This window comes from Lytechinus variegatus, chromosome 5 (genome assembly GCF_018143015.1).
Source record: "Lytechinus variegatus isolate NC3 chromosome 5, Lvar_3.0, whole genome shotgun sequence".
NCBI classification, from domain to species: domain Eukaryota; kingdom Metazoa; phylum Echinodermata; class Echinoidea; order Temnopleuroida; family Toxopneustidae; genus Lytechinus; species Lytechinus variegatus.
This window is the reverse complement of record NC_054744.1, coordinates 34,066,157-34,352,788: the sequence shown is the minus strand read 5'-3', so window position 1 is coordinate 34,352,788 and position 286,632 is coordinate 34,066,157. Positions and strand designations below refer to the sequence as shown.

General features: G+C 35.8%; 9 protein-coding genes and 2 long non-coding RNA genes across 18 annotated transcripts in view; 6 read left to right on the top strand and 5 right to left on the bottom strand.

Moving 5' to 3' along the window:
* Nucleotides 1-2,466, bottom strand: part of LOC121415416 (protein starmaker-like) — a 17,341-nt gene extending 14,875 nt beyond the window's left edge. Inside the window, exon 1 of the mRNA XM_041608615.1 lies at nucleotides 2,283-2,466. Coding sequence (XP_041464549.1) covers nucleotides 2,283-2,466 — 184 coding nt within the window. The remainder of the gene's footprint in view (nucleotides 1-2,282) is intronic.
* LOC121415990 (heterogeneous nuclear ribonucleoprotein K-like) overlaps nucleotides 1-19,410 on the bottom strand; it is an 80,063-nt gene extending 60,653 nt beyond the window's left edge. Inside the window, exons 1-2 of the mRNA XM_041609409.1 lie at nucleotides 19,338-19,410; nucleotides 6,980-7,047 (exon numbers count right to left, since the gene is read on the bottom strand). The gene's annotated coding sequence lies outside the window, so the exon portion shown is untranslated. The remainder of the gene's footprint in view (nucleotides 1-6,979; nucleotides 7,048-19,337) is intronic.
* A 67,920-nt stretch (nucleotides 19,411-87,330) lies between these two features.
* LOC121415988 (dehydrogenase/reductase SDR family member 11-like) lies at nucleotides 87,331-98,394 on the top strand. 2 transcript variants are annotated; one of them, XM_041609407.1, is made up of 8 exons: nucleotides 87,331-87,401; nucleotides 90,664-90,799; nucleotides 91,953-92,162; nucleotides 93,595-93,689; nucleotides 94,368-94,488; nucleotides 96,441-96,530; nucleotides 97,454-97,519; nucleotides 97,933-98,394. In XM_041609407.1, the coding sequence occupies exons 1-8, from the start codon at nucleotides 87,358-87,360 to the stop codon at nucleotides 97,972-97,974; spliced, it is 804 nt and encodes a 267-aa protein (XP_041465341.1). In that variant the 5' UTR covers nucleotides 87,331-87,357; the 3' UTR covers nucleotides 97,975-98,394. The 2 variants fall into 2 exon arrangements, with proteins under 2 accessions (XP_041465341.1, XP_041465342.1); XM_041609408.1 differs by lacking the exon at nucleotides 87,331-87,401 and adding an exon at nucleotides 88,836-88,963 and having other exon boundaries at nucleotides 97,933-98,391.
* An 11,222-nt stretch (nucleotides 98,395-109,616) lies between these two features.
* LOC121415985 (histamine N-methyltransferase A-like) lies at nucleotides 109,617-124,068 on the bottom strand. Of its 3 annotated transcripts, XM_041609404.1 has the most exons (4): nucleotides 123,186-124,068; nucleotides 117,951-118,004; nucleotides 112,163-112,501; nucleotides 109,617-110,492 (listed from the first exon to the last, which is right to left on the bottom strand). In XM_041609404.1, the coding sequence occupies exons 1-4, from the start codon at nucleotides 123,382-123,384 to the stop codon at nucleotides 110,077-110,079; spliced, it is 1,008 nt and encodes a 335-aa protein (XP_041465338.1). In that variant the 5' UTR covers nucleotides 123,385-124,068; the 3' UTR covers nucleotides 109,617-110,076. The 3 variants fall into 3 exon arrangements, with proteins under 3 accessions (XP_041465338.1, XP_041465339.1, XP_041465340.1); XM_041609405.1 differs by lacking the exon at nucleotides 117,951-118,004; XM_041609406.1 differs by lacking the exon at nucleotides 117,951-118,004 and having other exon boundaries at nucleotides 112,163-112,498.
* Nucleotides 119,318-120,488, bottom strand: LOC121415986. The gene is made up of 2 exons (XR_005970081.1): nucleotides 120,120-120,488; nucleotides 119,318-119,692 (listed from the first exon to the last, which is right to left on the bottom strand). It is a non-coding gene; the product is annotated as an uncharacterized LOC121415986 (long non-coding RNA).
* Nucleotides 124,069-126,959: 2,891 nt separating the features above from the next.
* On the top strand, nucleotides 126,960-129,493 carry LOC121415987. The gene is made up of 2 exons (XR_005970082.1): nucleotides 126,960-127,442; nucleotides 127,615-129,493. It is a non-coding gene; the product is annotated as an uncharacterized LOC121415987 (long non-coding RNA).
* A 1,531-nt stretch (nucleotides 129,494-131,024) lies between these two features.
* LOC121415984 (dehydrogenase/reductase SDR family member 11-like) lies at nucleotides 131,025-142,659 on the bottom strand. 2 transcript variants are annotated; one of them, XM_041609403.1, is made up of 8 exons: nucleotides 142,227-142,659; nucleotides 140,018-140,153; nucleotides 139,081-139,290; nucleotides 137,338-137,432; nucleotides 136,240-136,360; nucleotides 134,496-134,589; nucleotides 133,794-133,859; nucleotides 131,025-131,641 (listed from the first exon to the last, which is right to left on the bottom strand). In XM_041609403.1, exons 2-8 carry the CDS (start codon nucleotides 140,147-140,149, stop codon nucleotides 131,634-131,636), a joined length of 726 nt encoding a protein of 241 aa, XP_041465337.1. In that variant the 5' UTR covers nucleotides 140,150-140,153; nucleotides 142,227-142,659; the 3' UTR covers nucleotides 131,025-131,633. The 2 variants fall into 2 exon arrangements, with proteins under 2 accessions (XP_041465337.1, XP_041465336.1); XM_041609402.1 differs by having other exon boundaries at nucleotides 134,500-134,589; nucleotides 142,227-142,652.
* Nucleotides 142,660-144,760: 2,101 nt separating this feature from the next.
* On the top strand, nucleotides 144,761-153,556 carry LOC121415982 (dehydrogenase/reductase SDR family member 11-like). Of its 2 annotated transcripts, none has more exons than XM_041609398.1 (8): nucleotides 144,761-144,911; nucleotides 145,812-145,947; nucleotides 146,467-146,676; nucleotides 147,075-147,169; nucleotides 150,493-150,613; nucleotides 150,948-151,037; nucleotides 151,873-151,938; nucleotides 153,185-153,556. In XM_041609398.1, the coding sequence occupies exons 2-8, from the start codon at nucleotides 145,816-145,818 to the stop codon at nucleotides 153,224-153,226; spliced, it is 756 nt and encodes a 251-aa protein (XP_041465332.1). In that variant the 5' UTR covers nucleotides 144,761-144,911; nucleotides 145,812-145,815; the 3' UTR covers nucleotides 153,227-153,556. The 2 variants fall into 2 exon arrangements, with proteins under 2 accessions (XP_041465332.1, XP_041465333.1); XM_041609399.1 differs by having other exon boundaries at nucleotides 145,788-145,947.
* Nucleotides 153,557-157,373: 3,817 nt separating this feature from the next.
* LOC121415983 (dehydrogenase/reductase SDR family member 11-like) lies at nucleotides 157,374-166,780 on the top strand. The gene is made up of 8 exons (XM_041609400.1): nucleotides 157,374-157,619; nucleotides 159,738-159,873; nucleotides 160,436-160,645; nucleotides 161,259-161,353; nucleotides 163,182-163,302; nucleotides 163,802-163,891; nucleotides 164,635-164,700; nucleotides 165,635-166,780. Exons 2-8 carry the CDS (start codon nucleotides 159,742-159,744, stop codon nucleotides 165,674-165,676), a joined length of 756 nt encoding a protein of 251 aa, XP_041465334.1. The 5' UTR covers nucleotides 157,374-157,619; nucleotides 159,738-159,741; the 3' UTR covers nucleotides 165,677-166,780.
* Nucleotides 166,781-169,260: 2,480 nt separating this feature from the next.
* On the top strand, nucleotides 169,261-186,394 carry LOC121415981. The gene is made up of 5 exons (XM_041609397.1): nucleotides 169,261-169,623; nucleotides 171,796-172,083; nucleotides 174,735-174,780; nucleotides 183,652-183,853; nucleotides 185,075-186,394. Exons 1-4 carry the CDS (start codon nucleotides 169,512-169,514, stop codon nucleotides 183,848-183,850), a joined length of 645 nt encoding a protein of 214 aa, XP_041465331.1. The 5' UTR covers nucleotides 169,261-169,511; the 3' UTR covers nucleotides 183,851-183,853; nucleotides 185,075-186,394.
* A 7,666-nt stretch (nucleotides 186,395-194,060) lies between these two features.
* Nucleotides 194,061-277,203, top strand: LOC121415980 (ras-specific guanine nucleotide-releasing factor 2-like). 3 transcript variants are annotated; one of them, XM_041609396.1, is made up of 28 exons: nucleotides 194,061-194,638; nucleotides 197,214-197,507; nucleotides 219,496-219,605; nucleotides 222,790-222,937; nucleotides 223,581-223,676; nucleotides 224,332-224,585; nucleotides 228,293-228,372; nucleotides 233,806-233,999; nucleotides 248,504-248,614; nucleotides 250,333-250,450; nucleotides 251,638-251,807; nucleotides 252,378-252,444; nucleotides 253,568-253,716; nucleotides 255,703-255,788; nucleotides 256,475-256,528; nucleotides 259,736-259,987; nucleotides 260,469-260,773; nucleotides 262,318-262,533; nucleotides 263,963-264,220; nucleotides 265,752-265,852; nucleotides 266,260-266,372; nucleotides 268,209-268,379; nucleotides 269,797-269,881; nucleotides 270,624-270,821; nucleotides 271,518-271,597; nucleotides 272,264-272,381; nucleotides 272,870-272,938; nucleotides 274,248-277,203. In XM_041609396.1, exons 2-28 carry the CDS (start codon nucleotides 197,244-197,246, stop codon nucleotides 274,356-274,358), a joined length of 3,978 nt encoding a protein of 1,325 aa, XP_041465330.1. In that variant the 5' UTR covers nucleotides 194,061-194,638; nucleotides 197,214-197,243; the 3' UTR covers nucleotides 274,359-277,203. The 3 variants fall into 3 exon arrangements, with proteins under 3 accessions (XP_041465330.1, XP_041465328.1, XP_041465329.1); XM_041609394.1 differs by having other exon boundaries at nucleotides 263,963-264,280; XM_041609395.1 differs by lacking the exon at nucleotides 256,475-256,528 and having other exon boundaries at nucleotides 263,963-264,280.
* Nucleotides 277,204-286,632: the final 9,429 nt, after the last annotated feature.

Sequence of the window (286,632 nt, the reverse complement as noted above, 5' to 3'; positions counted from 1 at the left end):
CACACAGTGTCCATGTAGCATCAGGATATTTACATTTGGTCAGGTAGCTTAATACCTCAGATTTCCTTTGCATAGTTCTATTTTCATAGAAAAAAAATAATTATGCTATGTCCACCAAATATGACATTTCCCAATGCTACATAGAAAGTGTGACAATTTTTTTTAAACTATGCATACATTATGAGGTATTTAGTTACCTGACATAACAATATACATATTGTTTCAAGTTTTGGTCAGTCTAATTGCAACTATTTGACTTTTAGGAACAATTGTAAATATGCCGATGCTACACGGACATAAAGTCTGGCGTTATACACTGTTTTGCTAAATAACTGAATGAAAAATTAATCTCAAAGACCCTAAATTGCCCAAAAGTTGCAGTAAAATGTATGGTGTTAATACAAATGTAAAGCCTACAAACAATGAAATTTATAGCAGGCCTATAATCAGTACTGAATTATGCTGAAATGTCACAATTTGTGCCCCAACTTCATGGAAAACCCATTTCCATAATAATATTACTTTGCTTCATGATGACTAATTCTTATTAACCTTTACAAAAAAATATGAACAGATCCATATCCGTGTAGAGAACGATGGTATCAATACTGTTGCTTAGCAACTGATGTGTATCGAAAAAGAAGGATAGCAGATTCACCCTGCCAGGGACGGCGTTGTATAAATGCCAAATAAATGGCATGAACATGATCAGGAACAAATACTGAAACTTCATGAACAGAGTAATATATCACCCATAAATTGTCGTCATTATCTCACGATATTGAAGAATAATTGACCTAAGATTCTTCTTCGAAACAAGGGCATGAATTCATACTGGAATGCAAAATGATAGTTCACATATCAAATAAAAGTGAAAACATCACTGAAAGAAAACCTGGTCTTGATTGAAAATAGGGTTAGGGTTTATATTCTCTTTTTTTTTCTTTAATCAAATTTTCCAGATATTGGATATGGGTAGACTGTTTTATACGGCTGGCAAAAGTGTGTACATTGCACCCTGATGCTTAGAGTAAGATACGATGGCAAATTGATGTGCACGCCCCGTTTGTTTGCACTGTTCGACCCATTGATTGAGCACGCAAGATTTACACGACTGAGCTTGTCATATCATTTTTCGTTATTTTCTTCGTATTCAGGATTTTCAAAGTGGCATTGCTATCAAAGTGAAAATAACTGAGCTCTGTGCTGGCTAAAAAATAATGTCTTGAACAGTCGTTCGGTGCAATGGTATAACATCATGGTTGACACATGAGGAGAATGAAGAAAGTGATAAGTTGAATGAAGTTCAAACCAATTGGTCTTTTCAATAAAACACAAGGATATGAATTATTACTTTACTAATCATAAAGTCAAAATTTGACAAGAATTTGTAATCTTTCAGATTAATAAATGCTAGTTTGTTGGGAATACATCATGAAGAGATTTGTTGGTGTTTTCATTAATTAGTTTGCTCTTAGACAATCGGCTACAAGGATTTCAGCAGATTAATCTTTCCCCTGCAAAAAAAAATCTATTTCCATGAATTCATGATTGTAAAATAAGCACAAAATACATTCTAAAGATAGTAAAAGATTCCAAAGCATTGCTCAGATTAGAAACATGTGCATTAATCCGTTATTCTACACATTCTTCTGAACTACGCTTGAATAGAATATTATGGTTTAAAAATAGCTGTAGTGTGTGATATCAAGCATTCCCTCTTCAAAATGTCATGGAATATGAGCTATTGTAGAAAATATAGGATGTTGATAGTGCTTAAGCCTGGTTCAGTAAATGAAATTTAAATAAAAACCTAATTAAAAGGGAGATCCTGATGAGGAGAAGAACAAACCAATTTACTCTGTTCCTTTGGTTGGCAAAATCCCACACCCTACTGAACCCCTTTACAATGTCCCCACCATGTCACGCGAACCTATGAATTATTAAAACTTAATCTACTAATGGTTCCCCATTACACACTTACAACAGAGTTGTATGCTGCGTTTTATACCCCTCTCATATATTTCGGACTACTAGTCCTTTTCCATTGTACTACAACCATCAATAAGTGTTAGTTCTTGTTACAACTGGATGATAACAAAGCTTGGCAATGCTTACCTCAAACTTCCTCATTTGCCTTGTCTCCCATTTTTTTCTACAACCAGTTTTCTCTTTCAATTCTTTACCCGTCTTCTCTTTCACTCCTTTACCTGTCTTCTCTTTCACTCCTTTACTCATCTTCTCTTTCATTCCTTAACCCGTCTTTTCTTTCAATCCTTTACCTGTCTTCTCTTTCACTCCTTTACCTGTCTTCTCTTTCACTCCTTTACTCGTCTTCTCTTTCAATCCTTTACCCGTCTTCTCTTTCACTCCTTTATCTGTCTTCTCTTTCAATCCTTTACTCGTCTTCTCTTTCAATCCTTTACCTATCTTCTCTTTCAATCCTTTACCTGTCTTCTCTTTCATTCCTTTACTTGTCTTCTCACACTCATTTAATACCTATCTTCTCTTTCAATCCTTTACCTGTCTTCTCTTTCAATCCTTTACCTGTCTTCTCTTTCAATCCTTTACCCGTCTTCTCTTTCAATCCTTTACCTATCTTCTCTTCCACTCTTTTACCTGTCTTCTCTTCCACTCTTCTACCTGTCTTCTCTTTTGCTCTTTTACCTGTCTTCTCTTTCAATCCTTTACCTGTCTCCTCCTTCACTCCTTTACTCATCTTCTCTTTCACTCCTTTACCTGTCTTCTCTCTCACTCCATTACCTGTCTTCTCACACTCATTTACCTGTCTTCTCTTCCACTCTTTTACCTGTCTTCTCTTTTGCTCTTTTACCTGTCTTCTCTTTCAATCCTTTACCTGTCTCCTCCTTCACTCCTTTACTCATCTTCTCTTTCACTCCTTTACCTGTCTTCTCTCTCACTCCATTACCTGTCTTCTCTTTCAATCCTTTACCTGTCTTCTCTCTCACTCCATTACCTGTCTTCTCACACTCATTTACCTGACTTCTCTGTCATTTATTTACCTACTTGTATATTCTGTTTCACTCTTTTACTTGTCTTCTCTCTCACTCCTTTACCCGTCTTCTTTCTCACATTTCTTAACCTTCCCGCAAAATGTATTTGCTCTCTTTAATAAGAAGTAGCCCCCCCAAAAAAACAACAACAACAACAACAAAACTTCCCCTCAATCTGCCTGTCCATAATTATGTGGGGCTTTTTCTTAACCTTAATCTGATATCTCTCAATTTTTTTTCATTTTCCTTTCAAAATATATATTCCATTTGACCATTAAATTGTTTCTTTTGAGAATTAACCCACTCCCCTTGGCTAGACTGAAACCAGCTGCTAAAGCCTACCACAGCTCTTGTTGGATTTAATATCCAGGGACTTGCAAAAGAACTTTACATGTAAGGGCGGAAAATATAAATACTGTTTTTCATTTTTCCATCTAAAAAAAATCATATATTTCCCCCCCCCCCCTCAAATGTAAAAAATAAAATATTGAACTGAGATTGTCTTCAGAATATGACTATTTCTTTAAATATTGCGTACCTCTCCCAATATAAAAAAAAAATGCATCCCACATATTTCTTCGAAAGAGTTTTAGAAGTAATGCCAATATTTCTTACACAATGAGAAAATTATCTATATAAATCCCTACTCAGTAATCCATTAATTGTATGCTTCTGTATGTAAGAGGTACATTTTTCAAAATAAGATTGGATTAGATTACACTTCATTCAGGTAAAATGTGTCTATTAGTTTATCTTGTACAGGGCCCCATCATCGCAAGCTTTACTTTTCTTGGGGTCCTTCCAAGTTTTATTTGTAAAGTTTGTATGTATTTGGTTTACTTGATTTTTATATGGAAAATAAAAAATTGAAATTGAATCAAATCAGAAAATGTTCCCCACCTACTATTCCCAATTAGTTGCAACATTCAAAATTTGAAAAAAAATGAAATTAATGATAGAATGCACGTATGAAGAGATGCTCAAAATGCTGACTTTATGTTATTAGCACTAGTCTTTTTTTTCATATCAGGTGGGTGTTTCATAAAGCTGTTTGTAAGTTAAGAGCAACTTAAAGAACGGCTGTTGATCCTTTCTTGTGGCAAATGGTATACACCAAAATGTTCATAAGGTGATGATTTACATGTAGTGCGTAAGGAAGTTTCACCAGTTGTTTTTAAAGTTGCTCTCAACTTACGAACAGCTGCAGTGTAAAAATGAAGTGCTAATTTAGCACTTACAGTGCTTGTATAGTGACTGCACTACGAGTGCCGATTTTCTAGTTCGAATTTAAACTGGAAAATCAGCACTCGAGTGCTGATTTTCCAGTTTAAATTCGAACTAGAAAATCGGCACTCGTAGTGCAGTCACTATAAAAGCACTGTAAGTGCTAAATTAGCACTTCATTTTTTACAGTGTATATGAAACGGCCCCCAGGTAGAAAAATTTAGAGAAGGCCATGTAAATCAAACACATAATTCACAAAATACTAAAACAGTATGTTTTAAAGAGCAAAGAAAAATGACACTTTGATTATCTATTGAGATTATTTCTTTCATTTTACTTCACATCAATTTTAATAAGTTCTTGATCGTGAAAGGACACCTGAAAGTGACATGATTATGACAATTTATCCTGCAAACATAATGTGGTTTTGTTATTAAATTATAATATTCAAGTATTACTGTCATAAATGAGAAAATGAATTATAAACATTGAATTACCCCCTCTTTCACTTCTCTTGCAAAAATCAAGTGAACTGATGAGTTTTAAAAATTCATTATTATGAAGGGTCTATTCATCTATATGAAGAAATCCATAGTGGTATTATTAATAGAAGAATACATTCAAGAATATGGTCTATATATAAGTTTTAATATAGGGAGGATAAAACCTATCTAGAATAATTAGAAAGGAAAGAATAGAGGAGAGGGGAAAAAAGGTAGGTAGGCAGGTAAACCGCAGATAATTGTACTCCTCACATTCACTGGTGAAATGAAACCATAATACTATAACCCAGCAGTGACATGTACCAGGCTCTGCCTTGCACGCAATGCAATCACTATTCATCTCAGCCTCACATTGCCCCCCCCCCTGCACCATCCTCCTTGGACTTCATCTATGCTAATGAGCAATGCCTAAGAGCAGCCCCACAGATGGCAGGCTTTCATTGGCTGCTTGTGCTACCAATGGCTGGGGGCCATGTCACAGCCGTTCTTATTGGCTGACTTCTGACACACACACAAAAATTAGGTGGTAAGGCAACTAAGAGATGGAGGAAAAGTGAGAGAGAGGGAGAGAGAACGGCGGAGAGAGAGATTGGGAATTGTATACTGATGAAGCAAGCGTGTGAGACATTAGCGATCGGCTCTCTCGCTTCTAATCATACCCGTGTGATACCCACCCCCTCTTTTTATTTGATAATAAAAATGCAACAGTTAAGTAATATCTTGTTTAACGTTGGGGAAAGACACGAAGCAAAAAAAAGAGCAACAATGCCTATTGATTGGGATATGGCCTTGGTCTTTCATACACCCATTTGTGCATCTAAACCTACAGTTGCACAATACATGTCTGCGGCGGCATAAATATCTTGCTCAAAGAAAATAAAAATTAAAAAATGCAATAGTCTATTCAAATAGCTAAGAAGTCAGAAAGTGGGAGTACCTTCGATTCAATTTGATTTCTACCATAGATACATTTAGAAATAAAAATATAACTTCTCTTCTCTCGCGTTCAAGGAGTCTTTTTTTTCCCCTGCAGGAGAAAAATTGCACCAATTGCATTACAATAGATCAAAAAACATGCTCTTCAGAAATTAAGAAGGATCTATTACAAAGATGGTTAAAGAGAGAAAAAGGGAAAATGATCGAAGAGAGAGGAAAGGGTAAGTAGAAGAGAAAGAAAAGGGTAAATACGAAGGTCAAAGGAAAATCATGCTCACAAATAGAAAGAATAGAAATAGAAAATATGGAATACACACATATTGAGGGGAAATGGCAGAGAGGGGGAAAGAAAAAATATGAATACACCCCCCTCTCTCTTTATTTCCCAAGATATGTGTTTTTCTTCGGTTTCTTTATTTTTATGCCAGTCTCCTCATCTCACGATCATATATTATTCATTTCACTCCACTATGGCAGAAAGACTGCTCATGGGTATGTATACCAATATGGATATGATAACAATAACCCTCCTCAATATTATTATCATCATCATATATATTATCAGTACCATCATACTAATATTAGCATTATCATGATTATTATTGTTATTATCATTAATAAGTTTATTATGTTTATTAATCTTATTATTAGCATTATTACTTTCATTAGCATTATCATTATAAGCATTATGAATATCATGATTATTATAATTTTTATCATCATGAATATTATTATAAGCATCATCAAAACTATCAACCGGATCATTGTGGCACAGTAAATTCGTCTCTGGACTTTCAAACAGAGGGTGGTGGGTTCGAATCCCAGCCATGGCGTAATTTTCTTCGGCAAGAAATTTATCCACATTGTGCTGCACTCGACCCAGGTGAGGTGAATAGGTACCCAGTAGGAAGAAATTCCTTGAATGCTCGTGCGCCCGATCAAGGTAGCCGTGCTAAAGCTGGGGTAATAATAATAGCAGGGTCCGCTGGTAGAACAGTTTTTAGAACTGAAGTGGCTACCCTGGGTAAAATATGCCATTATTATTATTATCATTACCATCAGGAGTAAAATATATTATCATTTTCACCATCATCGTGTTTAATAATGGAGGATTTGAAAACTAACGTTTGAGAATAAAATCTTAAAATTAGAGAGAGAAGATTAAAAATTGTTATATTTTTGACAAAGCACATGCATCGGTGCAGGAAAGATGAAAGTAAATATCAATTATGATTTTAATTAATAATTACATCACCAGCGTGGCACCTCAATCAAAAGTAAATAAAAGAAAGAAGTGAATACCTCTCCTGTGTCAAGGTGGCTTCTCTTCCTCTTGTTTTCACTCTCAAGATCAAATCAAGTCAATGGTCCTGAAATAAAAGAGAACATAAGAAACAGAAATCGAAATTGGTGTCTGAAATAATTTCTAAATCAAATTAGAGTTTCCGACTGACTTGACAAGAATTTTTTTCCACCACATCTTGTCAGGAATGCACTTGGAAGGTGATATTCGGTGCTCTTACATGGTTTTTCAAGGGCTGTAAACAGTACAATGAAAATATATTTCATAATATCTCCAACATAAAACATGTTCTGTAATAGAACAGGTATACCATCAACTAAAGGAAATACAACCCCCCCCCCCCAATGGTAAACATCAACAAAACATATTTGAAAGGTTATTCTTAAATATTTATGGTCAAAAATTGAATACAATGTGTCCTCTAAATCTGATTTTGACATGTCGCAGATATAGTTGTTTCCTTTACATAATTTTGCAATTTGAATCTACTTCCTACCAATTAATCAACTTTCAATATGACATAAAAAAGGAATACACTCTCAATTGGTCATCAGTCACTACCATTTTTTTATTGAATCATTGTAAGTAAGGATACTAATATATATATATACATACATTTTGATTCCCGACAGAGACATTTTGTCGGCATCACCACTTTTTCCAAAGGGCAGATAGCTCTGGGGAACCTTGATTTAAGCTACGCCTACCATTGTTCTCTTCATCCATTTCTTTCACAGAATATTTGAATAAAAGAGTTGCCAAAGCTGTTGTATATGTATGTATAATTTCTAACATTTGTATACTTTCTCCCATACATGTACTGTATCTAAGCGAGAGCTTTAGTCCAGCTGAGGCATGGCGGCTTGCCATTGTTCAAAACCCATCTACACCCAACAAAGAAAATTATAATTGGTATGGTGTCAAAAATCTGTTTATCTGATGGTCAATCGGATTGGGGTTGCCCTTGCCGCAAACCTGTCTCTGTGGTCTAGTGGTAAAGGCACCAGCGTTCAAAGCTGGGGACCCAGGTTCGATTCCAGGCAGAGACTTTTTTTGGCATCACCAATTTTTCCAAAGGGCAGATAGCTCTGGGGAACCTTGATTTAAGCTACGCCTACCATTGTTCTCTTCATCCATTTCTTTTACAAAATATTTAAATAAAGAGTTTCTAAAGCTGTTGTACATGTACAATTTCTCTTATATATATATATATATATATATATAAACTTCTGCCTTCCTACTACATGTACATGCATTTGTATGATAAAAAAGAAGATGGGATTTATCACAGATGTTACATACTTGAATTTCTGAACAAGAAAATTATCCCTTGCTAGTAAATACATTTTCATATTAATATCAATCTGGAATCCTATTTCATTGAAAATAAACCTTATAAACTTATCACTATATTAATGTGACAAATATTGAAATGTGTACTTCATAATTATGCATCAACCCTGTTTTATGAAGATCATTCAGTTTATAGATACCCGGTAAGCATGAATTTACAATTTCTCATGATTGACCTACGTTCACATCTAACCCTGAAGTGAACTTACAATGTACACATGTTTAATAACTATAAAGAAGTTAAACTGTCTATATTAAATTGTACGTGTATGATTTACATTATCTTGTATATTTCCATGATTTTCACTTTTGATCAATATTTATTGCAAATTCTGGTATATGTTCATATCTAACCCTGATGAGAACTTACAATACACATGTGTTAACTGTAAAAGAGAGAGCTCTGCTTCTGTATGAATTATCGTATTTACATGTAATATTGAATATGTAATGAAAATACTGTTACAATATATGTAAAAGCCAAGAGTTCAGTCTCTAGTATTCATGAATAGTTTCAAAAGATTTACATCTTTCTGATCAATTATTCTATTCAAATATTAGTGTATATTCACATCTCGCCCTGAAGTGAGCTCAGATAGAATATACAAGTGTTAAACATAAAGAAGACATTTCAGCCTCTGTCATATGTTAATATGCATGATTTCCAGGTTTTTATATTTTCATACACAATCTCGCTTCGGATCAATTGTTTTATTCAAATACTAGTATGTTCACATCTAACCCTGAAGTAAACCAATACAATATGTATGCATGTATTAACTACATGTATAAGAAGCGAGTTTAGTCACTATTAAATAATGCTGTATATTTCTGTATTTATTATGTTTCTATATAATTCTACACAATCTCATTTCTGATAAAATATGCAGATAACAGGTGTACATTCACAACTAAGGCTGAAGTAAAGAAATACAATATACAAGTGTTGACTATATAAGAAGAGAGTTCAGTCTCCATTAAATATGAATGTATTCATTCTTTCAGATATTTCTACACAATCATATTTCTGGGCCCATCTTACAAAGAGTTATGATTAATTCAATCAATCGTAACTCTATGGAAATCCATAAGTGTCATAATTTTTTCTCAGGGAATTTGCAAAATGTGATTTGTAAACATACGAGAACACACAAGAAATCAATGAATTTATGGATATACATTCATATCTAGAAAAAAATTGAGCAAACATGCATTTTATATGTTGACTTAGCTGGATTTCCATAGTTGCGATTGATTGGATCAATAACTCTTCATAAGACAGGGCCCAGATCAATGATTTAAATGCAAACACTGGTGCATATTTTCATATCTAACCCTGAAGTAAACAAATAAAACACACATGTGTTAACCATGAGAGAAGAGAGTTCAGTCTCTATTGAGTATGAATGTATTCATTCTTTCAGATATTTTTTATATAGTACAGCACAATCTCACTTATCAATTATTACTACATGTAGATAATGGGGTATATTCACCCTGAAGTAAACAAATTATACAACAAACATGTGCAAACTATAAGAAGAGGGTTCAGTCTCTATCAAATATGAATGTATTTATTCTTTCAGATATTTTTCATATAGTACAAAACAATCTCACTTCTTATCAATTATTAGATACTGGGGTATATTCACATCTAACCATGAAGTAAACAAATCATACAACATACATGTGTTAACTACATGAGAAGAGAGTTCAGTCTCTAGTAAATATTAATGTATTTATTCTTTCATATATTTTCCAACATAATCTCACTTCTTATCAATTATTAGATACTCATACTGGGGTATATTCACATCTAACCCTGAAGTAACAAATTATACAACATACATCTGTTAACTATAAGAAGAGAGTTAAGTCTCTATTAAATACAAATGTATTATTCTTTCAGATATTTTTACACCTGTATATACTTCTACAGTCTCACTTCAGATCATTTATTTTATGCAGATACTGAAGTATCCATTCACACCTATAACCCTGAAGTAAACATAACCACTATACATCTGTTAACTATAAGAAGATACTTTACTCGCTATAAAAATATTAATCTATTCATTAATCTATTCATTTTTCAGATATTTTTATATATTTCTACACAAGATCCCTTCTGATCAATTATTTTACACAGAAAATGATGTATGTTCACATCTAACCCTGAAGTGAACTTAGAATATACAAGAGTTGATTTTAAAGAAGGGAGTTCAGTCTCTATCAAATAAATGTTTATGTATCATTTTAGGTATGTCAAGCATTTCCACATTACACGTACTTCAGTTCCGATCAATATTCTATTTCTGTAAATAATATGTTTACATCTCACACTGAAGTGAGCATAAAATATATGTCAGTTATACATACCACTAGCACATTCTTTGTAAACTTTCTATTTCATTTCATCTCAGACTTCCCATGAATTTTCATATATTGTGTTATGTAATAATATTTTGTGTAATATGGATATATGTTTACATTTCTACCCCAGAGGTTTCCCCTTCCTAACAAACAAGTGCAAATTGCACATTTTGCTAATATCCATAATTTCATTTATTATCATTGTATTATATACTTATCATATACCAGTATCCCATTCATGTACATGTATTGGTATATTCACATCTAACCCAGATGTGTCAATACAATGCACTTGTGTTTGTTATTACGAAGGGATTCCATGCTTTATCAAATGCAAATATACATATATCAGGTACATGTACTACATTTCCCTCCATGTTATCAATATTTTACACATTTACATGTAAGAGTATGTTCACATCTAACACTGATGTAGGTATGTATGTTTGCATGTATGTTGGTGTGTGTGTGTGTGTGTGAGTGCATATATACATAAATATATATATATGAAAAAAGGCAAAACATAGAATAAGCATAATACTGAGAATTTCAAAGAGAAGAAAGTACATGTAACAGCAATTTTCTTCATCACACAAAACAGTGACAGACACAATGGTGGTATGTATTAAATGAGACACTTCGTTTGAATTTATATGAAATATCCCAAATACATGTAGTCTACATGTACATGCACTATTTTAACGTAAGAACATGGTGTAACTCTTTCTTCAGCATGTGGAATTGCCATAAAGATTCTCTACTTTCAAATCTATACACATTGAAATATACACATCAAATTTAAATTTTGAAAAAAACAGACATATTGCATAAAATATGTTATATTTTTTCTCCCATATAGGAGAGAGGATATGTAAGTCAAGGGAGGGGTATATCTCTGCCTCCATATTCGTTTCATTCTCTCATAAAAGTATATAATATCCATTTAACGCTGCAAAATGACAGGTACTACCTATATCCGCTCCTTATGTCTTCCCCTACTTGACAGAAAAACAAACAAATGAAAGTCTCTCTCAAGTGGGCTAGAAGCAAGGCTCACCTCCACACACTTTCTAGGTAAGGGGACATTTCCACTGCCTCTTCTTCTGCAGACTACAGGATAATTGAGCCAATCGGGTCTTCACACAGAAGTTCATTCCTTCCAAGTTGCTCTCGGATCAGAGAAAGTAGAGAAATCTAAAGAGGAATCTACTTCAAAGCTATTCCACTGTGGGTAGCATGACATTTGTTTTAAAAAGAATTAAAGGGAATTTACTTTGCACTTCTCTAATATCCTACCTGAGAATCTAAGCTGTCTGTTCCTATTAAATCGTGACTGTGTCATGGACCAGTTATGGCCTGGTGGTCGGGTCACTGCCCAGCAAGCAGCAGATGGAAGGTTCAAATCTGGTTGTTCCAAGAATTTTTTTTCTTTCATGGAATGTTATACATAGGTATCAAATTAACATTTCATGAATGGCAGTTCTTATAAGGTAGATATCTTAATTATAATATCAACTTTATTCTAAAACCTTTTTGGTTAAACATCTATTCACCTAAACAGAGAATATTCATTTAATTTTTCATAAATTTACTAAACCCTTTATGTGTATATATGTTGCCACAGATTGAGTTCACAATCTGTGGCACTGCTGGAGTGTAAACTGTGGTGTGTGTTGGCACAGTGATGCCACAGTTAGAGTAGTAATGCAGTTTATGCTGCCACAGGTACATGTAGAATAACATAACTTTCACAATGGGTGATTTCAAGTTCAGTGTAAACCTTTTGGTGTTGGCGTTAGTTTTTACATGATTATAACACCAAACATAAAATGAAGATTGTCTCAAAAAGTAACTCACTAGTTGTTCAGAGCTGGATAAGTTTTGGAGCTAGGGGACGCAATCCTAATTTTAACACCAACACCAAGGCCAACACCGTACTTGAAATCACCAATGTGCTGCCACAACACAGCTCTGACATCACACACCTAATGGCTTGAAATCATGCATCAAACTGCTTGAAAAGTATCATATTTGATTGTAAAATCAACATTCACAATCATCAATCACAACTTTCTTAACTTAACCCTCTTGCAGTTATTTGTCCAATTTAGTTGATGGAGCATCTCAATAACTCCACAGGAATTCCATGGCCACAAATTTCATGGGGGTATTGAGCGCTGGTGCCCACAATAAAATTGCCAATGCACCGTTTTCCTCAGTAATTCTCACCACAGATGAGCTGATGGTCAACTTAAATTATTCTACACTGGTAACCTCTGTGCACTAATGAATGATATTTGACCAGTGAATGCAGGATACTACATTGTGCGAGAGGACGCCGGCTCGTTTCTTATTTATTTCCTCCTTGCTCCTGTGGAATGATCAGTAATGCCAATCCCAAGGCGACTATCATCTTTGCTCCGCAAAACAATACACTACAGCCCATGCCAACTCTCATCCCGAGGAGTGTTTCAACAAGCACTTTGTCAATGATTTCATTGACATTTCTGTTATCAGCCAATCAGAAGCAAGGATTTCAGTAGTTTGAAAGGGTTGTCAGTGCAAACCACTGACTATTTATTTCGTGAAACGCTCCCTTGAATCGAAATGATTTTTTTACTCTTTCAGGCCATAGTGTTTCACAGTTCCGACATATCCCTCTAATAAGGATTTTCAAACATTGCAACTCTTTAACAGTCAAATATAATTGAAAAAAATTCACCCTTGTTACAATAATAATGAATTTTAATAAGATTTCATTCATGTGAGTCATTTTGGAATATGACCATGCTTTCATTTATGGCACTCATGCTTCCATTCTCTTTGTACTAAGCTAATAGGCAAAAAATAGTGTATCTAGAGATCATTTTACAAAATCTGCAGTATATTTAAGAAGAAAAAACATGACAGTGGCTTTTAAAGACTTCATAGAATATATTTTGGTGGTTTTCAACTAGAAGAGTATTTTTTTCTCCATATACAATTATAACTAGTTTATTATTATCAGCTGAAATATCCACTCTCAACAGAATTTCCGTCTTTAGATGATTATTGGCTTTAAGATCTAGTTATTGTCTGAACCCTGACAATCATTTCTTCTGAACCTATTATTTTTTCAACAAGACAAGCAATCCTCTTTTTATGTTAAAATAAATATTCTGTCCATCTGGATGATTAAAGACTTTGAAAAAAACATAGAATATCTACAATGCCCAACAATACCTAGCTACACAATTGGTAATGAAACTGATTTGAATAATACACTGTATAATAGTGATCAATGCAATCGCTCATGACAAAACATTCCTATAATAAGTCACTGATTTTGTGTTACAGACCCCAAGGGTTAGATTACAAGAAAATGTAAAAGTAATCCTCGAGTGAAATCAGCAGAACAGTAAATTTAATAATAAATCAAAAGAAGAAATCACTCGTGCAAAAGCATAATCATTTTTCAAATAACTCTAGAATCACTTCTCTAAATCTATTTCAGAAGAACACATGGGAAGAAAAATAATCATGGAACATTTTCTGCCTCATTTAGAGACTAATCATGCATGGGCTGTTGAGAGTACACATAAACCTCAATTTTTTTCTTTTTTGAAGATTGAATGAAATTGTGGTAATTCACAAAGAATGTCCCTCTCATATAATACCCAAATGACTAGAAAATAGAAATTCAAGCTGCTTTTTTTTCTTCCTCTTCCATCAAACTCTTTCTCCTCCTCTATTTCATCTCCTCTGTCCCTCTATGTAACTTCCAACATACTCATTCCCACATCTTGAAACCCCCAAACATTCCTGCTACTATACCTACAGACAGCCCTATAACTTTTTTTTATAATACTACACTAGTCTACATGTACCTAAATGTGTGCTGACTGTTGTCATTCAGTCGTGCTAAATAGATGATCAAATCTAAAAAGTATATCAAAAGGTACCTGAAAGTTCAGATATAGTACAATTTATTAAGACGGGGGGGGGGGGGGTTGCAAGAAAATACTTGCTATCAAATGCAAATTTCAGATAAAAATTTACATGTAATAGATCAATTTCAACTAAAGAAAACCAAATTACACTTCTTGATGAAAAAGCTGACAATTAATCAGTAGCGAATTTGCAATGAAATACATGACTTTCAATCGGTTTTAGGACTTAAACTTGAACTTAAACTTCTTACACTCCTCTCCCCCCCCCCCCCATCAGATTCAGATTTAAAAGACTTTGAAGACTCAACCACAGGAAATATCAGTTACATGTATAGAATTCCCAGATCATGAATACAAGACACATATTCTAGTGTGAGAGCAAATTACTTGTAATATCCCTGAAAGGAAATACTTCCAAATTTACGGACAGTGATTCTTTACAGTGATTTTTTTTTTTTGGTATAAACACAAAATCTGTTTTGGTTCATTATTTTTCATGTGAAAATTAATTAACTTATCTTCGCATTTTTTATGAAAAAAATGGAATTTTCATTTTAGATCAAGTTAGAAAAAAATATGTTTCCAGAAACAGAAAGATGTGTATACATGTGTATGATTCACAATCCAAAATCATGAGTACTTTTGCAATATGTTAAATATAAAAATAAAGTAGGCCTATATTTTGACATTGGTAAGTATTGGTTGGTTGGAATACTTTCAAAACATATCAAGTATATAAACATGATCTGTTATTTGATTGGCATTCTGGACAAAGATATCTCAAAAAATGTGAAAAATATAGAAGTAACATATCAGGTGTGCACACAGTCTCTCATGTTACACACGACACTATCTACACCATGCAAAATGCAATGCCACAAAAGCTAATATGTTGATCATTCTTAGCCGTGTACTGCATATAAATTGGAAGGATGCAATCTTGTGGATATAAGAATTGGGCAACCTCCCAAGCAATTGTGACGTCGACGGTATAGTTATAATAATGGGCCGAGTTATTAGCATAGCCATGATAATTAAACAAGCCACTCAGAAACCCATATAATAATCATCAGACTGAGAAGGATAAAAAGGAAAACGACAGGAAATAAAGGTCTATTAGGGCAGCCGAGAAGCAGGCGTGTTGACCAAAGACTTCATCTAACCTGACAAGGGCAAGGCATGGCAGGCTTAAAGTTGACAACGTAAATGTGTATGCTCTATTGATCGCGATTAAAACTTCACATTTACGATTTCTCACTCACTCCCAAACGCGAGAGCTAACTTACAGTGCTTTGTCAATCATTTTATAATGATGGGTGATGGATAATCACGTATCGATGCCACGCGTAACTTCTTTGAATGGAATTGTTATTTTCCCATGTTGACGAATTAATTCTTCAGAGGAAAAGAACAAGTAATCAGTTTCTGAAGGCAACAGATTAAAAGGGATGTTCACCTGACAAAGTCAGTTCAAACTTAATATAATTGTAAAAAATAAAACATGAATTTTATTACTTTTTTTCTTTCATTATAGTATGAAACAAGGTCTGATTCCTCCTTTCTTAAAGGACAAGTCCACCCCAACAACAAATTAATTTATTAAGTAAAGGGCAGGTCCAGCTACATGTATTTGACTTGTGACATACAGGACATTTAGAGACTTTAAAGTTGAATAACATGAAAAAATAAATGCACAACAGAGAATCTTTTACGGATTTGGAAGACCAGTTGTGCCCTCTTTATTCAGTAAAAAAATCATTGATCTCCAATTCCATTAACGATGTAATATTTTGATTTTTATGCACTGTGACGTACAGGAACAGAAAAAATCTGATTTTTTTTTAAAAAGTTTGTCATTAAAACTATGTGAATTGGAATAAGCTGGAAATCTCTCATTATCATGTTTTCATCTTGTATCTTATCAAGTTTCATTAGCCATGAAATGAAATGATAGAACTCATTGTTGTTATTATGTAATAGCTCAAAATATAAACATCTGCGCTGTGACGTACCGGACATTTGTCCATGTGTAAAATGAATGGGAAAAGTAAAATTTCATCAAAATTTATAATTAACTTGATGTAAACCAGGGTAAGTTAAGTTTTACATGGATTATCAAGATTGATATATATTTCTTTAATAGTATACAATGAAACAGAACATAGCAAACACTTTACGACCTTATGGATATTATGAAAAATGTCTTGCAAATAATTGCCTGTGTTAAACGAATGGGGAAAGTGAAATTTCATAAAAATTTATAATTAACTGGATGCAAACCAAAGTAAGTTTTTCATGGATTATTATGATTGATATATATTTCTATCATAATATATGTTGAAACAAAACATAACAAACTTTTTATGACCTTATAATTATGAAAGATTAATTAATAACATAAGAATTATGTTAACAAGTATATATGCACCTTTGTTATTTATTACAAATCATAACTTTATGACCAGCCTTTTACCAATATTCAACCCCTGATATAGTATCATTTATCTCAATTCACTTCATCTCTGCTTCTTATTGAAAAATAACCCTAATTAGAATTACATAGAAATCCTATGTATAAAGTATGGTGTGTCCCGTACGTCACACATTTTAATTCAGTAAATTCACTTCAATTTTTGGATGTATAGTAATATAAATTAGAGCTCTCCAAAGTGTGAAGAAAACTGTTCAACTTTTCCTTGATTAGAATCTAAAAAAACATATGCTTAATTGTGACGTACAGGACACTGCCTATTGGACACCAGACAATTAACCTAATTAATAAATTTTCAAAATCACTTTTTTTTTCAAATGTTTGCATTAACTTAGTCTTAGCACTACAAGTCCCCACATAAATATTTGCAAATGACTTGCATTATCTGCAGATTAAAAAATGTGATGTCCCATACGTCACGCTAATTAATGATTTCTTGGAATTGTGACCTTGGCATTCATTAACTTTACGTTTACAGAAGAAAAAGAATATAGGGCATAAAAATTCAGAGTATAAGCTTTAAAATGACATACAATATATTAGATTTAGGCAAAGATTTAATTTTGGCTTCAGAAGGGACAATAGCTTGGACCTGCTCTAAAAAGAGAATAATCATAAAAAAATAAAAAACAAGCATAACACTGAAAATGACATCAAAATTGGATGTAAAATAAGAAAGTTGTACCATTTTGAAAATTCGCTTAATTTAAAAAAGCAGTTATATGCACATCCTGGTCGGTATGTAAATGAGGGAACTGATTACATCATCCACTCACTATTTCTTTTGTAGTTTAAATATGAAATATTCTAAACACAGTTTTTTCCCCCTGAACATGTGGTATTACCATTGTTATTAAATTTCATGATTCAGTCCAGTTGGTCCTTATTGTCAAATCTGTAAAAATAGAAAAAAATGTATTTACATATATTCCTCCTGTGTTGTGAAAAATAAGCGAACCTTAAAAATGTCATAACTTTCTTATTTTACATCAAATTTTTGATGAAAATTTCAGCATTATCCTTGCTTGATTTTTTTCTCTATTGATTGAAATCAACATTTTTCTGGGGTGAACTTGACCTTCAAGAGTGTTATATAAACCCTATCGTAAATCACGTGGATATTTCCTTATTGTCAGAGCTGAAAAAATTTGAATATTCTACATTTCATATAATAAAATACAAAAGAAACAGTGACATGCTCAATCTCTCATTTGCATATCACTATATTTTGCAATTATAACTGTTTTGTTAACATACATGAAACTTAAAGGCCCGAATTCACAAAGGTGATTTAAAAAAAAACTGGTTGAATCCATGGTTTATGCAGGTTTCCTGTATAAATTACGCTTAATTGAGCGTGTATCGGGCACGTGTATAAACAATGTCCAATGCTGATGCGCGCTTTTGTCACAGTGCGCCAAATTGACGCCTTTTTTCATGTTTATCCACGCTATTTTATTCATGAGTCCACTGTTTTTAATAATGAGTCCACTCTTCAAACAGTGGACTCATGAATAAAATAGCGTGGATAACCATAAATAGCAAGGATAACCATGGTAACAGGCGTCAATTTGGCGCACTGTACCAAAAGCGCGCATCAGCATTGGACAATGTTTACACATGCACCCACTACGCGCAAAATTAAGCGTAATTTATACAGGAAATCTGCATAAATCATGGATTCAACAGTGGGTTTTTAAAACCACCTTTGTGAATTCGGGCCAAAATGGCACAACATTCTTTCCTTGCAGCCACATTTTTCAATGAAATTTTTCAGCATAATGATGTTTTTCTATCTCTCTGTTAAATTTACATTTCTTGGGGGTCGACTTGCCCTTTAAACTGTATAATGTATAAAAAGGCATGTCTACAGCATCTGAACGTTATGAAAAATGTTGTTTTTCTTGCTGTATCATAAATATGGTTAGCATCAATGGAATGATAGCAAGGTGGGGGTAATATTCATTGAATGGGTGTCATATCGGGGGTGGGGGGAAGCTTAAGAAAATACCCTTCCTGATATAGAGACAATAATTCATAAAATTACCTTGAGACTTCTTTTATTACGCAAAAGCGCCCTCATGCACCTGTACATGACAGGGACCCATGGCCTTACAACCCATGTTGGGATTGCAGTCAACGATCATAAAAACGTAAAGATATAGCTCAATTAGGATATAGCGGATACAATTGAGGACTCGTTCCACTTACCTCTGAAGTCTCATCGGTGAGCAGCTTTCACATCAGCAAAAACTTCCTGAGAGGTTTTATGCAATGGTTTCTACCGAAATAGAAAGATAAAAAATAATAAAGAATTAATGAAACCGATAATATTTCTACATATCTACAAACACATCACTCAGGGAACAATATTTCATAATAATTATGTAATATTGACTGGCCTTCAGGGGCACATCAAGTATACTGCCCGCAATAGAATCATACTGGCCCGAGTCTTTAGATGAGGGCAATACGATTCTTTTAAGGGCACTATATTATGTTTCCCAAAAGAGGAGCCAGTCAATCTTTATTATTATCCAAATTATACATCTCGGGGCAGAATCGTGAAAATTTTATAGACATTTTACCGTTAAGAATGTGATTTTATTTTTTCATGTTGAGAAGGCTGTGCCTCCAAGCTTTACCTTTGTTATGTACATCATGTACTTGAAATGTTGGTGTATCCAGCATTTGTTTAATATCTTGATTGACATTATGACATATATTGTGCTGCGCAGATCAATATGATGCATATCTTTCTATACATCCTCAGATGCCCGGATGTGAGACCAGGGAAAGTACAAAGGTATATTTTGTGTCTTCTCTGCATGGAAAGTCAAAACCCACACAGAGACTGAGCAAAATTCAAATAATATACATGTACATACCTATCCCTTCCTTATATTCAGAAAATATGGGCAATACGGTTTTGTAAAGGACAAGCTCAAATGTCTGGTGCGGGTAACAATATTCCAGCTTCTTTACAGATATTGCAAACTATAATAAACTCTGGAAGAGCTTTAGAGATGCATTGACACTCCAGTCATCAGATTCTGGCTTGCCCGCACACAACGTATGCACTTTCTCCACTCCCAAGAGTTTTCAAATTCGATTTCATGACGGAAGGCCTTATAAAGTAAAAAGACAGTAAATTTTTAGTAAGGTGATTTTTATTAACCTTTTAATAAGTATAGCTTATGAGATTTGACAGTGTGTTATTTTCCTATAGGAAAATGAATTCAATTAAGGCTTTATAGTTTGCAGAATCTGTAGCTGTTAATTTTGACAATTTCACTAATAAAAAAGGAAAAATAGGGTCGTGTGTTGTAGTAACCCTTTTATTCTTCTTGCGCTAATAAGAATATTTTCACTATCAAATACATGTAGTGTCAATTTGATTAATACGTTGTTAATTTTTTGTTATTGCAGTGAGCTGTGCAAAGTAGTGAAGTTGATTTCAAACCGAAAAAGGGGTTGCTGAAAATCACAATGAATGCTGGGTAAGTTAACTTGCCAATTCGTCTACTCCCAACTCGTCCAATCATCTCATGGTCTACCTTCATAAAGGGTGTGGTTATGCTTCCATTGCGAGGGCAGAATCAGCGTTTTCAAATGTCGTTTCAAAACGCCAATCATAAACATGGTTCTACGGGAGTTGTTAAAGCTTAATTTTTCAGAGGCGAAATCACAAACTCCAGCTGGCTTCACATCTTAATTTTCATTGAGCAAGAAAGCGAGGTCAAATTGGGCACGCCCTTTTTCGAAAGTTTTTTTTCTGAGTGTTGTTATGGGGAAGGTACGTTGACTGTTATATAAACATCAAACAATTTCCGATATTTTAGTCATTGCATGGAGCTACTTGGCATAGCCATATCCACCATGGTGAGGATAATAGTGAAAAAAATAAAGATTAAAGTATAAATAATTAAATAATAAGACTTGTTTATGCTACTGGTGAATCTGGTGATGTCTCCTTATTATAACTCATGTTCCAGGGTTTTTTGTATATTCCTCAACATTCATCGTGATAACAAATTGGAAAATACTAGCATGACTAGTGATAGTACTTCAATCAATTATCACATATGCAAATGTAACACGAAAGATGAGAGGTAAATCCGTGCAGGTAACATGCGACCATGGAGCAATGCGACTGTATTTGCCCACTGATTTTCATCTCACCGGAAGTATGTACCAAATGACGTCATTCAAACACGTTTATGATCGTGGGTCAGTTTATACTTTCCAAGAAAACCTGATTCTGGTCAAACAATGTTTACAAACGGACTTTTTTATGAGTTTACAATTGGTTTTGAAACGTCGTTTAAATGAATGTAAGCATAGACGCAACCGTGTTTTGGAATAATCATGTATGGTATGGAAAGCATAAACCCTTATCTTAAAAAAACTTAAGTCTAATGCCATTCCTTCTATCAACATTTCGTCTGACATCCATTATGTCCAATCATTATTTCATTTAATCAGTTCGTCTGTGACCATTTGGTCCCATAACAAGTTGGTCTAATATCCAATTTACTTTCATTCATTCCGCCGAATTAACACTTAATTAACACCAAATGGTACATGGACTAAATGGCAAAAGGACCAACTGGTTATTGGATGAAAGAGTGAGTGGACGAAATGACAATTAGACCCTGTGGATAGTGAACAAACTGATGGTAGACCAATGATAGTAGACGAGTGGGTAATTGGACGAATTGGCATTACACCAATAGAATATAAACTGTCTGCCCAGGGTATCTCTGCAAAGGATAACACCATGAACAGCAAAACACCAAGCAAAAAGCTGTGGTGTTAATTAGTTTAGAAAGAGGACCACACCCATCATTTCAATCTGGTGTTAAATATTTTCAACACCTATGGATGCTATTACACCACCTTAATTGTTACTTACACTCTTTGGTTTTATATCGCTACGGTAGGGTGTAATTTTAACACCTCAGGTGGGTGTTTCATATCAAGCTGCTCGCAAGTTAAGAGCGACTTGACGAAGGACTGGTGAACCTTTCTTCTGCACTAAATAATCAACACTGAACAATTAATGGTGAATATCATTTACCACAAGAAAGGATCACCAGTCATATTCTTAATTCTTAAAGTCACTCTTAACTTCCAAACAGCTTTATGAAACACCCACCAAGGTGTGGTCCTGTATGGGTTACCAACTGGTATCAGTTTTACATGTAAGATCCCAGTTTTTAAAGTGTACAAGTTTTGTCCTAATGCATCTCTAATATTTGTAGCTTTCTACTTCATTGCCTTGCTGCTGCACTTCTTCAAGCTGGTGATGCAGAATCAAAAACCTATCCATTAAACACGTTTTTATTCCATAAGTTATTCATTTACATTTTCCATGCACCCTTGCCTAGACTACCATGGGCATAAAGAAACTTTCACTTGTATTGCTATTACACAACCCAAATCTACATGGAAAATCTTAAACATATTGGTAACCATTTTATTCCATCATAGTTTCCCCCACCTCTCCCAGCAAAATACTGTTTGGTTAAAAATGGAAATACATGTAGGAGATTTCATTATTCCATGTATGTCATTTTAAATAATCCGCTATAATGCTCTTATAGGCAAATTTAGGCATGCAAGTCTGCGCCCCCTGCCTCCCTGCCTAAACCTCCATTAGAGTTGTGGCTCTATTCAAATCAAACAATGGCCTGGAGTGGTCTATAGAGGGCTGCCTATTGTAGTGACGGCAATGAGTCAGCACTTAGGGAGCTATACAAGGTTCTCTGGAGAAATAAGAGCCGGCTTTGCTATCGCAAGCCATCGTCTGGGTGAAGCACTAAGAACTCACAATAATTCTTTGACACGCAAGCAAAACCATAGAATATACAATTCTACCTTGGAAAAGCAAATGCTTCCTCACCGAACATTATACCAAACACTAACCTGTGCTCTCATACAGTGGACAGGTTCAAATATCATAAATCTTGCCTGGGAAAAAAAAGAAATTTGTTCTTCCTCCATGCTTGCACTTAAGGAGTAAATATGGTTATCATAAAACTTGACGTTGCCATAGCAACATCATGCTTTCCGCTTTCAATGGAGTCATATACATGCTCGGTAGCTTTTTACTATTTCTCACTTTGATTACTTCATCAAAACCTTGGCTCCATTTTTTTTCTTAATTCATTTCTCCCTACTCCTCCCCCTCGCACCATCACCTTTTCTCCAAGCAATCATTCCTTTCTCTCTATTCCTCCCTTCCCCTCATCCCTCTCCCTCCCTCTTTCTCTGTCTCTCTCCTGCTCTCCCTCTCTTTCTCTACATCTCTCTCCGGCTATCTTTATCCCTTTCTCAGTTCTCTCTCAACATAATAATTAAACATGTGGCACTCATGTTGAGACTAAGTCGTTTCTATGTGCAAGCTCCAATTTCAATGTTTGAACACAAAAAGTAAATGATATATAAACGCCTATATATTTCTGCTGGAACCATTAAATCTTAAATGACCTCACATTGGATGTACAGTATACTACAGGATTGCTAAATGATATCCATAATCGATGATGCAAATTACTGACTGGAATAGGAGAAACAAATGTCCATACAATGTGGAAAACCTATACATCATGATTCAATATCACTTACAAAATATGTTAATGGTAATCTTCAATGTGTGTTTTGATCAGTACAGAAAAAAACAAGATGGCTGCTTATAACAGAATTGAACAACATGTCACCCACAATTGACAATAGATGAATAGCATCAATTTATCATACTCTATGTTCGTATCAATGTTACTCCCAACAGACAACATTTACGGTGGAATGAAATAGAATAAATCTAAAGCAGGGATCATCTATCACTTAAAGAAACAAAATCCTGGAAATGTTTCATGTACACCCACATTTGGAGTGTCGGGTTTCCGGTCTATACACCATGTACAATTACACACTCGGCACACAGGCATGCATACGCATAACAAAAGGCGTTAATGATACCCAATATTTATAGATACACCACCTGAATCAAGGCAGGGCATGAATATTGCATGGGCTAGCTTGTATCCAGCAAGCCCTGGAGAGGAGGAGGGGGGGGGGAGTCCAACTTGGATTCTATTAATCTGGGGACCTCAAGTGATGGATGAGCTTGTCTAACCTTATGCAGATTTTGTCCCCACAATGCAGAATCTGGGACCCGTAACACAAAGCTAAGCAATGATGGTAGAACATATATTTTTTCAATGATTAAATGCATGACCACAATGTACGATTAATCAGGAAAATCCAGCATACGATTAATCGCTATTCTTCATGTTACGGCACCCTGTTTGTGGGAATTTGGGATTTTATGGAGGGGTAAAGATGTTCATTTAAAGCCAAAACTCTACCTAAAAATGAGAGCAATGAGGGGAAATGGGGTTTTACAAACGAGTAGGGTTGACATTTGTGGGGTAATACAGAATATGAAGGGATAATTATATACATTGTAATTAACAAAACAAAATAAATACAGTAATGTGAGGAAAAGGACCAAAATTATTTGAAAGAATCTATGTATAAAGTTTGAGCCACCTCAGAATCCCTCAGACACGAGTTTCCCTCACAGATTAATAAATACCGGTAGATGTTAAAGCCAAGAAAAACGATTTGCTTGGTATGTTCCATATCAAAATTAAAACAAACCATTTGTCTATGTCTCAAAATACTGATTTGAATTTTGAAGAAAACTGTTCAGATATATATACATTAAGCTAGATTCATAGTAATTACATAGATTCCTACTTCTTTTCATGCAAACCCACATTACTCCATCAAAAATGCATGCACATACTTGGGAAGGTTTTTGCTGGTTTCATGGGGGTTATATTCATTGGTGGGAATGGTTTGTTTTCTTCAATTTGTACATCAGTAATAGTAACATGTAGCATTCACGAGGTGATAAATATCTATTTGCCTATCGGATAAAAATTTTGATTAAAATGATGTGGCATTATTAAAAGTGAGAAAATTGTTCTTATTATGAGATAACATATCAAAACTACTAAATGGTCTACCAATAATGGTTGCCATAAAGTTAAAATTGGATAATTGCTGTTCAAAAATTTGAAATATGTTTCCACAAGAAAGGAAATTGCCTGGATTCCAGGTATTCTCTAGGAAATTCTAGGAGTTAGAAATATGACATGGAAAGTATTATAAATGTAACAATTTTAATATTCATCATTTGCTTCATTTTTTTTAGCTAAAAAAATCATGCTTGTGCTGATTCCACCCTATTTTAGAAAAGGTGTGGGCAATAAAGGTTCTTCAAGTAAATTCCTTGATTAATACATGTAGTCCCTATGCTGACTTCTTACTTTCTTTTATCACTGTCCAAAATTCCATTTCCAGGAAATGAATAGATTTCAGAAAATTTGAGATGTGCACAGTAAATTACAAAAATTGCTTCTTAACCTGTGTGTTACGTTGCCCAAGAAAATCTGCAAGAAACTATAGATATTAATTTGTTATGTTAAAAATAAAATTTGAAAAGAGAAATATGATACCATTTAAGATATGACATGCTTGAAAAATATTCTTGCAGTGCATGATCCCTCTAAATTATCTTAATGACATAAGAAATTATGAAATGCATTTTAAGCCTTCTACTGCCAGGATTTGTTTTTTTAAAAAGGCAAATCGGAGAAAGACCTACATAACAAAAATGTGATGCTGATTAGTGTAGAATGCCAGTTATATTGCACTGGTGTTTGTTTAACACCCATGAGTGTCATCACAACACCCTTGGTTGTGAGTTTTACACTCTTTGAAGTCGTGTTAAATCTCTAGGGTGTGATTTCAACACCTCAGGATGTTGCCAGTTTGAATAGGGACTCCAACCGGTGTCCGTTTTAGACCCCCAATTTTTAGGGTGAATATTTCTCCTGTACACAATTATTTCTGAGAAGGGTGCAAATTCAATTCCAAAGAGGGATATTACGATGCTTTGACTTTCAGCTTGTTAAACACCACTCCTACAAAGTGACAGCTTGTAGGCTCCTATCGAGGGTATACCAGTCAATTTCCGGTCAACTCCTACATGTAATTCACATGATTGCTTACAACACATCTAACGTCCAGCCAAGTCATTATAAATAGACAATTCAATAATGCATGATGGCATTTTACTCTTTAGCTGTATTTTGATCGTTGTGTCACAATTTATGATTATGAGCTGAAACTTTGTATTAAAAGGCTAATGATGTTGAGGGAATAATGTCCACAAATGAAAAAAAGGAGAAATTTATTCTTTCCTCAGTAACATCACTTTGTGAAATGAGGAATAAATGCTTTTAAAATGTTAATGACTTCCATTTTTTTTATCTACAAATTTCAGGTCCATTAAGAAGAGATATGTTATACATGTACCTATCATTTTTTTTAGAAGCACATTTCAACAAATTTAATCCATCTCTTTTAGATACATACCAGTTCTGGTAATGATCTCAAAATGAGTTCGAACAGAATCCAAGAAAATGACCACCAAAAGTGTTTGTATGTAAATAAAAAATATGTGCCAAATGGCTCTGGAAAAAAAATCTGTAACTGCTGAGAAATGAGCAAAATAAGGGCGAGATTCCATAAAATGTCTGATATTTTTCCAAAGAATATCAATCAATACACTGTCCCACATATGCCTTTTGTGAATAGTGATCATCGTAGTTATCAATTTTCAGTTAAGATTTCATGATTTCACATATAAATTTAGTTCAATGTACCTGACCTAGATCTATCATATGGCGGCAAAAAACCTTGATTTCATAGAATTTCTAAAGAAATAATTGTTTGCTGTACTGACCAGTAAGGTTACAAAAGTACACTTCATTACAAGTCAACAGTCAGCATGAAATGCACAATGCTTGAAATAATTCCAATCTGGTAGCTATCAACAAATTGCTAAATACATAAGAACACCAAATTGTTTCATGCTGGCCTCTTCATGATGTTGAGCAAAGCACTGGCTATCAAGTCAGAATAAACCAAGCATAAAAATTACCTGTCAATGCAGAATAAACGATTGAGATGTTTTCTTTTCGGATTACAAAAAGTGCATAAAACTCCATCACAGTCACATAATGTTTAGCTGAAATGGTGTATTATTTGATATTAGCGATGAGAATAGGTAAAAGACCTTCTTCGTTATTAAACATCTCAACTGCAGGATTGTAATGTACTTGAAATAAAATGTTGTGATTGCATGAGTTCAAATGTCTTTGTTTCTGTTAATTGTGAAGAATTGAGGGAATTTCAGCAGCCTTTAAAGATCTTTTGGTGCTTACGATTTAGAGAATGCCATGAACGTATTTCACTTGGGGAATTTTTTTTTATTTCTGTATGCATGAATGAGCATGTCACTATACACCAACTTGGCGAGCTGGGCAATACATTATATCAATGTACCGAACCTTGATAGCATTATAAACTTCTGAAGGTTTCCATTGGGAAAAAAGAATAGTGTAGTAGGTTTCACGGTACACCGTGTATCTTTCTTGGGCAAATGTTGGTCCTTAAAATGACCACCCAAAACTGGGCAAGTATTGGTCCCGAAAAGGACCACCCAAACTCAATCCGGAGTTACTCCAGAGTAACTCCACTTCGCTTACAGTATGAAAACAGCCTTGCAATCGTCTTTTTTTGGCACAAAAATATTGAATGAATTACCAAGAAGAAGTACATGTATGTGTAATGCTCCCACCCATAAAATTCCTAATAGAAATTAGTTCATAAATTGACAATTGTCAAAACAAAGGTTGAATCCATTAACCAGAAGTTTCGATATCGCTCATTATTAATAATTTCTCACAGTATCAGTTCAACAATACCCATTTTCCTCTCATGCCCCTGCTTCACATTTGAAAGGCATTTGAAATATTTAATTTGTATCACTTAAAGGGGAATAAAACCTTTGGAACAAATAGGCTTGTGTAGAAACAGAAAAATCAAAGAATAAGAATAAAGAAAGTTTGAGAAAAATCGGACAAATAATGAGAAAGTTATGAGCATTTGAATATTGCAATCACTAATGCTATGGAGATCCTCACATTGGCAATGCGACAAGGATGTGTGATGTCACTGATGAACAACTTTCCCTTTGGTGGACTATAAAATACCCTCAAAATGTCTCTTTTTGCTTTTTCTTATGATAATACAAACTCTTTATCCATGATGTATTCTTAAAAAATATGCATTACATGCCCTCATGTAGACAGAACACATGATTTATGGATAGATGTGATAAAAGAGGCAATTCTAGTGAAATATATACTAAAGTAATGGGGAGAGTTGTTCACAAGTGACATCACACATCTTTGTCGCATTGCCAATTTGCTACCTCCATAGCATTAGTGATTGCAATATTCAAATGCTCATAACTTTCTCGTTATTTGTCCGATTTTTCTCTAACTTTCGTTGATCTGTTTCTTTGATTTTTCTGTTTTCACACAAGCTATCTTGTTCCAATGGTTTCATTCTCCTTTAATTTAAATATTTATCAATTATCAGATGACCTATAAAATAAAACATTTACTGTACATTTATATACATGTAACAGAGGAAGTTAAAGTAGTCCAGGGCCCTATTGTACAAAGAGTTATGATTGATCCGATCAATCGCAACTATGGACAGCCAGCAACGTCAACATCTGTTATGCATGTTTGTTCAAAATATTTTCTAGCTGTGATATATATTCATGCATTCATTGTTTTCTTGAAAATTCACTGCGCTTCTCTTTGCTTAAAAAGGACATTGTGCAAATTTTTCGTAGAAAAAATTATGACACTAATGGATTTCCATAGAGTTACGATTGATCGTAACTCTTTGTACAACAGGGCCCAGGTCTTCACACTTGGCACATTACTGCAGAGGCAAGGCATACAGTTATGATACAAGGTAGAATACAGAACCGAATATAATATCACAGTTTTAAAGTTTTTGATTGCAATTAATGATATTAATCTCATAAAAATTTCTTATATTTCATAGTCAAAATTAATAAATCATGTTTACAAACAAGTAAAAATATAAAGAAGCAAATTGCTGGTTTTGATACACAATAGTAATTACTTATATTAGTATTAGGCATGGTCTTTTTTTATTGTTGTCAATAATACTGTTTATTTGCACTGTTTACTTTATTATCATTGTCATTACTATTATTATCAGTATTATTACAAATATCATTTTCATCATCTTGTCACGAGCATTATTACAATACACATTCAACGTGATACTTATTATTTATTTCTTAATGTTATCAATATTATTACCACTATTGTTGTAGAGAAGTTGCCAATATTTCATTCATAATCTTATTTCTATCAACTTCATTGCTGTTAATACATGAAAGCAAATTATATCAATTCAATTTACAGAGAACCCACACCCAAGCACAAACCATAATACTATCATTTATACATGTAAGCCAAGTTAATCCTAGGGATACATTTCTCATCTTATCATCCATTAAAAAAATTACTGCCGACATCATTTTTTATTTTATGATTCGTTAAGTGCTGAGAGATGTTTTATGTCTTGTACAATGTATTTCTTCTAAGTAATTCTTTGTGATAAACTTGGATGAGACAAACCATAATGTCCATTAACATAGATGGCATGAATGGATATTAAAAATATGCACTTGAAGTCTACGATTGTATATTTTCAATTTTCTTGCTCATTTTTTTTTTTATTATATCAAACCTTTACCTTTTCCTGACAGTCTACGAAATACGCTGCTATAGAATATTTCTAGAAATAAGGATATGTCTTGACATCAGAAAAAAAAATTAAAGCACTACTAAAAAGGTATGAATAAAAGAGAAAATGAGATAATTCTATATGATGTGTACAAAGTCTTGACAATTAAAGTGAAAGGATGTAAAGAGAAAAAAATATCATCAGTTCTCTGAAATAAAGGGTGATCAAGCAAGAAAGTACACGCATGTAGGCCTATACATTTGTACAAAGACACTCAGAGGGATGAAATATAACACTGCCAGTATCATCCTACATGATTACATGACTTAGACATCCCCAAGAGAAATGAAGGTTGTTATTTTTGTCTTAAGAGTATGAATCAGGAGTGAAAAAAAATAAGTAAAAACCCTTTTCCCTCATCCAAAGAAATAGAAAAGCGTTTAACCTCTTATATGTCGCTATGAATAAAACAGATACAGGTATATTATGTACATAGAAAATAAAGAGAACCCACACACAAAGCACAAACCACACACAAAATACACAGGAATATATCACTGCTCAACAGGGCAAAGGTGCACAATTGCCACAAGGGTTGCTGTCACCATGGAGACCAAAGTTGTCATGGAAACACCGCTATGCCATTCTACAGGAAAGCAGTCTCCGGCATGTGAGAACAGGGAATGCTGGGAGCAAGGGAAGAGGAAATAGAAGGCGATACAGCAGCTGCTATTATGATGGTATACAATTATGTATGACTGAGTTCTGTTTCCATGCAATTTTGGCATGTCTTCACGACGTGCACGATACAATAGGAAGGTCCTATAAAAAAAACACTACAACAATCACCAATAATTAACCAGGTTTTACACTTGAAATGACATGAAATGAAATGAAATGCAGCCAATTACAATGGCAAACCCAGACTTAATGAAACAAAGAAGGTCTATTCTTATTCTAATATACAACCATGGCAGCGCATCAGTCTTCGTTAGTACTTTCAAAGTGAGAAATATCTTCACTCCTCATTTGGACATTTACTATTACATGTACAATCACAAATTATCAACTGGATTATACATGTACTCTCACTTGAAAATGGGAGACAACCATTAGCAATGCAAAAGGTCAAGAAATTCACACTTTAATAGTTTGTAGTTATAATTTATGCTGTGCCTACATGTATATTCAATAATATTTTCAAATTGAGCAATATTGCCGCTCCAAACTTGAGATCAAACATTTTAGTCCAAATAAACAAAACTTTTGAGCCTGGATGCATAAAATCTTATGCATAAACTTTGATAAACATATGTGATGCATAAACTTGGCTATATTGATCAAGCAAGAGTTAATGAAACACAAGGACCTGAGTAAAACAGGCTTGCAGAATACACATTTTAAAAGTCATGTTGGGTTACATTCATGTTGTGTTTATGTAAAATTCAAATGTCTCTGCAAGGAATACCGATTATAAAACAAAAATAGATAATAAAGAAAACAAAGAGAAGGTTCTATAGCAAGATTGGCTAACGTATCTAGATTTAAAGGTCAAGTCCTCCCAGTATGATGTTGATTTGAATGAATAAAGAAAAAAACAAACTAGCATAATGCTGAAAATTTCATCAAAATTGGATGTAAAATAAGAAAGATAACAATATTTTAAAGTTCCACTTATTTTTCACAAAACAGCCAATATTAAGCACAGTTCTTTGACATGCAGTTGAGAGTTGAGACATTCGCTGATGCCTTCACCCACTTTTTCTTTTGGTTTTTAATTGTTTGAATTATACTTTTTTTTTACATATTTGACAATGAGGACCAACTTGACTGAATCATTCAGTATCAAACAATGCTTATTCCACATTTTCACTTGAAAATGAGGTGAAAATTAAAATATATCACATTTTGTATCATAAAATACAAAATAAATAGTGAGTGGATGACAGCATCAGTCTCCTAATTTACATACCGCCCAGGATTGCACTTAACTGTTTTGTGAAATTAAGCGAAACTTCAAAATGTCATAAATTTCTTATTTTACATCAAATTTTGATGAAATTTTCAGCATTGTGCTTGTTAGATTTTTCTCTTTTTATTCAATCAACTTTTTGTTGGGGTGGACTTGTCCTTTAAGAAAAGATTCATTCCCATACCTGTATTAAACACACAATCTGAAAGTTTATCATACGTATTGTACTTGAAAATAAATGAATAATCTGGGCAAATATTCATGAACAATATATTATCATGAACAATATATTATCATGAAGTCCAATTCCTTGTTTCTCATTTAGATTTCCTTGTTAGATTTAAATTTCAATTAAAATATCATTAAAATGAAGTTAAACTTTAAAAAGGCTAATCTAAAGACTAATATCCATAGGAATTTTTTTCAAATAGTAAAAATCTGAGCCAAAATTTAAAAACAATAGATACTACATCTGACAATCAGCCTTTCCATTACATGCAGTTGTATTGGATTTTCTTTCTAAAAAAAAGGTGAGAATCCATATAAAGTTACATCTATTTTTATCCTGGCTTGGATTTTTTTTTCTTTCAATCTTACAAATATTCACAATGTTATTCCTTAATGATTCTAAGCAAAGTCAAATACATGGAAAGTGAGCAAGTGAGAAAACTTTGTATGGTGGAGCACAGGGGTTCAGTCCTTGGAGAGCTGACCATTTTCTTCACTCAAAAGACACCTGCTGGTGGGATGGGTAATCCCCGGGGGGGCCACTTCCATTCACGAGTGGATACCATGCGCGACCATGGGGTCTCGAAAAGGACCCTAAACACGTAATTTCCATATTCTGAAAATGCACCCCTTAACAAGTATGGGCGTGTGAAACCCTATACCCTTAATAAGTATTGGAAACAAAACGATACTCTTGGCAAATATTCCCTGAAATGAACCCCTAAACAAGTACAGGAATGTTTTATTGTTACGGGTCCTTCGCCGGTCGTCGGCTTTGCCTTATTTGGTTTAGTACGACCCCACCGTCTACCCCTCGTGCAAATAGGACTCTAAACACGTAGTGTTGGGGCAAAAAGGACATCCTTTACAAAACATTTTAATTTCGTTTTATCATCCCCACAAATTCGACCCTAAACACGTAATTTTCCTAGCGAAATAGATACCCTTTTTTCATTATTTTTGTGTTTTTGACACCCTTATCACGTTACGTACGTAACGTGCCCTATCGTGAAAAGGACATCCTTTTTACGTGTTTTTTTGGTCGCGCATGGTATCCACTCGTCAATGTAAGTGGCCCCCCCGGGGGGTAATCATGGGGTCTATATGTTTTGATCTGAGGTTTCGTTCATACACTTGCACTTGCCTGCTTGCCTGGGGCTGCAGTGAAATGTCGCATTGGGCAAGTAAAAATCAAATTGTTAGGATTTATTCACCTTTAATACCGTGCAAGTAAATTTTGATCATCAAAAATTTTGACAACAGAAATGAACAAAATATGTGTAATCTTCATATCGTCAAAAAAAAACTTTAACCAGAACTAAAAAAATAAAATATTTTTTTCATGGGTTTTTTTCCAGAATTTTTTTCTTTTGGGCAAGTAAAAATCTGAAATTGAATAAAAATATTAGTGTGGAGCCTTGCCTTATGAATCACAAACATGAATCATGATTCAAAACACAAACCTAAATCACAGTAACTGCAGACTCAGGGTTTAATCGACCCTCTCTCCAACGCCGTTTCTTCCTCACTTCAAGCCTAGCCAGTGCGCACTGTAGTGCGCAGTTTGACCCAAGAAGTATACGTCAACTTCTCTGCAGAATCACAAAAGATACACAACATTGATTTTCAATACAATTGTATGGCTACTGTGTGAAGAAAAAGCGGAGAATACCACTGGCAGTGCATACTACGGCATAAACACTGCCGTATAAAGCCAACACAATAATAAAATCACGATTCAAATCACCATTAATTGACCTTTTTTAAATGTGTTCTGCAGAAACATCTTTTAAAATGCCACCTTTCCCATGTTCGATGTTTGTGATTCAAAACATATTTAATTTTAAATTGACTTTTTGATATCGCAAACTTGATTCTGCATAAACTTCTTTTCATAGCATGCTTTGGATGATTCGAGGTATAAAAAGAGTGGCACATTATAAACACACCCTATTAAGTAAAACACAATATAGAAAACCGACTACTTGTATGTAGGCCAAATAACCCCCGTAAAAACACTAAATCATCTGTCAATACGAAGGCTTGTCAGTGTACTTGTGTTATGGTCTAGATTTTATCATTTCATAACTTTTTGTTTTATAATCTGTATCACTATCAGTTATGATATAATTTTGCTTGATTCAAGATCTTTCTCTTGCAATTATTGCCTAGCTCAACTATTCAACTTTTTGAGGCATCAAAAGCTTGGCATGATATATAAATGACATAACTTATCTATTCAAGTATAAAAAAGATAGAAGACAGTTTAAACTGGACTGAAAAGGACTTTGCATGTACCTGCCAACCTTTTGAGAAATACTAAAATGCTGTTTTCCAACCAATTCAACTCAACTGAGTAACAAAGATTGCGTACATATGTTTGGCTGGTTGGCAACTTCCAGGTAAAAGACTTGGCTCTACTCAAGCCAAGGCTTCATGCTGATAAATCTACAGATTATCGTGCTAGCGTTATCCCCATGGCAACTTCCAAATTTCATTTCCATATTCATGTGTCTAAGAGGTGGATTCAAGGTTTAATGCATTATTCAACCATATAGACATATTCATCAAGAGAATACAAACTAGTGATGAAGAAATACTGCTTGGACTGAATACAAACTAGCGATGGAGAAATATCGCTTGGACCTAGATCATAATTGCCTGTCCCTTGATTGAGTTACATAATAAAATAATGGACACACATGAATAATAAAAAAATATGTAATTATAAACTAAGAAAGTACCACTCAAAACCAGAATGCATGCATGTGCACTCACACAAACTACAAACAAGAACAGTGACATATCAAAAATCAAAGTATTTGAACAAAAGAGTCTTGCCTGATAATTTTTCTCTAAAGTGCAGTTTATCTTCAACTATAGTATTTTTAAATAGAGTGGGGGCATTTTTAATTAATAGAATAGAAAAATATGCATTCTGAATAAAAACAAACATATCAAATTTGATACAAGCACAATAGGAACCAAAAAGCAATACAAAGTATCAATTTGCTTTTAATTGGATTTCTTTTACAATGTGTTCGGTCAGGAACGATCAAATACTCTTTGTATGTGCAGTAAAATGTACCAATAAATATTTTAGGTATTACAATGTCAGCAGCAGCGTACCTAGGATTTTCCACAAGGGCGGCAAAATCGTCTGCCAAAAAATAAAAAACAAAGGTCTTCAACCACAAAGAAAGGATTTCTTACCACAAAATAAATTGACAAGCAAAAAAAACAAAGGCCCTCAACAGGATATAAAAGATATTTCGCACCAGAAAAATAATTGACAAGCAAAAAAAAAGGAGGGGACCACTGGTGGCTCGTCAGGGATCAGTTTGTGACTCGTCAGGGGGGGCAGGGATAGGTTACTTGCATGGGTTGTGACTCATCGGGGGGGGGGGGCAGTCTGCCCCCCTGCCAACCTCCCCCCCAGGTACGCTAGTGCATGTCGGTACAAAGTAATAATTTTTTCTATCAGAAGACCCAAATGAATTCTCTCCTACTGTATGTCAGAGTTAAGACTCTCATTAAAAAACAGCATCTGCCCTAAAACGCTACTCTTCCTATTTTCATCTCAACTTATGCCAAACAAATTTAAGGAGTAGAGTCATCAAAACCTATGCCCTACACAGTGAACACTCTAAGTCCAATACCTAAACCAATCCTGGCAGTGTGAAAGCAAATTATGTGTTAAATATCCCCAAAAGAAAATACCCACTAGAAAGTAGGTACTTGTTTAAATTACAAGAACTTTCGCAGGGATTTTTCCAAGCGGGTCACAGGTATTTTGGCAGAATGAAAGCAAGTTACTGGAACTTCCTTTAATAGCACAGCATGTAGTTGGGGGCACAGACACAGTGGTTGGCTGCTGAGCTAGCTAGATTTTGAATCTCGCTCCTTGCCTACTTATCAGACCATACTGTGCATGCTCGTATCTTTGGGAACTTACCCCAAAAGGGTCTTCTTTGGGTCAGTATGGATGCGAAAAATGATTATCAGGTATTTTAAGGCCTGAACAAATTCTCGTAATTAAACTGGTACTCTGGTGAGGCCTGCCAGCGATTGGCCTAGACAATTATTCTTAAAACCTCAAGCCACTATAAATCCCCTCAATAGGGGATTTCTTTGGTTACAACACCTTAAAGAAAATCTGGTTACTTCCATGTTTCATTTCTGTCGGCTTACTTTTAAATCGAGGAGCAAACCATGGTTTCTCCAACTTCATAAACAAGTCAGTTAAAAAAAAAAGGAAAACTTCTCTTCTTGACAAAACTCATTCCTATGAAAATATAAAAAGCACCTATAGATATTATAATTACCAATCCCTCAAAAGCCCCAACTTTTCATCAGAAATCAAACATCCTACTCTTCAATTTCGACCAATGCATAACAATGGACGCTTTTACCCCTTTCATTTGAACTTCCCAAAGTAAAGGCTCCTACACCTTTATGTAATTAACACTATATACCTCTATAACACCTGTCAGAATGGGAAAGTAGAATCTCCACCCTCAAACCCCACCCACCCAAAAGATAAATAGTACACCTCCAAAATGAAGTGGTGCAGCGTACTTCTCATTTGCTTATGACCTTGAACAGAGAATGGTGTTCAGCATATATAAATTCAATTACACCATATATACGATACAGTGATGGAATGATGCCTGGCAAAATGAATTAGCTCCTCAAAATATTGAATTAGAGTTGATTATCCTTTTAGCTTGGATGACTGGTAACATGGGAGCATTAGCAACCATGCATCCATGCAATGGGGTATCACTTGTAGCAACTTCTGTTAAAGCCCAACGACAGTTCTGCTATTAAAGGGGCTTTCACACATGGGCGCCGATGTTCATGTACCAGTGGTGAGCCATTTTCTCCTTTAAATTTCTAATTTTCTTGTGTTCTGGGGGGGGGGGTGGTCAGTACCATTGAATAATGGACATTATCTGTGATATAAAAAAACACAGTAATTTGAAATAATCTGAAATGGAATCCTCAAGCCCGCATTCCAAACACGAACCCAAATCTATTAACAGCGCATAGTGCTAGTAGGAAAATGGGAATATCCTGGTTTAGGGCAAGTCTCAATAAAAATTTCAATGATATAGCTGTGTGCAGATCAAAGGCATCTACACAAAATCCATGTTTTGGATGTCCTTGCAGCCTCCCATGAATCCTGTCAATAATTTAAGTTGTGGGCAAGTCCAAGCTAATTGTCCCCCAATTAGGTGATTTTCAACTTCGTTCAAATGACTTGATAATGATATGTACCAAATTAAAGTTAAACATTAAAATGTTGTAATCTGAAGAAAAAAAATAGAACGAAAACTATGTAGACAGTGATTAACAACTAAATTTGCATAAATTATCATTTCTGGTAACACATGGGATGTAAAAAAAATACTACAAATTTTGATATTTTATATGTTTCCAGTGTATAAAAAAGGAGTGCAGAGACATGTCTGTTAACTGATTTTCAGTTTGGTGGCTAATTGAATATGCAAATATGAGATGTTCCAAAATTTGCATGTCCCATTTGTTATTTTTTACAACAATTTTTCTTTATCACTTGGAAACTTTGCTAAATTAAATTTCGCTGAAAATTTCCAAAGTTCTAATTCATATTGGGGCATATCTAAAACATCACATTCACATAATTAATGTGATTGGCTAATTATATTTGGTAACACACAGGATATTGCGGTATAACACATGGGACAACACATACACTTTTGTACCTGTGAGGTATTTGGCATATCTCAAGATGAGATGCTTCATGTTGAATGCTACATGACTCCTGTATATCATACATGGATCCAACTGCTTTATGGATTTTTTTTCTCTCTCTATATAGTCTCATGTAACCTTTGGAACTTAAAGGTCAAGTCCACCCCAGAAAAATGTTGATATGAATTAATAGAGAAAAATCAAACTAGCATAACGCTGAAAAGTTCATAAAAATCGGATGTAAAATAAGACAAGTGGAATGCCTCTGGCCGTCTCACCTGCATCACGCGGTTCAATATAGCAGCAGTGCTGACTTTGAATACTACTCTAACTCGCACAAGATGTTCAGTGATACATGGTTACTCTTATGTCCACTTTTTATGAACTAGACCAATAAACTTACAGAGATATGATGGTTATTCAACAAAAAACCCCAACATGGCCAAAGTTCATTGACCTTACATGACCTTTGACCTTGATCATGTGACCTGAAACTCGAACAGGATATTCAGTGATACTTGATTACTCTTATGTACAAGTTTCATGAATCAGATCCATAAAATTTCAAAGTTATGATGGTAATTCAACAGATACACCCAATTCGGCCAAAGTTCATTGACCTTTGACCTTGGTCATGTGACCTGAAACGCGCACAGGATGTTCAGTGATACTTGATCACTCTAATGTCCAAGTTTAATGAACTAGACCAATAAACTTTCAAAGTTATGATGGTAATTCAACAGATACCCCCGATTCGGCCAAAGTTCATTGACCCTAAATGACCTTTGACCTTAATCATGAGACCTGAAACTTGCACAAAATTTTCAGTGATGCTTGATTACTATTATGTCCAAGTTTCATGAATCAGATCCATAAACTTTCAAAGTTATGATGGGAATTCAACAGATATCCCCAATTCGGCCAAAGTTCATTGACCCTAAATGACCTTTGACCTTGGTCATGTGACGTGAAACTCACGCAGGATGTTCAGTGATACTTGATTAATCTTATGTCCAAGTTTCATGAACTAGGTCCATATATTTTCTAAGTTATGATGACATTTCAAAAACTTAACCTCAGGTTAAGATTTTGATGTTGACTCCTCCAACATGGTCTAAGTTCATTGACCCTAAATGACCTTTGACCTTGGTCATGTGACATGAAACTCTAATAGGATGTTCAGTAATACTTGATTAACCTTATGGCCAAGTTTTATTAACTAGGTCCATATACTTTCTAAGTTATGACGTCATTTCAAAAACTTAACCTCAGGTTAAGATTTGATGTTGACGCCGCCGCCGCCGTCGGAAAAGCGGCGCCTATAGTCTCACTTTGCTTCGCAGGTGAGACAAAAATTATGGCATATTAAACTTTCGCTTGTTTTTCACAAAACAGTGATATGCACAACTCAGTGACATGCAAATTAGTCAGTTGATGATGTCCATCACTCACAATTTCTTTTGTTTTTTATTGTTTGAATTATAAAAATATTTCATATTTTACAGATTTGACAATGAGGACCAACTTTACTGAACCACACAGTATTAACAAGTGGAATGCCTCTGGCCGTCTCACCTGCATCACGCGGTTCAATATAGCAGCAGTGCTGACTTTGAATACTACTCTAACTCGCACAAGATGTTCAGTGATACATGGTTACTCTTATGTCCACTTTTTATGAACTAGACCAATAAACTTACAGAGAGATGATGGTTATTCAACAAAAAACCCCAACATGGCCAAAGTTCATTGACCTTACATGACCTTGATCATGTGACCTGAAACTCGAACAGGATGTTCAGTGATACTTGATTACTCTTATGTACAAGTTTCATGAATCAGATCCATAAACTTTCAAAGTTTTGATGGTAATTCAACTGATACACCCACTTCGGCCAAAGTTCATTGACCTTTGACCTTGGTCATGTGACCTGAAATGCGCACAGGATGTTCAGTGATATTTGATTACTCATATGTCCAAGTTTAATGAACTAGACTAATAAACTTTCAAAGTTATGATGGTAATTCAACAGATACCCCCGATTTGGCCAAAGTTCATTGACCCTAAATGACCTTTGACCTTAATCATGAGACCTGAAACTTGCACAAAATATTCAGTGATGCTTGATTACTATTATGTCCAAGTTTCATGAATCAGATCCATAAACTTTCAAAGTTATGATGGGAATTCAACAGATATCCCCAATTCGGCCAAAGTTCATTGACCCTAAATGACCTTTGACCTTGGTCATGTGACGTGAAACTCATGCAGGATATTCAGTGATACTTGATTAACCTTATGTCCAAGTTTCATGAACTAGGTCCATATATTTTCTAAGTTATGATGACATTTCAAAAACTTAACCTCAGGTTAAGATTTCAATGTTGATTCCTCCAACATGGTCTAAGTTCATTGACCCTAAATGACCTTTGACCTTGGTCATGTGACATGAAACTTTAATAGGATGTTCAGTAATACTTGATTAACCTTATGGCCAAGTTTCATGAACTAGGTCCATATACTTTCTAAGTTATGATGTCATTTCAAAAACTTAACCTCAGGTTAAGATTTGATGTTGACGCCGCCGCCGTCGGAAAAGCGGCGCCTATAGTCTCACTCTGCTTCGCAGGTGAGACAAACTCCATATGTTCAGGGAGGAATTAATCTTTGTTTAAATTGTCAATGAGGAGAAAAATTAGAATATTTCATGTAATACAATACAAAAGAAATAGGGATTGGATGACATCATCAGTCTCCTCATTTGCATAGCAACCAGGATGTGCATCTGTTTTGTGAAATTAAGCAAAATTTTAAAATGTCATAACATTCTTATTTCACATCAGATTTTGATGAAATTTTCAGTGTTATGCTTGTTATATTTTCCTCTTTTTATTCAAATCAACTTTTTGTTGGGGTGGACTTGTCCTTTCATTTGCCACATCAGTGCATGCATTTCCAAGTTGCAGGCATGCAACGTTCAAAATCAGACCCAGAATTGCTATAAAACAAACGTGATTCCATACACAAATCCAATAAACATGGTTCTAGCTAAAATTGATGAATGTTTCATTTATTTTCATCTTAATGACTTAAAATAAGTTATTTCATGTTGTCTATGATTGTAGCAGTGTTACAGGCGATTTCTAATGACAAAACACACACAGAAAAAATTACATAAGATAATTTTGAAAAATATAAGAAAACAAATTTGATACCAATTTTTAAAGTAAACTTGATCAGAATGTCACAAAGAGATTCTCAATAGAAATTCATCAGCTTTGGAGCTTTATTATCTAGAGCAAATCATAGATCATTCAAGAAAATATATCAATATTTAATTACAGTTTTAAGTGTTTTATTACCTTTATTTTTTAACATTGCTTCAAATGATAGGCTGAATCTTTCATTCTTAATATCAGAGTGATTTATCAAAGCAAAATTGTAAAAAAAAACATACTTGCACGATCTTTTAAAATGAAAATGCATAAGAAAATAATTGTCCTGTGTATTACTGTCCCATATGTTATTGCATATGTCTTCATTCAACTTGACCTTGTCAGAAAACTGAAAGTTGTATAAACATGAAACTTTAAACTTACAATTTAAATGCTTTATAAGGAGATGTCACTATGTGAGTCTTAATTTGCTTTATACATTCAGAGCGTTTGGCAAATAAAGTCTAGGTTTAAAAAAAATTGTTCATGTTTTAGATGGAGGTCTTTGGCACCTACTGGATTATACCCAAGAACTACATATGGATGGTTTAATCATGGGATTCATAAAAAAGGTCTGTTTTGGGTTCTGATGTCCCATTTTTACTATCACAAAATAGTTTGGACTTGCCCTTGTTGGAATTAAATGAAATTTTCAACATTAATATATGAGTAGTTATGTAAACATCTTCTTTTTTGTATTCAAAACTTTTGTAAGTTCTTTATGTGTTTGAATATTATCTTACATATGTCTACAAAAAAAAATTTTTATCAATCCAAAATGCTCATACTTATGAGCTTATGACCTATGAAATGGCAAAGAAACAAATATATTTATTATGGGAAAATGAGAATGAAAATGAGACTTTCATAGCATTGAACATTTTTAAATTTGTTCAGATCGCAATCACATGTATGCATTGTGTAGTAGGCCTTTTGTTTGGGAACCCTAAAAAAATTTATTGTTGTGTAAAAGTACATGGTTGCATGTATGTATGAACAACAAAAGCTGTATGGTTGAACTAATGAATGAAGTACCTTCAACATGAGACCTTGATTCAAATCAAGCATAAGTATTAATAAACAAAAAAATAGAGTGCAAGTCCAATGATAAAACACAAATTCATAATCATTTTGATATCAACTTTCTTACGACGCGGTATTGCGATTGCGCTTGTTTTTCAGACTTACACTTGATTTGCAAGTGAATGTAAGTTTCATGCAGTGCCCCATGTACAATACATTGTCTTGCATGAGTTGACGACATTTTGATACCATGACACAACTGATAATTATTGCTTCTCTATCTATGGAAGAATTTAGAAGTAACAAAATATGCTCTTTGCCTTTACAATACATCATTTCTCTCTTTATTCTATCAAACTTGCTTGAAGTATAAAATTGTCATAAAAATGGAGTAGAATAAGTGGAAATTTTAATCCTCTGTAGCATTTATTGGACATACTCCTTTAAAGCATTAATGAAATATTGTATTACTGTAGTTTCTTTGTTAGTTCTCGTGTCATACTCAAATGTTATTTTTTTTAAGTAAGATAAAAAAATACTGGTTTTATATTTATATATCATTCTGCATTGGAGCAAGAAAATCAGAATAAAAGAATCAAAATGGGAATCAAACTACCAGATAAGAGAACATCAAAGACAATTTTAAAGTACATTACCCAAAAGCAAGGAGGGTGGAGCAAAGAGAAAAAAGAGCAATGATGCATGCGTGATATAAAAATTAAATATTCACATCAATAAAACCCAAAGAAATGGAGAGAATGAAGTAGCGTGGGAGCGAGTTAATAGTAGCTCTTTGTCTGGTATTGCCTTGCACCCGAATTTGAAATATTAAAGTGACCCACAAAATCATGTTCAATTATAAAGGCTGGCTGAATTAGGAAATTGAGTGCTGGAGACGTCTAATGCAACTAGTCGTGGTAGAGAAGGTTCACAATTTAAAGTGAGCTCTTTTGAACACAGGATTACTTTGCATGCTTTTTCTAAATGTCAAATGCCTTCTTCGTTCCATCATCTGGCATAATCTGAGTTTGAGGCAAATATACGTACAAAGAGTTTTAAACATACCATAGCGTAGGGTGAGAAAAAATGAAAATATTTCTTGTATGGTGATACAACAGTTTGTTCCTGCGGCAATTGCTCTGAGCTTAAATTTGTCTAAGATGTAGAGTAAGGGTGGCAATAGGGTTTTATGCTGTATAGTGCTAAACCAAGGGTTGAAGTTAGTCATTTGATTGTTGCTGGATGAAATGCCACCTTCTTTTACATCCTAATAAAAAAATTACTAATTTTTTCTTTTCATTTTTATTGACTTTTTATAGTCATTTTGTAGCCTAGAAAGTGGAAAATTTGGTCCATTTATCCATAGAAACTGGTACATGAAGTGGCTATAAGAGGGCTATAAAACAGCAAAATTTTGTCCATTCTGCACAACTTTTGTCAATGTGAGTGTGGTCCAAAATGAGTGTCATGCTGTACCCTGAAAGATTTTCTAAATACAACACTGAACTCCAAAAATCTATTAAAGCAGAATGTGTAGGAGGGTTGGATCAATTTGGTTGGGGGCTTTCTGGATTATTTCTTTGTTAGAAATCGTAATAATTGGCTAAAAGCACCATCCATTCCAATCATTTGAGAGGGTCCATTAGCTACAAACGCACTTTATAATTAATCATACTTGGTAGCATCAGTTGCACCTCAGAGTGAGAAATTAGCTGGAAAGTGAAATAGTTCACACATAATTAACAAGATGGCATGACACTTGTTCTTTATTCCTCATGTGAAAAGAGCAACTCACTAGATCATAAACCGAGTATAAGATTACTTCAAATATACTGCCCAACTTTGACAAAAGAAAGCAAGTGACACATCAGTCAAATTTGAGTTGTTTCTGAAACACCCTACATGTATGTAGGTTGCAGGTTCAGGCAAATTCAAATTTGGGGAAGAAATGATCGTTCTATGGAAAGATATTGAAGAAAACATGCTGTTAAATTGCATTGACGCCTATGTAAATGACGAACACACATTCAGGTAAATTCAAATTTTGGGAAGAACTGATCGTTCTATGGAAAGATATTGAAGAAAACATGCTGTTAAATTGCATTGACGCCTACATGTATGTAAATGACGAACACACATTGCTCATTTACAACAATGATACTTTAACGTGCTTCCTTTTGCCAAAGTATGGCAGTATAGATTTTTCAGAACTTTGCTTTGCTCCGATTGCCCAAGATTAAACTGGTACCTCAAACTGAAAATAATCATAGCTATAATATACATGTAATAGAGTGGAATTCACTATAAAGCAAAACGCTTAAAATTTCATCAATATCTGTAACAAATAACAAAGTTATTGATGCTGTCATGAATATTCATTAGGTGGGTGGATGATATCATGTCCCCATTTTCCTTTTTCTAATGTTATTACATGAAATCACAATTATTCCATTTTTCATACATGTGAGTTAGTATGGTATGTCTCGACTGTAACAAAACAAGTTGCGGCAATGAACATCATATCCATTCAATCAGTTGCTAATCCATGTTTCCATTCTTGGGGGAAATAATTTGAACAAATCCATATTTTATTACAAACTACAAAGTGGGGATATGACATGATCAGATTTCTCATTGAATATTTATAGTGAAGGCAAGCTTAGACCTGTTTCACTGACGTATCGCATATATTTGAAATGTCATAACTTTGTTATTCCCTGTCCAATTTTGAAAACATTTTCAAGCATTTTATTTGTCTGAATATACTTTATCTGTTGAAATCAGAATATTTTTAGTCTAGAGTACCTCTTTAAGAAAATAGTAAATCTTGAAAAGTCATAACTTTCTTATTTGTTGCCCAGTTTTGATGAAATTTTCAGTTCAATGTTATAATATCTGATTTTCTTTATCAGTTCATAAATTATTTTTGACCTCGAGTGCCCCTTTGATTCTGAATGAAACAGGATGATCAAGAAATCTGACCAAAACATAACACATGAAAAATCATCTTTTTCTCCCTCCCACCTATTCTTGCTTTATTTTCCTCGACCCCCACCTCTCTCCCTCTCTATCTCTGTCTCTCTTTCCCTCCCTCTCATTCTTCAGTTTAACCCTCACACTACTCCACAATATCCCCATATTCAATTTCTTTGGAAAAAAGGAGGGGTTTTTCCCTAGCTATCATTTAGACCGGAAGGTTTCTCTCATCTTACTCCATCACTTGAAACATCAAGTATCCAAAACAATCGGCCCAATATATCTAAAGGAGACTACTCTTCAACATGCTATGCTATTCTCTTCACATGTACATGCACATCTCTACATGATATGTACAAAAACAAATGAATGCAGGTCAGAGAGAGAGAGATAGAGGAAAAAAGAAATCTCTGAATAATTAAGGCTGCCTAATCTCTTTCTCTTGAGGGGGAAAAGCTCGTTTTCGGAGTCGTCCATCGCAGGTATCAAAGAGAAACCGCCCAAGACGAAGAAGAGCAGATAAACAGGTCATACAAACCAAGTATCTCCTGAATAATTCATGCCTGATATCGTCAGACATCTCTGGGTCCTACTCCGCAACTGAAACACGGGGGAAATTGATCACGCAAACAGGGAGGAGGAGGAGAGTCATGTTGGTTACAAAATACAGAGATGAAACACCACTATACAATTTGGTTTTCCTTGTCTTAAAGACCATAATGGAAACTGAAAAAACACCAATGAAATCATTTTTTTTTCATCTTATTAAAAGCAGAAACGTAAATCCCACCAGTTTTATGCATCATCACTGCTTACCGATACCTGCTGATTATGTTGATGTTGATGAAATTAGAAACATTTATATTGATGAAAGGTATTATCTTGTAACTCTTGTAATTTATGCATAACACATTAAGCGTAGCGATGAGATTCAAAGCATTCCACTCTGCTTTGAAGTCTCATGCGGCATCCAGTTTTTTTCCTAGTATCAGTTTCTAATTCACACAACTGTTGGTTGAATTGCAGTACTTATTTATAAAGGTTATGAATGGTTTTGCTAGATATAAGAAATCAAATAAGTTTCTCAAATTTTTCACTATGCTCATCTCATAATAATAACAATTGTCGGTTCTTGTATAGCGCATAACACATTATGAATAACGTCTCTATGCGCTTGGATATTATTACCCTGGCTGTAGCTCAAGCAGCTTTTATGCGCTCAGCATTTCAAGGAATGAAATTCCTGCCAGGTACCCATTCACCTCACCTGGGTTGAGTGTAGCACAATGTGGATTAATTTCTTGCAGAAGGAAACTACGCCATGGCTGGGATTTGAACCCACTACCCTCTGTTTCAAAGTCCGGAGACTAATCCACTGGGTCACAATGCTCCACAATCTGTATACCAGAGTCAATCAAAGGAAAATTATATTCTTACAAAAAATTCATTACTTGTTTATATATTCCAATCATTTATTCATAGTTAAATGACCAGTTATTTAATCCATGATTTACAATATTCAGTGTAAAATACTTTGCATGTGTTTATGTGTTTTTTTTGTGTGTGTGTGTTTTTTTTGCAGTTGACAATTGTTAGAAACTTTATCAATTGTAATAAAAAAAAGTGTGGTTTACATGTACTTCTTTGTTCGTTTGTATGGATTTAATTTCTCTATTTTCAAAGAGGCAGTGGTTGGAGTTCTATTCCTTCCTTTAATGTTATGTATGTACATAAGATTTTGAACAAAAGATAATTGACAATATTTATTAAAATCAACTTTAATGTTTATTAACATCAATTAACACTAACTGTAAAATTTAAGGTAGTACAGAGTTCCCTTTCAAGTGAGTGTGACTACATTTTCAAGTTTCAGAAAAAAAGGAGTTTGAAAAAAAATCAATATCACTGTAAAAATAGAAGAATAAAACTTGGTAGTTTTAGAGGTAATGAAAAATAAAAAGACATAGTTAAGACATGGTCGTGATAAAAGACAGTACTATCACATGACATTTGGTGGATTCTTCACTTTTAGATTGCTCCACACTACCAAAACCAGCAATATGCAATAAAATGCGGGAAAAGGGTTGTTGGTAACCAGCATTGAAAGATATCGCTTTCCATCGGAATCGTTTCCACCTAGAGCGTTTCCTCTCCTCAGCTGCCATTTTGAAATTTAATTCCCTGGAAATTAGCTGCACAAATCCATGAATAATAAATCCACTTATGAATGGATAGATGGTGCTACACCAACCACTTTGCTTTCAGGGAAATCTACAATTGCCACAGATGTGATATTCACTGACGGGCATTCAAAAAACAACCCCCCCAAAAAAGGCAAAAGCCACTTCAAGAATATACTCAAATTTCAGGTACAAGAGCAGCTCTTAAACATGTTCTTCAAACATGAATATCTTGTTTTTCAGGTATTTATTTTCAGATTTGGTATAATATGGAAAGCTAAATTAATTACAGAATAATAACATTCTTTTCTAAAGCATTTAAAGTCCAGCTAAGGCATTGGAAAAGGGTCAGTCATGTTAAATTACTCATATATTTTTTCATCTGACTAGACAATCTTACAGAAATGTAGTAGCTGTTATTTTTATTTTTATTCAACTGCCAATTCTCTGTGAAATATGAAACTCAGGCATTTTATTTGCATTGTTTTTTTTTTTGAAAATCGGCTCTGAGCACTTATATTACAAATTTAATGATTGGATATTAGAAAGCTACAGAAAGAAAGATTATACCCTGATATTATCAGCCCATTCTCTGCTTTGGAAAAGAGAGATCTATTTATAATTATATAACGATATTACATTCTGCGTGTTGGACATAGATGATATTAATGAGGCAAAGTGGTAATGCATTGTACTTAGTTCCAACTGAGTTTATTTTGAAGTCCAAATTTTCGACGTTAAACATACTTCTTCTCCAGGGATCCATACAAGAAAGCTCACAACATTGACATTGTGAGCTTTCTTGTATGGATCCCTGAAAAAGACGTATGTTTAATGTCAAAAATTTGGACTTCAAAATAAACTCAGTTGGAACTAAGTACAATGCATTACCACTTTGCCTCATATATATATATATATATATATATATATATATATATTATTTTTATCAGATACCTGATCGAAATAAATTGTCAGGAATTAAAATTGTGGAATTTGTCTTGTAATTTTTTTTTTTCACATCCTCCACATCATAATTGTTTTTTAGGCACACACATACTATAATCTAGTAGGAGAAGGTGGGGTAAGTTGTGACACTTTTTGCATTTTGCATGTTAGAATTGATATGACTATAATATTGTAGTATTAAGTACCTTGCCTTTAAATTTGATTCTTGGGAAATATTTTTCACCGATATATAAATTTCTACCCCACACTGAAAGGTAAGTTGTGCCACCTTCTGGAGTAAGTTGAGCCACAAAAACTATGTACAAAATGTATGCGGGAAGAACCGGCATGTCAATTTTTTATTTGAAGTCTTTTCACTTGCTAATTCTCTATAAATACTAACATCCTCTAAAAATAAACAAGTGGAATGCCTCTGGCCGTCTCACCTGCACCCGCGATTCAACATAGCAGCAGTGCTGACTTTGAAAACTACTATAACTCGCACAAGATGTTCAGTGATACTTGGTTACTCTTATTTCCACGTTTTATGAACTAGACCAATAGACTTTACAGAGATACAGTAATTCAACAAATATCCCCAATGTGGCCAAAGTTCATTGACCTCACATGACCTTTGACCTTTATCATATGACCTGAAACTTGCACAGGATATTCAGTGATACTTTATTAACTCTTATGTCCAAGTTTCAAAAGTCAGATCAATAAACTTGTGAAGTTATGATGGTAATTCAACAGATACCCCCATTATGGCCAAAGTTAATTGACCTTTGACCTTGGTCATGTGACCTAAAATGCGCACAGGATGTTCAGTGATACTTGATTACTCTTATGTCCAAGTTTTATGAACTAGACCAACATACTTTTAAAGTTATGATGGTAATTCAACAAATACCCCCAATTCGGCCAAAGTTCATTGACCCTAAATGACCTTTGACCTTGATCATGTGACCTGAAACTTGCACAGGATGTTCAGTGATACTTGATTACTATTATGTCCAAGTTTAATGAACTAGGTCCATATATTTTCTAAGTTATGATGACATTTCAAAAACTTAACCTCAGGTTAAGATTTTGATGTTGATTCCCTCAACATGGTCTAAGTTCATTGACCCTAAATGACCTTTGACCTTGGTCATGTGACATGAAACTCTATTAGGATGTTCAGTAATACTTGATTAACCTTATAGCCAAGTTTCATGAACTAGGTCCATATACTCAGGTTAAGATTTGATGTTGACGCCGCCGTCGCCGCCGCCATCGAAAAAGCGGCGCCTATAGTCTCACTCTGCTATGCAGGTGAGACATAAACTGTCAAAAAGTCAAAAATTTTGAGGGGGCTAGATATGGCGTATTGCGTAAAATTTAAAGTACAAAGTTGCGAGTGAGCTTGGCGAGCAAGAAAACTTCTGACATTTCTATTACAAAAATTCCAATTTTGTGATAGATTTTGACCTAACATTCAGAAAATAATATCATATTTCACCCTTTCTCTTCCCTTCTGTACACCACTGGTACAAACAAAGGGCATAGAACTTTTGAGCATGTCTTTGTTCAGAACAGAGCAAAGCATGCATGGTGAATTGGTGATTTATCGGACATGGAACCCTGAGGAACAGAATCTTTGGGGCTTGTAGAACGAGCATTAAAGCAGAGAATGAGAGATTTCAACTGCGAACCTTCAGAATGGGTAGGTCAGTGAAAAAGTGTGAAAATGGTATGCTTGGGAATGGCTGGCATGACAAGAAAAGGGGTCTTATTACATACATACCCATACTGCAATTATATGTGAGAATAGAATCCTTTATTTCATGCTACAATAAATTTAAACTTTGAAAAATTACCCCCAAAATAAGGGATCAATACAGAGTCAATCACTTTTACTGTGTAAGAAATTAAACTGGCTAGTGTGGACATATTCATGCCAAGAGTGTCTGTACATGTACATGTATACACATGCACATCTATCTACATGTACATGTATCTACATGTAATCAGTTTCATCCAGAAAAAAAATTGTTCCATATATGTAGACTTGACAGAAGAATGCAATTAAAATCAATTTCCATTCATTGCAAAGCTCCAACTGTCTATTATGGGCGTAAAATGCTGCACAGCACACATCACAGCATACTAAAGCAAACCCCTTACTTTCATGTACCACAGTAGATGCATAGAGGGCGCCATTTAATTTAAATAAAATTCATGTTTAAGTACTGGGAGGAGGAGTCTTCGTTACGTGCCTTGCATGATACTGCAAAGCAACTCTCTTGAATTATTTTCTTATTGAATGAGGAAAATGTGTCATTTTTTATGTTGAAACATACAGATTTACTAACTTTTGAAAAGCCTTTATTTGGGGGCTATGCGACCCTAATTCCTTGAACATTATGAATGTAGAGCATATTATGTAAAGAAAATATCCAATATCAAGAAAAAAACATTTTGAAAAAAAAAAGACATTTATGCTTCCTTTTGTCAGAGGACACTAGTATACTGCAGAAATAAACTTTGATTTTGATTGGCTGCCATCTCTTGCTACTCAATGTTTGCAATATTTTGATTGCCAAATCTTGCCCAAGTACATGTACCATGACTCCCTGTCCAGCACTTGTACATGTACCATATTGATGTCCACATCAATACATGTATAGGTACAAGTGCTGGACAGGGAGCCATGGTACTTTGACAGAGGTGTGTAATAAGCGATTTACATCCGGGCGTTCAAACCTTCTCTCAATAGGGACAGAGGGTAATACAAGCTTCCAAGTGTCTACGACCCGATTATCGATCGCTATGTCACCAGTTTGAATTGGGTCACTTCGGTCATCGCTGAGGAAGGCTGCAGTTAGTAGCCAAAAATTTCGAGGAAATTCTTCAAATTTTTTCTGTGTTGAGATCAAAAGTTTCAACTTTGATATAATTTTCAACCAACACAAATTAATTTTCATGATTAAACTGTTGAATTTGTACAAGTTGTATATTTAAATTCAATATTCTGTGTCTTTAAATCTAATTGATTTCAAAGTTATAATTCATTGGCAAATGCAGTGAAAGATTACATGGCAAACTGTGTGTGAAAAAGACAGAGTAATTTCAAAGTGGGCAGTTTTTTTACAAAGAAAAAATTGAATGTGTTGGGCCACCATTTTTTTTTCTTTTACGTTTAGAGCATAGAATGAGGATTAAAACGTTGCATACATGTAGGCCTACAGCTCACTAATAGAAAAGGACTTGCAAGAAAAAATTATTGAGGTATTGAGGTAAGTTATAGTACGACATTGTAATTATGATCAATAGTAAAATTTTAATTTCCACCACAAATATCAATAAAAGGGTGAGTATACTTTTGTCAAGTTTGATATATATATATTCTGTTTACGAGCGTGATCGGTTCATCACGGACAGACATTTGATAGATTTTGAAAGATTTGAAGGCTTGTAACAAATTAGGAATAAGATGAACAAGGTTCCTTTGTGTTGTGTAGTGAAGGGTAGGACAAAGTATGCTGAATGATGAAAAAAGTTTGTTGCCATGGTTACCTACAAACATAGGTATCCACTAAATGTGCCATATCACGGACGGACATGATAGAAATGTGGTTTTTAGAATTTTTGTACATTTTTATTGTTTCTATCTAAACAGCTTAACATGGACCAATAATTGTTAATGCAACTAACACTCGGGTATGTTAGCTTCTATGTTCAGCATATTGAATTCTTAACCAATATCAAACTTCTGAGAGAATTGCAAATATTTTCCATCACGGACGGACATCTCGGACGGACATCACGGACGGACACAATCAAAATACATTGGAAGTACCCTGTAAGAAGTTCTTAATACTTTCTTGGGGGAACAAATGCTATTGTATTGATGATTTGTACATATCTTAATATTATTAAACATTATTAGTTGCACAATCAAGTTGCTACAACTTCAATCAAGTTGCTGCAACTTGATTTAAGATGTATAGCAACTTGTTTTCTATGCTAGACACACAGTTTAATCTAGACATATGATCACTCTAAACACAGGTCTTGTCAAATTAAGAATGTCTTTTTAAATTGTAGAATACTAGGTTCCAAATCAACAGCTAGTTGATCAATGATCATGTTGATACAAGTATCTTTATGATCATGATGATTTTTAGGCATTAATTTTCCAAGAGCAAAGAGGGGTTTTTTTAAGGTCGAAAATCTAAATCGAAAAGACCAACAGGTCGCTGATCCTTATGCTTGTTTGTTGGATCAACACTTTGGGGGGGCTCTCTTTAAATCCATCTTTTGCACATATCAAAGTGGAGACACCCCATAATATCAACAGCCCTCATGTAAGTATGTAGGCACTGACCGAATCCAAAATTGAAATTGATATATCAATCCAAAGCTTATTAAAACTGTTAAACGCTGCAGTGCAAGCTCTATGCATTTTCACAGTTTACCAGATATTAAGCGATTTGCTTAAAATTAGCTCCATAATGGACTTCAAAAAAAAAAGGTATTCATGTAATTTTCACAAGCCTCAAGACTGATGTCATGTTCTGTTAGAAGCATTGTGAATCCATAGGTTTGTACATGGAAAAATTGATTTTTCTGCTAATATCAGATTATGCATTGCATTCTACTTTCTTCTTCTCCATCACTTTCTGCAAGCTTGAATTGATGAAATCTACAGCTTTGGACTTGTTCTTGCCTTATCTTATTTCCTTCTTTTTGGCGTATACATGTACTTCCTTTGAAAAATATCTGTTGCACCAGGATAACCAATCTTTATTCTTTAGACCAACATCTGTGCATGAGATTGTTAACTTTGTCTGTACTTTAAACTCATCCAAGTCACCTGGCTCAGATGATATTTCCCCTAGAATTGTAAAAGATTGTATTCATGTTATTGCAGATCCACTTTGTGACATATTCAATAAATCATTGATTCAAGGGGTGGTTCCCAACAAAATGAAAATAGCAAAAGTGGTTCCAGTATACAAAAAGAATGATCGAAAATGCATTGAGAATTATAGACCCATTGCATTGTTGCCAATATTCTCAAAGATTCTAGAGAAAATAGTTTACAAAAGATTGAATGACTTTTTGAACAGCTATGAAATTTTGATACCCCAGCAATTTGGATTCCGTAAAAATTGTTCAACTAGCATGGGTGTTCTAAATTTGGTAAATGCAATAGTTACTTCAATTGATAATGGGAAGTATTGCCTTGGAATATTTTTAGACTTGTCAAAAGCATTTGACACAATTGACCACGATATACTCCTAAGAAAACTTGAATATTACGGCGTTCGAGGTATAGCCTTAAGTTGGTTTAGAAGTTACCTAGAAAACAGACTACAATTTGTGTATATTAATGGCGCCAAATCACAATTAAGTAATGTAAACTATGGTGTACCACAGGGATCTGTCCTTGGTCCATTGTTGTTTTTGATTTACATTAATGATATCATCAATTCGTCTCAATTATTTACCTATTCTCTTTTTGCTGACGATACCTGTTTATTATATTCTCACAAGAACATTCACACTCTTATGCAGTCAGTTAATTCTGAAATTTGTAAACTCTATGCATGGTTTTGTAGTAACAAACTGTTATTAAATACAGGTAAAACACAATGTGTATTATTTAGGTCTAGAGGGAGGGTAATCCCTGATGATAATCATCACTTAGTTATTGGCAATGAACAGATCAATTGCAGTCAACATGTGCAATTTCTAGGTGTTACGGTTGATGAATATGTATCTTGGAAAAACCACCTTGATAATGTATGTACTAAAGTTTCTCGTTGTGTTGGAGTGATATCCAAACTTCGTTATTTCCTCCCCCAGCAGACACTTGTTACTTTATATAATGCTATTGTCATGCCTCATTTGACGTACTGTAATGTTGCTTGGGGGCACACATATAAGACTCATATACATAAATTGCAAGTTCTTCAAAGAAAAATTGTTAGATACATAACATATTCGGATTATAGGTCGCCAAGCACTCCTTTGTTTTTACAACTGCAAATTTTACCTTTTGATGAATTGGTATCTCTTAACTGTGTCACATTTATGTTTAAGTGTCAATCACGCCAGAATGCATTTTTGTCTCATGTGTTTGTTGAAAATTCTTCCATCCATCATTATCATACTCGTCAAAGAAACCTTCTCCATCAGCCATTAGCAAGAACCCAAACTGCTTTAAATTCATTTAGAATAGTTTGTGTTAAAGAATGGAATAAGTTACCTCATGACATTAGAAATAGCTTGGCTCTGTCCCGATTTAAAACATTGTGTAAAAAGCATCTCTTCGATAGATTGCGGTCGGATGTGAATGTATAAATCATGAAGCAGATTGCAATGAGTGAGGTCTCCATGTGTGTGTGAGGGTGTGTGTGTGTGTGTGAGTGCATTTGTAATCGGGTGTGTATGGGGGGGTCATGTGTGTGTTTATTATTAGAGGTTGTCTATACAGGGGTCAAAAAGGGTGGTGTTTCGGTTTTCTTGGGGCTCCTGTTCATTTGATGAGGTGTCCTTTCCTAAGCATTTCTTGTGCACTCACAAATCTTGACCGATTTTAATGAATGAGGTTGTCTGATACTTTGGGGAATGTCCTGGCCCTGCTTCATTGAGGCTGTTAATAGGGTTACCCTAGGCAAGCTGAAACATCTCTATTTTATAACCTACCCCTTTTATTATACTGTCAAATCATTTATTCTTAAGTTACATGTAAGTTTAATACACCCATTGTAAATATGTTACTTACTATGTAAAGGGGCCCCGTTAACAAGCTGTGCTTCACTGGGGTCCCAAACCTATCATTCTGAGTTCTATGATGTTGTATTCTGTACTATTGTTTGTGTTTGATATGGTTTGAAATAAATACTATACTACTAATACTATACATGCAGCTTTCCAACCCTATCTGCATTCCAATAATGTTTAACAATTTTTCCTGACAAAAATATAGCCCCAATAACGGCCAAACAAAGATATCACAAAAAAATGTGACGAGTTGTAGGTAGTTACTCCATTTGAGTTCTGAATAATTCTCAGAGCCACTTCTCACTGCAATTAGAAGCTAAAATTAAATTCATAATCTGCTCAGCAAAGTTTCTCATTTGCATATATGAATCTTTCCACAAGTATTTCCGTCTGTGATGAAATTAATGTCCGTCCATGATCATTTTTGATTGATTTGTTGTATGCATAAAATGTATGGATTTTAGCTATGTTCAAATAAAATGATATACAGTGTCCAGTGAAATACTTCTACACAATTTTATTTCTGTTTCTATTCTGATAAAGAATAAAAAGCTGAATCCATAGACATTATCCTAATAAAAATGATCCCGGACGGACATTAATTTCATCACGGACGGACAGAAATGTTAACATCTACAAGGAAAGTTTACTTCCCATATTTTTTTCCTATTAATTTATGTTTGATGATAGATTAATGTTCAGAGTGCAAGACCATTAAAAAAAATTGGAGTAACTTTGAAAACAATAAAACTAGAGTGAATTGAATTTGAGTGAATTAACTTTGTCCGTCCGTGATGAAATTAATGTCCGTCCGTGATCATTTTTGATTGAGTTTATGATATGGATAAAATGTATGGATTTCAGCTATGTTCAAATAAAATGATGAACAGTGTTTAGAGAGATATCTCTACACCTTTTTATTTTTTATTTCTATTCTGATAAAGAATAAAAAAACTTTTCATCTTTTTTTCCATCACGGACGGAAATTTCAAAATGGAAATGTTAACACCTACCAAAAAAAATTACTTCCCAATATTTTTTTCCTACTATATCATGTCTGATAATAGTGTAATGTTCAGAGTGCAAGAACATCCAAACCAAATTAGAGTAACTTTAAAAACAATAAAACTAGAGTGAATTTAATTTTAGTAGAAATGTCCGTCCGTGATGAGAGGTAGCAGCACCCCCATGATTAAAATGGACTATTCCAGTACTTTCGGAATCATCAATCTTCATGAAACTAACTTTTTTGAAACCTGAGATATCAAAGATTATTTTAAAAGCAAATTTGATGGAAGTACCTAAAAAAAAAAATTTCACCTCAATGCGAACCCTTAACCGATCATGCTCTTACAAAACCCTCATAAGTTGTGGAAATTGCACCCCCCCCCCCCTCCCCCAAAAAAGGGGTTCTCACTGCTCACTATTGTATTCCGATTTCTTTTGAAATTTTATTTAACAAATTTTGGTCAATATCCATAATACAAATCTTTTAGGCCAATCCTTTTTCGTAGAATGGAATGTGGTGAAAATTGCAGGATATTTGTCTGTTATCTTTCTCATATGCAATCACTAACTTTGTATATGACAAAGTATAATTACACAAAATTTAAGTGTCCTGCAAGGGCCCTTCTACATTATTAATCACAAAAATTACTGAGAAAGAGATATCACTATTTTCGAATTTGAAATTCTACTATTCACAAAGACTCAACAGATGAAACAATATTTTTGGAAGTAAAATGTCAGATTATACTTCAACAGGCTAAGACCTAACCCACACATACAATTAATTTCAGATAAATATGAATTAACAGAATTCATTAATGTCCATGTAAATATTCCAAATGGAAATGGACATTTATACAGAAACAAGACAATTATTTCAAAGTAACATCTGTCCTAAAAAACTTCCATTGTTGCTAATGGTAGACTAGTTATTTTCTTTGTATGTATGAATAAAGGAGCAGCTGCAAGACTGGGACAATGGGTGGTGGTGTTGTGAAAAGAAAACCACAATTTCCCAGCATTCTCATAAAAAACAGTTGACAAAGGACTCAAACTATGCTTTTGTACAAAAACTATGGTCTGCTTTCTCCTTGATTATAATTATAAAGTATTTACATTCAGATCGAGGGAGAGAGAGAGGAAGAAGAAAGAGAACACATTCAGACATGGGAGAGAACGATTATAGGAGGAAGAAAACAGAGATCGGAGAGATAAGTATACAGATATAGAAGAGTGAGGGATGGAGGAAGGAGTGATCTGGGGTACAGAGATCCATAGCTTCATATTAGCACTGTATTAAAAAAGGAAAGAAAGGAGTTACATTGTAAATCATGGGCTTGACTGCACTGATCATTTCACACAAGTAGCTGCAATCATTTGACTTACTCTATGTCTTCTACCTTTCTTTAGTAACTGGTTATCTGAAATCTACAACTACATAATGTTTCTCAACTTTCAAAGAACCATTTTATTTACTTTCAGACCATTTTGCAACAAGCAAGATTTGGATCAATTGAAACTTCATGAATCAATATTTTTTTAAATTTGACTGTTTTTTATCCCTCTATCTCTCCTTCAAATTTTTTTCACCCATTCCCTCACTCAATAATTAAAAAGTACTAGAGAATTAAAAGTCTGTTTTGGTGAGCAAGTAGCACTTCCATAAAATAATATAAACCTTTGTGTATATCCATTTTCTCCTGCCATCATACCACAATTAAACATTGCGACATATTAGAAAACAATGAGAAAACCTTTCAGGTATGTTCCATAGATAGGTCATCAGATTATGGAATTGCACACATTGATGGATGAAAGCCTATCTTCTCATTGGGTAATAATGTCATCCTGTTTAATACTACAATGATCCACTTTAGTACTCCCGAACATCAGCTGAACAGAAAATCACATCTTCTGCAAATGACATTCAAAGTGATTAGTATGAATAATTAACACAAATTTCTTCAAGTTCAGTTAAAAATAAATATTTTTTGTTTAACAGATCTAGGCATACTGTATATATGTTGGCCTGAATGCTACAAATCATTGTCTCCACAATAAGCCAGTTCGTAGTTCCACTCTGCGCATGATCAGGGAGCGTTTCATGAAAGTCCTGTTTTATCCGACAGTTTCCATAGAAACAGTGACTCTCAGCCAATCAAAATTAAGGAAAGATGTCAGATCTGACTTGTCGGACAAAAATGTTGATGAAACGCTCCCCAGAGGAAGGTCATTTGTACTGAAGTGACAAGGCGGTTTAAAACTAATGAGATAAGCACCAACTTTGATGTCTTGATTATTCATATATTCTTTTGAATTGTGTTTTCATTTACATCCACAAAAAACAACAATGCATCCACGAACGACTGGTATTTCAGTTTCCCAAGTACATTGTACAACATGCTCTAATATGCATTCAAGTAGAAATGCAACAAATACCTTCAAAGAGTGTTAATCGGTGTGCTATTCTAGTCACCTGGTCTATTCAATTTCTTCATCCTGCTATGTAATGCATGCTTTGAAATCTGCCTATCAAATGAAAGAAATGAAAGGTCATTTGACCAAAATTGACCAAGAAGTAACTATGAACTGGTTTATTACGATCACTATAACCATAACCACTATCATCATCATCATAACAATCATCATCATCACCATCATCCTCATCATCATCTTCATTATCATCCTTGTCATCATCACCATTACCATCATCATCATCACCATCATCCTCATCATCATCCTCGTCATCATCATCATCACCATCAACATCATCATCCAGGTCTCCTCCTCATCATCTTCATCATTGTCATCATCATCATCCTATCCAAGCCTTTGTAGTTGTATTTAGTGGAGACTGCTAACAAAAACAAGTGTTCTTTACATTCATTTCCTTGCACAAAAAATGTCATGAGATTTCATAATATTTGAGAGAATGTTTTGTATTATAATCGTCTGAAAAATAGCTTCTACTATTGCAGGCCTGACTATTGGGAATTGGCAATCATTAAATGGGCCTGTCAACTTTATTACGCAGACTCATCTGTAATGCAATTCCTGAAAATTCAAATAATGTCTTGTATTCATGCATAGAGGGCAGTATTTCACATATACAGCTCACAATTACAATGTTTGCTAAAAAAATGACCGTTATTTTTTTTTCACAATGTTCTGAGCTATCTAGATGAATGTTGTATAATACATGTATATGTACATGTACAGTGTGTCTGAGTGTCTCTACAAAAGGTAAACCCAACTTCAATGTCAAATTTTCAGAAAACTACAAAATATTTACACATTATTTTTTCATGGTAAGATAGTCCAATAGTGCCAGGGTTTGAAAATGTTTGCCATTAAGTTAGTATTCAAGCGACACAGTCACAAAATAATTAACACAATTCCGAGACAGGTATCACTTGAGTTTACATTAGGATGATCATTCAACAGCCGACAATTTGTAATATCTTATTCCAATTATTTGTCAGTTTTACCATAGGCCTATAATTATTGTTTAATATGTTTGATTTTCGTACTCACCATTTTAGGATAAGTTTCTTAAGTTCAATATTCATATGTATCTCTTTAAGAATATTTTTATCCATTGGTTTTATACACTCAATTGTAGTAATATTCTTTTTAGTATATACATGTAAGATAAATTATAATATCCCCCTCCCGCTCTGTTTCTTCGCCTCTCCTCCTCCGCATTCTTCCTCTCCTTATTTATTTGATCCTTGATTTGTTCACATAATAATGGTCCAATCATTGGATCACAAACACATTATTTCAGCCGGTTTGCAGATCAGCATAATAATAAATAATAATAACAATTTTATATACTGAAAATTCACAAATTGCCTCTAAGCGGTTAAGAGAAAAGAAATATGAAGTATAAAGGAAATAGAAATAGAAATACTTTGCACAATAAAATGTATCAAAACTAATATTACAATTTACAACTTGTCTCACCAGATTTTTATGAGATATTTGGTACACTTACTCATAATAATATAGAGTCATTACTAACTGAAAGATTTTGTGAAATAAAAAGAAATTCATGTTAAATCTTAACTCACAACGTTAGGTGCGCAGTCTTGACCTGGGGACCACCATCATTATAGACCATCACTGTTCCAACATTACTTCACCATGTCTACATATCGACTTGGCAAGATAGAATGTATCGCCATGTCGAAATAATACTTATTCAGTAGACACGGCAAGATAAAGTATCCCACCATGGCACCACGTCGATGGCATGTTAAAGGCTCCGTACTAGGGGTAATTGACGTCTAGAGGGTAATTTCCGGGGGGGGTAACAGTCCCCGACGATAAGAATATGGGGATAATATTTAAGTAGTTGTCCGGGGACGAAAATTTGGGGTTATCGTCGTTATACTATAGAACCCAATGGACTCGTATCATTCGACCTCTCGATGACATTTGATCTCACTATATCCAGATCATAATTTTACACACATTGCGGACTATCGGAACCGCGGACTAACGGACCCACGGACTATCGGACCCACAGACTGTCCCCGACCAAACAATGTCAATGAATGAAGCCAGGAATTTACCCGAGTCAAGGCTGACCTAACCATGCTAACTATGGTCTAGATATTATGGATCTATGCTAGATCTAAGTATTAAATTTGGAGTATTAGGAATAGCCATTTGACAAGTAAATCGCGCAATTTGCGTGCTGTCGCCAACTGGAAGACAAACATGACAAAGAAATCAAGATGGCGACGTAAACACGGCCGTAAGCTCTTCCCATCTTTTCATAACAAATCTCTCGTTTTTTTAATGAATTCTTCTTTAAAAATAAAATCAATATCGCAGAAATGTTGGAAATGAAGTTGGACCCCATGGCCATGTAGTTTTGTACGTTTTAGGGCTAGATCTTTTAGAGGGAAAGTAGAATTCTCGGGGGCGAAAGTTTCTGGTTTTGTACCCGTACGTGGGGGAATATAGGTTGGGGTCCACGTCAGTGGGGAGTGACCATACGTAGAGTATATGACTTTCACTCCCCAGACGCCTCCAGGCTATCCAGGTCCCAGTCATGCACGACCAATCGCGGTCGAGAGACGACAGGGCCCCCGAGTGCGTGGCGCCGGTTTCGTGCTATGCTCTTTGTTATTGAACAAAGCACGAAGTCCCACATACCAGTTTTCATGTACTCTTTAAAATTAATAATGTCTTGTTTTCTAATTTTCGAGTACAACATCGACTAACAGCGAAAACCAATTTTGCTTCCCTCAGCTAGAAGATTTTACATCTAATAGATTATTACCAATGATCTTTTACAACAGATTAACACATATATTGAGGAAAATATACCGGTACTTACAAGTCGATAGTTGCGGACTCGCTTGACTCGTCTCCAGCTCCGCGTGCGGAATTTAGACTCTCTGAGCTGCTATCTACTGGGGGAATCCCCATCCCAGGCCGAGTACGGTGAACTCTAGCTCTCATTCGCACCGTGCTTGCATTATATACATGTATATGCATGTGGTCTCCTTGGCTATACTTACCTTTATCGTCTCGGGGCATCTGAAACGTGGGAGGGGTGGCTTCGCCAGACCACAACAATGTACTAGTATTTCACACAGGTGGATCCAGGGGGGCCCGCGGCCCAGGGGCCCCTCGGGCCCTCTGGATCCGCAAATTGCTGGAGCAAAAGAAAAAGGGGGAAGAAAGAAATCAAAGAAAAAGAAGGAAAAAGAAAAGAGGAAAAATAATTTAAAGGATGAATATACCCTTAACAGTCAGAATAGATGAGGGGAAGACCTGGAAAAAAATCATTACACTATATGAAATGTTCGCGCTAGCATTGCCTATTAGATGATTTACACGTCTTGTTCAATATGGAGCTTAAGATATCAAGTTTTGAAGTCATTATACAAAACATATTTCAGCTCGGAAATCGAACTTTCATTATTTTGTTTGATTTACAAATTGATTTTTTTAAAGAGCTTTGAAAAAAAATGTCAGTTTTATGGTCTGAATATCAATTGAAAAAAATTGTCAGCCGCGTAGCGCAGCACGCTCGCATGGTGATATCTCAATATTAATTCTTCAACAAACTTATAAGATCCCCGGCCATTTCATAACAGTTTATCAAAAATTTCGGATCGAGATTTGCGCTCGCATTATTGTTGATTAACTCATGCATCCATATTCATAATTACAAAAGTGCTTAAAATGTCATATTTTCTTGCCATAATATTATCATATTTCGCGCTCTCGTATATTAATAGATAAAATATTAATTCAATAATTGAATTGTCTTTTTTCAGAACGGAATATCGACAAGTTTCATCTCGCGCTCAGGAAGTAGGGGAGGAAACGGCCGAACAATATTTTCATCAACGTTTTTCTTCTCTTCCATTTGATGGGAATTTAAAAAGGGGATGATATTCACTTGCGTATGCACTACATTGGACTGACAAATATTTCTATGGAAAATTCCGCAAAAGGGGAGGGCATATGGTCACGGGTCGGATGTGCCCTTACCAACCATGGATTTGCCTCTGAGTGCAAGAATACCTAATATAATATACCTATTATGTAAAATCCCATTTTTATAATTTAATTCCAGACTTACACAGGCAAGACCTCTCATTATTTATGCCATTCTTCCTTCTTTCTACCGTTTTCTCCCGTCTCTCCCTTTATTCCCCTCAGGGGTGTATATACGAGGAAAGGGGCAGAGATTTGGTGTGCCCCCCCCCCTGAAAAAATATTCTGCTGGGAAAAAAATTGGTAGGGCCTAATTAAGTTACAGCATTACATTTCTATATTAAGTGTCTTATATATATATATTTCTCTGACAATGAGAGCACAGATTTGGAATGGGAAAATCATAACTATTCGTATAATATGTTTTTCACACATATGCGGATCCAGGGGACCCGAGGGGCAGAGCAAAACATAGAAAAAAAAGGAAAGAAAGAAAACAAAAAAGAAAAAGAATGAGAGGAGGAAAAAAGAAGAAGAGTGAAATAAAAGGAAGAAGACCAGTGAATAAAATAAGGTGAGGGTAAGACTTGCCAAAATATATATATATTTCATGTCACTATTATATATAAATAACTATGTAACATACACAGAAAATATTTCAGCTCGGACATTTTGAGTCGAGCTTTCAGTCTTTTTTTTTTATTTACAAATTAATTTGGCGTAAATATGTGGGCACGTGCCACAAAATCGGCTGGCAAAAAAAAGGGGAAGGAGAAAAAGAGGGAGAAAGAAAGAGAAAGTAGTGGGATAGAATAAATTATTGTATATTTTGTTATGATATTATATAAGAAATCTTTTTATTTATCATTCCTGGTGGTCGTCAGTTTTATGAGATATATAATCCTGTTGTATACTAAAATATCCCGCTTTCAAATCAATATACACCAAATATATTTCTTCGCATTTCGAGTTATTATTGCTTTATCCGCAGTGACGTAATCATACTTCTTTTTCACGACTAGGCATATGATTGTCTCTTTTAAGATCTGAATAAAATAATTCTGCCCCCGGCCCCCAGTGAATTTCACTGGGGAAAAAACTAGAAAATTGAAAGGGAGGGACAACGTACGAGAAAGGGACAGGAATTAAGAGGAAAAGAGGAAAGAAGGGAAAGGAAAAGGGAAAAACTGAAAATAATTCTTAAGGAAAAAAAAAATTGAATTAATGGAAGGGAAGCGGGAAATGGAATGAAAGAAGAACTTGTGAGAAAAAAACAACTGAATTAATGTGTTACGTAAAAGATATTATAACTGCGATTTGATTGAAATTAGCGGCAATCTGAAGGTTTGGCTTTGATATCAGAAACGTCTTAAGTTAGATCCTCACGCATGAAAACGTTTATTTTTCTCGCTCAGAAAAGGAAAGAGAGGAGGGTGAAAATGATATCATTTTCTAAATTCTACGTCAAACTCTGTCACAAAATTTGATTTCTGTAATATAAGTGTCAAAATTTTTGCTCGCTCACAATTTAAAAAAAAATAAATTCTGCCTGATACGCCATACCTGGCCCCCTCAAAAAAATTGTGTCATTACGTACACCACTGCATGTTCTGGGAAATTTGTGGCTCTTACCCCACGCCTCTAGCAACCGAACCCTGTTCCCGGGGGGGGGGGGGGGGTCAGTCAAATACATTGCTGTACAAGTGCGCCTAAAAAACTCGTAATATAAAGGGTGTTTTTCAGTTTTGGATGCGGGCCACGCGTGCACTCGTTAGGGGTATCAAGTACACCGATTTTCAAGAAAAAGGATGGTTTTGAAAAACTGGTCAATTGTCAAGCGCGGGGTCAAATGTATTTAGGGTATGTTTTTCATGATTTACAAAACATGGATAGTGCGCATGCCCCATTTTGGGTCTAAATTCCCAATTTTCTTACGCCTACTCTTTGCACCCGCATCAATTATTATTTATCTACATGTGCATCTTGTTTACAATGTTAAATTTTCAGGACAAAATACATGAAATTAAAAAAAACAATTGAATGGGGCTTATGAGATTATTTAATATTTATGTTTTTTTATAAGAATAAAGCCAATAAGTGCCTGTGATTTCTACCGCTTCAAAGAAACAAACAAAATAATGTCAACTTTGAGCAGCCGATTGGCGCGAAATGGGTGAAAAATATTTCGGGCCCCCTACCCGGGGGAGGGGGGGCACTTCCATTCACGAGTGGATACCATGCGCGACCATTGGGTCTCGAAAAGCACCCTAAACACGTAATTTCCATATTCTGAAAATGCACCCCTTAACAAGTATTGGCGTGTGAAAACCTACCCTTAGCAAGTGTTGGAAACAAAACGATACTCTTGGCAAATATTCCCTTAAAATGAACCCCTAAAAAAGTACAGGAATGTTTTATTGTTACGGGTCCTTCGGTCGTCGGCTTTACCTTATTTGGTAGTACGACCCCACCTTATACACCTCGCCCAAATAGGACTCTAAACACGTAGTGTTGGGGCAAAAAAGACAATCTTTATTAAACATTTTGATTTTGTTTTATCATCCCCGCAAATTCGACCCTAAACACGTAATTTTCCTAGCGAAATAGATACCTTTTTTTTCATTATTTTTTTGTTTTTGACACCCTTATCACGTAACGTATGTAACGTGCCCTATCGTGAAAAGGACATCCTTTTTACGTGTTTTTTGGTCGCGCATGGTATCCACTCGTCACTTGTAAGCAGGCGCGGATCCAGGATTTCGTAGGGAGGGGGGCCCAAATTCGACCTGATTTTGGCGCCCCTGTGTAATTTTCGTGAAAATGGCGGCCCCTCCCTCCCCCAGGCAATCATAAGTGCCTTAAATGCATGTTAAATTATCTTATGAATCAGAGGCGGATCCAGCCTTCTGAATTTTTTTTTCAGCCATATTTTCCCCGATCGGCCGCTCGAAGATGTTTTTTTTTTCGTTTGTTTCTTTGAAGGGGGTAGTCCTATAAGTCACTTCTTAGCTTTATTCTTTAAATCAACATAAATGTATACTATCATAATCCTTATTTTATAATGCCTGCGCGAAGCGCGAGCAATTTTTTTGAAATTGTATTTATTTTTTCTTAAAATTTGAACATTCTGAAAAAAGATGTGCCTGCAATAATTACTGCGAACGCGAAGCGCGAGTAGAAATTTTTGATAAACGTTTTGAACTGATCGGAAAGCTAGGCCTATCAGTCCTGTTAAAGATTGCATACAGTTAGCCATGAAGACGTTATATATTTCAACAATCAAATAATGCGAGCGCGAAGCGCGAGCTGAAAATTTTTGACATTTCTACATAAAGAATGGAAAAATTTAATCAGTTTTTGTAATCATGAACAGGATAGCTATACAGTATAACTAAACAATTTTATGCGAGCGCAAAGTGCGAGCGGAAAAATTCTAGATTTAGACCTAGAACGGGACACTCTATTCATGTTTCCTAAATCATGAAAAAGAGGGGATCTTCCTACATTACTAATGCGAGCGCAAAGCGCGAGCAGAAAATTTTTGTATACGTTTTGTATACGTTTTGAACTGATCGAAAAGTGCCTTTTAAGGACTGCTTGCATTTAGCCATGAAGACATTACATATTTCATCAATTAAATAATGCGAGCGCGAAGCGCGAGCTGAAAAATTTTGACATTTCTACATAAAGAATGGAAAACTTGAATACAATTTACTTAATTACAGAAAAACAATTCGAATTTGTACTGATTCCCAATATTTATCACACGCAAATCCATTATTCCATAAACTAAAGACTCTAACAGTATTTGACATAAATACACTTCAAAGTTTACTACTTATGTTTAAGTACGTAAATAACATGCTCCCACCTACCTTCATTCCACAATTTTTATTCTCTGAATACATCTATTCATTCATACCCTACCCGTAACTCTTCAAATTTCCATTAAATCAACCCAAAACTGCTTATTGCGCAGAGATCCATAAGACACCATGGTCCAGATTTGTGGAACTCTCTACCAGCAGAGTCTGTAAAACAATCTTCGTCTCTTCACTCATTAAAGGCAAACGTTAAATCTATGTTATTATCAGAATATTTGAAGTAAAATTTCTGTGTCGTATCCTTTTTATCGTGAATTTATTCCTCCTTCGATTTAGTCATTACCAATATCTTCATCATGACCACCATCATCTCCATGGTCTTCATCATCATCATAATCATCATCATCATCATCAACATCATCATATCACCGTCACCCTCAGCTTTATCATCTTCATCTTCATACTATAATATTGCATGAATTCATGTTTCGTATTTGAAAATATATGCCAATTCTGCTTTATAAATGTATTAATTCAATTAGTATAAGTTTGGGATTGTATTTTTTTCAAGCAATCTGCTTATGATGACAATCCTCCTGCAAATTGTGAATATCATATAGTTAATTATTTTTGTCTGGAATTATTTTTTTAGTACTCTTTATTTATGATTCATGCCAAAAATGCTAACATATTATGTTTATTATGTTGTGAAAAATGTATTATGCGAATGTTATGGATGCAGTCATGCAGAAGAAAACAATAAATCAAATCAAATCAATTGATGCGAGCGCGAAAGTGCGAGCGGAAAAATTCTAGATTTAGACCAAGAACGGGACACTCTATTTATGTTTCCTAAATCATGAAAAAGATGAGTAAGAGGGGATCTTCCTACATTAATAATGCGAGCGCAAAGCGCGAGCAGAAAATGTTTGTACACGTTTTGAACTGATCGAAAAGTGCCTTTTAAGGACTGCTTACATTTAGCCATGAAGACATTACATATTTCACAATCAAATAATACGAGCGCGAAGCGAGAGCTGAAAATTTTTGACATTTCTACATAAAGAATGGAAAACTTTAATCAGTTTTTGTAATCATGAACAAGATAGCTATATAACTAAACGATTGATGCGAGCGCGAAGTGCGAGCGGAAAAATTCTAGTTTTAGACCTAGAACGGGACACTCTATTCATGTTTCCTAAATCATGAAAAAGAGGGGATCTTGCTACATTAATAATGCGAGCCCAAAGCGCGAGCAGAAAATGTTTATATACGTTTTGAACTGATCGAAAAGTGCCTTTTAAGGACTGCTTGCATTCAGCCATGAAGGCATTACATATTTCACAATCAAATTATGCGAGCGCGAAGCACGAGCAAAAAAAAAAAATCGAGATTTCGACCTTGAACGGGATACTCTATTCATGTTTTGTAAATCATGAAAGGGATGAGAAAGGGGATCTTCCTACATTAATAATACGAGCACAAAGGGCGAGCAGTGAATTTTTTGATATTGTGATATGAAACTGGACAACTGAATGAAAATGCGCACGCGTGTTTCAGATTTAGACCTAGAATCTAGGCATTCTAAGCAATCTTTTATCATGAAAATAAAAGCGAGCGCGAAGCGCGAGCACAAAATATTTGATATTCCGATCTGTTATTTCAAACACTTTGGAGGAAACTTGTAAGGTGGATATAAATCGCACTTGATAAAGAGCTGATATGTTTCATTATTGTGATATCCCTGACTAGAAAGTAATGAAAAGTCTGAATGCAAAGACTAACACAAAGAACTGCATACTAATAGCCTTGCCACGATTGTGTACAGTGACGTTGTAATTGCAAACACACAAGTAAAGTTATGGAACTTATATTTCAAGCCTAGAACTGAGTTATTCAGTCGCGTGAACTATGAAGTGGCATGTCTGAGGAATGACTGATTATGATTTGGACTGATTCGAAGCTTAGATGTTAAATTGGCGACCCTGCCAAAATTTTGAATCGCCACAGAACATGACGACGTGATGGGTGTGTGCCCAGCCATCGCATTGCCCAACGGTGAGTAGCTGTGTCCTGCCACAACTTTCCCGCTTGTTTTGACCCCACTTCGCTGTTATACTAAACCTGTACGGAGATTTCTTTTGTGACTGTATATGGTGAGAGAGTGTACAATAATGGCTACTGGGCAGAGTCAAAACATAACAGTGGTTAGTGAAACAAGAAATCTGAAAACTGGTCCATTTACCCACCCAGATAACCAACTTTCAACTGGGAAAGCTTGGGAGGAATGGTTAGAAGGATTAGAAAGGGAATTCAGGTATTTCCGGATAGTGAATCCTGTTGACAAAGCTGATGCACTAATCATCTATGGGGGAAAGGATATCGCCAGGTTAGCAAGATCACTCCCAGACCCAATAGAAACGGATGTAAACAATCCAATGAATGAATACCAAAAGCTAAAGAGGAAACTTGATGAGTATTACAAGCCTAAGAAAAACAAGCATCATGCTCGTTACCTGTTCTCGAAAACAAGAATGCAAGAAGGAGAAACCACTGCTGCCTATGTTGCTCGTGTTCGGGAGAAAGCTGTAGAGTGTGAATTTGGAAGTTCACTGGAGGAGAGGATCCTAGAGCATTTGATTCAAACCCTTAAGAGCACATCTCTAATTCAAAAGGCAATCAGTAAAGGGTGGAACTTAAACGAATTATTGAGTGAAGCCACGCAGCAAGAAGATGTTTCACTTCAAGTGGCAGACATGAGTACGCAGGATGTACGTAAAGTTGGAAAGATGTACCCAAAATCAAACAAGCAGAACCAGAGAGCCTGTTCATTTTGTGGCATGATTGACAAACATCCCCCAGGGAAAGATTGTCCAGCTTATGGGAGGCAGTGTAATAAATGTCGCAAGTACAACCACTTCGCCTCAGTGTGTAAATCAAATTCCAACTCCAAGGTAAAAGCAGATGACAAAAAGAAGGCAACAAGTTCTTTCAAGGTTGGTAAAGAAACAAAAGGAAAACACAAAAGCTTTGTCAAGAAAACTGCCAAGAAACAGGAAGGAGATACAAGTTCTGATGACGAGTTTATGCAACACTTAAGTACCAAGCAAGCCAAAACAGTTCGAATTCGGAAGATAGGCATCCAGGATAAGCATGTCAGAATAAGAATTGCTAATCTAGACGCCAAGGTTGAAGTAGATAGTGGTTCCGAGGTCAACCTTATGGATGAGCACCAGTTTAAAGCATTATCTAACAGATCCGATAGAGAGTTAAAGTTACATCCCACAGAGGTTCAGCTCAGTGCATTGACAACTGAACTTGATGTCAAAGGAAAATTCACAACAACTGTGGAGAATGAAACCTTAGGTATAGAAACAGAATTCTATGTGATAAGAGGGAAGATAGACAGTGTACCACTACTAGGAAGAGCATCCGCAATCAAACTAGGAATGTTGGAGATAAGACCCAATGGTACTCTGCAAGCCAAGAAAGTTAGCAAGCCACCAGATTCTATGGACGAGATAATCAAGAAGAATGCTCAGGCATTCAAGGGCATTGGAAAGATACATGACAAAAGAAACAACAAGGATATCTATGCGCATTTCCATATGAAAGAAGGTGCAGTGCCAGTTGCTCAAAAGCCACGCCCTGTTCCATACTATCTCCAGAAACCGCTGAAGGAATGGTTGGATCACTGTGTTGCTGAAGACATATTTGAGCCACTACCAGAAGATGAGCCAGTTACATGGTGTTCACCATTAGTGATACAACCAAAGCCAAGGTTTAAGGACAAACCAAAAGAGAGTCTTACACAGAACATGATAAGAGCAAGCATTGATCTAAGAATACCAAACAAAGAGATGGAAAGGAGCAGGATAAACCAAAATCCTGTGGTAGAGGACTTCATCCACAAGTTTCATGAGTGTAAAGTCTTCTCCAAGTTAGACATGAAGAATGGATACCACCAGTTGATGCTCGCACCAGAATCCAGACACATAGCAACTTTTAGCACCCCATGGGGAAACATGAGACCTAAAAGACTGATCTTTGGAGCAAAATCATCACAAGACCTGTTTGATGAAACAATCACTCGCATCTTTGGAGACATCCCATACTGCCTAAATCAAAGAGATGACATCTTGATAGGAGGGAAAACTCTTGAGGAGCACAATGCAACTCTAGAACAAGTCCTGAAGAGAGCTACAGATTTCAATATCACTTTCAATTCTGACAAGTGTGAGTTTGGAGTAGACCAGCTAGAATTCTATGGCTACCTCTTCACCAAAGATGGACTAAAGCCAACTGAAGAAAAGGTCAGAGCAGTCAAGGAAAGCTCACAACCAAGGTCCAAGGAAGAAGTGAGAAGTTTTCTTGGTATGATCGGGTATTTATCCAAATTTATACCCAGATACTCTACTCTTACTGCACCCCTGAGAGAACTGACCAAGAAAGATACTAAGTTTGTTTGGGGAGATGAAGAGGAAAATGCATTCCAGAAACTGAAACAAAGTATCACAAGTGAAGATACTATTACATACTTTGACCCCAATAAGCCCATCATTCTGAGAACAGAAGCAAGTTTCAATGAAGGCTTATCAGCAGGATTATTCCAGCAAACTGAGAAGGGATTGCAGCCTGTCCATTTCGCCAGTAGAAGCATGACAAAAGCAGAGAAGAAATATAGCCAAACTGAGAAAGATGCCTTGGCTATAAAATGGGCAAAGAACAGATTCAGAATGTACCTACTAGGAGCACCAAAGTTCAAGATAGTCACAGCACATAAGCCATTGATCCCAATGTTCAACAAACCCACAGCAAAACTGCCACCTAGAATTGAGAAATGGGTGATGGAAATGCAAAATGTGGATTATGAAGTAATCTATGAGCCAGGAAGAAATGAAGCTGATCCACTGGATTACTTGTCCAGACATCCACTACCAGAGACTGATTCAGATGACACAGAGAAAGTAATCAAGCAGATCATAGAAAGTGAACATGCTATAGTCATAGACAGAATCCAAGAAGAGACAGGACAAGAAAAACAGTTGCAGAAAGTGAAAGAAAGAATCATGAATAATGATTGGTGGGAATTCAGGAAGGATGAAGATATCAAACCATATTACCCACTTCGTGATGAACTATACATTGCACAAGATGTAATCTTCAGACTAGAATGTATAGTGATACCCAGGTCCTTGCAGAAAAAAGTGATCGAGAAAGCACACAAACTAGGTCACTTTGGCATAACAAGAACCAAGCAACTACTGAGAAGCAAGTACTGGTTCCCGGAAATAAACAGAATGACTGAGGAACACTTGAGTCAGTGTTATGAATGTCAAGTAACTACAAAGGATCACAGGGAAGAACCTGTCAAGTCAACACCAATCCCAGAGAAGCCATGGGATATAGTCTCAATGGATTTTGGAGGTCCATACCCAGATGGTCATTATAATCTTGTTGTCATTGACAAGAGAACCAGATATCCAGAGGTCGAAACAGTACGATCAACCTCATTTCAGGCAACCAAGACAAAACTGAAGAGAATCTTTGCTACGCATGGAGTTCCCAGAAGAGTTGAAAGCGACAACGGACCGCCATTCAATTCAAAAGAATTCCAAGATTTTGCAAAGGAAGAAGGTTTTGAACATCACAGAGTCACACCAGGCCACCCAAGAGCCAACGGTGAAGCCGAAAGCTTCATGAAAGTGCTTAACAAGACGGAGCAAATAGCACATCTCCAGAAGCAAGATCGAGAGATTGCTTTACAAGATATGTTGATGGGTTATAGATCAACACCACACCCAGCAACAAGCACACCACCGTATGAAGCACTGATGGGCAGGTCAGTTAGATCCAAACTTGACCACAAATACCCAAGAGAAGAAGCTAGTATGGAGGATGAAAAGATCAACAAGAAGGATGGTGAATACAAAGAAAGAGGAAAGAAGTTACGAGAGAACAGAAACACCAAGACACACAACTTTGTTGTTGGTGACTTTGTATTGCTACGCCAGACAAAGAAGACCAAGTGGACAACTGCGTATGAGCCAGCATTTTATGTTGTATTTAGAATCGATGGTTCATCAATTGCAGCACGCAGAATATCAGATGGAAGAGAGATGTATCGAGATTCGAGTCATTTCAAACTTGCCAACAACATAGTTCAGAACATGGATGGAGAAAATCAGGAGGAAGAATGGAGAGAAAAGCTTCTCATGAACACTCAAAGAGACATTGAAGACCCAAAACAAATGGACGACATCAGTGAGGAGACAAGTCCAGTACAAAATAACGACAATGACATACCTACAGTGACACCCACACCCCGACCAAAGAGAATGAGGAGAACGCCATCATATCTAAAAGAATATGTCACAAACCTGTAAGATGAGAGACACTAAAAAAAAAAAAAAGAACTTTGTCGATGGAATAATTCAATCCATGGTATGGAAAGGACTCTTCACCAAACCAAAAGATTCGGATGAAGGACAGAAGGACATTTTTTTGTTTAAGTTTATATCATGTTGTATATATGTTGATGTATATAGTTTAATGCAGCTCATTACACATACAAAAAGAAACACCAATTGCATGAAAATTGAAAGAGAAAAATGTGACAATTTCGCCTGAAGCAAAAGTTTGAACTCAGGAGTTTTAAACAATTTGAAAAAAAAACAACAAAAAAGAGTGTTGATTTTATACCAAAACAAATATACAACATTTTGAGATAACCACACAACTCGTTTATTATGTTAGATCTGGAAACATTAATTTGATAAAGATGAAAATTATTATCTTTGAAAAAAGGGAGAAATGTGATATCCCTGACTAGAAAGTAATGAAAAGTCTGAATGCAAAGACTAACACAAAGAACTGCATACTAATAGCCTTGCCACGATTGTGTACAGTGACGTTGTATAATTGCAAACACACAAGTAAAGTTATGGAACTTATATTTCAAGCCTAGAACTGAGTTATTCAGTCGCGTGAACTATGAAGTGGCATGTCTGAGGAATGACTGATTATGATTTGGACTGATTCGAAGCTTAGATGTTAAAATTATTACTTTAATTTTGAGACATAGGACCTTGACATCCTTAGGACATGTTATCATATGAATATGATGACTATACAGTGCGTCCCAGAAAAAACGAAACCGAGATTTAGCGATCATTTATCATAACTTAATCATAAATAAAATAGACAAATGACCTATCAATTTAAAGCTTAGAATCTCCTCTTTCATCTGATATTACTTAGATTATTTCTCATTCACGCATGAGTGAGCAAATACAATTTGAAGAAAGGATATCAAAAACTCATTTGGCGGGGGGTATCTGGGTTTCAAAAAGAAAATCACATTTTTGAAAAGTTCAATTTCTCCTCTTTAATTGGATACCTAAATTACAGAAAATGGTCAAGAAATAAAAAAGTTCTGGTCATTTGAAATAAGGCTTGAATTTCAATAATTTCATAAAATGAAGAGGTTCTCCAGGCTGGCTTTCAAACTCAATCGACACTCTGTTTTGTTGACGATCAGCCATGCATTAAATCTTTTGTTCACCATGCGAAAGCTTCTGTGGGAAACCGGTGAAAACACGTTTATCTCATGAAATTATGGAAATACAAGCCTTATTTCAAATGACCAGAACTTTTTTATTTCTTGACCATTTTCTGTAATTTAGGTACCAAATTAAAGAGGAGAAATTGAACTTTTCAAAAATGTGATTTCCTTTTTGAAACCCAGATACCCCCCGCCAAATGAGTTTTTGGTATCCTTTCTTCAAATTGTATTTGCTCACTCATGCGTGAATGAGAAATAATCTAAGTAATATAGTCTGGTAGGGAGATAGGGTTCCCATGCACCCGAATGATATATTTTTTAAACCTACATTTTTGGAATCTGGAAGATGTATAGTGAATGAATTTTGATGTTCCCAAAACGAAATATTGTCCCATGGGGTTCAAATCCAAGATGGCGTCCAAAATGGCCGCCATATTCATGGGATTTGGATTTTCGCACATAGATTCCGACACAAACATCCATTTGCCACAAAATTAGTGTCATATGTAAGACAAATAAATTTTCTACAAGTTGATGCTATTCATGGGTGATGAAAAGGTAATTTGGCTGAGATTTTAATAAGAAAAGTGCAATTTTGAGATTTTTTTCCAAAAAATTGAAAATTCGTGAAATATATAATTTACCCTAAATCTAAGGAAAATAGCGGAATCGCCTCAAAATTTTCTAGAAAATTTTCCTAATATACAACTAATAAGCAGACGAAATTCCAAATTGATATCATTTTTAGTCACAAACTTGTAATGTCTCAAACTTGAAAATTCAATTTTCAGAAATTTAGCTTTTTTTACTGCATATCGGAGACTTGGATATACTAATGTATATTGTCGCACTTTCAACCCCGAAAATGAAAATAGGCCTTAATAAAATGTGAAATTATCTATTATTTCGTTAGTAGAATTTACTACAATCCCTTTATTCTTCGAGTTAAAGTCCCTCGGTTGATATAGTTTTTGAAAGAATTAAGACTTTTTTCCAAAATTTGTACGTTTTTGGTAAAAAAATTACACATGCGCTGTTATTGATCAGATTTATTATGAATATAAGTAATAAATGCACAATCTCAACATTCGATATGAAAGAGGATGTATCAACGAGAATATTGGCAGGCTTCATGCCACCATAAGTATCTTCATTTGCTTCAGAAAGAAGGAAAGTATGCTGAATGTATCAAGCGATTTTGTGCTAAAGTGAGGCCAAAAAGCAACCTCAGCGTGGCAGTCACACCCATGAAAACAATAGCAAAGTGATGAATGGTATGTCATTCAAATAATACAATAGCTTGGATCAGCCTCTCGCATCGATTGTGTTGATATGACTAACACACCGTTATTTACAGTGTGTAATGTGCATGGCAATAGAAATGTATCTGATTCAAAAGGATGTAAAGGCAAAAAAGTTGTTTCTGTTGCATCATATAGACATTTATTTAATGAAGTCTCTTGGAAACAGTTATAAGATACACTACTGCAGGCAATAGAGATGAAGTTCTGACACATCAATACACAACTGAAAGGAACATGTCAAAGCTACCCCCACCTTATCTGTATCTTGAATCTATGGCCTGTATTCGAAAATCAGGTTTATTTTCCAACACGCTCCAACTCTTTTCTAAATTTATAAAGAGCCAAAATTTGAAAATTCTGTTTATTGTATATCTCTTATGTTTACAACTCTGTTCCTTTTGCTTTCATAATGAAGGAAAAACCCTCAATTATCATTCTCAGACAACTATGAACTATTTGGGGGTCAGTACAGTATTAATTGAATCGGCTCTCCACAGTGAAAGTCATTTGGGGTAATTCTGTCGTCAATCACAAAGTGATCATAGTCGAAAACCATAACATAGTTTAGGTGACCGAAGATCTGAAATGGTATCTGATGATCGTTTAACAAAAAAGAAATCACGATCAAAATCAAAAGGTCGAAAGAACTAACCAATCAGCGAAATGGACACAGCACACAATACTATCACAGATCATGATCGTTATCAGTCAAAAGGCAGTCCATCCAACTTTACATAATTTGACACACCAATGGGCCACACACAGTTGTAAATTCAGAAGGTACAGTAGCATTTGCTAACATTGACAAATGTCCACATAGTCGGTCAACATAAGCTCTACCTAAGACTTGACTCAAGTGCAAGTATTAACACAATCATAGTGAGTACGCCAAGGAAATATAAAGTTGAAAGTGGGAATCATTAGTGAAACAAACACCAGTAAAACTTAAAGCTTATGGTGAGATTCCAATTAAATGTAAAGGTACACTTGACATAAAATGTTACAGTCCAAAATGGTCAACACAGACATTCTATGTACCAGATGTCAAGGTTTTAGCTATCCTTGGGTTGTTAGGTTGCACTGACCTTGGAATTATCACAATTCACTCAATGTACAATTATGACACATCTACACCTAACTCTAAACCTAAACAAACACCTATCAAAAGTGATAAGGATCTCGAACAAGCATTTCCAGAGCACTTCGATGCTATTGGTAGTTTCAAAGGAAAAGCGATGCTACGTGTCAAGGACATCACTAAACCTCTCATAGACGCACCACGCAAGTGCAGCACACAAAATCAAGATCAACGTGGAGGAACACGACAAGAATCTGTACTTGTTCATGGAGACAGCAAAGCAAGAAGGCTTAGTGTTCAACAGCTCCAAGTGCACAATCAAGAAAGAAGCTATCAACTTCTTTGGCTCAAAGTGCACTAAATCAGATATCTACCCAGACCCTCGCAAGGTAGAAGCCAACATATTACCCAAGTACTATTACCCAAGGACAAAGAGGATGTTCAGAAATGCCTAATGTTGTTCAAATACCTAGCAGCATATATTCCTAAATTTGTGGGAAAAGTCAGCACCACTTCGATAACTTCTTGACAAGGAAGTATCGTTCATCTGGGACGATGATCATGAACATTCCTTGTACAGACTAAAATATTCAGTATCATCAGGTGCATGCCTACAGTTCTATGACCCAGAGAGAGAGTGAGAGAACTGTGGAGATAGATGCATCAATGAAAGATTTAGGAGCATGCCTGCCTCGGGAAGGTAACCTGCTGCGTTTCCATCCAAAGTCTTTCCACTGTACAGTCCAGCTACTCAAACATAGAGGCAAATCTTTGTCCTAATGTTTGGTATCAAACGCTTTTATAATACATGTTCGGGAAGGAATTCACAGTCATAATCAATGACAGACCACTGGAAATCATATGGAAAAAAACATTACAAGTGCACCGCCACATCTACAGGGATCGCTTATCAAAGTCCAAGAAAACCGGTGTCAAATCAATTACTGACCTGGAAACGACATGATTCTTTCCGATCCGTTGAGTCGACTTCCTAATCCCAATGTGATGATGTACCGTTAGGTGTCAGAGTTAAATCCATCTGCTCTGAGGAAAAAGATTCGCGTATGCGATCACAGAACTTCAGAGAGAAACGGCCAATGATCCAAGTCCCAGATCATTATGGCGGATAGTTACTCAGAATTGGCCTGAAACAGTCCAAGAGTTATCGAAATCCCTTCGGCAGTATTGGTCGTACAGAGGTAACATCGGATTATCACATGGAGTACTCTTCACGGGAAGTAAAGTCGTCATACCAAAGTCACTGTGGAATTATATCCTTGGACAGCTTCACCTAGGACACATGGGAATCGAAAGTACCAGACGAATTGCTCGTGAGACAGTGTTCTTGTCAAACATCAACAAGGACATTGACCAGTTGATAAAGCAGTGTGACACATGCCAGAAACATCAAGCAAGGCAGCAGAAGAAAAAAAGTTGAATATCAAGCACACTACTTCTTCTCCACACTATCCAAGATCAAACGGATTAGCTCAGAGGATGGTTCGTACAGTCAAGAATCTGTTGATAAATTGTTCTCACACTGGCCAAGACAGTCAACTAGCAATGATGAACCTGTGAGCAACACCAGTCGAAAGTAACTTGAGATCACCAGCAGAAATGTTATTTGGTAGACCCATCAGAACCACATTATCAAGTCACTATTTCTCGAGAGATTCTACTACCACTGATTTTCTAATGAATAGTCAAGACAAGGTGAAGGAAATGAATTATCGACATGCAAGTTCTGATCTACAACCTCTGTATGTAGGACAGCCAGTGAGAGTTACATCCAAGGTAACACACTTGGATACTAGCTAAAGCATCCAAGGTCTGTGTGGAACCCAGGTCTTAGTATCAAAGCCAAAACGGGGGAATCTTGCGAAGGAACAGATCACACGTGAGTGAAATTCCATCCACCATCCCCACTCCAAAGCAGGGCTCGAAATTAGCGGTTGCCCGGGTGACGTTGGCAACCAAAACTGCCGTCATGGTTGCCCGGATGGCAACCAAGAAAATTCTGTGGGTTTTTTTCTCAAAGAGAATAAAATACTCCAGAATTTTGCAGCAAGCAAAATTGCTTTTCCAGTCCAAGTTTACAACTTTTGGATCAGGAATATATCTTTCAAGATTACATTGGCACAAAGTTTTAGCTCAAAAAGATCGCCCAAATCTAGCACATGAGCCTGCCAGTGACTTCTAAGATTGGCTGCCTGTCTGTCTAATCCTCCCTAAGAACCATAAAGCTTACATTTTGACATGATATAAGTTAATTGTTGCAAATTGTAAAATGCAATTTACAGGAGGCCCTTTCCGTGGTACTGATTCGTCACCACATTTTCTACTTTTTAAAATATTAAATAGATTAATAACACAACCATACACATCTCAATGTACCAAAAGAACCCTCCCCTTCTTTACATTGGTCAACAGAAAGAGGTTTTGTCATTTTCTTCACTTAAATGTATCAGAATTGTTTATTCTAAATTGTAAAGAATAAAGATAACCCACTCAATTAATTTCTCATACTCAGAATACCCTCAAAACGTTTGTAATTTGTTTTTCTATGGTGTCGCATTGAAAAGTTCTGTTAAAGAACAAGTCCACCCCAACAAAAACTTGATTTGAATAAAAGGAGAAAAAAAATCAGCAAGCATATCACTGAAAGTTTCATCAAAATCGGATGTAAAATAAGAAAGTTATGGCATTTTAAAGTTTCGCTTCATTTCACAATGAGTCTTGGTCATTATGCAAATGAGGAACTGATGACATCACTCACTCACTATTTCTTGTGTATTTTATTATATGAAATATTTCTATTTTCTTGTCATTGTCATGTGAAATGAAGTTTCATTCCTCCCTGATAACATGGAATTCCATTATTTTAACATTTTGTGCTTCAGGCGAGGAGGTCCTAATCGTCAAATTTGTAAAAATTGATAAATTGTATAATTCAAACAATAAAAAACAAAATAAATAGTGAGTGACATCATCGACTCTCTCATTTGGATGTAAGTGGTTCGTTCATATAACCATTTTGTTAAAAATAAGCAAAACTTTGAAATGTCATAACTTCGATAAAACTGATTTAGGATTACATGCCATAGATTTAAAATACATATGAAGTGGGGGGTATAGCTTCGACATATTCCTTTGAGTTGTTTATTGATGTGTCAGAACTTCATTTCTATTACCTGCAGTGGAAGTGTATCTTATAACTGTTTCCAAGAGACTTCATTAAATAAATTTCTTTATAATGTTACAAAACACCTTTTTTGTCTTTACATCCTTCTTAATCAGATACATTTCTATTACCATGCACGTTACATACTGTACATTACGGTGTGTTTGTCATACCAACAAAATCGATGCGAGAGGCTGATCCAAGCTATTGTATTATTTGAATGACATGCCATTCATCACTTTGTAATCGTTTTCATGAGTGTGACTGCCACACTGAGGTTGCTTTTGGCCTCACTTTAGCACAAAATCTTTTAATACATTCAACATATTTTCCTTCTATCTGAAGCAAATGAAGATACTTATGGTGGCATGAAGCCTGCCAATATTCTCGTTGATACATCCTCTTTCATATCGAATGTTGAGATTTTATTTATTACCGATATTCATAATAAATCTGATCAATAACAGTGCATGTGTATTTTTTTTACCAAAAACATAAAAATTTTGGCAAAAAGTCTTAATTCTTTCAAAAACTATATCAACCGACTTTAAATCGAAGAATAAAGGGATTGTAGTAAATTCTACTAACAAAAATAATAGGTAATTTCGCATTTTATTAAGGCCTATTTCCATTTTCTGGGTTGAAAATGCGACAATATACATTAGTATATCCAAGTCTCCGATATGCAGTAAAAAAAGCTAAATTTCTGAAAATTGAATTTTCAAGTTTGAGACATTATAAGTTTGTGACTAAAAATGATATCAATTTGGAATTTCGTCCACTTAATAGTTGTACATTAGGAAAGTTTTCTAGAAAATTACAAGGCGATTCCGCTATTTTCTTTAGATTTATGGTAAATTATGTATTTCACAAATTTTCAATTTTTTGGAAAAAAATCTCAAAATTGCACTTTTCTTATTAAAATCTCAGCCAAATTTCCTTTTCATCACCCATGTACAGTATCAACTTGTAGAAAATTTATTTGTCTTTCATATGACACTAATTTTGTGGCAAATGGATGTTTGTGTAAGAATCTATGTACGAAAATCCAAATCCCATGAATATGGCGGCCATTTTGGACGCCATCTTGAATTTGAACCCCATGGGACAATATTTCGTTTTGGGAACATCAAAATTCATTCACTAGACATCTTACGGATTGCAAAAATGTAGGTTAAAAAAATGTATCATTCGGGTGCATGGGAACCCTATCTCTCTCCCCTACTAATATGAGATGAAAGAGGAGATTCTAAGCTTTAAATTGATAGGTCATTTGTCTGTTCTATTTATGATAAAGTTATGATAAATGATTGCTAAATCTCGGTTTCGTTTATTCTGGGACGCACTGTATATCTTCCTATTCATCTTGCTAAGCGCGAGATAAAACAAAAGTGACAATTTAATTATTAAATTGATGTATTAGTATTAATGCATAATGAGGGCGCGAATCTGATGATATTATGGCCTGAACACTGAACATTTCAAGCACCTTTTTATTTATGAATAGGATGCATCATTAATTAGTTGATATATTTTTAACCATTAATGCGAGCGCAAATCGCGAGCCGAAATTTTTGATAAACTGTCATGAAAAGGGGATTTTAAGTAGTTTGTTATACAATCAATATTGAGACATACATAACCCGCCAATCAAAAATGCAAGCATAGCAGCGCTAGCTGATGCGTTTTGCAGGGGCGTCGATCCATTTTTCAGATGGGGGGGGGGGGCAAAAATCATGAAGCAACTTTCCAAAGGCAAAACAAACCAACACACACACACACCCCACACACACACACACACATATATATATATATATATATATATATATGAATCATGAGATAGAGACACATATCACAGAAACAAATTAATGCGAGCGCGAAGCGCGAGCTGAAATTTTTTGATATACTGACCTGATAACAGGAAAAAGGTGCCTGTTTAGGACTGTTTGTAGTAACTCATGAGGAGAATACATATTTCACTACACAGATAATGCGAGTGCTGCCGAGACCGAGCTGAGACTTGAAAGCTTGATATTCTAAGCATTTTTGCTACCAATGATTAAGATGGGTATCTACAAACCAAACAATAGATGCGAAGCGCGAGCTGAAAATTTTGATATTTTGATCTGAAAAATATTGAGTTTTTAATAAAGAACAACATAGGCGGATCCAGGAGGGGCCCGAGGGGCCCGGGCCCCCCCCCCCCCCCTATTGGCGGAGCAAAAAAAAGAAAAAAAGGGAAAAAGAAAGGAAAAAAGAAAAGGAAGGGAAAAGAGAGGAGAAAAGAAGAAAGGCAAACGTAAAAGGAGGAACGTGATTGAATAAAATAACATGAGGGGAAGACTTTGAAAATAATTTTTTGAAAAATCTATTTGTTAGGATATAAAATTTTGAACTTTCATTATTTTGTTTGATTTACAAATTGATTTTAAAAAAGTGCTCTGTAAAAATGTCTGTAATATGGTCTGAATATTATCATTTTCTGCTTGCGCTGCGCGCTCGCAAAATTTGATTTGTCAGGTACCTATTATTTTCCTGTATTCCATAAAGTTCTCAAAAAGTTCCCTATTCAGGTCAGATTGTAAAAACATATCAGCATTTTGATTAGTGAGTTATGTATATCCCAATATTAATTCTAAATCAAATTACTTTGATGACAGTTTATCAAAAATTTCGGCTCGCGATTTCTGCTCGAATTGATAGATATCATGCATCTTATTCATAATTACAAAAGTGCTTTAAATGTCCAGTTTTCAGGCCATAATATTAACAGATTTTGCGCTCTCATGCTTAGGAAGATAGTCATCATATTGATATTGATTGATAACAAATTTATTCATTCCAAAATTGTAACAAAGTTACAAAGTAAAGGAAAATATTACATATATAAATATATGTCATCATTTTCATATGATGACATAATGCCCTTATAGTATGTCCCGGTCCTATGTAAAAACTCAAAGTAATAATAATAAAATACATCAGCTCTTTTTTAACTGTGGTCCATCACAGTTCACAATTTTCCCACAAAGTGTTTGCAATACAGAGCTTAAATTGACCCTTTGTTAGATCGGAAAAATCATATTTTTAGCTCGCGCTTTGCGCTCGCTTTATTGATTTTCATGATAAGAAAGGTACTTAGAATACCCAAATTCTAGGTCGAAATCTGAAACACACGTTAATTCAGATACGCAGATTTTTCTCTATTTAAATCATTATCCAGTTTCAGATCACAATATCAAAAAGTGTCTGCTCGCGGATAAATAACTTATCCTTTTCATGATAAAACATGAATAGTGTCCAGAATTTTTCCGCTCGCGCTTCGCACTCGCATCAATAAAGTTTAGTTTATATACTTAGAGTCCTTCCAAGATTACAAAAAGTGCTTAGCATTTCCATTATTCAGGTAAAACAGGTCAAAATTTTTCAGCTCGCGCTTCGCGCTCGCAATATTTGAATGTTGAAATATGTAACATCTTCATGGCTAAATGCAAGCAGTCCATAACAGGTACAATTTCGAGCAGTTCAAAATGTATACAAAAATTTTCTGCTCGCGCTCTGCGCTCGCATTATTAATGTAAGGAAGATCCCCACTTACTCATCCTTTTCATGATATACAAAAACTAATTGAATAGAGTGTCTTGTTCAGTAGGTCTAAATCTCGAAATCTTTTGCTCACGCTTCGTGCTCGCATGTTTAATTATATACCTATTCTGTTAAGTCACAAAACGTGCTAAGAATTTCCATTCCTTAGGTAAAATTGTCAAAAAATTTCGGCTCGCGCTTCGCGCTCGCATTATTTGATTTTTTAAATGTGTAACGTCTTCATGGCTAATTGCAAGCAAGCATATTTAACAGTACCTTTTCCATCACTTCATTTCTGCTCACTCTTTACGTTCGTAGTAATTATTAACTTGCATACACATTTTTCCAGGAAAACTAACATTTCCCAGAATGTTCAAAATTTTAGGAAAAAGTACATAAGTTTCCAAAAAATTTAGCTCGCGCTTCGCGCTCGCATTATATAAATAAGGGCTATGGTATTATATATTTATGTTTCATAAGAATAAAGCTGAAAAGTGACTATTAGGACTACCCCTTCAAAGAAACCAAAAATCCCGGCAAAAATCATATTCGAGCGGCCGATCGGGGAAAATATGGCTGAAAAAAATTCCGGGCCCCCCCCCCTATTGGCGAAGGCTGGATCCGCCCCTGGAGTTCGATAAATAAAATAAGATCCAACAAAAGATTATTGCAAATCGAAGCGGGAGTTCTTTTGGGGTTTAAAACTGAAAACGGGTCATTCTGTTCACCTATTTAATCATGAAAAGTAAGGTTTTTTTGCTACAGAAATGATGCGAGCGCGAAGCGCGAGCTGAAAATTTTTACATTCCAATCTGAAACTGAGCGGACATTTTGAGCAAGATTTTGAATAAAGAATGAGTTGTGTATCTCAGTCTCGCTTGCTTATTTCTGTGTAATACTACAATCTTATTTTATTTTTGCACTTGCGGAATTATTGGGGGGGGGGCAAAACGATATGTTTGCCCCCCCAATATTTTCATTGGTGGGGCGATCGCCCCCCTGCCCCCCAGGATCGACGCCTCTGGCGTTTTGACAATCAGACCTGAAAAGGGATATTTTGAAAACTTTATGGAATACATGAAAATAATAGGTACCTGATACATCACAATTCGCGAACGCGCAGCGCAATTGGAAAATGTTAATATTCAGACCATAAAACTGACATTTTTACAGAGCACTTTTTAAAAATCAATATATAAATCACAAAAATTAATGAAAGTTCAATTTCCAAGGAGAAATATGTTTTGTATACTGACTTCCAAACTTGATATTTAAGCTCCGTGTTGAACAAGATATGTGGATCACTTAACAGGCAATGCGAGCGCTAAGCGCGAGCGAAAATTTTATATAGTGACATAAAATATTTTGTCCAAGTCTTCCTCTCATCTTATTTTATTAATTCGTCTTCCTCCTTTCCTTTTTTCTCTTTTCTTTTCCTTCCTTTTTCTTTCTTTCCCACCTTTTTTTTCCTCTACCCATAGGGGGTCCGGGCCCCTCGGGTCCCCACCTGGATCCGCCTATGCATGAAGAAGAGGCAATTGAATAATGGTTTTAAAATGATGTGTTCATGAATAAATGTAATATCACTTTAAAAAATAATCAATGCGAGCGGGAAACTCGATCGATTTCTATTTTAACCATTTGATGCTTTCAATTTCGTTTAAATTCTCATCAGAGTAGGCCCTGATTATGTTTAAAAATTGAACACTGCGGTTGGGGTTCAAAACTGCACCCCTAAATTTCAAATTGAAACACTAGGGGTGCAATTTTGAACCCGCAGGGTGCAGAAATGAACCCCAACCGCAGGGTTCAACTTTTGAACCCCAAATCAGGGGTTCAATTTTTGAACCCATAGGGTGCTGATTTTGCATCAACCTTTCGGGGTTCAATTCTGAACATTTATTTCTTAGTGTGTGCAAGTAAACTTCAAAATTTCTGTAAATAATATCTGTCAATATATCCATCAGTGTTGTAAGTCAAGGCTCAAACCTCCAAGGCCAAGGCTTTAATATCCAAGACCAAGGCTTTAATCCCCAAGGCCAAGGCATGGAAACCCAAGGCCTAAAAACCTCAAGGCCAAGGCATTTCAAACTTTCAATATATGGAACAATGAGCCAACAACAAGGCGGCAGTTCGAATATCAGTTCGGCGCCCCTACATGTAGGTCGATCATCAATTTGCCCCCCCCCCCCGTTCGAACATCAATTCGGCCCCCAGTTCGAACATCATTTTAGCATCCCTTCGAACTCAATTTGCCTTCCCTAGTTCGAATATCATTTCGCCTCCCTATATAGCTCGAGTATCAATTTTGTATAGTTCGAGTATCAATGTAGCGCCCCCACTTCGAACATCATTTCGGCGCCCTCCTAGTTCGAATATCAGTTCGGCGCCCCTACATGTATAGGTCGATCATCAATTTGCCCCCCCCCCCCCCCGTTCGAACAATATTCGGCCCCCAGTTCGAACATCATTTTGGCATTCCTTCGAACTCAATTTACCTTTCCTAGTTCGAATATTATTTCGCCCCCCTAGCTCGAGTATCAATTTTGCGCCCCCTTGTTTGAACATCAATTCGGCGCCCCCTAGTTTGAGTATCAATTTGGCGCCCCCCTACCTCGAACATCGATTCGGCCCCCCTCCCTAGTTCGAGTATGAATTTGGCGCCCCCACTTCGAACATCATTTCGGTGCCCTCCTACTTCGAATATGAATTTGGCGCCCCTACATGTAGGTCCAACATCAATTTGGCGCCCCTACATGTAGGTTGATCATCAATTCGCCCCCCCCCCCTGTTCGAACATAAATTCGGCCCCCAGTTCGAACATCATTTTGGCATCCCTTCGAACTCAATTTGCTTTCCCTAGTTCGAATATCACCCCCCCCCCCTAGTTCGAGTATCAATTTTGCGCCCCCCCCCCTAGTTGGAAACATCAATTCGGCGCCCCCCCCCGTAGTTTGAGTATCAAGTGGCGCCCCCCTCCCCAGTTCGAGTATTAATTTGGCGCCCCCAGTTCGAACATCATTTTAACATCCCTTCGAACATCATTTCAGCGCCCTCCTAGTTCGAATATCAATTCGGCGCCCCTACATGTAGGTCTAACATAAATTTGGCGCCCCTAGTTCGAATATCAATTCGGCGCCCCTACATGTAGGTCTAACATAAATTTGGCGCCCCTAGTTCGAATATCAATTCGGCGCCCCTACATGTAGATCCAACATCAATTTGGCGCCCCTAGTTAGAATACCATTTGCCCCCCCACCTAGCTCGAGTATCAATTTGGCGCCCCTAATTCCAACATCAATTTGGCGCCCCTACGTCGAACATCAGTTCGCCCCCCCCCCCCGTTCAAACATCAATTCTGCCCCCAGTTCGAACAGTATTTTGCCATTCCTTCGAACATCATTTCAGCGCCCTTTTGGTTCATATATCATTTTCTTTCCTCCTCTTCCTCTTTTTTTCTTCTCGTCCTTCCCCTCTTCCTCTCACCTTTTCTTCTCTTCTTTCCCTTTCTCTCTTTCTTTTTTCTTCTCTTCTTTCTTCCCTCTTCCTCTTTCTCCTTTCCCCTCTTCCTCTCTCTTTTCACCCTCTTCCTCTTTTTTTCTCCCCCTCCCCTCCCTTTTCTTCTCTTCCTTTCCCCAATTCTTTTTTTTCCTCTTTCTTTCCCCTCTTCTTTTCCTCTTTTCTTTCCCCTCTCTTTTTTCCCCTCTTCTTTCTTCCCTCTTCCTCTCTCTTCCCCCCTCTTCCTCTTTTTTCTTTTCCTTCCCCCTCCCTTTTTCTTCTCTTCCTTCCCCCTCTTCTTTTTTTCTCTTTCTTTCCCCTCTTCTTCTCTTTTTTTCTTTCCCTTCTTCTTTTCTTTCCCCTCTCTTTTTTCTTCTCTTTTTCTCCCTCTCCCTCCCCTTTCTTTTCTTCTCTTCCTCCTTTTCTTTATTCTTTTTCCTCTCTCTCTTTTTTCTTCTCTTCCTTTCCCCTCTTCCCCCTCTCTCTTTTTTTTCCTTTTCCTTTCCCTCTCTTTTTCCTTCTCTTTCTTTTCCCTTTTCCTCTCTCTTTTCCTTCCCTTCCTTCCCCCTCTTCCCTTTTCTTTTCTTTCCCCTCTCCTCTCTTTTTCCCCTCTTCCTCTCTCTTTTCCCCCTCTCCTCTCTCTCTTTTCCTTTTTTCTTTCCCCCTTTTCCTCTCATTTTTTCTTCCCTTCTTCTTTTCTTTCCCCTCTTCCCTTTTTTTTCTCTTTCTTTCCCTCTCTCTTTTTTTTTTTAGCCGAAGGGGGGGGCCAAGGCCCCCTCGGCCCCCCCATGGATCCGCGCCTGCTTGTAAGTGCCCCCGGGGCGCGCCCCCTATTGGTGAAAGCTGGATCCGCCCCATACACAAACACACATAAAAGACGTTGCCCCAATTAAAAAAGCAAGGACCCCCTTCCCCCCCCCCCCCCACGGAAAAAAAACTTAGCTACCTCACTGCATGATTCCCCTTCTTTTCTTTCCTCAAAAAATTGTTCACTCCAGGTGAGTATTTTTGTTTCTTTTTTGCTTCCGATGAGACACGGTAGATTGTCCGGCGGCTCGCCCACATTCAGCGAAACCTCGTGTGCTTGTCCGGCCCGGGCCCCCGCCCGCGCGTTTCCGTTTTACACCCTGGCGAAGGCATTTTCCGGAAAAGTAGCCAAAAAGCGACTAGTGAAGAGTCTACACACGTCGCTGGTTGCATGCAGCGTGCGACACAGGCGAGTCCACCACCGCATGCAATTTGCACAGTTACTGATCAGAGCACAGAGTTCCTCGGCACTTCATGTACAGAGAGAGCGGCAGTCAGGAGTGAAATCAATATACATCTCTATGAGTGAAATCCGAACATGCTTTTGCAGTCGCGTTGTTTATGATAGTTTTTTTTTCTAAAAATAAATTAAACTAAATAGAATGACAGACAAAATCAAAATAAACAGATACTTATAATGGAAAGACAAAGTGAAGTTTGATGGATTGATACACGTCTTAGAAGCTGCCGAAAGATAGATATAGAAGACTGATAAATAGATAGAGACAAGATATACAGATAGATAGAAATAGAGAGAGAGAGAGAGAGGTGGATAGATAGATAGAAAGAGAGAGAAAGAGGGAGAGATGGAGATAGAGAATTTGAGAGACAGATAGATAGATGTTAGATAGATAGAAAGATAAAGAATGAGAGAGACAGGATATAGACAAATTAACAGATAGATAGATACATAGATAGAGAGAAATATAGAAAGACAGACAGATGGATAGATAGAGGGAGGGAGATAGAGAATTTGAGAGATAAATAGATGTTAGATAGATAAAGAATGAGAGAAACAGAAGAAATTAACCGATACTGTAGTTTCATAGATAGATAGATAAATAGATGGAAGAAAGACAGACAGATGGATAGAGAGAGAGAGAGAGCTGGAGAATTTGAGAGATAGATAGATGTCAGATAGATCAAGAATGAGAGAGAAGAGCGACAAATTAACAGATAGATACTGTAGTTACATAGGTAGGTAGAGAGAGAGAGAAATAGAGAAAGACAGACAGATGGATGGATAGATAGAGATAGAGAATTTGAGATAGATAGATGTTAGATAAAGAATGAGAGAGACAGAGAAGATTATTAGATAGATAGATACTGCAGTTACATAGATAGAGATAGAATTTGAGAGATAGATATATAGACAGATAGAGAGAAAAGACAGACATCAGCAAATCGGCAAGGCAAATGATCAAGGCAAACATTCGTATTGAACCTGGAAAGTATAAGCTCAGCTGCATTAGTACGGTATGTTCTGCGGATAACTTCGGTGCGGACTTTGGATCGCGCGCCCAGCTGATAATGTAAACAAACGTAGACGTAGACTCTTCACTAGTCGCTTTTTGGCTACTTTTCCGGAAAATGCCTTCGCCAGGGTGTAAAACGGAAACGCGCCACCCGCCCAGGGACCGGGCTGCACAGCTGAGACGTGATCGATAGGTGTGATAAGCGCATGTTACCGCATCTGAATTGTTCAGCAGGTCGAGTTAATTTATCTGAGAAAGGCCACTTTACCGATAGATCGGTAAGTGTAATGTTACTATAGCTAGACAAGCTAGCAGTGTAGCACTCCCCTGGCTTAAAATTAAATTGATTTAAGATTAGACAACTTTAAGTGAAAACATGGGCATGCCATGGCCCACCGAGGCGAACATGGCGAAGGGTTTACCTAACTCAGGCCAGGCCAGGAAGGGAAGGGAACTACCGCCCACGCCCGCATAGCGGGCGGGAGCCCAGGACCTTACGTGTAATTGACCATACTCGCTCGCCTGACTAGCGTGAAGTATGGTCAAAATAATTCTCCAAATAAATAGTTAAAACAGAAATCAAGCACTTACCACGATTATATGGATGATGGTCTAACGAGTGGCGGTTTTCCTGACATCTGGCCTTTTCTTTTCTGGGCACAAACTGGAAAAACGAAACGGAAAGTTCTCTCCTTTCATGCCTTTAGTCGGGCTTTAGTTCTAGGCCAGGCCAGACCTACCCCCGTCTCGATCGGCCATTTTTGTTATGAATCATAACGAAATGGCCGATCGAGACTGGGGTAGAAGGAGAGAACTTTTCGTTTTTGTATTTTATTATATGAATTATGAAATATATTTATTTTTACGTCATTGTCATGTGAAATGAAGTTTCATTCCTCCCTGAACACGTGGATTCCATTATTTTAACATTTTGTGCTTCAGGCAATGAGGTCCTAATCATCAAATTCATAAGAATTGAAATATTGTATAATTCAAACAATAAAAAACAAAAGAAATAGTGAGTGAGTAATGTCATCGACTCTCCCAGGGGGGCACTCAATATACAATGCATAGTGGGTATGTGCCGCGGAGGGGACCCCCATTTTTACACTCAAATTTCCGTTCCAAGGCATAGCATTTTTGCCTTGTTGAGAAAAAGAACACAGAAAGCCTCTCCAAGGCATAGCATTTTCTTCTTATCGAGAAAAAAGAAGAGAGAAATCCACTCCAAAGCTTCGCATATTTTTCGTTACGCCGCTCCGATCGCGTTGAATGAGCTGCAATTTTGGTGAAAAGCGGCTGCAGAGCTCCCCGGCGGAGGCCGCGCTAGCTGCATCATGCACGCATGACCGTTCCGTAGGGAGGCATACGCGCTCACACGCTGGCGATCCGTTCCAAGGACCCCCGTTTTCACAAACATTTGTCGTTCCGAAGCCCGTTCCGAGGACCCTCTTTTTTACAATAAGCCCGCTCCAAGGCCCCCGTTTTTTGTCTCGCCCGCGGCACACCCCCACCACTTTTTTGGTCGAGTGCCCCCCCCCCCCCCCCCCCCCCGGGTCGACTCTCTCATTTGGATGTAACTGGCTCGTTCATATAACTATTTTGTTGAGAATAAGCAAGGAGTAAGCGAAACTTTGAAATGTCATAACTTTCTTATTTTACATCCAATTTTGATGAAATTTTCAGCATTGTGCTTGTCTGATTTTTCTCTATTGATTTAAATCAACATTTTTCTGAGGTGGACTTGACCTTTGAGCGTCGGTTGAAACTTAATCATTATGAGTCCAATGAACATCATCAGTCTATTCACGGAGGGGATCCCGCAGAGCCAGACGAAATCTCAGCGGAGAATATCCCTGCCAGAAATAGACCTATTTATCAGTCTGATGTCACAGATATAAAAGCCAAAAAATTTTCTTGCCATATTTCTCACATCGCATCTACTCCTTTTGTTTCTATGTTATCATTGTTTCTTCAGTACAATGGAGAGATGGGTTGGACGAGTTGCCTTGGTAACAGGAGCATCTGTTGGTATTGGAGCAGCAATTACTAGAGCCCTTGTGAGACATGGGATGATTGTTGTCGCCTGTGCTCGTGGTGTGGATAAAATACAGGTAATTTTTTTTTTTGACATTTTGGACTCAGTCTGTTTTTTAACAGTTTAAAAAAGAAAGAACTTATACCGTCTTTGCAGTCGTCTAAAGAAGAGTTTAAATTGATTGAAATCGATCACAAGTTGCGACTGGCTTACACTGTAAATACAGTATGCCTGATATGACCGACTTGTCTGAGGGAAATAAATAGCTCTAATGGCCTTCATTTTCATGTTGAGTCCAGGTCGAGGCTGACACTCTCTATAAGTAATGTGGATCAGGGCAAATTTTTCAAAGATTTTGAAGAACCCCACCCCCCCCCCAAACCAGCGTTGACTAACTTTTGAATAATAAATGGCATGCATCAAACCATTCCTGGTTTTAATGAAGATAAAATGGCCATCGTGTTAAACATATAATTCATAATAGATTTACAAATACTTTTATTGAAAGCTTGAAGAAGCAAGTGGTGGGGGAAAGAAGGAGGGGGGTTGGGTTGAGGGAACAGGATGCACCAAATCAAGATTGAAGTGAAGGAAGTGGGTGAGGGTGATTTTTGTGCGATGGTACTACTAGATTCAAAACCTGGATTTAAGACTACATTATGACACATGGTCTTATGGACTTTCACAATGTGATAAGAGCTCTTTGAAGGACAGTTCACCTTTTTTTCTATTGTATTTCTTTGTTTTAATTATTCAAAATGTGGCTTGCTTTTTTTTCTTTCTTTCTTTCTTTCTTTCTTTCTTTCTTTCTTTCTTTCTTTCTTTCTTTCTTTCTTTCTTTTCTTTCTTTCTTTCTTTCTTTCTTTCTTTCTTTCTTTCTTTCTTCCTTCCTTCCTTCCTTCCTTCCTTCCTTCCTTCCTTCCTTCCTTCCTTCCTTCCTTCCTTCCTTCTCTCTCTCTTTCTTTCTTTATAATTTTTAGCCATTTCGACGCAAATCTCCTTTATAGCCCAAAACAAAAACATTCCATGTTCGCTCAAGCATGAACAAAACTAAATTGTTTCAATTGCATTAGAAAGATAAGACTTCAGAGCACCTATTAACACCAAAATATAGACATCATAATTTGAAAAAAAATTATAAAAAAAAAATTATATATAAACTTTTCAAATCTGTCCCATTTTTTCTTTATACGCACTGTAGTATTATACATTTTTTATCTATAATCCAGGCGATAAAATCCGAGCTTGAAGCGGAATCTGCACCTGGTAAAGTTCATCCGATCCAGTGTGACCTTACCAAGAAAGATCAGATAGCAGCCATGTTTGAACAGATCAAGAAGGAATTTAAAGTAGTCCATGTCTGTATTAATAACGCCGGTCTATCCTTTGGTGCCCATCTTGTGAAGGGAAATCCAGAAGATTGGCAAGAAGCACTGGATGTAAGTGCAAGGCCCCGTCTCACAAAAGAGTTGTGATCGATCCAATCAACCTGAACTATATTATGGAAATCCATCCATGTCGTAATTTTTTTCTACTGGAAATTTGCACAATGTGCTTTTTGAACATATAAAATAACACAGAATTGTCAAGAAAATGATGAATGTATGAGTATGCAACATACATGTATCTAGAAAACATTTGAGTGAACATGCAGTTTAGATATTGATGTAGCTGGCTTTCCATAGTTGTGGTTGATTGGATCAATTGCAACTCTTTGTAACAAGAGTCCCAGTTCTCAGATACTAAAACATTTTCTTTAAGAAGAATCAAAGCATAGCGCTGAAAATGCACAATATTCCTCTCTGTTTTGCAAAACAGGCATATATGCACATCACAGTGTCACTTTTATACCCTGTTACACCGGTTTTCCTACAGAGACCAGTCTCGGGGCACCCCGATACTGGTTTCCAAAACGTTAACCTAAATTTTTGACCCCCTATTACATTGGAATCGTAACAAGTCTAGGGGCGACCCGAGACGGCTTTCTGTGCGTTTACACAGAATTACCAAAGCTATTCAAGATTTGGCAGGGTGCAAAGTGCATGCTGTGTTTGTTGTTTGGATAATCATTCTATGTATATCACATCAAGCAAACCTGTCTCGGGCAGGTTTGCGTTTACACTGAATCAAAAGCAGTCTCGGAACAGACTGTGAGGTGGTCTGAGATAGGTTTGCCCAGAAGGGATCTCGGGTATGTTGTGTGTTTACACCAGATTAGGAACCTGCCCGAGACTTGTCTCGAGGCACCCTGAGACTGGTCTCAGGGCTCCCAGAGACTACTTAAGAAGTCTGGTGCAACAGGGGTCTTAGACAAGCTGATGACATCACATACATAAAATCTGTTATACTTTATTATGGGAATTGTGAAAAATATGGTCTAACCTATCCTTGACTATGTCAAAGTGCAGCTATCAACACATATCATTTCATAATCGAGGGATTTTCAAATTTTCAGTGTTGTTTTCTTTAATAGTGATCTTAATATTTGCAAGTTTTGCAGAGAACTTTCCATATGATTTTGAATTTTACATATTTGTGATTCATATGATGAAATACAATAGAAATTGTCTTGTATGTGAAAACATTGGCTCACAAATACATGTATACCGAGATGTGTACTACTGTTTTTATGAAATTCAATGAAATTTTCAGTGTTGTGCCTATTTGAAATCTCTCAATTACCACAAGAAAGGATCACCAGTCGTTCTTAAAGTCGCTCTTACATGTAACTTACAAACAACGTTATGAAACACCCACATGGTATGAATTAAATCAAGGTTATGACTTTTAGACGGGATAGATATAGTTAGGGTTAAGGTCTCACCTTTTATTTCCATAGATGGAATAATGATATATCTCTTCTTTTTATAGGTAAATGTCATGGCTCTGTGTATTTGCACACAAAATTCAATCAAACTAATGCTGGATAATAAAGTAAATGATGGACAGATTATACATCTGAATAGGTGAGTAAATGAAGAATATACAGTGAGCACAAAGTTGGCCTGAAATTTTGATGTGAATACTTTACTCATATTGAAATACAGAGACCATCTCGAGGGGTACTCTTGAGTCAGCTCGAGACTCAGATTTTGTTGATATTAAAAAAAGTGGACCCAAAGGCACAGAATTACAGGTGTAAGTCAGGTCAGAGTATCTCAATTTCAACCTGTCCAAGTCTGGCCCTGCATTTTAACTGGGCTATTATTACCCTCCTTTGCTTTGACCCCAAACAGATATTGTCCTTGTTTGCCCTTCCTGCCCCCTCCCCCTAAAAAAGAAGGAAATATAATGAATATCTACAGACATTTGACGTAAGCAGATAAAAACAACATCTTTTGCCCTAGGATCTTATGAAATAATGCAGCAAATAGCAAAAAGTATTTGTTAATTCTATGCTTCAAAACTTTTCCTACAACACTTTCAAACAATTTCTAAAATATTCACAATTTCTTGAAATTACCATCTTGTTATCATTAACAGTCTGTCTGGACATACAACAACTGGGTTTTTCTTCAATCTACTTTTTTTTATTTCTTACAATTCCTATTCACCTCAATGAAATCATATCTCCATGCAAGCATGAAAGTAAACCTTCTAAGGTATTAAGAACTAAACTCTTAATTTACTCTTATTTTTGGCAGCATGTCTGGTCATAGAGTGGTAGGAGATGGATTTTACTGTGGAACCAAGTACATGGTGACAGCTTTGACAGAAGGTTTGAGAACAGAACTGAGAGCAATGAAAACCAACATCAGAGTCTGTGTAAGTCTTTTATGATCAAGTTTTGTTGTATTACTGTAGAGTATACTTTGTAATTAATACCCTTATCAAATATGTCAATAATGCATTATTATACTAATTTTACTGATGTCATCAAAGAGCATTTTCCAAAATGCCTGTTTGTGTATACAGCGCATCCCCCCCAAAAAGTGTCCCTTTGACATAGGGCTGAATTAATTCCAAAATGAAGTATTCTTAATGACAATTTCTTTAGTCTCACTTCAGCAGTTTTGAATACTTGACCTGTTACATATTAGAGTGGTGGATTTCAGCCCATTCCAAGTCCTCCCCCATAGCGTACCGAAGCAATGACGTCAGTTGCCATGGTGTCATGGCGGCCTGGTTCTTTTTAAATGAACAGGGAGCGTGTTTCTCAGAAAATTGCTGCTTTGGGAATTTCATCACTTGCAACCTGAGAATGATGGTAATTTTTGCCTATACAAGTGTGTATAGACGATCATCGGCTGCGACTGTTTAGAACCAGCTGGTTCGTTGTCATGACAGTGATGTCACACTTTGGTATTCTATTTAACATCCACGGTCTGAGCAGGTGACAGTCTGATTCAATGTTATTGTTGCCAATTATTGGCTGAAAGTTTGAGAGCTGTATTCACATCTGATCGATTACATCTATTTGTAAGACAGGGCCCATTGCCCCATCTTACAAAGAGTTGTGATTGATTCAATAAATCACAACTATGGAAAGCCAGTAAGGTCAACATCGAAAATGCATGTTTGTCCAAAATATTTTTTAGAAATGACATATATTCATAAATGAAATTTTTTCTTGACAATTTAGTATGCTTCTCTTTGTTTTCAAAGGACATTGTGAAAATTTTCTGTATGAAAAGATTATGACATTAATGGATTTCTATCGAGTTACAATTGATTGGATCAATCGTAACTCTTTGTAAGACGGAGGCCCAGATCACCCTCGACTGAACAGAGGGGGAAATCCTCCTGATGATGCGTACATAGATGTGGAATCCTTTTCAACTAAAGAGGGGTCTGATGAACATGAACAGCTAGTCCTTTATTACAAAGAGATATGATTGATCCAATCAATCGTAACTCTATGGAAATCCAACAGTGTCATAACTTTCTACAGGAAATTTGCAAAATGTCCTTTGTAAACAAAGGAGAACACACCAAATTGTGAAGAAGTCAATGAAAATACTTTTTTGGAACAAACATGCATTTTATATGTTGATGTTACTGGCCATCCATAGTTGCAATTGATTGGACCAATCGCAACTCTTTGTAAGACAGCCCCTAGGTAAATGTGATTTTCTAGCACACGATTCGACATCATAGTTGTTGAGCTTGGGAAAGAAATCCATTTGGCAGTTATTACCACAATAAATTAGCGTACAAATCACCATGATGGCCAATCAAGAAAGTAGGCTCGTGTAATCTTGCGTTGTGAATGTCATGGCGGCCATTTTTGGCAGCTACAGTGTACATGTACACCTACATGTAGAATACTGTAATGACATGGAATATTTGTATTACAATTAGTTTACTGTCTGGATGTTAGACAATCGGTCAGTTCTTCATCTAGTGCTGAATAGACATTTGACAATATCATGTTTGAGTAGATGAGAGTGTCTGTGCTAGAAATTGTCAAATGTTTTGGCAATTTCTTTCTAAATTTGTCAGAACCATAAGTTCCATGAAATGAGTTAGTTTTTAGTTTTGGTACAAGCTTAATTACCATTTTGCAGGATGTTCAAAAATTGCATATTAAGGATCTTAATTGCAAAATCGCCACAAAAAAGGTTAAAAACAAAAAGGTGAAGTACCATCAAATTTACTTAACCTTATTCAGTTCATGTACTCTTGTGTTGCAGGGATATATTTAAAATAGCTTTAATATTTGATTTTTTTTTGTGATAGCTGATGTCTGGTAAATTTTTTTTACTTTATATTTGCAGGGTATTTCACCGGGTGTGGTTGAGACAGAATTTGCACCGAGGAAAGCACGTCAGGATCCTGAAGAATGCACATTTTATAAGAAAAATCCAGTAAGATTTAAATTGCAGAAATAAATTTGGTGTTCAGTCATAGGATACTTTAAGGGGAAGTCCAACCCAACAAAAGGTTGATATGGAATAAAACATCAGAAATAATCAGGTTTTTGGTAAACGTACAGAAGACAAAAAGAAAAAGGAATTTGAATGACAGAAATTTCGTACAATAAAATTTCTTAAAAGCAAAGTATTCATTAATCAAAAAATGCTTAAAGCTGTTTACTGAAATTGTGTAAGACTTTGTACACTTTATGTGTTTTATAATGACAAAGATGTTTTTAAAATACACAAAATGTCTTTTTGTGTAGTAAAAACAAAACCCAAAGCATATTGCAAAGTGATGCCAATAAAGTTAGTTCATGCTTTGTGTGGGATAGCTATAGTGTCACTAGCAAGTCTTAAGAGATTTATATTGATAGACAGATGGCTACAAAAACCTGTTCCAATTTGTATGTGCTAAATTTTTCTGACATTCTACAAAATGTTGCTGAATTCTAATTACCCCAAGCAATTAGCAATAAAGTACATATTATCAGTATATTAGTCATCTTCACTTCTACTTATTTGCAATACAATAGTAAGTGTGCTTATAGAAAAGTATTAGAGAAAACCTTGTTACTATCGAAAGCTGAATTCTGATGATCACTGAATATTAGTTATAATAAAGTGCCTAGGGTAGAGCCTTGTGGTATCCAGGAGCTACAATTTTGTTTTATATGTTGACTGAATTTACCACAACATTTCCTGTTGCTTAAATTTTAACTACTAGATACGGTCAAGACAAGTAATGATTTAATATTTTATGAAAACTGTTTATTCTTATTGGCCTGGAATTGTTTTGCAGGGGGGGGGGAAAGTTCTCTTTTTCTTATAATGTCTGAATAACATTCTTTTCTCTTTTAACCTTGTTAATTAAGAGTATCAAAGCAGAAGATGTCGCCAATCAAGTCATTCACATTCTTCAGCAACCTCCTTACGTTCAGGTATGATGTGTAGATATATTTAGTGAATTTGGGATATGACAAATCAACTGAAGTTAAACCTGTACAAGAGTTGTCAACCTTTTTTTTTTTTCCATGAAAGATAAGTGCAAGTTTGGTTGATGTAATGCATTCTAAACAAGGCAGAAGTCCTCACATTTGAAACTGAATTGTTTACAGTTTTTAATGATGATGTATCACTGACACATTGTTGTCCATTTATTGAAGTGCAGCTCGGTCACCTCATTGTGATTCATTTTGTCACAATTCCTATTTTTTCTACCTTATAACACATTCCTTAGTTCATCATATATGCATCTACATGTATGTGTTCAGTGCTTTGCAACTTGTGTGAACGTTTCTATGTAAGTACTTTATATCATGCTCCTTTACTTTGTTCTGTTTTTGTTTTTCAGATTCATGATATATTGCTTCGACCAACTGAGCAAGTGAAGTAGAAGAATCATATTCTACAACATTCAGATAGCAAGATAAATGGTAGATTTAGACCAGTTAATGCTTCATCCCCTACTAACTAATATCATCATACCAAAATTAATTTGTTTATAAATTATTATTATTATTCTCTTTTTTCTTTTGTTAATTTATGAAAAATGTCCAAAGAAATCTGAACTTGTGCCAGTATTATAATATATGTGTATTCCATTTTATTTTGTATATCAATTATTGATTAATCAGGTTTTGAAACCAAGTAAATTGCAAAGTATTTTTAGGTACAATACAATAAAACATGGTATGAAGTAAAATAAGAATGGTTAGTGAGCCTTTGAAGAAGCAACATTTTTTTTTCTCTGCAGGTAAACAAGTATAGAAATTAACAAAATAAACTTATTTCTGTGATTAAATGTATGTAATATACTGTATAAGCTGTTATTTTTTTTTCATGAATTTTTGGTGGGTTGTTGAATTCGCAATCGGAAGATGTACCAAACTCTTCTATAGCATTTCAGAGAAGCAAAAATAGTGCAAAACATGTGCTGAAATATGCTCCTCAAAAGTCCCCATGCTGGTGTGTCTTTTGTACATAAGTGTGACCCTGTTAAAAACAGTTACAAAATGTTTGAAAAAATGTCTTAAATTTCACTTATTTTTGAACATGTACCTTTAGATCTGAAAATTCATCGTGTCACAGTTTGATCCGTAAAAGCAATCTTTGGAAATTGTGTTTTGTTAGATAACAGCTTATACAGTATTCTATGCAATATACGTAAATTGCTCTGGTCAACGGTTCTTTTAGGTGGTTAAGACCCAGACCAAAGCTATTCTTGAAAATGACAAATAGAATATTTATAAGTTACAAAGTACAACACTGGATGTTTTTTTTTGCATATTCACCACTTTACAGTTTAGTATTTGCTTAAAAACTAAAATTGAAAGGTTTCAACATAAGGCTTATCAAGTTCTTAATGGCCTGACTGTTGTAACGTCACACTGTGTCAGGAGGTATCGATTTGTAAGTGGAAAACATTTGTTGTATTTCCTTATAATGATTTCAATGTTTTATTCAATTGTAGAGGAAAATTGCACTGAAAATTATTCAGTGCTCAAATGGATGGAAAGCTATAACTCGAGCGATAGCTCAGTAGGTAGAGCGGGGATTTCGGATTCTGGTGACCCGGTTTCGATTCCCACTTGTTTGCTAGTGCCCTTTGGTATTACAGGCATTTATACTCATTAACAGGTCCCTCAGAGAGGACATTACGCTGTTACTCCTCTGGTTGCTTGCTTACAAGCATTCATGCTTTCTTAGCAATTGAGTAAAAAAATATAACCACCATTTACCATTTTCTTACCATTTATTAGGGTTCGTGGGATTTCTTTGTCTTGCTCTTATTGGGCCTAAATTTGCTTTGTCAGGATAAATGGTTACACATAATCTGGATGCAGAGAGAATTGAAAAGCTGTGCCAAATAAGCGGGAAATAAAGTATGGAAAAACCTAGTGCAAAGCTGAAGATTTTATCAATTCAAGTTTGTAGGTATTTGGCCCAGTGGATTAGTCTTCTGACTTTGAAACAGAGGGTCGTGGGTTCGAATCCCAGCTATGGCGTAATTTCCTTCAGCAAGAAACTGATCTACAGTGTGCTGCACTCAACCCAGGTGAAGTAAATGGGTACCGGTAGGAAGTAATTCCTCAAAAAGCTGTGTGCGCTATGAACGCCTAGCTTAGCCGGGTAATATAGGAGCGCCTTGAGCACCTAACAAGGTGGATATGTGCGCAATATAAATACCCTATATTATTATTACTATATTGTAATGGAAGTGAATAAAATCAAATGAGTATTCTGAAAAGCAAAAACATTACCCAGTTTTTATGTGCACAAACCTATGAAATCACAATGCCTTGCAACACAGAATGATGTCACTGATCTGAGGCAGGTGAAAAGCACAATAAAGCTTATATTTTGAAGCCTGATTATTGGAGCTATTCTCAATCAAAATACTCCACTGGGAAGCAGTGGAAATGCATAAAAATTGCATTGCTCACTTTTGCAGTTTCTAAGTTTTCGATTGATATATGGCATGTCGATTTTCACTTTTGGCAGTTATAAATAAATACTTGTGCTTGAGAAGTACTACAATTATGAGGAAATTATGTCAGAAGTGCTGAAGAGAGAAAATACTTGAACACAGTACAAAGATTTACCTAATTTGTCACCAGATTGCTTCCTGCAGCTTTAAAGGTCAGCTAAAAATGATTTTGATTTACCCAAACTAATGTGTGTGTTTGTTATTTGCACAAATGTGCAATAATACAGGTATTCTTCCCTTGCTCGGTCATTACACTTTCATATGTTTCTTTTCTTGATTTTTGGAAATATGTTCTGAATGAAAGTGAACTACAAGCTTTGTAAAAAAAACATGTAAGTGTTTAAGTTATGAATATTTCTTTTTGTTTCCTATGATGTGTATCATGAAAACAGATTTAGAAAGACAAGTGATATTAAGCCAGTTAAATAGAAATAGAGAAAATAACTTTTTATTGCAATGTTGTGTCATGTGACCTAATAACAGCAATTTCATGTACAACTGTAAAATATTTTGGATGCTACAATGAGAATGTAGGTGAATGTTAAAAGTGTGTGACAAACTTTCGCTAGAATTGTTTGAATGCTATGAATTTTATGGTATGATGCCCTGAAACTCTCCGAATGCCATTTCAACAGGCTGAAATTGCCCCAATAAAACATTAACAAATTCTAATTGTAGGATTTTCTGATGCACATTGTATATTGCAATTTTAGTCAAAGTGGGAACTTTGAATACCAAAGGCAGAGTTATGTTTGTTTATGATTCTGAAGTATGTGAATTCATCAATGTAGAAACAGTGCGGATACTGAGGTGAAATTAATCATGTCTGTAACATCAGGGGAGAGGGCCTAACATTAATCATTTACATTTCATTTGATAATTGTAATGTTACAATATTATCAATTTTTTTTATCTACATGTACTTCAAATGTGATTATATGTTTCTATGTCAATTGTATGGTACATGTAATTGTAAATTTGAAATTGAAAGTGGAAAATAAACAATTGAATTGAAAATTATCAAATTGAAATTCTAATATTTTCAATTGACGGTTACCTTCTGTACTCATGTTGGCATTTAGAGGTATGCTCAATTAAACAATTGTATCTTTTATATTACAGGGTCTAGGGTGTGTTTCATGACTTAGGTGTGACTTAGATTCATATTTAATTCATAGTAGTGTGCTATAAAGAATGCATCACCGCATTGGTTAGATCATGTTCACTGGATGTGCACTACCACATATCCATCAATCAAACAAAGGGGAAGTTCACCCTGACGGCCTGACCAAAAATAACGATATGTAGGACAGCAGCTCGTATATGACGTCACAAATCAAATAATTAAAATTCAGGGTTTTTTATTCTACGATATATTTTCCTCAAAACTTTGTAAATTTTTTTAAATTAATTTTTCTGTATTTTTACAATAAACTTTTTGTCAGGGTGGACTTCCCCTTAATAGCTCTTTGTGAATCTATTTTTTTTCTGTATATTTTTCTGTAGTGAGTACTTGTGGTCACGATCTTGCTCTTATCTTTAATCAGAATTGAATTCTCGTTTGCCATGGAAATACTAAACATGTAATTAAAAGTGGAAACACAATAAAAATGACATTCACTTTGAATGAATATATGGAATTTCTATGAGATGCTGATATGTATCTTTACCTGTATGAGACATTCTAGAGACAAGATATAAATGCATATTTTGTTCGCCTAATTGATGTCTTCCTGTAATTTGTTTAATTTTTAAATAAATTAATTTTTTTCTGGAATATACATTTGTTGCTGGTTTTGTATGTTATGTAATCCTCCCCCTTTTTTTTTTTGGGGGGGGGGTGGGTGCTTGCGTGCATTAATGTGGGTGAGTGTGTCTTCCTATGTTGTGACATAATCAGAGTGTTATTGATCTGTCCGTAGAAGTGTGTGTGTGTCTCTCCCTGTGTGGTGACACTGTTCAGAGGGTGTTATTGATCTGTCCATAGAAGTGTGAACTGAGATGGCTGTGTCTCCCTGTGTGACATTGGTCAGAGTGTTTTTGATCTGTCCATAGTTATGTGAACGCATGTGGGTTGGTGTGTGCTTGTCTCCCTGTGTGATGATATTGTTTAGAGAGTATTATTGGTCTGTCCATAGTCGTGGGTTGGTGTGGTTGTGTCTCCCTCTGTGATGACATTGTTTAGAGAGTGTTATTGATCTGTCCATAGTCGTGTGAACTCGTGGGTGGGTGTGTCTCCCTGTGTGATGACATTGTTTAGAGAGTGTTATGAATCTGTAGTCGTGTGAACTTGTGGCTTGGTGTGGGTGTGTCTCCCTGTGTGATGACATTGTTTAGAGAGTATTATTGATCTGTCCATAGTCGTGTGAACTCGTGGGTTGGTGTGGGTGTGTCTCCCTGTGTGATGACATTGTTTAGAGAGTGTTATTGATCTGTCGGTAGTCGTGTGAACTCGTGGGTTGGTGTGGGTGTGTCTCCTTGTGTGATGACATTGTTTAGAGAGTGTTATTGATCTGTCCGTAGTCGTGTGAACTCACGGGTTGGTGTGGGTGTGTCTCCTTGTGTGATGACATTGTTTAGAGAGTCTTATTGATCTGTCCGTAGTCGTGTGAACTCGTTGGTTGGTTGGTGTGGGTGTGTCTCCTTGTGTGATGACATTGTTCAGAGAGTATTATTAATCTGTCGGTAGTCGTGTGAACTCGTGGGTTGGTGTGGGTGTGTCTCCCTGTGTGATGACATTGTCTAGAGATTATTATTGATCTGTCCGTAGTCGTGTGAACTCGTGGGTTGGTGTGGGTGTGTCTCCTTGTGTGATGACATTGTTTAGAGAGTGTTATTGATCTGTCCGTAGTCGTGTGAACTCGTGGGTTGGTGTGGGTGTGTCTCCTTGTGTGATGACATTGTTTAGAGAGTATTATTGATCTGTCCGTAGTCGTGTGAACTTGTTGGTTGGTGTGGGTGTGTCTCCTTGTGTGATGACATTGTTTAGAGAGTATTATTGATCTGTCAGTAGAAGTGAACTCATGTGGGTTGGTGTGGGTGTGTCTCCCTGTGTGATGACATTGTTCAGTGAGTGTTGTTGATCTGTCCATAGTCGTGTGAACTTGTGGGTTGGTGTGGGTGTGTCTCCCTGTGTGATGACATTGTTTAGAGAGTGTTATTGATCTGTCCGTAGTCATGTGAAGTCGTGGGTTGGTGTGGGTGTGTGTCCCTGTGTGATGACATTGTTCAGAGAGTATTATTGATCTGTCCGTAGAAGTGAACTCATGTGGGTTGGTGTGGGTGTGTCTCCTTGTGTGATGACATTGTTCAGAGAGTGTTATTGATCTGTCCATAGTAGTGTAAACGCATGTAGGTTGGTGTTGGTGTGTCTCCCTGTGTGATGACATTGTTTAGAGAGTATTATTGATCTGTCCGTAGGAGTGAACTCATGTGGGTTGGTGTGGGTGTGTCTCATTGTGTGATGACATTGTTTAGAGAGTATTATTGATCTGTCCATAGTCGTGTGAACTCGTGGGTTGGTGTGGGTGTGTCTCATTGTGTGATGACATTGTTTAGAGAGTATTATTGATCTGTCCGTAGGAGTGAACTCATGTGGGTTGGTGTGGGTGTGTCTCCTTGTGTGATGACATTGTTTAGAGAGTGTTATTGATCTGTCCATAGTCGTGTGAACTCGTGGGTTGGTGTGGGTGTGTCTCCTTGTGTGATGACATTGTTTAGAGAGTATTATTGATCTGTCCGTAGAAGTGAACTCATGTGGGTTGGTGTGGGTGTGTCTCCCTGTGTGATGACATTGTTTACAGAGTATTATTGATCTGTCCATAGTAGTGTGAACGCATGTGGGTTGGTGTGGACATGTCTCCCTGTGTGATGACATTGTTTAGAGAGTGTTATTGATCTGTCCATAGTCGTGTGAACTCGTGGGTTGGTGCGGGTGTGTCTCCTTGTGTGATGACATTGTTTAGAGAGTGTTATTGATCTGTCCATAGTAGTGTGAACGCATGTGGGTTGGTGTGGACATGTCTCCCTGTGTGATGACATTGTTTAGAGAGTGTTATTGATCTGTCCATAGTCGTGTGAACTCGTGGGTTGGTGTGGGTGTGTCTCCTTGTGTGATGACATTGTTTAGAGAGTATTATTGATCTGTCCATAGTCGTGTGAACTCGTGGGTTGGTGTGGGTGTGTCTCCTTGTGTGATGACATTGTTTAGAGAGTATTATTGATCTGTCCATAGTCGTGTGAACTCGTGGGTTGGTGTGGGTGTGTGATGACATTGTTTAGAGAGTGTTATTGATCTGTCCATAGTAGTGTGAACGCATGCGGGTTGGTGTGGACATGTCTCCTTGTGTGATGACATTGTTTAGAGTGTTATTGATCTGTCCATAGTAGTGTGAACGCATGTGGGTTGGTGTGGACATGTCTCCCTGTGTGATGACATTGTTTAGAGAGTGTTATTGATCTGTCCATAGTCGTGTGAACTCGTGGGTTGGTGTGGGTGTGTCTCCCTGTGTGATGACATTGTTTAGAGAGTGTTATTGATCTGTCCATAGTCGTGTGAACTCGTGGGTTGGTGTGGGTGTGTCTCCCTGTGTGATGACATTGTTTAGAGAGTGTTATTGATCTGTCCATAGTCATGTGAACTCGTGGGTTGGTGTGGGTGTGTCTCCCTGTGTGATGACATTGTTTAGAGAGTGTTATTGATCTGTCCATAGTCATGTGAACTCGTGGGTTGGTGTGGGTGTGTCTCCTTGTGTGATGACATTGTTTAGAGAGTATTATTGATCTGTCCATAGTCGTGTGAACTCGTGGGTTGGTGTGGGTGTGTCTCCTTGTGTGATGACATTGTTTAGAGAGTATTATTGATCTGTCCATAGTCGTGTGAACTCGTGGGTTGGTGTGGGTGTGTGATGACATTGTTTAGAGAGTGTTATTGATCTGTCCATAGTAGTGTGAACTCGTGGGTTGGTGTGGGTGTGTCTCCCTGTGTGATGACATTGTTTAGAGAGTGTTATTGATCTGTCCATAGTCGTGTGAACTCGTGGGTTGGTGTGGGTGTGTCTCCTTGTGTGATGACATTGTTTAGAGAGTATTATTGATCTGTCCATAGTCGTGTGAACTCGTGGGTTGGTGTGGGTGTGTCTCCCTGTGTGATGACATTGTTTAGAGAGTGTTATTGATCTGTCCATAGTCGTGTGAACTCGTGGGTTGGTGTGGGTGTGTCTCCTTGTGTGATGACATTGTTTAGAGAGTATTATTGATCTGTCCATAGTCGTGTGAACTCGTGGGTTGGTGTGGGTGTGTCTCATTGTGTGATGACATTGTTTAGAGTGTATTATTGATCTGTCCGTAGAAGTGATCTCATGTGGGTTGGTGTGGGTGTCTCCCTGTGTGATGACATTTACAGAGCGATCGAAGCTCGCTCCCTAGGGGGGGGGGGCGACCGCCCCCTGGCTACGTGCATTCCAAGGGCTAGATCTATCCCCCTGTTATACGTTATATGAACCTACGTTAGCTGCCCCAGACCCCATGCAGTAGGGGCTCTCCATCTGTAGCCTTCAAATGGCTCTGTAACGGCCCCCTGTCGGCCTATCCACCTTTCCTGTTTTAAGATTTACGTCAATCATATCTTATTTGCATAAATGTAATAGAAATCATACAATTAGAATTTCCAAATTTTATTCTGGCTCGCTTCGCTGGCGAATTTATACAAATGTTCCCACATTTGCTATGTTGTGCCCCTCAAAATATCTGGTTATGACGCAACTGCGTTTAATTAATATATTGTGTAAAGCATATATATACCCGCACTTTGATTTAAAATAGAGGCTATCTGTATAAGGTTTAAAGAAGATTCAAGGCTTTCCAGGGGCCCCGGACGCGCGTTTCCGTTTTACACCCTGGCGAAGGCATTTTCCGGAAAAGTAGCCAAAAAGCGACTAGTGAAGAGTCTACGTTTGTTTACATTATCAGCTGGGCGCGCGATCCAAAGTCCGCACCGAAGTTATCAGCAGAACATACCTGCAAATGCAGCTGAGCTTATACTTTCCAGGTTCAATTAATACGAATGTTTGCCTTGATCATTTGCCTTGCCGATTTGCTGATGTCTGTCTTTCTCTCTATCTGTCTATCTCTATCTATCTATGTAACTGCAGTATCTATCTATCTAATAATCTTCTCTGTCTCTCTCATTCTTTATCTAACATCTATCTATCTCAAATTCTCTATCTCTCTCTATCTATCCATCCATCTGTCTGTCTCTCTATTTCTCTCTCTCTCTACCTACCTATGTAACTACAGTATCTATCTGTTAATTTGCCGCTCTTCTCTCTCATTCTTGATCTATTTGACATCTATCTATCTCTCAAATTCTCCAGCTCTCTCTATCCATCTGTCTGTCTTTCTTCTATCTATTTATCTATCTATCTATGAAACTACAGTATCGGTTAATTTGTCTATCTTCTCTGTTTCTCTCATTCTTTATCTATCTAACATCTATTTATCTCTCAAATTCTCTATCTCTCTCCCTCCCTCTATCTATCCATCTGTCTGTCTTTTTCTCTATTTCTCCTTTTCCGTCCATATATCTATAACATATCTCCATCTCTCAAGTTCTCTCCCCCATCCATCTATCTATCTATCTATCTATCTTCTATCTATTTTTGTATCAGTATCTATCTATCTGTTAATTTGTTGATAATCTTCCCTGTCTCATTCTTTATCTATTTAACATCTATCTATCTCTCAAATTCTCTCTATCTCTCCCTATCTATCTATCCATCTGTCTGTCTTTCTCTATTTCTCTCTATATCTGTTTATCTATCTATTTTTATAACTTCAGTATCTATCTGTTAATTTGTTAATAATCTTCTCTGTCTCTCTCACTTTTAAATCTATTTAACATCTATCTCTCAAATTCTCTATCTATCTCTCTATCCATCTATCTATCCATCTACATGTATCTGTCTTTCTCTATTTCTCTCTATCTATATATCTATCTATTTATGTATCTATCTATCTGTTAATTTGTCTATCTTCTCTGTCTCTCTCATTCTTTATCTATCTATCTAACATCTATCTATCTGTCTCTCAAATTCTCTATCTCTCTCCTTCTCTAGCATCTGTCTTTTTCCTCTCTTTCTCTTTGTCCGTCCATATTTCTATCTATAACATCTCTCTCCCTCTATATATCGACCTCTCTGTCTCTCCCCCTCTCTCTATTTATCTATCTATCCATCCATCTCTCCCTCTTTCTCTTTCTATCTATCTATCCACCTCTCTCTCCCTCTCTCTCCCTCTATTTCTATCTGTCTTTCTTGTCTCTATCTATTTATCAGTCTTAGCTATATCTATCTTTCGGCAGCTTCTAAGTGTATCAATCCATCAAACTTCAATTTGTCTTTCCATTATAAGTATCTGTTTATTTTGATTTTGTCTGTCATTCTATTCATTTAGTTAATAATTTATTTTTAGAAAAAAAAACTATCATAAACAACGCGACTGCAAAAGCATGTTCGGATTTCACTCCTGACTGCCACATGAAGTGCCGAGGAACTCCGGGGCCGATTGCACGAAAAGGTCTTTGCAAGGATCGTCTTTCGTGTCGCCCATCTTTTATGATGCGCCATGTGATACGCATTTTAAATAAATCATCTCCAAACATATTTCATTCGTCCTTTAAAATTAACAGAATATTTGTTTATAAAATGATATGATATATCATGAAATTGTATAAAATTTGATTTAGTAGCAAGCTAACAAATCTTATTCTTTATCATAAATTTCAGAAACGCCCCGCTTATAGCGTATCATAAAAGATGGGCGACACGAAAGACGGTCCTTGGAAAGACCCTTTCGTGCAATCGGCCCCTGTGCTCTGATCAGTAACTGTGCAAATTGCATGCGGTGGTGGACTCGCCTGTGTCGCACGCTGCAATACAACCAGCGACGTGTGTAGACTCTTCACTAGTCGCTTTTGGGCTACTTTTCCGGAAAATGCCTTCGCCAGGGTGTAAAACGGAAACGCGCGCCCCGGACCCCAACCAAATATCAGAGGCGTATAGAGATTGAATGGTTTGGGCTATAGCCCCCCCCCCCTCCAAGGTCTACATCCGTTGCTGATGGTTTATGGAGACTGATTAACAAACATCACCGACCGTCAACTCTTGCTTGGTTTAATTCTCCAGTCAGATCATCCGTCGACCAATCGATCACCTTTTACTTCTCACTTCAGTCAATCGAACATCCGTCGACCATTTATTCATCAGCATTCGTTCTATACACGTTCACCAATCAATTACACTTTTTCCAACACTCCAAATCAAATAGTCCAAACGAAGGAATAAAATCTTATCTTTACCTTTAATTTCTCCAAGACAAATCAGTGTACAGAGCCAATTAAGACCCAAGAATTAAAAGGGCGGAATATGTGCACTAAGCAACGCCTTAAAATTACACCTTCCCGCTTACCGAGGACTCATGGTATTTATACATTTACTAATACTCGAAATGACCCGAATATATATAGCTACAACACTTTGCATATCAACCTGTTTTCACGAATAAAATATATGGATTATGCTTAGACAACTTTTCTGACAATTATTCAAAACGATCCATGACAATCTAACATGTTTCTAAAGTATGAGATTTTTATTAATGTTTAATTCGCCGAGCGCCTACACTTACGATTTCCGTATAGTCTACGTTTACAGACCCTATAAGCTCTCTATGACATTACAACAGAAATAAAGTTCGTTACAATCATACTGGCCGATACACCATCTGACCCCGTCAAATTCTTTGACCCCTGTTACATCTGAAAGTTTCCTACCCGAGACCCGACCGAGTCCACTTGCAACCTTGACTGGATTATTGGTGGATTAGCTTCGCGAACGGACCGAGTCCGAAATGTGGTCTGTTTACATCACAGTGTTCATTCCCTCCCCTTTCGCCCTATCTGTACTGTTTCGAGCGGCATCCGATTGCTGACACTTTTAAAAGGCGCTCTCGATCTAGGCTCCGAACATAGAGTTAAATACGTACTAGGTTTAGGTTTATATAACTCTATGGCTCCGAATAATTCGCGCGCGCTAATTGAAGTTACCCGAGATTCTGATGTCTCACTACGCCACTGCCTGTTCATAACCATGATAACCAGGAAATTTGTTTGCTCTTGCCCCTCCCTGTTACGCCCCGGGAAAGAAATGGTATACCAAATAACTATGGCAAATGCCTTCTTTCCTAATTCGGAGCTAAATGAAATATATAACTATCAGAGTAGTTGAGTAGTGTACAACGACACAATACAATGAACATAATCCTAACCATTGTCTGGTTACATAATATACCACTACACATATGCATATTATTATTTTTTTTGTTGCTATAGTTTGGTTATTTTAATACAAACAAACTACCTTACCAACAAGTCTTCGTCCTCAAAACATGATGATGTCTTGTATTTTATATATTGTTAGTAATCTCTTCATGTTTCTCTCTTTCTATTCAGTTCTCTCTCTCCCACTCTGTTTCTCACCCCTCGCTCTATCGCTCTTGCTCTTCCCTGACTTCTTATTTGATGTTCGCATCATTTAATGTATTCTTTTAGCCAATATATAATTCATGTATTTTTCTTGTAACATCGTTCTCAAGCTCTTAGAGCTTATCATGCTCCACTCATGTTATTAATGATTATACCAATATGAATGTTATCCAACGTTGAAATGATGTACATATCAATCAATAAATATATAAACTGCGGATACATTCCACGGCCCCAAGCCAACCCCCCCCCCCTCCATCTTTACGCCAGCGGTACTTTGTCTTTTGATCTAGAATAGTTTTTGTTGAACCGCAAGGCGCATATTGCAAGCTGTTTGCCAAATTGAACTGCCAACCCGGCGTTAAAAAACAGTAGTAACAACATTAGTAAATTTATAATAGATTAACACGACTAATAGAGATTCTTTATATTATCTTCCCTTCTGGCTCAATCGAGTCAGCTTACCGTTACATGCTATTGTCATTATCATTATAATCATTACTTTTATTACTGTCATCGATATATTTATGATTTTCCTCTTTTACGACCGTGATGTGGACCCATTCCCTGAAGGTCATTGTCTCACCATCAGCTTGAGTAGTTGAACTCGACTCTAGGTACGTAAGGACCTCTTCCAGGACATCCCGAGAAGCAGTTCCTCTGAAGTTCTTTGTATGGGTAAAGAAGTCCAGGAGATGGCGTCCATCTTTGGAGTTTTCGTCGAAGCATTGAGACGATGGGACGTGCCATGTACCTCTCTTGATCGTGTAAGGCAGTCTCAACTGCTTGAGAGACGTCAGTACGTCTCCGTGCGTCAAGGGAATTGGACGGAAGGCCCCGTGTTTGATTTGGATGTCAGCTAACTTGTACCATATACAATCATCTGCAACATAAAAAAAATGTATGTCTTGTTGATGTGGATATTGACTGTAGGTATTCTAATCATGAAATCATGGCACCTACAGAAAAGCACGAAAGACCGTTTTGATCGATAGAAAATTTCACGGTGGGTAATTAAAGCCAAATAGAATACAGCTGGGAAGGAGCTCCAGCCTGGGTCCCAGCCTCTCGAACCGGCCGCGGTGACAACGCTGTAGCTTCAACCTGTTCAACACGGCAATCCTATGGGGTGCATGACGAAAATGTAGGTAGCTTTTCTGAAAACTCACAAAACGCCACCCGGTTGTTATAACTTATGTCATGGGGTCCAAAGACAAAAAGTAAAATATTAACGTAATTTAGGTAGGCCTATATACCAGGGCACTAAAGTTGATGGGCTAGGCAGTCGGAATTAAGGCCCCCTCGAAAATGCTCCTCCCGTCGAATAAACTGACTCACCAAGCTAATGCGCGACCCTCAAATTACACACAAGATAGAAATATCGATGTGCCATAAAATCTGGCACGTTAGTTGGCTGGAAAATTTCAGTTGATTCTCCATATAGGTACCCCCCCAAAAAAAAAAAATATTAAAAACATAACTGTAGGATATACCCAAAAGTGAGCCATGCAGGGTTAATGTGTTACATGGTTTCATTTTTCGCAAATTTAGTTTTAGTTTAGTTTTAGTTTTAAATTTAGATTTTAGTTTTGAGAAATTTAAAAAATACTAGCTATGGAGGTATTCTTTGTAATGATGTAAATTTTGACTTGCGCCAAAGTAAGGCCTGACTGCAATGAATGAATCCAGATGCAAATGATGTAAAAATCCTTCTTGGGTTACTATAATGATGATGATAATAATAATTACTTCTTATTAAGCGCTTTTTTAAAGTTACAAAGCGCTGTACAAATGACAAAATAAGTTGAATCGATAAACAAAACTACACAAAAATAATGAAAACACTACTTGCAATATCATGGGGGGGTAAGCTATTCCAATATTTTGGGGCAAATACAGAAAATGACTATACATGTTTGCTAATCCATTTTCAATAAAATTAACTTGAGAATTGATACTACAATGTTTTTATTTAACAATAATACTATAAGTTACTGAAAAAGTGTTTTGAAATGGATTTTAATGCCTTGTACATCGTTGACACGATTGACATCTGGATTCATTATTTTTCATTTATTATTTGGTGCAAATTAAAAATTGTATCACTGCAAGGAATACCTCCTATTCATCCAAGCGTTAACACATATCACACAAATATGGTATCAAATTATTTGGAGGAACATATTCTATCAGGCCTTATGTAATATTTATGTGTTTATGACATATTGTTCCTTAAATTGGGGATTTGTAGGTGACTTTTTTTACTAACACAGTATAGTTGTAGCTCTTGAAGCACTTATAATCTAGGGAAATCAATTGAACTCCCTCTCTTCTCCCTCAAACACTCTATACCCCATATTTCCAACCCTCTCTATTTCTCTTTCGGTTTATTTTTTCTTGTATTCAATGTGCTAGCATTATATACCCTGGCTTCACAATCATCAACAATTAGTTACTGTTTCACGAGATTTTACGCCTCCTACCTTTAAAGGTGTTAAAGAAGTGTTTATTAGAAATTGATTCGAATTAGCGACATCATCTACCTAGACTTACCTGGCAGGACTGCTATGAATAACGTACCCCCTTCTTTCAAAGCGTGATAGAGCACACGGAGCGTTCTGCTGAGATCGTCAGTGTAATAAATAGAATGCACAAGATGAATGAGATGAAAACCTTCATCGCTGCCACCCATATCGTCAGAATCCAACTCTTCAACAAAGTTGTCAATGGTGTCGTTCCTCCATGTAAAGGTCACGTGAGGTAGGTCACCTTCGTGTTCCTTTACGCGTTCTTTGAATAGTTTTAGCTGGGACTTGGACGGTTCGAGGATGGTGTTGTGGATCTCGGGAAAATAGGGCAAAAGTTTTGATAACATCTTGCAGTCGACATCTCCTGGTAAAAACAGAAAAAAACACGCAAACAAAACATCATTATTGAAACGAGTTGTTTCTTTCTCTGTTAATCTGCCTGCGATGGCCCTAATTTGAATAGAAAAACACTGAACTTTTCCCGTTACAAGGGTAATTGGTAAGCTTCACTAAATATTCGAGTTGTATTATTTATTGTCTTCATTTAACGCTAAAGTAAAAAAAAAATGATGATAATATCACAAATGATATAAATGGCAGGCGTGGTTCTGGAGGGCTTTGGGGACGGAAGCCCCCTACACGCCCCCCCCCCCAAAAAAAAAAGAAAATCGCTGAAGCCCCCTCCAAATATTTCGACCACACAGAAAAAAAGCTAATCAATGTAATATGTATGGCGTCGATCCGTGACGTCATACTGTTCAATGCAAGTGGGGGGGATAGATCACCCCCCACCCTTGCACAATAGATTCAAAACGAAAATCGACACCCGTGCTCTCTTTTATTTTTCTTCTGTCTGATTAAGAAGTTTCTATGACTGGAGTTCCAACAGGCAACACATTTATTCAAGCAGCTTCTAAAGAAGCACAAAAGAAAGAAACGGCAGTTAAGACCTTTTTTGATGTCCGCCTTCGAAGCCGCCAGTTTCAGTGAAGAAATCCGAGGAGTGAAATTTTACGAATATCCATTTGGATCAATTTTCCATCTTTTATATTAATAAACAAACAGAAATTTGTTATTGATGACAAGACATCAATAACCAAGCACTATTACGCTGATATATTTGCTCAGATTATATCAATTTACCTTAATTATTAGATAAAGTAAGAATTTGACCTTTACTGAAATAGATTTTAACACTTTTCCGATGGTTTGCGGCAAATGAAAATTTCAAATGTGGTCGATGGAATATTGCTATTTATTATTGTACATGCCAGATGAGTGCCCGCACTTGCCCAGTCGAGGAAATTTGAGTCATATTTCAGGACATATTGCATAGTTTATTTTTGCACGCCTCCGAAATATGTACTACACATAATTACAACCAGACCAGATGCGGCGAAAAAGTAATTATCATCACAATAGCATATTTCTCTTTATATGCATGTATGACCTATAGCTGCGGAGTCTTGCGGGAATCATTCGTCTACACAATTGCAAGAGATGTTGAGCAAAGTGCATGCCTGACATACTTTCTGCTGGCGGCTTCGAAGCTTGTTCAAAGGGATTTTGTTTGCTGATACTCCGTCTCATTTAAACCTCCTTGGTCCAATTAATGCACAATATATCCTTCCAGGGCCTGGGTCCATGATCCTTCATAGCGGAGCCCTCTTTATGTGACTAGCCCAGATTTTCACCTTTTCTTCCTTCTCCTTTTTCTTTCCTGTATACGCTTAATGATTCCGGGGGGGGGGGGGGAGACTCACATATTTATAGACCAGTTCGTAGTTACTTCATGGGCAATTTTGGTCAAATGACCTTTCATTTCTTTCATCATGATAGGCAGATTTCAAAGCAAGATATTACGTAAGCTTGCCTTACATAGCAGGATGAAGAAATTGAATAGACCAGGTGACTAGAATAGCACACCAATGAACACTTAATGAAGGTATTTGTTGCATTCCTACTTTGAATGCATATCTTAGCATGTTGCACAATGTACTTGACAAACTGTGAAATACCAGTCGTTCGTGGAAGCATTGTTGTTTTTTGTGGATGTAAATGAAAACGACAATTCAAAAGAATATATGAATAATCAAGACATCAAAGTTGGTGCTTATCTCATTAGATTTTAAAGCACCATGTCACTTTAGTACAAATGACCTTCTTCTGATCATGCGTAGAATCTTTTGATCATGCGCAGAAAGGAACTACGAACTGGCTTATTGGTGGTACAGGGACGAGTAGCATCAGGCAGCCGCTTTGATGACTCCCCTTTTCAGACCTAATTTTCAGTTCTCTATAAATACTCCAAACGACAAAAGTTCCATATTCAGAAGCCACCCCGCTAGACCGGGGGCTGGGAGAGTTTATTTAGCTGATCATGAACAGGGTTGATGGGTCCCATCATGTTGTCATAATATCAGTGGTCAAGAAAACGTGTTGCCGCCGGATTATCCTGTACGGAAGGCCCATATTTCATTTTGTCGGGAAAATAGTAGATAAATACGCATTTTCATTATGATTTCGATTAGATTTTTTTTAAGATAGTAGAAATCAATTGAAATCGTTTTCTGGACAGTCCGGTTAATATTTTTTGAAAAATATGAGAATATTTATGCCCAAATTTCCATGTTTTGGGGCAAAAATGTTTATGTGCATTGATATCTCTTTGTTTTGTCATTAAAATCAACAACTCATGCAAAATATCAGCATTCAACACGAAAGAGGATAGTATTAACGAGAACATATACTTCACGACAGCAATTAATGTGTTAACTTGCTTAGATAAAGGGAAAATACCTCCAGATGTATTCCCCGGTAAAATGACACCACCATGAAAAGCAACCTCCGTCACTAGTCACACTAGTGATACCGACTTCAATGCGCTCGCTAGCTTGCCTTTAAAAAGAGTACAAAAGACTATATCGGTCTTGCTCGCCTTTGTTGGTGTGACAAGCACGCATGAAAGCATGCAATGGGCGAAGCGATAGAAAAGTGTATATTACATAAGTATATGGGTATGTGTGCAAAAGGCGTTTTCTACATATTAAAGTTCATGAAACCTCTTGGATAAAGATAGAGGAGGTGTTGTTTTGCATGTCGCAAAGCAATTAGATTTGGGCACCTTAAAGCACAGTCCCGCAAGAGCCCATCGAAGGCACCACACCCTTATCCGTAGCTTGACTATTAAAATATCTTGCATTTTGGAGCCCTCAATGTGGCAAAATGATGCTTTGGTATATGGTTGAAAAGCAACGTTTATTTTCTTGAAATAGTTTGAATACGAAAGAGAAGAATTCTCTCTATCAGCTACATATAAAGAAGTGAGGGCACAGCAAATCCTACCGACTCAGAGGGCTGCCCCAAGTCAACCAGCTCCCTTTTTCGTATTTTGCTAATTTCTTGGAAAATTTGCCATTTTGGAGCCACATTGAGGAAAAACTGTTTCTACTATGAAGTGAAGCAACTTTTATTGTTTTAAGCCGCTTGGAGACGAAAGAGTGGACTCAAGTTCTTCTATCTGTTATCAAATATTCAGCATTTTGCTCTGTGAATTTTTCTCTGTTTATTGAGATATGAATATTTCCAGCATGGAGCATCCCTTTAATTTACTTGGAGACAAAAGAGTAGCATTTATTCTATCAGTTACATATAAAGAAGTGCTGATATAGCAAAGCCTACCCCCGTCAGGAACTCCCTAAATCACCGACCCCTTTTCCGTATTTTAACCTTTTCGTTAGAAAATCTGCGAATTTGGAGCCCACATTGATGCAAAAAGATGCTACTCCTATAAAGCAAACCACTTGGACACAAACAAGTAGTATTTTCTCTATCTGCTACATTATATAAACGAAGTGCTGGCTAATTGAAGCCTACAGGGGCGGATCCAGCTTTTGCCAATGGGGGGGTGCGATTTTTTTTAACCCATATTTTCCCCGATCTGACGCTCAAAGTTGATTTTTATTTTCTTTGAAGGGGTAGTGCTAACAGTCACTTCTTAGCTTTATTCTCACAACACATAAATGAATAATGTCATATAAGCCCTAATTGAATAGTACGAGCGTGGGCTAATTTTTAACGTAAATTTCATGTATTTTGTCCTAAAAATTGGACATTCTGAGCAATGATTGTGATCGTGAACAAGCTGTGTGTTATTCAATAATTACTGCGAGCGCAAATCGCTAGCTGAAAACTTTTGACATTTTTACCTAAAATTTTGACAATCTAAGTACTTTTTGTAATCATATAAAGAATAGGTATATGACAACATTTCATGCGAGCGCGAAGCGCGAGCGAAATAATGAGATTAAGACCCCAAAAGGGACACACTATTTACGTTTCGTAAATCTAAAAATGATGACTAATTGGGTATTTTCCTACAATAATAATGCGAGCGCGATGCGCGAGAGAATTTTTTTTTTTGAGATTCTGATATGAAACTGGATAATTCAAACGCGTTTTGAATAAAGAACAAACTGCGTGTTTTTGAGATTCAGACCTAAAATCTGCATTCGAGATACATTTCTTTCATTATGAAAATCAATAAAACGAAGCGCGAGCTGGAAAAAAATGAAGTCGTTCTGAAGAGGGTCAATTTAAGCACTATTTCAAGCATCGTATGAAAATTGTGAAGTGGATATGGATCGTACTTGAATGATGCGAGCGCGAAGCGCGAGCCGATTTTTTGTCATCATAATTATGAAAATTGCTTTTTTTCCTATTCCTCTTCCTAATCGTGAGATGAAACTTGTCGATATCGATATTCCATTTTCAAAAAAGGAAAATTTCATTATCAATCTTAACGAGAGCTCGACATCTGTAGATATTAAGACCTAGAAACAGGACATTTTAAGCATTTTTAAAATACTGTTTTACAGCCTACTTGTGCACATATGCTATGCAGAGCTAATCGGCTGTTGGAGTGCAGGAGAACCATGTGCAGGAGAATGAATGTCTTGATGCCGCAGTTGCGGTATCGAGGTCTACCTACATTTTGTGAACTATTAAAATAATGCAGTGCCACTGTAACTAGGTCTAAGATCGGGCCGGCCGTTACGAGGCTGTAAATTAAATATGGGTATAATAATATAATACCTCCTTCTTACTCTTCTTGGATCCGCGCCTGGCAGGGGCGGATCCAGCCTTCGCCACAGGGGGGGGGGGGCTGAAATTTTTTTCAGCCATATTTTCCCCGATCGGCCGCTCGAATATGATTTTTTTTCCGGGATTTTTTGGTTTATTTGAAGGGGTAGTCCTAATGGTCGCTTTTTAGCTATATTCTTATGAATAAACAAACATTGAATACCAGAATCCTTATTTATATAAAGCGAGCGCGAAGCGCGAGCTACTTTTTGTGGAAATATTACGTATTTTTCCTATTTTTTTTCACATTCTGGCCAATGTTTTGAATCCTGAAAAAGATGTGTATGCAAATGAATAATTACTATGAACGTGATGCACGAGCAGAAATAAAGTGATGGAAAAGGTGTTGAAGACTTGCTTGCAGTTAGCCAAGAAGACGTTACATGTTTTAAAATATCAAATAATGCGAGAGCGAAACGCGATTTGAAATTTTTTGACATTTTTACCTAAGGTATGGAAATTCTTAGCTCTTTTTGTAACTTAACAGAATAGGTATATAACTAAACTATTGATGCGAGCGCGAAGCGTGAGCATTTTTTGAGATTTAGACCTACTGAAGTTTTGTAAATCATGAAAATGATAAGTGGAGATCTTCCTTACATTAATAATGCGAGCGCAGAGCGCGAGCAGAAAAAAAAATTATTTACGTTTTGAACTGATCGAAAACGTACCTCTTATGGACTTCTTGCACTTGGCCATGAAGACGTTACATATTTCAACGCGAGCTGAAAAAAATTGACATTTCTAATAAAAGAATGTAAAATTTTAATCAATTTTTGTAATCGTGAACAGGATATGTATATTAATTGATGCAAGCGCGAAGCGCGAGCGGGAAAATTTCGAGATTTAGATCTAAAAACGGGACACTCTATTATGTTTCGTAAATCATGAAAAGAATGAGTGATAGGGGATCTTCCTTCAGAAAATTGTTGATATTGTGATCTGAAACTGGATAATGAATTAAATAGAGAACAAGTTGACTATCTGAATGAACATGCGCACGTTTCACTTTAGACCTAGAATCTAGGCATTCTAAATACATCTTTTATCATGAAAATCAAGGCGAGCGCGAACCGCAAGCTTAAATTATTTGATATTCCGATCTGAAAAGAAAGAGTCAATTTCAGCTCTATATTTCAAGCACTTTGTAGGAAAATTGTGAGGTGGATATGGATCCACATTATAAAGAGCATATGTTTTTTAATTGTTATTACTTTGATTTTTAACATAGGACCGGGACTTCGTTAGGACATGCATATGAAAATGATGACTATATCTTCCTATTCCTCTTGCTAAGTGCGAGACGAAACAAAATTAGGAACAATTTGATTATTAAATTAATATCTTATTCATTAATGCCTAATAAGGGAGCGAAATGTGATATTACGGCCTGGAAACTGGACATTTCAAGCACTATTATAATTATAAATAGGATGCATCATGTTGACATATTTTAACCATTAATGAGAGCGCAGATCGCGCGCCAAAATTGTTAATAAACTGTCATGAAAAGAGGATTTTAAGCATTTTGTTGTATAATCAATATTGAGACATACATAACTCGCCAATCAAAATGCGAGCGTGCAGCGCTAGCTGATACGTTTTGACAATCAGACCTGAAAAGGGATATTTTGGAACTTTATGGAATACAAGAAAATAATAGGTACCTGATAAAATTTGCGAGCGCGCAGCACGAGCAAAATGTTAATATTCAGACCATAAAACTGACATTTGTACATGTCACGAGCGAAACTGCTCTAATTAACTTATTAATCTACAGGCTACTTAACCACCCTGAATAAAAGACCAAAGGATATTCAAGATATAAATGAAGTGATCAATTTAATGTCACAAAATATAATAAGTCGTTTACATTGAATCGTTGAGAACATAAGTATAATTGCAAACAGATATTCAATAATTCATTTCATATAGAGAAGGAGTATAATCATCATTGACTGTCCCAAGTTTATGGGAAGAGATTGATCTGGAAATAGGCCTTTAAATTATGTTACCGAAAATCTTGGAAAGTTTATCAATTGCTTGATCAAACCTTCAATCGGGTAAATGCGGAGTTCGAAAACAGAAGAGATCGACAAACCACGACGACTACGAAGATTGGACGATTATGACGAGGAACAAGTATGCCGATGATCGACGACGACGACGAAGAACACGACTGACGTCATCAGCGAAGACACGTGCCCTTGAAGAATGAAGAACAAGAGTTGAGTTGAAGTTCTAACTTGGAAGAATTACGGTCGAGTCCGACGAACAGTAGCTTCGGCTGACTGAAGTGAGTCATTCCCCTCGAATGACATTGTGACTCATGACCTGGACATAGAGGGTAGGTGCTACCCTGACCTACGTTGACTCTACATTGACCCTGGGCTGACCCTAGGTTGACAGCCGTCTAAAATAGGAATAGACCAAATACTTAACAGCAAAGGCCCTAACAATATTCTATTCACAAAGATATCAGCTTATCAAAATTAGCTTTCATATTTATTATCAAAGTAAATGAATAACAAGCTTCTATTAGCATGAGCTTTCTGATAGTCAAGAAAATACATAAATGTTGAGAAATCTAATATAATTATTTCTCTCTGAATCGTAGATCAATTATATAATTGACTTTAACAGACTTCAAAAATACAACTTTGTTCATTTTAGTAAGGATAATTATATTCACATTGAAGACTGGAGTAAGATGTCATTTGGTGACAAAATGAGCAGAATATATATATATGTAAATCTGTCTTTCTTTCTGAAAACAGGCATGCCATATTAAGCATAAGAATTGTATTAATATTAAAACGTACGAACCAAACATTACTTACAATTCGGCATCGAGTAGAAAGGAACCTCCCCGCACTGGGTAGGGTGGCACACGCCCTTTTCCTTGGTTAGGAAACACCCCAAATTGGACCTTCTTCTCCGAAATCAAAAGTGAGAGTGAGCTGGCTTGGCTTTTCTTGCCAGCACACCAAACAGAAATATGAAACACAAAGAGTCTGTAATCCTATACACCTGTTAAACCATAGTCTACTTATTATGACAACCCAGCCTGTTAAAATACCTGGCAACCTATCATGCCTACAGTTTAGTTATTAAGGTATGCAGTCCACATCTGTACATGGAGTTTAACAAAAGAGTTTAACAAAACATGGACTTTAACAAAAGGGTTATCTAATTTTGAATAAGATCCTACAGTACAGAACACTTTAAAAATCAATTTGTAAATCACATAAAAGAATGAAATTTCAATTTCCTAGGTAAAATATGTTTTGTACATTGACTTCCAAACTTCCAAACCATATTGAATAAAATATGAAAATTACCTAACAGGCAATGCGAGAGCGAAGCGCGAGCGAAAATTTTATATAGTGACATGAAAGATCATTTTCACTTTCCAAGTCTTCCCCTCATCTAATTTTATTCACTCGTCTTCCTCCTCTTTTTTCCTCCTCTCTTTTCCCTCCTCTGTTCCGTTTTTTTTCTTTCTTTCCCTTTTCCCCCTCGCCCCCCCCCCCGGATCCGGCAATGTAGACTCTCATTGGGCCCATGCAACGCTTTCTCTCGATCTGATGCTGGATACGCGCCTGGGGTGGTATTCTGAAAACGTTCTTATCTTTGTTCTTATCTTTTATCTTATCTCACTGAGATAAGAAGACGCTAAAATCATTGCAAATCGGTATTCTGAAAATCTTCTTAACGCGTTCTTATCTCTGTAAGGACTGCCCCCTTCTTATCTCCAACACGCCTATTTTTAAGATTTTACCAATCAAAATGCGCTTTATATTGGCAGTTTAACCAATAGAAGCGTTCCTTATGTGAAGAGAATATCATGGGCGCTGCGCGCTCACCGTTTCTGGCGCATTGCGCGAAATAGGCATTTTATACGCAATGACTGATTTTGTTATTTCGAGACGTCCACGTGCAAAAAAAAGTAAGAAAAGTAAATAAAGCAGGTACGAATAAAGAACAAAATATGAAGAAAGAAAGTAAGTAGGTATGAAAGAAAGAAGACAGAAAAGGGTCAGAATGAAGCAGAAAAAAAAGATGAAAGGGACAAAGCAGAAAATAATGAAAAAATGAAGAGTAAACGAAAGAAAGTAAGCAAAAAGAATTCAAAAATAAAAAGAAAGAAAATAGAATGAATAAAAGAAGGAAAAGGAAGAAAAAATAGAACAATTATCAATGATAAAGTGAAGGAACAAAAATGAAGAAAAAAAAAGAAATTAACTAAAAGGAATACACACCAAAATAGAAAAAGGTCAAACTAATATAAGATAAAATAAATTAGCAAGGAACCGAAAAAGAAAAAAAAGTCTAAAAAAAACGAATGAAAAAAAGTTAGAAAAAAATAAAAAGAGAAAAAAGGGAATAAAAATGTAAAAAGTGAAGGAAGGGAGAAAAAAAAGAAAATTAAACAAAGAAATAAAGATGAGAGAAAAAAATGAAAGGAAATTTTACGCAAATATGAAGACTACAAAAAGATAAAGAAAGAAAGGTAAATTCATAGAAAAAAGAAATAAGGAAAGAAAGAAAAAAAAAAGAAAGAAAGAAAGAAAGAAAGAAAGAAAGAAAGAAGAAAGAAAAAGAAAACGAAAGGGAAAATAAAAAGTTGGGAATAAAAAACCGAAAAAAATCAATGGAAAGAATAAAGAAAAAGTTAATAGAAGAAAGACAGAGAGAAGAAAGAAAGTAAAGAAAAATAGTAAATAAAGAACGAACGAAAAAAGAATGAGCAAAATAAAGAAAAAAAAGAAAGAAAGTAAAAAAAGACACAAAAGTGTCAGAAAGCAGAAATAAAAAAATAAGAAAAATTAAGAATTATTAAAGGGAAGGAAGAAAAAGGGGGAAAATGAAATGAATGATTAAAAAAAGGAAAAGCATGTATAAAAACGAAAGAATGGAAGAAAAATAAAGATTACAAACAAGTGAAGGAAGAAAGAAAGAAAAAAAAGAAAGAAAAGGAAGAGAAACGGGGGAAAAGCAGAAAAAAGACTCAGTAAAGAAAAAAAAGAAAGGGATAAAACGAAAAGGGAAAATAAAAAAGGAAGAAAGATGAAGTATAAATGAAACAAAGCAAAAAAAAACAGAAATTAAAAGATTCAAACAGAACAAAAGTAAAGATATAAATGAAGAATGAAAGAAAAGAAGAAAGACAGACAGATAGGAAGAAAGACAGACAGATAGAAAGGAAGAAAGACAAACAGATAGAAAGAAAGAAAGACAGACAGACAGATAGAAAGGGAGAAAGACAGACAGATAGAAAGGAAGAAAGACAGACAGATAGAGAGGAAGAAAGACAGACAGATAGAAAGGAAGGAAGAAAGACAGACAGATAGAAAGGACCAAAGACAGACAGATAGAAAGGTGAAAGACAGACAGATAGAAAGGACAAAAGACAGACAGATAGAAAGGTAGAAATACAGACAGATAGAAAGGAATAAAAAATGGAAAAGAAAGAAGGGATAGAAAAAAGAGACGGGCAAAATAAAGGGTGAATGAAATAAATGGTGGGAGGAATACTTGTGGGTACTTGTTACTACTAGAGGCCATCGATTTTGAGCAAGAAAAAACGCGGACATCGTGAGATGTGATAACCCTCTAGCTATCTTAAATATTATCTTAAATATCGTGAAAGATAAGAAAGAAAAAAGATAAGAACGTTTTCAGAATACCACTTATCTACATTCTGTTCTTATCTTTTAGCGCGCTTTGGTATTATATGCGCGAGTTGTAAATTTACGCGCTCAGCATTGGGTGGAGAGCAAGATAAGAACAAAGATAAGAACAAAAGATAAGAAAAAGATAAGAACGTTTTCAGAATACCAATTTAAGAAAGTGACGTAGATAAGAACAAAATTAAGATAAGAACGTTTTCAGAATACGTTTACCTGCTCCGCTTCCAATGCTAAGGACACGCAGAGGTTCCTTCGGTGTAATCATGTCAGAAAGCCTTTGAACGACCTCTTCTTTGAACGCCTCTTCGCTCCAATTTCCAACTGGCCCACATTTTTTGGCGTAGCGAAGGAAGGTCTGATGAGCAGTACAATAGTAGTCCAAGTCTTCCAAAATATATGTAAGACAGGCCATCTTAAATTCTCAACCACCTATAACACACTACCATCAATTCCATGAACCTATCCAAGGAGGATTATTCTAATGTTACAGGGTTTGTTCATTGTTCATCCATGGAGATTCTTTTGCCGAAAATCATTGGCGTGGGCGCAGAAGATACTATTACATAACATTCGTATCGAATTCGTACTCTTATTCAGAAGACGCAAGCGGATCGTCCTTCATATAAAGGTTTTAAAATTGAATTTATTTACTGTTAATTATTATCATCATCTCGTTATCGCCGAACATCTTTTCAACTCTAACTATCCTTTTCACTTCTAGAATGTATTCCATCATGTGATAAGACAGCCATATTTCCAAAAATCGACTTATTATTGTATCTTCACGGCAATAATTAACATGTATATCATCCAACGGTTCTTTTCATCAATGAATCTACTGTAACCTATTTCTACACTTTGTTTCAATTTGCTACGAAACTACATTACCCTTTTCATGTGATTTTTCAAGGTGTAAACTTTTAGTGAGCTAACATTTCATCATGACGACTAGCCAAGTCGAATACAGAAACCGTTGTCATTCAAGCAGTCGAGCCGCCCTTTCACGCGGTAAAATAAGTCGTAATTTGAATGATTCCAGTGAAAAATAAGGCTAATGACGAATGTTTAGCACGTGTGAAACCAAACTAGAACATGATTAGAATCATGAACGCTAATCACAGTCACGATAAAAATCGCAATCATCATTACAATGATGATTCAAGATTCACGTGTGAAAAGGGCCAAACATTATTTACAGATTGCTTTATTTTTCTAATGAAAAGGGAATCGATAACAAATTTTTTTCAAGCGAATCGAGCGATTAGAGGATGGTAAATCCAAATCCTTCCAATCGGGCCTATCAGAGCGTGTTGAGTACAATGCTGGAATGATCATAGAGAAGCTAAAATTGAGTCTCGGATAAAAGAAATTATAGGTCTCAATAAAAATGTTTTCCGATCAAGCCACGACCATCAACAATCTCCGACTAGAGATGAATGAGATGGAACAGTGTTTTCAGGAATTTCGAAAACCAATGAATTGATAAGCCGTATTGAAGGAATGGGTGTGCCACTAAAAGCCCCTTTCACAATACGTAGTGCGACTGCTAACAACCGTTGCGATTCTGAACAACATATATTTTTGTTTTGTTACAATATTCATTAATTATTTAGTTCAAAATCAAAATGATGGTACATTGCAAAATATTACACTATCAATATTAACAAAACACTGTTCACAAAAGACAAATAATTATCCATATTACAAATAATCGTAAAAAATATCATAGTATTAACATATTCATATACAGTGGAAAAAATCAGTAAAAAAATGTGAATATCAACCATTTATAACCAATATAAATTCATAAAATTATACAATAGTTTTGCAGAAAATTCCTTGATCAACCTTAATAAAAACTGAATGAAATTTATAATATAAACAAGTGGAACGCCTCTGTCAGTCTCGCCTGCATTACGCAATTCGATATAGTGGCAGCGCTTCATTTGAAAAACAGTTAATGAATAATTATTGATAGAAGACAAGATTAAAAATAATAAAACATTATTTCCATTGACCCCAAATGATCTTTAAACATGATCATGTGACCTAAGGCTTTGCAAATCTATCATTCATACTTGATTACCCTTATGTCGATGTTTCTTAAGCGAGTACCATAAATTTCCTATTCAACACATACTCCCAACACGGCCAGAGTTCATTGACCTTTAAATGACATTTGACCTTGGCCATGTTCCTGAAACACACACAGTTTGTTCCGGGATATACTGCTGCTCTTATGTCCAAGTTTCAAGAAATAAATCCATAGACATTTAAAGTTATGATGACGATTCCACAAATACCCCTAACATTACCAAAGTTTGTTGACCCTAAATGACCTTGGACCCTGATCATGTGACCTGGAATTAGCACAGGATATTCAAGGATACTTGATTGCTCTATGTCCAACATGTCCAAGTTTCAAGAACTAGATCAATACAATTTCAAGTGACCTTTAACCTTAATCATGTGACGTGAAACTCAGGCAGTATTTTAAGTGATACACTATCACCCTTATGTCTAAGTTTTATGAACTAGGTCCATGTACTTTTGAAGTTATGACATTTTAAAAACTTATCCTTGGTTAAGATTTCGATATTGATTCCCCCAACATGGTCTAAGTTCATTGACCCTAAATGACCTTTGGCCTTGATCATGTGACCTGACACTCAGGAAGGATATTAAGTAATACTTGATCACCCTTATATCCAACTTTCATGAACAACTAGGTCCCTATACATTGTAAGTTATGATGACATTTCAAAAACTTAACCTTGGTTAAGATTTCAATGTTGACGGGCCGCCGCACTGTTGGGCCGGGGCGAAACAAAAGTGCGCCAAAAGTCATTTTGGGCAATTTCAGATTTTTAATTTTTGTCATTCCCAGCTGAAAGGCAACACTTTGAAGAATACTTCAGCAAAAATATTTCATTCGGGAATTTGCATAAAGGTTGCTAATTTCCTGCCTAAAATCGTAAAATGTGACATTTCACATGAGATTTTTTTATGTAGGAATCTGACATGGCACCCACATAATCCTAATTATATATTTTTTTTTTCTTGTGAAAGGGTTCAAAGTAGATTTAAAAAACACATTTCAGGAGGTTTATAGGATAAATATTCCTCGAAATAGGCGGATAATCCATTTTTTTGCATTTCCATTAGAAAAGTATAGATTTCCGTGGATTTCCGTTTAAATTCTATCATCTTCATTTTGCCAGAATGTATAAGCTTTAAGTTGATACCAAATTTAGCTGCCTGTTTTGGCCCGTTTTCATGTAAGAGCCGATTTTACTTGACACAACACCCCCAAAACCTGTTCAAAAACGGTCATTTTTATACTGCGCAGTCATCGCAGCACACCGTGTGGGTTGTACATTATCGTCCTACAAGGCGAGGCGGACGATTCCCTTTCATGCCATGAAAATGACATGAATTCCTGGCATAATGCAAACAAAATAAAGATTGATAACGCATATAATGGCTGGCTGCCCCTCTTCCAGAGATAAAAGCTACTTGTAGAATAATTTCAGTCAAAAACCCTCCGCATAGTAAAACATTCGTGGTGTTATATACTCTGCGTTTTACACAGTCTACACCGCTTGATAAAGCACGGTTAATATTTTTCAGATTTTTAAGTATTTTGTTATCTTATGATCATTCTTATACCATACAATTTTTTCAGAATCTCATACACACTTTTTAGGCATTTGAGAAGTAAAAACCAACATTCACTCTGGTCAATCTTAAAGTAATATAAAAAAAATTATACTGCACATTGTTTAGCGTAATTTGTCTTTACACAGATAGGTTTAAGTAGCCAATCAAAATTTGGTGTCAAATTGACGTCAAATCGGCTTTAAATTATGTTCAGTCGATTCTACGCCCAGAATTACCTTTAATCAACATGTTAAAGTAAAAATATAACCCGGAATATAATTTTGGCGCACTTTCAACTCATTCTGGCCCACTGTGCGCCGTCGCCGTCGGGAAAGCGGCGCCTATAGTCTCGCTCTGCTATGCAGGCGAGACAATAATTAAACGAAAAAAAAATAATATTGAGACCAAGTCCGGGACCAAGTGATCGCGAACGATCGCACGAGCAATTGTGAAAGCCCCTTATTGTATCCCTAGACCCCAAAATATCCAATCTGGAATAAAATGATTGAAAATGGTTTTTAAACTGATTTGAGTAGGTATGGGTGTCAACATTTCCCCCCCCCAAAAAAAAAGAAAAAAAAATAGGAGAAATATGGGTTGGGAAAAGTGGTTTTCCAAGGTCAAAGGTCAATGACCTTTTCATATATACTGTATAATGGTATCTCTGAGATGGAAAGGTGCAGGTTGGTTATGATGGTGTCAAAATGAACAAATTCTTACCACATAATTCTTATCAAATAAAATGAAATAAAGTACCTAGACCGATACCTATACATTCACCGATATATTCAAGGTCAAAGCAATTCAAAGGTCAATGACCCTTTTTTACATTATATACCATACTGTATATTGGAATCTCTGAGATTATAAGGAACAGACTGGTGATCATGGTGTCAAAATGCACAGATTCTTACCAGAAAATTAAATAAAATGAAATTAGGTACCTAGAATGCACATTCACCCATAGAATTTAAGGCCATAGCTCCGTGACCTTTTACACATTAAATACCATGTTATATAATGGTATCTCTAAGATAAAACGGCGCAGGTTGGTGTTCTTGGTGTCAAAATACACAGATTCTTACAGGAAGATCAAACAAAATTAAGCACCGAGAATGCACATTCACCTATAAAATTCAAGGACAAATGTCTATGTCCTTTTCAACATAACTAATAATGGTATATCTAATGCCACCAAGTAACTGATTTTTGGAAAAAGGTTCACTTTTTAATATTAGATTGGTCTCGAAAAGACATTTACTTAGAAGAAAAGATTATTGTAATTGGTTTTAAAATCAGTGAGTCTAAATTTGATTTGATTAACCTATTATTAATTTATGCACAATATGCTGTGTACAAAGTATATATGCTAAATTACTTCAAGAATAAATTGTTCAATAGTCAAGCAATTTGGATGGTATTTAAAAGTGATTTCAGGAATTCTGTTCAGTGGAAATACAAAAATAAGAAAGATGTTTTAGAAGAACTTGAAAAGTTTCTGTTTTAGATACTCTTACCATTTCTGCATTTGTATTTACTCCTTCTTTTCTATACCTGTTGATTAATTTTGTATACATGTGACTATATCGTTATTTTGATTTTATGAAATAAAGTACCTCAGAAGAGGAAAAGAGAAAAAAAATAATAATGGTATATCTGAGATAAAACACCGCAGGTTGGTGATCTTGGTGCCAAAAAAGCAAAGATGTGTACAAGAAGATTAAACAACATGAACAACACATAAATAAATATAAAGAATAAACTTTCATCCTTGAAATCCGAGATCAGGGGATATATATATATAATCTGTATAGCATAAAAATAGCCAAAAAAATTATCCTTTGTGTTCCTATTTCATTTGTGAATAATGTAAATAAATATGGCTTATTTGTAATGAAAACATGGAGGTTTCATAATTTCAGTCTGAATGAAGGTCGTGGAGAACGTATTTAGGGGTCCGAGGTCAATGAACTCTTCCCGAAATACCAGTGGAAATTACATAAAAAAAGGTTGATAACCAAATACTACTTCTTCATATACTGCGATGCGTTGCCAAAAGCAATGAAAAAAAAAATGAAATCAAGTATATAATTTGAAATGATTTTTATCTTAAGTAGCAACATTTAATGCATCATAATATCTGCATCAAGGTTGTCATGTCTTTTTCTCTCCAGCGATAGGCCACTCACCTCAATGCTATAATAAATACTATATTTTAGCTTAATCTTCTGAAAATGGATAGGATAGGTCTAACTCTCATGTCACAGCTAACATCATCTGAGAGCATTTGCATTTCCAAAAAGCAGAGGGATGATGATGAAGATGATGAAATGAAGGTTATCATTAGAGCTGTAGCTTCTGTAATAGTAAATGACATTTATCTCAACTTCAGCAAAGATGAATTCCCGTATTATTATTAATTACCTTTCATTGCAAGCTGCCAGAATGCTACTGCTGCAGGACAAAGCTTCATATCTGCTCTCTGCCGTACGTCACCCATGATGCTATTTCTACTATAGGTATCAGTTTGTACAAGGGCCATGAATTTAGTCCAGAACAACCGATTGCTATCAATCACAACTTAGGCATATAATATTGAAATTCAAAAGGAGATAATAACTTACAAGTACACGTCCATTGACCTAACAAAACTCCTACAGCACCACTTCCAGTTCTTGATAATCAAGCTGTGCAACATATCAGTAATAATATAGATCCTTGATTGATATCCCTTGACAGAACGTTAGGCTTCCATTAAATGGGCCAGATCAAAGTCCCGTAAATGTCAAAAGGTTTTCGAAAGTTTTATTACTCTTTGCTGAAGTTGAGACACTTATCTTCATTTACCATGACAAAAGCTGCAGCTCTAATGTTTGCCTTATTTTAATTCTTCATCATTGTCCCTGGCTATAGGAAAATGTTCTCGGATGATGCTTGCCATAAGAGTTAGGCCTATCCTTTCCATTTACAGATTAAGTTATATTTTATACTATTTATTATAGCATTTGAGGTTATAGTGACCTATTACTACAGAGAAATTAGTACCTTGATTTAGATTATAACATACATATCTAAATTCTGCTAATTTAGACAACTTCACCATTTCAAATTCTATCATAAATGATTTTTTTAAAAACTTTTGGCAATGCAGTACTACAATATATATTGAAAAGTGATATTTGCTCTCAATTTCACCTCGAACTTCAATTTTTACATCATCAGTGGTCAAGGGTTCAATTAGTAAATTTGTGATTATTTTCCACGCAGGTCAGCAACGAGGTCAGTCTTTTTCCCATCATAATCCCTACACCTATTTCGCCAAGTAGCTACTATTTAGCGGGTATTTTCTTTTGGGGAGATTACGCGTAGTTTGCTTTCACATTACCAAAAAAACTGGTATTTTCTGATCGGGGTAAATTTCCTGATCAGAGAATACCTGGAACTGACGAACTTCGAGGCGGTCTGAAACCATTCCCTGACGTTATTGACATAGTTGATTGACATCTAACCCCTAAATATATTTTTCATGGCCATAAACATCCACGTTTTCATTACAAATAGCTATCTTTCTTTCTATTATTCACAAATAAAATGAGAATGTAATGGCTTAATTTCTTTTTTGGGGAATCATGCATGGATGTATTAATATTTATTAACTTTTGACCTTTGACTTTGGATATCAAAGGTGAAGGATTATTCTTCAATTATTTTGTGCCTTTTTATCTTCTTGCAAAAATTGCTTTTTGAACCAAAATCGTTTTATCTCAGAGATACCATTATACGATATATAGCCTATGTAAAAAGGTCATTGACCTTTGACCTTGAACTTTATGGATTAATATGCATTCTAGGTGATTAACTTGATCTTTTTGACCTTCCTGCAATCTGTGCATTTTGACACAACGATCACCAACCTGTACCTTTTCATCACAGAGATACCATATAGTATATGATGTAAAAAAGGGTCATTGACCTTTGAAAGGCTTTGACCTTGAATTTCATGGGTGAATGAGTATTGTAAGTACTTGATTTGATTTGATTTAATTTTCTTGTAAGAATCAGTGCATTTTGACACCATGATCACCAACCTGTAATTTTTTATTTGGGAGATACCATGATACAGTATATTTAAAAAGGTCACTGACCTTTGACCTTGAAAAAAACACTTTTTTTTGGGGGGGGGGTAAATGTTGACACCCATACCTAATCAAATCAGTCAAAAAAACATTTCCAATAATTTTATTCCATATGGTTACTAATTACGGGAGACTATTAAGTGACAGAAGCGCACGCAATTCTGATTTGCACGCAGAAAAGTTCAAAACATTTTTTGCGGGTGAGTTGCGGGTGATTGCCCGCAACTCACCCGCAAAAAAATGTTTTGAACTTTTCTGCGTGCAAGGCTTACACGGAACGATGTGACAGGACCTTAAACACCGTAATTGTGATGAGGTTCCTTGAAACGCAGAGCGCGTAACAACTGTTCTGATAAAGCCACAGTAATTGTGCTGCATTACTGTAGAGCACTAAGAAATTTCTGATAAAGTAGATGTTAAGCGATAAATAAGAAATTATAAATATATATTTATTACCATTACATATATGCAAATGTGTTCTTATGATTTCGGAAAAAACCCGAAAGAATAATGTTTATTACATACAATTCACATTCATTCTTGTGTTCATGTGTTTGTGAATAACCACCACGCAAAGTTCTATGCTGCCAACACGGCGCACGTAGCGCGTAGTCGTTGGTGCTTTGAGGATGGAGCTAGCAAATATTTACCACTACACCACTGGCTAATATTGGCAAAAATGGTTGGGTTGATCATGGACCTACTCAGAGTAGTAGGACCATGGGTTGATGATTGGGTTGATGGCAATGGTTATAGCTTTATCTCGTCTATGACAAGACAATTCACCATTCAAAATTATCTTGCTTGCTGGATGTTGTAGGTTTGAGTCTTCTATATCTTTTGCTCGATTGGTCGAAGCAATATTTCATGGATCTAAAAACAAAACATAAGTAAAAAAATATATATAATAGTATTACAATGCATTTAGCGCAGATACTCAGGGACAAAGCCCTTCAGAGCAAATTAATTTCACCCGTAAAATGGCATGTTCATACTTTAACAGTGAATACATATTTTGTCTGTCAGATAGCTTTCTTTTACAGCCGCAGGTAAAACTGGCTTTCCGAAATTTTTTGTAGCCAATTTCACATGGTTGACCTCGCAGATATTAAAACAAATCTCACAATACACTCTAAATTACAGGGATTCAAAATAAGTCCACATGGACTGTAGTTAGGGACCAATCGAATTCCGGATTTAGCTTGAATCCTTTAAGATTCATTTTTAAATCTCGAAAGATTTAAATCTAAATCATTTGAGATTTAAGCTTAAGTCTTTAGGATTAAAAGTAAATCCAAAAATCGATTTGTCCCCAACTACAGTCCATCTGGACTTATTTTAAATCCCTGTAATTTAGAGTGTAGATTCCATAAAATCGTTGTCGTGAGAAAAAACTTGGCTTGAAAATATTTGATCGTTTTGTTTTTGTTTAATTACTTTATTCATGGGCTATGTTTGTACATACCCCTATATACTCATTGGCGACTTCAGGTAGGGGGAAATCCAGCCTGTGCCCCCACCTTCCCTTGAGCGCCATAAATAATATTAATTTGTCAGTGGAAAAACTCGTTCAATATTGAACAATTGTTGTTTTGTTTTTTGTTTTTGGGGGAGATATTTTTCTCCTTACATAAATGAAGAATTTCTGTATTGTTCCTCCTAATTTTCACTGAAAAAATGCCCTTTTTGGAAAATCTTGAATCTGCCCCAGCCTCTACACATGCAAAAAGGCTCAATTTTTCCATGATGTAGACAAAACGGAGAAAACGGGAATTCGGGATGAACGTGCGTGATATTCGCATAATTACACAGACAATTTTGTATTTTAGGCTAAAACTTACTAATTGCGAAAAAATGTACGAACATCAAAATATCAAACCTAATGATACAAAAATCGTGTCTTAATAAAAAAAAACCTGCGTAGTTATATACAGTATTTAACATGCATTCGCTTAGCTTTATATCTGCATACTGCGCAATGCGTAAATGATAAAATCTTACTTTTTCGTTAACACGTTTTGCATTCATTGTATCACACGGTTTTAATCTTATGCATGCCACCGATGAACATGGAATCGAAAACCAAGGAATTTGCATATTAGAAAATGGAAAACTTGGGAGTAGGAACCAATGTCTCATACTGATATGTCCAGTACTTAATAGTCATAGTCAATACAGACCTCACATAGAAGGTAGAATGTTCCGAAAGTGAGACTTACTTCTTCTTTAAATTCACTATGGCTTTAGTCGGTATAAAAAAAACCGGAATCAACTCTCAATTTCACTTAAAGATTGTTCAACTGTATCCTGTTTCCAAAAAATGTGTAGGGCCCACTTAATGGAAAATTTATAAATTACCATGGTTTGTGTGTGTGTGTTTGTACATTTATATATCTGCTGATAAAATTTGTGTTTTCTTAGTTTTCTGTTACTGATTGGTTATGTCAATGCTATTGTTTTGGGGGCCATTATCTACAAGCAGTTTGATTTTCTATGGTCCTAGCCATTTTGTGTACCATTTGTTGCCTAATTATGTACACTGTTTGATTTGTATATACACATTTTATGGTTGAATAAAAAAATTGAATTAGAATTGAATTAAAAGGTATAGGCCCGTATTCTGAAGTTGAGTTTAACTTAAACCCAGGCTTAAAGTTGTGGTTTAAATATGGACAGCCAATTGTTACATAAATCACTATAACAGTAGAGATGTAATATTTCAACTCATTTGGCTCTCAAATCATTAGTAATTCTCTAGGGAGTATAAATATATGATTGCCGTCACCATCGATAAATCAGGAAAGAACACACGCAGTAAACATAAGAAACATGCAACTTAAAAAAAAATGACACTTTTGACTTCCCATAATAATATTTTAGCACAGAGTTAGACCATGGTGTAAGGTTTAACTTGACTTCAGAATACGGGCCTCTGTGATCAAGTTCATATATAACTTCCAATTCATACTGATATTACTGTAAAGCCTTGGTCAATATGAATATAAACAATCCTAAAATGTCATACCTGAAGATAAGAAGGTTGCTGTAGAACGTGAATGACCTGATTGGCGACATCTTCTGCTTTGATACTCTAATAAAGAAAATGAAAATATGTCAAATGTTGCACATATCACTGTAAAACCTGTGGTGTTAAAACTGACACCAATTGGTGTTAATAGAGGACCACACCCCGAGGTGTTAAAATAACACCCTAGAGATTGAACATAACACCAGAGTGTAAATGTAACAATCATAGGTGTTGTAATAACACCTATAGGTGTAAAAATAACACAATTTAACACCGTTGTAAAATAACTGTGGTCCTCTATGTACACCGGCTAACACCACAATTTTTGCTGTGATAAAACACAAATCCATTTCCAACACAAATAATAAATGTTTAGGAAGTAATATATCATTACTTGCTTTATCGATTGCTTAAAGTTTGATTTAAAGCAATAAAAATTAGCATAATTTGTGTATTCCACAAAGCGCTATCCTTGGCACATTATCACAAACAGTAAATGATAATCAAAACAAAGTTTTCGATAATAATAGGTACTCCCTTATTTACCTTACCCCGCATCTAGTCAAATCATCAAGTAATATCATTATCAGAATGATTTTTTTTCCCCTCAAAAATATCAAGAAATTCTACGAACATCAATACAAAATGAATTTTAGCCAGATTAACCCGTCACCATTGTAATTGAATGGTTAAACAAACCCACTGGATGTGTGTCGTAGAATGTACACTCTGCAGGATCTTGACGTGCTTTCCTTGCTGCCATTTCGGTCTTTACCACACCGGGTGAGATACTCTGCAAGCGTATAAATATAGAGTGAAAATGCATTAGACCCAAATCACTAAATTAATAATATAAAAATTGGATTCCATGTCATTATGCTCCGGCGACAATTGCTCCCCTATAAAGTCCACACACACACACACCCTCCCACACACACTCTTGAAAGGATTGGTCAAAATGACTATTCTCTTGGTTGATATATGTGTCTGGCCGATAATATTGGTCAAAGTCAATCTGATTCCAGGTAGATTTTAATCATGGCCCTGGAAAGCGGAGGTGCTGGAGCACCCCCAAAGATTTCCTTGTAGTGCTGCGTGTATGAGATTCAAACCCAAGAAAATCATTTTCAATTTTTTTCCCATGTTGTGTACATTTCAAGTCCCATGATTTTCTCAAAGTGTAAACTTTTTATTTGCTTATGCTTCCTTATGCGTTCTTTGATATCAATTGTTCATGTCCTATCCACATAAACCTGTGAACGCTGCCCGCTGTTTTATTTCGATGGCATATTCAGTGAATTTGCTACTTCTTTTTTAATGCTGATATTGAGGATAGGCCTCTTGACAAAGTACTCCATCATTACCGTAATATTGTGGCGAGTCAAAATTAGCACACACGTTGCGGCTATTCATGCTGTCATCCAATCTACGTGCATGATCACAAAGAGTTTTTGATTCGCGCCGCACTACTTGCGGATTAAAGAAAACAGTAAATTTATTTGGAAATGCCCATCAAAAGAAAATGAACAGCTGGGAGGCCCTTGAATCAAAATTGCCGTATTGATTCAGCAATTTTCGACAAAGACTCATTGGTTGTTCATTGACATGAAGGGGAGTTGACAATACATTCTATATATGTGGTTGTCCATCGTGCGTCAAGGAGCGAAAACTCTCTATTATCTCGTTCGTGACGTAGATGTAGATGTTCTGCTTTAGATAATTCACACACATTGCTCGTGCATCAATTGATTTCAATGCATGTGACGTCATAATCTCATAGCGCCCTCCCCAAGAGGATATAGAAACACGCGTAAACGGAGTTGTCAGAGATGGGCAAACTGAAGACTCCTAACGACTTGACGTCATCATCTAAGGTGGAGAGGCGATGACTCCAATGCATAGGATCCATAATATTACTACCCGGAATTACACTATAATAATGTGGAAATGATGTAAATAAAATCGTATCACAAAGCATAATCTACAGTAAAACAACAACCATGACAACTATACTCCAGGCGGTTGTTTCATAAAGCTGTCCGTAAGTTACGAATGACTTAATAAACGACTAGTGATCCTTTCTCGATGTAAGGGGGTAAGTTGTATATGCACCAAATTTTCATTCGTGTTGACTTTTATCTAAAGAAAGGATAATCATGATCCTCAATTGTGGTGTTAAAACTGACACCAGCTGGTGCTAATAGAGGACCACACTCTTAGGTGTTAAAATTACACCCTATAGAGATTGTACATAACACCAAAGAGTGTAAATGTAACAACCGAAGGTGTTGTAATAACACCTATATGTGTTAAACTAACGCTGTCAATTTAACACCGGAGTGAAATAAGTGGTGCGGTCCTCTATGTATTCCGGTTAACACCGAAGTATTTGCTGTGTAGTTACGAGCAGCTTTATGACCACCCTGATCATGAAAAGACTTACGCAGACTCTGATGTGGCTTTTCATTGCTCTCAGTTCAGTTCTCAAGCCTTCTGTCAAAGCTGTCACCATGTGCTTGGTTCCACAATAGAACCGGTCACCTACTACCTTGTGACCAGAAATGCTGCCAAAAAAATATTCAAGAATAAATTTTTCCATAAATGTGTTGTAAATGAATGAATAAAATAAATCAATTAATTGATATAAAATAAGGTTTCGTCGAAGGAAAGTTTCTCTATTAACTAAGACATAAAGACCAGATTGAAAGTGACTTAAATTGCCTTAGGTAGTTCTTGTATATGTCTGGACATGTTAAATTATCCAACTAAGACGTTGATTTCAGGAATTTTGCCAGAAATTCTCATAGAGTATTTGAAAGTTACGCAAGGCAGTATTAATTTTGGCTACAAACTTTCAATATTATTTGTGTTTTTGATGCGTAAAATATTTCCTGAATTCCTGAATGCGTTTGTTTAACCTATTTAAGTTTCCAGACAAGGATCCCTGCATGCACTGCAAAAACTCTGGTGTTGATTTAACATCTGCCCGGAATCTATATATGTCCACACCAGAAGAGTGTTAAACAACACCAGTTTCGTTTTGGTCTAAAATAGGTGTTTTGGTCTAAAATAGTGTTTATACAACACCAATTAGTATCAAAACAGCTTCGGTTTGATACCAAACTGGTCTTGTTTGAATACTTCTCTGGTGTGGACATATATAGATTCCGGGCTGGAGTTAAATCAACACCGGAGTTTTTGAAGTGTGTTATAATAAGGGGCCTACATTATTTGGGGTAAATTCCACATTTTGATAAATCACCAGTATGTGAAATTTACCGAATGTACCGTTACGACTTTTATTATTTGAATAGTACATCAATGCATGAAGGGATCTATATTGACCAAAATATACATTTATAATGTCAATTGCCTGGCTCGTTTTGCAGTGTGAATGATAATTTGTTGTCAGGGTAACGGCATATTATGCTTATTTGCGTTTATTTTATTCCATCAGTTTTATAACTTTTTTTTTGGGGGGGGGTGGTTATAGTAAGGAACAACTTTTTGGGTACAAGCGAGAGAAGTCTTATAGTCTCACCTATTAATGTGTATAATCTGTCCATCATTCACCTCATTATCCAGCATTAGTTTTATTGAATTTTGAGTGCATATACAGAGAGCCATGACATTTACCTGAAATGCAAATAACAAGAGACAATATCATGTCAGTAAAAACGCTGTTTAAGATTTTATACAACGCTGTTTACTATATGAACCTTACAGTAGTTGTTTAACAGTTTAAACAATCATGTCTAATTTATTGAAGATTATATATTGAAAATTAAACTTTGTTGTATAAGATTTAAACACTTGTTTAAACTGTTTAAACAATTAATGTAAGGTTCATATAGTAAACAGCGTTGTATAAATTTTTTAAACAGCGTTTTTACTGTGTATCATGTCATTGATGATGATGATGATGATGATGATAATGGGTATCCGTCGACTGTCCTGGGCGCTCAAGGTGCTTGCTCAAGTATAGTAAATGTCTTTAGAGTTCAGTTCAAATACAGCCCTAGTACTGCTACAATATTGTGTTATTCTTGCGATGATGTTTGACAGGGCCATGGAAGCGATTTTTTTTTATTGGGGTTGGTGAAGTATACTTGAAAAGGAAAAGATGGGGGGTTCACTACTAAATGGATTTCCAATTGTTCCCGAGAAAATTGAAAAGCCAAAAAAAAAAGGTTTCACTACAAAAAAAGTCAGTTTGGTTACGTTATTACAGATATGTAAAAAATACCTGTAGGTGCTGCCTATGGAAAAAAAATTACACGCAGTACCCCAGTGAAATTTTTGGAGGTGCTTCAGCATCCCCAGCACCCCCGCTTTCCATTGCCATGATGTGGGACTGGGGAACATTGATTGGATCTTTCCTCTCCATATTGCGGAAGGCTATTCCACAGCTTTGGTCTTATTGATGATATGAATGGAGATTTTAAACAGGGGTTTCAGTTCGGGGGAGGGGTGCGTGTGTTCCTCCATTCTGTTTTAGTCCTTCCTATTTTGATCAAATAAAAACAACCGATAGGCAAATTTCTGAAGATTTTAATAAAATTTCACAAAAAGATGTATGACAACCAATGTTGTCACACCCGTGACACAATTTCCTTTTTTTCTTTTTTGTGTGTTTTGTTTGGTATATTAAAGATGATGAGATAATGAAGACATTCTAGATTTTATCACAAGTTAAGTACTATAAAACGTATATGTAATTGTATGAAACTAAGAAAGTCTGCAACTTTCATATCGTGCATTAAAAGGATGTTCACCCTGATAAAAAGTAAAAGGTTTGTTATTGAAGGTTCAGGGAGATTCCTCAAAGGTTAAGAAAGTTATACCAATTATTACTTTTTTTCTTGTGACGTCATATACGTGAAGCAGCCCCATAAGTCATGTAACAAAAATGCATAATTTTCAAAGTTTAAATGGTTCCCGATAACTATTTTTTATCTTACAGGAGCGGGTGTGAAATGATTTATCTTTTAATATACTGGAGGTACAATAAAAACCAATCCCATTTTTCTTTCTTTACAAAGTGACATTTCATCGATTTACGACTACACTTTAATGGGAAACTATATGACGTCACAAATCAAAACATGAAAATTCTAGTAATATTTTGTTAAATCTTTGATGGAGTTTCCTCAAACCGTCACCAATCTTTTATTTATTATTTTTTACTCATATTTTTACAATGATTTTTTTTCTGGCAGGGTAAACTTCCCCTTTCATGCTTGGTTCTCCTTCGAAACAATAATTCACTGAGAACTGTACTTACATCTAATGGTTCTTGCCAGTCGTCTGGATCACCCGTGACAAGTTTAGCACCGTAGGCAACGGCTGCGTTATTAATACAGACATGAACTACCCTAAACTCCTTCTTGATCTCTTCAAACATGGCTGCTATCTCATCTTTCTTTCTAAGATCGCATTGGATTGGATGAAGTTTACCAGACGCAGACTCAGCTTCAAGCTCACATTTTATTGCCTGGTTTATAAATATAAAAAACAAGTATCCAGTTTGTTAAAACCTGACTGGTTGATATGACTTGTATATAAAAATAAATAAAGATTCACAGAGCAAAATGCTGAAAATTTCATCAAAATCGGACGACAAACAACGAAGTTATTGAATTTTAAAGTTTATCAAAATATTTTGAAAACAGTTATATGCACACCCCCACCTTCCTTTTTCTTACATCACCAAATGAAATCACAAATGTTTCATTCTTTCACACATGCGCAAATGACTTGTTAGAATACTAATATTTCTCTCAGAGGCAATCACAACTTCTGGGCCCTGTCTTACAAAGAGTTGCGATTGATCCTATCAACCTCAGGTATATGGAAATCCATCAACGCCATATGTTTTTTCTTCAGTTAATTGGCAATTTGCCAAGAGAAGCACGTTGAATTTTCAAGTAAAATATAAATGTATGAATATACAGCATAATCTCGGAAATATTTTGAAAAAACGTGTATTTTAGATGTTGGCGTTGCTGGCTTTCCATAGTTGTGTCAGGTCGATTGGCTCAATCGAAACTCTGTAAGACGAGTGCCCTTATCAAATAAATAATTCTCCTTAATAGATGATCTAATTTGGATATTCATTTGAGAAATTTAAATTAAAATGAGGAGGAATTTTTACATTGCATTTCGTTAATTAAGAATCAGAGAACATCATTTCAAGAAATGTTGAAGAAAAAAAATATTACCTGTATTTTTTCCACTCCCCGAGCACAGGCGACAACAATCATCCCATGTCTTACAAGGGCTCTAGTAATTGCTGCTCCAATACCAACAGATGCTCCTGTTACCAAGGCAACTCGTCCAACCCATCTCTCCATTATTCTGAAGAATTAAGTTCATGAAAACATGTTTAACAAAAGGAGTATGCCGAGAAAAATGTCACAAAATTGTTTGGTAGTACTTGTGAAATGCTACTACAAAGTCGGACTACTAATTCTTGAGTCATCAGAAATCTAATGGACCTATTTATATTTTTTTTGTCCTGCATCGCCTATGCAGTGCGTCCCAGAATAAACGAAACCGAGATTTAGCGATCATTTATCATAACTTAATCATAAATAGAATAGATAAATGACCTACCAATTTAAAGATTAGAATCTCCTCTTTCATCTGATATTACTTAGCTTATTTATTATTCACGCATGAGTGAGCAAAAACAATTTGAAGAAAGGATACCAAAAACTCATTTGGCGAGGGGTATCTGGGTTTCAAAAAGAAAACCACATTTCAATATCTGCTCTTTAATTTGGTACCACAATTACAGAAAATGGTAAAGAAATAAAAAGTTTTGGTCACTTACCTAAGGCTTGTATTTCCACAATTTCATGAGATAACGTATTTTCACCGGTTTCCCACAGAAGCTTTCGCATGGTGAACAAAAGATTTAATGCATGGCTGATCGTCAACAAAACGGAGTGTTGAGTGAGTTTGAAAGCCAGCCTGGAGAACCTCTTCATTTTCTGAAATTATTGAAATTCAAGCCTTATTTCAAATGACCAGAACTTTGTTATTTCTTGACCATTTTCTGTAATTTAGGTATCAAATTAAAGAGGAGATATTGAACTTTTCAGAAATGTGGTTTTCTTTTTGAAACCCAGATACCCCCCGCCAAATGAGTTTTTGAGATCCTTTATTCAAATTATTTTTGCTCACTCATGCGTGAATGAGAAATAATCTAAGTAATATCAGATGAAAGAAGAGATTCTAAGCTTTGAATTGGTAGGTCATTTGTCTATTTTATTTATGATTAAGTAATGATAAATGATCGCTAAATTTCGGTTTCGTTTTATGTGGGACGCACTGTATTTGTTGTTTTTAAAATAAAGACAAAGTGCACCCAAAGAGTCAAGTACTTCTGTTCTACCCAAATATCATTTTGTAAATTGACATTTGGTCCAAATATTATCCCACTTCTTTGCATATGTATATATATATATATATATATATATATATATATATATATCCAAAGGGTAGATAGCTCTGGGGAACCTTGATTTAAGCTACGTCTACCATTGTTCTCTTCATCCATTTCTTTACAATATTCAAATAAAAGAGTTGCCACAGCTGTTGTACATGTATAGCTTCACACACACATATATATATATATATAAAATATATATATATATATATATATATATATATATATATATATATATATATATATATACATATATATACATATGACCAGTACAAAGCGCACAAGGCCATGCAGCATTTTGACCTTTGACCTTTTAGAATTAGAATATATTTTGTGACAGATTTTAAACTTAATATCAAGAGAAAAAGTTATGTTTGCCCCTTTTCCTATCATTTTCTGTTTATCTTTCGGTTGTGGGGGGGGCACCAAACGCATTTATCTGTTTGACAGTGACTAGCGCTGCAGCACCGTCTGTCATTATCGTATTCAAAATCAAATTGTGTTAAGAAAGAAATCTGCTGCACCGCTGTATGATGCCCAAAGAGAAACTGAAGAAACTGAAAAAGCACCAATTAAGAGTATATGCTACATTTACTCGAAATATTTCGAAAATTATTGAATTTATATCGTATAAACCTACACTCTAAAAAAAAAGTTTACCCAATATTGGGTAAAATGGGAACATGCTCGTTTGTTGGGTAAAAAGATGCCCAATCTTTTGTAAATTTTAAGCAATGATGCGTTGAAATTCACCCTTCAAACATGAATTTTGCCCAATATTGGGGGGGGGGGGGATTGCCCAGCAAACATGCATGTTCCCTTTCTACCCAATATTTGGTAAATTTTACTCTCTGTTTTTAAAGTGTAGCCATTGAGGTGGAGTGGTCTGGTAACACTCGACACCCGCAGTGACAATTAAAAAACCAAATGATAACCCTCCATCACAGGGCCTTATCGTACAGTAAAGGCCTCCTCACCTGACTGGTTCTGGTGGTAGGCGTGCAGGATGTCTAGTTTCTCAGTTGAAAGAAGTATTTCTAAACGCTCTCTTTCAATTCGTGAATTCTGTTTTCAATCTCTGGATTCTGAACATCGACATACATGCAGTAACCTGTGAAGTTTCCTACCATTGATATACAGCTAAAGTGTACACATTGCGGCTGACTGATTTTGAACAGATCTGATTTCGACACAGAGTAGACCCGATTGACTTTTTAAAAATCCAGTTAACATCAACCACAACGATACGTAGACCACTTAACGCCGATTATTCCGGTCACTTTCCAAGAGACTATAGGCCCTAAAGAGTTTAGCGACCAATCACTGTTTGACTTGGATGATTAAATGAAAAGATAAAGACGCGCATAAATCCTTCAAAATAGAACGAGCTATAGACAAGGGGGTGGGTGGGGACTGGAGCAATATATGGGGAAATACCTAAAAGAAGAGGATCGAGCTTCTCTTGCATTAGAACAATGCAGTTCACGTTACAGAGGCGTATGTGGATAATGGTTTCATCCGATTGAGACGTTCCATTTGTGACGTCACAGTGGGGGGGGGCAGGATAAGAGAGAAAAGGAGGAAGAAGGGGGGGTTGATAGAGAGAGAGTGAGCTAGAGAAGGAGAGCTAAAAGCATGTTTACATGCTGAACAAAACTTTGTCAAAGCGTCGAGACTTTCAAGAAAAGACCTTTTGTGCACATTCAAAATCCGCATTGAATTCAGATCTATTCAAAATCAGTCAACGGAAGTGTGTATAGAAATTTACGTTGGACAATGTTGGAACGTTCATGGCTGACTGCATGTCCAGGCCGCGCGTTTCCGTTTTACACCCTGGCGAAGGCATTTTCCGGAAAAGTAGCCAAAAAGCGACTAGTGAAGAGTCTACGTCTACGTTTGTTTACATTATCAGCTGGGCGCGCGATCCAAAGTCCGCACCGAAGTTATCCGCAGAACATACTTGCAAATGCAGCTGAGCTTATACTTTCCAGGTTCAATATGAATGTTTGCCTTGATCATTTGCCTTGCCGATTTGCTGATGTCTGTCTTTCTCTCTATCTGTCTATATATCTATCTCTCAAATTCTATCTCTATCTATCTATGTAACTGCAGTATCTATCTATCTAATAATCTTCTCTGTCTCTCTCATTCTTTATCTAACATCTATCTCAAATTCTCTATCTCTCTCTCTCTCTCTATCCATCCATCTGTCTGTCTTTCTCTATTTCTCTCTCTCTACCTACCTATGTAACTACAGTATCTATCTGTTAATTTGTCGCTCTTCTCTCTCATTCTTGATCTATCTGACATCTATCTATCTCTCAAATTCTCCAGCTCTCTCTCTCTCTATCCATCTGTCTGTCTTTCTTCTATCTATTTATCTATCTATCTATGAAACTACAGTATCGGTTAATTTGTCTATCTTCTCTGTTTCTCTCATTCTTTATCTATCTAACATCTATTTATCTCTCAAATTCTCTATCTCTCTATCCATCTATCTATCCATCTGTCTGTCTTTCTCTATTTCTTTCTATCTATTTATCTATATTTTTAACTAGAGTATCTATCTATCTGTTAATTTGTTAATAATCTTCTCTGTCTCTTTCATTTTTTATCTATTTAATATCTATCTCTCTCTATCTATCTATCTATCCATCTGTCCGTCTTTCTCTCATTTTCTCTATCTATTTATCTATCTATTTTTTTTAACTAGAGTTTCTATCTATCTGTTAATTTGTTAATATTCTTTGTCTCTCTCCCTTATCTATCTAACATCTATCTATCTCTCAAATCCTCTATCTATCCATCTGTCTGTCTTTCTCTATTTCTCTCTATCTATATATCTATCTATCTATGTATCTATCTATCTGTTAATTTGTCTATCTTCTCTGTCTCTCTCATTCTTTATCTTTCTATCTATCTGTCTCTCAAATTCTCTATCTCTCTCCTTCTCTAGCATCTGTCTGTCTTTTTTCTCTCTTTCTCTTTGTCCGTCCATATTTCTATCTATAACATCTCTCTCTCTCTATATATATATCTATCTATCTATCCACCTATCTCTCTCTCTCTCTCTCTATTTCTATCTATCTGTCTATCTTGTCTCTATCTATTTATCAGTCTTCTATATCTATCTTTCGGCAGCTTCTAAGTGTATCAATCCATCAAACTTCAATTTGTCTTTCCATTATAAGTATCTGTTTATTTTGATTTTGTCTGTCATTCTATTCATTTAGTTAATAATTTATTTTTAGAAAAAAAAACTATCATAAACAACGCGACTGCAAAAGCATGTTCGGATTTCACTCGATCCTGACTGCCGCTCTCTCTGTACATGAAGTGCCGAGGAATCGTCCTCTGATCGGTAACTGTGCAAATTGCATGCGGTGGTGGACTCGCCTGTGTCGCACGCTGCATGCAACCAGCGACGTGTGTAGACTCTTCACTAGTCGCTTTTTGGCTACTTTTCCGGAAAATGCCTTCGCCAGGGTGTAAAACGGAAACGCGCGTCCAGGCCAGAGATTGAAAACAGGATCCACGATTTCGGGGCATTTAGTAATGAACATGCCATGCCACCTTAGAGGCTCGGTAATTTTGAATTAAACAACCTTTCCCAACTGATAGACAGTAATTCTGCGCACCATAGATAGTACATCACCAAACAGGTAAGTTTTACTCGCCCGCGGCACAGGACAGTGACTTCGTGGAATGCGCTTCCCAAAACCACCTTGATGCCCCTTCATTGAAGGCCTTCAGGGGGGCCCTTCCAACCAACATCTAAACCATGGAACTAGATTTTTACTTGTACAAACAGCACAATGTTTTATAAGCACCAACAAGTATGCACTGCAGATGAGCACCCAAGATATTTCCTGAGCACTACATCCTGACTTATGGATCGTGCTGAGTATCGTCGTAGAAGAAGAAGTAGAAGTATTGTACGATACGGTACACTGTAAAAAAAAATGGGTAAAATTTAACCAGCACTAGGGTAGTTTTTTTCTCACCAATTTGGGGCAATTACCCAAGGCGGGAAGTATATTGTCCAGTAAAGTAAAAAATAAAAATAAGCAGCAATTACTTTAGAATGGGCAACATTTTCATCACACTGGAAAGATAAAAATGCCCAAAAGAAATGCCCAATCTTGGTTGAACAAAAAATTAACCTCATGAGGCATTTTTACCCAAGATTTCTTTTCAGAATGTTTGGCTTAGCAAAATGTTTTATATAATCTGAACGGATTCTAAATTATATCTCCTATATACTTCTATATACTTGAGTGAGTTGCTGTTTCGATGTCCTGAAGATAAACTAGATGCATCAGGGTGTGTGTGTGTGTGGGGGGTGTTTGTGTGTGTGTATGTGAACATGTTATTTTCCATACAGTCATGTAATGTAACTATGTGCTCTCAAATAATCACAACACAGAAAATGCAGGTAGACGATCTATTAGATTTCTAATACATGTAACTCAAAGGTTTGAACTGGCAGGTCACAAATGATAATCCCAAACTGTCTTAAAATCTTTCTCCTCTCTTAGACCCCTTTCGATTATTATTTTTAGTACAATGGAGAGATGGGTTGGACGAGTTGCCTTGGTAACAGGAGCATCAGTTGGTATTGGAGCAGCAATTACTAGAGCCCTTGTAAGAAATGGGATGATTGTTGTCGCCTGTGCTCGTGGAGTGGAAAAAATACAGGTAATGTTTTTTTCTTCAACATTTGCCTGAACTCTGTTCTCAGATAATTTGTCAACAAAAGTACTCATTAACTTTGATTTCTCAAGTTAAGTTTACCAGACTTTGCAGTCATCTGGAGTTGCAATTGATTTCTGATTCTGTTTCTACGAAAGAACACAATTCTTCCTCATTATCTTTGATTTCCCAAGTGAAGGGCTACCCAACTCTGACGTCATCTTATAAAGAGTTGTAATTGATTAACATTGATCACAAATAGTGATTGTCTTACTAACTTCAAAACATGATTGGTATATATCGATATAATATAATTTTCACAAAGCGTTGGGTAGACTTTTCGGGAATTTGTGGGGGGGGGGGGCTTTCCCCAAATGATAGGGTTACGCGATTGCCCGATTTGGACGCGATAACCCGATGAGATGGAACAGATCCACTTGAAGAGCGTCACTGTGTACCCAGTATATGGTATATATCTGCATTTCAACCATACCAATAATCATTTTTTTTTCATTTATGAACTAGGCAATAAAATGTGAGCTGGAAGCGGAGTCTGCGCCTGGTAAAGTTCATCCGATCCAATGCGATCTTACCAAGAAAGATCAGATAGCAGCCATGTTTGAAGAGATCAAGAAGGAGTTTAAAGTACTCCATGTCTGTATCAATAATGCAGGCCTTACCTACGGTACGAAACTTGTGTCAGGAGATCCAAAAGAGTGGCAAGAAGCCCTAGATGTAAGTGGCTGTTCTTTGATAGTATACCATTATAAGGTATAGATAAATAACGCGAGCGCGAAGCGTGAACTATTTTTTTAGTATTTCTATAAACTCTAAGCACATTTTGTAATAGTGAACGACATGCAGAGCCTATCTAATAATGATGCAAGTGCGTAGCGCGAGATCATATATTACTGACCTGAAAAGGGGAAATTACTATTTTGCAAGGACTCATGACGACAAGATGTTCCATGATTAATATCCTATAAGTGCAAGCTGAAAACTTTTGATATTCAGACTTAAAAAAAACCGGAAAGTCTCACTTAACAATCAATGCAAGCGCAGTCACATTAACTTGATCTGTTATCTCATAATGATTGGAAAAAAAGTATTGTCTCTTTTTATCTGCATTTCAGGTAAATGTCATGGCTCTGTGTATTTGCACACAAAATTCAATCAAACTAATGCTGGATAATGAGGTGAATGATGGACAGATTATACATCTAAATAGGTGAGTCCACACGATCTGCTATTGTTTCCCTTAGTGCTGTTTATGGTTTCAAGGCTCTATTGAAATGTAGCAATGACTTGCAAAGAAAGAGGGAAAAACTGCTCTCCATTTTCATAAGTGGAGATTTGATTTGAGTCCCCAATTCTTTTTTAAATGCTTCCCTACCCGTCATGCTTTGTGTGCGCACTTTTTACCCATTTTTTGTCTCACCTGCATAGCAGAGTGAGACTATAGGCGCCGCTTTTCCGACGGCGGCGGCGTCGTCATCAAATCTTAACCTAAAGTTAAGTTTTTGAAATGACAGTATAACTTAAAAAGTACATGAACCTTGTTCATGAAACTTGGCCATAAGGTTAATCACGTATTACTTAACATCATGCATGAGTTTCACGTCACATGACCAAGGTCAAAGGTCACTAAGGGTCATTGAACTTAGACCATGTTGGGGGAATCAACATCAAAATCTCAACCTAAGGTTAAGTTTTTGAAATGTCATCATAATTTAAAAAATATAAGGACCTAGTTCATGAAACTTCTACATAAGGTCAATCAAGTATCACTTAACATCATGCATGAGTTTCACGTCACATGACCAAGGTCAAAGGTCTTTTAGGGTCACTGAACATCTTGTGCATAGTTTAGGTCACATGACCAATGTCAAAGGTCAATGAACTTTGGCCGTAATGGGGGTATCTGTTGTATTTATGGACCTCTCAAAGGCATTCGACACCATCGATCACCACATTTTGATAAGTAAATTAGAAAACTATGGTGTTAGAGGGGTTCCACTACAGTGGTTCACCAGTTATTTGATACGTAGAAGGCAACAAGTGGTGGTCGATGGTGTCAAATCTAATCTAAGTTATATATCTTGTGGAATTCCTCAGGGGTCTGTGTTAGGCCCCCTCCTCTTTCTTTTATATATTAATGATATAATTAATTGCTCCTCAGTTTTACGATTTTCATTATTTGCTGATGATACCACTGTTACACTTACTCACAAAAAAATTAATGATCTTATATCATCAGCAAATGATGAATTGGATAAACTACATAAATGGTTCGTTTGTAATAAACTACTCTTGAATTCTGAGAAGACCAAGTATATAATTTTTCGAGGAAGAGGCAGGACGGTTCCTCTGAATATTCCTAATCTTATTATTGGTGGTAATATAATCTCTAAAGTTGACAGGATCCAATTTTTAGGTGTCTTTTTAAATGAATATCTTTCTTGGAAACCCCATCTCAACTCAGTTTGTACTAAAATATCAAGATCTATAGGGGTTCTCTGCAGACTTAGACTTTTTATGCCTCAGACTATTTTGACTTCTTTATATAACAGTATTATTCTTCCACACTTAAACTACTGCAATATTGTCTGGGGTCACACATTTAAAACCCACTTAGATAAGTTATGCATTCTACAAAAGAAAGCAATCCGAATTATATGTAATGCTGCATTTAATAGTAATTCCAAACCGCTATTTACCCAATTAAACATTTTACCATTGAATGGATTAATATCATTGAATTCTCTTGTTTTCATGTATAAGTTCCACACTAAAATTTTACCTCCTACCTTGAGAGATATTTTTGTTCCAAATTCATCAATTCATGCTTACAATACTCGTCAATGTAATCTCATTCGTCTCCCTCAAGTTCGAACTTCTGTTGTTTCTAATTCATTTAAAATGACTTTCCCTAAATTATGGAACAAACTTCCCAATGACATTAAAAACAGCTCCACTATTACTAGATTTAAAAAGTTGTGCAGGGCAATGTTAACCTCTTAACCTTCTGAAATAATTACCAATGTATTTTTTTTTCTGCATGAGTGTGTTATTACGATTGTGTTTTTTTTTATTTTTTATTTATTGATATATGTTATCCGGTGGCCCCTTCTATAAGCTTTGCTTCTCCGGGGTCACCTTACCATTCATTGTTAATTTGTTTGTATTGTTTTTGTATTTGATGGTTTAACAATAAATTGAATTGAAATTGAAAAAAAATTACCATCATAGCTTTGAAAGTTTGTGAATCTGACTCGTGAAACTTGGACAAAAGAGTAATCAAGTATCACTGAACATCTTGTGTATCATCTGGTGTATTTGTTGAATTACCATCATATCTGTGTAAGTGTATTGGTCGAGTTCATAAAACGTGGATACAAGAGTAACCAAGTATCACTGAACATCTTGTGCGAGTTGTAGTTGTTTTCAAAGTCAGCACTGCTGCTATATTGAATCCCGTGATGTAGGTGAGACCGCCAGAGGGATTCCACTTGTTTATTATTCGTTTCTGCAGTTGCGATTGCTTTGCAACTGCTTATTTACTTTTAATAAACATTGAAAGATGAAAAAATTGTTTACCTCCCTCCCTCGCTAGGTTATACCCCCAACCGCTGTTGCCCTTATTCCCTAAACAAAAAGAGAGAAGAGAGAGAAAGAGAGAAAAATAACAATTAATATAATAATTAGAATTGTAATATCATTATTAATGTTACTATTTTTAATGGTAGTGACGATAGTTATTGATAGTAATAATACCACAACAACAGCAACAACAACTACTACTACTACTACTGCTACTACTACTACTTCTACTACTATTTCTACTACTCCTATTACTACTCCTCCTCCTACTACTATACTACTACTACTACTTCTACTCCTCCTCCTCCTCCTCCTACTACTACTACTACTACTACTATACTACTACTACTCCTCCTCTTCCTACTACTACTACTACTATACTACTACTACTACCAGGCGCGTATCCAGCATCATATCCTACAAAGCATTTATGGGCCAAATTGTCTTTGGACAATAGTGACTATACTATGCTTGTGCACGGGCCCATATTTCTTTGTCATAGTTGATACTGACTACGCTAGGGACTACTGATAATAATAATTATAATGACGATAATGATGATGATAAGAAAAATGGTAATAATAGTAATGAAAATATATCAATACGGCATTGCCTATGACATATAAATCAAAAATAAAATATAAAACTCTTTTCTTCAGGATATCATGAAATACGTTTCATATGAATATTGAGGGTTCGTGTTCCGAATATTCGTTACATACCTTTCAAAGAATGTATGAAACATTGTTACTTGCAAATTCTTTAAAATTTTTGTCTTGTCCGGACTTACCACAAACGGATAAGACAATTATTGAAGTCTATTTTCAGTCCGGCTCTTTAAGTTCTCTTTTACAAGGTGTATATTTACTACGAGATCATAATTTATTTGATAAATAAAACACTTTTGAGAAAAATGTTAATCCTAATTCTTGCTTGATCTTAATTTGGCAGCTTGTCAGGTCACAGGGTCTTAGGAGATGGATTTTACTGTGCTACCAAGTACATGGTGACGGCTTTGACGGAAGGTTTAAGAACAGAACTGAGAGCAATGAAAACCAAAATCAGAGTCTCTGTAAGTTTTCAAAATGAATTTTATAATGATCAGGCGTATTGTTGTTATACTGTAGATGCTTTTTGATACACCTTTATCAAGTAGGTCATTACGACACTAACATTAATGTTATTATTGTTGTAATTATTATTATTTTTGTTGTTGTTGTTTTTGTTGCTGTTATTATTACTATTAGTAGTATTACTGATCATTATAAAAAAAAAAGCCGTAACAATTCATGGGGATCGCCGATGAATATGAATGGTATAATTGGAGAAAGCATGATTTACAATTATGCACAGTGAATTACCACTTTATGGAAAAGTCTAAATATATTTTTATTACTGCATTACAGAGTATTTCACCAGGAGTTGTCAAGACTGAATTTGCTCCGAGGAGGTTACGAGAGGACCCAGCAGAATGTTTAATCTATCAGAAAAAGCTGGTAAGTTAATAGGGAGGTCACCCTTATGTAAAAGATGTTTTAACAAAAGGAGAGAAATGTTGATTTGTTGGAGGTTTGGTGAAAATCCGTCAAAGAATAAGAAAGTTAAGACTTTTGAAATTGCATTTGTGACGTCAGATTATGTGACCACCCGCCCTATGTCATGTGATATAAATTCCTCCTTTTTAATGGTTTAATTATGGCTGAAATATAATGATTTCTAATAGAAGCTGGAATAAAATAGCATGTCTGCATGATTATAATAAAAGCGCAATTTTATGTGTTTTTGTATATATATTTTTTTTTGCTTTTATCAAGGCCAACTTCAAGCAAGGGCGAACTTGCATTTAAATGAACCATAAAGGAGCTTGGTACTTAGGCAGATCATAAATTGATTTTACTTTTTGAATAGATACTTAGGTAGTGAAGAAACAAACAAACCTTTTTTTTAATTCATCTAAACTGATCGGATAACATATCGTTATGACCACTACACTAAATACATCAATTAGTGTGCATAATCTTTATCATTGAGGGGAATGCCTTTTTATTGTCACAAACTATTTTTTCATAATCCCTTGATATTTTTTATAATGAAATTCCAAGGACAGAGCCTTGAGGAACCCCAAAACTACATCAATGATTCTTGCGTATTTATCCTGAATTCCAAAAAAAAAATCTTGCTTTTTTTTTAAATCGTCATCAAATGATAAGGTTAAGTACTGAATTAATATTTCACGATATGGCTTATTTTTTAATGTAAATTGGAACATTTGACTGATTAAAGAATTTCCTTTTCATAATAAATTTTAATCCATTTAATCCTGACTATTAGCCCCTCGAAGCAGATGATGTTGCCAATCAAGTCATTCACATTCTCCAGCAGCCTCCTCATGTTCAGGTATGATAATGATTTGGAGTGAACTTGGAAGATTATGAAATCAATACAAATTACACGTAGACCCTATATCGACGAAGGGCCTTATGTCTCTAATTCATGTGCGCAGAAAGGTTTATTCATTAGTATAAATGATAAGTCATATGATCTTAATCACGCTTCGGTGTCAAAAATGACAGAGGTTAAAGGACAAGTCCACCCCAACAAAAATTTGATTTGAATAAAAAGAGAAAAATCCAACAAGCATAACACTGAAAATTTCATCAAAATCGGATGTAAAATAAGAAAGTTAACACATTTTAAAGTTTCGCAAAATTTTACAAAACAGTTATACGCACATCCTGGCTGGTATGCAAATGAGGAGACTATGATGTCATCCACTCACTATTTCTGTTGTATTGTATTATGTGAAATATGAAATATTTTAATTTTCCCCTCATTGTCAAGTGATATAAAGATTAATTCCTCCCTGAACATGTGGAATTAGCATTGTTTAATACTGTATGATTAATTAAAGTTGGTCCCTATTGTCAAATCTATGAAAAAATGAAATATTGTATGAATAGTGATTGATGGACATCATCTATGACCCACCCAGTCGTGCATATCACTGTTTTGAGAAAAATAAGCAAAACTTTAAAATGTCATAACTTTCTTATTTAACATCCGATTTTGATGAAATTTTCAGCACAATGCTAGTTTGATTTTTCTCTGTTGATTAAAGTCATCACTCTCCTGGGGTGGACTTGACCTTTAAAATGGCAGAAGTAATAATAGCAGAGTTAAACATGGCAGGGGAAAATGGTAGAGGTAGAAATGGCAGAGGAAAAACCTTGCAGAGGTAAAAATAGAAAGAATCTGGACAATCCTAATAATTTTCAAGGAGGTCATTAGAAGGAAAAAAAATATAACCGTGGAAAATTCGATGGTAATCAAATAGGAAATTAGACTGATACCCTTAGGGTCTTGATAATTATTATGTTTTATTTTCATGGTTTTTAAATATATTTTTTAATTTCATAATTATGATTATGTTGTTTTGAGTAAATCTGTCGATAAAACACAAAATTTCTCAAGATTGCAACCCCCCCAAAAAAAAATGCTCAGCTGGTGGTAGTATACTTATCACCCGAACGTTGGTTTGAAACATATCGAGTTGAAATCACCACCCAAAACCTTTTTTAAAAAGGACGTAAGACAATTCTTGCATTATATCTTATTTCTTTACTTATTTTTCCCCTTATTTTAGATCCATGATATATTGCTCCGACATACCGAGCAGAAGACGTAGAAGAATCTAACCTCACGACATCCAGCAAGCAAAATGATCGTGATTGAGACCAGTGAAATATACATCTTATACTTATATTCTCAACTTTTTTTTCAAATATCCTTTTATTTCTTTGTTTTCATCATTAAAAAAACGTCTCAAGGAATGATTCCTTGTGCCAGTATTGGGTGAACTTCGAGGGTACCAAATATTTTTTTTATTGAATACTACGAAGATTTATAGACCATGGAATATTTGTTTAAGCAAGATGTATATAATTATTGGGGACCTGAATTGCTGAGGTTTTAAGGCTAAGATAGAAATCAGTTTTTCATGATTATCACATGTTTGGGAATTTACAAAAAAAAAACCTCATCGCACACAAAATGTGTTTTATTGTATGTATGGATCTTTTTTGCCTTAAATTCAAACTGATTCAACTTATTTCGATGCTCATTTATGTGTCAATAATTTTGAATCCATTATTCTACGATAAAATGACGATAAGATGTTATACATTAAAATCCAACATATATCGGTCTTGATATATAAATATATTATATATATAATAATAATATAATATAATAATAATAGCCAATTTTTATAAAGCGCTTTTCCCAGAATGGCCCAAAGCGCGTTACAGCATATTATTACCCCGGTCATTGGATTCATTTCAATCCCGCACGAAAAGTGCACAATTTCCACTCCCTGGGGAGCATTCCTTGCATTCATCGCAGCCTCATTATGGCGCTGGCAAAATCAAACATACAATATCTTTCGCATCCTACCGGGTACCCATTTAGCACCTGGGTCGAGAGTGTATATATATATACTTCACACATTTATAAATATATGGCAACAGACCAACTGGGACTATTTTGTTGATCTTGAATATTTCTAAAATGTATGTTTTTTAATTGGGAGCTTGAAAATTATCATTTTGGTCATCTATATCATGTTTATTTACCATTTACATGGGAATGTATGTTATTCCTGAGAAATTAAACCGTTGCCATGGCAACGGCCGAAAATGGCATTTATTAATTTACCCGGCCATCTTTAAAATAAATCTTACGGCATCTACTAATACTTGTGATTTTTGGAGCTTATCCGCTCTACTAATATATATATATATATAATATTGTTAATGTTTTTTATCGTGTATAGCTGAATTGCCTACCCTGTATAAAGATGTGAAATAAATAAATAAAATAAATAAATATTTAGATTGGTGATAAGATAATAAAGATTATTTCATTTATCAGAAAGAAGAAACTGCCGTTTTTTCGGAAGACATAGTCTAGATCAACTATTTCTTCCGGCAATCTGTAAGTCCCCTTTCCAAATATATGTTTTAGTGACAGATTTCTTCAGGGGCGGATCCAGCTTTCGCCAATAGGGGGGGGGGGAACAAAAATTTACCCATATTTTCCCTGATCGGCCGCTCAAAGTTGATTTTCATTTGTTTCTTTAAAGGGGGAGTCCCAACAGTCACTTCTTCTAGCGTTATTCTTACAAAACATACATAATGTCATATAAGCCCTAATTGAATAGTACGAGCGCGAGCTACTTTTTTGAAAGAAAATTTCATGTATTTCGTCCTGAAAATTGAACATTCTGAGCAATGAATGAGATCGTGAACAAGATGTGTATGTAACTATAAAATTACTGCGAGCGCGAATCGCGAGCAGAAATTTTTAATATACATTCTGGTCTGATGGAAAACAGAACGTATGGACTGTTTGCCGTTACCAATGAAAACAATACATATTTTAAAATAAAATAATGCGAGCGCGAAGCGCTAGCTGAAAATTTATGACATTTTGACCTAAAAATTTGACATTCTATGCACTTTTTGTAATCATATACAGAATAGGTATATAACTAAACATTTCATGCGAACGCGAAGCGCGAGCAAAAAATATGAGATAAAGACCTAAAAACGGGACACACTATTCATGTTTCGTAAATCACACAAAGGATGACTTTTATATAAATAATGCGAGTGCGAAGCGCGAGAACAAAAAAATTGATACTCTGATATGAAACTGGATAATTCAAGCACGTAATGATACCATACCATGTCTTACAAGGGCTCTAGGTAATTATACCGTAGCTCATCTGAAAAGCAGATTTGCCACCAATATACTTAATGGTGTCCTCGAGGTTAGTTGAACATTTTACCTTACATACGAATCTACGATCCGTGATCATTCGTAATTGACCTTACGCTTATGACGTCATATACTTTTACGGCGCCCTCCTTCCGAGGCAAGGCCTGTAACCATAAACAAAACGCGTAAAAAAATGGTAAATGGAGTTGGCAAAGAATGTAAGGCAATTATCTTCAGCCTCTAAAATGGCGGAGCGATGAGGTCGATGGAAAAGGCCTATTTGTACAAATGTGCAATAATACAAACGTAGAGCACAAAGTATCAAAGTATTTTTCTTTCATATTATTATGGTGTTTAAGCTTGAATTTACATGCGTTTTTTTCTTTGTTCATAATAATCATTGGAATTGCGTTTTGAATAAAAGTTAACTTAATGAAAACAAATGAGCATTTGATTCATGTAGGGGTTGTGTTTGTGTTTCCTTTTTCTAGCTGTGAATTAATAAATCAGAATTAGAAGAAGAGTTGATGTTAAGCTGAATTATCCAATGTGTCTGATAAAGTTAGCAAAGCTGTTAATGCATTGAAACTGTCAACAAACTAAATTTGCCTCAATGCAGACCTTCCAACCATTCTGAATTTGAGGAAAGAGTTTGAATAAATTCCTCACTAGATTTCTTACTTTTTTCTCTTTTCATAGTTTTATGTTATTTCCACTCCAGCTTTAAGAAATGTATTTTTTTTTTTGGGGGGGAGCAAACTCATCACTAGTTTTTATCAGATAGGTTGATAGGTCTGCATTAGGGTTCTGCTACAAAGTGTAGACCTATATTAGTTTCATTGAAAGTGAGCACTTTCACAACACTGCTGGTAAAAAAGGCAAAGTTATTTCTTGAATAAGATGAATTTTCCGATGTAACAACAGATTCTAGGGGTATAGCAATAGTTTTATGTTGGAGGTGACATCTTTTTGTTTGAGAAAATTAGTTGAGAAATCTTTGGCCTGTCTTTGATACATTATGTCTAACAATATTCATATTCAATCAGAATTCGATTTCATTTACCCCAGAGACAAAACTGGTGGGAAGGGGGTAGGGTGAAATGGCGGGATTTTCGTAAACTGAACGTGATGATTCTCACCCTTTCCGTCGGAAAAGACAATAAGATTGTGTAAAAGGTATAAGGGTATTGTGTGTGACGAGTGTCTTAAATCATGGCCGAATACAGCGGGGGGGGGGGGGTTGCCCTCCCAGAAATTTTGAAAACCTTTATGTTTTTAACTGAAAATTGTTCACGAAATTCACCAAAAGCGAGTACGAAGTCTTTTAATTTCACTTTAGAAAATGTCGCTTTCGAGTTTCATTGAATTTTTTTAGGCATCCTCCCCCGGGGAGGGGGAATCCTGCTAAAAATTAACGGCCATGTGTAAAATTGACCCGGGGGGCCACTTCCATTCACGAGTGGATACCATGCGCGACCATGGGGTCTCGAAAAGCACCCTAAACACTTAATTTCCATATTCTGAAAATGCACCCCTTAACAAGTATTGGCGTGTGAAACCTTACCCTTAATAAGTATTGGAAACAAAACGATATTCCCTGAAATGAACCCCTAAACAAGTACAGGAATGGCAAATATTCCCTGAAATGAACCCCTAAACAAGTACAGGAATGTTTTATTGTTACGGGTCCTTCGGTCGTCGGCTTTACCTTATTTGGTTTAGTACGACCCCAGCTTCTACACCTCGCGCAAATCGGACTCTAAACACGAAGTGTTGGGGCAATAAGGACATCCTTTATAATACATTTTAATTTTGTTTTATCATCCCCGCAAAGTCAACCCTAAACACGTAATTTTCCTAGTGAAATAGATACCCTTTTTTCATTATTTTAGTGTTTTTGACACCCTTATCACGTTACGTACGTAACGTGCCCTATCGTGAAAAAGACATTCTTTTACGTGTTTTTTTGATCGCGCATGGTATCCACTCGTCAATGTAAGTGGCCCCCCGGAAAATTGAATGCATGCATATAAATGTACGATAAAGAGACAATGATCACTGATGATGAGGCCAAGGTTTACCGGGAGAGAGAAAGAGCAATGTTGTGCAAACTTGTCTCACATTGAAAACTGATCTTTTGAAAATCAGTGACCCGCAGTGTATATATTCAGCTATAGGACCAATAATAGTTCAGGTTTATGAAGATAAAATAGAATTCAAAGGGACTTCATAATTACCTAGCAACACCTAGGCGAACTGTCGGGCTGAAAATTCTGGACACCATACATCAAACCATACCTGTGAGTATATTCTGCATGATTGAATAATGTTCTTGATATTACACGTAACGTAGTAGATTCTAACTGAAGATTTTCCAGTATATTTATATATTTTTTTAAACATAATAATCACTGACCCGAGTCACCTTGTTTAGATTAAGCTAGCTGCATGGTTAGGCTTCAAGCGGTACGTGGTCGTGGATTTATCAACACGACTTGATTTTGAGTACGGTGTTGCAACGTTATTGAAAAACTGTCACTGACAAACAGATGGGAGGAGTGTCTGGTGCCCCCTCCCCCTTACTAGTGTACGACGCAGTGTATTCACTGTATGGAACACGATGTGAAATCACCTTCACATAATTAGATGTGAGCACCAACTTCAACAGTGTTAATCAAAATATATTCTCATAAATAATAATAGAAAAAATATATATACGCAGGGCCGGGGGGGGGGGGCACTCGACCAAAATAGTGGTAGGGGTGTGCCGCGGGCGAGACAAAAAACGGGGGCCTTGGAGCGGGCTTATTGTAAAAAGGAGGGTCCTCGGAACTACAATTTTGTGAAAACGGGGGTCCTTGGAACAGATCGCCAGCATGTGAGTACGTTCGTATGCGCCCCTATGGAACGGGCATGCGTGCATGATGCGGCTAGCGCGGCCTCCTCCGGGTGCTCTCGCGCAGAGACGATGGTCGGACAGCGCTCGGCGGCCGCTTTTCACCAAAATTGCAGCAGATCAATGCGACCGTAACGGCGTAATGAAAAATATGCGAAGCTTAGGAGCGGATTTCTTTCTTCTTTTTTTTCTCGATGAAAACAAAATGCTATGCCTTGGAGCGGCTTTCTTTTTTTTTCTCAATAAGACAAAAATGCTATTGGAACGGAAATATGAATGTGAAAATGGGGGTCCCCTCCGCGGCACATACCCACTATGCATTATATACTGAGTGCCCCCCCCCCCGGGACCCAGAGTAGCCACTTCAGTTAGGAAACTGCTCTACCAGCAGGTCCTGCATAACATGCTCTTTTTACCCTTCTCCAAGCCTTGTGATCAGCTGACCATATAACATAATGATTAAACAAAAACTTCAATAACGATAGAAAGGAAATCACTAATCTACAACGTAAAGGGGGGGGGGTGACTATAATGCCTGAATGAAATTATACAATCAAACTTGATGAATAACGATTTTAGGGAGGGCGCTATATTAGACTGATGACATCATGTGCATTAGGTCCATTGGACGAAATTATGTTTTTTGGGGGGAGTGATAGTGTAATGTATCCCTTTGGTGCGCCTTCTTTTTTCATCAAAAATAATATGGAGGACAGGACATAGAGGTATGTCTATTAAATTAAACGGATCAACAGAATAGTGGTTCGATTTTGTGGTGACATAACTGTGACAGGTGATAATGTATAAGAAAAATGTTCTGGATATCTTGCTCCGGTGCATGATACTCATTTCGTTATGACATGTTTTAATAATAATAATGATAATAATACATTTTTATTGCGCCTTTTCTAATTCAAGATACAAAGCGCATTGTATTGAGAGGAGAAATAAAACATAGAAACACATATAAATGCAAATGAAAATTTAAACAATAAAAGACCAGTGCTGGCAAGCGGGAGTTAGCGGAAAAGATGTGTTTTTAGATTTTTCTTGAATACATTGAGTGAAACGGAATTCTTTACAAAGTTGGGAAGATCGTTCCATGTTCGTGGAGCAGTAGCTAGGAACGCCCGCTTGCCCGCATTGGTTCGACATCTCGGAATCTGGATAACTCTACTGGCATGAGATCTTAGATTATAGTTAGATTGCTTTACATGAATGAGATTACACAGGTATGAGGGTGAGAGACCATCATGACCATTGATGGCTTTATAAACTAGAGTAGCGGTCTTAAACTGGAGTCTATGTTGTACAGGGAGCCAGTGCAGAGTGCTAAGTAGAGGTGAAGTGTGGGTGTTCTTGTGCTGACAAAAGATGAGACGTGCTGAATGGTTCTGGAGACAATGGATGTTTTTAGTTGTAGTGCCGTAAAGAAGACTGTTGCAATAGTCAAGGCGTGATAGGACCAGGGCGCGAATAGCAGCATGTGTGGTGTTTTCATCTGTTTTCATTGTTTCTTTAGTACAATGGAGAGATGGGTTGGACGAGTTGCCTTGGTAACAGGAGCATCAGTTGGTATTGGAGCAGCAATTACTAGAGCCCTTGTAAGACATGGGATGATTGTCGTCTCCTGCGCCCGTGGGGTTGACAAAATACAGGTAATATTTTAGATGAAGGTCGTTTGCCCAAAACTTTGGTTGAACATCATTTTTTCGATTCTAGATCATAATGGGTCCGATATGTCGGACCCTTATGTGTTATTCAGAGATAAAATAAAAAAAAACGATGGAAATCGTCAGCGAGTTTATCCTGACCATAAAGAGAAATTAAGTGAGATCAATCAGTAAAAGTTAAAAAAAAACGAGACATCTATGAAATTTGGCTGAAATCATAATTTGTATTGAATTTGTACATGAATTAACGTTTTGGGGCGATTTCGGGTCTGACATAACGAAATGTTTTGTAACATCGGGAGGTGCGTACACGGGGGTCGCAAATTTTGTTTTAAACTTTGTGCATGACAAAACAGTCACGGCACCAGCTTTTCGCGTGACAGATTTATTGCGAAAATGTCGAGAGGGGGCAGGGGTGCTGAATAAGCAGCCTCTTCTCAGTCTTAATAGAGTAAATATTGTTGCTATCAAAGTCAGAGATGATGTAACAAACGAATATACGCGTCGCATCAAATCATCATAATCTTCCCTTTTTTCTATAAACCAGGCGATAAAATGTGAGCTTGAAGCTGAGTCTGCACCTGGTAAGGTTCATCCAATCCAGTGCGATCTTACCAAGAAAGATCAGATAGCAGCCATGTTTGAAGAGATCAAGAAGGAGTTTAGGGTAGTTGATGTATGTATCAATAACGCAGGTCTGAGCACGGGTTGCCAACTTGTGAACGGTAATCCGGAAGATTGGCAAGTAGCACTAGATGTAAGTACACTTCTCATATATTCAATTTTCTCTTTGGAGAACCGAGCCAGAATGATTTATATACCATTTAAAAGTATAAAAAAATACCCCCTTTTTTTATTGTAAAGTCGTTCTATGTCTAAATAGGTATCAAAATGAGGGAGGGGATGATATTGAACACTCCAAAATTTTCTGGCGTATAAAGTATCCGCCAGAAAACTGGATCTGCCGCTTCAACGAAAAAAATGCATATGAATTTGTGGATGATCGAGGAGTTCCAGGTTACCAGGAAAAAACAACTCTCAGTGTGTTTCGGTCAAAATGGATAAGTAAAAATTTGCAGAAAGGACTTGGCATTTCTATATCTAAATTTTACACGTAGAGATAGTGGAAAAGGAGATTTTAAGATTTGGTTATGCTATAATCACTGTCTTATGTAAAGTCCTTCGTGGAAACATGCCGTGTGGACTCACAAAAAACATTTTTGTATCTGAGACAAATAATTCAGTGAAATACTGAACTTGATAATTTATGTAACATGTTTAGAATTGGGCCTGCACCTAGGACTTGTCTTGCTCTAAGTTTTCTTGTCATATTACCAATGAAATAATGTCTCTTTTTATTTGCATGTCAGGTAAATGTCATGGCTCTGTGTATTTGCACACAAAATTCAATCAAACTAATGCTGGATAACAATGTGAATGATGGACAGATTATACATTTGAATAGGTGAGTAAATACGATTTGTTTTTCGCCCCTTTCCCTCACTTGCTTCCCCGTAAAATGACTGAATAAATTTGAAACTTGAAGTAATGATAAATAAATTGTTGGTACTTTGGTCTGAGGCAAGGGAATCTAAGGGAAGGACTAAAAAATGCACGCCTCAAGGAAGCTTTCAAGTAGGTGCTGCATTGCTTCAGCAGCGTCACAACGTCTCAAGGAAGCTTTCAAGTAGGTCCTGCACTGTTTCAGAAGTCTCACAATGTCTCGAGGTCGCTTTCCAGTAAGTCCTACCATTAGACTCAAAATGCCTCAAGGATGCTTTCAAGTAGGTCATGCATTAATTGTTTCAGCAGCCTCACGATGTGTCAAGGAAGCTTTCAAATAGGTCATGCATTGCTTCATCAGCCTAACAACGTCTTAAGGAAGCTTGTCATGCATTGCTTCAGCAGCCTCACAACGTCTCAAGGAAGCTTTCTGATAGGTCCTACGTTGCTTCAGTAGCCTCTAAATGCCTCAAGGAAGCGTTCAAGTAGGTCGTGCATTGCTTCAGCAGCCTCAAAATGTATCAAGGAAGCTTTCAAGTCTGTCCTACATTGCTTCATTATCCTCACAATGTCTAAGGAAGATTTAAAATGGGTCTTGCATTCCTTCAGCAGCTTCACAATGTATCTAAGGACCATTTGCGTCCCAACATAGTTGCCATTCCATGATGAAAGCTTCCATTTCATGCATTTTGGCACAGCGATTTTTCGAAGCATCTCAGTGTGGGAAACACTAAACTATGAATGATTCGCCTCAGGCATGCAGTAGATGAGGACCTGGGCCCCTTTTTTCACAGCTTAGCGATTGATCATGAAATTTATTGATAATAAATTAATCGTAGAAATATTTCCCACGATCAATGGCTAAGCTTTATGTTTAGACTTCTTAGGCAGAAGAGACTGCGAAAGCGCACTGACGGTTTCCTTGAAGGTGTGGTAGGCCTACTCATAGGCGGCGGAAGCGGGGGGACAGGGGGGACGTGTCCCCCCCTAAATTTCGGGAGGGGGGACGGTCCCCCTAAATTTTAGTTGATGACCTTTTTTTTTTTTTTTTTTTTTTGCTTGTCAATTTATTTTCCTACGCCCTCCCTAAAATTTTTGGGTTGAGAGCCGTTTTTTTTTTTTGGCTTGTCAAAAAAATTTTGGTTGTCCCCTCCTAAAATTTTTTGCTTCCGCCGCCAATGGGCCTACTGCATTATGTCTAATCCGATCCCCTCTCCTCCCGAATCCATATTGGGTCTCCGAGACCACATCGTTAAATTGATGGTTTGTTCTGGATCGGCACAACACTGTGAACACGTAGTCTGCTGTGCAAACCCTTAACTCTAGTAAAGGGTCCGAATTGCAGCCTACTCATGAATTGGGTACCAAAGGCCCTCTTGCTCACGGCAAGTTTTGTATGTGCTAGTCTTTGCGTGGAGACACACTTGTTGATAAAGGTTCAATCAGGGTCTGTGTCTGCAGACTATAGTGAACACGGGCCATATTTCATGTGATGCTCAACGAAGTTAGTAAACACCATTCACAAACTTATTATTTCATGAACTGCTTGCTCCCCTTGCCTTATGCCCTGGCCCCCGCACATGTATACAGTTCCTTTTCAACTGGCTTATCTTTACGTTCGGACGTATACACAACGCAGTTAGAGTCGGTCTTCAGTCAGTCTTTAGTTTTTCTTGATACAATATAATATGACTTTACTTCGACCATACCATTTTATATCAATGTATTAAATTCAAATAGTACTGAAAAGAATTATGAATTGAATTATTGATTTACTTTAATTTTGGCAGCATGTCAGGCTACAGAGTGGTAGGAGATGGTTTCTACTGTGGAACCAAGTACATGGTGACTGCTTTGATAGAAGGTTTACGAAAAGAACTCAGGGCAATGAAAAAGAACATCAGAGTTTGCGTAAGTTTTTATCAATATGAGTTTTTTTTACTGTAAATAATGATCTGTCTGTTTTATCATGTTTACGGCAGCCATGTAATGAAATATAACTAAGGAAATAAGCAGTTTTAAAGAATAGGCGGGATCGATTGCCTGTAGGTCGTATGATATTGTTAAAAAGAATGACGTTTTGATGTTTCAGACAAGAAATATTGATGTATTGCCTGATAACGTTCTTCCTTAAAAAAAACCATTCTAAATCATGGAATGAGCTGAAATATCAGGATATAGACGTTGTCAATAGGTTGCTGATATCCAAATCTTTAAAGTAAAACAAACATATTGGGGAGGGGGCGCTACATAGAATATTTGAAATTTTCAGAGACCTAGGCGGGCGAAAATGATGATTCACTGGCTTATCATATAGGATTGGCACATTAGATTCTCGATTGTATTTAGCATTATTTGCCCTTTGACAAAGCCTGGCTTGATGATATCTGTTTATTTTATAAATTTACAGGGTATTTCACCAGGTATTGTTGAGACTGAATTTGCAGCAAGGAAAGCACGCCAAGATCCAGGAGAATGTTCTTTTTATCAGACAAATCCGGTGAGCTGAACTTTATGTGAATGACTTCTGTATCACTTTTTTCAGAAAAGTGGACTTGAGACTGATTTGCACAAACTCTTGGCTCATATCTAATACCAAAAAAAAGATATAAGCGTCGTGGAATAGCGGTTCGGACTCTCGCCTTCGGGTCATTTGTTCGAATCCCACCGCTGCCTAGCATCCTATGGCAAGGCGTCAATCCACAGTTTGTCTCTCTCCCCCAGGTGTTAAATGGGTACCCGCTAGGATGAGAAAGCCTATGTAGTATTCCTAGCAATTGAGTTTTGGAACTCTTGTTGGAATGCTCCCTAGGGAGTGGAGAAATGTATACATTCAGGCATGTCAGGATCCGATGACTGGGGTAACAGTAATTGCAATGTTAAGCGCTTAGAAAAAGACTGTATTAAATTAAGTGCATATAATAATAATCATCACTATTATTATCATCATTATAACAGAATATAGTTATAAGATAGTCAATGAAAAAGTATTTAAAACGGAACTATGCATGTACCATTGAGGAGAATTAAAAACTTCACCAAGATTTTTCTCAAATTTTATTATTTCATCAAAACTAAGTTATCGTCAAGGTGGGCTTCCCCTTTTAATCAATTAATAAGACAAGTACTGATTAAATATTTATGAAAATTGTTATTTCATGATGGAGATGAATATTTTGAGACTAAAAAAGTATCTTCTTATCATAATTTCTGGAGAATTTTTTTTTAACCTTGTTTAATTAGAGTATCAAAGCAGAAGATGTTGCCAATCAAGTCATTCACATTCTTCAGCAGCCTCCTCATGTTCAGGTACGATTTTTAGATGGAATTAACTGGCCTTTGCCTGCAGTATTGCCCTGCATAGCAATGACGGGTGCGTCACTTTTCCAACGACGCGCCGTCGCGACGTTGACGACGCCGCGGCGGCGGCGTCGTCAACATCAAAATCTTAACCAAGGATGAGTATTCAAAATGTAATTTTACAAATTTATAGTATAAATTATAAGGACTTAGTGTAGTAGGTTTGACGGTACACAATGTCTCTTTCTTGGACAAGTGTTAGTCCTGAAAAGGACCATCAAAACTTGGTAGTGGTCCTTTTTGGGTGGTCCTTTTCGGGACCAACACTTGCCCATGAGAGATAAATTGTGTATTGTGAAACCTACGACACTTTTCTTCTTCGCCATTGAAACCTTTAGAAGTTACATTAAAAGGACTTGTCTCACGAACCTGATACATTGGGTTAAATGGGTGCCACTGTTCATTTTCCATGAATATCATGTAATGGAGTCAAGGTCAAAGGTCGTTTGGGGTCAACGTGCTTTTTCTTTGCTTGTAATACCATCATCAAAACCGAAAGAAATGTTAAGATTTTGAACTGAAAATAGACACACTGGTTATGATTGTGTAGTCTGTGTTCCCAAACTACCACTTTATTTCCGCCAGTCCAGGTTCCTCTTAAAACTACAGTTCCTATTTAAAACTAAATCCGGCTGCTGCTGCAGCAGCACGGTATAATTTCCGGATGTTTCCATTTCATTTTTTTATACGCACGCATTAATATTCAATTACATGCAGAAAGGAAAACAAGATGTTTTTTTCAATTTGTTTTATATCATTTTTTTGTAGATTCAGTGTGTGTACATTGCCAGGAAACGTTTATTTGATAAATGTTGTTATATTTCTTTAATTCATGTTGATTCTTCTGTTAATTTTGTTAATCTGTTTTTTTTCTTTCTTTTAGATTCATGATATACTGCTTCGAGCAACTGAGCAAGTGTTATAGTTCAAGTTTCATACCACCGATAATCCTGCAGGCATCTTGATCGGCTGCAACCAGAACTTTAAACCAACTATTTTTTTACAGCATGCACTAGCCTCTATATATCTTTGTCATTAAACTTCCCTATGATAATGACTATTCGTTTAACATGATTATACAACACTTTCGATAAACTGCATCTCGTGATAATATATATCAGGGCCATTATCTTCTATCATTATCAAGCGTCATAGTTCTATTATTTAGGAGAATATGATAAAAAGTCATAATGTTTCATTTAACATGAACCAAGATATGACTGATATATTATCCTAGATATTTTGTATCAGTGTTATGTAACTTACGCATTTATTGAATTGAAGCATAATACCAAATTACATGATTTCCAAGAGATTCCAATTTCATTTCATTATGCAGTGTGACATTTCGCCTTACTTCGTAATTGTAATGTTGAAAATTGACATGAAATGAATTCTTTATCAGTCAATCAATACAAAGACTATGTCCTAATATTTTCATGAAGACTGATACAGAGCATGAAGAAAAGGGATTGTGTACACTCAGAAAGACACCTACCAATCATTCCACACACACACACCCACACACACACACACACACCCTCCCTCGCACATTCGCAAACCTGCTCACACATAATACATTACCTCTCTCGCGCACACACACGCTTTCAAAACACTTCATACACAATATAATTAGGAAGTGTTTATATTTCTCCTATCTCATTGGTTATGTATTTCGTCGATCAAAAATCCTGACAATGGACAACTTTCCTTTGGCTATACCTACCTTCGAAATGGCTTCCCTGATTTCAAAACTACTTATGTTGAGCACCTCACAAGGATGTGGTGGTGTGTGTGAGAGGTCTGTGTGGGAAGGTGTGTATTTTCATTCCATAATTCGGACAGCAGTTTGTTAACTGATGAGGCCACCCTGATTAAATAAAACTGAAAATAAATAAATGAATAAGTTTTTTTTTTAATGTGTTTTTGTTTTATCATTAATATGAAACAAAGATTTGTCAATTTTGTTGGGATTTATATTGAGTTTATTTGAATAAAATCCTTAATAAAAATTTAATGATAAAAAAGTATATTATTAGGGTGTGAAGGTTCGTCGGGTTGTCTATGAGGAAGGATGAGTAGATGTCTTTCTGCCTGCTCTGTTTGATTCTTGCACCAAGCAACCTAGCACAATTGAGGTTTTACAACCTTCTGGACATTGTCTAGCGGTCAGTCATGCATACAAGATCATGGATAATAACTCTATCAAGACATTCATCAATAAATTAATGGGTAAAGTTCATAATTCAGACAATACAACTAAAAAATGATGGTGATTTTTTTTCTGACTCGTTGTGTATGAGTAGATCTTCATATGGCCCTTCGGAACATGTTGGAAGCGGGGGTGCTGAAGCATCCCCCAAAGATTTCCTTGGGGGTGCTGCTTGTATTATTCTCCATAGGCAGCACCCCTAGGTATTCTGGAAGATTTGTAAAAATGTAACCAAAATGAGGTTGTAGAAACCCCCTTTTTTGTTGCTTTTTATTTTTTTCAAGATTGATTTGACCTCAAATTTGTAATGAAACCCCCTTTTTTGCTCTTCAATTTACATCAGCAGCCACTCAAAGAATTGTTCTCAGGGCCATGGATCTTTATGAAGACATTTGTGAACAGGCCCTTTATTTATTAGCCACAAGTCACTTTATTCTCATTCACCAAGCTTCTATTTATTCTCAATTTGAACACAGTCTGTACAAAAGATGAAATTCTTGCTGTTACTTCAAACATTGCATTGTCAGATCATGTTCTTTTGTTGTTGTTTTTTTACAAAAGTTAATGTGCAACATTAGAAATAATGATATGATTAAAAATAATAATGACAACAATAATAGTTTACCGTATGAAGAGTAGTAGTGTTGGTGGGTAAATTATATCAAGGATAAAGATAGAAATGTTAGCACTAATGATATCAATAATGATGATAATTAGAATAACAACGGTTGATTACGATTAAATCATATACTAGTACTGTTATGCCTACTGATAGGTAATTATAAGTTACATTTAGGTTTTATTAAAGACATCATATTGTCAATAAGTATTATGTTTCCGGTGGAGATCTACTATACCGTGTGAGTAAAAACAATGACACCTCACATATCCCCAGTTTAAGGGAAAAAATTATATGTCATGAACACTTAATCATTATGATGGCTGAAAGGAATGTAATTAATGAATCCACTAAAATCCACTGCAAAACAAGTTTCCAATGATTAAAATGAGAATTGTTCAATAAACACATTTTAGTATCAATCCTCAAGTTAATTTCATTGAAAATGAATTGGAAAATATCTATAATTGATACCTGGATTCATTCATTGCAAAATCCACTTTGGCGGAAATCGCTCCCTTTACCATGTCGATCCGTGACGTCATACTATTCAGGGGGGGAGGGTAAACAATGATCATCCGCCTTGAACAATAGATTCACAACACAAATAGACGCCCATTATAATTACCCCTTGATTAGCCAAGCCTTTTACCACATTATGATATCAAATCAGTTGGGAGAAGATAATCTTTCATGCCATAGGCCTATTATAATAAGCATGCGTTCATGACATATTTGTGACGTGTCAAGTTTTTTTTTTTAACCCACACGGTAGATCGAAATTTTGACCATTTAAAGAAGAAGGTGAAGCCACGACCGTTTCATGTAGTATTTCTTTCACTGTATGAGATCACTCAGAGTGATCTTCAGTGTTTTAAAGTACAAGTCCACTCCAACAAAAACTTGATTTGAATAAAAAGAGAAAAATTGAACAAACATAACACTGAAAATTTCATCAAAATCGGATGTAAAATAAGAAAGTTATGGCGTTTTAAAGTTTCGCTTCATTTCACAAAACAGTTTATATATATGCACATCTCGGTCGATATGCAAATGAGGAACTAATAACATCACTCACTCACTACTTTTGTATTTTATTATTTGAAATATGAAATATTTTTATTTTCTCGTCATTGTTTTGTGAAGTGAGGTTTAATTCCTCCCTGAACACGTGGAATTCCATTTTTTTTTACATTTTGTGCTTCAGGCAAAAAGGTCCTAATCGTCAAATTCGTAAAAATTGAAATATTGCATAATTCAAACAATTAAAAACAAAAGAAATAGTGAGTGAGTGACATCATCGACTCTCTCATTTGGATGCAACTGGGTCGTTCACATAACTATTTTGTTAAAAACAAGCGAAACTTTGAATTGTCATAACCTTCTTATTTTACATCCGATTTTGATGAAATTTTCAGCATTGTGCTTGTCTGATTTTTCTCTATTGATCCAAATCAAGATTTTTCTGAGGTGGACTTGACCTTTATAGCTACCCGAACTTTTTTCTTCACTATATACATAATATATATATGTATGTATTTTTTTTTTGGGGGGGGGGGTAGTAAAGCATTGTTCGATGTACTAGTACTCCATCTTCGTAGCCGTAGCCATGGTAACCTGCACCCGAAGTCACTGCATGATGACCTTTTGGTGCTTTGGGGACCTCCCGTTTACCTCATTGGAAGCGAACCGATCGCAATTCTCTTAGTCATCTATAAACAATAAAATGAAATGATTTGTCGACACCGCATGCTCATTCAGCCCGACATTCAGTGCAGTTTTATTTCGTCGTTCCAGAAGTTGTCAGCGCTGAACTGCTGGTATTTATCGGTAGTCAACAAGCTCCATTTTGTGTGATTTCATTCTCGACGTGCACATATTAGATATAGACGCGGTTTTGAACATAAAAATAATTCACGATTTACCATCATGGTGGGGAATAGTTTGAAACTAGTGTTGGTTGTATATCTTGCTGCTACCGTAGCGGGTTCTGCCTTGGACAGGAACAAGAGACAATGGGACTTCCCTTTTGATGATTTGAGTAAGATTTCTTTTTTTTATGATACCATTTCCTCTTTTCGTTGCTGTCGTTTAAGATCATGGTGTAGCATGCAATAGGATGACAATATCATATAGATTATAATGTATAGAAATTTCATTATCACTGTCATGGTGGACGAATTGAAACGACTTTGCCATAATAATCAACACTTTGATTGTGGGCATCAACGGGAAGACAAGACAAGACTTTCATTTCATTTTTCTGCTATTTTGTTAGACCCCCATTATCCCATTACACGAACTCAATGATTATATTTTTTTCTTTTCGCTGATGAATATTATGACACGACATTTCATGTGTTGTTATATAGGCCTAGTCCCCCCCCCTCCTCCCCTGACTGATCATCAACTGTAGACATATACCAATTCATGCGCTCTTGCTCGTTCAATCCTTTATGATTTTTTAAAAATGCATTATTGCTATAAACGGAACAATTAAATTAATAATATGTACCACCACGTACATGTCTAGATTTTTGAAATATTTCCATAACTTATGGAAATATTTCAAAAATCTTGACGGACCATAACCAATTTTCTTGATTTCTAAAGTCTATAAATATCTATTCTCTATGACGCATCGCGAGAGTGTGTGATCACTGTATTATTTCTCTTATTTTTTACCATTAAAGTTAGTATTATGTGGTTCTTTTTGGCAATTTAGTATTGAAACATTTAACTTGTTTCTCGTTTACATGGCTTGCAGATCCTCGTCATGCGATGAATGTATACGATTCTATCGAAGCAAAATAATCAAGGTTACGCCCGGAGTCCATTACTTAATTAGAACTGTTATCAATTTGGGGAATGTTTTTTTTTATTTCACATTATCCACATACTAATTATTTAAGGGCATACACATTCATATAAGCAAAATCTGAAATGGTAGATATTATGCATTTACCAACATAAAGCTTGAAATAGTCTTTGAATAATTATTATTTAATTGATGTTACCTAGATTAAAATACGCAAGGTGCATATAGTCACTATACACTGTTTGATGTTTTATTCAACGCTGTTTACTATTATGAACCTTACAGTCTTTGTTCGAACAAATGTTTAAAATCTTTAACAGCAAGGATCAATTTATTATACTTGATTTTCAATAAATTAAGCATGGCTGTTTTATAAAGGGATATACCAGGATGACAATTTCATATCTCAATAAATAGAGTAAAATTCACAAAGCAAAATACTGAATATCTAGTCGAAATCGGATAACGAATAGTGAAGGACTTAATTGAATTTTAATCTTTAGCAATATTTGAGGAAACAGTTATATGCGCGTCGTCATGAATGTTCATTATGTGGGCTGATGATGGCACATCCCCATTTTCCTTTTTCTTACGTTATTATATTGAATCACAATTGTTTTATTTTTCATACATGTGTGAATGATATGTCTCCATTTTTATTGAAATAAGTTGCAGCAATAAATATTTAATGCACCTAACCATTTATTTGTTCTTCGTAGAAAAAATTGAATAAACCAAATTTGATAATATAAAATACGAAATGAAAAGTGGGGATATGATATCAGTTTGCTCATTGAATATTCATGAATACATGCCTAGAACTGTTTCATCGGAATACGCAAATTCAAATGCCATGTCTTTAGTTATTCCTTGTCCGATTTCGATCAAATTTTCAGTGATTAGTTTGTATAATTTTTCTTTATCTGTTCAAATCATATTATTTCAGCCTTGACTATCCCTTTAGAGTTTTAAATAGCGTAGCGTTTACATTTTAAACAGGGTTTTTAGTAATGTGTAACTCTTAAATCATCATGAACGTTCGAAGAAAAGTAAGGATGATGAAAATTTATTTGGACGTAAATAAGGTTGATTTACATGTATTTCATCGAATTGCCCAAAGTATGTGGGATTAAAATAGTTTCATGTATGCATAGGTTTACCTTTTCTTTGATTTCTGAAGCATCCGATTTTCATCAAATCATCTTATCAAATGAAAAACATTAAGTGTTTTAATGATTGCGTGTATTGTTGCATGTATTCTTTCATGCAAACTGATTGTAATTCAGCCATTCGGCTCTATACGTATTTTTAAAACAGATAGACAATTATTCAATAACATTTGGGGAAAGCTGCAATTATGAATGTGTTTGACTTCAAATTTTCCCAACATAACAGCAAACGACTTGGGCCCGTATGGCCACTGTGGAAAGCCGACCATGGCGATACCAAACGGCGGCATAAAGATCCTCCCTGTAGTTGACTTTGACGACGTTAACGATAACTCGTGTTTTACTGGAAGTACAACATTTTGCGAACCCAAGTTCTACTGCAACACTGGTTATGATGTGAACGGCAACATCCACCTTGAATGTGTGCAAGATCCGTTGACCGGGGAATACAAGTGGGAGGGTGACATCCCGACCTGCACAAAGGAGTTTTCAAGGATCTATGTCTATGTGATCGGTAAGTGCACACTGAAAAAAATCCGGTGTTGATTTAACACCAGCCCGGAATCTATATATGTCCACACCAGAGAAGTGTTAGACAACACCACTTTTGTTTTGGTCTTTACACCAGATACATGTATGTGTTTATACAACACCAATTAGTATTAACACAGCATCGGTTTGATTCCAAACTGGTGTTATTTCAAAACTTCTCTGGTGTGGACATTTTTAGATTCCGGGCTGGTGTTAAATCGACACCGGAGTTTTTGTGGTTTATTTTTGTATTGTAATATGATGCGTATTTGTTTTTTATTGCCTCTACTTCGGGCTTTACATAATTACACCGTCATGAATATAGTGAAATTTGTGAGGCAAAACGCTTCATGTTTTATCAAATAGAGCCTACATATTAAAAATAAGGAACTTACTATGTTTAGATTTTTTAAACAGTCATATGCACTTCGTCAAGAATATTCAATAGATGGGCTGATGATGTCATGTCCCAACTTTCTTTTTTTTATTATGTTATGAGATGAAATCATAACACTTTCATACTGTCATACTTGTGTGTTTGAAATTTCTCGGTTTTTACAAAATAAGTTTCAGCAATGATTATCTTGCACTTTTATATAGCATGGAGTACCCCTTTAAAGAGCTTGCTATCAGTTGAAAAATATACTTTTCAGTAAGGCCGTGATCCTTTCTTGAAAAAAATATATTCCTTCCTTCTCTCTTCTTTTCTATTCTCACTATTATATGGGTGGTTGCCCCCCCCCCCCGATCGCCGCCCCTGTGTACAGTATCATGTCTGTTGGTGGCATGACGCGAAATACCAAAAGCTGACATGCTTTTTGTCTGTTGGCAAGCACATTTGACTGTGGATACACACGTATTTTATCTGTCCGCCCGTGTATTATTATACATGTAATTTCATAACACTTTTCTTGGACGCAACGACAAGAAATCTGTTGGCAAGCACATTTGACTGTGGTTATACACGTATTTTATCTGTCCGCCCGTGTACTATATTATACATGTAATTTCATAACACTTTTCTTGGACGCAACGACAAGAAATTTGTTGGCAAGCACATTTGACTGTGGTTATACACGTATTTTATCTGTCCGCCCGTGTACTATTATAATTTTATAACACTTTTCTTGAATATTCTTGAACGTGTGGAGCGTTTTGGCCCAGTGGATTAGTCTTCGGACTTTGAAACAGAGGGTCTTGGGTTCAAATCCCATCAGCCATTGCGTGATTTCCTTCGGCAAGAAATTTATCCACATTGTACTGCACTCGACCCAGGTGAGGTGAATGGGTACCCGGTAGGATTTATTCCTTGAATGTTTTAGCGCCTAATATGGCCGCTCAGCTACAGCCGGGGTAATGAGTAATATACCAAGTATATTTCAGTGCCTTGAGCACATAATATTATATATTTATATGTGCTATATTATTATTATTATTATTATTGAACGCAAGGATAAGAAATCATTAACACGTTTGATAAGAAATCATTGTTATCGTATGTATGAAATTCAAAAAATGTATGTTTGTTTATTTAAAGTGAATTGCATCACGTATCAAAAGTGTTTATGATGTGAACATTTCAGACAGTACGTAATATATGAACTCCTATGTTTTCACAAACGGACCGTACGGGGAGAGTCCAAGGAGTTACAGCGTTTTCCTATATTATTAATATGATGTCGCTTCTCGGCCATTCACCCTTACGCTCTAAAAACATATTGGGTAAAAATGCTTCATGGGGGTAATTATGTGTCCGACTAACATTGGCAATTTCTTTGGGGCATTTTTATTTATCCAGTGTGATGAAAATTTTGCCCAATATAAAGTAATTGCTGCTTATTTTTTAAACCTTACTGGACAATATGCTTCCCAAATTGGTTGGACACATAGTTACCCTCGTGCTGGTTAAAATGTTACCCAATATTTTTACATTGTACCGATGACACGACATTTGCTCCGGCGACAATTTCGTCTTAGGGTTACTGGGTTAGGATTGCAATTAGGATGCCACGTTAGGTTTAGGGTAAGGTTTAGGATAGGGTATAGTGTTAAAGGCTAGTTTTGGTAACAATATCAAAATGAGTTCAGAATCCAATGAAGTGACCAACAAAGTGTCTGTTTGTATGAATAAAACATATGTGCCAAAGGATTCTGGAAAAAATGGTGTATTTGCTGAAAAATCAGCAAATAAGCACAGGATTCGGGTAGAGCGTCGATCGGGCCCGACACTCTAAGCAATAATTATACACTGTCCCACGTGCGCTTATCTGTGTTGGGGATCTTCAGTCTGAACATTTTTCAGCGAAGATTTCAAGATTTCACCAAGTTCAGTTTATGTAACTGTACCAGATCTAGATCCTCGATGATATACTGACAAACCTTTCTCCTGAAATCAGTGTTTACTGCAACTACTGGAATTTCTCTTCAATCCAAGGTTGAAGTTGGTCATTCCATTAATGTGTTGAATTTACTGCGGAGCAATAATTGTGGCAAGAACAAATGACAAGGAACCGATTTTAACTCTTCCCACCTTTTTATCATTTAGAGTGTTGCCATGATGGAACTTTTATGCCATGTCCAAATCATCATTTTCATAATGTTCGATCTTTATTTTTTTGTTCTTCTTTCCAACAGTGTTCTCTGTCTCCCTCGTACTCAGTCTGATTGCAGGTATCGTAAGGTAAATGTCATATTACACAATATTCATTTAGTAAAACCAGCAGAATTTGCAGGGATGGATGGGGTGATGACCAATTGGTTTGGTACTGCGTCCTACCCCCCCCCCTCCCACCTGTTCTGATTACACTACTGATTTGCACGAGCTTGATCACATAAATTTTTTTTTTAGACCTATGACTAACATTTAATTCGGTGTACCGTCAATCAGTAGGCCAATGCGCTATCACAAATAGGCTTATTTCGAAAGGGTGGGTGCTGTCGCGTTAGGGTGCGTCAACGCGAACGCGAAGATTCGTCCAAAGCCCCCCCCCCCCCCGGTTTGGCTGAAAGGGTGCGTTGGGAGCGCCACGTCCCGTCGCGTTCACTGGAACGCGCCCTTTCGTCCAAAGCCCCCCCCCCCCCGCGGTTTGGACGAAAGGGTGTGTTTAATAATAATGAATAAATAAATACAAATATTTATAAGAAAGCTTAACAAACAAAAAAGACGAGTGATATGAGAAATTTGCATAGGAACATAAATCATCATATGGCACAAACATTCTTTTTAAGGTAAAAAAAAAACAATGACGGCATGCTGCATGAGGATTTTTCGGTGGAAATGTTTTATGGTGTAATATTGATACATGTAAAAATTATGACTGATTTCAAGGTTCTTTCAAATAAAAAAAAGTAACTTACCTTCAATTTTATACTTTGCAGGTGTGTATTTATTACAAAGGAAAACATTCGTATACCTGGAGATATTTGGTGTCCCCCAAATTATAAAACTTACGGCAGATGTGTCCTGGATGGGCAAGGCCAAAATTGATGTCGGGTCAGCATTCACAACGTTTAACTCTTCAGACCCTACCTTACTATATTTTACACTTGAGACCCTGCCTTAGTATATTTTGTGAGATGTATCTGTTGTGTATGTGTGCGTGTTGTGTGTATAATAATAATAATATGTGCGTGTTGTTTGTATAATAATAATAATAATAATACTTATAATAATAAAAATAATAATAATAATACTTATAATAATGATAATAATAATAATTTTCACCCCAAAGAGTGAATTTATGCAAATGAATTTGGAGTGAAAAATTGGCGCCAAGTGGCTTATTGCAAGGGTGGGTATCTGATTTTATTATCATTATTATTATTATTATTTTTATCATTATTATTATTATTATTATTATCATTATTATTCTTAGTTGAACTTTTCTTTCTTTTCCTCAAATTGTCAATGCTTTAAATGATTGAAAATCCACTATTTTACGTGCAAATTGGCAATGTTTGACAAAATACCTTATATTCAGCTTTCTTATAAATATTTGTATTTATTTATTCATTATTATTAAACACACCCTTTCGTCCAAACCGGGGGGGGGGGCTTTGGACGAAAGGGCGCGTTCCAGTGAACGCGACGCGACGTGGCGCTCCCAACGCACCCTTTCGGCCAAACCGGGGGGGGGGGCTTTGGACGAATCTTCGCGTTCGCGTTGACGCACCCTAACGCGACAGCACCCACCCTTTCGACATAAGCCATCACAAATATGATAAACTCAATTTGTCTCGTTTTCTTATCTTGTGTGGCATCATTGTAAAATTACCCTTTTTCTTTAGATATCGTATTTTTTTATTACGAGTTTAGATTCCACCGATAAGCCTCCCTAACGATTAAATCGATCTGAAAATGTTGCATATATCCTTATGATTACTATCAATATAATCTATTTATATATAGGCCTATTTATCCTTTTATTTATTATTTTAGAAATGAACGTTAGAAAAATCAGTTTCATCAGAGATTTTATTGTATAGCGGAGAAGACAAAAACCTGAATGGTTCCTAACGTTGATCGTTGTCGAGAAAATCACTTAATTGTAAATACAGTAACACAGCCCTTTATCGAATCTTGGTGCTCTTAACATGATTTATGACTGTGTGACATATAGGAAATGAAAATAGATGCGCAAAATTGCAACTTGACTCTCCTGTTCAAACAGGTTATCAGAATTGACTTCAGTGGTCATATTATATTATTGTTGTTCTATTCAACTGGTCATGGTGACTCAGTGGTAGAGCGTCCGCCTCATGAACTGGAGGTCGTGGGTTTGATTTTCGGCCTAGTCATACCAAAGACTTATAAAAATTGGACCTTCTGCCTTCTTGCTTGGCGCTCAGCATTTAGATTTGCCCGCTGGTAGAGCAGTTTCCTAACTGAAATGGCTACACTGGGTAAATAAAATTATATATTATCATTATTATCATTTGCTGGGGGGTAAACATATTTTCTCCATGAATTTTTTTTACAACACTCTAAAAACAAGAAATGATAACTTAACATTTGAAAGGTTGGAGGAGTGACAACATTTTATAAATGTTGCGTTGACCACTTTAAATGGTTCTACCCAACACTTAAAATGTTGGGTTCAGATTTATAAAAGGTTTGATGTAACATTTGGAAAAGGTTGTCACTCCTCCAACCTTTCAAATGTTGATTTAACATTAAAATTTTGGGAGTGAAGAGGAAGTGGGATGAAAATTTAAAGCTCTATTATGTCGTTAATACTGGGAAATATCTGAAATATGAATCTAACTTTTCCGCATTAAATCTCTCTTTGTTATAAAACCCAACTTGGAGGATCGACCGGGTATTGGCATAAATATTTGTATGGTGGTCGTTTTTACTAAAGCCTTTATAATTCTATGGGTCCAAAGTACGCTTTATACAAATTAGTTTCTAAAGGCGGGTCAATTTGTATGTGGCGGGTATATATTGGCACAACAGTTCCGCTTTCCTCTTTTCAGTAAGTTTGAAAGCGAAACTATTTGGATAGAATCTCCGTAATAGTAGGCTGCGCGAAAATTCGTTCTAATATCTTGTTTAGTTAGCTGTACATGGGAGCGTTATACATATATATTCAATTGTTCCATTCCAACATAATGTGTGCAAAAGGAATGACTACAGAACACACAAAGTACAGCGTATAACTGTCATTGTCGTCCGTCACTGTGTTTGTCTCATTCAGTATGCAGTTTATACATGTAATCCATGTAATTTATGTAACATCGATGTAAAAGAAATGGCTGTTGAAAAATGTGAGCAAAAATAACAACAACAATGTGAACCATGAAATTGAAATGAACAATGAATCAAAAATAATGTACTGCAACCAGTTATAAAGATTACACAAAGAGATAATATGGTCATGCCACGGATCGGAACGACGAAATGAAATGAAGAACAGTTCACAGTTTCGAGTATCACATTTTGAAATTTACAGTATTCAGACAGTTATTGCCGGGTTTATTCAGACGCATTTAACATTCAGTTACGCAATGACATCTCACTAAACTTCATTTGAACAATTGTAGAAAAACACACTTCTTGTGAATATCCTAGTTGTAACCGTTTCCAACGGAAATGACATTGTTACCCATGTTAGGCAAAATTATGTTTATCATAACTTAGTTTGATAATTGTACTACTACTACTACTACTACTACTACTACTACTACTACTACTACTACTACTACTACTACTACTACTACTACTACTACTACTACTACTACTACTGCTGCTGCTGCTGCTACTGCTACTGCTACTACTACTACTACTACTACTACTACTACTACTACTACTACTACTACTACTACTACTACTACTACTACTACTACTACTACTACTACTACTACTACTACTACTACTACTACTACTACTACCACTACTACTACTGCTACCAGTACTACTACTACCACTACCACTACATACTACTACTACTACTACTACTACTACTACTACCACTACTACTACTACTACTACCACTACATACTACTACTACTACTACTACTACTACTACTACTACTACTACTACTACTACTACTACTACTACTACTACTACTACTACTACTACTACTACACAGCAAAAACTGTGATGTTAACCGATGTACATAGAGGACCACACCCATTATTTTACACCAGTGCTAAATTGGTGGTGCTAGTTTTACACCTATAGGTGTTATTACAACACCTATGATTGTTACATTTACACTCTTTGGTGTTATGTTCAATCTCTAGGGTGTTTTAACCCGTTGCCAACGGGAGCCGGATATATACGGTTCCCTAAAACTTATTCATGTACGGGAGCCGTATATAGTCGGTTCCCCAAAGGCTATTACTCGCATCCATTTGCAGGCTTTAAAAATACAATTTCATACTATGTTTCTGCCTTTTCTGTGTTATAACTACAATGTCCATTAATTAAACTACACATTCCAGAAAGTCATACGTTTTTACCTTTTGTTTCTATAGTTTATAAAGCATTATAAAACGAGTTATGCTTCGAAGAGAGTCCAATATTGGCGTACAGTGGGCATTGCCGCGATGGAAGCTTGATTTCAACAATTTTCAGTTTCGCAGAACCACGTATATACCGTAATCAATAAAAGTGAGGGAAAACAATGGGAGCAGCGAAATGCAACCCAAAACGCACGCAGAGCTGCGTGCGTGCGCTGATATGATCAACGATATATCGAAAACGATCGATACTTTATAAGATTGCTTGTGAGGTTTCAAAAAGTCGGGGTTCGATCCCGGCCGCGGCACCTATGCCCATGAGCAAGGCATTTAATCTACAATGCTCTTTTATCCTGCTTTCAAATAAATGGAAATGCTACATGCATTACTGCTAACTAGGTGTGCACTTCTTTTTAAAAAAATGGCGCCGTTGATAAAATATAGGAAGAAGAAAAATCATGGTTTCAGTTTATAACACATCGATTTTTGTTTTCTTCTTTCATTTAGGTGCATTATTTTGCCTCTTGAAAATGGCTGTCATAATATTCAACTTCATGAACTGATCAAGCTAGATCAAACTAGAAGAGAGTACACGACTTTAAGTTGATATCGATTTCTATAATCCTAAACAAAAAGTGTATAAGCTGGCTATTGAGAATACCTCGGATCGTACGTACACTCTATTTTGTTCTAACGATACGGATGTGGTAATTGATGGAGGCATGGTCCCCTTTCCTTTGAAAATCACAAAAGGGCATCCAGCGAAGGTCAATAAAGTTGCCACTTACTAACAATGTAAAAGAGTGACTTGAAAGGGAAGGATGTACGGATGAATTCACACTTTGTCAGTTTGGTTTAACACCAAAGAGTGATAAACGCCGTGACATAGGCATAATCATGCTAATGAAGACTAATATGTGTTATTTACGATGTACAAAGTATATGAAGCATGTTTTATCCATATCAGTAATCTCATATGAATTTTCGAAAAAAAATCTAAGGTTTCCCCAATTGATTTTATTCTGATTGAGTATGTTATCGTGGTTTGGTTTGACCTGCATATAAAAAAAAATGTGATGCGATAGGAATCCAGAGCATGGAGTAAATATGCATTCCATGGATATATTATTCGAGAAGATAGAGGGAATGAAAAGCAGATTATTTTAAAATAAAATATTTATGTTTATGTCTGCAAACAGGCCTATAATGCTTGTCACGGAACAAATGATGTAAGCCGAGTAATGAATAAGTAGAGCGCCTTGATCACAATGTTTAGTGGATATTATATGAATTATTAATCATTATAATCATGCGGCTCGTTTAATTTTTTAATTGCTTGTTAGAAGGGTGCGAGAAAAACGGCATAAAGCATATTGTGATTCCATATACGTCCATTCAGTTATTTGTTTCATTTTTGGCCGTACTCCATAGAATATAACAGACGTTCAACTTTGATAAAGATAAATATGAGATAAAGCAATCAGTACATGAATTGATTAATAAAGACAATTAGTTAATTAATTAGAGATAATATATATCACTTAATATGAGCTGGAATATGATATTTAGGCAGGCGAGAATGGCCTTTCTATGTATCTCTTTTGAAGCACGCTCTTCCTCTTACAGTTCTCTAATTAACTCGTTATATTTGTATTTTCATCGGAGCTCTTATGGATTGTTGGCTACAAGGAAAAAGGAAGTGGATAAATAAAACATAAGAATTATTTTAATACATCGAAATTCTGTAAAGGTGAATGTACCGGGTGAGAAATTATATACACTTACGACATTTTAGAATTATACTTTGGCAATGCAGGTTATTATTTTCAGAGTCCTTTTTCATCTTGACGAAATTGGATATTAAAACAAACTGAACGCAGGAAATAATTTCCGAACGGAAAGTTCCTAAAATGTTAATCAAATCATATATTGTCCGAAAATTTGACAGTGAGTGTGGCGAAACAAATGGGGGGGGGGGTAAATGATGGAATATAATTTATATGCACTAGAATAAAAAAAAAGGGTATAAAATATAGTAATGGTGTAACTTGGGTTGCGATTTCATTGCTGACCTCTATTTCCCCCCCCCCCCTTTGCTTGTCAGAAAAAAGTAAAGAAAAAGTAGCGCATTTATAATCCCCTCCACCAAGAATTCCTTGGTTCACCGCCGATCTCTGACAACTAGATTACCAGCAAAACCGAAAATGTCTTTCTGGTCACACTCATTTTTTTCCATTTTAAATTGTCCAACATATACTTAAGTTATTTTTTCTTGCATTTTCCATGAATTACTAATCATTTGTTGATCATTAAATCCTTTGCACATAAATGTCAAGAAAATAACCACACACGTTCTAAACTAGTGAAATAAACTGAGAATTGAGTAAGCCTAAATAAAACGGTTTGCAGGGACTTATTGTATATTCTTGGATAATGAAAGAAAGGCAGAATGTCTTGTTTTTAATACAATTTTAATTACTAGAATCATTTGATACATAATATTCATTTTTTACACAAATACATGGCAACGTCTCCGTTGGATTTTGAATTAAGGAAATAGTTTGGAGGTTTTTGTTGAACATTTCTCGACGACGTATAAAATCTAGAAATCATTTGAAATTGATTATGGGCCGAATATGCCGGGCACCTATCCTAATGTAGGTTCTATTTTTTAGTATGGGTTGGGCTTGGAGGGCCGGGTTTGGACATATTTCTGTGATGACGAGAATATACTCAGAAGGGAAAAAATAGAGAGAGGGCCGGGGGGCACGGAACGGGAGATGAAGAAGAGAGAGAGAGCATAACCCACTTGTCTGCGCAGTGTTGTAGTACATTTTTTTCGATTAAAAGCGCCTCGTATGAAATTGAACCCTCTCCCCCCCCCCTGCGTAAGCTACTGATTGAATAGAAGGGAAAATAGAGGAGAGAGAGAATATAAGTAGAGGTTGACTAGAGGTAAGGGGATTAGAGAGAGTAGAGGGGATGGCATTCATGACAATAACAATAATATTTTTCAATCGAATTAAACTAATTTCTTTTATTCTTTACATGTAAAATATTCAAATGTTTACATAATATCAATGATAACAAATATAAACATTACTATCAACACTAACAATGATAATAACAAATAATAAAAGAAAATATAACAATCGGATAATAAAAAAAATAATAATAATATTGATAATAATAACAACAATGGTTAAGATTATGAATATAATAATGATAAGACAAAGAAAAAGATAAAATAAAAAAGCAGACGAAACAGAAAAAAAGATGAAGGGAGAAGATAATGGTGATCATGGGGGATGGGGTGGGCTAACTTAAGTAATTGGATGATAAATGATAAATAATCTTCATAATAATTGTATACCACCTTGCAAATTTTAATCGAGAAGATTATGACTTCTTGTTCAGGAGTATTACCTGTATGCATATATAGATATTTTGAAGATTCATGTTTTGGGGGGGGGCATACTTTTAAAAGAAAATATCATATTCTTCATTTTTTTTCATTTTGCATGAAGAGAAAAACAGAGAGAACAAAATTAAGCAAAATAGGACGACGGGAGTAAAAGAATGAGAATAGGTATAAAGAGAAGATAAGACGACGAAGAAAAAAGGCGAAAAAAGAAGCACAAGCAAATTCATAACAAGAATAAATAGAAGGGAAATAGAAAGAGAAAACTTAGGAGATGGAGGAGGTGTAGGATTACACAATTATCAGTGAAGAAGAAGGAGGAGAAAATGAAAAGGGAGCATTATAAAAAGGAAGAAAAAACAAGGAGGATTTCATTTGCAAGAGGAAACAAAGCAAGACTATATCAAGGGAGAAGGGGGGGGGTCTATAAATAGGAAGTATAAGAACAAAAAGATGAGACAGAGATCGAACAAAAGAAGAAAGGAAATGAGGATGATAAGATAAGAAGAATATCGAAAAAGAAGAATATGAGAAGAAAAGAAATGAGAATAATTTTGATAATAATAAGAAGATCGAAAAAGAAGAAAAGGAAGAAGAAAGGAAGGGAGAATATTATGATAATAGTAACATTATGAGAATATTATGATAATAGCAATATCGAAAAAGAAGAAGTCAAAGAAGAACTTCAAAACCCACATCACCAACAATACATTCTCAAAGAAGTCACTCTGTACGGACATAATTATAGCACTGGAGCGACAGGTGAGCTCTGAACTCCGTGCAGCCAAAACAGGAAATGAACTACGCATGAGCGAAAACTATCGATCGATCAATTCACTCATCGTGGATCGCACACACGCTTTTGTAATCAACGATCCAGCTCGCACGCACGGAACAATGGAGCTGTTCGAACTTGACATGGCCGGCTGATTAATCTCGTTTGGGGTGTTAGAACCTATTCTACTATGCCGTCGCGAACGGGTTAACACCTCAGGGTGTGGTCCTCTATTAACACCAATTGGTGTCAGTTTTAACACCACAGTTTTTACAGTGTACTACTACTACTACTACTACTACTAATAATAATAATGATAATAATATTAATTATTTTTAAATGGGTGTTTATATCTCACGTCTTTGTTTTATTTGTTTTTCTCTGTTCCAAGGTATTCTATCCGCAAGTCGAGGGAAGGATCTGCACGAAGATGTGTATCCCGCACTACGGTGGTCATTCCCAGTTCAACAACGATAACAACGAGGACTGGGGGCTCTTTCCTGCCCGGAGGGCCACCTCCATATGCTCGTTTTGATGACAGTAACATTCAAGTACCCAAAGATGAGCCCACATCCAATCCACAAGCCTAAAAGGTGCGAGGATGCGCTAAATACTTGTCGATTTTTTTTCTGTTTATTTTTTTGTTTTTCCATTTTATTTCATTTATTCATATTTTATTTCCTTATCTTATTTCCATATCATATCTCATTGATTCATTTATTTAAGTATTTATCTCTTTTTTTTGGGGGGGGGGTACTGCAGCAGCCCGAACAGGAAGTAGCGACGTACCCGGGGCATGATATGTTTTTATTTTCCAAACCCGTTCCCATGACACTAGCTCGCTCTCTGATTTTTTAAAAATTTGTTCCCATCAGTTATTAAATCGTTCTCGCGAGTAAATAGCTCGTCCCCACGAGATAGTGTTTCTCCCCTAGACCAATTAATACATTCCCATGACTTATCCTCAATTTTGCCGAGTTAGTAAGACGTTGCAGCGAGCTAAGTTGAGGGAACGACTCAATATCGTATATAGTAAGACGAAGAACGTATTGAAATGTTGTGAGAACGAGTTATAAAATAGGTAAATATCATGTCAGGTGTCGACAATCTAAATTTCAGTGATTTAAAATGAATCCTGGTGGACTGTAGTTAGGGACAAATCGAATTCTAGATTAAGATTTTATCCTAAATATTTAGTTTTAATTCTCGAGAGATTTTGATTAATAATCCTTTGAGATTAAATTTGTTTTTCAAGATTAAAACTAAATCCAGAATTCGATTGGTCCCTTACTACAGTCCATCTGCATGGATTTATTTTAAATCCCTGAAATTTATAATGAAACCATTTAAAGACTCTCCTGAGTTTGAGTATATTCCCTCCAAAATGTTTGTCACTGTTCCATATAAGAATGTAGATGGTTTGAGATAACAAAAATCAACGTTTACTATCGAAGATATTTGTGCGAATTTGAATATTATTGTTAATTGGAAATATCATATCATTATAATTTATTTATTACCACCCTTCACATGTTTGTATGTAGTAAAGAGGTTGATTTAAATTCTATAGAACGTTGTTTACCATACGGAACTTACAGTAATTGTTTAACTGTAAAAAAAAAACATGTATGCGTAATTTATTGAGAATTATTTCAAAAAATCAAATTTTGTAGTTTAAGACTTTCAACACGTCTGAACAACTACTGAAAGGGTTTATACAATAAAAGGTGCTGTATAAACATTTTAGAAAATGTTTTTTTTTACTGTGTATTATCCATATTTTAAACACTTAGTTTTGATTCCGATTTTCACAGGTCAAAGCACTGTTAGTGGACAGCCTTCCAAGAGAGATGAGATGTCTTCCTTGTCCCTTAACAACTACATATAGCACTAACTATGGTATTGATCGGTGTACATCATGGACTGCAGTGGTATTTTTACACCTTTTTGATTTTTAAGGTGTTAGCCCAACACCCATTGATATTAGAACAGCTTGGTTGTTATTAGTTTTAACACTTTGAAGTTATGTTGAAATTTTAGGGTGTAATTTTAACACCTCAGGTGTGGCTCTCTAGGAACACCATGTAGTCTCGGTTTTAACACCAGTTTCATCACCCTTTTCTCCATTGTTTGAGTAGGACCTATGCTGATCTAGAGATAAAGCAATATAGAGACTGAGTTTGATTATTTCTGAAATACGCACAGGGCTTTAGGTTTCGTTATAAAGGCTGAAAGCATTCTCTTGCTACTTTTGTATACATGAGTGTTGGCATGCCCAAAGACCTTTTATAAACTTTGCTCTTCCTAAAATTTTATCTTGTATTATGATGTCATATATCGTGTTCGATTTGCTGGTCTGAAAATATTTGTTTTAAAAGTAAACATTTACTGTCTAGTTTCTCTTTTCCTTCCGAAATGCTTCCACAGTAATCGTGCCTTGAACCAATTTTATGTGTTTTTCCAGAAGATTTATGAAAAAATCGCTGAATTATCATCCTTATGAAAACAAATGTATTTTTTTTAATGCTGAAAACCACTCGTAGTCACGCTGTATTTTTTTTCCTTACAGATTCACAGTAACCTTTTTAGGCTTTAGGAGTGTCAAACGTAGGTTTCTTTGTGTACATTAATAGTTACTAAATAAGTATGTTATTAATTAAAGTGTTAATGTAGTAGACAATAATAATCAATGTATATATTTGTATAATGATGCATCTAACATGGTTCCTGAGATGCTTCAATGTAACCATGGCCTCCATACAAGTAGGCCTTACTGCAAAACATATGTGTATAAACCCAGTCCGGGGGTGGGGGGTAGCAGCGCCAAGCTAAATTTGTGGCGTTTTCTACATACCTTTGCTTTAATTATAAAACACATTGACAATGGGCCCGGGAAAACAGGGGTGCTAGTTTAAAAAAATGACAAACAAAACGAAATAATAAAATAATGATATTCTTAAAATGTTTTCGGTACCAAAATAAAGGAATATTTGTCAAATTACAACATTTCAGCATACCAACCTGACTTTCAATGCTGCATATAGTGTATAACATACGCAGCACCCCATGACATTGACCCTATATTTGGTACTAAATGTGTATTTAAAGGGGAAGTTCACCCTGCTAAAAAGTTTCTTGCAGCAGAAAAAATATTCAAAATATCATACAAGGTTTGAGGAAAATCCATCAAAGATTGAAAAATTTATAACTTCTATAGAAGTTTAGTTTCTCGATTTGTGACGTCATATGCGAGCAGCATTCCATGTATCGCGAATTCAACAAAATCAATAAAATGTCATTAAAAAAAAGAAATAAATTGTGTTTATTGTGCTATCAGTGTATCATTTCACATACGCTCCTAAAGAAAAATATTTAGGCCATCATGAACCATGACAAAAATAGAATTAATACATTTTATATTACATAACGATTGGAGATGCTGCTCACTATGACGTCACAAATAAAAAAAATTATAAAATTCTCATACATTTTTAATCTTTGATGGATTTTTCTCAAACGTTCGCCAATATATTTTACTATTTTTTTTGGTATAGTCACAACAAACTTTTCGTCAGGAAGAACTTCCCCTTTAAACTCCATGGTCTATTCTAACACTTGTAGGATGTGGCCCTTCACAGACGGCGGTATTGTTTTTAACACCGAAACTGTGTAGATTGATTGATTTTCAACTATTAGCATTTTAACTCTCACATCAAATAGTGCGCATGAGCAGTAAAAGGTCATTCCAGATAAAACCATCAAGGCTGTATTCAGATTCACTTACAAAATTATTTGTGATACGATGATTTTGTAATTTTTCATGTATTCCTTTCATTCTTCATTTCATATTCATTTCATCCCATCCACAAGAGAGTAACAAATTTCATGATCAGTGGTATTTGACAGTAGCCCAAATTAGTATAGACAATGTGAAGATATAGCAGACAAGCGATTTACAAACTTTATCACAGACTGCGGTTACGTACAAGTCTTTGCCGTGTCTCCTTTCTCGGAATTTGAGTACCACTGAGTAATATGTCTGATAACTTACGTACACTGTAAAAACTGCGGTGTTAAACTGACACCAATTGGTGTTAATAGAGGACCACACCCTGATGTGTTAAAATTACACCTTAGAGATTAAACATAACACCAAAGAGTGTAAATGTAACAACAAATGGTGTTGTAATAACACCTATAGGTGTAAAACTAACACCACCAATTTAACACCGGTGTAAAATAACTAGTGTGGTCCTCTATGTACACCGGTTAACACCACAGTTTTTGCTGTGTAACATCGTAATTCAAATGTTAATGCTCATCCAAATGAAAAATTGATGCGAGAAAACCTGATCAAGACCTAACGGCGAATTTCCCTTATTCAAACGAACTTGCTTTCTTTACAGCGCGTCCCAGTAAAAAATAAAACTAGAAATACCAATGTCTTCTTAATACACTGAAATTCAATTGCGTTTGATAATTAGGTTAGCATTGATATCAATCATTTTCAAAAATAATTTATACAGATGTATGTATATTTCGTATTGTAGAGTCCTTTTCTAGATTTCGTTTCTTATGTAGTATTCTTGTTTACCATTTTGTACTTTACTAAGACATATTTCAATAAAACTTTCACGTAATAATAGTAATAATTCTACCTTGATTTTTTTGTTTTTTATGATCATTACAAATAATCGAAGAATGATTTATTATTTTGCGATTTGTAAGTAACCATTGAAAATAGGTCTATTGAGAAAATGGTGAAAAAAGTGGGAGAGAGAGAAAAGGAAACAAATAATGAAGAAGTAAGGGAAAGTTATTAATGCTATTATCTTAGCATCCGTGTTCAGTGTCCAGGGGCCCATTGCATAAAATATGCTATTATGGTAACTCCGCCATCCAATAGTAGCTACCATGGAAAAACACTTCAACAACCAATCAGAATCAAGGATTTCAAGGGAAATTATATACTAATGAATGGCAAATTTATTATAATAGTAAAATTTATCCAACGGAACCCGGAACTACCCGAACAAGAATCAAATTTTTAACAGAATCTAAACGAGTGTAAAGAGAGGGGGGGGGTGGGGGTCGACGACTGTGTCCGAATATTTACAGTGTGCAGTAACACAATAAGACCGATTCTAATCGACAGATGGTCGCTGTCATTGGAAACAACGTATAATAGGTTTTTTTTGTGGGGGGGGGGTCCATGTTAGAGAGCACTTGCAATTTGTTTTGATTTTTTTTTATTTCTATACTTTTTAACCATATGGCTCTGGGAGCAGCCTCGATAGATCTTTGACCCATGTTGCTCTACCATGTCTACTTACATTATAGATTTAAGTTTTTTCTCTATGGTCTTCTGTAATGATTGAGGAGGTCCTTTTTAAATCTACGTTTTTTTATGCATGTATATTTGTACTCTCCCCTATATATATTCTGATGTTTTGTGATTTCTTATTGTAATGATGTCCTTGACATCTTTTATGTACGAATGTGTAAATAAACTTTATGAACTTCAAGAACTTTATTTAGTCAGTCGGGGACTCGCTTCGACTGTGTGAATAAAGGCTAGTAATCAGTTAAGAATGAAAATAATCTCGACTGAAACTTTATGAAATCTTAAAACCAGAATGACATACATAAAGCTCGGCGTTCTGCTTAATTATCCATATAAAAGTATACAATATAATAGATATACCTACATTGATAATACATGCATCAGAAAATGGAAAATGAGTACCAACTAATATAATGAACTGGATGAAAATAATAATTAAAATTTCATAAAAAGTGGATGATGACAAACGTGTGGCATTTTTTATCTTATTTTTATGTGTGTGTGTGCATTATAATGATAAAGTCGTTAAAGGTACATCACCTCAAACATGCAATCACTAAGGCAATGGCGTCATTTTGTCTTGGGTCTCTTGTACAATATCCCAGCTTTTCTGTCCAAGAAATTCTAACTCTCGTATGTAAGATCATTGTTGCAAATCATTTTGATCCGGGGCCAAGAGAGCACATCTTCAAAATGATGACTAAATTTCCATGTGATGATAAGAAATAATAATAATAAAATGTATTGCGATCAATGCTCTCTATTTACAGGCGTATATATCAATATATATATTGTTAATTAATGTAACTTATTTTCATGCAGCGGAAAATAAAGACTTTAAATGTATAACAAATTATAAAACCAAACCACAATTTCATCTAAAGTAAATAAATGGTATGATATGGCCAGTACGTTATTACCCATCATATTTGTTGACGTGCAAACAAATTGTTTCATATGACGAATTAAAATTTTCCAATTTGTCATTTCATGTTATCCAATTTGAATGAGATATATAATTTCTTTCAATTCCAACCCTGTAATAGCCTTTAAGAAAGCAATTCCAAATTATGTTTTTGTTTAACACATACAGGCGGCTGACATGCACGACACTGGAAGATAAGTCCCTAATAAATGGACTCTGAATATGTTATGAAAATAGCGCCATCATATACAAAACCTGCAACAACTAATACTGACTGTTGATGATAAATACGGGATTTGTTAATATTAATACATGTGCTAAAGTCTTCTCTATCACATGGTAGAGAGAAATGCAATTTCAAATACATGCTTGAGCGAACACTTATTTATTTTATGTCATTTTATTTTTATTTATTATTTTCATGGGGGGTCAAGGGTGTCATAAGTGGATTGCTCTATTTAATGATATCTAAGGGTCACAGTATACTATTATTACACTCTAAAAAATGAAGTGCTAATTCAGCTCTTAAAGAGCGTGTATAGTGACTGCACTTAAGAGTGCTGCTTTTTCTCGTTCAAATTTGAACTAGACAAATCAGCACTCCGAAGTGCAGTCACTATACACGCTCTTTAAGAGCTGAATTAGCACTTCATTTTTTAGAGTGTATACTGTCACAGTATACTATTATTATTATCATCATCATCATCATCAGTAGTAGTAGTAATAGTAGTAGTAGTAGTAGTAGTAGTAGTAGTAGTAGTAGTAGTAGTAGTAGTAGTAGTAGTAGTAGTAGTAGTAGTAATAGTAGTAGTAGTAGTAGTAGTAGTAGTAGTAGTAGTAGTAGTAGTAGTAGTAGTAATAGTAGTAATAATAGTAGTAGTAGTAGTAGTAGTAGTAGTAGTAGTAGTAGTAGTAGTAGTAGTAGTAGTAGTAGTAGTATTAGTAGTAATAGTAGTAGTAGTAGTAGTAGTAGTAGTAGTAGTAGTAGTAGTAGTAGTAGTAGTAGTAGTAGTAGTAGTAGTAGTAGTAGTAGTAGTAGAATAGAAGATGAGCTGAAGGCAGAAGGTGACTGTTTCATCACCGTCCAGTGGTGTAACTACGGGGGGGCATGGGGCGCGTGCCCCCACCCCCATCGGCTGACAAAAAAAACGGGAAAAGGAGAAAAAGAGGGAGAAAATAAGAGAAACGTAGTGGGAAATTTTATAATGTTATTATGTTATGTAATATTGTTATTACGTAAGAGACATTTTTTATCATAACTTTATGAAACATAATTTACTTAGGGCCTATGTCTTCATTGTTCCTGGTGCTCGCATTGTCTGTTTAACGAGATATATAATCCTGTTGTACTAAAACCTCCCTTTTTCAAGTCAATAGACACCAAATATATTTCCTCGCACTTCGAGTTATTGTTTTATGAAGTGACATATGCTTCTTTTTCATGACTACTTAGAGTGATTGCCCCATGTTAAGTCCTTAATACGAAACATTTTCTGTTCGTGATTTTGTTCGCATTAGTGGATTGGTGAGATATGTCTGCTCTCCATAAAATCCTAAAATCAGTCCTTAAAAATAATGTCCCTTTTTCGGAATTTCAAAAATTTTCAGCTCGCGCTTCGCGCTCGCATCATTTGGTTAGTGAAATAAGTATGGTCTTTGTGAATTCGTACAAAACAAGTGTTAGAATGCCCCCACTTCAAGTCTGAATCATCTAAATTTTCAGCTCGCGTTTCGCGCACGAAATATTTGATTAGAGAGATGCGTATGTTAATCATGATTAAAATGACTATTAAGCTGTAATTCTAACGAAATCAACAAGGCTAGCGTTTGGCACTCGCATTACATGACTTTGGTGAGATATGTATACTCTTCATGTATTCCTTAAAAATTGTCCTTAAAATATTCCTGTATGGGGTCAATATATACAAACACTTAAGCTCGCGCTATGGGCTCGCATCATTTGGTTAGTGGAATAAGTATGGTTTCGTGAATTCCTACAAACAAGCCTTAAAATGCCCCTCTTCAGGTCTGCTTCTTTCCTATAATTTCATTATTTGATCAGTGAAATACGTATCCCTTAACCAGCCATTTCACTACAGGGGCCCAGGAAGCAGGGGGGGGCACTTATTTACAAAACCGTGCAGAGGCGTCGATCCTGGGGGGGGGGGGCAGGGGCGATCGCCCCACCAATAAATTTTTTTTTTTGGGGGGGAGGCAAACATATCGTTTTGCCCCCCCCCCAAATAATTCCAAATGTGTGCAAAAATAAAATAAGATTGTAATGTTACACAGAAATCAGCAAGTGAGATTGATATACACAACTCGTTCTTTATTCAAAATCGTGCTCAAAAGGTCCGCTTTTCGGATTGGAATATAAAAATTTTCAGCTCGCGCTTCGCGCTCGCATCATTTCTGAAGCAAACACCCATACTTTTCATAATTAAGTAGGTAAATAGAATGTTCCGTTTTCGGTTCTAAACCTCAAAAGAACTCCCGCTTCGATTTGCAATAACATTTTGTTGGATATATATCTTGTTCTTTATTAAAAACGTCCATTAAGCTGTCAAGTTGTTTCAGATCGAAATATCAAAATTTTCAGCTCGCGCTTCGCATCTATTGTTATTTTAGACACCCATCTTAATAATTGGTACCAATAATGCTTATAATATCAAGCTTTCAGGTCAGAATATAAAGGAATTTCATCTCACTCTCGGCACTCGCATTATCTGTGTAGTGCGAAATGTATCCTCCTCATGAGTTACTACAGTTTTAAACAGGTACCTTTTTTCTGTTTTCAGTTCAGTATACTAATGATTTTGCCCCCCCCCATCTGAAAAATGAATCGACGCCCCTGAAACCGTGTACAAAAACGTAAAAATAACCACATGATTGTGATCAGCCCCCTCTCACTTTTAGCTCACCCCCCCCCCATTTGAAAACCTTTCCGCGACCCCTGCACTATACCTTTCATTTTTATTATGTACATACATCACATCGTATTGGTTTCTTAAATGTTGTGATATGGCAAATAGATATCAATACCAATAACAATTACGTAATTGTTTACATTTCTTGAGTAATTGTATTTGAAATTTTGAAAGGCAAAGTAATTATAATTGTAATTAAAAAATTTAATTGACTTCACATATTGTTAATTACTTTACAATAAACTTACTTCTGCTGCACTCGACCCATGTGAGGTGAATTGGTACCCGGTAGGATTTATTCCTTGAATGCTTTAGTGCCTATATGGCCGCTCAGCTACAGCTGGGGTAATTATGATAAACCAAGTATATTTCAGCGCCTTGAGCGCATGATCAGTGTGGATTTGGCGCTTTAGAAATACTCTATATTGTTATTATTATTATCATTACTTAATACATGATTTAAAAGTATTGTTTAACTTTGTGAGCAGCCGATTTAAACAATTCTCAAACCAAGATGAAACATGTGTACAAGTGCATGTATTAGAAATAACAAACCCTGAAAACAACCATTACTGAGAATGAAAAGCTAAAACTACAAGGCAAACACCGATTTTGTAAATAGGCGTCTTATAGGCACCTAAATAGTACACATAAGTGTATGGGATGAAATTAAAATGGTGTTTCCGGTCACTTTATATTTCGATTTTTGAAGTACTAAATAATTATTTTCGAACGCAATTTTTTCTGGGCTTCATTTTTGTAACATATCACAGACATAGGTTACAAGTGTGACCTTCTGGCTCAGATCTTTAAAAAGTCAAACCAATGTTAACCAATCACTTTAATGTCATAAACTTTTTCATGTCAACTGCTTCAGCATCAAAGGGAGAATGAGGCAGAATCCGTGCTCTTTAACATAAATCTTCATCTTGTCAGTTTCTCTGTAACTTAGAATTATGTTGGAATAGGTGCGAGTACATACAAAATACAAATTAATTTCATTTATGACGTACTTCTATAGAAATTAATAGAAAATGTAATTGTAATTGACAAAAGTAACTGGAATTTCAATTGAGATAAAATGTAATTTAATTGAAAAGTAATTGTAATTAACATTTCTTCAATTACGTAATTGTAGTTTAAGAAAGTAATTGAGCCCAACCCATTTCCATTTATGCTCAATTTGTTACTGTTTTTTTACGAAGTAAGAATGCTCATCTGTTAAATTGTATCTGATTTATATTATTTTGTATTATGTTTTGAATGGAAATGGAATAAAGAACTGAATTGAATTGAATTGGTGAGGGGAGAGGAGGGATAATTTACCCTATACAGAGGCGAGAAATAGCAAAAATAAAGTTCTAGAGCAGTTTTTGCGAGATCATTTCATGAACCTGTATTTGGGTACCTTTGTTGCTTGCACATAAACTTTATTAATTTTTTTTTATTTTTTCCAATCATATGTCCGTGAATTCAAAAAGGAAAAAAAAAGCTCGTCCTATTTTCTGTCGAGGTTGCCGGTTAATGCTACCATTAGAATGTGTGATCATAAACAGCGCCAGCTTATTGTTTTAACGCGCCATTGTGTGAATGTGATTGTCGTGTATTAGCAAGGGGTGAGTGAGAGTATTCCGGGCACCTGAAATCGTGTGCGAATGCACCTGTTCGCTCCCGCCACTTTACCACACACACCACTACATAAATTAGATCGCAATTTACAGCAGACGGCGGCATACGTTAATAACGTTATAGCGCACAAATTCTCCGTCATAGGACTTTGGTAAACGATCGAGCATCCGGATTACAAGAGAAGAAAAAAAATCAGCGCAAGATGTCAAAGAATTGAGAAAAGAGATTTCATCGTTGATACAGAATGAAACGCGGGAAATAATCTCACTTTTGTCAATTTTGACCTCGCTGGATGAGAAAAAAAAATCGCGGAACATGACGAACAGTCGCTTTGGAAGAAGAGGATCGATATAGGAGCTCAAGGTTGCGTTTCATCCAGCTGATTTAACCGTGAGTCTGTGGATCACTGGGCCGACGCACCAGGCTAATCTAACGTTATTGGTTTCGTGGTTTGATGCCGTCTGGCCTTGTCCGTTGCCAAGGGCGTGTGTATTTATATTTGGACTACAACATTTCGTATCAATTCTGGAAATATTAAGCGATGACCAATCAGGTTCGTGTAAATTCATTATGCTGGTTTTCTTCTTTTGGATGATGAATATGATTGTACCTCCAAATAGAATACAAAAATTAAAAATTATTTAAGTTTTAGTTATTTGAGTCTGTTTTGTTTGACATAGCCATATAGGCTTGATCCTATTCTCTGTGTTTTAGTGTTTTTTTTTTTTTGGGGGGGGGGGGAAGGGGGACCCTATAGTAAATACGGGTGTCTATAATCACACCCAATAATAGGCCTATTTGATTACAAATTGGATGCATGTTTGTGTTTGAGTGTTTTTTTTTGCGGGGGGGGGGGGGGGTCCCTATAGTAGATGTGGGTGTCTTTAATCATACGCAATAATAGGCCTAATATTTGATTACAAATTGGATGCATGGTTGTGTTCGAGTGTTTTTTTTTGGGGGGACCCTATAGTATAGTAAATATGGGTGTCTGTAATCATACACAATAATAGGCCTAATATTTGATTACAAATTGGATGTATGTTTTTCCTTTAAGGGATGGGAGGATTTGCAATATTTGGGATAGATCTAGTCTAATTCTGACATGTAAATTTTTACTTATGGGGGCAATCCACCCTCACCCCCTCCTACACCTGCTGGATAGCACACAGTGTGATCACAAGTGTGTTCACATTGTGGACTATGTGAACATATTATCCACACTTAAATGCTCAAATTCAACAGTGTGAAGATATTGTCACACTGCAGACACCTCAACAGAGACTGTTCACTTGGTCAACTATGTGAATATGTAATTCACATTGTTGAAATGCTCAAATTTAAGAGTGTGAATGTGATTTAACATTGTGTTCCACACTGTGAGCACACTGTGTCACACACTGCGGGACACTGTTCTTTCGAGTAGGGATGATTAAAGAGACATGTGATGTGTTAGGGAACCTGGAATGTGAAATTAATATGCAATTTTTGTATCATTTAACTCTTTACATTGTAATTAAAAATTCATTAAATGTAGTAAGATGACTTCATATCTTAATTAGATGAAGCCAGTCATGCCTGTCATGTAGACACATGCTTTCAATTATTAGGAAGCTACTCAAATCAGAGTTTGTAAACTTTAAGAAAATTGACATGCCTTGATTTAATGACTCTTTACCAGTTGATGCTCTTTAGTACATGATGTGTGTGTGGGGGGTGGCATGTATGGGTATGAAGTTAATATCTTCATTAGATAAACCAACCATGCCTAATATGCACAGGAATGTTTTTAATTATTTTTTTCATAAAAGAGTTCTGAAAATTGTCATATTTGATCAAAGGGAATTAAAGAGGGGCTGCTAGTATTCATACTTTTGGGCATCTGCCCTTTGTTTGGATCGTCTGAAGATAGGGTTCGAAAGTTAAAGATTTCCTTTTGATCTCAACTACATAATTATTATAAAGGAGAACAGTATGGATTGTAAATCAAAAAGAGCTAATCATGTACATTAAACATATTGTACATATGTTGATTTTATGACTGCATATATAGGCTTGGTCTCTGATGATGTGCGTATGAAAGTTTGTACCTTAACACCTAACGTGCCATGAACATATTTTCATGCAATAGTCAGTACAGCTATTATTATGCATACTGCATTTTGAGGAGTGCATTGCATGCATGAGTGATTCCATTGTTCAGTTCAGCTTATGGTCAAGAGGTTTAACATTATTGTCTCCGGAGTGATCCCCTTTTTTAAAATAAAACAATAAACATAGACATTTATTTAAAAAAAAAGGCACTCGCTGATTTCAGTGAGTAGCACATTAGCAGTTAAGATCACAGATAGAGCAATGTCACATGTACTTTACCATGGGTACTTCCTTATAAGGACTGATATCGATAAACAATATTTTCTTTTTTATGTCAATGAACTTTCACCATGTTCGGGTATGTCATAACTTTTTGGGGTTATGGATCTAGTTTATGAACAAAGACATAAGGATAATAAGATATCACTGATTGTTTTTCAAGAGTTTCAGGTCACATGATTAAGTTAAAGGTGATTTTTGGTCAATGAACTTTGACCATGATGGGGGCATCACATTATAATCTTTAATAACCAAGGTTAAAGGATGTAAGGCTTATATTTTTTTCAAAATGACATAGCTTTAAAAGAATATGGACCTATGTCATGAAACTTGGAAATAAGGATAGTCAAGTAATACTGTTTGGTTTGCACAAGTTTCAGGTCACATGATCAAAGCAAAAGGTCATTTAGGGCCAAGGAACAATGATTTTGTTATCATATGAATGGTGATTTTTGTGAATAATGATTCATTTTAGTTGTTTTCAAAGTCAGAACTGAGAATTGCATAATGTAGGCAAAACTGTAAAAGGTGTTCTGGGTGCTGTAAAGTGCTTGGTTGTGATGTTTTATAAAAACAACCCCCCCCCCCAAAAAAAAATATATTTTCACTAACTCACAATGGTGTATTTATATCAAACCTCATAAAAATTATTGGGGGCTGTTTTTTTTAAATAATTTTCCTCAAGGGTGGGTGGGGGGACTTATGATCCATGGTATTTTCCCCCTCTTTAATAATTCAACATTTTTATTTTTCAGAATATCTCAAGAAGGTGAAGAGAATTAGCCATGCAGAAAGCAATACGCTTAGACGACTCCCAGCTTTTGATGCTGGCGGGCCGAGCTAAGACGGACTTCACCATCGCTGGTAATCTACAAAAGAAAAGTTCTGATACAGGGAAGTGGAAACAACGTTGGTGTGCTCTCTACGAGAACCTTCTTTTCTACTTTGAGAATGAAACTACCAGTCGACCTTTAGGGCTGATCTTTGTGGAGGGGTGCTATTCGGAACATATCGTCACCCCAAGGAGCAGTGTCAAAGAGGAAAAACAGGTGAGTTCACTTTTTCTTCAGCATCATATGCATTAATTATGAGTACACATTGCACACTTTTGTGGTATTTACCAGATTTTATTGATTGTTTTCTTCTCTAAGGTAATTGAATTAGCCTCACAAATTAGACCTTGAAGGAATGAAATTGAAAATTTTAATTTATTTTATTGACATTATCACAATAGAATTGGATGATTTGTCATTCAAATTGGAAATGATTAACTTTGATATTACATTGATTTTCTCTGGAAGTCATGGATATCAAGTGTGCACTATATCTCTGTACTATATCACCACAATCAAAAACTCATTGAAGCTTAGTAGCAAACAATTTTTGTGTACCTTATAAAATATTAATACTAATCTTTCAAATGGAATTAGATGCTTTGCTGTCTTTTGTTCGGGATTCATGTCGCTTAAAAGTGTGATTCATTTGAATTAATCTAGCCTCAGAGGCAACTAGGTCAAACCTAAAAAAAATAGAATTTCAAAGTGAATATGATGTATCAAGAGAATGGTTAATTCATAGCATGACTGATTTCAATATTCAAGGTGCATCCTTCGGCGTAATAAAGATATAAATCAAGACAAAAACACAAGGTTGCCAGTCATTATTGGCTCCTTTGAATAGTGGAGTTTCTCAGATTAGTGTACTATTATCAGAAAATTATCAGGGAGTGGCAGGGGTATCAAATATCTAACAAAAAGCTCTCGTCGATCTGTAGGAATTTTGTTACAGATAACATGTCATTATTTTATTCCTGTTTACCTACCTACTTGGAATTTCAGCTGGAAACACTAAAAATTAACAGCAATGGGAATTTTTTGCATTGTTGGTTAAACTGTTAAATACACTGTAAAAACACTGTTTACTTCATATTCATCTTACAGTAGTTGTTAAGAGGTTTAATCAATTAATATCAATCAATCAATAATTTACTGAAATTTAAATATGAAAGACTACCCTTTGTTGTTTAGGATTTCAAATACTTGTTTAAACAACTATTGCAAGATTCATATAAAATGCAGCATTGTATACATATTTTAAACAGAGTTTTTACCATGTAGAATTAGCAGTTTATTCATTGTACAGTCACTTCAGTGATAGTAAATTGGCGATTCGATGTTTCATTCAATTAGCATTGAAATCTCACTTCATAAGATCCTGATTACAAATAAGAGTAAATGTGCACTAATTTATTTTGTGCATGAGAAATATTAATAGGTGGCACACATATGGCACCTCATTAGGCTTGTTTAGGGTCAATTACCTCTGGAACATTGTAATTAAGCACACTAAAAGTGCAGGTGACATGTTTTAAAAAACAGCTGATCATTGATTAAACTAAGACCCCTCTTAAACATGGCCTGTCAAAATGACCAGGGAATAATATTCCTGGTATTGAATAGCAATTTACTCCTTTCTTATTACTGGTACAGAAGCTTTCCTTTGTAAGGAACACAGCTGATGTTTTTTTATCAAACAACCAGAAATGCTATTTAACAAATTTAAGTAGAAATATTCCCTGATAACTAATGTGCTGGTGAACATGTGACCCCTAGAATGGCAGTATATCACCAATCAGTGGTTAGAATGTATAAAACAAAAATTTGTTGACTTTTGCCTTATTTTTGGGGGTGAACACACATTGACCATTATTTCGATGTACATAAACAGTCTTGATACCAATAAAAAGTTTTTACTTTATTCAAGAATGTCAAGATTTGGGTTTTACATTTTTGTCATTTTTTTACAAACGTATTAGAATGAACATAAACAGTAAGCCAGACATAAACAATATAAGATGTACAATTACAGTCTGTAAATATTGAAAATTGAAAAAACAATTCTTCATTAAAGAAATGAAAGGAAAAGTGTTGTGATGAATGTCAATGTGCTGATATGAAAAAACAAGAGAAAGAGGAAACTGTTATACAAAGTTTCATGATACATAAGCCCTTAAAATAAAAATGTGATTGCTTGTACTGTAATCAAATTTATTTGTTTAATGGGTGATTGAAAGTGATTAATCGTAAAACCTAATCTTTTGCACCAATTCACAGAAAGTTGTTTTGGCTTTGTTTAACCAATACAAGAATCACAGCACATTCGTCCGAAAGCACAATGGTAACATCAATCATACGCTGCTTTTTAGCCAAGCCTTTGTTTACCTGAGAATCATTTTACAAGTTTCATTTCCCTTGGCTGCAGTCACAGAAAAGGAGGGGAAATAAATACTCATCAACCAACAAAGGCATAACGTATCACCAACAAGCTTTACCAGGGTACCTCTCTATACCATACAATATTCATTGGCAATATAATGGCCATCTACCGGACTGTACATGCGTGCTGCTCCAGCAATTTTCCAATAAGCATACCTTCGTATCCAATCAACCACTCCTTCAAAAGACATGCAATTTACCGTGTCGTCTCTCTCTCTCTTCCTCCTGTTACTCCCCCCTCTCTCTCTCTCTCTTTCTCACTCTCAATTCCATACTCTTCTGTCTCTCCATCTACTGTCCCCACTCTCTCCCTCTCTCTCTCATCTCTTCCCTGCTCATGTACCTGTGAGGAAGCTTAGAGTTATAATGCGAGGATGGATACCTCAGGCAATCGTGCATTGTGTGTGGTGTACAGCTGATATCAGCTTTTGGTTATATTCTCAAGTGCCGTTCAGAATTGCTTTTATCTGCTCCATTGTCCTTTTCAAAATCTGTAAATTAGATACATATCCTCCAGTACTTTTCTTGTGATACCCAGCTAGAACAAATATATATATATATGCATAGGCGATCAGAAATTTTGAAACGTTAAATTGCTCTCTTTCAGTAAAGTTTATTTACAATGTTGGTGATGTTTGGTTGATTTATAGAAATGTGATTATGGATTGATGCCCTTTTGCTGGTCGATATTTGATTTCAATGTTAGTCGATTATCACCAGCAGATAATTTCCGAAAGAGCGATATATTGCTGATTCATGAAAATTAAATAATTTTTTGAGCTTCAATTCTGTAAGAGCAGGAAAGGGGGAAATGGAAGACTTTCATTGGTGCTTGTCCTTGAAAAACAGGTATTTGGCAGACTAACCTATGAACTTCTGTGTTGGTTATGAAGCAATACAGAGCCAAATTTGTAGTCAATAAATAATGATTAACTTTTCATAGTTGATATTATTTTGGGCATGTTTGTTACCGCAATATATCAACATAGTCATAAACCCATTATTGAATATTGAATATTCTTTTTCATATCACTTGATTTTGATAATATTGAAATACTACCCAGCACTACAATCCACCTTAGATTTATAATGTATCAAAATGGTTGAAATACTTCCCAAATGTTAGTGTTTTATTTTGTTAATAACATAAACCTGAACTTCAAGCCTCAGTTTTAATTAAAGGCCTCCCTTTTTATTCATTTTAAAGTACAGTTTCTGTATTATATCTCTTCCTGGTACCAATGTTGGTAATACTTAATAATAAGTAGTGATGATCATATAAATAACCAAACTAGTAATAATGTAATATGATTCTATTGTTTTGCCATTGATTAGGTTCTGATGTGTTTATTGTCTGCATAGACAGCATTTTTTGTTATTACAAGGTGAGAAATATGTAGCCAAAGTCCACAAAGGAAACACATGTGCAACTGTGTCAATATTTCTTCATTTACATGTGAATAGGGGTGGTGGAGGCGAGGTGTGAGTTTATATCCAGGGTGCTGAAGACTCACACACACTTTATCTCTCATCCACACTGAAACACATGCACACTCTCTCTCTGTCTCTCTCCCACCCACACACATATTCTGCCTCCCTCACACACACACATACACACATTCTCTCTAAGATACACATTCTCTCTCTCTATCCTATTTCCCTTTCCTATCTGTATCTCCTACAAAACAATAACACACACACCCTCCCCTACACTTTCTTTCTGTGTCCACCCTTTCCTCTCACTTCCATCTCTTTATTTCCTCTCTACCTCTGTCTGTTTTTTTCTGTCTCTCCCCTCTCGATATCCAGAGTCTACCCATGTTCCAAAATCATCCACAAATACCCAGCTCTCACCCACACACTCTTATCACCTCTTTCCCCCTCTCTCCTCTCTGTCTCTGTTTCTTTCTCCCCTTTCTTTGTAACCCAGTCCTCCCTTTGACCCTCTCTCCCATAAACACCCACACACTCCCATCTCCCTCTTTCCCCCTCTCCTTTATGTCTGTTTTTCTCTTCCTCTTTTCCCTTCTATCCCTCTCCCACTTCTCCTGTGTCCTCTCTCTGCCACACCCAACCCCCCCCTCCCCTTCGTATCTCCTCTCTGCATCTGTTTCAATTCAATTCATTTTTTCCAACTCATAAAAAAAATACAACACATCATATAAATGCATTTCAAATCATTAAAAATATGCATTAATATAAAGACACAAGACAATACATGCATTCCACAATTCATTCATGTACAATATAGTAGATGAGGAAAGGGGGCTTTTCTTGCTCTTTACCAGATTTCTATCTTTCTCTTTCATTCTCTTTACCCTTCTCTCTTTTTATCTATCCCACATCTCCCATTTCCCTGTCTATGCTTCTTATTTCACCCCCCCCCCTCTCTCTCCCCAGAAATGTCCACTGTCTCCCCCCTCTCTCCTTCCAGGTCAGTCATAGAACATTCTGAATATACATTTTGTTTTCGTTTTCTTCCTTGTCACATTGGCCTCAGATATAGCCTTATGTTGAAAGGGAGGCGAAAACCTACCTGTGCTGCAGCATGTTAGATCCTAACTTACAAAAAACAGTAACATTTGTATCAAAATTGGTTTAGAACTTAATGAAATATCCAAAGTGAATTATTGTACAAAGCAACTTTTCTTGATTTCATTTTATGATTCAATAAGACCTACGAAATAGCTAAAAAACTTTGAAATATTAAGAAGTACATTTGGCAGAGACTTTTTCAGTCAGTTGTAATTTTGTGCGTTACTGTTGTTTTATAAGTAGAATTGTAAGATTTAAGAGCAATTACATTCATTTATTTAGTTATTTCCTCTTTAAGGATATTCATAGCATATAATAATTACGAATATTCCAGAATGTGTCAGTAAAGCTGTGTTAGGCATGCCTACACCTATTTAAAGGCTGAGGAAGTTTGTTACTTCTGAATAGAGATTGCTACACAATAGATTAGTGGCATTGAAAAGAATAATAAGATTAGCTATGTTGTTTATTCGAGAGTCTTTAAAATTAGATGCTCTAGAAATTGGCAGAATGTTCTTTTGTAGACAATACTAGAAGCTTCCAGAATAGTGAATAATTTGTATATAGGACGGCAGTGTCTTCAAGGACATCATCATATCAGATCAGAACTTAGAGTTTCACACCAGACTTTATGTCAGAGCATAGTTTATTTCCAAATGGAATACATTTATCTTCTGTGGAATTATTTGCACACCATCAATGAATTGTTTGCAGTTACTTTGAGAGAGGAATTCTCAGTTCTCATTGAGATCATCAAGCTGTTTTGATGAACGCTTTTCAACCCATGGATTGCTGAAATTGACTTTTAGTCATAATCAATTTCGTCTTCATGGACATTTCAACTCGTTACAGTGACTCTTGTTATTCATCGTGCTTCAACATCAATTTCATCATTGTCATCATTGTTAACTTTAATTTAACGAACCCTTGCCAACCAACTTGGATTTTTATCTAGATTTAATACAGGACTATCATAACTTTGGAATACAATCAGAACTGGCACTTCAAGACATGTTTTATTTTGTTTTGTTGATTGATCTATTTCCTGTAATAAAAGGAAAGGAAATCAAATTTAAAACTAAATTTTCATTGTTATTTGTTGCAGTATCGTAACACTGTACAAACCCCCCAACTTTCCCTTTAAGGTTGATTACCACTAAGCTGACAACTATAGAACATCTTGGTTGGTCATTTTATTGGAACCCTCCTTCAAAATCTTGGCAATAACCACCTCTTTCAGGGACTAATATAGTTATGAATGTATGTCATGAATAAACTGTGTATAATTATTACACATTAGTCCTCTTTCAACTGAATGTATAAGAAAGACATAGATTGCATGTTAGTTGCTTTAAGCCTACATGTAGCACAGCAGGTGATCTCATCAAGAAATAGACGGATAATTCTTGAGTGATCTGCACTAATAAACCTATCACCTTGAATTTACGCTCGCAATTATAGAAATCGACTCCGCACATGTTCAGTGTGCTGTATTCAAGACGTTATTGAACGGCTTACCAGGCTTCGTACAGGCATGAAATATTAAACAATCATCAATTTATTCATATGCAGGTCTCGATAATGGATACATGTAGTTCGTGTGTGGATGTTCATGTAAGTTTGGGTATTTGTCTGTGTAAGTATTGAGTGGGGTTGATTTACAAGCTAACTGCGATCAGCTGAGAATAGTTAGCAATAGCAATGATGCTACGTGTCTGTTTGTCTGTCATATCTCTTCATATTTAATAACATGTCATTACATATGAATGAAATGCTTGCAATAATATACACATTCATACAAGTGAAATTAAGTTTAAAAGGCTGTACATATTATGTCTGTCAAGGAAAAAGATCAGGTAATACAGTGCCAAATTATCTAGTTGAAAATCTAGTTGAAAGAAAAGGAAACTTTAATTAGCCAATGTGGCCTGCAAAAAATAGTTGTCTTATTTATGCACAGTTATCTTATTGTAATGGTACTGAAATACATATTTACAAAAATTAAAAACAAAAAATTAAGAAATGTACATTGAATATAATATATGTGTACTGCTTGGTGTATAAATTTATATGTACAGTATTTAGAAATTATTTTGAAATGAAATTATCTAATCTTATAAGCTTTACGATTTGAATCATCTTAATCCAGCTTGGTGCAAACTAGTTGATGGTTGCAGACCAATTTCAAAAGGGGCTTTAGTCACACTTTGCCTAAGTCATTATCATTATTTGTTTGGCATCACCTGTGCCCCTGGAAGGCAAAAAGTGAACTGAATCACTATGACCCACAGGTCTCTCCTCCTCCTGATATAACTGATTGGGGGGAGTGCAGGTGGACCACTACACCGGGGTTTCCCCCTACTCTTATACGAATAGTTCTTAACATGCAAAGGTGGTTACTCTCCCTTAAATGGGACCTCCATTTAATGTCCTATCTGAGAGACAGAGTGTTTTCCATTCTAACATAGACTGCATCTATGTTAACATCTACGTTAACACACAACGCACTGGCTTCAGTCATCTGCCTGGGGTGGACTCGAACCTACGATCTTTGGTTCAACAGGGAGATGCGTTACCGACTGAGCCAAATATGCTCTCGAAGTCGAACAGATTTCGATGATACCAAGAGATTTGAGTTAAGCAGAGCCACCTGTATTCAATTTTTCAGGGCGCGGTCGCATAAAAGTTACGATTATGGTATCTTTGCCATCCAATGGTAACTACCATGGTAACGCTGATCAACAGCCAATCAAAATCGAGGATTCAATGCAGCTTACCATTGCATGGAAAACTTACCATAATGATGACATTAAGAAATGGGGCCCAGATTGCTATGACACGACATTCGCTTCTGCGACGATTACTCCTGGCTTTATTTTTTCTAAGATGCAGGGTTTGGGTTGGGGTTGCAATAAGGTTTTATGTTAGGCTTAGGGTTTGGTTAAGGGTAGGGTATAGTGTTAAACCCAGGGTTAAAGTTGGTCATTTAATTAGTGTGAGGAATTTAGAGCGGAGTAATTGTTGCCAGAGCAAATGCTATGGAACCCAAATTACTTAGACTTTGAACAGGGATCACTCAGTTTCATTGATGAACAAGTTAACATCTAACTTAGATAACAGTGCAATAATGTGTTTTCTATATATAAATTGTATTTTGACATTTTTGCAAGTCCTCCCCCCCGAAAAAAAGAAGCTTATCACTATGTTCTGATTGATTACTAGATTATATGAGGAATAAACTTGCCCTGACACAATTCTGATTTTAAGAACATCATTAGATTTGTGAGTAAATGTAAAGATGACCTTGATCAGGTACAGCAATCTAAATAATGTACCTGCAACCTGTTAATAGAAATATTTGGGGGGGGGGTGTAGAGGGGATAATTTCCCCCATGATTTTCTCAAGTAATGCCAAAATAAGAATGAGGGGGGGGGGGAAAGGAGGAAAAAGTGAGGATAAAAATAAAAGGGAGTATTGAAAATAGATTTCTTTACTCAGGGAACTATGTGATTTCCCCATGAGGTCAACACTGGATTTTTCTGAATATTAATAATGATAATAATATATGATAAATTTATGAGGCGTCCATTATCTAGTTGCCTATTCCATGGGGCATTATGTATCACCCCGGCTTAAGCTCCAGCTGCTAAGGCACTTGGTGCATTCAAGGAATTAATCTTGCCAAGTACCCATTCACCTTACCTGGGATGAGTGCAGCACAATGTGAAGGAAAACATGCCGTGGTTGGGATTCGAATCCACGTCCCCCTGGTCAAAAGACAAGAGTCATAACCACTAGACCACAATGCCCCCAATATCATGATGTATAAATGCATCCAGAATGTTCCCAGATGCTGCCCCTGCTGGCACGACCATAGTACAGACATACAGGTGATATCCATCCATGTGCAATGTGAGAGGATCCGATGGTTGACCTTTGAATGAATATGCTCTGGTTCCAAGTTGAACCCAGTCGACCGATTCCCTCATCTGGGTGGTATATAAAAACATTCACTCTGTGGTGGCAGCTAGGACACAAATGGCTCCCATAATAGTAATTGCATTGATCTGTTCCCAAGCACGTTCCCCCCTCTAGATCGATACGGTGACTGCACTGTCCATATGTGTACATGATATGTGTGTTGCTACGGTATCACAATAATTATATTGACGTAAGTTCATTACCGTTTTATTTTAATGCTAATTATATATCAAGGCACTTATTTACACAGAAACATTAGTGTGTTGAGATTTGTAAAGATTTTTTGTCGGCACCACTATTATTTTGCAGTCAGCAATGTCCAGCTTAGGACTGGGTAGTAATAAAGAGTGTACGGTTTTCCACAACTTGCCAAATCTGTAAATCACAAATGACATGCATACATTGGCGGTGTCTATGCTGTTGCCCAGACTACCAATTTTCATACTTAAAAAGAAGATAAGGCATAAATTTAGAAAATATGCTGTATAGCAAGATTCCATTCAGGATACTTCAAGTGGCTTTCCAACAATTGTCAAATGTTGTTTTCTATGAGGATAAATGACTGGATTAGAGGGTAAAAATGCTTTCTTGGCTCACAACTTTGTTGAAGTGTTTTGTGTGATATAATTCCAGTTATGAAGTCCATAGCACGTACCTCATATGTCCCATCTGCAAAAAAAATCATTGATTAAAATCAACTTTCTTTGTTGTTGCAGCGCTTTGTTCTGGATGATTGAAGTGTGGAAGTAAGTTTGGGGTAAATTGGAGGGGGATACTGCACACTTTCTCAAATCATGTAACTCAATGAAAACTCACATCTGTATCATGATATTTTGTGTAAACTGGACAGTGTATTGCAAGTGAGGATATTCATGAAATGAAACATGTTATCCATGTTTGGATCTTGACATGAAAATAAAATCTTAGCTTTAGGGATTGGTATCAATTCCAGTGTGTCTGAAGACTTCTATAGACAGTAGATGTATGTCTTATATTTCTGTCGCAGTTATGGATGTTAACGTCATTATAGTTAACGTCATTAACGTCATTATAGTCATCATTTTTAGGCTGTATTAAACTTTGGTTTAATCTAAACTCTGGTTTAAAGTTGTGGTATTCCTGAATAATCTCAGTACAAATTTGTGAAAAACAGCATGAAGTATAATTTGTTGGCTCATTTGACACACAAATTATCAATAAGCGTCAGGTAACATATATTTCTTCTCCATTTTATTAAAGTGAGAGAAGCGAAAGGTATGAAACAAACAATAAAAACAAACTTCTGACACTTTTGGCTTCCCATCATTTAAGCACAGATTTAGACCTCGGTCTGTGTAAAGTCAGACTTCAGAATCATGGCTTGAATTAAGAATTGCGAAAAAGGCAATGCCATTTTGTTATAGGGCACTAAATTAAAGGAAATTGAAGGCAGTGTTTATTTAATGGGTCATCCAAGGCCATAAAAATTGAATTAATAGTTAATCTGTTGAAGACCGAGTCTGCAAAGTTGCAGGCAGAATTCTATTGAAACATGAATTGTAAACAGTGTGGTGTCAAAACTGTCACCAGTTGGCATCAATAGAGGACCACACCCTGAGGTGTTAAAATTACACCCTAGAGATTGAACATAACACCAAGGAGTGTAAATGTAACAACCAAAGGTGTTGTAATAACACCTATTGGTGTTAACCTAACACTGTCAATTATACACTGGTGTAAAATAACCGATGTGATCCTCTATGTACACCGGTAAACACCACAGATACACATGTAGTAAAATTATCCATTCTCCAATACACATGCACTGGGTCATGGAAGGGCACCAAAGCCACAGGCAAAATAGGCATCTTATTCTGGCCTTAAGCCTACAAATATTTGGAAGGGCGTCAAGGCCCTTTTTGAGGACATCTGAGGCCATGACCTCGGATGGCGGCATCCTGATGTCCTTAGATTAATTTGAGCCAGACACTGAAAATGAGCTCAAGTTTGAAGAAGAATTCATCTCTCTGCTTTTCTTCAATCTGTTAAATTGAATATGTGTATTGTATCTCATCTCATTCGCTGACTCTTGGCAGTCATTGTCTTGGTCTCTCTGAGACAGTCTTGGATCCTAGACTGGTTTGTGAAACAGGGTTGCCAAAGGGGTTGGATGTTTTGCATTAAAGCAGAAACAGCCTTAGTAGTACCACCTCAAGTCATCTAATCTTCAAATCTGGCCAACTTCCTAACCCATAATGCAATATTTTGTGCTGTGTAGTCTTGTAAAAAAGGCTCACTTGAATAGCATGCTAATTTACTACTCAATACAGTGATTCTCAAGATTTTATGTTATAGCAAAATAAGCAATTTCCTCTCTGAAACTGTGAAACATTTGGGGTTCTCTATAATTATTGTCTATTTTATTCTCTGAATTTATATAGTTATCTCAAAAGGTATGTTTTAAGACAAACTTAAATAATAATTTGACAATGTCATATTCACCTAGGGTTTGTTCTAAAAACTGTTCTCCGAGTGGGCCCTGCATAACTTGATAATGTTTATTATTACCCGGGCTATAGCTGGGCTGCCTGGGCCTTCAAGCTCAATGAATTCCTTTCTACCTGGTACCCATTTACGACACCTGGGTGGAGAGGGACAAATGTAGATAATTGCTTTGGCAAAGGATGTGAGTGCCATGGTGGAACTTGAACCCTGGACCTTGTTTTTCATAGTCAATAGACTTATCCACTTGTCCACAGCACCTATCTATAATTGGTCAATGAAAGATCAAACTCCTAACCTTGATCAACTTTAACACTATCATGATAATCATGCTCCTGATATACAATCTGTGCCCAATATTATTATTGAATTAATTTATAAAGAAGGAATATAATATCTCTTTAGAATGAGGAGGATGTATAGGGCCCGTTGCAGAAAGTATTGCGATGAAATGCAAATCAAGAAATCTTTTGCAATTTGATTTTCAGCCAGTGAAGCACCCGTATTTGGGACTTGAGCTTGATATTTTGACTTGCGTTTAAATGCAACTCTTGCTGCAACAGGTCCCAGTTCATAGAAAGTCCATGGGTTAAAGATTTAATCTATGGTCCACTGGAACTATCCAGTTCTACTACACAGCCTTTATAAGTAACAAAATTCAGTAGCCAAGTGTTGACTTAAGGAATTACATCTTTCTAGAATAAGAATGATGGTTCAAATATGAGTCTATGACTTGCATTAAAAAAGGCACTTCATTAATTTCAAGTTTGAATAAACCTAGAGTTTGATAGGATTTTTGGCCAAATATGGTTATTCTTCAGAAATTTGTCATATTATTCACATATAAGTCTTGGTCGCCATTTACATAACAATGTAACATAATTGACATCTCCTTTATGATTTTATTTTAAATCATATGATCATACAGTTCTGAAATACTGTATCACAACAGTTGCTATTAGATTGCAGTACATAGTTTTAGCATATGAGCTAGCATATTAACATATAATAGAATGATTTCAATTTTACCATATGTTTACACAATAATGAATATCAGTAATGTTCGTTGTGCTTTTGATAATGTTATTTATTCCATGCAAGAAATAAAGACTTAACAAAGAGACATGTCTTGTTTAGTTGTGTCTGCGTGGAAACTTAAATAACTAATTTTGTTTAAACTGTTGTCAAAGGTATACATCACAATTGAAAATTATTTGAAATTAATTTTAAAAACCTTGAACATTTTTACACAGAAGAAGCAAATGAAAAGGGAAGATGAATGAAAGAAAGAGAACATTGAAAAATTATGCAAAGGATAGAAAGGAACAGAATGCACAGAACGATAATGAATCCCACCAAATAGGTCACAAAAGTTACCATGATTGTATTCACAATTAAAATCTTGAGAATGATAATCAAAATAATAAAATAATAAATGGATAATTGAGTTCCTCCTTTTGTCGATGATTTCAATGCTCCTCTTGCATGTCACTGCAGTCTATTTTCATTTATTCCCATCCCATATTTGCCTGCCTGTATTATAACAAAAAAAATGTTACTGCTTTAGAAAAAAAATATCATTGTTAAATAACAAAATTATTCTCTTCATTTGCATTTAAACATAATAAAATGATATTTATGAAAATAATGAATTGGATTGATTCATTTCAGGTCTTTCTGTTGTGAAAATACATGTACGTAAGTCAAAAAGAATCAGAGAAAATCTGTATAAGGAGAAGTTTATTAAGAGAGCTATTTCTGTTATCATATTTCTAAGATATTAAAAACAGAAAAATCTGCCCAAACAACGTGAAGCAAGGATAATACTCTCTCAGTATGGGACTGTTTGACCTTTAGTTGTTCGGTGATAATGCCAGTTTTGTACATGTACACGTTATACATGATGTATTGTGAGTTGTGCCTATAATGCATTCCGGCTATTTATTCCAATTTTGTCTATTGACGCTGTGCATATTCGTTGGGCATTACTGTATATTTAGATAGGCATGGATTATTGTGTGTAACGGGGTGGACTGCCAGGACGGATCTGAAAGCTATAAGAGGCATGAGGGAGAGAAGAAGGAAAGATGAAGACAGAGTAGGTAAAGGTTGGAGAAAAGAAATATGATTAGAAAATAAAGAAATTTAAAAGGAAAAATGCATAACATGAGAGAGCGCTCTCATAATATCCATGTTTGCAAGATTTGGGAAAATATAGCTATGCAAAATATGAAAAAATACAATATAGAGGATGACAAAATAAGCAAATTTAGTTTGAAAATAATATGTGAACCTAAGGGAGTGATGCTTCATGGAGGAAAGTAGACAAGAGACATATGCATCAGATACTGATGGAATACATTATACTGTTTTAACAATGCATGATTTACATCCCATATCCATCTAGTTATGCATGTTTGTTTTTAGATATACTATAATATTTTTTTTAATGGAGTGATTATGCAATAGGCTATTACATATTTGTGTTCTTGTTTTGTAAGAGATTCTACACTCCAGTCTGTGGCTGCAAATGAATATTCAATAAACCATTACCATTCCAAAATCAAGTGATTGGTTGGAAATATTGAGAAGAAAGTTTTTATGGGTTTTTAAGGCAATGTACAAGTCTTATGATTATTTTTAAAAAATGCACTCTAAAAATGAAAGAGGGGAAAGGGCCGAGGAGTGACAGTGTTATTTTAAGGATGGTGGGAAATGCTGTCACTCCGCCTCTCTTTCCGGTAAATTGCCAATTCGTCTACTGCCAACTCGTCCACTCACCACATGGTCTACTTTCATTTACTCTAATGCCATTCCGTCCATCAACATTTCGTCTAACAACCATTTGGTCCATTACCAATGTGGTCCATTACCAATGTGGTCCATTACCAATATGGTCCATTACCCATGTGGTCCATTACCAATGTGGTCCATTACCAATGTGGTCCATTACCCATGTGGTCCATTACCAATGTGGTCCATTACCAATGTGGTCCATTACCCATGTGGTCCATTACCAATGTGGTCCATTACCCATGTGGTCCATTACCAATGTGGTCCATTACCAATGTGGTCCATTACCCATGTGGTCCATTACCAATGTGGTCCATTACCCATGTGGTCCATTACCAATGTGGTCCATTTCCCATGTGGTCCAATCATCACTTTGTCTAATTACCATTTCGTCTCATAAACAGTTGGTCTAATATCCATTTCATTTTCATTCATTTTGCACAATCTAACAATTATTCCAATTAGAGCAAATGGAATATGGACTGAATTGCCATTGGACCAACTGGTTATTAGATGGAATATCAATTAGACTGAATAAAAGTAGACCATGTGGTGAGTGAAAGAACTGATGGTATACCAAATGATAGTAGACTAGTCGGTAATAGGACAAATTGGAAATAAAGCCTCCTTCTCGCCCCTTTCACCCCATTTGCCTTTAGTGTTTTTAGGATGTGGAAACAAAAATTTAAATGAATGAAACATCATAATCTTGTGCTAAGCAAGATGCTTCAAAAGTGCAAGGTGTTTAAACATAGTGGGGACTGAATTACTTTTATAACCCTCATTGAATTATGACATTCAATTTTGCATCATATACTATATACAATAATATTAATCTACAAAGTTCATATTCTAACTTTAGCTGGTGAAATAAGATAATTGTGGATCAGAATTATTAACCAGGCAATTGTTTTGATTTGTTAATAAACTAATAGACTGACAAAACTGACAAACAGCATAATAAAACTTCCTCCGGGACATTCCAAAAGAATAATGACAATTAAACATACATTATGTCGTGCGTAAACCAATTATTTCTATACAATTTTACTTCTTTGGAAAAAAAAGATAATTGATTGTATCCAATATATTATCAAGCATCTAAAAATCAATCGCATGTTCCTTTAAGAATTCATTCGGTATCATAACACCCAGACTGGATGCCCTTGGTACCGCTGCCACCGTCATTTCCGTCCAGGCGCTCCGGCTTCAGCCCTGATTTGATTTGCCTTGCATTTATTTTCTATTTCTGACTCCCCGTTTTCTAATTCTGTGCCATTGCTTCCATAAATTGATCTAAATTTGTCAGCAATCAGAAAACCTCCCCGGGTTTAACACTCGTGCAGGATCAATATTCGATTGGAGACTGGTAGGGGGGACCTAGGATAACGACAACGTGATTGTACATGAGACAAACTCTAATACATACATATCAAAACAAAAATGAATTCATTTGCTCTATTCATGCTAATTGGTAGTTATGAATTCATGAGCATTTCTACGTTAAACCAGCAGGAGGTCTATGATTGTGTTGGTGACACTGCAGGAGGTAGCCACACAACACATCGATTGGGTGATTTCAAGTTCAGTGTTGATCTTTAGGTGTTGGTGTTAGGTCCATTTTTTGCATTTAAGCTTATAGATCAATTATTTGCATTTAAGCATAGCACCAAACATAAAATGAAATTTGTCCTGAAAAGTCACTCACTTGGTGTTGAACCGTTAATATTGTGATCGATTTTTTTTTCTTCTGAACTTAGAATAGGTTTTGATGCTAGGATACACAATTCAAACTGTGCTTCCAACACCAAACTTGAAAACACCCATTAAAATGTACTCTACATGATTGTATAGAATAAAATTAGTGAATTATCACCCACTATTCACTTCCCTTGGTAAAAACATTACAGATAACTCCATTTGTAGTGAACTTAGAGTAAACATGATTTTTTTCCCACCAATTACACTTTAAATAGGCTGAAACTCGTTAATATTACATGAAGGTAAAATTCATTTTAGATGTAGTCAAAACAATTTTCATTAAAGCCTCTCCAAGATAATTTTTGAATTCACTTCAAACTAGAAATTGTGAAAATTACCGCCCTCCTTTGCCTGTGCCATATACACTTTTAACTTGTCCATTTTTTTTTACTTTGGAGAATTATTTTGAAATGTTTAATCTGATTCTGTTAAATTATGTTAATCTTTAAAACCAGTGCAAATGCGTATGTCTCTGGGACCAGATATATATATATCTTTGATACTATTCTTGAATATGTTATGATTGTACTATAAGTTCCACGACCACGTTAATAATTTCGTGATAATTAATTTCACTTTTAGTACATAGCCAGTTCATATGAATTATTTTGCTTCCTTTCACCCCTCCACATGTATAATATGTTTTTTTATGTCAGTGATTAGTAAATTTATATTTCGATTTTGAAAATAAAGTCTGTTCTCAATTTGAATTTATTCACTCCCACTCATGAGTGAATAATTCACTTTTTAGAGGGAGCAAGGTAAACCACAAAAAACACCCAAAAATTATTCAAATAATATCCATAAAGATGTAGAACTAGTAGGCTATTTATTTTGGTTTTTAATTATCTATGTTTATCATAATCGTTTTGGTTGTAAATAGAGGTAACTGTATTTAAATAAAGCAATGATGACCTGGCAGAACATTCCTATAAGAAGTGAGAAGCATGTGAGTAATATTCATTTTCCTGTCAACAGGAGTAGGTATGGCAGAAAATTCTAAATGAAAGAAGAAAACGAGAGGGGGGGGGGGGGGGGGGAGATAGTCAGTCTAACAGCTTGCCTGGATTTTAGGATGTTTATTCCATTCCCTGAACCTAAAAGCGAGATAAAATGTAATTGGCACATCTGGCAACAATGTGATTAAAATACATTACCGAGTATAGGGGAAAATATCTGGGACATCTCTTTGCTGTATTTTAGGTTTCTGCTCTGTCCTTTTCTTTATTTCCATGTAATTCTCTTCCACCTCTTTCTCTCCCTCTTTTCCCTGTCATTTTCCTATTTTCATTCCTCTCTCTCTGTCATCTTTTATTTCATTGTCTTTATCTCTTTCACCATCTTTCTGTTTGACTCTTGCTGTTTGTTTGTCTTTTTCTTGTTTTATTTTCAAATCTTTCTCTTTCTTTTATTTTCTGTTTCTGCATTTGTTTCTTTGGCTGTCTGACCCTCAGTATATATATTTCTTTCTTTTTTTCTTTCTTCTTACAAATTTTATATCTAATACACTATCATTTTGCCTATTTTTGTTTTTTCTTAATCTCTCCGTCTCTCCCTCTCTCTATGTCACTCAGTCTCTCTGTGGCACTCTCTGTTTCTCTCTTTCTCTCACATGCATGTTTCTTTCGCTTTTCTCTGTCCCCAGTGATGCTCAATATGAACCCCCTGACCTAGGCTGACTCTTCCTGTGCATTTCAGTTCTATCTGTTTTAATATGTGCATAGAGATGAGTGTTCATGGTAAGCCCAATGCATGAGTTGGCTTCCGGTTATGAGGGCCCCTTGCATGTTAAGCTGTTTGTTGCTATCCCTGCTACTCTTCCCCTTCTCAAGGGATGGCATTGAGCCTTTAGCCTTCCCAGACAATGCTACGTGTGATGTAGACAATCAGATCATGGAGATAAAGACACACAAAACAGATATAGTGTTTAATGGTAGGATCAAGATACCAGTGCTATTTGACAAATGTACAATGAGTTGGAGAGAAAAAGAAAAAGTATGCTAAGTCTCAATAAAATTAATAGATTTTTTAGGTTTGTTGTGGGTTTCAATGTGTTATCATTTCATAAAGTCAAATGTATATCTATATCTAATATATCAATTTGAAATGTAATATTGTTTTAGAAGACCTTATTGCTTTTTTGCAGTTTAATAACCTTTTAGATTAGAGATTGATTCATGTTCTGTTCTCAAAACATGGTACATAGTTAAAATATCACAAATTACAATGTCAACATAAAAATTAAAGATAATCTGTGGAATTTGTGTATTTATTTCCCTTGTCATGGAATCATATATACATTTGGAGGTGAATAATGAATAAATACCATTGTTATCTACAATCATCAGTTATATTTATTTATACGGTTTGCCAGATGGCTCTCTACTTTGTATTATTGAGTGTATTTATGTCACAGGACTCTTATCTAATTATCTGGCTAATTATAATGCGATATAGACATATTGCATCTAGGCACTTAACAGAATTATTATTACCCTGGTTGATTGGATTCAATCAGTCATTCCCGCATACATAGTATGCACATTCTCCAATACCTGGGGAGTATTCCAGTCAGTCGCCGATGAGGCCCACACAATTCTGGAAAGCTACCATAACTTTCACATCCTACCGGGAACCCATTCAGCACCTGGGTGGGGAATGGCAAAGTGTGGATTGATGCCTTGCCAGACGCGAGGCAGCGGTGGAATTTGAACGCACAATCCTTTGATTAAAAGGCGAGAGCCAGAACCACTACACCACATCTCTTCCACACAGTTATGCAATCATCTGGGGTCAAATTTTATTCCATAAAACAAAATGCGAAAAATTAATATATTATTTCATTGTTTAAAGTACATCCCCAAATTATTTGGTATTGTAGGAATTGATCTTACAAAGATATGAAACTATTAAGTTTCAAAGTAGAGTAAGACTGTTTTATTTCCAAATCAATTCAAAACTTTCAATGAAAAAAATAAAAAAAAATCAATAGATATGGATATGTAAAATGATAGTTTAAGCAAAACATAACAGAATACAATTTAATACAAAAGAAAAAAGGTGAATGCAAAATGCCAAGGTATGGCTTGTATGAAATATACCATTGAGATGAAAATATTGAGAGTCAAATTTATGCGTTACATTTTTGAAAAAAGGTTCTTGATTCTAATATACATTCTGCATACAAACAAAAGTTCCTCTTCTTTATTTTAGTATATTTAGCATGTGGGTAGATGTTATGCAGCAATATATATTATGTGTAACAGATTTCTATCACAGTTTGAACTCTAGGAAATAGAGCATATTTGTTTTCGGAAAATGGTGCATGCAAAATGCCAAAGTATGGCCTGTACAGAATACACCATTGAGATAAATGAAAATATCGAGAGTCAGATTTCTATGTTTAATTTTGGGAAAAAAAAGTGCTTGACTCAAAGATACATTTTGCATGCTAATAAATTCTTTCTTTTGGGTAGTATATAAAGCATGTGGGTAGATGTTATGCAGCATTATAATATGTGTAACAGATTTCTATTACATTTGAACTGTCGGAAATACGGCATTCTTGTCTTCTAATATTGGCACACTGTTTCCTTTCCAGGATGCATAAGGCTTTGAGACAAGTGCTTAAAGCCCCTTTCACAATAATTGGTGGTGCGACTGATTACAAATGTTTTGATTGTGTACAACATATATTGTGACCAGATGATTGCAAACGATCGCAAGAGCGATCGTGAAAGCCCCTAATAAGGCATGTAGCCTTATTTTGCTGTAAGAGGGATTTGTTGTTGTCCGTTATGGTTCTTTTGTTATTTCCATGTGGCAATCTTTAGCAGGCTTTAGAAAAGGTGGATATTTTTCATCATGAATGCTGACTTTCACAATTTTACAGATTCAAGGATGCGGAGTCCTTACATTCTTTTTTTTAAGCAATAGTCTCTTATTCTTATCTTTCATCATCTGCCTTTTTTCTCCCTCTCACTTCTCTCCTTTCTTTCTTTCTTTCTTTCTTTCTGTCTGTCTATCTGTCTGTCTGTCTTTCTGTCTGTCTGTCTTTCTGTCTGTCTTTCTTTCTGTCTTTCTGTCTGTCTTTCTTTCTTTCTCTTTCCCTTCCTTCCTTCCTTCTTTCTACCATCTGCTCCTTCTTCTTTCCTCTCTTTAATGATTTTATTTCTACTCTTCATTTATATCCATATCTCGATTGTGGTCTTTCATACAAAAAACTTTTTATCATAAATATTTTCACACTATTTTGTCTGTAATTAGTGCTCCATGTTATGTCAATTCATAATCCCTGAAAATATCCAATACTTTTCTCTCAACCCGCCCCCTCTCTCATTGTCTCTGTCTCTTCATCTTCCCTCATTATTCCTCTTCCTTTCTCCATTTCTCTTGTCTATATGTCCCTCTCTCTGACTCACTCTCTTATAAAAAAATCTTTTAAATCTGTCTTCATGCAATCTCTCTTTTCATCCCTCTCTCTCTTTCTGCCTTCTTCCCCTGCAATCCACCATTTGTTGCTTACATTGTTTGGTCTGGACACATAAGCATCGGCCAAGCAATGTCATTACATCATTGGTAGAGTAAACTCTCCTTTGCTAACAGCTCCCGTCACTGCTTCAAATGTCACTCCTGGTGACATTTGCATTCCTTAAGACAGTGGAATGAACTGAAACACAAAAGTAGGCCTGTTACCAGTATCAGGGTTCTAGCCCCACAACGTAGAAGCGTCCAGCTCTTTGTTTAAAATTAATACACCACCCAGTGCAAATTTCTCTGATAAATATAACTTAGATATGCTGAATATATACCAATTCAATCTTATATCGAGCCAAGTTGCAAAATTGTAGTTAATGCACAATGCAGATTTTCCATGACTTATTTTGCCAAAGACATTCACCACCATTCTTGAGAAAAATTATTTTGTTGTAAAATGTTCACTTTCTCCGGTTTGCAGCTTTGCCTCTTTGCATTTTACCTGACTGACTACCTGACTGGTAGTAGCTCGAACCTTGATCAGCATTAAGCTTTATCACAGAAGATTTGATAAGATTTTACTAGTTAGTACAGAAAGTATCCAAGCATGCAACATGTTAATTCAACAACTGTGTGTATGAAAAAGAAGAGTAGTAAATTCTTCATTTTTTTTATAATTATAACGATCACACTTTTACTTACTCTTCTGTTTAATGCTCACGTCCAATACTTGGTGTATGAATTAAGATTTAATAAGTAATGAACATATTTGGAAATGGCATATGAATCCAAAGGAGTGGTTGCAAGAGCTTCATAGGTTTCCCAAGTTTTTGATAATATTTTGTCATATCTTTATCTCTTCATCTCAGCACATGTGCACCTTGTCCAATTATTGGAAGAATTCATTTTATGAGAGACCCACATTATGATTAAAATTTCTTCTCTGCTCTACATTATTAGGGAAGAAAGAAGAACACACACATCAAGCTGATTTTATCAACCTCAAACACAAACGAGAAGCGTAATCATGCTCAATTAGCCACTCTCGAGGCGCTAAGCATAGCTAATTACTTCCCTAATGAATTGAAAGTAATAGTGCTATTAGCTTGTATATATATATTAAACACTTGCCTGTGTAACAATTAGTAATTTAAACCAGGATGCAAGTCCTCTTCAATTCACATTTTGTACTCCAACTCTCATTATCTTAAAAGGAAAAATGGAGGGAAATGAAGATATTTTCATGAATATTGGCACGTTTAGCAGTTGATCTAAACCAGGATGAGTCGTTATTTCATCTTTCTTCCAGAATCAACCTCATAAAAAATACAACAAATTGTATACATGTGCATATTTTGCTATGGTTAAGAAGTTAGTTAATTGTTAGTGTAGCTGTTAATGATATGTGGCAGTTTCTAAACCAAAGTTATATTACACAGTCATTGCTTGAAATCATAAGTAATGCGCCATGAGCACGTTACACAGAATGGATTTGGCACTTTAAAAGTCACATTGTTTAATTATTATATAACTATCATAAGTTTTATTATCATTATTATTACTATTATTATTATTATTATTACTATTGTTATTATCCTCATCTGTATCATTAATGTATACAGAAGGTGGTTGAATATTCATATTTACTGGAAGTGCCATTTGTAAGGTTGATAAAAATGATGAATGAAATAGTATGTGTGCTTAATATTTTGTTTGTGATTGGCTTGTTTACAGTATTGGTACTTCTCAATTCACTATCGCCATGATACTCAGAGGCAGTATGAACTACGTTGTGAAACGGAGGGAGAGGTCAACGCCTGGGTGGATGCTATTCAGCACTGCAAGTAAGTTCGTTTTTGTTGGTTTATTATCCCATATTCTATAGACCATGGTCTAAGTCCGTGCTAAAATTATGGAAAGCCAAACATGTCAAAATTTTCCTTACATAGCAAGTTTCTTATGCTTACTGTGCTCTTTCCTAACTCGTGAATGGTGAAGAAAGTTATCTTATTTATCTTTCCGAAACGATTTGAGTGAAAAATGAGCTGATACATTTATATTATATTGTTAGAGATTTATGCAACTATTGGCTGTCCATAGTTAAACCACAACTTTAAACCAGAGTTAAAATTAAACCCGACTTCAGAATACGGGCCATTATGTTTAAAATTTAAATACTGTTTATAGTGATAGTGGTAGAGAGAAAGAGAAGAAAGAGAGAGAAGGATTGAGGAAGGGAGAGTGGGAGTGAAGTGAAAGGGAGAGATGTTATATAATCACTTGGAAAGATGGACGGACAGACAGACAAACAAATTAATAGATTTGGGCAAGAGAAGTCAGAGAGAAACAGTACAAAGACATGCTAAGTCTTCTGCATGGGTGAGACTGCTTCATTAGGAACTCTTGCTCATCATCCCCTCAAATTCTCATGCATGTGTCACAGCCTATGCCCATATTTATTATACTTATTATCTATTTTGTATCGCTGCTCGTTTTTGGCCCATATAGTGTTATACTTTTTTTACGTCTTGAGTGGTCCACACTTTGCAAGCTTTGCTTCTCAGTGGACCCGCTCCGTTTTTCCAACATTTTTGATATATTATCTTCTGTATCAGGTGTATATTCTTTATATTTTGGTTTATTGAATACTTATGTCATTTGTATTTTCTGATGTTATATTTTATCAATTGTAATTATTGCTTATAAATTTTGCTGGAAAAATTGAATAAATGAATGAATGAATGAAATACTCAATGCCCATATTCTCTCACACAGTATAACAGAATTATCTCACGCATACACTGTAGCTGGTATGAACATGCCATACAAACAATTCAAAGATGGACAGACACATGCGGTGACCCAACATTTGCTCCGGTCTTAATATCTCAGTCACCATAGGGTTAGCGTTAGGATTGTAATAGAAAGAGGACTTGGTTCAGATAAGGATTAGGGTTTATTTAGTTCCTGAGGTTAAATTTTATGTTTCCCTTAATCAATTGTCACCAGAGCAAATGTCACAGAACCAAATATACATACAGAATACCAGAAGCTGAGGAAAGAAGGGGGGGGGGGGCTAGGTAAATATTTTTGGAACAACAGGGAGATGGACATGCAGACGTGACAGAAATTGACAAATAAAAGCTAGAGGCAAGGTGGGGTGTATAGTTTACAACTATTAGGAAAGATTGAAAAACACACATAGAAATATAATAGAAATTTACAAATGAAAGATATAGATTGTGTGTGGGAGGAGGGTATATAAAGTTCACCACCATGAGGAAAGATTTAAAAACACACAAGCAAATAGAATATTGAATAGAAATTGACAAATATTAGAAAGAGGTTGGGTGGGGTATATAAATTACAACCATTAGGAAAGATTGAAAAACACACTTACAAATCTAATAACAGAAATTTTCAAATAAAAATTAACAGAAAGGGGAACAAATAAAGAAAGAGAGAGAGAGAGAGGAAAGAGGAGTGCATATCATCACATACACCTGTATATGGGCTTAGAGAGATAAAGTGAGATGAAGTTTACAGGGGTTGCCAAACAAGTCAACACAGCTAATAGAAATGGAAATTTATGTAGAGAGACAAGCAAACAAATTAAGCTGTTAAAAGAAACATATATAGATATATTTGAAGTTGGTGATGATTAAAGGTTGGCACCCTGTTCACTGTTTAGTTTTCACTGATGACCCGTCCTGGTTTTCCCTAACCCGTCTCGTGCACGCAGCCTTTCTTGATTCTCTATTTACAATCTCCATCAAATACAATGTAGCGAGTGGCATTTGATTCTTGCCTCGGCTGCCATGTTGGTTGTGAGGACCCCTTGACAACGAACTAATACTGCCATGCATCTCCTGGGAACTGCTCTATCAAGATGCAACGCGATATTTAAAGAGGCTTCCCTCGCCCTCTCCGCGGTCTTTCCTAGGTTTTTTACCGTCTCATTCCCATGCATGTTTTACATGGGTTCATTACCTTTTCCATGCATTTTTGTTTCTTCGACTTGTTTCTCCTTGTTTCTTTGAGATTGCTGACCGTATTTTTTTTAAAGTCACAGTAGCATTTTTCATTCAGAGCTTCTAGGTATTGTTTTCAATCCTTATTTATATTCTACTTTTCATGTTTGTTTGATTAATCTGTTGAAGTTATTGTAAAAAAACAGGAATCCCCCTTCTTAGCAATGCAGCGTTAATTTTTTGTTTTCTCAAAACAAGTGTTTGTTATTGCATTTAATTGTTCTATCTGCTTTTTTCATTTCATAAATGGTAATTTCCTTTTGCATTTAAATCATATAGACTGTGGGAGCATTTTCATAAATGTATAACTTTATATGAATAAGAATGACAACTAGAAGAAAATGAATATTAACTTTGATTTTATTTAGTATCTAACAAAATTTATTATCTTCATCATTTGTTTTCCATTGTGTTTATTTGGGGATTTGGTGTCATGTTTTTAGAGTAGAATGGAATCCAAAATTGATCTTTTTTTTAGAAATCTACTTATGGGTGATAATCCTTTTCCTGCAAATAGTGAATGTTTTGATAATTGGGCAATAGATCATTTTTATTTTGGATTCTTGGGAGTATGTTAGTACACTTTATCTATGATTCAAGGCAGTAATCCATATATTATGTTATGTTATGAAAAATGTGTTATACACATGCCAAACCATAGGCCTTTTCTGTTTTACTCATACATATTGTCTTTTTATTTGTCATGTCTAGAAGTGCAATTTTCCTTAATGATTAATGAATTTCTTGTATGTATTATACAATATGTATCTATAGTTATGTCAGCATGTGCAATTTTCTTAATGCATACAGTATGTATCTATAGTCATGTTGACATGTGCAATTTTCTGTTAATTATCAATCTAAAAACCAATGGGGATTTTTTGTTCGTATCTATATATCATAGACTAATTAATTAAAATTGAATTGGATTAATGCTTAAGAAAACATATCAAATATGTATGCTCACAATTTTCCCTCCTGTCTTTCAACATCTCAGTTTCAATGCGATACTGCTGCAGAAAGAGGAATTAGAACAAAAGTACCTCCATCTTCTTCAGATTCACGACAGCGAGAAGATAGCAAAGTTTGGTCTCCGTCAGCAGTGTCAGGAACTCACAGCTGAAGTAGCAAAACTCAAAACAGAAGTAAGACAATATTGACAGATTAAATGGCCCATATTTAGAAATATGGCAATAACTTATGCCATGGTCCTACTCTGCATGTATGTTAAAATTAAAGGAAGCCAAAAATTTGATAATTGAAGTTACATTATTTTGTTTCCTATCTTTCTTTGGCTCTTTCCTCAAGTTCTGATGATGGAGATTTTGCAGTATTTATTCCCAGTCAGTAGTGAATGATTTGTGTATCAAATAAATGAACAATTAAAATTTTTAATGTTAGATATATCTGTCACAATTGGCTATGCATAGGAAGCCATGACTTTAAAACAGAGTTATTGGGATTAAAACTGAGTTCAGAATATGGGCTGTGGATTTTTTAACAGACAAATTAATTTTGGTGTGATATCAAAATTTTATCAAGTACTCAAGATGGTACTTAATCATTTTTAAAAAGAAAGTCCACCATGCTGTACATATTTTGAAAGTATGAACGTTAAAGGTTTTTGAAAAATATTTTTAATTTCTCCATACACACCATAAATCCAGCGAATAAATAATATAGCAGATGATGTCTTATAATTTTATTTTTTTATTATGGAAATGCCTTATCGCACGGATTATGGCAATGAATTACACCATTACATTCATGTATTTGTTGATATGTCAGTTGAACCTGCTGCAGAGGAGAGAAAGGAAAATGTCTGGTTCAATCAAAGGAACTCCAGAAGATGATGAACCGGAGGATATTAAAAAGATTAAGAGAGTAAGTCTGCCAATATGCTTTTGACATTGCATTTCCTTAACCCGGACTATCCCTAACCCCATACTATCTTTTTTGGGATTCATACTGTCTTTCTTAACCCCATACTATCTGCTTCGCTGGGTTTAACGCCTTAACCCCGGACTATCCCACAGCTCATGAATATTGATGATTTTACTCTACAGAGCATGATTAACTTTCAATTTCGACTTCTGTGATTGGCTATTGCTTAGCCCCGCTTTTCCTTAGACCAGTTTTGTTTCACACTGCATCTCTTAGCACCGCAACCACAATAAGCCGGCTAACCCTGCCTTTTTGCAGGGCCAGATAGTACCGTACTATTTACCGTGCTAGCCCTCTTTGCTAAAACGTAGTGTGAAAACGAAGTGGGCCAAACTTAAACCCGGGAAATTGGTGGGGCTAAGGCCCCCCCCCTTAGCCCCACCGATTTCCCGGGGTTAAGGTAAAAAAGTACAGTGTGAAAAGCATAGTCTTTCTCTTAAGATGATGATGATGGTGATGATAATGGCAATGATGATGATGATCTTGATGAAGATGATGATGGTATGATGATGATAATGATGAAGATGATGATGATGAAGATAATGGTGATGGTAATGATGATGATTTAGTGTAATATTTTCCCTTTTCTGGATAGGTCCAAAGCTTCATACGTGGCTGGCTGTGTCGACGACGTTGGAAAGCCATAGTGCAGGACTACATCCGATCACCACATGCGGAGAGTATGCGAAAGCGTAACAGTATAGTGTTTGGGATGGTGGAGTGTGAACGCGAGTACGTTGAGCAGCTTTCCACTCTTGTCTCCTGCTTTCTTCGTCCTCTCAAGATGGCTGCCAGCGCAAAGAAACCACTTATTTCACATGAAGATGTCAACTCAATATTCCTCAACAGGTAAAGCGAATCAGTGTTATATCTACTTTTAAGATATTCTTATTAGGGCTGTTATCGATAACCTCTTTATAGTCTTGTCAATGATTGCTTGTTTTTTGCCACTTCTCTCATTATCCATAATACCCACTATTATGTAGGGACATATATGACAGTATGACAGTGATTTTCCATGATTTCACAGAAACGGCCTTTTGAAAGTTGCTTTTCAAACGGAAAATCACTGAAAAAATATTTTTCCTCAAAATTCACAGAACAGCGACAGAAATTACTCCAAAGTCTCAACAAAATACAAATATTTACTAGCCACAAAACACAATCTCACTTCGCTATAATCATGACAATCCAAACATTGTGACTGCACTCAACTCCATTCGATCGTATATCGAAAACATTCACAAGCGCAAGCTCAATTTTAGCAAAGTACCACCGTAGAAGGCAGCAAACAGCCGTGTGTTACTGCCCTCTATGTTCGAAGATGTATAGCACGATATGAAAATGGCGGATGGCGAAAGACATTAACTGTTCAGTCTATGTCCAAAAAGCCCCCAAATTATTAATCAAACCCTAAAATAATGCTAATAATGTGAGAGGTGAGGATGTATTTATGCTAAGAATGGTTGTTAAAAGATGTTATGTAATACATGTAGTTTACATCTGATGAATGCGGATTTTAACGCGTTCTTGGTGCAGTGGCAGATACAAATTTTGACCACCGCAAGTAATGTGTCATCGCTATAATGCATAAAAAATGCATATTGATTATGTTCTGTATAGTTATCGATATTGATAAGATATTTTTAGCGAAATATCGACAGAGAATTTTCTTAACAATAACAGCCCTAATTCTCATACCACACGGGCTAATTAAGAAGTTGCCATTGGATGTAGTTATAGTAACTTTTATGCAACGAGCATCTGGGTTGGTATTCAATTAACCTTTTCCGCGCCTACTTTGCACCAATGCACACTCGATGCCTCATGAACTTTGCATTTCACATTCTAACAAACAATCCATTGTTTCCCTCCCTGAAAATAATTCAGCACAGAGGGGTTCATGGCTCAGCATTCAGAGTTAACTAATAGCCATTAATTTTTAGCTCGGTCATTATCCATCTGTGCGCAACATGGTTGACTGGGCATATTGTTTTTAAACTACATGCAAGCAACACTTATCCAGCTAGGGGGCTGACTTAGATTTAAGGAAAATACTTAGCCAAAAAAAACAATGGAATAGCAAAGATGAACAAGTATTTCATTTAAAAGGAATACAGAGAAAAATACTTTAAAATTCTGGCATTAATTATGGAAGTGAATACCGGCTCAGGTGCTCCACAATTTAAATGCTTGTTCTTTACTGGAACAATGACAAATGATATTGATTTGATAAAAAAAGATTACTATAGGCAGTTCTTGAATAAACAAGATGTTGGCTACCTAATTGTTGATATTTTGTGCTTGAAATTTTGATATGAAAGGCATTGCAAAACTATTAGAAACCTGATGCTTCCGTAGTGAGAATCAAGGATAGCAAAACAGACCCTGTGGGATATGTTGATTTGTTCTCATGGTCGCCAAGTATCTATTCCAAGGTGTGGGTAGGTTCATTGGTTTCCTTCAGGTTTAGATGTAAAACAAGTAATGTGAAACACAGATTTACGAGGTATCTTTTTTCATTTGAGAGAGTGTGAGGGAGAGAGGGAAAGAACAAAAGGAAGCGGGAAAAGAGAGTGAAAAGGAAGATAAAAGGGAGAGTAAGAATAAAAAGTGGTGGAGGGGTAAAAATGAGAGTAAAAAATAGAGAGCGGGTGCGAGTGTGTATGTGTGAGGGAGAGAGAGTATGTGCAAACAATAAGAGGAGCAAGAAAGAGAATAGAGAGATGGGCAAAAGCAAGGAAAAGGATAGTGTGAGTGTGCATGTTGGTGTGTGTGTGTGAGAGAGAGAGAGGTGATGGATAGAGAGAGAGTAGAATGGGGGAGAGTAGGAGAAAGAGAGAGAGAGTATCCATTCCAATCCGAAGAAGGCACTTCCTGCAAGCTGATCCTATGAGAGTTATATATGAATATTCCAGCTTAATATAGGTGAAGAGAATGAAGGAATTACCGGAAACGGAGAAAAGAGAAGAGAGAAGCTAGCTATTACTGCATACAACCTGTATCTATATAGTGTCATACCGGTGAATATTTCCTCTCATGCATAAATCATGTGCGTAGGAGCAACATCGAAACAGAATAAGCCTGCCTGGTACCTGGGGCATGCTAGCAAATATTAAAATTTATGGGGCATGCATAAATCTCCCATCAAGAGGGTAAAATCGGCTCTGCTGAGTGTTGTAAACGGTTGCCCCTTTGAAATTCTACTTGATGGAGTGCCCATAAGGTAGCAGCTTTGGGGATTTTTCCCCCTTTCCTGCTCGCTCCTCTTACCCTCCTCCATCCTCTTTTTCTTTCATTTTTTTCCTGAAAAAAAATCTCATTTGGAATGTTTTATCACTTTGCCCATCTTTTTTTTTGCCAAGTCTTTCTCCTTTCTTCAGAAAACTAATATTATGTCATTTAATAGATGATAGTCTTAGGAAGTAATTGCATAATATGAGGGGATGATAAGTAAATTGAATAATCAGAATATCTTGAACGTTTTATCTTATGCTACCTGCCTGTAAAGATATTCCAATTTTAGTATTCACTTTAAAGGCACAATTTATATAAAAATGAGTGAAGAAGACATCTTAAACTTTATGGTACAGAAAACATCAGAATAATAGGCCTATGCATAATTTGATAAATCTGAGGTTAGTTGAAATATTGAATTGGATAAGGATATGTCATAGCATATGACCTTTTGGCCTTTCTTTTACTAATTATCATATTGCCAGTCCAAATTTATATTGTTATACAACATTTTCATCAGGTAAGCTGTTTTTACTACTGGAAAGAACAAAAAGTCCCACAGTGTGTGCTACAGTGTGTTCACAGTGTGAAACACAATGTGAAAAATAACCTTCACACTATTAAATTTGAGCATTTCAACAGTGTGAATCATATTCACAAAGTCTAATTTTACCAACACACTGTGAACATCCACATCGTAGAGGTAGCCACAGTGTGAACTTCTTTTTACACTGTTAAAATTCGGAGCATTTTAACATTTTGAATAACATTTTCACATAGTCCACTTTGTGAACACACTGTGATCACACTCTGTGACACAGTTTTCTTTCTTGGAGAGATTATATGTGTTAAAAAAATGTTAATTTTAATAAGCATTACCATGACCATAACAGAATCACTTTTCATTCGGTAGTAATGTTTAGAAAATTTTAATTTCACCCCTTTCTTTTTTAACATACACACAAATACCCATGGTTTTAAGAATGTTAAGTTTTATAAAATGATGATATAAGTATCATATTTTGTTTGTATAATTGCCCAATCTTTGCAAATGTAAGGTTGTTACTTTTGTTCATTTTTGTAATTGTATTTATGTATTTTTGACTTGTACGTGAAAAATGGAAAGAAAAGTAATGAAATAAATCAAAATAAAAAAAAATGTATGTTCTATTTCTAATCACCATAAACTATTCATATAATGTATATCAAATTGAAAAATTATGTGTGTGAACCAATATTCTTGGAAAATGTGATGCAACGACTTAAAGCATCCAGAGCAGTACATTACATGAATTTCGCATATTTTCTTTTGGTTACAGTGAGACTATTTTCTTCTTACATCAAATCTTCTACAAGGGACTGAGTGCTAGGATGGAACACTGGCCCAAGCTGGTCCTTGGTAAGTGGATAATGAAATATCATTCATTTCATATTGATATCAAGGATTGACAGGCCCAATGGCCAGTATTCTGAAGTCTGGTTTGACCATAGTCTAGCCAAACATGTCAACATTATATTTCATCTTATTTTTTAATGGACATTATATGCTTATGTTTCGTGTGCTCTATCCCAATTCTGTAATGGTTAAGACAAGTATTCTATATATGCTTCCCAAGCAGTTAATGATTTGAGGGACAAATGACCTGATATATCTAACCTCTGATATTTATGTCACCAGTGGCATAAAAGTTAATACTATTTGCCATTCAGTGGTAACTTGATTCTCATTGGCTGTTGAGCTTTGTTGCCACTGGCCCCATATATATTATCATTTTTTTCTGATTATCTTCTTGACATCGCCTATATTCAATCAAGTAGTTAAAAAAGTTTTATAGTTCATTACATTTTATTTACTATACATCATTTTAAACTTCAGACTGTATTTAAAACACAAGGCACCAATTTTTTTTGTCAACCTTTTCTGTGTTTTAAGTTTGGCAGTCATATATTCATATCTACTCCTGATATGAAAACAGTAATCTGCATTTAATTATGACTTGGTCTAATTGTCAGATAGTCCAAAACGATGTAGACGAAACCCATTCAGTGTTATTTCAATTTGTTCTAATTGCTTTTTGACTTACATTAAACTTGATTGCAATAAAATACCATAGTCTAATTGTCATTTAGTCAAATGTCCGGATTAGTCTTATTGCCACTTTGTCTTCTTTTTTGACAAATTGAAATTGTGTTCATTCAATTCATTTATTTTCCTCTTTCAATCTTTTCATACTTGCAATAATATTTACGTATCGTCGGCGGTCATCCGAACCGTCGTATCACACGGTGCAAACCCATTTCACAGAAAATCAACTTCAAAGTTTAATATAATTTCACACTTGGTTCCCCAGCCTTACAACATATTCATTGCTAGAATAATACATGGTTGGAAAGACCAAGATAATTGCTGACATTGGCATCCTTATTTTTACACAAAACCAAGGAATGGAGAAAAAATCACAAAAGAGCTACATGTTTGTAATTTTGGTTTGAGCAGCTTAGATTTTCTCTGTACAAAAATGCCATTGGGAAAAAGAGATACAACGTTTATACTGACTACGATTCCAATGCGCGCGATCAGTCAAAACGTATCACTTTTCACGTGCAAAGTCAATGCAGTGCCCATACGAAAGTTTGGCTGACTGCGGGCATTGAAATTGCAGTCTTCAAAACGTCGTATCGCTCCGTTACAGTACTCATTTCCAATGGGATGTGCGCATTTTATTAATAATTTGTATGGCATTGACGTGAAAATCCCCTATATCTCAAAAACTGAAATATATTGCTGCGTTGAAATTTAGTTATGAATAGAATAGGACTTATATTGTAAGGAGTTTATCTAGCCATGTAGCTGAACTGAAGTGGTGGTAGACCAGGGGCGTGATTCACAAATATTTAAGTACGACTTAGAATCGCACGTACATGTACATGATATGCAATAGGCAATCTTCTTGATCAATATGCAGTAGTGCACGTCCTCTTAGCCTGATCTGACCAATACGGTCATGCCTTTTACAATGCATGCAATTAAGTACTTAAGTGCCACTCTAAGTCATACTTTAATCTTTGTGAAACACCCCCGGGTGAACTTTAGATGAAATGGATACAGCCTCTTGGTATACTTTTACATGTGAACTGAAAGAAGTGTCTTTTAAAATCATATATTTCTTTATGAAACAGTGAATGTAATTATTGTCATAATATTTTCATTTGCTCAAGATGTATGTTTTTGTAGACTGAAATGATAAATAAAATGTAAATTAGACAGTCAATGGGCTAAATGGCAGGTGGACCAACTGGTAATACTGGCAATGAGTATCTCACAGTTTGTTCACAGTGTGGAACACAATTACCGTGTTTACACATGCATCGGCTTTTGGTTCAAAAGCCGATGCAGAATCGGCGTTTTACACGCTGTAACAGCTCGCGGTGCACAATCGGCTCACGTGGCAGAAACTGGAAATGATCTTCGCACCAAAAATATACGTCATAATTAAGACAATGCTGGATGAGTTAACTTACAAGTACATCATGAATGGTAAAGTAAATGAAATGCGCGCCAATTGCCAATTTTTTTCTATGTGTAAACAGAAATCCGATTCTGCATCGTCTTGCATTTCTGAACGTACTAGTTTGGTGGTGTAAAATTGCCGATTTTGCACCAAGACCTGATGCAAGTTCATCGCGTTTACACGCAACAAGAAAGCCAATGCAGCATGTAAACACGGTAAATGTGAAATCACCTCCACGCTATTAAATTTGAGCATTTCAACAATGTGAATTAATCATAATTATATTCACATGGTCAACCATTTGAACATGCTGTGAACAGTGACCCTGTTGAGGTGTCCACAGTGTGAATCACATTGCCATCCATGTGAACGCACTGCTAACAGTCACACTATTGAGGTGTCCATAGTGTCCATAATGTGAATATATCTTCACACTGTTGAATTTGAGCATTTTAACAGTGTGAATAACATTTTCACATAGTCCACTAGCTCTATGTGAACACAATGTGATCACACTGTTCTTTCCAACATGGTAATTTTAGACAAACTTGGAGTAGACCTCGTGTGTTGAGACCAAATGGAAAGTATACAAAGTCGGTGTCGACCATTTGGCATTAAAAAAATGTCTACACTCCTCTATACACAGGTACTTAATAGAATGTCCATTAAGAAATGCATATATTTTTTAAATGAGGTGCTTATATTTTAATGAACATCCACACAATTCTGCCATAATACACTTAATAGCTGACTCCTGTGCTAAAAGCAAGTCTTCTCATTGTTTCTTAAATGAAACTATTGATTTTATATGTAATCAATTCGAGCATCTGTCAGCCATGGCAACCAAGCTATGGCAACCGTGTGTATGCTAAGGTCATACCTAACATGGCTGAGAATTGTTTCTGCAACAATTAAAAATTGATATTTTTTTTCTTCATCTAACGGTTGAAGATGGGATACTTTCTAATACTCATATAAAATTAATATATTTTGTTCTCTTTTATAATAATACAAATGAATGAGTAGTGTTAATATTATATACTACATATTAGTGAATTTTCTACATGCATTAAATACCAGGGGCCAATGGCAGAATGATCCCAAAATATTGAGGGGGTGAGATATGGCATAATGGGCAAAAATTCTCATATGTTTATAAATAAAATCCAATTTTAAGATGGATTTTGACATGATATTCATATTTCCCCCTTCGCTCTTCCTTTTCTGTTCTCTTTTTTTCTTGGTTGTGATTTTTGTCTTTTTTTAATTTAATTTTATGTATTTATTTATTTTTTCATTTTATTTTAAGTTATTTCATTTATTTTTTTATTTTATTTATTTATCTTTATATTTATTTATTTTTCTATGTATTTGTTTATTTCATTTCATTTATTAATTTTTTTTTTGGTGGGAAGCGTCTGTTGGTCACTGCCAATTTATATTAAGGGGGTGCATATAGACCTATAGGTGACCTTTTTCCATCAGTTGAATGGCAATAGAGAAAAGTACTACAAAACTCAGACTTCACTTGTTTATACTATACAGATATATCAAGCTTTGACACAGTATAATGGGAATTGTTTTTCTTGAGAGGCAAAGAGTTTTACTTCTTTGCTTAGTTTACAGACATGGAAGATGCAAAGTCAATGTTTAAAATACTTATCATTTATAATAACAATGCAGATCAATGAGCAATGTCAAACAGTTTACAATTCTATATTGGTAAGATGTGTGAAAAGCAACTCAAAAGCAAATTATTATTGGTCCATACCGTTCTGTTCATAGAATTAAATGTTCTACACATAGGATTGCTTGAGTATTATTTGATATATGAGAAAACAATAGAGATACCAGCAAAAGAAGTGCAGCTACTTGAAATAAGTAAATACTTGGAATAAGTCAATTGTGAAATCAGTTGATTTGAATGCCTACTATTCGTTTAAAATATTAAGATGTCAATCATTATTCCTAATTTTGTTTGACAGCTAACAATGCTTTAATTTGTTACATGACTTTCAATCCAGTGTTTGCAAATTCTTATGATGAAGCCGGGCATAAAATCAGCAGAACACTATTGAAATTGTTGTTTGATGATCTGTGCTGCTAATGATCACTCATCACATTGCACCATATGATCAGGGGTCGGTTTCACAAACATGTTTTGACTGAAAATTGCACTTAAACCCTAAGTTGAATTCAGAATGTATATTCATAATCCATCACCACTATATAGTCAAATTACAATCGGAAGATGTGTGCTTCCATGGATTGATCAATAACATTACAGGTTGAAAGTTGACTTTCACTTGTGCATTTTGGTGCGTAAGCATGGCTTGAATTCACACCTAAACCTTTGTGAAACATGGCCCCTTGGATGCACTCAGACTATGTCAGGGGTTCATCATGAGGGCATAGCACATCTCTTTCATAGCTCAGCTGAACTAAACCCTGGATAGAGAATGCCTATTATGTTTGCCTAACAGTCTCTCGCCCGTGATAGCCTTACAAGACACTAGGGCTCTTTACACTATGTTTTCTTAACCCCGTACCATCGCTATTCCTGTACCATCCTTAAAGGAAAAGTCTACTCCAACAAAAAGTTGATTTGAATAAGAGGAGAAAAATCTAACAAACTTATGTAACACTGAAAATTTCATCAAAACTGGATGTAAAATAAGAAAGTCATGACATTTCATCAAAACTGGATGTAAAATAAAGTTATGACATTCTAATGTTTAATTATATGCACAACCTGGTCAGTATACAAATGAGCAGATTGATGATGTCACCCACTCAATATTTCTTTTGTATTTTATTATATATAATAAATGACTTAAATAATAATTTTCTCATTGTCGTGTGAAACAAAATTAAATTCCCCATGAAGATGCGGAATTACCATTATTTTAACAGTTTATGGTTAAGTCAAGATTGTCCTTATTGTCAAATCTGTAAACTTAAAATATTGCACATTTCAAACAAAAGAAAACAAAAGAAATAGTGAGTGAGGGACATCACTGACTCTCATATGAATATCAATGAGCTGTGCATATAACTGTTTTGTGAAAAACAAGCACAAAATAATTTCTGCCAGCTTGTAAAGTGATGTTTACATGTACATGTATATTATGAAAAATTTCATGACCCACTGCTCATTTCTTTGCAAGATGTTACCCAGCTGCTCTGCTATACCCGGTGTAATAATCCTGAATTATTGTATAGCACGTAGAAACTTGAATGCTATATACATGTATAAGCAAATATGATTATTTTTAGTGTTATTATTATCTTTTATTGTAAAATTGTTCTTTTTTGATCAGGTGATTTATTTGACATGCTGCTTCCGATGTTGAGTATCTACAATGAATATGTGAGAAACCACCACTATAGTCTACAGGTGTTGGCTGAATGCAAGCAGAATCCAGCGTTTAATCAGCTACTCAAACAATATGAGACGAAACCAGTCTGTGAAGCAAGATCCCTAGAAACATTCCTCACTTACCCAATGCATCAGGTAAGCTGCCATTTTTTTTTAGTCATGGACAAGGAAGTGCTTTTGACGTTTAACTCTTGGAAGCAGCGTTCAGCAGTTCTGACTCTTGCCTTGAAATTAGAGGGTATCCCACAGCTGCTAGTGTAATTGGCAAGGTGTTGATCAATCCTAACTTTGCCACTCTCCACCCTTGTGTTGGATGCGAAAGCCTATGTAGTATGCCTAACAATTCAATCTTCAAACTCTTGTTGGAATGCTCCCCAGGGAGTGGAGAAAGTGAGTTCATTATGTGTGGCAAAAAAATTGCAAGAAAGGCAAAAAAGTAGAGAAAAGAAAACAGATTGCACAAAAATGGATAACAATAAAAAAAAATGACATGATAACATTTTCCTGTAATCACTTAAATCAGTGCGCACTTGAATAAAACCAGGTTCTTACATATACCAAATTTTCTTTCATTAGGCCCCCATATGCAAGGTTTACAAGGGTATTTGAGAAAAAAAAAATAATTCATAGTAGGATAAATCAGTAAATTATTGTTTTATACTGAATGAATGATGCAGAACGTGACCTTAAGAATAAGCAACCTGATTCAAGTGTAATTTAATTATGCATCCATACCGTATGGCTTTTTCAATAATCATATGAGACAATGTCAGTTGAAGTAGCATATTTTCCAGCTTTTTGCACAATTGTGCATTGATCAAAATAAAAATGAAATACTTTGTCCCATTCAGAGAAGGCATCTTTGCCAATGATGTAAACATTGCATAACTCAAATAAATAGAAAATTAAATTGTAATACATACTATTTATTTATTAATTTTATTTATTTTTAAATGAATACAAATTTTATTCATAAATAAATAAATGAAATAATTTGAGAATTCAGTTGTAATACATTTACTTGCTGTTTATCCTGGAAAACAGGTTGTAGGTCAAGTTCAAGTTGAATTCATTAAAAAGCCAGACATAATATAAGAACAAATCAATGAAGAGATAATACAAAGATAAATAATATATAGATAGGACCAATTTAGTACTGGGTAAAATATGATAAGGCCAAGCTGCACAAGCTGCAAAACGGAGCAAGCGAACATCGCACACACAAAAAAATGTTGCTTGAGATCAATGGTGAGTGATGTCTTTGGCAAAATAATGTATTCAAAATCTGCATTGTGCGAAAAAAGTCACTTTGCTTGCTTGAAAAATCAAATTGGAACGTATTCAGGAAATTTTGATCCTATTTTTGGGGAATTTTATGCTGGGCGGTGCATCCAATTTTAACCCAAGAGCCCGGTGTCTCTGCCCAGCTCTGCACAATGTGCCTAGAATCCTGCTTGAGAACAATAATTAAAAGATAGGTAACAATATTGATTTTAATCAATGCCCTTACTGAAAGGGGAGAAAAGAGAATCATTCTTTATATCCTTATTTTGTTTGAATGGTAGTATAGATTCACAGTATTTTGCAACTTCATGTACAGCTTAACCAAAGATATGAAAACTACTTTTATGTGATCTCTCACATTTACTCTTAGTAGGATTATCCATTATAGCATATCTGTCGTGCACTCGTAATTTATTTTCATGACTTGCCCTGAACTTTGTGCAGGTTATTATGGGTGATGTGATTGTGAATATTTTTACTTTGTGTTCCAGACAATACAGTCAATACAGTCTGACAATAAAGTCAAAAGAAAGGAAAAAAATCTTAAGTTTCCCAGCTTAAAATAAAATTATAGAATAATGAAATATACCGTAATCAAATTTTGCCCAAAGGAACATTGAATATACTTATGAATTCAATTTCATTCTAGTAGGCAAATAAAGTATTTAGATAACCAAAAACGCTATCCATCCAAGTGCTATGCCTACTTGTTTAAATACAGATGTATTATTCATTATGGGTGTATCCACCCATAATCAATCAACCATACATTTCGGTTTCATAGACTTTCCAAATAGAAACTAATTTCCTGTCTGTTTTGTATATACCTAATATTAGTCTTTGGCAGATCCAGGTGGGTCATCAGGGGTGGGCACTCCCTCCATAATTTGAGAATTGTCTATTTTATATAGATATCTATAACAAATTTGTCATTTACGTCCCATCTTTTTTTTCAAAATGCTATTTGCATACTCTCTATTTCTAAATCCTGGATCTGACTATATTAATGACTCTAGCAGTTGGTTCTTTTGCTGGAGGTCCTTTGTTATACTGCCCAGCTTAAAAAAAATATTGACAAAACTAGAACTGAAACAGGGAGGGGTTTGAGAATGAATGTAATGTTTTTTTTATTTTTTATTATTTTTTGGGGGGGGAATGGATGATGCAGGGGTGTGAGAGTTCAGATTTTTATCTGATTTCAGATTTTTTTGTTTTGATTTTCAACTGAATTTCAGCTTGTCTTTGACTTTCCTCTGTACAAAAAGTATGGGAGCTCTTTCTATTTCAGATTTTTTCAATACTCTTCAGCTTTTTTCAGATCTTTTTACTTGTGACCACTCACACCCCTGATGATGATCGAGTGTCAGGGACAAGCATAAGGTGAAGAGGGTACAGATATTGCCAAAATCATAAAAAAAGTATTCTTTCTGAAAGCATAATTGACATGGTGCATGGATAAGGTATACATTTCAACTTATCATGGGGATAAAATTGGAGACAGTATTTATAGTGGGGGAGAATGCATGAGAAATTAATACTTGTTAATTTTACTTTGAGAAAGAAACAAGATTACCTGTTTAGGGTGCTCTTTAAACATATATGCACAAGTGTAGCGTTCACTATTTAGTTAGGCAATTTTGAAATAATTATTTAGACATGTTAGAGGGATCCACACAATACAAGCACTGCTTTCTAGTGGATTCCTCCATTTTCTCAGAATTTTATTTCATAATGGTTTTGATATTGTGCTTGTATGTAATACTCTGTTTTTTTTTACTTTTATTTATAGATAAATATCATATACTGTACGTGCCTCAATTTATAGTGTCTTCATAAGTTCATTGTAACTATTTTGACCACATTACTTTGTTCTGTTGAAAATGAAATAAAGTAAATTGAATTGAATTGTTTTTATCCACTGAGCCACAACACCTCTACATGGATAAGATTATCCTATACATGGTTAAGATTAGCTCAAAGCTTTTACAAAGGCTGTAATAGACCTACTCTTCTCTTTTCTGAAATTGTGTGATTAGTAATTTTCCCTATGAGTGCAAATTATTTGAGACCATTTGGTAACCCTCAGAGATCACCAACACTGTCTTCACCCTTCGTCATGCCCCTCTCTTTCTCTATCTCTCTCTCTTATAGCTCTGATATTTCCCACCTCCTCCCTTTCCTAGTCTCCATCATTCTAACCCCCTTACTATCTGTCTGTCTCTCACTCTCCCTGTCTGTTGGTCTCTCTCCTTTATTGGGACAATTATCGCCGTCAGCCTGTATCAGCTTACATATAAACTCGGCCAGGGGTCACTGAACGCTCTGGATATTTAAATCCTAGCTTGCAGTGAATTGATGATGACCTATAGAGATTTTGCGTAGCCTGCGTTTCCAATATCAAGTACGCCAGCAAGAAATGTATCTACAGCCGTCAGTGTATTACATGTGGATTGTTGTCTAAGGTGTGATCACTGGATGATCTAGAACAATGAACCATAATCAAAATATAAACCTTGCAAATAATGATAGCGACTGCGGGCCAATACCCAGGGAATCTTGTTAATAAATGAAAGCTGATTGTCCCTTATTTTAAGCCTATATCTCCCACTTCATAAATTAGCCTTGGTGTATATCTTGGATTGCATAGGCACTGTATGTCTATACCAGAAGATTATTCAGATTTATTTGCTTATGTAGCAAAATTTATTAAATGTATATTTGTTGTAGCTCAGTGGATAAGTTTGTGGACTTGAACTATATGGTTAAAACTCCATTATTGTCCTTTGGCAATGCATTTAGCTACAATTGTCACCCTCTACCTAGGTGTGGTAGGTGGATGCGGGGTAGAAGGGAGTTCCTTGAATGTTTATTTGCCCAATCAGGGTAGCTGTGTTAAGGGGGGTCACTCAAATTATTTTTTGATGGGGGTGTGCCTCACAAAACTTTGAAATGGGTAGCTGTGCTAAAGCTGCAGTAGTAGTAGTATGTAGTGCTTAGAAACATTATAGTATTGTACTATATAAATGTACATTATTATTATTGATTTAATCCATTCTGCAGAATTTTTCACTGTTTGCTGCTATTGAAATCAACATTATGAAAGATAATAATTTCCACAACTAATTAGAAGGCACGTATTGCATTGCATCTTTGAACAAACATCTTAGAAAAACATGTTTCTATGATGGAAAAAAAGTCACTTGAACATATCCTGAGATAGAGACTCAGATATATCAGTAAAATGGTATCATACATGTTTGGTGATGAAAAATAAACTGAATCAACATGATGATCTGCATCATGTCACCCCTTCTGATAAAACTAATTGGTTTGGATCAGGTGTTCCACAACACAGGGGTTTCCCCTCGACTCTTATTAAAGTCATGCAGTTGGTTCTTAAAGGACAAGTCCACCCCAACAAAAACTTGATTTGAATAAAAAGAGAAAAATTCAACAAGCATAACACTGAAAATTTCATCAAAATCGGATGTAAAATAAGAAAGTTATAGCATTTTAAAGTTTCACTTATTTTCAGCAAAACAGTTATATGAACGAGCCAGTTACATCCAAATGAGGAACTGATGACATCACTCACTATTTCTTTTGTATTTTATTATATGAAATTTTAAGTATTTTGATTTTCCCGCCATTGTCATGTGAAATGAAGTTTCATTCCTCCCTGAACACGTGGAATTCCATTATTTTAACATTGTGTGCTTCAGGCAAGGAGGTCCTAATCGTCAAAATTCGTAAAAATTGAAATATTGTATAATTCAAACAATAAAAAAACAAAAGAAATAGTGAGTGAGTGACATCATCGACTCTCTCATTTGGATGTAACTGGCTCGTTCGTATAACTATTTTGTTGAAAATAAGCGAAACTTTGAAATGTCATAACTTATTTTTTTTTACATCCGATTATGATGAAATTTTCAGCACTGTGCTTGTCTGATTTTTCTCTATTGATTCAAATCAACATTTTTCTGAGGCGGACTTGACCTTTAACGAGCTGGGGTGGTGACCTTTACATGAGGCTTTCATTTAACATCCTCTCTGAGGGATTGAGGGTTTCCATTGTAACAGACGTAGCCTGTGTCTCTGAACAACTAAGGCGAGGCAGGTTAACATTGCATTGACATGAACCATTGTATGGTATGAATACTGAATGATCTAACCAATTTCTCATATTAAACTATATTGCTTCAGTTTGTAATAATGATAATAATAAAAATAATGTTTTATTTACCCAGGGTAGCCACTTTAGTAAGGAAACTGCTCTACCAGCGGACCCTGCATAACATAATGTTATTATTACCCTTCCCCAATCTAAATGCCTAGCGCCTAGCAAGAAGGCAGAAGGTCCCATTTTTATAAGTCTTTGGTATGACTCGGTCAAGGATCGAACCCACGACCTCCAGTTCATGAGGCGGACGCTCTACCACTGAGCCATCATGCCCAGTGGAAAGAACAATTGCAATAACACATTCTGTGTTATGAATTGGGTTTAAGAAGATAATGATCTAGCCTTACATGATTGTTAACTCTTTTAAATGCTTGTAAATCAGTCTCTCATTATACCTACGTTGAATTGATTTTTTATCTTGTAAATGTGCTTCTTGCTGTGAAAATAAAGATGACAAAGAATTTGATGGCTGACGTGGGTGTGGTAGCCACATGATCTGCCTTATGAAGGAATTGTTTTGTGGTGTCTAAATCTTTGCAAGGGTAATGGCGGTCTCTGCATGGGAGTGTCACAGGATATGGTATTCTGAGTTACCAAGAAGGTTATTATTCCTTAATAATTTGTAAGCAGAAACCATAGGGTCAGTGGCCCATCGAGATCTGAGGTGGATATCGGCTTGAATATCTTTCATTACTGGTCGTTCAGATTTTTCCCACGCTTGAATGAAAACACAGCTCTTGTTGCAATTAAATTCACTGGAAATATTCCCAAATACATGTAGTTTATTAAACTCTTATGCGGATTATTTTAGATGACAACTGGTTTGATTATATAGGTTCAAGATGAGAAGGAATATCAATGGTTGCTTCTGATTGAATGGAAGATGTACTGTATCTCTTCCTAATGTATAATTATCAATGCCTGAACTATGTAGACAAAGTTGAAGTTATTAAATCTCTGGTATGCTTTTCTCATTGGCAATTTTTTTTATTAACTTTGTACTATAGGTGGGGCTGTATGGCTATTTTTTTTAGAAAGAGTGTGTGTGTGTATTTGAGTTTTTGTCAGACGTGTATCAATCAGATATGAATATTTACGTCTGGGACCGACCTTTAACGTCACCATCCGAAAGACGTGACCAGGGTTCAAACCTTGAACCTCTGCATCAATCTGTAACTTCCCCACATACATGTAGCTTGGATTACAGGCACACGCCACAGCGCCCAATTTACACCACATGTATAGTATGGGGTTATAAGCTTTTAAAGCCCACATTCATTTCTCATAGCATTTTTGCAAAGTGGGCTATAACCCCACATATAGTACAGGATTTTTTGGTCACTGCAAAATAGCAGGGTTGGCCATGCAATCGCGTCGTGAAGCGAAAAGTCTATGGTTAAGCCTTGAGAAAGGAAACCCGGCCAAGCCAGTGATGTTGCTTCATGTATGCCCCTAGATGCAATGGTGTAAGTGCCGTTGTCCAATCAGAGATAAGCACTCTACCACTTGTCAGGGTTTAGAGAGTTTATTCAGGAAAAGCAAGCATTTCAGTAGCCGGGTTGAGGTTGGATTTTGGTCTGTGAAAAAAAGCAAAAATTAAACTACAGGGTTAGCAAAAGTGCATAGTTTAAAAAAATGAAGTGAGAAAGCACATAAATAGGGTACAAGTAAGCAAGGTTACATTGCATGAAACCACCCAGGCGAATGTGATGGGATATGTAGGGAACAAGACTACCACAAGAATTCCTCAGAGTAAAATGATACCCTGGTCACAAAATCTATGGCCCCCTGGTACGCATGCATCCGGTTTGAAGCCGCCTTCACGCCTGCAATTTGGGAAATGATGCACATATGACAAAAATGTACTGAAGCCACCTCGAGATCATTATCCCACTGATAAATATATTCTGAGGCGTGCAATTGAATGTCTGCACATAAGCTGGCTTCAAAATGCCTTTTCACGTGACACAAAGGACCATGCTTTTCATATCAACATTTTATTCTCGGTTTGTTGGCTATAACTATTGTCCACTATTTCTAGTACAGCGGTCAAGCCGGTCCAAGTCAACATGGGATTCATACATATACCAATTGCAGGACTGAAACAGGTGTGACGCCCCGGTGTGACGCTGCCTTCAAACTACTGCCAGAGGTGAACTCAGTCTCAGCCGGCCTCAGTCTCGCTTAAAAAAAAAAGAAGGGGAGGGGGGTGATACACATAAGTCGAGACGCGTTCGATGCAGGACTTAGTCCAACTTTGACGTATATGTATCACCACCCATAGATAATAGATATCTTGATGAATAACTGAAACGTAGTTATTATCAATGGGGGGTGGCATGCTGAATAGATTAAGACCTCAGGCACTTTTTCCTTGATTGAATAGCAGGGGTAACGTAAAGTTATACAACTCAGTCTTCTCTGTTTTGCACCCTACTCTGGTCACCCTTTCTTCTTTCTCCTCATTTTCCCCCACTACTTGGAAAAATCATAGGAGGTGGCTGCCCCCCCCACCACTCACCCATCTCTGTAGGGACGTAGTCTAACAATATCAGGGAAGGGTCAAGTCTTGGCGATCATATTAAAAAAATAATCTCACTTGAATTCAAGTGTTATTGCCAATACAGATGGCCTTGCCATGGCCCGGTGATGCTGACATTGAAAGTTGATGATTTGCACAGTGAGATATCAGAAAATAACAGGAAATCGCTTGTCAAATAATCTCATATATGTACATGTAGCTTCATGTAAGATGGAATTCAGGGTGATGAAACGAATGAAAGATGGTAGCCTAACAGCTATTTAACTATAAAGATATAATGGTATTAATAAATAATAGTTATTATATATATCATAATGATAATGAAAACAACAAGATTCATACCACTACTATAACTGCTAATAATGATAATATAAAGGCTCATTGTAATGATGTTGTATCTATTAATATAAGTGCATGAGCAAATCGTGAAATTGATAAGTATTGATAAAAATGGATGAGTAATTATCCAATGAGGAGAAAAATCTTATGAGATTTTAAAAATGGCAGGTATATATTCGCTATACATATGATAGAAAAAAGAGCATAAAGTATGAATGCATAAAAATAGACGGATGAATGCTTTCTTGTGAAGATATGAACACACTAGAGCATAAAATATAAGTATACAATGGGAAAAGTGATCTTCATCATTATCAATCAGCTTATTAAATAAAGCACTTCCAGTGGCTTCAGAGTAAAAAAGAAAAGACATTGTATTGTTATGGGAGTATTAGAAAAGAAGAGGCACTGTGTTGTAATGCGAGGATTAGAAAAGAAAAGACGCTGTGTTGTAGTGGTAGGATTAAAAAGAAAAGCTGTGTAATATTTGGAGTATTAGAAAATGCAAGAAAGTGTGTTGTATTGGGAGTATTTAGAAAAGGAAAGACAGCAATATCTTGCTGGAGGAAAACAAAAACAAAGTGTAAATGCATAAGAATATTGATAAATGCTTTCTAATGAAGATATGAACACATTAGAGCATTATATAGTAGTTTACCATAATAAACATGACCGTTATTAATTTCTGTCTGCTTATCAAATGAAGAACTTCCAGTGGCTTTCCTAATCCATTATTGCCAATCTATTTCTATCTTATTCTATGAAATTAGGATTAGAAAAGAAAAGACTGTGTATTTGGTATGGGGTAGAGAAGAAAAAAACACTGTTTTGTAATAGGTGGATTAGAAAAGAAAGACTCTGTGTTGCAATTGGAGGATTAGAAAAGAAAAGACCCGCTGTTGAAATGGGGATTAAGGATTAAATCACCCTATTGTAATAAAAGATAAAAAAGAAAAGACGCTGCATTGTATTAGGAGGACTGGAAAGAAAAGATGTTGTATTTGGAGGATAAAATAAATTACCGTATGTGCTTTTACCATGGACTGGAACCAAATATTAAATACAATAAGTCGTATTTATATCTTTCTGGTGCCAACGGAAATATTTCAGGCAATTATTAAATTATCAGCTTTACAAATCAGTATTTCCTTTTCAGATTGGAAATGCTATTTATTTTTCTGGGTGTGAGCTGAAAATGATTCTTTACAAGAATGCATTATTTTGAAATAAGAATTTTGAAAGAATAGATGATCCCCCCTTATACATTATTTTCTAAAGAGATTTTTAGTTATGAAAAGAATGATTACCTCTATTCTTCAAAAGTGGGTATGATGTTATTAGTGAGATGAATTGAGGAAAGATTTATCAGTCCACTAGTACCTATTCAGGTACAATCCACTTGGCTATAGCAATTAACATACAATTAAGAAATTGCGAACATCATGTAATAAATAATATGATCATAAAAAGATTGTTCTCATAAATAGATTTGTTCTCATTAAAAGCCCTCATAAAAATAAAATCAGTACCAAAAGTGGTGTGATTAGACCAGTATCTGAAGTCTATTATACAGTAACTTTATTTTTTTTAAGGTGAAGAAGGGCACGATATTTGCATCTAATTATGCCAATGCAGGCAGGCAGGCATTTCTAAGCGGATTAACTGGGTCGACCCGATCGGAGTATAAGTGCAGTTGTGCAGGTGGTTTGTCACATAGATCAGGTCTCAGCCAATAGGGCGAGCCAAGTGTTGCTGTGATTAATACCCCGCATCGCATCGAGTGGAAGTCATAGACAGTGAATGATACCTATAGCGTCCTATACTCTTCTCCTCCCTATAAATCTCTCTTCAAATCGGATGGTGTATGAGTGTGTAACAGTAATTGCCTCAACCTGTCTGTCTGTGTGTATACTAAAAACAGGTGATGGCTGACTGGTTTAAAGGACCCGCTGGATTGAACGATATTGATTAGAAATATGTGATATGCAGATAAACTGTTATTACATGATATATTGAATAATATTGATTCCTTTCTAAATGCAATAATATTATTGAAGTCTTTTTGGGGAAGAATGTGTACATTATAATTTGAGTTTCGCAATTTTTTTAAATTGTACTGATCAGGGGAACCCTTTTGTGCGCCGATGTTGCAATTGTGCACATTCGTACAATAGAATTCAGCAATTGTAGTTATTAGTTTTCTCCTCTACCTTCAAATTTATATAGGCTAATAAAAGGCAATAGTTCTTGGATAACAGCTATATAATGAAAATAAGTATCAGTGGTGCAATAAAGAAATCTTAAATTGAAGATAATAACGTGGAAACAATTGTCATTATCCACAAAAGAATTAATTCAGCATGCAAATAGTTAATTAAACATAATTTCCATTAAAGACACAATTAGTGCAAACAAAATCCACAAAGATACACATTCAGTGTAAAGCCCTTGTAGGGACAGAGTATAGGGGAAGGCGGGGTAAGTTGTGACACTTTTTGCATTTTGCATGCTAGAATTGATATGACTAGTACTATTGTAGAAATAAGTACCTTGCCTTTAAATTTGATTCTTGGGAAATGTTTTTCACCTTCATATAACCTTCTACCTCCACACTGAAAGTCATTGTGACCTTTGGAAAAACCGATGTCAAATGGCTCAATTTGCATCATATATGGGGTAAGTTGTGCTACCCTCTGGGGTAATTTCAGCCACAAAAACCACGTACAAAATGTATGGGGGGAGAACCAGCATGTCGATTTTTTGTTTAAAGTCTTTTCACTTGCTAATTCTCTATAAATACTAACGTCCTTTAAAAGGAAAATAGCAGTCATGTAAATTTGCCCCTTTCAGCCTGCATTTTAATCAATTTTATGGTTTGTTTGCTTTTTAAGATACATTTCCATAAGAATTACCATGGCTCAACTTGCCCCATGCTGTTTGGCTCAACTTACCCCAGTCCGAACTAAGTGCGATAATTTTGTATCCACACATTTATTATGCATCCATCATATAAAAGACTATAACAAGAATGAAGATCCATACCTGGACTAACAATGTTATTTTGTCTTTACTATATTTAAAGACGTGCGTGTGTGTGTGTATAAAGCACTTATCTATTTCACACTCTTTTTTACTTTTTTTGCTGAAATTCATACTTGTCCCTCTAAAAAACTACTTTTTGTTTCAAAGTGGAAAACAATGTGGTGGGGTTAGGGGTTATGCTATGGGTCATCAATACATGACACCACCACAATGTCTGACTCACTAATTATTGGCCTGGGGCTGGTGGCTCAACTTGCCCATATGCTCAACTTACCCCGCCTTCCCCTACACTATTTGAAAGCTTATTGATTTTTTTAAAACACAATTATCACAAAATGCATGTCATTAGGAGATTTTATTATTGTCTCATTATCACTTATTTGTAGCAGCGTTTTAAGCAGTAAAAGGGCTATCACAATTATCTAATCTAGTGAGAGGTGTATTGTGTGCAATCAGAGTGCAAATTAACCAATTCCAACCCTCCTGATTAGTCGGTAGTTTAGATATTTGAAGTAGGATAATTAATTATGGCAGCTGGTGGCTCAATGGAGTGGAAATACTCACCAGCATCAAACTTATATTGTGAGGATAGGATTCATTGACTATATCATGAGTATAGATGGTGGATTTCAGAGAGTGAATATGACAGTGATAGTCTTTAGGAAGAGACATTTTATTGAGGTGTTTTTATTCATAACGTTAATATTATTTCCATTGTTATCAGTGTTATTATTATTATCATAAGTAGTAGAAATAGTGAAAGTAGTATCATTATTAATATCATTATTGTAACTTTTAACATTATTTTCATTATTATAATCATTTTTTTCTCACCTGCATAGCAGAGTGAGACTATAGGCGCCGCTTTTCCGACGGCGGCGGCGGCGTCAACATCAAATCTTAACCTGAGGTCAAGTTTTTGAAATGACATTATAACTTAGAAAGTATGTAAACCTAGCTCATGAAACTTGGCCATAAGGTTAATCAAGTATTACTGAACATCCTATTAGAGTTTCATGTCACATGACCAAGGTCAAAGGTCATTTAGGGTCAATGAACTTAGACCATGTTGGAGGAATCAACATCCAAATCTTAACCTGAGGTTAAGTTTTTGAACTGTCATCATAACTTAGAAAATATATAGACCTAGTTCATGAAACTTGGACATAAGGTTAATCAAGTATCACTTAACATCCTGCATGAGTTTTATGTCACATGACCAAGGTCAAAGGTCATTTAGGGTCAATGAACTTTGGCCAAATTGGGGGTATCTGTTGAATTCCCATCATAACTTTGAAAGTTTATGGATCTGATTCATGAAACTTGGACATAATAGTAATCAAGCATCACTGAACATTTTGTGCAAGTTTCAGGTCTCATGATTAAGGTCAAAGGTCATTTAGGGTCGATGAACTTTGGCCGAATCGGGGGTATCTGTTGAATTACCATCATAACTTTGAAAGTTTATTGGTCTAGTTCGTTAAACTTGGACATTAGAGTAATCAAGTATCACTGAACATCCTGTGCGCATTTCAGGTCACATGACCAAGGTCAAAGGTCAATAAACTTTGGCCAAATTGGGTGTATCTGTTGAATTACCATCATAACTTTGAAAGTTTATGGATCTGATTCATGAAACTTGGACATAAGAGTAATCAAGTATCACTGAACATCCTGTTCGAGTTTCAGGTCACATAATCAAGGTCGAAGGTCATGTAAGGTCAATGAATTTGGCCATGTTTGGGATTTTTGTTGAATAACCATCATATCTCTGTAAGTTTATTGGTCTAGTTCATACAATTAGACATAAGAGTAACCATGTATCACTGAGCATCTTGTGCGAATTAGAATAGTTTTCAAAGTCAGCACTGCTGCTATATTGAACCGCGTGATGCAGGTGAGATGGCCAGAGGCATTCCACTTGTTATTATTATTATAGTTATTGTACATGTATTATTGTTATTATTTTTATTGTTATTATATTATTATCATATGATTATGATTATTATTACCAACATTAAAATTATTAGTATTATTTTTATCATTTCAATTACCCTATAAACCAGATCGTAGGTCATTTTATCCCAGTTTTGATGTTCAACTAGGAAGGCTGGTGGCCAGAAGACGAATGGCATATGATAATGATTGGTTCACAGGGACAACAATTGCCATGGCAACCGCACACAGAACACAGTGTAATAATTCACCTCGTGCCCGTGTCCCGATGACGGCCAGCAAGAGCCAGCCGTAGTATTTTGTTTGCTCAGACTTTGACTGGTATTTGCTAAAGGTCTACTGCAACTAGGCACATGCACACTGTCTCGAACTCACGTTTAAAAGTATTTTCTAGTGCGTCCATTGATGGACGATGGCAGTTCCTGTGAAATTTTGATTTTATTTCATCAACGGAAGGCAGTACTGATGAACAATGAGTGGTGCTGCAGAAAAGGTCTTGGCTTTTGATATTAATGCAGCAAATTTTATTTTTAAATCATCTCCAACTGGGGCCTATTCCATTAAGCTGTTCCTAAGGTTTTGCATGACTCACAAATGACTGGTATGCTGTTCTGCTACTAAATGATTATACACACAGTTTCTTTCTTGTGTATGAAGAAAGTAGAATTGATTTTTTATAGCTCTTCATTATCAAACTTGACTAGTTATGAATGAGGTATTGAAATGTCTGTCAGACAACTCAAATTTGAAGATCATACATCAAGTTTAGCTGGTACAAGTTAAAATTATGGAGAATCTGTTCGAGGCAAAGAACAGGTTCCAATTATTTGTAAAGTCTTGTGCAACTGTACCAGCAGCTTTATGAAACAAACCCCCTTAATGCCTCATTTTTTGAGGGCAGATAATTTTTGGCCTAAAATTTCAAACTAAGGTGTCAATTTTCAAGTTTGATGATAATATTGAACTTGTTTTTACATCGCTTTTCTACCGAAACCATCTTAGGATTCATTTAAGATAGAGAGTATCACATAATTTGGCCGTTTAAACTATATTGCCTTCGAAAAACTTTGCAAGTGATCATAAAAATCTAATGATTGATTGCATTAACCATGATGTACAGCCAATAACTCATGACAATCAGTCGTGCAATCGGTCTTTGAATTTGTGTAATCGAACCCAGATGATAATGAATTACTCATGACAATCAGTCGTGCAATCGGTCTTTGAATTTGTGTAATCGAACCCAGATGATAATGAATTACTATGATGTTTCAATCTTATATATCCTTTCAGGTGCCTAGGTACATTATATCTCTGCACGAGCTGCTAGCACACACACCACATGACCATGTGGAGAGAAAGAGCCTGGAGTATGCCAAACTTAAACTGGAAGAGTTGTCCAGGGTAAGGAATCGATAAGAAATACTACCAAACTTCTGCTAAATTCATAATACAAATGATAATACCAACATGCGTATATCGCGCATATCACTGCCAAATGCATCCCTATGCGCTTTGAAGGGGGAAAAAAGAGAAATTTGCTGGAAACTGTGGCACTAACTCATTTAAAAGTCTTTTTGAATAAATATGTTTTCAAAGTGGATTTAAACATGGGTGGAGAAGAGTTCTTTACATATGATGGGGTGGTATTCCAAAGTGAAATCAGTTGAATGCTTTGATCTAGACAAGATTTGAAGTAAAGAGTAAGCTTGACATGATTACATGGTGTTCTTTTTCCACATACATTGTAGGCCAATTACTTGCTATTTGCTATTTGTTTAGGACACATTTTCTAACAATATTGTGGTGTTTGAGTTAAGCAGACTCCCATGCCTACCCCCACCAAAAATGAAAAAGAAAAGAAAAAATAAGAATTGGTCAAAATGGATGATTTAGTAAATCAGTGAAATTTGTATACCAAACATTGAAATTAAAGTATTACATTTAAATCAAGATACAAAACTGCATCATACATCAGTAGAAATAGAGAGAAATGTTTTTAACTAATTGTATCCATTTTAAATGTTTTAGCATTATAGTATTTTAATCAATGGTATTAAAGTTTTATTTAAAAATAGTTAATAACATCCTTAAATTGACAAGGATGGAAGGTGAACATCAAAATTTTTGTTTCCCGTTGTGAATATGCAAATTTGCAATAAAGATTCTCAATCTTTGTAGTTTTTTTGTACTGTCAAAGGAAACATATTGCAATAAATGAGAAACATTGTTATTTTGTCAATTTAAAGAATGAAAGCTGATCAAATAGATCAATCTTCAAATAATTCATGTCTGGGGTCTCATTTCACAAAGACTTGATACACAATTTCTATGGCAAGTTTTCTCTCAGCCAATCAGATTGAACAATTCCAGTATCATTTTTGAGGGCTAATTTGTTGTTTTATGAAACAGGCTTTTTATAATAGCAAATGTACAATTTCTATCTACTCAGATTTCAGTATATAAATCCCTCAAAAAAAGTTTGGAAATCTGTGTTTGGCCATTAATTTCCCCCAACTCCCAATTTTACACAATGCATATTTTACGTCATTCAAAAGATCATTTAATTCTCTTTAAAATTTGAAAATGATACCATGCTTGTTATGATCATGCCATCACAAAAAGAGCAGGATTCAAAAGTGTTGGATGAGGTCTGAATTGAAATGCTGCAAAACGAGCAGAAATAGTCATGAAGGGTCGATACAGAACATAATTCTTTTGTCTGTGTCAATAGAGATGAAAATCCACTCAAATCAAGCCCCTGCTTCTGTCGTGACTGTTCAGTGAGATAACATTTATCATTTTAAAGAGAATTAAATGATTTATTCATTGATATTAATTAAACATTGATATTTACTAAAACTGAGGAGGGATTATCGATCAAAGTCAGATTTCCAAACTTTTTTTGAGGAGTTTATATATTTTGCAAATTTGTTATTAAAACAAGTTTTATGAAACAGGCTTGTTCTAAAGGCAATTACACAATTTATATATTTTAGCCAATTAGATTTAAGGACTTCAGTAGCTTTTACCTCTAATTTCAATGACAAGTTTTATGAAATGGACACTAGATTGGGGTTAAACAAAGTGTGTATTGTTTTCTAATCTGAATGGTTACCTAGGTGATGCATGATGAGGTTTCAGAGACGGAGAGCATCAGGAGGAACCTATCGATAGAGAGGATGATAGTAGAAGGATGCGATCTTCTTCTTGATGTTCAACAGATGTTTGTCAGACAAGGTGGGAGAAATCTCTCATTAGCAATGCAAAAATAACCTCCATACATTTCATTTATTCTGAAGTCCTGTCTAAATCGGGCCATTGTATGCAGCACTTAGAACCATTGTATTAAGCAATGTATAAATGTGGCATATTATTAGTATCATTAGTAGCAGCAGTAGTAGTAGTAGTAGTAGTAGTAGTAGTATAGTAGTAGTAGTAGTAGTAGTAGTAGTAGTAGTAGTAGTAGTAGTAGTAGTAGTAGCAGCAGTAGTTGTTGTAATAGTAGTATTTGTGTTTGTAGTAGTAGTAGTGGTAGTAGTGGTGGTAGTAGTGGTAGAAGTGGTAGTAGTGGTAGTAGTGGTAGTAGTAGTAGTAGTAGTAGTAGTAGTAGTAGTAGTAGTAGTAGTAGTAGTAGTAGTAGTAGTAGTAGTAGTAGTAGTAGAAGTAGTAGTAGTAGTAGTAGTAGTAGTAGTAGTAGTAGTAGTAGTAGTAGTAGGAGGAGGAGGAGTAGCAGTAGTAGTGGTATGCGTTGAAAATATTACTTTATATGTCTCCTTTCTTGGTTGTTTTTTTTTTCATTATGGTTTAATGATGAAGAAAACTATTCAGAACTATTCCCAGTCTGTTATAAATGATTTGAGTATCAAATGGGCCATATTGTGTATGAATTATTCTCCATAGATAAACTTCTCACCCTATCACAGATGTGATTGGAGGGATGAATATACCTATTCTCCTGGATTTGAAATAGTTGAAAGATTTAATGCTGCTCAAGAATTCCTTAATTGGGTGTTATAGATATTCAGTGGATGGAAGAAGCGTTTATAGTGCTACTACTTTGGTAGGGGGGGGGGGGGGGGGGGGAGCGGTGAACATTTTGTACTGGATATCGTTGGATGAGTATTACATGTATGTAAAGTAATGTTTATAATTATAGTTGTTTGTGTAAATTTGCCATTATTTTGTGTATCTCATCTTCATGTTTCCTTTTCTGTTTGCAAAACTAGCTGATTAAAACTTGCTTTGAATGAGATCATAGAGTGACAATTACAATGAAACATAAAGAGAAGTACAGACTGTAAACATATTCCTATGTATTTCAACCTGTTAAACACCGACTTCTGGGTTCCCTATAGGCTTTTTTACATAGATCACCAGGTTCCAGCAGACAATGAGTTAACTGAGGAATGTTTGTTTTATTGCAGGTAATCTAATACAGGTTACCCACGAGAGATCTAGACAGAGTAGAAGCCGATTAGGTTCCTTGGGTGGTAAGGTGGAGAGTCGCAAGGAGGGTGTCAGGCAGTGTTTTCTCTTCACCAAACATCTCCTCATTACCTCCAGGACATCAGGTGGCAAGCTACATCTGGCCAAGGTGGGTGGGTACAAGCATGTAACCCTGGGGTACACCACAAACCACTAATGATATTTTACAACATTTTTAGATACTTCTATGCTGATGGAGAGTTAAAGGGATGGTTTCAAATGGGCCTAATGATTTGTAAAATCATTGATATATATCCTTTTTTCTATATATTTTTTCGGAATTGACAATTTTTTAATTAAGAGTGTATAATGTGTAAAGAACATTGAGTTTGTCTTTATCATTTAGTGTTTCAATAAGTCATAAATATTTTTTTGAGAAATTGGATGTAACATTTACCTTTGGGTGTTTAGGAGGGCTCAGTTGAGGATGACCTGATTAGAACAAAATAAATATGGCTCTGGGGGGAGATGATGATTTCTTTGTTGAGTGTGTTGTATATTTGTTCATTGCAGTTCACATAGAAAAAAACTATCCTGTAAAACTTAACATTTTTAGACTGCCATGAGTGCAAATTCTGCACAAATACATTTTATTATGATAAACTTGATCCTTACATGTCATTCATTTCCAATCTTGCCAATTAAATTGAGTTTATTTATTTTGTTTGTCTGTGTCAAGGTTGGAGGCAAGATTCCTTTGATCGACTCAACCATTGTAGAAGACTTTGACCCATTTGACGATGATGGTTAGTATACAGTGCCTTGGAATTTAGTTTGCAAAAATGCAAACAATAATCATTTTTCCATCAGTTGATCTATGAAAATGAGGAAAGAAGTATGAAAGCAAATGCAAAATCCCTCAAGCACACATTACCTGCAGCAGCGGTGCTCATTTACCCAAAAGGCCCATCGCATATTGCACAGCATTGAATGGATTCATATTGTGACGTCATCTTCTAAGTCATGCACATTTTGGAGGGTTTGCCTACATGTGCAATGGTACGAATGTTGCACATTCGGCCTCCCATATTTGCTTGCATACAACAAGCTAAGTAGCCATTGTACTATAACTATTTTCAGATGTTACTAGCTTTGTCTTTTATTATTGCATGTGAAGATTTTTGTCTGTGTGTGTGTGTACTTAGGTTTTTACAGTCATGTATGTATGATATGACTGGCCTTGATGTCACCATGTAAAGTAGACATATATTCCAGACACAACTGCATAAGCAACAAACACCATAGTACAGACATACAGAGATAAAACTAGATTAAACAAAGAACAGATACATGTAATTATGTATAAAGAGTAGAACAAGGTATGAAATAATCACACTAAAATGATACTAGAAATCAACAATGAATACACAAAACAAAATGACAGCAATGTATAAAAAGTACAATGGAATTATTCACAAATGGCAATATGAGTAACATATTTCAAATAAAGTCAAATATACGTAACTATTTTTTAGATCATGACTCTTCCATTAAATTGTTATACCAACGCTTCCACAACTCTGATGTTTAACTCATAGAGCTGTGCAATGGGTTAACCAATTTACTTAAACTAGTATTTTCAGAAATGTCAATTCTCTCAATGAACTTAAAGTTAAGTTTCTAACAACTGCTTGACAAGAGGGAACATGGGCATCAGTAAGCATTCTACAAGCACTAGAGAGTGTCAGGGTAACTGAAGAAGTATTCTCACAGCATCATTATAAGCTACCAAGAGTTTCCTTAAACTGCTCTTCTTATATCTAGAATTAGAGTTTTTGCAGAATAATTTCAGGTTTTGACCATAATCACCCATTTCTGAATCATAAAGAAATTTAATATGTAATTATTATATCTTTGTTGTATTTATAGGAGTGCCATCGCCTTCCAATCAGAATAGTGATCATGACAACTTGGATTTCAAGCTGATTGTAGATTCTAAGAGTGGGCCTCCTCTTGTCATCACACTGGTAGCTTCCACACCACAGGAGAAAGCTGCATGGACCAGTGATATCAGTCAGGTGATAATTCTTATATCAATGCCCTTATTGACACCATTTATCCTACACACAAATGACTTTGTACAGTGTGTAGCAAAAGAGTTTACACTTTGAAGGAAAAAGTCCTGAGAATTGAAAAATTACAACAGGGGGATTATTAATCAATCATAAATGCTAATGCCCTTATTGATATTACTACCCATATAGCAATGTCCTTGTTGATATCACTACCGCTTTACCAATTAATGTTCGCATCGATGGCACATCCCCCTCATTGATACCTTTACCACTATATACTGTTACGATACTGCAACAAATAACAATCAAGAAATTGATGTATAAAGTTTAATTTCCTCTCTTTTTTATTACAGGAAATAATTATACATAAATAAAACAAATAATGATCTTACATAAATCTCTTGAAGTGTCCGATGTAAAATCCCGAAGTGATGATACTATATCCAAGTAATAATCCAAATGATAAAAATCCCAGTTGACTGGCGAAAATTCACAATGATGGCGATGATGAAACTGATGTTGAAGTCCGATGAATAATAAGAGTCACTGCAACGAGTTGAAATGTCCGTGAAGACGATGTTGATGATGATTAACAGTCAATTTCAGCAATCCATGGGTTGAAGCGTGTTCATTGAACAGGTTGATGATGTTGATGATCTCGATGAGAACTGATAATTTCTCAAAATAACTGCAAACAGTTCATTGATGCATAAACTGCTCTGATCTGATCTGGTGAAGTGATCTCATATGATGTGATGGTGTGATCTCCTGCTCTCATATGATGTGATGGTGTGATCTAATATGATGTGATGATCATCTTGAAAAATCTGCAGCTTTATACTAATTACAAGTGTTCTAGATCATTCTCAAATTTCGACTAATCTACAAGCTTCTAGAATTGTCTTCCAAAAGAACTTTCTCCTTTCAGGAGCAGTCAAAATCCAGAACACTCTTGAATGACCTCATTGAAATCAACAGTGTAAACAAAATACCTAAGCCTATTCATTTCCACTACCAATACAATTCTATTGTTTGGCTTTTCCTTATTCAACAATAAAACTCCTTGGCCTTTAAATAGGCAAGGCCTGCATAATAAAAAGACATTCTTGAATGTTCTTTACAATTCTTGGCTAACCTTAAAGGGAAATAACTAATAGATGAATGTAATTGCTTTTACAATTCTTCTACAATTATTCTTATATGTAACAACACCCTTATTGACACCACTAAACCTATACCAATGTCCATATTGATACTACTAGCCTTTCACCAGTCCACCACTGATACCACTACCCTTATGCGAGAGCCCTTATTGACACCACTAAACCTATACCAATGTCTATATTGATACCACTATCCTTACACCAGTCCATATATACCACTACACTTATGCGAGAGCCCTTATTTTGATACCACTAAACCTGTACCAATGTCCATATTGATACCACTATCCTTACACCAGTCCACCATTGATACCACTACCCTTATGTGAGAGCCCTTATTGACACCACTAAACCTATACCAATGTTCATATTGATACCACTATCCTTACACCAGTCCACCATTGATACCACTACCCTTATGTGAGAGCCCTTATTGACACCACTAAACCTATACCAATGTCCATATTGATACCACTCTCCTTTCACCAGTCCATCACTGATACTACTACCTTACTGTTGTGACGTTTCCGCGATTACTTTTGGCAAATGGCAATTTAGCTGAAGAGGAGTCCCTTGTAGTGCGCATAATCTGCTCAATCTCCACAACTTTAATGTCCAACTGTACAGCGGGTTCATCAATCGCCAAAAGCAGTAGGCAAAACATCACAGCAAGAGAGTTATATGTCTATTTTTGGGCTTATTTTCTTCCTATTAAATACAACTGGATGAATTAGAAGAATTTACATCAGTTTACTAACCATCTTGATCTAGCAAAGAGGTAAAGATTGATAATTAATATAATTTGGGATTTTTCTTTTATTTGCAGTGCATAGACAACTTACATTACAATGGCTTACTTGACAGCTCAATGGAGGACAGTGGCTCATCTGTACATCTCCCTCAGTGTATCAAGTAAGTACAGATAAAACTCAATGATTGAGTGATAAAAAAACCTTAAGAAAGTCAGTGTAATTGTAATTCTCTTTACACCAAAGTTTTTTTATTCAACAAATAGATATCATGGAGAAAGGTTGATTATCTTCAGATATTTATATTTCTGTCCACTCTTTCTCCCTCTTGTTAATAAACAAATTAAATTTAACAGTGTTTACTTGTTTCTCTGTTCACTAATGTCAAGGTCATTGACTGTGATTGTGAAACAAACATCTATTGTGCAAATATTTATTTTAATGTGAACATTGTGTGTCATCATCTATTCCTTGTAATATATTTTTCAAAAAATTTCTTGTGAGACTTCATAAACATTGCTACGGATAGATTCTACCAATTTTTTTGTTATGATTGAAGGATCTCAAATCAAGTTTATTCATGGAATGTTTTTAAATCAATTTTTGTTAATATTGGTAAGTTCAGGTAAAGATTAACATGGGTATAAATTTATTAATAATTAGAGGAATTTACATTTACAATGAACTTTTTGTGCATTCCCGGTCATGGACTTACAGAAACCATAAATTATGCAATTGATTGAATCTGTTTGAAATGCAGCTGACTGGAGATATCGCTTTTTATTATTTCAGAATGATGAATGATATTAATAATTTAAATTCATTTATTTCCGCTACCCGACTTGGCAGTATGTGGAAAGTATGTTCGAGCATGGTTAGCTGCCTATGCGCTACTCCATATAGGTATTCCTCCAACCAATTACTATCTATGTAATGTGCTATATAGAACATATAAGGTGTATATAATTCTTTCGGTGTTAGGTTATGGGTGTCTCTTCCCTGAAGGTGTTGGCTTTGGGTGCTTACTGATTGTACCATATATTCAAGCTTATTTAGGAATTTCCTAAAGCAAATTTTTTTTTCTAGCCTTTGCATGTTTTAAACAGCTGAACATAAGGGCCCGTATTCAGAAGTCTTGTTTAAATTAGACCATGGTCTAGGTCGGTGCTAAAATCATGATAAGCGAAAATGTAAAAAAACTTTATTACCACTGTAGACTTATACATTTTTTTTTTTTACAATTTTAAATAATGGAGAATGTTACTTTAGTTATCATTCATAATCAATTATGAATGAATTAAGCATCAAATTAAACTATTGTTAGAGATTTGAGTCACAAGTGGCTATCCATAGCTACACCACAAATCAAGGCCAGAGTTAGCATTAAGCCCGAGTTCAGAAAAAATGCCAAATACTAGTAGTTTAGAACATGTCATATGAATATGATATAATTAATTATAATTGTATATGCTTATACATGTTTAGTATATACTTACAATTATATTTGCTTATATAGTACGTATTTACAATAATTATATTTGCTCATATAGTACATAATTATGAAAATTACATTTGCTTATATAGTACATAATATTATATTCGCTTGATACATAATTATCATTATACTTGCTTGTCTAAACCTCTTTGCTCGGTATGATAAATCTCATTTCTTAGCCATGTCAGTAATTCAACAATTTTTGCTGGTGTTTATGGCTGTGCAATAAATGAATGAAAGAAATGAAATGAATATTCAGGTAAAGGTGATCTCTGTCAAATATATAGAAAGATATAAATTGATATTTAAAAAAAAGAAAAACATAATATATTTGAAATTATATGGTATAGGAAGCAAACAAAAATGCATGCATCCTGTTGGCTAATGCGCAAATTGGCATTCTTTCACTGGTGGTGATTTGCGAGGCTCTAATTTTTTTCTACTCAAGAACTCTTTTCTAGAAATATTCTGTATAGATTCTAAGTGAAGGCATTGCATGTTCCAATATGTCTTTATTATTCTGTAATACTCTTAAAAGTAGTATAAATTCATTATTTATATAAGCATGGTTTATCTGTAATAAAGTTCTTATGTACTTGATGTAAATGAATTGTGAAATAAAAGGTGTTGGGATCTGGAAGGTGACATATTCATGTAAGAATATTCAGTGAATTTTGAAGAAGAAAAAAACACATTGAAATACCATCTTGAATATGATGCTATATTTTGTAATCATAAGAAAATATAGAATATGAAATAGATATTATTTAAACTAAACAATAGTTTTATGAGATGATACCAAAGAGTTGTTGAAATTCCCATTAAAATGTGAACAAAAATGGCAAAGAAAAATCACTTTTTTTCCATGGGTTAGATCTATTTTAGTTTGTTTACAAAAGAGGTTAGATCCGCAAAAGTAATTTTGGAGAAAAAAAATATTTCAAAATATATGAAGACGGGTAGATTTCTTTTACACCAAATTTTATGTTCACATGGAAGGGTATCATGACAATTTAGTTTCCCATAAAAAAGTTGCAATATGGGAAAATAAAGAAAAATGATTTGCTTGGAATAGCCTAAAGTGAATCAAACCCCTTTTGCAAACAAACTCTTTTGAAGAGCTCATTTGCAAAAGGGGTTAGATCCATTTTTCACAAAATTTTATTTATTATTTTGTTTTTCAATATATATTGATTTTCAATTGCTCTGATTATACCAAAGAAAAGTTGAAATATCCATTGACAAAATATGAAAAAAGAATCAAAGAAAATTTGCTTTTTTACTCAAGAGGGCTTGGATCCATTTTAGTTTGTTTGCAAAAGGGGCTAGATCCACAATGGTAATTTTTTTTTTTTAAAGATAAGTTTAAGCATAAGAATGTTGCAATATGGAAGAATGAAAAAAAAATGATTATCTCGGAATGGTCTAAAAGTAATCTAACCCCTTTTGCAAACAAACTCTGTATTTGAAAATATCTCTGATTTACTGATTTATAAAATACGTGTAGGTTTCTGACCATCGATCAGTGGATAAGTTTCATAGCTTTCATAATTATATGCGCATTCATATCAATGTCACACTGTATGTAAAATATCTAGCATTTTGATATACACATTATTTACATGTTTGTAATTTTGATATAGCATTAAACTTGCATGGAGTGACTTATAACAATCAATATTTGCCTTAATCGTAACATAAAATTAATCCTCAAACAGGACGAGATGATTTTTGACCAATTAACTAATAGGGAGATTTAGGTAATTCTATACTTCAAGCTTTCCTGATGATATTACAATTCATACAATGAGATACTAAGAAATGTAAAGAGGGTAAGATGTGCTGTATGTAATGATGATGGGGGAAGAAAGATTTTTTTCCAAGCATTTTCAAATTGGTTATTGTCATATCAGGTAATTTGTGATCTTGAATTGCTGCGAAACCTGACTATATATATGTCAGGTGTTTTAGCCACTTTGATAATATCATTACAAATGTAGAATTTGAAGACAATATTGTTTCCAACACCATGATCAACACCAAAATTGATAGGGCAAACAAACAGGCAGCCTCAGTAGCTCCTCCTCATGTCCTCAAGTACTTATATCTTGCCATGTTCATGTCCCATAATGCAACATTCTGTGCGGAGTAGTCTTGTAATATAGGCCCATTTAAATGAGAACACACTAGTTCATTACTCAATACATTCATACCAAAAAAATCATGTAACCAAGTAGCAGAACACATAATTTTCCTCACAAGAACATTTCAGTTTCTCCGCATAAAATGGAATTAAAGGCTATTTTTTCAGTTTCTTTACCTATGATTATCCTAAAGGTATACTTTAATAATAGCCATTAATACTACACAGTCACTGCGAGACAAAACACAATGTTGGTCAGGGCTCTGTAACACAAACATTTGCAAAGAATAGCAAATATGAAAGAACACTTCTGATTGGTTCCCGGTCAGTATTTTGAACTAAATGCGTTTGTAACATTGATCTTCATTGGTCAGTCCATTTAGCAATTGATTGATAATATTGGTGTTACAGGGCCCAGTTTGCTCCTCCTTTAACAATCTCCATGTCTAATGATTGTGTGATATTTGACTAGATCGGACACTCGCCTGTTCAAGGATGACCACGACATCCGCTTCAGTAAGATCCTCAACTCCTGCAAGGTTCCTCAGATCCGCTACGCCAGTCTTGAGAGACTCCTGGAGAGGTTGACAGATCTACGCTTCCTCAGTATCGACTTCCTCAATACCTTCCTACTAACTTTCAGGGTGTTCACAGACTGGGAGAACATTATCTCTACACTAGAGAGGGTCTATAGGAATCCTGACACAGTGGAGAGTCAGTTAAAGTGAGTAGATTATAATTTCTTTATACAGCTATTAACAGTAATTGTGAATTGGAAAGGACAGAGAATGGAGTTCCAATGTAGAAGAAATATATTTTGGAGAAGTATTCATTACCAATTAAATGCATTGTAGAATATGATTTCTACAGCATAAACAATTCAGAAATTATATTGCCCTTAAATATGAACGATCTAGTTGCATGTATTATAGCTAATGAGAATACTCCTAAGGCCCTTTCTACAGATAGAAAGCAGGAATATTTGTGTTATTTTAATTCATAAATATTTTAATAAATATAGCATATTTTGACAAACAAAGTTCTAGATGCTCACATGTATATCATTTATTAATTTCATTTCTCGATTCATTTGGAAATTTGATTTCTTAAATTTCATTTTCCAATTTCTTTTGTAGATTTCTTTTAAATGTTGAATGTGTAAATTATATTTGTATATTTTTTTTTCAACTTTTGTTTAAACACAGTGTGAACCCACACCCTCCGCCATCCCCTAGCCACCACGCGAGCGACCCTCATCACCCTCATAGCAATCAGTATGAAAACAGTCCTCCACCGGCCAGCCCCTCCCGGAGGGGATTCATCGACCGTCGGCCCAGTTCTAACAACCATCCAGGAGCTAACATCAAGGTGACCATGACAAGACCATACCATGAGGAGATGGAGATTGATGGAGCCGGAGGAGGAGCAGGAGGAGGAGGGGGAGGGGGGAGAATCTTTGAAGCAAATACTACTCTCAGGACACACCCATTCAGAAGAAGCTTCAAAAAAGGTAATCCATCAAAGGATGATAAATGTTTGATCCCAACAATAATAATAGATGTGACCCATAATGTGTAAAATTCACTCTGCAGACTGCAAAAGGTGCCATGAAAGAAAGAAAGAAGACAAAGATTAATGTACATGAGAACATTACTTGGTGAATATTACGTGTGAATCATCATTGTTTGAAAATAGGATAGGAATGTAAGTTACTGTCTGTGAGTAACGATAGAGAACTATTTCTAAACACCTGTACTCTACACCATCAATATTAATAGTTGATCTTTGATTAAATTAAAATCATTGAAAAAATAATACCATAAAAGTTTAAGTTTATTCAGTAAAGAAAACATAAAATAAACAATTCACTCCTAGTTACTAAAATGAATTGCACTTGTCCTTTTTGTTGATTTAGTCTCCTCATGAAGTGTGGGTATGAATTCATTTTCATTTACTTGATGAATAGGTGAGGCTGGTCAGCATTCTAAAACATTAAGACTAACTCCATATCTACTGCAGATGACAACTTGCATTGCAAAGAAAGATCCTGAACAACATCAATTTTACATTACTCTGGCAGTATGAAAGCCACCAGCTTGCTTATTACCTGGAAAAGTGAAGGAGACATTTGGTTGAACATTGCTATTGTTTTATATTTTGTAATGTATTGATCTCTGACTGTTACCCAGTTGAAAATATGCTCTTTTTTTGAGCAACATAAGGTTTGTCCTTTGTTAACCCTTCGAGGTACAACAGCTTTGTAAAGAAGTCTTTGTTACCTCCCTAAATAAGCAGATATTGTTAATATCTTACCCCTTTGTTTAGTTGGCAAAAAATTGTATAGTATACCTTTTTCCAAATGATTATGGCAAGATTTTAAAGGAAAATATATGAATTTGCCCTTTTATGACGTGTACCTTCATGAGTTAACATGATTTACCATCCTCACAGATATTTCTTTTCTCCTCAAAATGGCGGCACCTATTAATATTTTGCATGCTAAAACTAGATTCTATTATTGTTAGTATTATTATCATCATCATTATTTGGCAGATGGAGATGATACAAGAATTATATACATTCAGAGAACAAGGAATAAATAATAATAATTTTCAATATTCATAAAGTGTTTAAAAACACATTTCCTAGTACTACCTAATGTAAATAGACAATTGTTAGTTAAAGAATACTGTCAACACATTCATGTAATGAAAAATTAAACACTCAATGTGAGGTGGTTGGTAGAAGAAATATAAACTTCATGACTGTCACATTAAGCCATCTGTTTTACTTATGTACATGTATAATACTTAATTTCAAAATGTTTTTTTTTACCCTTTGGAAACCAAGCCAGCATATATGCACTCTTGAGTCTATGGAAAATGTTTGTTGTAGTAAAACCCTCCACCCTCCAATGAGTTAAAAAACTTATAGAAATCTATCCAACTTAAAGATGGATACAGCTCTGCCTCACATATGACATTAATGATATTTATTTCATGGACTGAAATATTAGACTATTTTCATCGTCTTTTCCTTTTCTCCACCTACCAGCCACAGATGAGAGTCAAAGCAAGACAGATAGTTCAGTTGTTATGAGTATAGCCGATCCTCATGTATCGCCTCCGGACTCTCCGCCTTACTTCCATACCTTAACTCCTCCTGCTAGTCCTAACCAACTGGAAACCCTACGTCTTCATCCCAAGAGGATGCTGTCAATGAGTCATTCAGCTCCTAACATTGCTGCTTTAGTCAAGGCAACCAAACCAGGTAATGTTTTCAGTAAAATAGTAAAGTAAAAGTTATTTTTGGTACAGTAAAAGATATCTTTTGTAAACTACAATTAATATTTAGTAAAGTGCGTGTACTATTTGCTAAAGTAAAAGAAATCTTTCCTAGAGGAAAAGTAATCTTTGGTAAAGTGCAAGTTATATTTGGTAAAGTAAAAGTAATCTTTGGTAGAGTAAAAGTGATATTTGGTAAAGTAAAAGTAATCTTTGGTAGAGTAAAAGTGATATTTGGTAAAATAAAAGTAATCTGTGGTAAAGTAAAAGTAAATCTAAAAAAAGGAGAAACTTCATCTTATGAACAAATATTTAGCTTATACTCAAATCTTTTTTATTATTCAATATTATGTAGTATGCTGTTTTTCATTTGAGTATATAAAGAACTATTTTCTTTAATATTAAAAAGTAAGTATCTAGGATATATACATTTAGTTTGAACAATACTTAAACATACCTTAAAAAAACAAACTCAAACCAAATCACCTTCCTTTCATTGTTTAAGACTTTTGGTGATTGAGATTTTGGGAAAATAAAACCAAGATTGTAGAGCAATCTACCTCATAATACAAGATCAATAACGGACTTTAACAGATTCAGATTTCTGTTAAAAATACATACCTTTTAAGAAGCACGAGTATTGGCCGTATACCAAATTACTAGTAAAAAAATCTTCCACATGCATAGAGACTGTTTATATAGTATTATGCGTCCTTGAGAGCTGGTTATAGCTATTATCATTATCATTTTAACATAAGAATAAATTTGTATTCTCAAAAAAGTGATCTCATCCATTCTGAAGCAAGACAGGTTTTTGGTCTTCACCTGCTCTGAGAGTAAGAGATTGTTTTGATAGAAATACAATATTAATTATCGAGTGAAGTGAATGCTTTGTAACAATCCTGAATTTAATTGTAACATGAATAATGTGACTGCATGCATGGATTCTGCTTAGAGTATTCAAGGTACTATTATGCTGAAAGTCGCTCTTTTTACCAAAGAATGGATAATACCCTTTATCAGTTATCAGCCAGGAAAGCAAGTGCAATCTTTTTAAACCAGTTGTGAATTTCTGGTCTTATATATATTTGATAAGCAATTTTAAGCAAATATTGTAATTTATTATAGGCCAACTATTATTCTAAAATGTATACTAACTTTTGAAGAAAAGGATTGACAACTAATTTCTTTGAAAAAATTGGTTAATCATTTTAGAAGCTTAGAAATATTTCTTGCATATTCACACTAACCCATTAATCCAACACCCTAGTTGAAAAGATCCAAGGTTAACAGAGCACCAAACATATTTGGCTATGTGAACCAACCCTTCAAAGTAGACGCACAATGAATGCTAGATGTTTGCAGTGGTACCCACGGCTAGCCCTTTCTATTTTACCTTCCCCTTCTCTTCCTAGATCCCATCCCCATTCCTCCAACATCACCCCACCGATCATCTGTTGGCAATAACTTCTTCCAGTTTAGCAGCTCTCCCCCTAACACCACCGTGTCAGCTGGTGTAGTGGTCACTTCCTCCCGTATGTCCACCCGCAGGTCCAGCTGCTCTTCGGCTGCGGTGGCCTTTGCTGCTGCCACGGCTGGAGCCACCAACGCCAAGGAGTTTGGTGCTCCCAACAACATGCTCAGTCGAAAGAGGGCAAAGAAAAGTTATGGACGTAAGCTTGGAATATTTCTTTACGATATGGAATTTACATTTGATGAAACGAGGATAAACAGTTAAGTTTTGGTATCTAAATGTAACCCAACATCTGGTGGCTAGCTAGAGTGTGTACGTTCCCCGCTAACATCATCATCGTGGAGTACATTGAATGCGTAATGTATCTAACAAGTGAAATGTAGTCATCCTAAAACCTGTCCTAGTTGTTTTGGTAAAATTTTGACTAATTGCTTCTTTTAGAAAATTAATTATGTTTAATCTTTTTATTTGATTAAAGATAAAAAGCAGTATTTTTTCAATTTCCTGTGGTAACTACTAAATACCTTTTTATTTCTGGGCCCTGTCTTACAAAGAATTATGATTGATCTAATCAATCTAAAATGTATGAAAATCCATCCATACCATAATTTTTTTTCGACAGAAATTTGCACAATATCCTTTGTAAACAGAGAATCACACTGTATCTCCAAGAGAACGATGTATGTATGAATATATCTAGAAAATATTTTGAACAAATTTACATTTTGAGATGTTGATGTTGATGGCCATCCATAGTTGTAGTTGATCGGATCAATCACAACTCTCCGTAAAATGGGACCCTGTTCTACCTTTCATCATGTGTCTGTCCTATAACCCGTTGATGATCATGTGTTCCCCTATAGGTTGTGTATCTGTATATAGATCAGAATTGATTATTATCCCCTTCATTGTCTTAAAGTAAACCTTCCTTGTCCACTGTAGAGTACATCACAAAGTGTGGTTTTCATCTGTATTAAATGGGTAGATTAGTAATTTAGTCATACTAATTTTTGGTTTACCATTTATGTATTTTTCAGGAATACTGAAATACATTAATGGATAAATATGCTCATGTCTCATGGCATAAAGAAAACAGTAAACACAAGGAAATAACATTTCTTTCTTTTTTTTTTACTAACTACTGATCATAACCTTTCATTTAACTTTAAAAAAAGTTACTTGAGAAACGAGGCAAGCAGAAGATTGAGATTTTAACATTATCTTTATTTTAACTAAATACTACTTTGGAATAACATCAAAGCAGTGATTGCCCCAAGCAACCTGACTTGTGTTTTATATATGCTCTTCATCAAATGAAAACAATTATTGGAAACCTAAATCATCTGCATATACATAGTTTTATAGATTATACACAGCTTCACTTTTTGTTATGGCTCTATGATGGAGTTTTAATCACACCAATGACAATTGAATTTGAAATTTGGGCATCAGAGTTGGGTGGTTTTAGAATTAGACAACAAGACCGTTGTTAAAATGTTTTTAAATCTCTTTTTGTCAGATAGATTTGCAATTCAAGATTCTTCATACAAATAAAATAGCTTTCAATGGCTTTTAAATACCTACACATAAGATAGAAAATACAATGAAAAGAATAGAAAACTAAATTGAATTACTCAATAACTGTCTGCTGGCTTTTATTAAAATTGAAGTTGGACGTAAATGAATAGAGATTTAATCTTAACACCTTTTAAATGTTTTTTTTTTGTCAGGTGGTAAACTTCAGAGTTGTTTGAGTAAAGAGGTCATCAGTTCAGCCGCTACTGTAAGAGTCATTAATGTCATCCGGCATTGGGTATCTAAGTTCTCTAAGGTATGAAGCATCACAATTAAACACCCTTTTTCAAGACTTTGAGGCTTTTTTACACCTTTTTTTCTGTCATTCATTTAAAGTTATTATAGATGATCTTAGTGTTTCATATATTTGTATATTTATATTCAAAGGAACAATATTTGTACGTTTTTACTTGTACATAATGAAAGAAAGAAATGCGAGTCTTTACACTCGATAATGTTTTGAATCATCTGTTGATTTCACATTCACTGTATTTGTTGCTATATATGTATATGTCACAATTTCACATCACATATTAAAAGAGTCATGGATTATTATCAAATGAATAAAATATCATGTATATACAGTCAAACCTTGTCTCCAGAGGTCACTGTAGTTAGATGATAGACACAGTGCACAAACCAAAGTACGTTTTTATCCATCAGAATTTTGAATATGATGAAGGCCTACGCAATCGAGTCTTAGAATTCTTGGAAGAAGTAGCAACCAATCCCAACCTCCTCCCATCAGAGCACAGAGCAGCTAGCACCATTCAACGGTAAATATAGCATCAACTCCCAATCTTTCAAACCCAAAACAATCATGTATATTACTCAAGCAGAGGTGTTTTGCCTTAGTGGAGAAGTCTCTGGACTTTGAACCTAAAGGTCTGGGGTTCAAATGCTACTGTAGCACTCTCTTTCTTTGGCAATGCATATATTTGCCACCTTCCACCCAGGTACCGACTAGGAAGGAATTCCTTGAATGCTCAAGCACCTGATCAGGATAGGCTTAAGGCAGGGTCATAGTATGCGATGCACATAAATATTGTGTTTATGATCTATATGAATGTTGCATATTAATATTATTCATATTAGTATAAGATAGCAAAAGATGTCGCACAAATTTGAAATCGATTCAGTTACAGGTTTTGAAATCAATTACAAACTTAGCTGCTGACTTGGTTCCTGTACCAGAGAATATAAAGTTATGTGCCATGTTAAGAATTGATCTATCAATCACATTTCTGTGATCGAAATTAGTAATTGGGTTTATTCTTTTAATATGATTCATAAAAGGTTCATCTATGCTATATGACATATATTGCGTACCGTATATTGTATTACATAGACGGTTGTAGCCTTACTTGAAATTAGGCAAAATGGTTAATGGGCTAAAATGCCATTAATAGTAGACAAAGTGGTCTTAGAAGAACTAGGATCAGACAATGTGGGATGAGACCAAATAAAAAGTAAACAAAGTGGATGTGGATAGATCGGAAACTTTAATGAAAATTTGACTCATAAACTGTTCATCTAGCCATAATATTATACAAAGTGTATGTACTCTGGGTAATTCCATAAAATATGTACGTCCGACCCCCTATGTGCAGGACCTTCATGAACTTTTCTGTTTCTGATTTCTTGTTCTTTCGACAGCCTGTAATTTGAAGTGAAGTAAGACTTGAGAAAAATGGGGGTCGGACGTACAAAAAGGTTGGCCATTTTATGGAATTGCCCCTCTATAACTGGAAATTAGTTTTCACTCAACTCGGTCATATGTTTCCCAAAATTGAATGCTGTAGGGTGACCGTCTTTTATACATTTGCCTCAAGATCCATAACAAGAGATATTCCTAAATTTTTAGAAAATCAGCTTTGTACATACAGCAGAATAATGAGAAATGCTTCTACAGCATAATTGCTTGTTGCACAAAAATTAGCTCTAGATATTAATTGATAGCCAAGAAAATCCTGCAGTTGCCCAAATGTGGAAAAAAAAGCCCCTTAAAAGAATGATTGATTCCTACACTGGATGAACCCAAATGGAAACAGGTGTCAAATTTTGTAATTTACTGTCCTATGTGACCAGCCACCCCCAAACCACCAATAAGTCGCCAGTGAAGGTTCTCTGTTCATAGCCAAAATAGTAAATTGCTTTTCAAAAAAACAAAATTTAAAAATTAATTTATCTGAAGGATTATTTGTTCTTCTTTATGCTGTAAAATTTTCAAATCGTAAACTCAACTAGAAGACAAGATACAAGAGTTTGTTTGACACAAGTTTTGGTAGACTGCTTGGAAGTTCATTGAAATTGCAGTGTGCACATCTCATGATTGAGTGAACACAATCCTCAAACGTTGGTTTCTCCTTATTTTCTGAAGCTTAGAAATGCTTTGTTTCTTCTTCATTCAATCAAGTATTTCAGTGGGTTATTGTTGATCAATATAGACAAATTATACATCATTTTAAAGATATGGCTGTGGCTTTTCAAACTAGATTAAAATCTCAAAATGAATTTTGTGCGACTTATTGTTGGTTTTGGGGGTGGCTGGTCTTATATGTCACTGATATATCACATCACAGATCGCCTATTTTAACTCTCCTTGATAACAGGCAAATTATTCAGGATCATGCAAACATCCGGCTTCAAGGTGAAGCGGAGCTAGCTGCACTGGTTCCTGATCAACCATTACCAGAAGATACCTTTGATCGAATGTCAGCATTAGAGCTAGCAGAACAACTCACCTACCTAGAACATAAACTACTCAGGGCTATCCCATATTGGTAAACAAATCAAAACTGTATTTATTCCAACTGAGAAATGTTAAAGACCTTTATCTATGGCATTTTATATAACTAGATCTACACATTTTTTTCAACTTTAAACTACCTTGTGCCCTTTTTACACAGGATTTTCTTAACCCCGGACTATCGCTAACCCCGTACTTTACTTAACCCCGTACTATTTTCTTTCCTTTTCACACATGCCAAATTGTTATTGCTAACCCCGGATAAGGATTGCTTGCTTTTTACACACGAAACTCGCTAACCCCTGACTAGTGGTTTTTGTCGATCATTCGTAGTACAAATGCTTCACTCGTACACTTTTTGCACACGCTACAATTTCCTTAACCCCGTACTATAGGTAGGGCCAAATAGTACGGGGTTAAGCTTAGCCCACTTTCGTTTTACACATGCGACCTTAACCCCGTACTATTGCTCTTAGCACCGCAATTGGTGGGATAACCCTGCTTTTTTGCAGGGCCAAATAATCCCGTACTATAGGTGGGGTTAGCCCACTTTGCAAAAACGCTGTGTAAAACGAAAGTGGGCTAAGCTTAACCCCATACTATAGGTGGGGCTAAATTGCCATTTAGCCCCACCAATAGTACAGGGTTAAGGAAATTTTAGCCTGTCTAAAAAGGGTATTGGAAACCCTTGAACTTACCATTGAATAGTAAAATCGCAATACTTGTCATTTTCATTTCATTTATCCTAAAAAAATCAAACAAATACAAACCATAAAACTTTCTGATACTGGTGAATAGAATAAAACAAGAAATGTCCAAAAAGAAAAGTGTATAGCTTTACATTAAAAATGGAGGGACTTAAAAGGAAGCATATGTTGTTGTGAATATAGGTTAATGAATTGAATTTCAATGCAATGTGCTGGGGATTAAACAATAATCTAATACCACACTTCCATATGTGTTGTCTATCTTCCTTAGTATTCATGGTTGAAATAAGTACCATAGAATGAATTGAAATACCTGCATTACTTATCATTGTCATCATACTATTTCATGAAAGTTAGCAATCATTAAAAGTGCACTCAAAGTTTAACAGGGTTGTGCCATGAGCATACCATCCCTTGTGAGTTAGTTAACATATATTTATTTTCCTAAATGGATCAATTTTGTTATTTTTTATCAAGTTTATTCAGTAATGAAAACTATGCTTGAGATTAGACAGGGTTAACTTTGTTATGAGCATATCATAATTAAGGTACTGTTAGATAATTTTTTTTTCTGATTTCATAACGGAAAAGCAAAAACATAATATTGAGTGAAAGTTGATTCTATTTTCAAGATTTAAAACACAGAAACGGTAATTTTTTCAAAATTTTTATTCAAGGATGGAACAGGAACAGGGAAACAGACAAGCGGTTCATTTATTTTCTATCAATTTTGTGAATTTATAGGGAATTTCTAAATCAGGCTTGGATGAAGCAGGATAAAGCAACCAGAGCACCTAATATCCTTGCTGTTACTAGGAGATTCAACGAGGTAATTATAATATTAGATACAATGTAAAAATATTGAGGATAAAAATGTTTCAATATTACACATCATATGAAGGTCAAAATATATTCTTTGAGCATCTCAATACATTCATGTATGTTTTTGTATTTTTTTTTTCAAGTAGACAGGTGTCACCCTGGTCATAATTTGCATAAAGTGATCGTGAAAAATATTGCTCCATTTGACATTGAAAAGAAGTATGATTTAGCAAAAAGCTTTTAGTTTCTATTCAGTCTTCCATTTTATTCTATTCTATTTATCAAAAATAAAAATAAAAGCATAGTCAATGGCAAAATAAATAAATTGAGCATCTCAATTCATGTTTTTATACATATTGTTTCAAGTAAACAAATGTTCAAAAGATATTTCAAGTGATCTTGAAAAATATTGCTACAATTATTATGTAAAGAACTATGATTGAGCAAGTAGCTTGTGGTTTCTCTTTAGTTTTCTATTTTATTTACTGCATAAGATAAGGTTTTCTCATTTTCATAAAATAGAAGCAATATTGAGGCTTGTCAAGGAAATAGATGCAACTCTTTTTTATAAATTTTTCTTACCATCTTGAGATTTTTGGGACTTATATATCCAAAAAGTATAAACCTTAACTTCCATACCACTATTTTCATTTTTGTAGTAAAGTTTACATTATTATATATATATATATATATATAAAATTATATACCATCAATCAATACTACATGTATGCTGTCCCCTCTTTATTTAGGTGAGCAAGTTGGTATCGTCTGAAATCCTCCGTCAGAAATCTGTATCAGCCAGGGCTTTGGCCATAGAGAGATGGGCTGGTGTTGCTGATATCTGTAGGTGTATGCATAACTTCAATAGTGTACTTGAAATCACTTCAGCTCTCATGAACAGCTCCGTGTATAGACTCAAGAAAGTCTGGGAAAAAGTTCCCAAACAAGTAAGTCCATTGTATTACATCAGTGGGTGAAAAAAAAGCGCTTAATTTTCCACAGAGTAAATATTTTAATCTCTCAAAATGCTGCTGATGATATATATATATAGGCCTATATAGATATATATATATATATATATATATATATATATATAACTTAAAGTTTATATATATATATATATATATATATATATATACAGTGGTGCTCAAAAGTTAGTGAACTCCACCAGAAAATGAACATATTTAAAGTGTTCATGATCTGCCATGTTTTAAATATTTAACTGTGAAGTCAGGCGATGAAATGATGAAATTCAATAAGGTTTGTTTGTCTGAGCTCACCGAGCATCGTAGCGTTATTGTCTACATTCAACACTTGGCATGAAGTACTGCATTTTGTCTTAGGGTTCACTAACCTTTTAGCACAACTGTATTTCATATGTGGACATCGTTCTTAAGCCTTTGCTGCTTATGATGCTCCTCTCGTGTAAATATTCTCAGAATGATTATACCAATTACAAATATGTCATGTTGAACATGATGTAAATTACATGTATAGGAATGATTATACCAATTACAAATGTTATCTCATGTTGAACATGATGTAAATTATATGTATAGGAATCAAATCAAAGCAATATATATATATATATATATATATATATATATATATATATATATATATATACACTTTTTTTTCATCAGACGAAGGCTCTTCTGGACAAACTTCAGGTGTTAGTATCTTCAGATGGCAGATTTAAAAATATGAGAGAAGCCTTACATAGGTATGTATACTGTGCTCTACTGCAATTTATACATACTTAGAATTGATATAAATCATTGAATTAAACATTGTTGAAAGAGACTTGTGATCTTACTTAAAATAAAAATGCACTCAGAAGTCTTAGGGGCATATATAGTTTAAAGGATAGCATGACATAAATTATAATTAAGTAAATCTTTTACACACTGATTTAACATTGGCAGATGCAATATGTAGGATTTTGTTTTTGGGGATGGGTAGAGAAAGTATGATTAATCAAGAAATTGAAGTAAGAGGTGAAACTGACCTAAGTTAACACAAGGTGTTTTTTATGTAAATTGTAGTATTTTTTGACACTTTATCGATTTTTTCCCCTCTGTTGTATACAGACATAGGTAGAAAAAGAAAAGATTGATATTTGAAGATAATAGAAAGGCAAAATAACTAATTGGGTGTAGTCATGGTAGTAGTATTATCATTATTATTATTATTATATTCTTATTATCATTATTATTATTATCATTATTATTATCATTATAAGTATCATTTTGATCATCATTGTCTTTGTCATCATCATTATCATTATTATTTTCGTACTGATCATTATTATCATATAAATATTATTATCTCTAACTATTCATTATGGTGCAACATCCACCAACTTTTGTGGAAATGTTGTTTCTCCTAGAATCGACCCTCCTTGCGTGCCATACCTTGGTTTCTATCTAACTGATCTTGCCTTCATTGAAGACGGGACTCCTAACATCACAGACGATGGACTCATTAACTTCTCAAAGATGAGGATGGTGAGAAAACTCACATATTTAGGAGATGATATTAGTAATTTGCAAACTTGCATTCATTTTAATTGAAAATCATCACTTTTGAAAAAAAAATGTCATGGTCTTAGAATTCTGTTCTTGATATGCAAAAAATTTAAAGCGAAAAGCAAAATCCCACAAGCGCACATGACCTTGGGCAGCATTGCGCATTTAGCCAGCAGGCTTATACGTGTATTGCACCTTCATTTTACTGAGCGCAATGAATTAAGTCTTATTGTGACGTCACCTTCTAAAGCCATGCAATGGTACATTTTAGAAGGGGCGCACACAGAACTGTTACCCGCAGGTCTCTCCTCCCAATCTAAGTGGTTGAGGGAATGCAGGTGGACTACTACACCGGGGTTTCCCCCTACTCTTATTCGAATAGTGCCCTTTGAACATGTAATATTAAATCTCTATGGAATATTCTTTGTGCGTGGCTGATATGATGACGTACTTATTTTTTCTTTTAGATTGCTCATGTTGTAAGGGAGATCAGGCATTTTCAGCATACTAACTACAATATAGAACCTGACAAAAGGGTAAGCTTACAATCTTCACAGAATTAATATATTGGTGTAAGTTTTGATGGACAAATGATTTTTGATTTGGTAAAAAAAATCTCATTTTTTTGGGGGGGGGGTTGTAAATCTTACTTTGATTGATCACATAGCTCTTTTGACTGAGTAATAATGCTTCTTTTTGCCTCTGACAGTGTTTGTCTGCTTGAATTGAGAGGAGTGTGTTACAATCTAACTTAGATGTCGGTAACAGTATTTCATCATTCTAGTGATTAGGTCAGGGTTTAAATAATAATACTTGCTTTTGTTGTATGTTATGATGTATTATATATTTAAAAAAAACATGAAAATTGTAAAAATAATAATAAACCATTGAAAATTGAAAACAAATTAATGGTTACATATTGTTCAGAAAGTTTTCTCTATGCAACTTCATTTCAGAGGAACACAACAAAGTCTCAATTATTATCTACTTGATTTGATGTATACCAGAAATCATATTCCCTTTCGAGTCAATTTACAAATTAAATCTTGATGACAAATGAAGGTTCAAAATTAATGTGATACTATTGTAACTATGAAATCCAATGGTAACTTTTATGGAATGCTTAGATTTTGATTGTCTGTTGAGCGCGTTGTTCTTACCATGGTGGTTATCATTTGGAAGGCAAAGTAACTATAATATTAAAGCCTGTGTATAGCTTTGGTAAAGGGTCAATAATGTGATTGATAATCGAATATCATCTAATATGACAGTCTTACTGAAGCGTAGAGACCGTTAGATATTTTTCCAACTGCACTTCTCTGAGAAAAATTCAAATATTCAAATCTTGGATATATAGCGCCCTCTCTCGGCGATGCTTGTTTTAAATTTAAAAAATGGGCATTCAAGCACTTATCTTATAAATTTAGTGATTAGATATCCAAAAGTTACAAAGAACATATCTTGAAAGTTTCAGCCCATTCCATGATTTGGAATAGGATTTAATTGAAAGACAAAAACACACAGATATTTTAATTTGATCGGGTGACCCGATCAAGTTAAATTTCCATGTAAAATCGCAAAATTTATCCTGTAAAACACATTTTCATTTCATATCCTCCACATAATAACTGTTATAGGGCATATCCATTCATATTAGCTAGCAATGAATTGGAATAGTGATAGGTGCATTTTGGTGGATTTACCAAAACTATACACAAGCTTTAACTCTAATCGAAATGGCCCCAAAACTTTTTGTTTGCTTAATCTCAATCTTAATCTTGATCTTAATCATAAACTAAGATCAACACCCCTGAAGATTAAGATATTCTTAATTCTTTTCCCTAGGTAATAAGCTACCTCCTTGATACATCTTTGATCATGGATGACGATGAGATGTATGCCTTGTCTCTAGAGCTGGAGCCAAGACAGTCAACAAGGATGGCTAAAAGCATATAGAACATTCATCATCATCATCCTCTACGTGAACAAAGACAGTCGACGAGGGTGGCTAAAAGCTATCATATTGAACATTCATCGCCATCTACTTGAAATAAGACAGTCTGCCAGAATGGCTGAAAGCATATAGAATGTTCATCAAAAACATTGTCTTCATCATCATCAACATCCTCTACTTGAACAAGACAATCTACGAGGATAGCCAAAAGCTCATAGAACGTTTGTCACCACCATCATCAACATCAACATCATCATCAGGATGGCTCAAAGAATATAGAACATTCATCGTCATCTTCAATGTGAAATAAGACAGTCTACAAGGATGGCTGAAAGCATAGAATGTTTATCACCATCATCATCACCCTCCTCTTCTTGAACAAGACAGTCTACAAAGATGGCTAAAAGGACATAGAATATTCAACTTCATCCCCTACTTTAGCTAAGACAGGATGGTTAAAAACTCATAGAGCTTTCATACTCGGCATTCTTATCCTCTATTTGAACAAAGACAGTCTCCAAGAATGGAAAGCTGCTTGGAACATTCGTCCGGAACAGCATTCGTGACTATACATAGAGGATCTAACTTAATTCCTGATGCAGAAACTACATGCAGGATACCAACATGCAAGTTAAGTAGTAATTAAAGTACCATCCCATACATGTATGTACATTTCTAAAATCTTTGATAGAATGTCTAGCACCCACTAAATAGGGTAATGTGACTGCAGGGCTAGACTATAAATAATGTGATGGTTTCACACAAAGTTTTATTGGATTCAAACTTGTTGGATTCATATCAAAACTCAAATTAAGATTGATCTCTGTTCCTATCCCTTAACCTTGTAGATCAATCTAATACTGAGTTTAAATTAAAGTATACTCCAACTGTCTACAGTATGTATAAGACAAGCCTTGAGAATGTTTCTCAACTTGAAAGATTGAAGTGTGACGTAGAATCGCACTTCAATTCCAGTTGCGTTGGTCTAATCATGCTAAGAAGACGACGGCTACTGCATATTGATCAATAAGATTGCGGGTTAAATTAATCGTGTGCATTATCATTTCAGCATGAATTAAAGTTACGCCTAACTGATTGTGAAACACCACCAGGGGGGTGTTTCACAAAAAATATGACTTAAATTGCACGTAAATTCTGACGCGTATCTGAAATACAACGCGCAATCTTATCGATCAATACGCAGTAGTGTGCGTCATCTTTGCATGATCTGACCAATGCTTTTATGCCTTTAATAAGGGTCGCAACTATGCATTTAAGTGCGACTCTTAAGTCATACCTAAATCTTTGTGAAACACCCCCCAGGTTTATGTAATTTTGTGTTCAGATAATTTTATAGATTACTATCAAATGCAGTGGCTGGCATATTCACAATAAATGTTAAAATTGATCTTATCTATAAGCCTTTCCACAATCTAGGACGCATGATCTTGATAAAAATCAATGCCATTTTAGTTCTTGTTACAGTATCAAACAAGCATGTACTATGATTCATAATTACAATGAAATGATTTGTAATTTCATTGTTATTGAAAATTCAATTGTTATTGAAATACACAAACCAGTTTGGTAACTTAGACGAGATACAAAATCTAAATCCCAAAAATAACAGACAGTTCTTACATAATAATATTTATACGTGCTCTTACTTGACAAATCTATAGATTTTTTTTACGATTTTAGAATTTAGGTTTGTAATATTCTTGATCTGGCATTTGCAGAGATATAAATTTTTACTGTTTGTCATCGAGAATCCATCTGAAACAGGCTTTATATGTAGGCGAACGTTTCATGAAGCTACCTAACAATATGCCCTGAACAGATGAGAGCCCTGTATCATTCTGGTATCTTATCAGCTGACCTGGATATATCTGCAAACATTTTGGATTAATCAGAGTTTAAGAAGTAAAAGTAAATTCACTATCAAGTAATCCATCCTCATCCTTCCCAGTTTAATAAATGAAACTCAGAAGAGAGATGTAAAACTGAAATAATTGCAAGTGACTTCTAAAGAAAATATCAAGTAGAAAAGTGAAATAACAAGCTGATTCCATCCTGTTCTGATTTTGCTTACAAATCTTAGTTTTTCTACAATAGCCTGTCTGTTCATATGTGGATCATATTTCCCCAAAGTTTAGTTTAATATGTCCTTCTGTTTTCAATCCTAAAGATAAATTTGGCTGATGGAAACATACAAACATTGTTGGCTTCCTATTTTTCACTACTCTTTTCTAGAAAAAAGTACTTATTTAACTCTTTTGCATTCAGTATTCTTCTTTCATTCAGTATTTAATTTTGATATCTTTATGTGCTTTTTGTAAGTTCAAATTAGCTCTCTATATAAATGCTCTCATGGTTGAATATTTTTTTTATTCATTCTTTTCATATTTTGTTTTCTTCCTGTTGCATGAGAAATCATGTCCAACCTTTTCTGATGCTGCAAATTCATTTGAATCTGTTATATATTGGGAATAAACAGTGGAATATCTTACATTTTTTGAATAGTCGATTTAGAGTACATTTGAATTTTCTGTACAAGGGAATGAATAAATAAAATGTATGCCCAGACATTTCCCCCCTGTGAGAAAAGTCAACAATATATTATAACTAGGTGTGTTGACTCATTGGTAGAGCGTCCGTCTCACAACCTGATGGGTCAGGAATTCAAGCCCCAGCTGCATCAGACCAAAAAGATTTTAAAAGATGAGAGTTGCTTCTACCGTGTTTGGCACTCAACTATTTAAGGGATAGAGCAATGTCCATCTGGCGCTGCCGTGCCCACATTCAATTGGGCTAAATGAATTTTCAGAGTATTTCTGTTTTGAATAATAAAATTTACTTCAATAACTCCATACATCTACTTGATTTGCTAGTTCAGCCCTCTGGACTGCCATACCCGAATAGAACTCCCAAGAATTTAAAAAGCGCGAGCGCGCCCTCTCCCGTTCAGGCTTACTACCCATGATCACCGCGCAATTAGCGTCCATCTTCCTCTTTTGCTTTCGGCAAGCCACCTGTCAAGACGTGCTCAGATAAGTCTCCTAAGAGCTCAAATCTTTTTTGAGCTTTGGTATATTATTTTCGCTTATCTGTTGTGCTTTCTCCCTTTTAAACTCATTCTTTCCGTCTGTGGGTAAGATTGTGTTCAGAATTTACACCTGGCGTGACTTTTTAGACGTGTTTTTGGTGACACTTAAATTGTTTTTCTAACGTTTGAGTTCTCGTCGCGCCGCATCGCTAGCGCGTTCGCGAGGCACCGGGCTTGGCCTGCCTACGTGGCAGCAAGCCTTCACCACCTGTCATGGTTATTGTTCTTCACGTTCAAAGCGTGGTGGCTTTTGGTGCCGTTTTTGAATTAAATTCTAGACAGCCTCTACACTTTGTTGTCGAGGGTGTTATTGTTATTTCTTTTTGCAGGTTGGGATATTCAACTCTGTTCCTTCCTTGCTTTCTGGAATTGATTTATTAAGATTTTCGATTGATTATTGATTGATTAATTCTTCAATTCTCTTTTCCTTCTGTTCTGAATAAATTTCTTGATTGATATTTTATTCACAGGCGGATCTTAAAGCTCAATTCCTTTTCCTTCTGTTCTGAATAATTTTCTTGATTGATATTTTATTCACAGGCGGATCCTAAAGCTCAATTCCTTTTCCTTTCTGTTCTGAATAAAATTCTTGACTGATATTTTATTCACAGGCGCAGCTTAAAGCTCAATTCCTTTTCCTTTCTGTTCTGAATAAAACTCTTGATTAATATTTTATTCACAGACGCTTCGGGGATTGTTTAATTCGGCTTACGCAATTATACCTTGATTGATTGGTTATTCAATCCCCCCCCCCAAAAAAAAAAAAAAAAAAAAAAAAAAAAAAAAAAAAAAAAAATTTTGTTCTTTACAGGTGGGGTCTCCTTCCTGTTAGAAATTTTTTTGACCTTTCCCGGAATTGTTTTCTTCGTTCAATTCCCTCTTCCCTCCTAGTCTTATATTTTTTTACTTCGACAGGCGGGCTCTACGATTTCCCTTTGAGGATTTACTGTGTCGTTCTTCCTCTTGGAATCGTTACTAGAGACGTTCCTCCTTCCTCCTGTTCTGAATTTCTTTACCTTTCCACAGGAGGTTACTTTTTTCCTCTTGGAAATTATCGTAAAATTATTTGTCTCTCAATCCCTTTTCTTCCTGCTCTGAAATGCTTGTTTTTGTGTTTCTTCGCAGGTGGAAACTTCGTTCTCTTCTGAACTTGCATTCATTTTTGAATTTTTGTTTCGAATTTTTTCGGGCAAAAAAAAAAAAAAAAAAAGAGAGAGAATATAGTAGGGGAACCTTGTAGGAGTTTCTTTTTTCAAAGTCTCCGACCTCCTTTTTATTTTCTTACAGGCAGATACCTAAACTATTCTTAGGTTCTTCTTCCTCCCTACCCCTCCCCTCTTGATTTGTTCTGTTTACTCAAACAAACTCCTTATAGGAGGAGGAAAAGACCACTCCGGTCTCCACTTTTAATCCAAGCGAGATCCTTGTAATAAAAAAAAAAAAAAAGAAAAATTCTTGTTTTTCCTTTTTCAGGGTAGAGAGAGGTACCTTTGAATGGGACTAACACAGCCCCAGAGGACCTGGTGCCCTCCACGGGGACCGTCCCGATTGCAAGTTTACAGAAGTCGGCCGCCTCCAGGCGAGTAGGAGGGACGCCGCGGTGAGCGCCCGGCGGCGGTGAGTATGAGGGTGCGTCGATCAGCATTCCGAATTTGCGGTCGGATGCTAAGAGAAGGAAGGCCGAGACTGTGGTGCCACGGTCTCGGACAAAGGAAAAAGTGGTAGCCAAGGCTTCCAAGCCTAAACTAGGTCCTGCCGCCGCAGCACCCATAGGGCTATGCGACCCACCGGCTACCGGGTCACCAGAAGTCCGGAGGGAGAGTGCGGTTCTCTCCCCCCGGCACAGGTCAGGATCTCTGCCGTATAAGTCGTCCTCCGTTGACAGCATCGGGAGAGATCGCCCAGCCCCTGACCGCGAGAGGCGTCACACAGACTGTAACCACAATCTGATCGTGACCACAATCTGACCCCGTCAGATTCGGGTGAAGTTTCGTTGTTGGCGGCCGCCCTGCCAGGGGCGGCAAATCGTAAGAGATCACCCGTGCCTCTTGTGCCTTCTTCTGCTCCGGCCACGCCGGCGGAGCCCGCAAAATAAGAAGAAGAAGAAGAGGTCGAAGGAGAGGTCGGCCAGCCCTGTTGCCATGGGCGTTCCTCCTTCAGACCCTCTTATCGGTGGCCAGATGTTACAGTCATACATGTTATGCTGCTATATTCTGCTACCACGAGAGGCGTCACACATCATGCTGTGACCACAATCTGACCCCGTCAGATTCGGGTGAAGTTTCGTTGTCGGCGGCCGCCCTGCCAGGGGCGGCAAATCGTAAGAAATCACCCGTGCCTCTCATGCCTTCTTCTGCCCCGGCCACGCCGGCGGAGCCCGCAGAAAGAGAAGAAGAAGAAGAGGTCGAAGGAGAGGTTGGCCAGCCCTGCTGCCATGGGCGTTCCTCCTTCAGACCCTTGTGTCGGTGGTCAGATGTTACAGCTATTCATGCTGCTACATTCTGCTACCGCGAGAGGCGTCACACATCAGACTGTGACCACAATCTGACCCCGTCAGATTCGGGTGAAGTTTCGTTGTTGACGGCCGCCCTGCCAGGGGCGGCAAATCGTAAGAAATCACCCGTGCCTCTTGTGCCTTCTTCTGCCCCGGCCACGCCGGCGGAGGCCGCGAAGAAGAAGAGGTCGAAGGCGAGGTCGGCCAGCCCTGTTGCCATGGGCGTCCCTCCTTCAGACCCTTGTGTCGGTGGTCAGATGTCACAGCTATTCATGCTGCTACATTCTGCTTTCGAGTAGTGCGGGTTCACCCCACCCTCGACGTCTACTCACCCCGCTGATGCCCCTGAGCATCAAGCGAGACAAGTGGGCAATAACCACCAGACACCCGGGAAATCCTCGAGCGATTCTGTTAAATCGCCAGCCAGTGCAGGCGGACAGTGCGAGGACAACCCCTATCCCGCGGTCGACTTTTCAGTAAGCGCTCAGGCGCTGCTTGACAAGTATCTACCTCACATCTACCCTCCGAGCGGGGGTATTGATGAAGCAAGGGAGTCCATTTTTTCTCGCCCCGCCTCTTCAGGCGCTCCGAGCTCAAGCGGCCGAATTGGGGGTCTCGGAGAGTGACGGGGTCGCTCTAGACGAGGCGGCTCCTACGACGAGGAAGCCGCCAGCTCCGAGGGTGTAAACCCACCCCCGCTCTGCTGCTGCCCGGAAGCGCCAGGCTCCGGCGCCGCCGTCTCGAAATTTTCAAGCCTCTCGAGGCTAGCGAGAAGGCAGAGGCAGGTGGGGGGGGGCGATTATTATGCAGGTACTCCCGAATTCGCCCTCTACGTCAAGCTCACATACGGCGACGACTCCTTCAGCGGTAACTCTCTCCATTCTTCCCCCTAAGCGGGCCCGTAGATTGGAGGTATGAATCTCTTACATACCGCATGCCGCACTTCTCTCGTGAGAATGTTTGGCTGCTTTGAGAGGGCAACCTATCACGTCCGCGGACCGTCCGCCCAGGCGACGGGAACGTCGCTTTTCTGGCCTGAACCTCACTTTCTATTCGAAAGTAAGGGTGCCCTGTTTTACTTAGCTCCTACCCTTGCAACGCCAGAGTCAGGGCTAGTACAGACACCCGGTCTCCAGCGATCGCCGCTGAAGAGAGGGCGACTCTGATATGAGCACCATCACCGCTCAGCGGTATGTCTCACTATCTCATAGCTCTCCGAGCTTATGAGTATGTATATCGGATCTGAATGTCACGGCGATTAAAAGTTCTCCTGTGCTTAATAATCGCTATGCCTTCACCACCCGGTGCATTATGGTTATGTTAACCTATTTGTCTCGTATTCGGGCGGCTCGTACGAACCCTGCCCGAGCTGCCATCACCGGTCGTCCCCCCGGACGCCGCCGGCAGCACCCGCACCGACTACGTGGAAGGAATCAGCTTTTCATATGCTAGATATCCCTCCTGTTGACATTCACAGCTGTTCCCCGAGTCTTTCCCGGTTGGGTAAACATCATCTCGGAGGAAAGTAACCGCCGTACATCTCATGAGATTGTTGGCTATGTACGTGCGTTCAAACTTGTTTAAAGCCCCAGGATTCTCTGTCGGCATTCTATGCCTACTTTCTGGGCACACCCACCGTACCGGGTCGGCGAGTTCACACCAAACTGTACACCGCCAGACTATCGGTCGAGCTCTGTCTATCTTATAGACTGCCCTCTATGTGGGTCAATCTTGCGGGCGTCTCCGCCGTTCCCTCCTTGTGCGGAGTGGGCTACGGTGGATGTCTTTACCGTGCCCGTTTGTCGAATCGGCTTCTTTCTTAGAAATTTTTTCACGGCACACTCGAGTCGCCCCGCATGCTGCTTTCATCCTCCTTCCATGCAAGGCATGTGGCCAGGGTCACCACACGACCGAGGATGATGTAACAGTGGATGGATGTATGCTTATGCCTTCCTAACCACGATCACTACGACCCGCCTTCTCTCGGGCCGACTGTGGATGAGCCTCTCCATGTAAGTGATTTACTTCACTGGAGTTCTTCTTTTAGAAATTTAGATTCTCATCCCCCGCTGCTTAGGGTGTCATTTTTGCCGCCCCCCGCAGCTTTTTGGAGCTCCTTATCTTACCGATATCGGACTGTTCCACGCTGCCGCAACCGGCGCCGGCGGTGCTTGCTCTTACGATCACCTGAGAAACAGGCCTTGTGACTGTTTTCATAAACAACTGGTTCTCACCGCAGACTGATGGAAATTTTGTGATTACTTCCTCAAGTCTCCTTCGCTTGTTTCTTCAAGCGAGGACTTCGACACTCTTAGCCAGTTTCCGTCCCTAACTTGATAGGACAGGGCCGTTGCTACCTCATTCGATTCCGTTGGGAATGTAACGGTTGAGGTATCATATCTGGCGATGTCTGTTCGTTTAGAGCATCTCTTGATGGTCGTTTACACGTAATATCGTGACAGATTTTTTTTCGCCAGCTCCCTCTGGCGTACGCTTGCTGCTGCTAGGGATTCCCCCGCCCAGCGGACAGCCATCGCAGCCTAGCCTCACGGGCTCTCTCGGCGATGGTGGCTTGAGCCAAGCCACCTCTTCCACTGCGGGCACTGCACCCTCAGATGGGTGCTTCAATCAGTATGGGAGAAAGGGGATCCTGAGTTCTCTCTCGATCACTCGGTCTAACACACTTTTGTCGTGATGTGTACCGCGCTGTTTCCCTGACACGCCCGGTTGAGCTGTTTTGACCAGACTGCTCTATTCTACATAGGCAACATGTCCGCGGCATTCCTTATTAACAGGATGGCACTCAGTCGCTTTCTCGACCCTTGTCTGCCTTACGAGTGGTTTTCTTCCTAAATCCCTACTCTCCGTCGTTCCTGGTACCCTTCGGACCGCTAGTAACTTTTTACCACAGCTCTCTATCAGAATTCTGCAGATTTCTGCCCTCACGCATTTGAGACAGATATCGAATTCTGGGCGCTTTCTCCCACGCGGAGGCTTCCCCTACAGAAATTTCCAAGCTTGCGGGAAGCGTGCGACTAGCTTGCGCAAGCTTGCGGCATGCTAGTAACTAGCATGCGGCTAGCTTAATAAGCGTGTGATATGCGTGCAGAGTAATAGTTAAGCGATCTTTTAGCGAGCAGGGACTGTTCGCTAGCATGCACTCGCTTATTAAGCGAGCGCCCTGCTAGTCGCATGCTGGTTACTAGCAAGCGGCACGCTTAAATTTCGGTAGGGGTTCTGAGATATCTCGCCTTCTCAGATTGGTCGATTGATCACTTACTGAGCCTTAAAAGCTTCAGTTTTCCGATCACGATTCTTGTTGAAATTTTCAACAAATTTCGATTCTTACGCTCTAGTCAGCAGGTGATGTTGTTCTCCTGACACTAGGCCGAGGGCCCATGATACTTAGTATTCCTGAGTATACAGGGCATTCCTCTCGAGGACATTTTTGAGGGCCGCCTTTTGGCGCTCAACTAACTCCTTCACTTCTTTCTACTTGAAGGACATTCCGTCCAGCGAGGCGAGATTTGCTGCTTCGGCGCTTAAAGCAGCTGCGGCTTTTTCCCCCTCTCCCTAAATTTCGTTGTTTTTGTTTTGTTAAATTTTCTTAGGCTTACAATTGAAAACATGCCTCCCTACGGTTTGAGTCCGTGCTGGTCTAGCAAATCAAGTAGATGTATGGAGTTATTGAAGTAAATTATGAAAATACTTACCTGATTTTCTTATTTACGAGATAACTCATACATCTACTTGATACCCTCCCACCGACCCTCCGCCTTGCGTAGCAACATGTTTCAACGTATGGGCTTGCGAAAGGTGAGGAAGATGGACGCTAATTGCGCGGTGATCATGGGTAGTAAGCCTGAACGGGAGAGGGCGCGCTCGCGCTTTTTAAATTCTTGGGAGTTCTATTCGGGTATGGCAGTCCAGAGGGCTGAACTAGCAAATCAAGTAGATGTATGAGTTATCTCGTAAATAAGAAAATCAGGTAAGTATTTTCATAATATGGCTTTTCATTTTTAACCAATGATCCTGTCTATTCAGTGTAGCATCAGTAAATTACCATTTTTTTGTTTACTTTTGATGTAGGATCAAAATTTGGATGTCTATTTTTTTCATGAAGAGGGTTGATTTATAAATCGTTGTTTTGTCATTCTCATTCTGCTGTTAAAATTTCAACTTCTATTACTCAATTTTTACCTCCAGCTTCTTGCTCTCAAGATGATTATTCTCCTATTGCTTCTTCCGCAGAACCCATACTATGCTCAATCTTTTCTTATTTATATTTTTGTTTATTGATCAAACTTTGCCTTCCTGATGATGTTCATGTAGTAATCAGTGATTTAAGAATTTATTCTTTCAGATTTCAGAATAAGTACTGCAAACATGGCTTTATATGAAAAAATATGATATGTAAATATAACAACAATGTATTAAGCATCTCAAATCTATGAATTTATTGGATGGTGAATTAGAAGTCGCCGAGGCGTATTTTTATTTCATTTCGCTAGTTGAATAACTCTTTATGCAAGTTTCATAATGACTTTTTTGTAGATAAGTGTACAGTTATTTTATTGACAAAGACTATAATGATTCAAGCTGATTTGAAGACTTGAATGTTTTATGTGTACAGATGTTTTGATTTGTTTTAATGTGTATTTTGTGACTTCTTGTTTTCATTCTGAATTCATGTAAACATCCATGTTATTTTTATTCTTTTATCTTTATTTTGATCAGACTTTAGTAAGAATTGAACCACTTCAATAAGTGGACTCAAAATGCTTTGTGCCATCAAGCAAATAATTATAAATTATCATATAAAAAGTGGTCTTTTCCCCATTTTAGATGTCATCGTCATTTGTGATTCATAGAGCTATCAATCACCTTTGATGATACAAGTACATGTAAGTCACACACCTGAATCATGGCCGTGCACATAAATATTTTTGGATAAAAGTTGAAAGCGAGGGAGCGAAGCACATGAGCTTGTCATTCGGGCGCTTTTGCATTTTGTAAAGGGACATTAAAGGATTCCGTGAATACTTTTGGTGAATTTGCCCCTCCCCCACTGCGTACAGCCATGATTGTTCTGCACCACTCACGACCACGTGTATGCTATTGATAACAATATATCATGTAATGTGTGAACAATATAACTGGTGTTGTTTCACAAATAGTTCCGAGTGATTTAGAGTCATGCTTAAACGTGACACGATCATGTTATTTAACAGGTAATCTGATTAATGGAGGCACGGTAGTGTGCTTGATCTGACCAATGCAGCAGCACTCTACACCACTCATAAATCTTTGTGTAACACCCCCTTGAATTCTATTAAGAATGCATGTAATAATAAAGCGTCACTATTTGCATAGTGATGTATTATTCGTCACCATGACAATGCACATTGCGACGCATCAGACATCGTAATCAACAGGAATTGTCAGCTTTCACTGTTGGTGATACCATCTGAATAACTTGTTGTTGATTGCCCCTTGCAATCAATCGCAAGTAGGGATGATGTATGAATAACATTACACTGATCACCACTGGTGATTGATGGCGCTGTTTATCATATTTCCGATCGAACCTGCTCTTGATGCCGTAGACTTTGGCTTGCATTCCATGTTGCTGCTCTGCATGCATACTGCAAGCTAGTGACTATATTGTGACTAGCTGATGACTCACCTAAAGAGAAATGCCAGTAGTTGCAGTAAACACTGATTTCATGAGAAAGTCTGTAAAAACAGGCTTGATTGTCAGAATATCATCGAGGATCCAGATCTGGTACAGTTACATAAACTGAACTTTGTGAAATCTTGAAATCAATGCTGAAAAACGTTCACACTGAAGATCACCAACACAGATAGACACGCGTGGGACAGTGAATTATTATTGCTGGAATAAAGACCCGACGGAAGTGACCGAATCCGTGCTTATTTCTCAGCAATTACACAATTTTTCCCAGTATCCTTTGGCACATATTTTTTATTCATACAAACAGACACTTAGGTAGTCATTATATTAGATTCTGTAAAAAGTCATTTTGAGATTGTTACCAAAACTGGAATTTATCTTTATGCGATCACAAGCTAGTGAGCAGTCATTTCTAGCTAAAAGATTGCTAGATTATCTCACTGCATGGCTATCACTGGCTTGGTAAGCTATTGACTAGCTTGCTGAGCAAGCCGCTAGCTTGATATTACTGTGAGGGTGGCATCTTATTAGGAGAAAGAGATGCATGTGGGGGTCTTGGGACTTTTTAATTATTGTTCTGAACACTAGTCCACCATTACAAACTTAGTAGTGTTGACAGTAGTTAAGTTGCAGGACTGTATACACTTTAGCATTGCACTCTCTATGAGTTAATCATAATTCAACATTCTAGACACATTTGAATTTCCAAGCTTTGAGGACGAAAACTCGGTTACTTGACTAATTCTTGTGAGTGCATCTTATTAATTTTTTGGTGAATTCCTTGAAACTTGTGTGCGCTGTAATTACAGCCGCCAAGCTAAAGCCGGATAATAATACCCAAGTCCTTTGGAAGCGCATAGAGACATTATATTCATAATGTGATATGCGCTATGCAAGAACTGTTTATTATCCATTTCACAACAAATTATAGAATTGTCCCTTCCACTAATTGTCACAAATTTGCATAGTCTTGACAACCTC

Coding starts and splice junctions, on each gene's coding strand:
- LOC121415985 (XM_041609404.1), bottom strand. CDS start 123,384: ATGGCCTGTCTTACATATATTTTGGAAGACTTGGACTACTATTGTACT. Junction 118,005..123,185: donor TAGCATTGGAAGCGGAGCAG/GTAAACGTATTC, acceptor AATTTTTTTCAG/CTCGCGTTGAAATATGTAAC. Junction 110,493..112,162: donor ATTCATAGCAGTCCTGCCAG/GTAAGTCTAGGT, acceptor TTTATGTTGCAG/ATGATTGTATATGGTACAAG.
- LOC121415983 (XM_041609400.1), top strand. CDS start 159,742: ATGGAGAGATGGGTTGGACGAGTTGCCTTGGTAACAGGAGCATCAGTT. Junction 159,874..160,435: donor GTGGGGTTGACAAAATACAG/GTAATATTTTAG, acceptor TCTATAAACCAG/GCGATAAAATGTGAGCTTGA. Junction 160,646..161,258: donor ATTGGCAAGTAGCACTAGAT/GTAAGTACACTT, acceptor TTTGCATGTCAG/GTAAATGTCATGGCTCTGTG.
- LOC121415988 (XM_041609407.1), top strand. CDS start 87,358: ATGATTCCCCTTCTTTTCTTTCCTCAAAAAATTGTTCACTCCAG. Junction 90,800..91,952: donor GTGGTGTGGATAAAATACAG/GTAATTTTTTTT, acceptor TCTATAATCCAG/GCGATAAAATCCGAGCTTGA. Junction 96,531..97,453: donor CATTTTATAAGAAAAATCCA/GTAAGATTTAAA, acceptor TTGTTAATTAAG/AGTATCAAAGCAGAAGATGT.
- LOC121415980 (XM_041609394.1), top strand. CDS start 197,244: ATGCAGAAAGCAATACGCTTAGACGACTCCCAGCTTTTGATGCTGGCG. Junction 266,373..268,208: donor GCAGCTAGCACCATTCAACG/GTAAATATAGCA, acceptor CCTTGATAACAG/GCAAATTATTCAGGATCATG. Junction 272,382..272,869: donor ACTTCTCAAAGATGAGGATG/GTGAGAAAACTC, acceptor TTTTTCTTTTAG/ATTGCTCATGTTGTAAGGGA.
- LOC121415984 (XM_041609402.1), bottom strand. CDS start 140,149: ATGGAGAGATGGGTTGGACGAGTTGCCTTGGTAACAGGAGCATCTGTT. Junction 136,361..137,337: donor CAGATTATACACATTAATAG/GTGAGACTATAA, acceptor TTTTTTTGGCAG/CATTTCTGGTCACAAGGTAG. Junction 131,642..133,793: donor AGCAACCTTCTTATCTTCAG/GTATGACATTTT, acceptor TTTTGTTTTTAG/ATCCATGAAATATTGCTTCG.
- LOC121415982 (XM_041609398.1), top strand. CDS start 145,816: ATGGAGAGATGGGTTGGACGAGTTGCCTTGGTAACAGGAGCATCAGTT. Junction 146,677..147,074: donor AGTGGCAAGAAGCCCTAGAT/GTAAGTGGCTGT, acceptor TCTGCATTTCAG/GTAAATGTCATGGCTCTGTG. Junction 147,170..150,492: donor CAGATTATACATCTAAATAG/GTGAGTCCACAC, acceptor TTAATTTGGCAG/CTTGTCAGGTCACAGGGTCT.
- LOC121415981 (XM_041609397.1), top strand. CDS start 169,512: ATGGTGGGGAATAGTTTGAAACTAGTGTTGGTTGTATATCTTGCTGCT. Junction 172,084..174,734: donor GATCTATGTCTATGTGATCG/GTAAGTGCACAC, acceptor TCTTTCCAACAG/TGTTCTCTGTCTCCCTCGTA. Junction 174,781..183,651: donor CTGATTGCAGGTATCGTAAG/GTAAATGTCATA, acceptor CTCTGTTCCAAG/GTATTCTATCCGCAAGTCGA.